Source organism: Grus americana, chromosome 4 (assembly GCF_028858705.1).
Source record: "Grus americana isolate bGruAme1 chromosome 4, bGruAme1.mat, whole genome shotgun sequence".
NCBI classification, from domain to species: domain Eukaryota; kingdom Metazoa; phylum Chordata; class Aves; order Gruiformes; family Gruidae; genus Grus; species Grus americana.
In genome coordinates this window covers 47,552,779-47,841,136 of record NC_072855.1, presented here as the reverse complement: position 1 = coordinate 47,841,136, position 288,358 = coordinate 47,552,779, and the positions used below count along the sequence as shown (strand labels likewise).

General features: G+C 42.0%; 4 protein-coding genes and 1 long non-coding RNA gene across 6 annotated transcripts; 1 reads left to right on the top strand and 4 right to left on the bottom strand.

The window, feature by feature from the left end:
• Positions 1-69,763: 69,763 nt before the first annotated feature.
• Positions 69,764-86,595, bottom strand: LOC129206347 (uncharacterized). The gene is made up of 3 exons (XR_008577093.1): positions 86,444-86,595; positions 71,158-71,390; positions 69,764-69,898 (listed from the first exon to the last, which is right to left on the bottom strand). It is a non-coding gene; the product is annotated as an uncharacterized LOC129206347 (long non-coding RNA).
• A 17,621-nt stretch (positions 86,596-104,216) lies between these two features.
• DCHS2 (dachsous cadherin-related 2) lies at positions 104,217-227,078 on the bottom strand. 2 transcript variants are annotated; one of them, XM_054825623.1, is made up of 20 exons: positions 225,131-227,078; positions 181,354-181,545; positions 170,987-171,218; positions 151,366-151,602; positions 148,981-150,000; positions 147,362-147,549; positions 146,812-146,911; positions 140,721-140,878; positions 138,704-139,547; positions 137,520-137,759; positions 132,210-132,344; positions 131,768-131,977; positions 129,665-130,522; positions 123,686-123,796; positions 120,494-120,705; positions 118,863-119,014; positions 115,854-115,984; positions 114,084-114,370; positions 110,221-110,359; positions 104,217-107,742 (listed from the first exon to the last, which is right to left on the bottom strand). In XM_054825623.1, exons 1-20 carry the CDS (start codon positions 226,955-226,957, stop codon positions 105,125-105,127), a joined length of 9,891 nt encoding a protein of 3,296 aa, XP_054681598.1. In that variant the 5' UTR covers positions 226,958-227,078; the 3' UTR covers positions 104,217-105,124. The 2 variants fall into 2 exon arrangements, with proteins under 2 accessions (XP_054681598.1, XP_054681599.1); XM_054825624.1 differs by having other exon boundaries at positions 104,217-104,449.
• Positions 227,079-249,056: 21,978 nt separating this feature from the next.
• PLRG1 (pleiotropic regulator 1) lies at positions 249,057-266,135 on the bottom strand. Its single transcript, XM_054824753.1, has 15 exons — positions 266,045-266,135; positions 264,093-264,199; positions 263,722-263,864; positions 262,650-262,703; positions 260,967-261,060; positions 260,454-260,544; positions 260,165-260,266; positions 257,877-257,969; positions 257,396-257,545; positions 257,178-257,279; positions 256,550-256,652; positions 255,871-255,979; positions 254,328-254,467; positions 252,973-253,166; positions 249,057-251,971 (listed from the first exon to the last, which is right to left on the bottom strand). The coding sequence occupies exons 1-15, from the start codon at positions 266,051-266,053 to the stop codon at positions 251,912-251,914; spliced, it is 1,551 nt and encodes a 516-aa protein (XP_054680728.1). The 5' UTR covers positions 266,054-266,135; the 3' UTR covers positions 249,057-251,911.
• A 5,102-nt stretch (positions 266,136-271,237) lies between these two features.
• On the top strand, positions 271,238-278,939 carry FGB (fibrinogen beta chain). Its single transcript, XM_054824034.1, has 8 exons — positions 271,238-271,480; positions 273,074-273,277; positions 274,553-274,736; positions 275,315-275,542; positions 276,163-276,276; positions 276,837-276,959; positions 277,143-277,428; positions 278,337-278,939. The coding sequence occupies exons 1-8, from the start codon at positions 271,328-271,330 to the stop codon at positions 278,563-278,565; spliced, it is 1,521 nt and encodes a 506-aa protein (XP_054680009.1). The 5' UTR covers positions 271,238-271,327; the 3' UTR covers positions 278,566-278,939.
• A 2,028-nt stretch (positions 278,940-280,967) lies between these two features.
• On the bottom strand, positions 280,968-288,158 carry FGA (fibrinogen alpha chain). The gene is made up of 6 exons (XM_054824639.1): positions 288,037-288,158; positions 286,106-286,234; positions 284,879-285,062; positions 284,447-284,592; positions 282,421-283,495; positions 280,968-282,038 (listed from the first exon to the last, which is right to left on the bottom strand). Exons 1-6 carry the CDS (start codon positions 288,085-288,087, stop codon positions 281,329-281,331), a joined length of 2,295 nt encoding a protein of 764 aa, XP_054680614.1. The 5' UTR covers positions 288,088-288,158; the 3' UTR covers positions 280,968-281,328.
• Positions 288,159-288,358: the final 200 nt, after the last annotated feature.

Below are 288,358 nucleotides of genomic sequence, written 5' to 3'. Positions count from 1 at the left end.
CACCTGCACCCTCTCCCTGCGCTGGAGGAGAGCATCCTGCTTCCCGACACTTTTTGGGTGTGATGCCCACCTGGGCTGCGGGTCCCCAGCAGCCTGGCATGGCGCGGCCGGCTCCTAGCAGGTCTCCGCGCTTGGCGGCCGGCAGTCCCTGCTTCTGGGATCAGCGCTGCTTTTTGTCCAGGGGCCGGCTCATGGAAAATGCACGACTGGTCCCTGGGGAGCTGGGGAGGCTGCCTCTGCCAGGCAGGACGAATGCAGCTCACAGGGATGTAAATGCGCGGCGTAGAGATGTCAAAAGGTTAAGGGATTCCTGAGAGCAGCCCAGCTTTCAGCAATCTGGGTATTTATACAAGTAATCCAAAACTCTTGGGCTTGCAAAAACTACTTTTTAAATTGGTCTCATTAACTCTTTTTATTTGCATGCCTCAACAAATAGTTGTTAACAGAGGTTCTCTGCTTTGCTGATTACAGATTTATGATTTTGAATATCTGTTACAATATTTTGTGGTTTTCTGTTTCTATTTTTGGCTTTTTGGCTTAACCCAGGCCAGTCAACTCAGCCTCCTGAGGTAATGGAGGAACTACAGAATATCACTTACCAGCAAGCAAAAGCAGTGCTATACAATACCGTTGTGGATGATTTTAGCAAGTTCCCATCTCTGAATTCATCAGACTTCTTGGAAGAAAAGCAACTTTGTCCTGAAAATAAAAGATATGTGTCCACAAAGGGCATCAAATCTGCCTAATATGGCCATTTTAATTTCATTTTTTATATTTTTAATAAATGTTCACAGACTAATAGAGAGTGAATTCCTGGATACTTTGGACTATAAATTTCTCAGTCAGCCATTCTCTGGCGGTGTTACAGAACGGGTTTATTTTAATTTGAAGCCGTGCTGGGAAGCGTGGGATGTTTACATGCTCGATTCAGATGCTCTGCCCGTGAGAAGCCACCATATCCTCAGGATGACCTTTTGCCTTCCCACTGTCCCCGTCCCCGCGCTGGGCTGCCCTCCTGCAGGTTCTTCCCCAGGCCTGGAGAAGGAGGGATGGCCATCCCCACCGCCGTGGTTGCCTCTCCTCGTCCCTGCCTATGGCTGCTCCCGCTCCCCGGTGCATTCCCAAGTGTCTCGGCTGTTTTCCTCGCTGCTCCGGTCCGTCTGCCCCATCTGGGCTCGTGCGACCTGGCGGCGTTTGCTGCGAGGGGTGGCCAGCCCCCCATGCGTGGCTCCTCTGGGTCTACCCTTGGGGCTGATGCTGCTACGCCCCGGCGGTGGCAGAGGGGCCGAGGGCTGGGTGTTTGGTTTTTTTTTTTTTTTGCGAAAAGTGTGCAGAATGTGCGTTGTCAGTTGCTTTGTGCTGCTGTTTCATCATGCAGAGGTGAGCCCGTGTGTAGCAGCAGCTGTTATTTTGAGGTGTCAGTGCCAAGAAGCGTGAGGAGCGTGAAAGAAAAGACAGAGGGATGGCTGTGCATGGCAACACGCAGCCTGAAAAGGCATAGAGAAATATCAGAATATGCTAATTCTTGGGCTACGAATGGCTGGCATTTACAGAAGGAGGAGAAATTTCAATCTTTAAAAAAAAAGGAATCCCCAGAGTGGGAATATTTTAGCCTGCACATTGATCATTTATTACAAATTGAAAGTTGTAAGCAATATTTCTGACACTTATTTTATTATTTAAATCTCATCTCCCATTGCATTTACACATCCTAGCTTTGCTCTCCAGCTGCTTTTGCACCTGAGGTGCTCGTGGGTCTGCAGCGAGCTGGTGCCAAGTGGCTGGGGCTGCTCCTGCCGCACCGAGTTTGGTTTTGGTCTCCCTGTCCTCCAATGCCATGAGGGTGGGAGAAGCCCACCCGCTCCTCTCCTCCAGGACGATGTCCCTCGGTGTGCAGGCAGACCCCGGCGGCAGCGTGGGTGTAGGGTGGCACCATCTCCGACTGCTTGCCATGCGCTCACTGGGATCGGCGTTGGGCGGCCCCGCTCCAGCACCATCAGGATGCAGCCCGTCATAGGTGATTATCACGGCCAGGTACTGGGAGTGGTGCGGAGAGAGCTCGTTACACTGCTGGGAGGATTTTCAGGCTTGGTTTTGCTGTGATTAGTTACAAAAATAAAATAATATGAAACGAGTTATTTGCAGAAAGGAAAGCGAGTCCAAGCTGAGGGCTGCTGGGTTTGGAGTCCCAGCAGCTGAAATCTCAAATGCTCCTGACTCCATGGGGATGCTGCTGGCCCCTGGTGCCCACGTGGCTCAGGGGTTCAGCGGTGCTGCCAGTTGAGAGCCAGGACTTCCCCAGGATTCGAAGAAACATCTGCCTCTTGGTGAACTGGAAAATTACAGCAAGAAGGTATTTTTCTGGGACAGCCCTGCAGGTGCAATCGTCTGGACACTACATGCCCTCTGACTTGCGGAGTAGGGCCATGATGTGCCACATGGAATATGACTGCTGGCCCAGGAGGCGCCCCCCAGCCAAGGTGGCACGTTCCCAGTCAAAATGAGACCATTTGGCTGACCAGAGCTCAATGTGTCCCCTGCTGGGTTTCCCTTGCCTAGAAAGCTCCTGGGTTGGAAAAAAAAAAAAAAAAAAAAAATCAATGTACAGGGAGGCAAGCCGTTGGGGAGTGATTCTGGGGCCTTAGGGGATGAGCAGGATGATGCTGAGCACTGCTGCTGCTTGCTGGGAGCCACGAGCAGCCAGGAAGGCAGAACACAGCCTGCACCAACCCACCACGGGGCCAGCACCCACGCTCAGCAGCCTGCGGCTGGGAGGAGGCCAGCGCAGTGCAAAATGGCCTCCAGTCTCTCCTTGCTGGTCCCGGGGTACCACCAGCCACCTACAGCAGTAAGTGCTTTCTGTAAGTGCTTACAGAAAGGTATAAGTTGAAAGTTTGTCCGTGTAATCAGGAAATCCAATACACCGGGTGGAAACAACCAACCTCAGTTATAATTCAAGCTGAATTTCTATTACACAAAGACTTTTTAAATTATGCAGCAATTTCCAAAGTCAGCAATAAAAAGCAGTGCATATCAGCTCAAGGAAAGGTAGACAAACTTATGGAAAATGAGGAAGCCTGAGAGATAGCCACCGGCTGGATTTTATGTGGTTGGGAATAGATGCCGAGATATCAATTTGTCAGTATTACTTACTGTCACAAATGTAGGTTTAGATGGGCCGTTGCTTCTGGCTCTGACATACCTATGCTTCAGTAAAAAACAATTGCTTCCATAATACAGGAAGAAACAATGGAATGATAAAATCTAACTGTATTGGAAACAAGCTTTCTGTATGAAACTTGTGGTTTGCTGTCCATTTTGTTAGACTTAATCTTCTCTCTACAGTGGGAATTTTTTGGCAGCTCTGGTGATTCTGCATTATGTTTGTGTATGTTTTGCCGTAGGGTATAACCTCATTTTGTTCCTAGTTTCGACACAAAGGATGGAATAAGTAAATGTGAGTGTATGTAAAGTATACACACAGATGCACACACATACACACACAAATATATATGTGTGTGTGTGTGTATTTAGCAGTAGGTATTTGTGAAACCAGATGATAACAGATGGTTCTATGACACTGCGAGCGTCCTACAGACTACCAACAGCAATTTCCCAGTGTGCATAAATGTAAAAGATTTTTAAAGGGAATCTTTGGAGACTGTAGCATACCATTTTCTGATATATTGAGTTTCTGATTAGATTTCCTTGTTTTTCTTAATGCAGCCTGCCTTATTCTTTTCCTTTGCAGCCTTACTCTTGGGTGACTATTAATGAAGCAGGATCTCACTTGTTCTGGTCCATCTTTCTTAGGTAAGTTCAAAGCACTGAGGTTTTGGGTGCTCTGGTCCGTTTCAGGCCAGTCCTCCTGCTGCAAGGAGGACCCTGGTGACGTGGCCCTGGCCAGGCCACCGGCGAGCAGCAAGCACCCACGTGGTGTATCTGGACGTTACACTCTGACCCAGACCTCAGGCTCCACATGGGATGTCGGTGTCATATCTTGAGAAGAGGAGGTTTGTGTTAACAGCTCTAACTTCAGATAAAGCTGCGTGCACACAGCTGTATGCACGTAGCCTGGAGCTCCATGTGGAGAACTGAAGGCACTCGTGTGTACTCTGAATTTTCATGCAAAATAGTCTGAGGATAACAAGCAGTGTTTCTTGGGTCGACTGGGCGTTAGAGTTGGAGAGTTGTCCCTGAGATATTGAACCTTTCCTTCCATAGCACCCTTTGGAGGGATGCTTACAAATACTCTTCAGGGATATATATTCAATACAGACCTTGATTTTTATTCTTTTCTGTTAACCAATTATTACTTTTTTGAAGGTAGAGATTAGGAAATCACATTGATTTCTAAACATTGCAATACATGCTTTTTTCCGTCCAAGACAATAAAATGTATTACAAGTGCCTTTTTAATGAAAGAGAAAGCAAGGCCTTCACGTCCTGCAACATCTGCTGGGAACATAACCTAAATTGAAAACGTATGCTGTTCTTGTGGGGAGGGAGAGGTCTTCCAGTGACAGGAAGTATCCAAAAAAGTTAATGCTGAAATCAGTAAAAAAATCATGCATGACAGGAGGAAAATGAACACATAACCTTTCTTTTTTTGGGCATGGGGGGTGGGATTGAGATGGCCAAAGGAAAGAGAGGGATGGGGGAAGCAAGGAAGTGGGATTATCTGTATATTGACAGAACTGTTTACTTGCTCCTGGCAAAAATAAGTCCCAGCATATATTCCCTCTAGCTTTTTCTTATTTATAGAGATGGAAAGCCTAATCTGTCGCCAAGACCCATTATCCCTCAACTTGAGTCAGACAGTGTATCTTGCTTATTGAATCAGGGAATACTGTGTGTTTTATGAGGACAGAAGGGAAAAGAGATGTTTACGTGTAACCTTCCCCTGTTTATTAGTGTGTATAGGTACCACCGCTACCAAAATGAGAGAGCTGGTATTTTAGCCATAGCAGAACTAGGCAAATAAATAAATAACATCTATTGAAACATAATGAAATTTCCCTGTACTCCTCCACCTGTGAGGAGGTGGGACGGTTCTGTGATGAGGTGCATAGCATTTCTGAAACACTTCTGGTTTTGGGGTTTATCTTCATCTTCCCAGGCAGGAAGAGCACCGGTTAGCTCGATTGTACCTGTGCTGAGTTTGAAAACATTTCTTACGTGTGCTCTATGCCTTGCCTGAGCTCAAGCATCTCTAAGTACTTCCAATCTCCTCATAAATACACCTTTGTATTCTGCCTAATATATAAACATCACGACCCATGTCTGAGAATGTTGGGAATTTTATTAGGTTCATAAAGTTTTAGTTGCGGTCTAGCCCAATGGGTCCAAAATAAATAAACACGGAGAGCAAAAAGAGTAACAATTTTATACCTATTTCTTCTCCTCTCCCTTGAGAGTTTTCCTAGTACCGGTGAAGTACTTGCTGCGGTGGTTTCTGTGGCTTGCTATCAAAGTATCTGCAAGCCAGTAAGCAAGAGGCAGATGCAAAGAGGAAGGCTGGGAAAAGTAACTGAAATGGGCCTATTTGTACCTTTCACTGATTTCCTCGGTCTCTTTCCATCTTAAGGACTGAGGAAAAAATTGTGAATAATGGAGAATGACTCGTGACAGCCACGTTCCCTCTATTGATGCTCCGAGTGAAGCTGCGTGGTTGAGGCAGCTTCCTAAGCCCTATGGATGGAGCATGTAAACAACCAGCATGGCAGGATGGAAAGAAACCTGTTGTAATCATTGCTAACAATTAGACTGAGGTCTTCAGTCTGGGGTGACCCTTTCTCTGGCTATGGACAGAGAGCCGTGGTTGCTCCTCCCTTAGCACAGAGCTTGCTTTGCCTACAGCATCCACCATTGGCAGCTAAGGTGGATGCAATGGTACAGGAAAGAAGCTATCAAAGACTCCAACATTTTCACCTGAGCAATGGGTGAGCGCGGTCATTGCTTCAGGATGTTACACTTCATGGATATTTCAGGCATCTCTTGCTCAGCAGAGCTACCGTGCTCAGGACATACAGGGTACATCGGGCAGATGCTGTCATTGCTGCTGTTTTTGTGGAAAGGTGTTGCATTATCATGAGACAAGTCTAAGTGCCATGAAGCCATCGTGCTCTTTAAAACGATTCTGTTGTGAGCCTTTAACCTGTCAGAACAATATAGCCCAGCAAGGCTTTTTAAAACTGAGGGATCAGCGAGCCAAGACTCTCACGGGAATCAAAACTGTGGCTTAGGGCAGTTACAAAGCTAAATATATCAATTTTTGCACATAAGTTGCCAGAGCACCAAAGCCAGAGATACCACTTTTGCAGGAAGAATTGGGAGGTAAAACTTTAAAGATCAAGCCCCAAAGAGCTTTCTGTTTGTTTATATGCTCTGCACTCATTCTGTTTCAAGGCTATTGGAAAATTATTTCTGGAATGTAGCAAATGGCATAATACATGTTACAGATCCTATTCCTAGTTAGCTGCAAAGCTTACACTACATTTGCGGAGGAATAGAGGCAGCTTTTTATTGTTCAAGAATTTTTACAAGGAAAAGATTTTTTTAGAGCAGATAACTGTAACTGAGCTACAATTACAAACCAACTAAGACCGTGCTAATTTTTTTTTTTCTCAGATCACAGCTACACAGCTGACACTTAGGTTTGGCTGGAAATTTTTCAGCAAATCGAAAGTTTGTTGGAAACCTCCCCACAGGTTTCAGGGTCCAAGATACCCAGGCTTTTGAAATGCCTTGGATTTGACAGACTTCTGCAAGCTCAAATGTGAGTTCCTGCCAGGTATGGCCAGAGGTGGGAGCTGCCAGGCCCTTAACCCTTGGGCAGATGCATCTACAGGGAGGCAGGGGGATGTTTTCATTTGGGCCGAGGAATGACAAGTCTCCCCATCCTGCTTGGTGGTCAACTCTTCTGCAAAAATGTGGGTTGTACAGGACTGGTCTATGGACCAGGTCTAAGAGGGGGGATGGACAGACGTGGAACCCAGATGGAGGTAGGTGCCTTCCTTCAACAGGGTGTAGATGCTGGTTAGACCTTAAGCACTCGTCTCCCTGCTGTGCACTGGCTGATTTCCACTGTCTCCTGCTCATCTCACTGCTTCCTGGCACCCAGCTTTCCATGGAGGGAGATCGCCTGCCTCAGATGGGAGGTGGGGGCAGCGAGAGTGTGCCCTCCCTGGCTCCTTCAGGCATGGGAGGTGAGCGAGCCCCCGGCCGGGAGGAGGTGGGACGGGAGGGCAGCCAGCGCCGAGTCCCAGGGCGGGAGGCAGTCCCCTCACCCCCACGCAGCTGGTCGCCGGCAGGCCAGGTGTCCCTGCGGGTCGGCAAGGCTCTGGCTGCAGGCCCCTGGCGAGCTGGTAACCATTGCTAAAACCTTCGGTATCGCTCACCCTTTTTTTTTCCCCCCCTTTATTTTTTTTTTAATGCAAGTGCAAAAGCCCAAAATGACTAACGTTCCTTCCAAGGCAATGACCACAAAACAGAGAATCAAACCCACAGAAATGCTTTCTTTTAAAAATTACTCAAATTTCATCAAGCTTTGCTTATACCAAGGTGACACAGCCAAACCCACTGATGGTTCAGCTATGCGGCCTGAGAAACGCAACTGCATTAACAAAGCTGCTCTCAGATGTAGAGCAACACTTTTCATCTTTGTTAAAATACCACATTGCTGCTCCATTCCTAGCCTGTCGGCATCCCTTCTCACTGGCCCTTCTGCCTGTCCCACTGGAAATTAGGCATGTATTGCCAAGCTCCTTACAGCTATATGAGCTAAATGTTCACCCCAGAATGCCTTGGACATGTGGGGGAAACTGCTTCTTTGCTCTTCCTTTTTCAGAAACCTAACTAAATCTCACTATTGTGCGAATTACTTTTTTCTTTTTTCTTTTTTCTTTTTTCTTTTTTCTTTTTTCTTTTTTCTTTTTATTAATAATTATTTCTTTTTATTAATAATACCATATTTCATTTCATCCTACACAGCAACAGTTGCAGGCAGCTGCCCAAAACTTGTACTCTTAAAAAGGGAAAACAATGCAAGGAGAGGATGTCCCCGGAGGGAGATCATGCCCTGCCCCAGCTGCTCACACATGCAAGACAGATTTTTTTCAAGCACAACAGCCGGTCGGGAACATGACTGCCGTTCGTGCCCTTGGAAACACCCCTCTTTGCCTTGCAAGTATTTGGAAACTCGGCTTCTGCTACTGCAAAGGTAGTTAGGGACTTTACTGGTTTTGAGCACTGGCATTTCACCTGAATGAGTATATCAATGGTCAGTGGTGTGACACAGGGTGTGACGCACTCAGGGGTGGGACACACGTATGTACCCCCAAGGGGTACATACCTTCAGCTGCCGACTTCTCGACAGGCTTCCTTTGTGCCTTGGTTCTCCACCTGTGAAACAAGGAAGCAGTACGCAGGGGTATGTAGGGATAAGCATGTCCTTACAACTTAAGACTTAATTTAATGTTTCGGTGAAGCAAGCACTGGCATTTATCACAGTTCCAATGACAAAACCTGTCCTAATAGCACACAGATGCTAAAATGACGGGAACAGCTTTTTTGCATAAGTAGAAATGTTTTTCTGTAAGCAAGACAGAAACCATCAATAGCTGTCATGTCATTATCTCAGCATGGTGAAAGCAGAGGTACGGTTCATCACAGAATGAACATGTCAAACCCCTTTCTTTGGCAGAATATTTAAATTTCTATTTAGTGAGTGATTAGAATCATCAAACTGTAGAAGAAAAAAGGAAAGACTGGCAAGGATGTTTGGAGGTCATCTGGTCCTACCCCATGCTGAAAGCAGAACTGACTTCACAATTAGATGAGGTTGCCCAAGGTCTTGTTTGGTGAAGCTTTGTGTCTCTCTAGGAGCAGGGATGCTGCAGCCTCTCTGGACAACCTGTTCCTGTGCTAAACTGCCCCCTGAAAGAAGACTCCTCTTCCTTCTTTCAAGAGACAGGTAAGAAAAGACTTATTCCCTGATTGCCAGAAAAGCCCAATTGTCAGTTGGACGCTTCACTCTTTAGGCATCTTAAAATGCAGGTAGCTGTGCAGATGCCTGAGGACAAAGACTCTTGCTTTCCAGAGCTCGACCTGCTCTAGTGTTGAGCAATTCCTGACGAAGGCTGGGAGCAGTCTCTGCTGGTTTTTTCAAACATTTGGTGAAGTTTTTCTTCCTGTTTGTGACTTTTTGATATTTCAGTAGTAAAATTCATTAGCTGCTTGCTTTGAGGGTTGGGGTTCTGTTTTGGGGTTGGTTTTTTTTTTTGATTGTGACATTTGGCCAGAAAACTTACCTGATTTGCTTTTAACACTGACAATGGGGAAAAAAATATCACTTTCACTGTAAGATCTCACAAATCATAGGCCTGTCACTCTGACAGTTGTAGACTTGTGAATAATTTTTTCTGGTAGGACAACATGCAGTATGAGATATGTTAACAGTTGGACTTGATAATATTAAAGGTCTTTTCCAACGAAAATGATTCTATGATTTGATGATATAGCAGATAGTATATAATAACCATTATAGAGAGGGTAGGATAAAAGTAATAGTAGTTTACTAGTTTTCAGTAGCTGCTACTGGCACTTTGGTTCAACCTGTTAAGCAGGCTGAACAGAAATTACAGAATCAGAAAATACCACTATGAAAGACATGGATGAAATGAGGCTATCTATGAGCAAAATTTTAGTAGAATGAGTGTCAACATAAAGTAGCCAATAAATGTTATTTTCTGTCTTATTTTGAATAAGAGTGGATGGTTATGATCTTATCCAATTGCCTTCTGTAGATGAAGATATTTTGTATTATTGCTGAATATGATAAAAGATGGGTATGGCCCCTTGATGGTGGTGTTCTGTTCTGGGATCCCTCTTCTTTTATCCCTGTCTTGTAGTTTTCATCAGCCTTTCAAGGCAAATTTTTATGATGTGGACAAAGGATGGCATATAAACTGAGATACAGAGATTGTTGGGGTTTTCCTCCTGATTTGTAAGGATACGATGTGCAGTATCACTTTAAGGTCTCAAATAGAAGCTCACTTTAACATAAATACAAAGTAATCCTGATAACTCATTGACAAACAGCATCAATTCCTGTTTCTGCAGGCATCAGTCATTAGCAAGTTTCTGGATGCTACTTAAGCTGCAACAGCATGGGGGGAAGGAAAGTTTCTTGTGTCATTTTCATTGGCCTTCCATGAGTGCGTTACTTTCTGGTCGTGAATTTTGTAATGTATAAGGTTGTCAGATATTTTTGGACTTGGTGATTTATGTTTTCTGAAAAACGTAGAGCTTTCAGACATCTGGGTTGTTTGGGGCTGGAGGAGCTAATGTAGCAGAGAAGGCACCCATTTGGGGAGAAATCTGTGAGAGATATGGTCTGCATATGAAGAGGACAAGCTACTGGCACAAGAATTATAATATTATGGATAGCTGTATAAAATACCAGATGTGGAGAAGTGGGATGCCAAAAAAGCCAACAAGATCTCGGTGGGAAGCTTTTGGCATGTCAACATTAATGATCAAGCAAGACACCATGAGAAAGGAGAATTTTTTCCAGGAATCAAAAACCAGGGATGTGGTTGCTGAAAGCAAGAATTCCAGGAGAGGGAAGGGGGAGAGAAAATGTCAGATAGAGATGTACAATGCATTGCTGGAAAGCTTAAGCCTTAAAACATTTGAGTAAGAGCATTCCAGTTTAGAAGTCATTGTGTTAAGGATAATAACCTAACCAAGAGAATCCTGAATAAATGGGAAGTAATTGTGTTGCTCCACTGGATGTTCCAATACTACTGCCATAACACAGCAGAGTCCCCGTGGGCAAGGACTGGGTCAGGAGGTTGCTCGTGAGGACCTGATGTGCCTAACTTGCAGGAGCGAGGCAGGTATCTCGGCCGTTAGCAGGAGGCTGCAGTAGCCCTTGTGTTTTACAGGCGACTGCATACAGGCATAGATAGAATAAGCAGGATGTCTTCTACCAGTGGCAGACCACTAAACGGACATCTTGGCTTATTCATAATTCTCACTAATGAAGTACCGTAGACATATTTTTTTCCGGGATAACCACGTTGGCTCCGAAATGCTGCTTCTTTCTGGAATGAGAGTCCAGTTATTATTGGTATGTTTCTAATTACTTAAGGCAGTCACTTTTCCCACACTCTAATACTGCAGCTCCACATTTTTGGTAGTAGCCAGTCAGATGTGTTATAATTATGAATCAGACATTGGTTTTAAGGCTTGCAGACCTCGCTCATAAAGCTTTAATTTCCTCAGCCATTTGCAATATTCATACATCTGTCACATTCACAAGGTATCTAGACAGGGTACTACCAGCTACCAAGGCTGTGCCAGGCACAATACTGTATTATGTCTGCGGACTGTACCTAATTAAGCCCTAAGTAGGGCTTGACAAGTCATTGGCACACGATCCAAGTCTTTCCTATTTATCAGGGGTACAAGTGGTTTGTGGTCAGTCAAAAGTTGAAATGACTCTCTGGAAGAGCTTTCTTTATACATTTTTCACATGCTTCTTTTACAATGAGACACTCCTCAGTCTGCAGAGAGTGATTTATATGATCAGCGAATGTCCGGGAGCAGTATGTAGCAGCCCCGCTGGTCTGACCAGGTTGCAATAATTCAGTAAGCTGCAACACAGTTATAGCAGGCGGCTGCGAGTGGTTTCGGGAAGGGAGCACTGGTGTGCTTCAGGTAGGGCTTCTGCTCAGTTGAAAACATATTCTCGTATTATGTTCAAATATCAGGTGCTTTCATTCTCCAGTTCATTCCAGGAGTTCATTCCAAGGATATATTATTGCCATTCATAACCCAGGATTCATTTCACTTTGACATAGATTCAGGAGTTTGCATTAATTTATTACTTTCTTAGGCCAACTTACCTTTTCTCAGTCTGCCCTTATGCCTAGTTTTCGTGCATGTTTTCTCAATAGTTCAGCTAGTTTTGATGTAGCCCAATGTTTATTGCGTTTTAGACCCGAATACCAAGTGTCTCTGGAAATCTAGACCAGCTTTTATCATGTTTCTCTTCTTAATGGCAATATCCCAGGACTTTGTCTGTACAAGCAACTATCCCTTTCCAGGTGCTGCAGTAGCCTTGTCATTTCCTTTGGAATATATTGGGTGCAGTAGCGATGCCAAAAGGAAGTCTGCGGAAAGATTACCATCCAAAAGGCATAATAAAAGTAGTTAACTTGGCGCCATCTGGGTGTAGAGGCATCTGCCAAAAGCCATTTGCGGCATCTAAAAGGGGAAAAAACTTGGGCATTCGTCTTGGAAAGATGTCGTCCACTGCGGATAGGACAGTGCTTCTCTCAAGCACTTTGTTTCGTTGATTTAGGTCAAAGGATATGCTGACTCGTCCATTTTCGTTAAGGCCTTAGAACCGCTGGTAAACACCGTTCAGCGGGTTTGGCTATTTCTTCTGTAACACTGACAGGGCTCGGACTGTCGGCTCCCGCTCTTTGCTTGGGAAGCACTGAACTGAAGATGTTGTGGCTCTCTAGACACCCTAAGGAGCTGTATTGCCTTGTGTAGTGGGGAAATGAGCTTAGTGGTCCTCTTTCCTTCAGTGCTTTTGTGTTGTTTTCTTTTGGCTGATATAGCAATGCCATCGGCATACCTTACTGAACGGTAAATTCTTGAACCCGTGGGAGCAAACACAGCGCCCCGAGTGTGACATCCAAATTACCACAAGTCTTACCGGCATGGATGTTCATCCATGAGTGCAAGTGACCCAGTCACTCGTTATTTGGTTTTAACCAGTTCTTTCCCACTTCTCATTTTTTAATGCTGTCCTGTGCCTCCCCTTGGGGACTTTCTTGTTTCTCCTTTGCCTTCAGACCCAGGAGACTGCTTTCTACCTATTTATTGTCCTGCTCCAATATCTAAAAGTCTGAGAGGACCTTACTCGGTTTTTATTGCCCAGCCTACTTCCCTCCATTCCTGCTGGGAGTGGGCACCACCGGTGTGGTCTCAAGGCCTCTGTTGACTGAAGCTCTCCTATATGCCCCTGGATTTCTTCCACTAGAAATCTGTCCCACTATAGCAGAAAATGGAGGTGTGAGGGCTCACAAGGAGTTTTCATCGCTGTCAGCTAAAGGCTAGCCAGGGCATGAGGCCCTCAAATGCATGTGCATTTTCCCATTGTTTTCCCTGGCAAAGAATTAGTTCATGTTGCAAAAAATTACTGTAAAATTTCTTCCATTTCCTCCTGACGATTTACCCTGTGCAGGAAGGTGGGTAAGTTGTGAGTATGCACACTTTCGGCTGAGACTTCACAGCCAACAGCATTGCCAAAAGCCAAGAGCTGTCAAAGCCAAAATGGGGGGGTTAAAAAACCTGAAACTTGATATTGATTGCCCTGCAATTCACTTGACCAGAGAAAGGGGTCTGGTTTTGAGAAATCATCATGACCCTTTATAAAGATAAGGCCTCGGTCTCATTTTAAAGCACTTTTAGAATTGAAAATCATTCCTGATAATGTTGACCGAAGCTGCTGCTATTATACAAAAGGCATTACAAACTTGTTTGACCCTCAGAACTGAAATTTTCTTCTAAGTTCCAGATCCACATTCTGCACACTTTCTTCATATCCCTCTATTAAGTACTTCCAGTTGGGCTTCTCAATGAATAAGGGAGGTAGAAGTTGATCATATCTATGCATGTGTGTGTGTTCCTATCCATACCCATGATCAGGATTTCCATGGCCCAGTATATATATGTGCATTCTTGTTAATTCTGCCTGTGTGAGCCTACAAACTAAAATGCTTTTGTTGCTGGAACCAAGAGGGAGAAAGATTAAATTACTGTAGCCAGGTAGAAAATGTAAGATATGGGAATTTCCCTCTTGGAGTAATACACGTAGGAATATGATACTAGAAAACACAGGGAAAGCTAGGAAATCTTAGCTAACAGACACTGAGGTCTCTTCCTCTTCTGCTGCTTTTTTTTTTTTTTTAATGTGAGAAAAAAGAAGGAAGGAAAAGGTTGTAGTGGCCCCTTTCCATTCCTGAAACACATGCCCCTCATAGAACGCAGGACTCTGTACACCAGAATAAGCAACTCAGTGCAGTGTGCTGTAAGTAATTTAAAAGCTACTTTAAGAGAAGTGCATACTTTTCATGTTTTATACATTTCCAAAACCATCAATCATTCATTTCTATTTGCCTGTTCTGCTCAATTAAAACTGAAAATTAAATGAATGGAAAGGAATGGATAGAATAATCTACTTCTTTCTCTTTCTCCCTTTCTCCCTTTCTTTCTCTTTCCTTCCATCCTTCTGTCCCTTCTCCTCTCTTACCTCCATAAATGAGACTGAAGATGTTGTATCACTCTTCTTATGCTATGGACTGAATCTGTGCATGTGGACAGATAGCTCAACATTTGGCCAATGTGGTCACTTAATAAACAATGAAATTTAACCATCTGCCTGAGTCCAATAAAACTTGTGGATGTTAGACATGCAGCCATAGGATGACTGGAGTTGTCATTCGAGATTGTTGCCCAGATACCTCCGCCTGGCCTGTCCTGGGGCTTTTTATGGAAAGACCTAAGGGGAATGGCTGCCCTTTGCTGGAAATCTTCTTGTGCAGTCCTCCAGAACAGGGGCTCTGGGTGCCTCTGAGCCCCTCTTCCCCCTCCCCTGACACCAGCTCATCCTCCATGACCCCAGCACAGCCCTGTTGGAGCTGGTCACCAATGCCTTCCCAGCCGGTGCCACAACAGCAAGGACACTGTTGAACACGTATGGTGGGATGTACATGGTCTTCTTGGCAAGGCAGTTTGAGGGAAAAACAGTTCTGTGGTCATGAAACCTCAGATGTGGATCGCCCCAGCTGAATGCTGCTAGACAAGGGAGTGGTTAAGAAAGATCATTACCACTCAATATGCTTTTATTTTAACCGAACTACTGAGTGTTAAAAATCTTTGAATGTGTGGGAGATCCTGTTGGTAGAGTCTAGTTGCATCATGACTTTTCACATCAACTACATGCAGCGTGTTGCTCTCAGAAACCGTCTGGGGATTCAAGATGAGATTAGTTTGCCCTCCGATCTCCTTTGATTGGTATTTATGACTGAAATGAGGGGTGCTTTTGAAAGAAAACGCTTTGGTCTCATTTTGTCACAGTGACGGTTAATCTTACTATCAATAGTTGTCTAGGCATTTGTGTTTGCCATATGTTTTTCTCTTCAGCTCTAATGTTAAAGTTTTGAGGGGTCACTGAATTTGGCACACATGCTTTTTCACTTGACTATGTCTTTGACTAGAAGGCGTCAGTCAGTGTTTCTAAATCCTAAAATAATTTGAAGAGGTACACGTAGGTTCAGATATTTATCTTTAAATATTTGGAACAACAATGATAACCAGCAAATCCTTTTTTCATGATGCTTTTCTAGTTAATGACTGGCTTTGCAGGAACCATAGTCCTCACTCCTGTAAAGAGAGTCATTGCCGGAAAAGTCCCGTGCAGTTGGAGGTTTTCACTAAGAGGTGGTGCTAACAATTACCACAGTCAGAATAACATCCTTGTAAAATCTCTATAATCTATTTGCAACCGAAATTAAAGGTTTTATGTGAGCATGTGCACTTATGCAGTAGTACAGCATCCTTCTGTTTATGAGCTGTGTAATTGTACGTTTAGTCCCTTTTCGGTGTAGGAAAGCCGCACTGTAATGTGTAATTATAACCTTGGTAAGTGTAACATCATTAAAGTTAGAATAAGTGGTGTGCACAGCAGAGCAATGATAAGGTGATGACAGAGTGACATGCTATAATCAGCACGGCATAATAAGAAGAGTCGTCTTGTTCCTGCTATTAAAAAGGCTGTTCTCTGTACCAGCTAACTTTTGGTTCCCCAGGAGAAGGGAAGCGCTGCTAAGCCTTACAGAAGCACTGGTTAGGTCTGTAGCAGTGACGTTTGCTGCGCACTTACCCAGAGGCTGTTACGGACCTTGCTGGGGTGCTTGCCTTGGGGTGCTTGTCCAAACTGAGCCCTCCCCGAGCACTGAGCACCCACCTCAGCCTCGGCGGACAGGAGGATGTGCCGGCCAGAGGGCTGGACCAGCAGGTCCCTCCAGCGCAGAAAAAAGCCTTTTTCACAAGCTGATCTGGGGCTCGTTGACTGCTGCTGGTGCGGATAACTGACCCTCTCTTTGACCCCTTGGTTTTCCCAAAGGCGGGGAAGTGAAGCAGTAGGTGCTCGCCAATGCAGGAGGCTGCGGAGGACCCGCAGGAGCCCCGCGTCGTGGGGCTGATGGCTGCGGTGGGGAAGTGGCATTGGCCTCACCGGGGAGGTGTCTAGGCGAAATGCTGGAGGCTTCCTTCCAAAGTTTCCTGTAGGTGGAAACAACCAGCAATCTTGTGAAAAGCAGCCTGGGAGAACACAAACTTTGCCCAAGGGAGTACAAACTTTGCTCGACTTCTTTACTATCGCTGCCAGCGATGGATCCCAGGCTCATCTCTGTGCTGGGGAGTTTCCACTGCTCTGGTACCTGTGGGATGCTGTTGGCCACAGTGGAAATGCGTACCAATTAGCATTGCTGGGGCAATTAAAAAATCTCAGTGTGGGTATATGGCGTAAGCTACACTGCAAATTGAATTAAACTCTCCAAAAATCCTGCCAGCGAGGACAGCCTCTTACCGGTTAAATCCCAGCCTTGCAAGCACTTTTATATAGGATTGCAGAAGAGAGCTTTAAAATCGTTCTTATGGAATTTTTAACAGAGGCAAGTCCCAGCGCTGGTTCGGGGTAGCTGGTCCAGTGGTTCTGTTTTTGCTTTGGCAGGAGTACATCGCTAATCTGAAAGCTGTTGACAGTCTTCTCAGTGATGCTTTTTTTCCACGTTTGTGTTTTGTATTTTCTGGCTGAGTTAGCCTGTATCCTGTAAACTTTCTTATTGTGCTTCGTACTCATTGCAATGACATCTACTGTGGAAAGGAGAGAGAAAGCTTATTAACCACAGGCTCGCCTCCTGCTGACTGCAGTCAGAGATGGCCTGGGACAACACTTCCAGCAGATGTTTCTGCTTTGTAGATCAATGGAAACTTTACAGAGATATTTCCCTCTTCAGTCCAAAAGCGAATGCCAGCAAGTCTGAGATCCAGTAACTTTGTGCTGGACACCAAGAATTTTATTTGGTTTGTTGTATTTTTTATACACACACAAACTAGCTACCAGAAAGTTGTCTTTAACATTGCTTTAAATGGCATGTCTTACAGGAATAAAGCTGCTATCCACTTGCAGAGAGCGGTCTTGCTGCCTTTGCCTGCACATGAAGCGTCAATGTAGGCTAGAGCCTGGCAGAGACGGGTGCCCACAAGACACAGATCATCAACTGTCATCGTGGGGTGGTATTTTCTGGTTCCGAGTCTCCATGGACTCCGTGGAACAAATCTGCATTTCAAAGGATAAAAGAGAAATGCGCTATTATATCCAAACAAAGACGAGGGTGGGGAGAATGGATCCTTCTTTCTGCAAATTATCTTCTTGCTTTCTCAAGGAGGGGCTGACTGGGGGAGAAGTGATATGGAGAGGAAGGGAAAGGGAAGGCTTAACAACTGTTCCCACTCGTGACTCCACAGGGATGGGAACACACGATCCCTTTCTCAGCACAGCACTCCTGTCTGCTGCGGCTCCGGGTGTGGTTGCTCCCATGCTACAAATTTCTCTCAAAGCAACTGCAAACAGGAGATAAACTTTTTTACTCTTTTGACTGAGAAAGCTCATCTGTGGTTTCAGATCACCCATATGAAACCAGCATAACCCTCCAGGACTCCTTTTTCTCTCATACTTTGCTGTTTGTGTAAAGGAAAAAAAAAACAGTCGCGACTGAAGAAGCTGCTTCATTTCTGTGCATGTGTGCGCTGCAAGAGTGGTGGCATCTGTGGGAAACAGACTTTCATACATCCCACTCTTGTGTGATAGAGACAGAAAGCCTTTTGACTCTACAACTCTCTGTAGGAATCTGCAAATTCAGACACATCTTTCAGTGATAGAAACCTCAACTATGTTGAAACCTCAACTGATGTTTCATCAACTGTCCTGTCAAAGAAGACTTAAGTTAGTGGGAGTTGGTTTTTTTCGTAGCAGCAGTAACAAAAGAGACTTCCAGTGATTGCCTGCCATAAAAGAGCTGGAGACTTCCTCTGACTGGATCAGGCCAGATCTGGAGATAATGTTTCCTTAAATGTTTAGGGATCTGCGTATTTAGAATCATAGAATAGTTTAGGTTGGAAAAGACCTTTAAGATCATCAAGTCCAACCATTAATCTAGCACTGCCAAGTCCACCACTAAATCATGCCCCTAAGCACCACATCTACGCATCTTTTAAATACCTCCAGGGATGGTGACTCAACCACTTCCCTGGGCAGCCTGTTCCAATGCTTGACAAGCCTTTTGGTGAAGAAATTTTTCCTAATATGCAATCTAAACCTCCTCTGACGCAACTTGAGGCCATTTCCTCTTGGCCTATCACTTGTTACCTGGGAGAAGAGACCGACACCCACCTGTCTACAACCTCCTTTGAGGTAGTCATAGAGAGTGATAAGGTCTCCCCTCAGCCTCCTCTTCTCCAGGCTAAACAAGCCCAGTTCCCTCGGCCGCTCCTCCTAAGACTTGTGCTCTCTAGACCCCTCACCAGCCTCGTTGGTCCTTTGGACACGCTCTAGCACCTCAATGTCTTTCTTGTGTTGAGGGGCCCAAAACTGAACATAGTGCAGCCTCACCAGTGCCAAGCACAGGGGCACAATCACTTCCCTAGTCCTGCTGGCCACACTGTGTCTGACACAAGCCAGGATGCTGTTGGCCTTCTTGGCCACCTGGGCACACTGCTGGCTCATATTCAGCTGGCTGTCGACCAGCACTCCCAGGTCCTTTTCCACCAGACAGTTTTTCCAGCCACTCTTCCCCAAGCCTGCAGCATTACATGGGGTGAATTTGGTGGGATATCTGCATGAAGAAACAGCTGTGCTGTCTCTGGGCATCATCTTTTCTCAAAGGGCTTCTCTCTTTTGAATGTATTGCAGCCTTCCCTTTAGGGAGAACAGAGCGAAGCAAGTAAACCCCAAAAGTATGTGCATAGACTGTGCAATAACAAAAGTTTCAGTTGGCATTTCTGTGTTTGGTCAAAAAGCCTTTGAGGCCATGAAGTTTGAAAGAGCCAATTTCTTTTAGTGCCAGGTTTTTAAATGCCCACTGTTGTGTAACACAGTGGTCAGTCCAACCAGGTCATGCTAGAGACTTGTAAATGCATAGTTCCCTACCTTGTCCTTTCCCAGCTAAGCTTCATTGTACTAATGGCATTTATCAAAGAGCATCGAGATTAGAAAGGATATGAAAAGCTTGTAATTTTCTTGTTAAAGTAACCATGATCATCCAATTTACACTTGAAGTTTTGGCTACTCCTGTCTTCAGAGAGTGGCCCCATGAGCAGTGGGCAGAAGCAAAACCATTTAGTGCTGTGGGGAGCTTAGCTGCTGCAGGTATGCTTTCTGGTCAAAAATACCATAGACACACTCGCCCCCTTCCTCCTGCCTACGGTCTGGATAAGGTGCTTGGGGTGGTTATTTCACACACCTGCAGAATCATCTCTGGTTTCCTGTACGGACAGGTACCTACAGCATCACTTCCAGTACACGGCAGCAGCTTTCAGGATGCCCCACTGTGTTTGATATTTGGCTTCTCCTTAAATATTTCTTCATGCACCAGCAAGTCCTTGATGCCCCTGAGCTCACTTTCTAATAGCATAGGCAATCTCGATTTCTCATTTCTTTTCAAAAAAATGTCTGCAGCTGACAGCCCATATGTCCCTCACGTTATAAGTTAAAAAGTTTATAAGTTAAAAGTACTAAATATAGATCTGATTACCTCTCTCCCTCCTTTGCCAATAGGTGCTTTATTACACTGATAGCTTCACACACTGGCCCATTACGCTGGTATAAAGGGGATCTGCAGCTGCGTGTCTGGGACTTCACTGCAATCTGGTTAAAACTCCAGCTCACGGGTGCAGCCTGTGGTTATGTACTGGTATGTGAAGAGTGCCATGTTTAGTAAGGGTAGAGCACAGAGCAGCCCCTGGTTCGGTGGTGCTGTCTCCTGCTCATCCTCTCTCCGGCAATGAGGGTTGTTGAGCTGTGTGAGGAGGCACCCAGCACCCGCGTGCTCCGTGCCAGGAGGTGGACTCTGCAGGTGCAGAGCTTGGAGCGGGGTCAGTTCCCAGGGCTGGGGCTTGAGGTGTAAAAGCGGGGTAAGTCCCGTGTCCCTGTGAAAATCTGTAAGAAAAGAGCATCCCAAAGATGCCTGGCTGATCTCCCATCCCTGCCTTACTGGGGAGGAAAGGACAATTTTCCTTGTAACATGAAGACCTCTCTCTCTCTCTTGCCTTGGCCTGTACCATAACTGCAGGAGGAGGTAGCTGTGCCCTTCACCAGAGGCCACTACCACGTCACCCACCTCTGGTCTTTGCACTGTTGCCTTTCAGACTATTGCTCTAGAGGCTGCATTTCTGACTATGATCTCTCTTCTCGGTTTTTATTTCATGTACAAACACTCTCTCTTAATAACAAATAAATTTCTGCTGTTCCCAGGGCAACTGTCATGCTGCTTTCAGCAGTGGCAGTAGGTGGTGTGATGTCCTTTCCAGCTATTGCGAGCCTCCAATAGATGAAGACATGAAACCTTTGACACCCAAATACCATAGTCAAAACCTTGTTTTCTGTTATAACACGCTGACATTTTTATTAGCATCTGTGAGATGTAAACTCATGCTTTTAGGAGGACCTCACCGATCCCCGTCACAGAAGAGTCCAAGGGCTTCTCAGTTTTTTGCTGACTGTCTTAGCAGCTCAGGGCCGAACTTCAATACAGTCCTCTGATTAACTACCTCAGACCTTTTAATGCGACCAGCATCTTATGGTCCTATCTGCGCAGACACACGTTCAGGTTCTCAGGTCAAGAAGCTGGATTAAGCATGAATTTCCTTTCCTCATTCAGTATTTTGAGGGATGCTTGTCCTTTTGTACCTGTCTCTGCTGGAGTACCTAGAGTGTGATGGTCTTAGTCCTGGTACCTCTCTGGCCATGTTGCCGTGTTCATTTTTCTCTTAGGAATGTTATTTCTATTACACACGAAGTGTATTTTTAATTTTTCAGCTTTATGCCAGCACTCTGGTTTTTTTCAGTCTTGTGCAGAGTCTCTACGTCTGCTATTTTCCTTCTGATCAAAACTTTGTTTATGTAAACCTTTGCACACTTTACACCATAAAAATGTAATGCATTCATTCAAATCATCAAAGCCATTGGACTTCCAGTCCCCATGGAAAAGAGGTGTATTCTCCTTTGTTAAATGAGCACAAATATGCGCTCCATTTGTGTAGTGGTACCTGCCAAAACCTTGTATCAAGCACAGCAAAAACATTTGGCGTCAACCATATCCCCAAAGACTTCTCCCCTCAGAGGGGAAAATGCCATTTTTCTGTGTTACATTCTTTCAATAATGTACATAAATTAAGCTTTTTAAGGTTTGGCTGCGTTTCTCCCCCTCTGCAAAGACTATGCACTCACAGCTTCTTCTGCTCTCTCTCTCTCTCTCTCTCTGCTTCCTTGCTTCTCCTTCCTCGATTTGGTAAGACATGCATTTTAGCCATTAACACCCTGTTTCCTGTGGTTTTCCTTGCAATGTTAACGTTACTCTTTCTGGCAATAGTCTAGTCTAGAGCTTGAACACTCCAAGGAAACCTTATGATGGATCTGTCCTCTTTTTCCAAACGCCAGCTGTCTGCTTGGTTTCTGCTATATGCCACAGCATGGCTATCTCCATGTACAGTTCCTTCTGGATTCAGGCTCTGTGCGCCTCTCTGACCCGAATGTCTTCAAATGGGGTCTGGGGCTCTCTGGAGTGGCAAAAGCATCATGAACTTCAGTCTTGGGGGATGCTGGGATGCCCAAGCGTCCTCCTGCGCGACTCCAGTCCGAACCCAACAGCTTAATAGCAGCTCAGACACCTGAAACCACAAACAGGCATTTACCAAAGGGGCAGAGCTGCCAGCCACATCTTGAAAAGAAAAGTATGGATTTCAGTACAGGAGTGAGCATCTTTGACTAGGACTGTGCTCCTGGCTCCTTCACTGGCCACTGTTCATCTTTGGATAGGACACCACCTTTACCATGGTTCTGATGCCTTATCCATAAAATGAAGGTAACAATCCTAATCCTCTTTGTAAAGCACTCAGAGACTCACTGGCAAAGGACTTGTGGCACTGCAGAGCTAAGTCAACTGAAATTGCTGCGCTATTTTTGCTGAAGCCTAGAGCTTCTCAAAAGCCTGAGCTGAGTGAAGCAGTAGTTAGAAAACAGAAGAAATAACTGGGTCGGGAGCTATATTTATGAACGATGGCAGGGTCATATTACTCACTGTGAATAATTTATCTGACAAAGACATATAGTTTGCATAATTTTCTTAAAACAATGTATTGTAAATATTGCAGTCTGCTGAATAATTTCAGAGATGAGTCAACAGGATTTGGTTAAGATCCAACAATTTTTTGAATTATTGAATTCCTTACTTCCAGCCACTTACTTGAACAGCACCAGCTGCCAAGCAAGTAGGTTCCTACTCACTCCAACTGGAAGTTCCCTTCACAAAGTAGGTTTGAGAACTGGCTCAACATGGTTGACAGAAATCTGGCCTTTCAAGGGTCATGGGCTACTTGGCTGCTGTTGCAGACAGTACCCCACTAAGTCTTGCCTGTCACAGTAAAACTTGTTTTGAAGAGCAGGGGCTTGTGGTAAAACCTTGCCTTTTGCTCTAGGTAGCTGAGTGACTCTTGGACTGGTCTTTATGCAACGTTAAATCTTGAGCATTGCACAGTAACGTTTGCTCACATGAACGTTTCTGCTCACTATGGACTTCTGTGAACAGCACAACAGTTAGCCTTCATAGGGCATTGTTCTGAATTTAACTTAGCACCCTTGAAAACTTTCAAACCTTGTGTTTGTTGGTTCCTGGACCCTCACTTTCTTCTGGTTAAATAAACCTTTGTGGCACGAATAGTGCTCAATAGTATCTGTTTGAATGGGCTTGAATGAAGAGCCTTAATAGTTTCTGAATGTTATTTTTTCATTCATAGCTCCTGTATCTCATGGGGACGATGACAACCACTCCCCTCTGTCAACTCTTCTCTTTCACCATTTGATTTCACAAGACAAATGGGGTCAGTGCACTGAATGGCCATCTGGTTTCTGTAGGACCTGCTGGAAGTGACTCAGAAGAGGGCGGTCATGCTGAGCCAGCTCTCCTGCAGGGAGAGCTGTGTCAATGGGAGGCAGGACGTTTCTGAAGGCTGCTGCAGGACGTGGCACTGCATCGTATTTTTTTTTTGGAGAGGTCATGTTCCAGTGAGACTAACTATGTTTGGTCCACCAGATGTCCCCTTGATCATAATCAGACCTGTGCTCCTCTCCTACCCAACAGATCAGAGCTGCTCTTTCACCTGCCTGTTTGAGCTGCATGGTGCAACCCTCAGACCTTGGGACAGGTCCACCAAATAATTTCCCTCACATCCATTTCATTATTATTACTACTTTCCTGTTTGCACTGCCCTTCCAGGCAGCAGGAGAAGCAGAGATGCTGCTGCTGCTTCCTGGAGAAGGACAGGTTGAATTCCCTTGACTGGGGGAGTAGGGCCAAGCAGATAGTGCAGGATGAGAAAGGAGCATTGGATGAGGAGGAGACTGAACCTCTGAGGGAAAGAGCAAAGCGGTCAGATAGCAGGGAAAGAGAGACTCAAAAAAAGGAAGAAGTTAAGCTTTGGAAGAAGAGGGGGGAACCAGCTTCTTAAATGCAACTAGCAAGGGTAAAGACTCTGGTTTCTTCCCAGGTCTCCTACTGGCTGTGTGTATGCCCTGGAAGAAATTCATGACCCTGGAGTTTTGCTGCTCCAAACTTAGATTTTTCTACTATTTTTTCCATCTTCAGGTTAAATAACAGGACATGGTATATTATCTGGCATGTGGAGTTAGAGAGGACAAGACTGACAGGGAATCACAGAGTGCTTGCACTTTCAATGTGCTGCCCTCTCACTTACCCACAGGGAAAATGCTGGTATTCAGCCCTGCCCTGGGCATGAAATACAGCATCTTAATTCAGCACTGAAATTTCTGCCCTTAAGTGAATGCTAACCATGTGCCCAGACAAAAGGAATGCATTTGCTTCGTCAGTAAACATCTTTTTATGGGCATTAAAATAATTTGGTTTCCATTTTCTCCTCACCAGGCAAACTTTATTGAGTCAATACTGGGGCTGTCACGGGCTGTGTTGTTTTATTCTTCACCGTGCCCTGTGCTCTGTGTTATTGTGCTGGAGCTCTTCTTAGTGGTGCTTCAGGACAGACCCAGGCACAGGGCATGAAAAAGCTCAGCTGTGCACGGTCGCTGCTTTACTGGCATTGCAGCACCCTCAGCAGCCTACTCGGAAAGCTTAGAGCTGACTCTGCATTTTTTGGCCTTGATCTCTGGCACTAAAGTTAATTGGGATAATTTAGAGTTCACACCCATCTCCCTGAGGGGTTGGTTTAAAAATACATGTAATGTGAGTTGTAAAATAATTTCTTTTGATTGGAAGTATTTGGAAATGTTCCTCTCCACTGGTTTTAAAAGGTGTCATTTTTTTATGAATGCTGAGATGTTGATTAATAAAATTCCGAAAGCATTAACTCAATTGAGTGGACTCCAACTTTTCCTCTTTTTTTATTATTGTGATTCGTGAAAATAAATGCAATAAAAAAAATAATCCCAGCAGCTCTGTTAAACTGTATCCTCAGCAGTCTCCCTCCTGATAGCCCTACCAGATGTTTTACGATGCTAGACACAGGGCCGTTTGCTCTTTTCTTGGGGGAAGGACGAGCGGAGCCTTGGCTCGGTACCACGAGCCTTCGGCTTGTGACCCTGTATCTCAGGCATGTCGTACACTAGCCTGTGCCCTGGGAAGGGGCCAGGCAGTTTAGTCTCCCCGCTTTTAAGACACCTCAGGGAGGAGCAGGTTTTTGGCTGGCTACCTTTGGTTGCCCTCTTCCAGACTCCCAGGGGCACTTTATTGGAGGTGATGCTCTGGTCTGTCTTCTCCTCGCCATGTCCTGGGGTGGCCCTGGGGATCGTTTGGGAGGATGGCACGTGCCGGCTCTGGCTCTACCCAGCCAGGGCCACCTACCATGCAAGGATGGCCATGGCCACCCAACGCTGGGAGACCCACCAAGGGACGCCTCTCTCCCTTGAGGCCGAGCTTCTGGTTTGTGCTCTTCCCAGGTTTGCCATGAAATATGCCTTCTGAGTGGAGCTGGAGGGGCTGCAAGCCTTTGTATTTGGGAGGGACGAGTGTGGTGAGGACCGGGGGAGGCGGAGGGGGGGACTGGCTGGCCGGGAAAGGATTTATTGCCCTGGCTGCTTTTGGGACAAGACCGCTCAGGATAGCCATCCATCCTGCACGTCCGAGTGAGCTGCCACGGGAGATTCATTTGTAAGCCGGCCTACCTTCTTCCTGAAGTTTCTTTCTCCTTTATACTGCAAAGGCTAATATATTGTTCAAATTAAAGTGGGCCTGGGGACCGAAGACAGAGCTGGTTATTGAGTGGAATGGACTGATGAGGAGTGGGTAATATATTTAAAGACTGTGTGGGAGCCGCTAGGGATGATATAGTCTGATTTATTTGATTTAGCATAATTTATAGTACACTAGACTATGTTGTGATTCTTTGGGATTTTTATCAGGAAATTTGCATTCAATATTTAAGGATCTCTGGGCAGAAACACTCTTGTTCTTTTATTATTTTGGCTTTAAACTTATCATGTACCACAGAAGAATTTATAAGCGTATAAAAGGTTTTAATAAGTTCAGATGGCAAAAGAAAAAAAAAAAGTTTGAAAGCTAAGATCGGCAAGGGAGGAGGATTCCTGCTTCACCCTTTCCCAAAAGCATGGGTGGACTTCGTTAAAAAAGGCAATACTATATCTTCATTAATTCTCCTGTTCTCGTCTTTAGGACAGAGCCAGCCTTAGTAGAGTTGCTGACATCCAGAGGGCTGTGGCTCAACTGGTGTAAATCAGCACTGAGCCTCTCTGCTTGTGCCCACTGAAAAGCACAGATCTGGTCTGTTGTGCCCCTCCTTCCTGTCTGAAATGGTCCTTGATTTCAGGGCTGGAATTTTGTTTAGTGGAATAGATGAAGGTCCATTTTTTTAATGCTCTAAGCATGATTTTTACATCATAAAAAACTTATGGTTTGTAAGTTAGCCCTCTCATAATTTCATCCTTTTCAGAGACCGTCCCTAAAGGGAGATACCTCAGGTGAAACTGGGGCTGTCATTAGAGCAGAAATGGCTTCAGCACAAGGTTGGGTCTCTAAGCACACCATCAGGGAGACAGTCTTTTTTTTTCCTGGAAGTTTAAACCTTTTCCATAGAGAGACCAGGAGAGGGGGCAGTGCCAGTCTGTGCCCTACTGAGGTGCCTCACGATGCACTGAACATCTCAGCAGATGCCACGTCCAAAACATCTTAAATGTTCACAGAAGGATCCTGATCTTAAATCTTCGACATGTCATGGTTTCAGCCGCTCTGCTGGACCTTCCCCTGATGTGATTTACTTGTAGGTCCATTCCATGTTTTTGAGGTTTGCATCCCGTTGGAGCATAGCAGGCTGCAGCCCTTGAGCCCTCAGCATAAAGGTGTTCAGTTGGGAAAGTTTGAATCCCTGGTGATCTGCAAACTGCAACACTATTTAAAACCTTTGTTGACAGTCAAGTGCATTGAGTGTTTAAAGTTTTAATAGGCTTAGAGTTAATTCTGGAGTCCACCAACATCTGCGTACATCCGTAATTTACGAGCACCTCTTACTTGGTTGGTTTAGTAAATTGTACCTAAGAGTGTTTTTGAAACTTTGGCAGCTCCACTTAGAGTTTCATGATTCATCTGTGCCTTTGCCAACTGCTTTGGTTCTTTTCTTTTTTTCTTCACCCCTTTTCCCCATTGGAAGACGTTCTTAAATACTTAACTCAGGGCCGGGGTTTGGAATGCACTTTATCACACACCTTTTCTGGGCCAAGACCCTTTACACACTCTATTAAGGACAACTTTCCACATACTAATGTATTTATTTGTGAAATGGCTTTTAAAGCCGGTGTAGATGGCAGAAGGCAAAGCGTGATGGGCCAAGTCCACTTGTGGAGGAGGCCTGCCCCTTTCTCACAGCTTACACCCCTGCTATGTGCAGCCAGGGCTTGCTCTCCGGCAGCCTCTCCCTCTTGCGATGCCAGCAGCGCGGGCAGGGCGGCCGCATGCCGTTTTGAGCAGAAAAGCGACAGGCCGGGAGCTGTGGCGGGGAAGGCGTGGGTGGATGTGCTGCATTAGTGGCAGGTCCCCCAGGTACCACCGGGTGCCTGACTTCTGGCCAGGGACATTTGCTTTGGCTGGGAGGGTCCTGTCAAGAAAATATAGGACAGCTGTCTGGAGGCAGCCGGAGAATGTGAAGGCTTCCAAAAAAACCTCTTTGTGCCTTTGCCCTGGACAGCCCTTAGGAGCTGGGCTGGGAGCCGCTGGGCCGGTTTATTGTAAATAGAAGAGTCAGTCTTCCTCGCGTGTATGAGCCTTTTAGTTTCTGGCAGCTCTTGTCAAAATAATCCTGTTTTCCTCAAAACATGTGAGCGTTTCTGGGCTCGCAAGAAGGCTAAGTGCCTGACAAACTCAGCGCTTGTCTCTTCAGGCAGCTAGAGGTGGCGGGGGCACAACTGCGACGCTGGCTGCATTGGCGGCTCTCGTAACTTCCCTTGTTGTTTTTATTGTCTCAGCCTCCAGAGTGCTTTGATTAGGTTGGAATCCTAGCTTTCGTATTTATTTATTTTTTTTAAATGCAAGTTTCTAGCCCTTGTGGCTGTGGAAAAAGTAGCTTGAAAACATGCAATGTGCTTTGGATGTGCTAAAATCAGAAAGGGAACAAAGAGAGTCCAGCTGGGACTGGGACACATCTTTTTTTAAACTCTGGATGTTTTCTCTGCCTTGCAATAGCTTCAGCCTTGTTATCATCTTTTTTCAGCAGAGGTGTGAGGCCATGGCACAGCTTGCCCGAGGTGACACAGCAGGGCGGCAAGTCAGGAACACGCTCAAGGTGTCCTCGCCTCGTGCTGCGCTGCCGCCTCGCCGCCTCACACGGGCATTTCCCAGGGGCCGGTGCTGGCGTCGGTCACATTGGAAACGGTTGGCAACGGAAAACCAAAGAGTTAATTTGAGCGGGTTTCTATTTGTCTGTCTGATATTTATCTGTCTGATACATGCGGTTGATACGAAGAACTGGCGTCTGCTCTGTCAGTAGAACTATTTTATTATTATTAATAACTATTTGTTAACTCTGGCATCTATAGCATGCCAGGCACTGTGCAAAACCCAAGGAAAGCATACTGTCTCCCCAGAGAGCTTGCACTAATGTATTCTATTGCAACAATATTTTTTAATACTGTGTATAAATCATTCTTCTAGCAGTATTTAGTACAGAGGTCTATACTTCCCCAGTCATGTTTTCATGGCAAACAAATTTGCCACAGTGAAAACACTATGCAGTTCGATCCAGCTATATTTTTATGGAGTTTCTTCCAGGCAAACCATTGGAAACCATCGCTGCAGAGAGGCCCTTAACACACAGTTAACTTTGAAATCTGCCTAAGCATCATTAACTTTAATGGCCCTGTGCACATGCTTCGGGATAAGCGTGTGCTGAAGTGCTCTCCTGAACGTCGATGGGATTAGGCCCATATAAAGTGTTTTGGTGAAGTGCAGTGTAAACCTTCAGAGAGATTAAAATCCCCAGGGATTCCCTATGGAAGTGGGTATCACATCATCAGTTACGAGGGGCTGTGCTCAGATGCCTCATCAGGCAGCGTGCGCTGACCCTCCCGTTCAGGACCATTTTCCCATCCAAGGGATATTGAAATATCCATCCACCCTGTGGGTCTTTAGCAACAGTGGACTCTGTTTTGCTGCGTGAAGTGCTGTAGTACTGCCCCACATGTAGGAAAAATGACTCCCAAGACAGTAGATGAAATAATGATGGGACAATAGTATAAGATAAAGATTTTTTTTAAAAAAGACCTTCATTGAGTCTGACTAGAACTAAATCTGTAGTTAAATAGAGGCATATCATGAAATAGAAGCAAGAAAAAAAATGCAAAAAATAAAAATTTATGTGCACTAAACAAACAGTATCGTCTAGTTTCTAGGGGAGAATAACTGAAAAAAGAGAGTATTGGAATAACTTAAAAAATAGAATAATGCCTAATGAGGTCCTTAGGGGACTATTTGTGTAGACTGCATGAACCGCTTGATTCAAAAGGGAGTTTTGCCCACATTCAGAATTGTATCCAATTTATTCTTATTTATTTAACACCTGAAGCCAGCTTGCGTCCACTGTTCAGCTGGAAAGAAACACTGGAGATGCCTGATGGTGCCCTCCTGCCTCTTTGGGAATCACATACCAGCAGATCCATGATAGCACTTGCCTGATGGCAAAGGCCTTTTGATTCTCCACTGGGTCACTGCTACAAAATTACCCTGTGTGTCTGGACCTTTTGTGAGCCTCTAGGGAGTCGGAGGCAGAAAGCCTTCCTAATGTACAGAAATATCTGAGCTAACTTTTTTTTTTTTTTTTTTGCCACGGGAGCGTGATGCAGAAAAGGGATGCAAAGGAAATAGTGGGAGGGAGCAAAATCTTTGGGCTGCCATGACCTCCTAGGTTAGCTCACCACATATTGTATGGCTGCACTCTAAATTTCTGAAGAGATAACCCTCATTGTAGTGATTTTTCTATTCCCCTAAACCACCAGACCTTATATCTCTAGAATAAGTTTGAGTGGGCTTTGGCTATTCATTCTAGGGAGCACAGGCAGAAATGAGCTGTTCCTTAATAACCAGCCGTGCTGTACTGGATGTTAGGGAGAAACGACGTAAGCCAAGCCATAGCAGAGACTCCCTTCAAGGTTTATGAATGACTATTTTTCTGGCTGATGCTTGTGAAATAAGTCAGGTTGGCACAAACAATTCACTGAAGACTTTACTGAACACATGAAAACCCTGAGAGCAGAAGGACTGCTGCAGGACTGTGGGTAGGACATATGGGTGAATTAGCAATTTCTTTACCTCAGATGCGATTGTTTTTGTGTAAGTACACACAGATATAATTATAGGTAAGGCCACTTGGACAAAATAGATGTGCGAGGGCAACTGCATTAATTTCTTGTGAGTCTCTCTAGAGGCAGGAGGCTTCAACAACCAAAGTCCTAGAATCCCAAAATGGTTACATTATGAGTATCCTTTGTTTTTAAGAAAGCTCAGTGAAAGTTACCTCATTTTTCTTTTTAGAATATACCATCATGAAAAGGAAATCTTCCAAACATTAGTCAACCATGGCATGGCTTTGTAGAGTGTTTTAACTTGTGTGACATGAAGAAGGGTGTGATGCATGTTCTCAAACAGCTCTGGTTGTAAAATTATTTACTAAACAAGCAAGAAAATGGTTTATTTAAAAGCACTAAATGACAAGATTGAGAACTGGAAACCAATAAGAAGGAAGGGAGTGATAAAATATTAGGCAGCCGAACGACTGTGGCTTGATATATCTTGTCTCAGCTTTTCTTTGATTTTCCCCCAAAGAAGTTGGCAGTGACAATAGAAAGGCTGTGAACAATGTAACAATATGATGTACTTGTGCCAAAATGTAAATACAAAAGAAATGTTCTAAAATACCCTGTATCAAATTATCTGCAAGAAGCAGAAAAAGATGAATCACATTTTCAGTTCTTTGGAAACACAGGGGAAAATCAAATGCAGAACTTAAGAGTTTTTCTTTACATAGGTACAAATTCCTCATTAAAAATTTGATCCCAATTAGAGAAGACCAAATGAATACTTTGATGATGATGTGATGGATGGGGTACGTGAGTGATGTGTTTCATCATGATCCCAGTAAACTGAATAAAAGCAAAAAAACCCCCAAAACTCAGAATGTGCCTCACACATCTCTTTCTCAACAACTAAGGATATGAATGAGGATGTATTGACTTTTTAATGAATTTCAAGTACCACAAATGGGAGCCTTTTAGGATCAAGATATTAGGTGAGCATGCTATATGACATTTTTATAAGGCGCTCAGATATGGGTCTTAATGCAAGAGGTTCCAGCCCACTCAGATGGACAATAACTCTTCACTAACCCTGGATTAACACAAGCACTAGAGAGAGTATGTAAGGAGGAGAAAATAGTCTCAAGCCAAAGGCTCTATGTAAAGCACAAGAGGCATAAAGAGCTTTATCTACCTTTCCGTTCCTAATGCAATGTTTTCACAATAAAACAAATGTCTCACTTGTATTCTTTTCTTACAGCATGCCATAAAATGGTTATATTTTTCAAAAGCATTTCCAGTGAAAGTCAATGAATAGGTCTGCAGAGGTTCAAATACCTGACCTCCTTTTCCTCAGCTCTGAGTCTGTTGAATATGAGTCCAGCCCAGCCAGCCTGGAAAATGTGAAGTTCATTCCCAAGCTAATGTCTCTGGATTCATGGCTTAAGCAGACAGCACGCTGTCCCAGGGAGGCTCGGGGTCACAGCTGTTAAAATTGTTGGGTGCCTCTTAAGTTAGGTGAGTGCACTAGACGCTCATCTGAAGCACCAGAGGTTGTTTTGTTTTCAGAGGGAGGCTGAAACTTTCACCCTCTAGCATTGCTCCTTGGTCTTCTCTGGCCTATGGACAAAGTACCACGCCGGTTCACAGGCGAAATTGTATTTCCCATCAAGACCGTAAGCCTTGGTCACTACTCAGCTCTCTTTTGCTCTTGTAAGCCAAAGCATATATTGTAATACTGAAGCAAATATTTACTGTGTGGTACACAACGCCCTATAGTCTTCGTCTTTGACAAAATTCACTTCACTGCTCTTGTTTTCCTAGCTAAAAGCTAGTTAAGGAAACAGGTGGATGACTGCATGTGTGTGATGTTGATCTCCTAAGAGGAAAGTCAAATGCTCTGGTTTTTGCTCAATGTAAACTCAATCTGAGATCATTTGGACTTTACTTTTAGGAGGTTCTTTCTTCCTAAAGTAACCCAGCAGGTCAATGACAAAAAGACAAAGTAGCCTTAGAAGAATACTGTGATGGCTTTGGGCAACGTGGTCTAGTGGAGGGTGTCTCTGCCCGCAGCAGGGGGATTGGAACTAGATGATCTTTAGGGTCCCTTCCAACCCAAACCATTCTATGGTCTTCTCTTCCACCTCTAGTCCTTAGTTTTTTTAGCCTGACTAGTTTTTTACTGGCTACAATTGTATGAGCAATATGCCTAGGTCTGTCCATAAGATTAAGAAAACATTACACATAAAACATGTACTTGAGTTATTTTTATTAGTTTCTCAACTCAGCAGAAACAATTAGATTTTGTGCAACGCACTCCCACAGCAAAAGGATATCACAGCATTCTCTGACGGGCAAGTGTAGGAGGCTGTAAATTAAGTGAAATACATTTATTGGGATCATTCAGTTTTACTTTATGGGAAAGCTGGCTGTCTCAAAATAACCCTTCCTGCCCTTTCTTTTCTTAAGGTCGTGTAGATAGGACATCTGGCAGAGGCTCAATCCCCGTGCAAGCAATAACATTAACCCTGACCAGCCCAAATCATGACTGGGTCAGCTCATTCTCTGTAGCAAAAGAAATCAATTTCCTCATTGCCAATATTTCAAGGACCACATGAAATAATTCTATTTTCAGTAAATATCAAGGGCAGGCTGATTGCAAGGCCTCCACTCTAAAGCTTGTTTGTGCTAATAAAAGCACATTATCTTCGTAAAGTTAGTCGCTATTTCATTGTGAACAAGGGCATGGCAGTCTGCCCCTAAATTAAAAACTAAAGCCAAATCCCATTTGTTCTGCACCCCCTGTGGGTTATTGCTGTAATCTCTAATTGACAATGATTGCATTTTATGAATCTATGAACAAATATTAATTTAATTTACAGTGTGTCCAGTTTTGTTAAACATCAAAGATGGTAATTTATAAATGACATCAGCAATAATTCTGCTTTCGTTCAGGGCAATTTCTGCTGTCAGTCCAGGCTTCGACTCAGCACTTCAGTTGGCAGCTGCCTGTAAGCACCAGATGATGCCCAAGTGTCTGTCTTCCAGCAAAATGGATGTTTCTCTTTCTGAGGGTGAGAGGGCACCTCATTCCCTGCATCCCTGGGAGGAAGGTCTGCCTTCTCCTGGAGAGGGGCAGCCTCCGGAGGCACCTGCCCCGTGTTGGCTTGACCCACGGTACATGGGCTTGTCCCAAAGGAGAAATTCCTTCCAAGGGCTTTGAGGTAACGTGGGCTGCCCCCCAGCCCCAGTGCAGTGCTGCACCTCCTGCTTCACACGGGTGCTTCACTGGGCTCAGAGATGCTGTTTTTGCATGGCCACTATAGCAGCCTTTCCACATGTGCCGCTGGAGAGGGTGCTTCGCAGTCCCCAGGATCGTCTCCTTGTGGTACAGGATGGACACCTCAGCCCGCAGCCACCACCTTCTTCCAAGGCACTGGGAAGCTGGAACACCCTTTTCTAGTTCTTCACCATTTTTGGCCCCAAACTTGGCCACTCTGAACCTAACTTGGTACAACAGCTGTCCCACAGAGAGTAGGAAGCTCAGGGAAACACCGCGTGTAGATCCTGAGCTTTTTGCCTGAGAGAAAATAAAGCTCCTTCCTTTTAGGGGACCACGGATCTGGAGAGGAAACATCAAGACAACTGTTTTGGACATCAGTGCTTTGCATGCTTTTTCTACCTGTCCCTCCTCCCCTGGACACGTTCTATGCCTGCAGTGCATCGGCCTCAGTCCGCCTTCTTTCTTCCTCCACTTGCTACCCCTGATGGACCTTCAACTCCTGCAGCTGCGGATACGATCTGAAACTGGTCAGGATGCTATTGCTTGATTTTTATTCTTCATTTCCACATCTTCTTCAGTTTAAAAAAAAAAAAACAAAAAACCAGCCACTAGGGAGCACAGGGGACAGAACAAGACAGTGCTCAGTGTTACTGGGAAAAGTGTGGGAAGGGAAGAACCGCTTATGCTATCGAGGCAGGAGGTATGGAGACCCTTGCCAGCAAACTCTGCCACCACAGCAATGCCTCGCAAGTGTCGCAGTCATCTGCAAGTGAGCTACACCTTGCTCTCAACTTCAGCATCACATCAGCGTGTAACTGCACTCATAAAGTTGTCTACACCCAAAGTGAACTGGCTCTGCACTGAAAACGTCCCCTGTTACAACCGGAGACTCTGGATGCAGGAAATACACTGTCAAAATGTAACGGTCCAGCTTATGGCTTGATTGAACCTTTTATCATCTTTGAAAGGCATGACAGCTGGTGTGAACTTTAGTATCAGATATCAGCGTTCCCTGCTCCAGATACTTCCATGTGACTGGCTTTGGTTAAAGAAGACACTCTTGCTGAATTTAATTAGATAGAAACACAATTTAAGGGCAGATACCACTCCTTCGCGTTACCAAGGAAGATGGCCTGGAGCGTTGCTTCGTGCCCAAGAGTCTCCCTAGCACAGCTTTCTGGCTGAGAAAACAATGTGCTACGTCCAGGAAAAATATGAAGGCTATATCTATGCCTAGAAACTGTCACACTGGTATCTTTATAAATTGTACTGATATAAAAACAAAGTGCCTTAATTTAATTACGTGTGTTTTTCTTGGTTAGCGTAAGACGAGCTCGGGGTGTGTGTGGGGGGAGATCTGAGGGCCTTTTCCCTATCAGACTGACTTGAAAGGCAGCGGCCCCGAAGCAGACCCTGCCTGCGCTGCAGAGACATAGCACCCGCTGCGGGGCCACGGGGTGCTCACCCGTCCCCTCCCCGCAAGACGAGTCTTGCTCTTTGTACCCATGGCTTGGTTAGTGACATTTCAGTTACAGCATCAAATTCTGGGCGAGGGAAGGTTATGACCGGGGGCTGGGAAAACCATCTGAGCGCAAGACTTTATTCAGCGATTTTCTTCCTTTTCCTTCTTTCTGAGTTGCCTGCAAGCAGGTGGGACTTTCCCCAGCTGAACTGGTGACTCCCAAATTGTTGCCTGGCTGTCCTCAGTGCCACTTTCCGGGCAGACCCGCACCCCGAGCCTCGCGGTGTGCGAGGGCAGCGCATCCTCCTGCCGCAAATCCGCAGGGAGCGGGAGCTTGCCCTGGCTTGGTGCAGCTCCGTGGGCTGGTGTGTGTGTGGGGGGAGCGCAGGACCCCCTGCACCGCAGGGCTGGGAGGCTGCTGTGCCCCCGCCGAGGAAGCAGATGAGGCTTTAGTACAAGGATAATAATGGTTTCTAACCTTTCTGCAGATCACACAGAGGAGGAAGACTCTTCGGAGCTATCTTAGCATAAGTTGCACCAAGTGCAGAAATGCGCTTTGAAGGAAAACAAGTGCTTCTGTTTGGCATTTCCAAAAAAATACATGCACTTTATATCACCCACTGACATTCCATCCCAGTTTAATGTCTGCAAGTAGCTCGTGGTCTCGGGAGAGCTGGTGAACAGCTTGCGAAGAGCTTGATGATCAAACCTGCTTGGTTGTGATCAGCCACGTGGCATATTCCCGTGACCGTGAGGTAAAAGCCCTGTGCTCTCCTCAATACTCTCCAAAATTATCTTCCAGCTTGCAGCTTCAGCAAACACTCTTGCCACATGCACATCCGCTATATTTGTAAGGGAAAGGGAAAAGGAAAGGGACAGGGAAATCAGGCTGCAAAAATAATCTGCCATCTCTTTTTTTAAAGATGATGAGACGAAAGCCTGCAAAATTTGGGAGAGCTGATGCTGCCGGTGCACTTGATTGGGAGACGTCCGTAGTGAAGGTTTGTATGAGCTAAAAGGCACAGCAAAACAGGGCTGGTGAGGTGCTGGCCCGAGCGTATTGAGGAAGAGGTGGGACAGATCCCCGTTACCATACTGAGCATCGTGGGAAATGGGAGTCCCACCTAAGAGCACCCACCAAACCCAGTAATATTTGTATGGGGTGGCAGGCACTGAACTCCCAGACAGGGGTGAATCAGACGGCTGGGGATAACGGGACCAGAAAACACATGGCTGGAAAGATAGCCATCAAATTCCTTGTACTCCTTTCTCTGGCACTTTGTTCTCTCTGCAAAATGTTGACAACGTTCCTTAGACAGAAAGAGACTAGAAATGGAAAAAGTAAGTGGATAGGCCACGGTTATAGCTTATTTTCTTTCCCCAACAGGGGAGTATTGTATAACAGAATTTTGTTCAAGTATCAGTTTTATTCTTAAAATAGTCATTATTCTTCATACTGCATATGAAACAAGAGCTATGTTTTGGGTCTAGCATACTTGTTGATAACAGGCTGTGAGTGAGCTTTTTAAAAAGTAATAAATAAAAATATAAATTTTTTAAAATTAAATTCATTCTAAATTAATTTAATTTAAACTAAATTAAAATTAAATAAAATGTAAAAGGAGATATGAAAAAACCCTTTTCCATGTGTATTTGGGCAAAACTGACATCCATGGACACAGGGGCTGTGAGTACAAAATCTTCTTTCCTCTGCTCTTTGATAAATGAACTACAAAACTGAAAACAAGGACAGGTGTATTTTGACGACAGTGACCAGATTCCACCAGTATCGGGTGTAATTTAACACTGCTGGATTGCCTTGTTACCCAGAGTCAGAATGACAGCCACTGGGAGACTGAGGGTCTCTCTCTAAATGACACGTCCACGAGCTGATGCAGATACAGGATCAACGGTGGAAATGTATAATGCAACAACCATCCATGTGTCTGAGTGCTCCTGTGTCAAAACAAGGCCACTGTGTTTCAAGAAACCTAAAAGCCCTGAAAGAGGAAAGATCTTGTATGGTTACACTTCAGAAAATTTCAAGAACTCTACGTCTAAAGCCAAAAACTAAGCGGCAAAATTCCCAGATCAATCTTTGTCATTTTCTTTTCTGGTTTTGTTTGTTTGGTTGGTTTTTTTGGTTGTGGGTTGTTGGGTTTGGTTGGGGTTTTTTTTTTTTAGTTTAGTCTGTTTTTTTTTCCCTTGCATTGGAGCAGAAATATTATCAAAAAAGCATATCTCAAAGTGATTTCAATACTTCCTGCAGTCCTGAGAAAAGATATATAAACCTAAGAAAAATGCTGGCGGGAGGGGACAAAGTAGTGAAAGACTGTAGTTATTCACGGGCAGGTTGTGTAGCAGGGGCAACGTGCTTCGTTCTGTGCAAGACAAAAGGTTTAAACAGCCCTGTCTCCAAATATATTACCAGTATAAAAGACACGATGTTGGACCTAATTCAGTTCTCATTCAATCTATCCCAGTTGAAACAACTTTTGGAAATTTAGTGTGAGAACAGTTTCCAAAAATAGGTAAGAAGTTAAAGGATTGATGATGGAGATGGCAGCAGCCATGGGAAAAGGGTCAGGTGGCCACGGTACTCCCTCGTCTTCTCTACGCCTCAGAAAACTTTGTCTGGTTTTTGCTGAGTTTTGAGTGAAAATGGAATTCTCTGGTATTATTCATTTTGTTTTCTTTGGGTCACCTTTCCCTATATATTACCCTAGCAAAATAAACTAGTGCAAGGAGTTATAGCTTTGATTTTGACGTGGATATGTGTGAAATACTCACACTGAGTCAGGAGGGCTATGCTAACCATATGTACTGTTGCATGTGTGTCACATAGACAGATGACCATGAACAGGAAAATGCAATCAATCATGCCGGCACTTTCTTCCCAGCCCTCCTCTCATGTGCCTACATCAGAAAACCATTGATATACACACATGTGTAAACAAAAATCGGCATATTTCTATTGTTTTTGTATTTTTTCAGATCCTTCTGTACCACGAGGGAAATACTTGCCTCTCATTGTTTTAAGTGGCAATAATCCACTTGCTAAGTGGAATAACTACAACACAAAAGGTTTTAATTTAAAATCCCAACACAGAAAACAAGTTATTGCCGAAAAAACAAAGTTCTGATATCCAAGTATTATAGGAAGAACCTTTTCTTTAAAATAAGTTGCTTGAGAAAGCGAGACGCTAATAACAGTGACCTTAAATCAAGTTTAACTGAGGCACAGTTTGTGTAAACTTCCCTGAAAAGCTTTGCCAGGGTATTTTATTCTTCACCTGTGTGCCACTCCTTGCTAATGCAGCTGGCTACACCTCTGTCCATTTTGTGATGTGGAGCTCCAGGTGAAGTCACCAGCCCCCTCTTCATGCTGAGATCCTGCAAAAAGGAAGATCCTGAAAGATCCGGAAAAAAGTTACCTGCCTAAGGAACCCCGTTGGCTCTAACAGAACTAATCACCTATCTTAACGCTTCCAAAACGGAGATCTGCGTCAGCTCTCCCAAAGGTACCTCCCGATGCATCAATCATGTATATGATGATCCAACTAAACTGCACTAAACAAAAGCTATTGACATATATCCTAAACCATGACTAGAATACAATGATCGTGAATCAAGTTGACTTGGCAAGCTACAGAAATTACTTGTCTTTCAGGCATTGTGAAAGCACAGTTTTTGGAGCTGAGAAGCCATTCGGTGTGCTGGTACAACAACATACGAATTCTGGAGATTTGGGAGCAGCAGAGGGTTGGTTACACAGGCAGATGCCTTAAGCAGGGCTGCTAAGTGGTTTAAATGAAACCAACACCGTGCCACATAAAAGCTTAAACTATTGCTTTTGACAACTCTCCTTCATGGGGCAAAGAAATTAAATTCTTCCCAGAGACCTGTAAGGAAAAGAAATCCATGGGCTCCCTTGAAAGACTTCCCTCCTTAAAAGTTTGTTACTGGTTTCTGTGGCCACTTTGAGCTGCTCTGCTGTTATTAACTGACAGTGAAATTCCTTTACTGGCCACGGTTTCAAGACTCCAGTAGCCGAGGTTGTAGAGCCCTGGCAGTGTCAGCCAGGTAAGCGGTGAGATGGATTTGCCCACAGGTTACGCACAGTTCTGTGCTGCTGCTGGGGCACCTCGCCGTGAGCTCTTTCCACCTCTGGCCCACCTGCACAGACTCCTTTCTTCCTCGTTCAGCTGGATTTTCATAAAATAACCTGTTGCTTAAAAAAAACCCCAAAACAAACCCAAAACAAAACAATAGAGTTGGCTTTGGGTGTAAAAAGCTGGAGTGCTGACTCCACACCATCTGGTGACTTCTTAACTGCAACCACGCAGCGCAGCACAAGTCCTCTGAGGGAAGAGGTGACTAATAAGCTGCAGAGAGATCCTGAGCTGGTTCGGAAGTAACATTAGATTTCTGCTGTCTTCGCTAGTTAACGTGATATGTAAATGAGTAACATATGATATGACTTGAAGCCCTTGCTGTCTGTAGGGAACATATGCCAGTGTAAGTGCTTCGGAGGAGGTGGTTTTCCTAATGAATATGTTCTTTGTTTGCGAATGGCAGTGAAGTCCCGGTTTTCTTCTATCGTCTTGTGCAACTTGTCTAAAGCAACGCTTGTTCCAGGGGATGGCAAATGTTTGAAATGTGAACGGGGTTGGCTCCATTAGCCTGAATTTGTTCTGTCATACCCTGACTTCCACACGGCAAGAAATCCTAACTCCTCCTTCAGCTGCTGGAAATGGACTTTACAGTGTATCTCAAGCCAGTAAGAAATCCCTAAATCCGCTGATTTGTACCAAAGCTAGAGTTAGCGGAGCAGACATCTGAAAGCAAATTTAAGGCAGAAATTTCAAGCAGAGGCACCATGAGTTGCATTTCCACATCGGACTGAGGCACCTCGGCAAGGGGCTTGCTTTTTGACCCTGCTCAGTGTCTCTCGGCTCACGTGGATTTCTGTGAAGACCGGCAAACGGTCAGCATCTTTGCACATCAGGCCCCTAGTAAGGTATTGACTAAGAGCAAAGGACACTACTTGTAGACATCAAGTTGTCAAACTGCTTTATTTGAGCTTTCTGCTGTGCGGCTCATGGTGTTGCAGTAAAGGCTATTGAATACTCAAGTAGCAAAGCTGTGGAGGTTCTCATCACATCTTCCTGCTGACAGCCCATTTTAATTTCTTGTATCTTCCATTTGTCCGTGTGCACAGCCTTCCCGCATTTCTCTTATGTGAGGCCTCTGGGGAGGGGCTTTTATTGTCAAAACTAGTAGAAGGAATAGAGAAATGCAAAGAGACAGAACGCAGCCCCCAGTCATGTCTACCTTGAAGGGGATGGATTGAATTTCATCCTGAATGATCAAATTCTGAGCAGATTTCAAATTTTCTAGTATTTTCTCCAGCAACTTAATCCTTAATGTCATAATCTAGTACTTAGGAAACAGAAACATACCACAAATCTTAGGGATCCAGTCAAAACAGCAGAAATTTCTGATGTTTTCCCAGCCAGCTTTAGAGCAAGGATTCTTAGTAAGGATACTTTTGTAACTCAGTTAAAAATAAATAAAATAAAATTGCCCACTGTAGAAAGAGGATTGTTTTTTGCATCTTATATACAATTTTTTCATTTCAGATTCATTTCATTCAGGTGTACTCCTGGGGAGTAATAATAGCACATCCATGGATTCTCACATTTTTTCAATGTGCTGTGAAAACATCTGCTAGTACTCATCAACCTTCTCTGTGGTTGGTTGTCCCCACTTTACAGGTTGAAGAAATTAGACAGGCAGGTTAAAGGACTTGCCCAAGACCACACAGGGAATCGGATGACAGAGTAGGTATTAGAATCATAATTTCCTGGCTCTATTTCCAATTAATTTGTGCCAAGGAAAAGGCCTTTTTTTCTAATGTAACACCTTGGTTATTTGACTTTGCTGTTTCTCTCTCTCTCTTACTCTTGCTCCATCTCACCTAAAATGTAATTGAAAAAAAATTTCTCCCCTTTAGTGTGCAGCTTTGTATTTAATCTATGGTGCCAAACAGATCAAATAAATGTTGTCACCACTCCAGAAAGAGCAGGGAGAGTTTATTTAGCTGATGTGATGGCATAGGTGGGTTATAAAAACCTCCCAGATTTTTGGCAGCGAGGTGACCTCTGGAGCCCTGATTAAACTCACTTCTGTTAATCAGGCTGGTCTGCACAGCTTCCCAGGTAGGACGGGTGCAAAGCTGACAAAAACATCACCCTGAAACCACAGTATCCCACTGTGGATGTCATCCAAAACACCCACCTCAGTTCTTCATTTTTCTTTTCCTATAGCTTTCTAGACAAGCATGCCTCTGTATCTGATTTTGATGAGAGTTAAATGTTGTGATGGGATAGCAATAAGGATACTATGCCCTCCCGAAATAAGTCTCCAGAGAAGGTATTTCTTTATGGTCCTCCTTTGTGCCACGAGGAAACATTCTTTCCATAACTTAAAGGCTGGATTACTTCCTTTGCTATAAAAGTTGGAGGGATTGGATATTAGGGCATCCTCAAGATCATTATGTTGCGTTATTTTTAAGTCAGTAACCATTGCCCTTGTAAAGATATCCTTCAGAGAACTTTTTGAGGAGTAGTTATCACCAGTCCTGGAGATCAGGTATTGCCTTATTCTCATCCAATTTTGTCCAGTCCCTTGTTAGCTGGAGCGTCCAGTGCTAACTAGAGACTCGGGAATTAGACGTGATGTGAAACAGCCCTCTGGGAGTCACCGCAACTTCATTTGCGAGAGGTTTTGTAATGCTGCTCCTGCGTTTTTCTCCTCATAACAAGCACAACGGTGCAGTTCTGGGTTGCATTGGCAACAGGACGCGGATGGATGATAATCCAAACCAGCCGTGCCACGGAGCTCACGTCCAGTGCCTGGGCTATCGAGGGTCCAGCCGTGGCCATGCAGTCCAGGTCAGGTGGCACTGCCACCGGTGCTGCCTCCTGAGCGGGTTGGGGCACGCCAGCAAAAGGGTGAGCAGGACCTCACCGTGCCTGGTACCGCTGCCATCTGACACTTGGGGATCTCACGCTAGCGTGGTCAATAGAGGTGCTCCTCAGCTGGTGTTATGTCAGCCCAGCCGTCATGCTCACACTTACTCTCATTGTTCTCCATACCCTCGGCATAAGCAGGATCCAGCCACCACGGGGAATTGAACTCGTGCCTGGAAACGTGTGTGGATCCAGTGCTGATGGTAACGGTGCAGTCCACTTACCTTCATGAAAGCAGCTCAGATGAGCAGTGAAACACTTCTGTGGAGACTGAAGAGATGACATCTCTTGCACTGGATTAAATATATCGTACACTTACAGCAGGATCTGGAAAGCTTTGGTTGAGTTATCTGTAGGTTAAACACATTAGCCCATTCTTAAGCTGCCTTAAGTAATCCCTGTTTCTGTTTTTCACCCAAATTATGCGCAGCCTTGCAATAGTTGAGTGGTGCAGGTGGCACTCTTCATCTGCCTCTGCAGTTGTTCTTGCATGGAGATGGATTTCTTATAATGCAGAACTCCTTAGTGCTATTTATCTCTGCCCACAAAGCTGGACTGCATCCTTCCTCCGAAATATAGAAACACAGTATCAGAGCTTTTTTAATTTTAAGCTTCCCGGCAAGTGATTACTTAAAAATAGTTTACTGACTCTTTAAAGCGTCACAAACGCAGCATAACGATCTGCTTCCTGAGGGCACCGGCTGCTCCGTGGGGTGGTGCCTAAGCAAGCGCTAATACCCAATAATACCCATTAACCTAATGACACCGCTCACACATGGTATCTATGAGCAACTGGATGAGGACATTAAAAACTGTATGAGAGATATACGAGCTGGTGCTGTCACCATACTAATCTGCGAAGTTTGTGCATACTGCTGTTGTAAAGGCGACAGGAATGGGACACGATAGATTATATGGACAGAGACTTGTCACCGCTGCATCCAGACCAGCAGAGAAACTGTTCATTAGTGACATACTTGAAGAAAAATGTGTATAGTGGAGTGGATTAGCTCAGCAATACATGTTCAGCAGGGGAAAATTTCAGGTTTATATCTAAGTAAACAAATGGTTACTTATCTTCTCTTGTACCAGGTGGTATGATGTGTGTGTCTTGTTCTTCTGCCGTGGTATCATAATCCTCAATACAAATATTAAATGAACGTGGATCAAGCTGTTTTGGTTTCTAATCACGCTTTTTAAGAGGAGTCACTGGGCATATTGGTCTGTTTATAGAATATTCTCAGGTTTTATATTTGCCAGAGGTGTACACAGGCAGCAGCGGGGGCATAGTTTGTCTAGATGCCAACTTTTTACAAAAGAAAAGCTTCATAAATCACTTCCCCGAACTGTCAGTGCTGTTAGCAACTCCCTCTGGTGCTGCACAGCTGAGGGGGTTACGTTGAGCACAACACTCCTCTGCAGCCAGAGGAGTCTTGCTTTCGTTTATTTTTCTTTCCTAATTACCTATAGTGAGGGAAAGCTGGTCCAAGCTGAGGAACTTTTAAAAAATACATTGGATGATCAAAAAAATGTGGCAGGCCTCTTCAGTGCCTAACAGCTAATTGTGCACAGTAGCCTGCATCTCTGCTAGAGTCGGCTTGGCATCACTGACTCCTTCCTAAGCATCATGGTAATGAGCATTCCTTGCTGACTTTTTAAAAAAAAAAAAAAAAAAGTGTTTTTGAAAAAGAAACAGTATGGGTGTCTGGACCTGAAGTCATATAGCTAATGCAGACATATAGACAATGCACACAAAAGCTTCGTAGTGTCACATGAGAAGAACATGGGCCATAAATTCTCTGTCCTTAACTTATAGCCACACAGATGGTTTTGATTACAGCAGATGTTGTGTGAAAATTAGCTTCAGCTTGTGGCTAAGTGGAGGAGCAGTTGTAGAAAGGGGTTCAGGAGGTGAAGGCTATTTTTAAGACTCCTGTATGTAAAACAAAATCTTTGTCTATAGCGAGGTGACATAGTTGACTCAAGGTGCAGATCGCATGCACAGAGGGGTAAGGAAAATATTTAGTTTGCACAGCCGCCTCGTATGGGGTTGCTTGTAGATGTGGCATTTCACATAGCTTCTGCTCAGTGTTTTTATCTGCTTCAACCCGTTGTCGTGCCAGGTGTCAGATGGCACGGAGAGTTTCCCTGCTGAATATCTGGCAAGGAAATGAAAAGAGACAAAAGTGCTTGTCTTATCTTACATGCTGCTGCCTTTCACACGCTGATGTGCAAAGAGAAGATGGTGTAGACTGGCCCTTTCTCCTGGCCCTGGTGAAGAAAGCCAGGAGAGGTTCCTCCCTACAGGCACAGACGATGGTAGCATTTGCACCCAGCTGATGTACGGGACCTCACCCCCCATTTCCCCAGGGCTATAATGCCTGATTTAGGTACATAAAGGTGCATGCATGCTGCCTGTCCTGTTTCAGGGAGCTGGAGCCACCAGGACTTCCCTACCAGGCGCCAGCTCTCAGAGGAGCACATGTGTGCTGATGTCTGAGGCCGATGGGAGAAAACTGCCCTTACTGCCTCGGTTGCTTCTCCCTTCGCCCTCAAATACATCTGCCATGGCCGGGCTTCGGCCACCTCTTCCGGCAAGACGTCACACGCGCCCTTGGACTCGCCGGGGCGTGCGATGGGGTGCGGAGGCTGAGCCGGGCGCTGCCAAGCCACCGGGGACCTCGGGCAGCTCTTTGCCTTCCTGCGTGGAGCGTTTGCCTTGGTACCGCTGCTCAGCGTACACCTCCAGCTCTTGGAGGGAAACCTTCTATAAATCCAAATATGTCGGGAAAAGAGAAAAACGTCTCACAGCGGCTTCGTCCTCGCAGCGTAGCCAGCCTCCAGCAACCACCCTAGCAGCCCAGAAACAGAAAAGGAGAGCCGCTGCCTCCTTTCTCAGAGAGCGTCGTTTCACAGACATCTGAGCTTTATTCTGCCTTTTATCCTTATTTCTGTTTTTCCCAGAATATGCAGACAGAGCTATCTTCCATTTAATATTGGGCATATGCAGATTTATACGGACTCATTTTCCGCTTTTTGAAACTCCCCAGTTAGCCAGTTCAACTCCACTGTACTTGAACATTTGCTTTCAATAAGAAAAAATGTTGATTAAATCAGTGGCCTGGCCAAATCTAGTAAGTTTTTTCTGGCAATACCTTTAATGAGTCCCATTTATTAATTTTTTCCCCCTACCTTACTTGTGTAACAAATTTCCAGATATTAATGTCAAGAAAGGCAATATTTGGCCTGTCATATGAGAAAAGTAAAAACAAACCAGCACACTTCCTTTTGTAGTTCTGGATCTCATGCTCTCTTAATACCTATGAAAGGACCATTTTGTAAAGTATAAATTTGGAGCTAAGTGTTAAAGCATGCTGGTTTATATACGATTATGTACAAGCATGTATGTGCTTATATATACACATGACTATTGCAATGTGTACATTGTAATCAAGTGACCACTGACCCATGCAGTCTTTTTATTTTTGGCAGGTCTTTATTCTTTTTTTCTTTTCCCCTCTCTCTTTCTCTCTCTCAGGGGATTGTTCTTTAATGTAATTATGCTAAATTGACGTTCTCTTTGTGGTATTTAAAAAAAGGAGTCATCAGTTTTTAAGCGTTCATATATTATGAGTCTGTATTTTTTGGCTTCAAATTAAAATGACATTTGATTGTGTTTTTAAAATATTATGGCTAGATAAATTAATTACACCAGAAAATCCAGAAGAAACAAACAATAAAAATAACAATAAACATCAGCTGCCACCTCAGTCCAAGCACACGTATTACCCTTTAAAACTTTATTATTTTAAGCGGACATATAATTACAGGAAGGTGGAGGAAGAGGCTATTACTGATGCAAATGCCAGTGAAAATCCGTCGGTCATAGGTGTTTGTCCTGGGGGGGGTAGGGTTCCAAGGGAAGGCAGGGGGCGAGGGGGTCCCTCCTTTCCCTGCAGGGAGGAGGTCTCTGGGTTTAGCATCTCTGTGGGGCTTGTTGCCCCAGAGGAGGAAGGCGCAGCATTGCCCTATCGTGACAGCAAGAAGGACAGCGCGCGTTGCCCGACGGGCTCCACCTTGGCTCTGGTGGGACCACCCGAATTGCTGAGAAGGTGGTCAGGTTTCTACCAGGGCTCTGTCCTTAACTTCCCAGGTAGAGCCAGCAGCAGTGTCAATTAGTTCCACTTCTGGTTCTGTTTTTGTGATATTTGCCTCCATTAATGGAAACCGGACTCACACTATCAATTTATTTCTCATTCTGTGGGCCACCAGCTGGTAACGATACGATTCTTGTTTACTGCTGACCTTGGCTGGATGTGAGTGAGTGACTTAGACGTAAACGGTTCCATCTCCCATTCCCAGACCCTTGAGCCATTATTTCCTTCTGCCCTACCAAGCAACGTGCTGGTTTTAATAAAATATATTGCCATCGCTTGAATATTTATATGCTTGAACCATTTAAAAAATCTATTCACATTAGTCTGGTTAGGCAAAAATAGCCCAAAGACAGCACCCACTGCCAACATTTTCTTTGGTTACTGCTACCGAAATTTCCCATTTCGTTCTATGGCTGAATTGCAGGATAGTTATTCCTTATTAATCGTGAGCGCAGTGCCATTAAGACTGCCAAGTAACAGTATAGCCAATATAACTCCTACTCACTTTATAAAGACAAACATTAAAGTCATCACTTACTTTGTGGCTAAAAAGAGGAAAAATGCAGGAGCATACCAGATGAACCTCAGACATCGCGCCCTTCGGCACTTGCCCCAAAATGCCGTGTTGCTGTAAATGCCGTCAGCTGCCAAATCCACCAGGTCACCGTGGATCCCGATGACCTGGCCGTACGGGGAGGCAGTGGCTGTGCGTGCCGAAGCTAAAACGCTGCTGTGGTGAAACTGCCTGTGACCAAGGATAAGTGAGGATACACCTCCTGGTCTCGTGCCACCAGACTTGTGTTTATTCCTGTATCTAAAGCTACACTTAAAGCCATATCAGAGCCACTTGCTTTTGTTGACCAGTCTGTGGCAGTGTCAAAGGGTATTCTGACTTTTAAAAATCACGTTTCTCTCAAATTTTTCCCCTCTGTGGGGAATGGACGTTTGCAAAGCTCATTCCAGTTGCAGATAAAACCAAATGTTGCATTGGAATTTCCTATGGGACAGAAAGTCTTGTGGTCAAGAGGCTCTAGGCAATACGCAGCGCTACGTGGTGCTTAAAGAGGAATGGGCAAGCTTTGCTCAGGAACTGTTTTCCAAGGTAGGAAAAGCTGGGCTCTGGGACTCTGACAGATGGTAGGTCATCATTACGATACTGGTTTGCAAAAGTAGAGTAAGCTGGAGTATTTCCCCCTGCTCCCCACCCCCAGATTTCCTGGAAAAGGATGGGGAACCCGTAGTGATTGACTGGGGTTAGCGTGTCATCTTGAATTTAATAGGCTGAGAGACCGGTGCGGATGCTTTAGGTGCTCTTCTGAGAAGTGCAGAGCACACCCTTTCTGGCAGGATGGATAGCAGCCCGTTGCGCAGGGGGTGGTTCTGCAGCATATTCTGCTGTCTGCTTAGCCTTGGAAAAATGCATCTGCCTAGAAACAGGGGGTAAGGCTGGGGTTTCAGGGCAGGCAAATGTCTCTCTGCATTTTCTGCGTGCATTTTTCACACATTCAAACTACTGATCATTTCTTAGTTTAAAGAGTTTTCTGCATATTGATTAAAGGAAACTTCTTTTTTTCAGTTATCTCATTATAAGCTTTTACAGTGACCATCAGTGAATTGTTGTGTGTGCTTTGGCACATACTTCCTTTAAGCTTCAGTAAAACCTACTCACACACATTAACAGTATACACACAGGCATGAATCACTATTAATTCTTGCTCAGGGGAAGGAGTTTATGGGGTCCCAGCTGTAGAGGGCTTGCTGCTAAGACACAAGGTCTTGTTCTTGTGGAGCCACCTGTGAGTTTCTGAACCCAAAGGGTTGCCTTTGCTCATCAAGGCAATAAAATATACTCTTATTCTTGCTGGCGTGAGGAGTTTTGAGAATCGCAGTCCCGATGACGTAATGGGTTGCAGCGCACAGAGCATGACACTGTCTCCAGCTCCCCCATAGCGAGGGTGGTGAGCTCCTGCCTGCTGACTCCGCGCGAGCCGGGCGCTGGAAGGAGCCCCTGGGACGGGAGGGATGGCGAGCCACGGTGGTCGCCCAGCGGCGGGGATGCTGTTGGTGCAAACACATAAAGCTTCGTTGTTTAACTGACGGCGGTTTAGCTGGAAAAAGATTCAGAGCGCCTGCCCCTAAAACACGAGGGTCTGCAGTAGGAGATAAAGGAGCCAGGTTTAGTCACGCTGCTTGCGCGGCGGGTTCTGGGGATAACATCCACGGCCACCTCGGCACAGAGCACACAGCCTGGAGCAACGCTGCTGGGACAGACGGCCTTTATTCCTCCAGCTCCCCCGGGGTGAGGGCATGACCAGCTGGAAGTGGTCACTTCCATCCTTTTGCTTTTCTCCTCCCTCAGCCCTGAGCGGCCCCTTAATGCTCCTCTGGTAGCACAAACGGCCATAAAAACTTCTCTAAAAAGGATGACTGAGAAATTCCCCGGACTTGGAGGAAACTGATGTCTGAATGCAGATTGCAGCCCAGCGGGCACCCTGCCCACACATGTCTCCTCAGTAGACTGATGCATTGGGCTGCTTTGCTTGGACAGGCAAGTATCTATGCTATACAACTGGTAAAATTGGTTTTTAAAACACATTTAATAACATGCTATATGATGAAAAAGTAACAGTTATATGAGATATCCAGCTTGCCTGTACTAAATGGATACTTCCACTAGACTTTAGTAATGTTCTGTGGGACAACCACCTCACAACCGCCTTTTCAAAGCATTGATTAAAAATAAAGAGAAGGACATGAAGGAACGGCCATAAATTGGCAACTTCATTCATTGTAACAGCCTTAAAAGCAGCTTCTCTCCGCCCTGGGCCGGGGCAGGTTGCCAGCGGGGAGGCAGTGCGGGGGCTCGCTCCTCGCCTCCTGTGGCCCGCTGACGGAGCCCACCGACATTCAGCCATTGCCTTCCCGCTCGCCTGCGAGCCCCGAAACAGGGGAAGCAGCGAGGCGGCCGAGCACTGGCTCCGCACCGCTCCCCGCGTATGCTGCCAAAGGAGCCTCAGAGGGAAAATAAGTGTCTCGCACGGTGAAAGGGTCCAAGTTGCAAATTACGCTGTGTGCAGGATGCAGAAATCTGGGAAGCACTGTAGCAGGCAGCCCCTCCGGGGCAGGGCTGGTCCTCCCGGGGACCAGCCCACAAAGTCCTGTTGTGCCCGGAGTGATGGAGCAGGGATGTGGCTGCGCTTCGGCTGGGACGCGTCACCTCCCCAGAGGTATTCACTTCAGCTGGTTTTGAAAGAGTCTGGAGCAGAAGGATAAAGCTTTTTAAAATATAGGCCGTATATAAATATTTATGTGGAGCTATGCAAGGGGTACTATAAAAGGGGTATTTTTTCAGTGGGTATTTGAAAATAAATCTGCCGTTTGCATAGATTACAAGTCCCCATTATGTTATACGTTTTGGGTTTGGGTTTTTTTTGTGTACAGCGACTTCTTCTAAGACAGGCTATTAGAAAGAAGAGAGAGACTAGCGACAGAAACTTGCTGTTTAAAAGAAACATTTTGTGCTTAAATAAATGAAAAAAATCAGAACCCAACTTCCCTAGGCCAAGGAAAACGGTGATGTGCTTACAGGATATATTGTGCTTTTATTGCCATATCCATAATGGAAGGTTCCTCTTCATCTAATCCATTAAAGCCAGGCCCATTTGCTTAACGAGTCTTGCCTTCTGCCTGGGTCAGAGGGAGATGGGGAGAACTCTGCTCAGCAGAGAGCAATAACATTTCCACAGAGACAGCAGTTTTTGCGGGGAGAGAAGAAACTAATTTTTAGAGAAATACATCCTTGCAAATGTATGTGTAGGTCATCATGGCCAAAGTAACCTTGGAGTTACTTACCCCTTAGGGGGGTTTAGCTGAAAAGTCTTATGCATACTGATAAAGTATCCGAGTAGAAAATTTTGTAAGATGACTTCACCCATGTGGAAATCTTTCTTTCAGAGTAGTGAGTATAAAACCTTAGCACTTCAGTCTTTATCATGTCCCGTGGTTCTTATCCAGACAGAGAGGGAGTGGGGAAAGGGGAGAGGAAGGGGAATGAAGAACGAAGAGAGAGCCGCTGAGAGCTGAGCAGGTTTGGAAGTGGCTGTCACTGGAGGGGCTTCCTTTCTGTCGTTTGTAGTCACCTTGCGCGGACTCTGGTGGAGAAACCGGCTTCATGAACCTCCGTGAGGATTCGGTTTGTTTAATAGGGTGATGTTGAAATAATCAGAGGATTCTGCAAGAATTTTCCTGGTGTGAAATATCACCAAAATTGATCTTATTTTGAGAATTCCACTGTTATCATTTTCCACTGTGGCTGATGAGAAATGCTTGTGAAACTATGTGCTGCTCAAGAGAGCTTCTCTTTCTCAATCCCTTCGACCAAGCAAACAAAACAAAGTCTTTGGACCGGGGTTGTTTTGGTTGGTTTTGTTTTGGTTTGGTTTTTTAGTACGGGCATCTCTGGTGGGCAGAACCTGTCCTGGGTGTGACACTAGCCTTGGATCTCCCCGAACGACCGAGCATCCCGACGCTAGGCTGTGGCGCACAGCTACGGATGGCAAAACCACTCTGAGAAGTGCAGTGAAATTGCTCCGCACCCCCGCTGCGAGGTTGGTTGCAATAATACTTCAAAAGCACTTTGGTACACCTCTCCCTTGCAGGGAGAGTAAAACACAGAAGTGACAGCATGGATCTTGCAGAGAAGTCATTCATCGCTCATTAACTTCTCAACTGCGGTGGGCGCAATGATAGTGAAAAATGCCAGCTGTTTGGGGGTTTAATAGTAGTTCTTCAATGGACGGTGAATTGTACTGAGTCCTATCATAAACGTTTTCTGACAAGCAACTCATTGTCACAAACCTAAGACTTTTAAGGGAATGTTTAAGTCACTACATAGCCATTCTCAGGATGATATCAGAAAGTAGAATATACATCTGGTAATGTTATTCTTGCACAGTAAAACTCAGTGAAGTGTGTGGTTAAAGTACAAACCCCAACAAAGATGCATTCAGGTGAAGGACTCATCTAAAAAAGTCACTGAAGTCAGATGTGCAGTGCTTGGGGATATGCTGGGAAATTGTACTCACATTCCCTGGCTGCCATTAATTTCTGAAATGCGTTGTCCTCTTTTTTCCCTTGTGGTCACAACATTTCAGAAACAAGTGTGAAACTGCAGACAATTAGGTTTTGCCACTTGAAAACTAAAACTCCTGTGTAAGTAATCATGGCTAGGAGGCTGGAAAGGATGGATGGAAGAGAAACACTTATAGAGAAATACATTACTGTGCATTAGAGGCGACAGAGCCTGAGGCTGGTGGAAACGGTTTGGGTCAGAGAACATGCGTCTTAGATCCCGGCACCTACCTCACTTCAGCCTGTGCAACGGGACTATAAATGACCGAGCTGTACGTACTGATTGGGGTTGTGAAAGAGCCTCCCACCTTTTTCTACATTGCCACGTGGGGAGGAGCAGGTTTAAACCTGGAGAGCTTTGGCGCAGGGCGCTGAAGTCGAGGGCGCAGCAGCAGAGCCGCAGGCAGAGAGGCGAGGTTTGCTCACACACCGTCGTGGCTGGGGCAGACACGGGGGGGGGGCTGCCTGCATTGCCGGTGACCCCAGGGGGACAAGGGTCCCTGGCAGCCTCAGCCATGAGGCGTCCCTCACTGCGACCCGAGACAGCGATTAAAGTTGTGATCTACAGAATTAGGTGTTGCATCCTCTTCGCTGGTCTATCGTGAGACCTGTTGGGCTGCCTAGAGCCTGGCTGGTGTTCGGACTAGCAAGAAAAAGAGAAGAATAAGAAAAAGTCACATCTGCCAATTAGTAATAAGGGCTGAACTGCTCTGATCCACAGTTCGTTAAAGAACAGCAGTAAAAGTACAGACAAGTAACTGACTTCTAACATCTAAATGCTACAAGCTAAAATTAAATGCAAATTTGAAGGGATGGTTTGCACTTAATTTCTTTGCAGCTAACATGCTATAACATTTCTTAAAGGCCTTGTATATAACTGAATTTTATTTTAATTGTAATACATAAGGCAAGATTTCATGGCTGGTTTACAAGAACTAATAAGCAAATAAAGGAAGCTATCTTAAAATGTCAGTATGAGCCTGGCTGAAAAGAAATGCCTTGTCTCTAACCATCTGTTACACACTGGAGTTAAAGAGACACACAAGTGCTTTTTCCTGGAAGCCATCTGCACAAATACTGATTGAGTAATTTCATAAAATTCCGATTTAGTAATTTACCGGTTGACGAGGTGATAGTGCACAGCATAGGTCCGAGTTCCCTGGCATTTCTACTGCAGCTAAAACAACATTGATGTGCGTTTCTTTTGCCATTAGCATTATTGCAAAAGGAGACACTGGAATCAAGTCCAACATAACCTATTGAGAGAGTCTGTAAAATATTTTCCTATTAACATCAGAATAAAAAATAATGTGGTATTCCAGAAAATCGAATGGCACTTACATTCCATAATCTTCATCAGATCAGCTTGCACGGGGTTTTGTTTTTCTTTTGCCTGGTTTGAGGCTGTTTATATTAATTCCATCCAGTTTTACTTTAATTAGTTTAAAATTCTAGGGACACAAGATCATCATGGTGTTTAAAAGACTGGGTTTCAGCAGCCGTCAGCAGTGGCTTTTTCATCCCCCAACTATTTAAAAGCTGCAAACTTTTTTTCATTTTTCCTCCCTCCGGACACTGACCTTGCCGTGGTGACTCACGCCTTCGCCACCCCTGCCTGGCAGGCAGCTGCCTGCAGCAACCGCCGCTGGGCAAGCAGCCGCCGAGCCGGCACCCACCGCAGCAGCCCCTCCACCACCTCTCCCCTGCACAACGGAGAGCTGGCAGCACCCGTGCCCTGCCTCTTGCCGTAGAAATGGATTTTTCCAGGGACGAACTATCCCACTGTGCATCCACGATATTTTCCAGTTTCATCCCTTAGTGCGCCACTTTTCAAGGGAGAATTAGAGATATTTTTCGTTCCAACCTCTTGTCACTGATTCTTGACTGATTTCCACAAGACTTGACCAATTAGAAAATGGATCTAAGCTAAGAGTAGAAAATAACTAGGACTCCACTATTTACAAAATATGGAGAAAGACTTCTTTTAATATACCTTTTGGTGAAATGAATAAGTGAGCAGCCTGGTAGAAGAAGCAGGGTAAGGCCCAACGAGGCTTTGTTAATAGTTTCAGGGTGACAGAGGCAGAGTTTGGGTGCCCAGTCCAAGGAAACCATCCACAAAGATCATGCTGCAATTGACATGAAGCTTTCTGGAAATGAAGTCATTTGGTCCTGAAAGTTTGCAGATCCCACCTTAGAACCCAAAACTGAGGCAGGCACAGGGGGGGAGCTGAGGCACTGCACACCCCCTGCTCCACCAACGGCTGGACTTCAAAGAGAAATGGTCCTGTCTGTACTGATGCTCCTACTACTTCAGTATTGTCCCCACCTCCCACTGCATTTTGGAAAGAGTGAGTTCTGGTTGGCAGAGGTGGCTCCAGAGACACCACCGGGCATGGGTGGTCAGAAGTGGCCGTTCCTCCCTGCTGGGGCGGTGGGACCTGGGCAGCCCAGGGCACACGTTGCTCTGGCCTGTGGTCACACAGAGCGTTTGCATCCCAGCCAGAACCCTGCAAACCTTTTTTAGGTATGTGCACCCTGAGAGCTCTTTGGCTCAGCATGTAGCGTTAGGAGGTGGGCTGCGTCAGCCTCACATCTGCAACGGGCATCTCCACTCCTCCCAGAAAAGGTAGGGGCTTAGCCCTGGCAAGCGCGGATTTGCTTTGCAGCATGGCTTTCCTGGTTTGAGTGTTTGGGGGCTGCAGCCCTAAATACTGACAAAGAAAATGTGAAACCTGGCAGGGACAAGACTTCCAACTAGTATGACTGGCCCCCTGAGTGTGCGTGACCTTCTGTTCACGCGGGAGCAGCCACCCGTGGCTCACGAACGTTATTTTAGGTGGTGTTCCTCCTTTCGGTCCAGCATGGGTTAAATCCCGTGGGTCACTTCATGGCTTATTTATAGACAGTTGGGATAAGAGCAAGGAGACTGCACCATGGGACCGGTAAGGTCAGAGAGTTATGCAGTCCCAAGCAGAGAAGACTCAGGGGAGCCATGACTACCTGTAAAAGCTTGTTGCCAAAAGGAGTGAGGCAAACTCTTCTCTGTGTCCGTTGCAGACCAGACACAAAGGGACGGGCTGTCACTTCAGCAGCGGTGACTTAAGAAAAGCATTTTACCAGGAAGGGTAGTGAGTCATGCAACAAATTACTCAAGAAATTTTTTCAGCCATCAGCACCAGGGGATTTAGAGAAAAGTTAGATGAACCATAAAGACATCAGGTATAGGTGACCCTGCCTGGGATGGGGAAAGGGCCTCCAGATGCCCTTCCCAGCCCTCCTCCCAGCAGACTCGTGGTGCTGTATGTAATCCCATTGCGTCAGGGCCTGCCACCCTTCTTGCACAGGGATGGAAACGTCCGTCCTTCTGTCACCGTTACATAGCTGAATACATATTAAGTGAATGCATATGCATATATATGTGGCATAGATTTCACAGTTCGGTTATAAGACAGTCTTCCAAATTAAAGCTCCCAAACTGTTCACAAAGGAAACCTCTTAAAGTATGAAATGAAAAGAAATCTTGCTTGCACATGCCATGGCTCATACTCTATTGGCTGGAATAGCACTGATTTTTTAGGTTTTAAGGTAGAAGGTTTATTATGCTTTTGTCACACCATGACTTTGTTTAATAGGAAATAAAATGATGTGAGGAACAAAATGGGGGGAAAAAGCCAACCGAAAGGATCATTTCAAGTGAAGGCTTTGGAAAACATTGTCATTTTATGAATTATTCCAGTGCTGTGCTCATAGCTGAATCTTAGCTGACAGAAAGAAACCCGATCTGCTCTTTATACAAACACCAGAGGAAACTGGAGTCTGACCTTGTCTCAGCCCTGTTTCACCATTTGCCTCCTTCGGGAATTCGAGATCAGCCCAGCGTTATCTGTCGAACAATGCTCCTGTGTCAGCTCCCCAGCCTGGGCATCCGAGCGGCGCTCCTTCGGATAAGAGAGAACGGGGAGCTTATTTTGAGGAGAAATGAGCTGTTCTGAGGACAAACATCCACTCAAATTAAATTAACTGTTAGCCTAGAAATAGGACCGCACAGCCCTGAGTGGAAATGCAGCACTGGAGGCATTCATTCCCCACAAAGCTCTCCTCGATGCTGCAGGGCGTTTTCTTGGGGTGAACCTGGGGCTCCAGGGGTTCAGCAGCAGAACTGGGAAGAGGAGCTTCGAGGGGGAAACCTGAACTCATGGAGGTCCTGGGGAGCACATGAGGATGCGGTGGTGAAGGGGGGGATGTATCAGGATGAAGTTCAAGGTGGATTTGAGGTTCACGCACCTGGAGGTCTGTCAGGGAGCCATGCCAGGGCTGTGTGGTTTTTCTAATTAACCACGATATGAAGCAGAACCCCGGCTGCCATGAGCGAAGCCTTCGAGGTCCTGCTTAGCCCAGGAGCCCCACGCAGGGCATAAATGTAGATTTCCAGACTTTCAGAGCCCTTCTATGACCAGCGTCCCATTTCCACTTGTAATTACTACATTATACAGCTCTTCAGGCGAAATATTTTAATCTGTCGGTCTCAGTTCAGTGATGCTCTAAATTTAGATCACTGACAACTGTATTTATACATATTGAAAACCAAAATGATAAGCATCTAAGGTTCACCGAGCCACGAGAAGGCAAATGCTCAGCTACGTTGCTTGACTGTAAAATGTTTCACATAATGCATTTTCAATAAAATATTTATAAGCGAAAACACATGACTTCTGGTGGTTTTGGTTAATGGACGGAGTGAAATGTTCCGTTAACCTACCTTTGTAGGTGTCTTTTCAGGAAATCTCTGTAGATGGTCACATTAGGATGGCTTTTTCTTTAGTTGAAATTACAAGAGAAAAAACCACAATTACCTGTATCATCATCTTAAAAATTAATAAATAACAAGCCCAGCCCATTTTGCGGTAGTAATATGTGCTCTGAGACACGCTGCCGTTTCACCTGAATGGTTAAACGCTAGCAGTCGCTTAGGACTGACTCTGCCGTTGCAGAGCAAGGAGCTCAAGGTGAAAGGCTCCCAGGGCAGAAAGGTGACCCCAGCAGCCAAAGCGCCCCGTGTTTTCCAGCAGCCCACGGTGAGCCTGACTTTACAAGAAATGGTCTTTCGGAAAAGCAGATGACAGCCGGACTCAAAAACTCGTGGCATTTTGCTCACGGCTTGTCCTACGTAGCCTGTGGAAACTGGAAGTTTCCGCGTGCTCAGCAGCGCAGCTCTGGTCCCCAGCAGATGTTTGCAGCCCTCAGAGGATACGCAATAGGAAACCATGGCAAACGCTGCCCCAAATGGTGTTTTTGCCTGAGCTCATCCTTCACCGCTGCCTCTCCCACAGGGAAGAACCCTTCGAGGGGCAGGGCACTGACTTCTGAAAACTGCTCGGGCAGGATCCCATAAGTTTTATTCCCGCTTGTATCAATGAAGCTGTCAGTGGTCCCTCTGCCTCACAGCCTCCTTCAGCCACCCGGGGTTTTACTGTGCCGGGGCGAAAGCCCACTACAGCCACTCTTGCTTACAGTGCCGCTCCAGAAGAGCTCTCCCGGGGCCATGTGAGATGGGTTGTTGGGTCTGTGGTGCAGCTGACACCCGTCCCTTTGATCCAGGAATAAGTACCTGTTTGTCACAGAGCAACCCGCCTCTGATGAGATTTTTTTTTACATGCAAGAAACACTGGATCCACAAAACAGTAGCTAAAGGCAACACTCTAATAACTACCATAGCTGCCTTTTAACAGGACTCAAGTCACCAGGGAACATGAACTAATTTGCTGTAATTCATTTAATATGTTTAGTCTGAGCAACATACTTTCAGCCCAATAGACATCTGAGAAATCCCTTGTCAGTGTAAATTGGGAGAGGGTTACGGCAGTGCCCGAGGTGCCCCTGGCCGGGGGGTGCAGGGCTTTGCTGGCCTCTCCCAGGCAGGGCACAGCCCTCCTTCGGGGCAACCCCAGGGCACCCCGGCTGGGTGGCTGCCCCCCCACCCCTGCTGCTCTTGGAAATGCAGTCCTCACTGCCTGGTCTTTTGTCTCTTTTTTTTTTTTTTTGACACAACCAGAATAATAAATAAATATCTGAAAGTCAGTGGCAACTTCTAAGCAAATAGGCCAGATCGGTTTAGGTCTTGAAAACCCTACCTGGGGTCCACCTGAGTCACTGCATGACCCTCACGTACCACTTCATGAGCCACACACCGATTTGCACGTGAGCGCTTGCCACTTGTCGTCTCCCTCTGAACGCAGTTGATAGCGGCTTCAAATATTGTTGTTGCCGCTTCTGGGGAACCAGGAAGATCTGGACCCCAGGAGTGGGGAATTTCCTTCTGCAGAGACAGATGAGTTAAGACAGATACAAGATACCATATCCCCGTCTAATTTATTTTGAAGTATGTACATTCCTGAACAAGGATATTAGATGGCAAAAGCAATGAGAGCTTAATAGCTCACAGATGATGTGCACGCACACTTTGCGAGCCCCAGCAGACAGCTGTAGCCCAGTCCCCAGCTTATGCCCCTCGCTCTTTGCTTTCCTCAAACGTTGCTCCAAGTGTGTAAAGATGCTAAATCCTACAGCCGCTCCCCTGTCCCCTTGGCCTTGGCAACTTTGCAATGTGAAATGAAACCCATCTGAAGTATCAGCAAAGCTTTTTTTTAATTTTTTATTCTAAGGCTCAGATGCCTGTTGACAGCAGATGCTCAAGTTAAAAGCATCAATTGTCTTTATCAGTTAAAAGAACTTACTGCTGGGTGAGATCAAAAATAACCCATCATTTTTTTCATATCCATTACTTTGGCTATGTCATATAAAGCCAGACCCTATTCTCTGTATCTGACATAAAAAAATTGTCAGCAATGGTGTTATGAGTAAAGAGAGCCTGATCTCAGAGTTTTACCCACAGGGGGTTTACAGAATCAGGGTGGTTTTGAGATATTTCTATTGCCTAAAAAGCTACTTGAAACCTGATTTTGTATGTATTTACATTGTTTCGACATGGGCTTACCTCCACTGAATTTAGTGATGTCCTTTCATTAATTCTAGTGTTGCTGGGAGAGATCAGCTCAGCCCATTAGGTCTCCAGGCACATATGTAAATCTGACAGGCAGCATATAAGCATATCAAGGTTGTTTTTTTTTTTTTTTTTTTTTTTGCCATCCACAATAGCAATCAGAAAGTCTACAAGCAGTCATTACCCCCTTCAAAGACAAAGCAGCGATGGCTAACTTGCGTACAGATGCCTGGTAATATCTAACAGAGCACTACAGCTGCCTCCTTCAAGAGCGAGTCGCAGCACATCGCTGCAGTCCTTTCCTGGGCATCCACCCAGCCGAGAGAAACCCAACTTTCCTGTCCTCCAGAAGTCCTAGCTGCTTCCCACAACTCCCAGAGACATTACCTTGGTGAGAAGGAGCACGCACAAACCTCGTCCTGACTCTATCTGCCATTCCTGGGTGACCAGTGCTGCTAACACAGAAACAACCAACCCTCCTTCCTGCCCAACATGCTGGCTCTAAAAATCACTTTAATTACAACTTCGTTTAGCATACATCTCTTATTCTAGGTCCACAAAGGTAATAATATCTCAGAACCCCCCCCCAGCTAAAACCTCAAAACCAAGTGTCCTATTGTCACCGGTCAGGCTGACAGAGGAGTGCATTAAAAAAGCAACACTGAAAGCTATGGTGATATACAAAGAAAATTGTAAAATACTGTCTCCAGACAACAGTACCTAGCTTTTTAAAAACCAGCTCTGCCACACGGGGTGCTGAGGTGGCGAGGCAGCTGATCCTGCCCTCTGCATCAGAGCAGGTTTCTCTGCCTTTGCAAGGTGGGAAGGTCCAGCTCCTCTCCAGGTCTGAGCCTGAGCAGTAAATGGCATTAAGCGAGATGCCTTTGAAGCGAGTGGAAATTTTGTCTGAGTGAGGACTGCAAGATTTGGGCCAAAGCTTCCCCAGCCTGTTTGCAAATTGCTGTGAAATTGTGTGCTTTAAGCACATAGGAAATTAAAAAGCATTTTCAGGCTCTTACACACCGACGGACACAGAACATACCATGCAAACCATGTTAAACCTTTCAGCAATGCCTACAAAAGGCCCAGTGCCCAACACCCTTCAGCACCCATTAAAATCTTTGGCTTTGAATCTTAAAAACTAACTCCAGTCCTGGCATCCCTTGCTGCCAACAGAATTCCAAGGGAAGAACTTCAGGGGGAATCCAAATTTCAGTCACAGGTATGCACCTTTCTTTTTTTCTCTTCTTTTTCCTCATGTTCTGCCAGAGAGCACCTTGTGAAAGGACACCTGCAGTATTTTCACAGCAGACATTTCAAAACTTGGAAAAATTGGACTTGATGCTCAGCGTTCAATATTTAGAGGCGGAAAGGATCTGTACAGCAACATTTTGTAGTAGCCGTTTTTATACTGTGTCTGGACATAATTACTTTTATGGGAAGAATATATATGGTTCACACGCTTTCAGCATCTTCGTAAGCTTCGTTCATAGCCGGTAAACAAATACGAATCTCACAAGCAGGCTGTGTACACTTTTCTGGCAAAAATCAGAGATCAAGATTCCCATTTCCTTCCTCATTTCAAAGGACTTTTTGAAAGGGTGAGATTCACCATCTTTAGTGAGCATAAAATTAAGCTATCAAAAAGACAACTGCTGCTCTTTAAAAAAAAGTAGACGATGCATGAAATATTTTCCTGTTCTATTTACTTTGATTCAGTATTCAATCTGGACACGAGCTGTATTTGCCAATTAATACAGAGACTATAGGCTGAGATTCACAGATCCGAATGCACAAGTCTAGGAAGGATGCTCCAGCAGAGAAAGGAGTGAGCAAACGCAGGCTTGCAGGCAGAGGCTTTCTGAGTCAAAGCTTAAAGCAGCTGTGGCTAGATATTTGACCGAGGAAAAGGGGTATCATCACCAACCTTGAAATTTAATAGTAAGAATTTGACATTGTCATGCAGTTCATTTTTCATAAAATTCCTCATTTTGCGAATATCTGGCAGGCTGAAGAGAAATGTGGGGATTCTAACTGTGGTTTCCACTCATTTATTAAGTGCCTTCGCTCAGGTGATGTCTGGAGTGGGATCATTTCTTATGTCCTCAAGAACGGATGGATCTTACTCGTTGCCAGTAATAATAAATGGATGGGTTTGCTAGCTCATAAAAATAAAGTCATGCCTGGAGAGGAATGGTGAAGCAGCCTGACAAATCTTCTGAACAGCAAAACGAACATCAACTCAAGTACCAGGGAGGTGGCTATTCCGGATGCTAAAAATGCTGACTTTCTCTTTCGTTTGACAGCAACACACAACCAAAAAGTTTTCCTGAGACAGCATAACAATAAAGGAAATTTTAAACTGAGTATTAGGAAAAACATCCTAATGGTGAAGTCTATTAGTCTGTGGCACGACAACACGAGGTTTGGAGCCTTGCGGTCAGAAATGGCTTTTGCTTCTTTTGAATTCCAGGATTTGGGGCTGAGCTTTGATTTGGTTTTAGGCTTTTTAAGTCTAGCTGGAGCTGTAGGACTTGTACAACTCTTCACCTCATGCATCAGATGAGGACACCTTTCCCGAATCGGTAATTAAAACCTAATGCTAGCTGGAGCTTCCAGACTGGAGAACCTTCCATTGAAAATGCCCTGCTACCGCTGCCCTGAACCTTGGAGGGTCCCGTGCTGCCACAGGGAGGACGTTTCCTGGCTAGCAAAGAGACGAGCTCCCTGGGAACACCGGCAAAGAGCAAAGACCACAAAGATAATGTGCTTCCTGATGGAAAATTTGGGGTTGGGTGAAGATGCTCAGACAGGAAGAAAGCAAACAGTCTGGGCAAAGCGTGGGTAGTGCCATGACTGTCCGACTCCAACCTGACAGCAGAGGCGATGGCAATGCTGGGGAAAGCAATTGAGGAAGGGGGGGAACAAATGGAGTGAGTCCAGAAACCCTACTGTTCATTTAAAAGAAAGTATGTTAAAAATGATGACACCCAATCGCACTATTGCTTTTACAGACAAACTCTATAGCTCATGCAAACCTGGTCCTGTCTGTTCCCTTGTGGAATAAAAATAGGGAATGAGAAAGACAGACACATTTTATTCTGAAGGTTTCAAGACTGACAATCGGTTTGGGGACTCTGCTAGTTTCCAGTCCGCTAGTTAGTTCTCCTCACCATCTCTGTGACCCATCACTGTCACCCCGAATAACGGCGCCTTCAGCCTGCAGAAAGTGCCTTGGGGTTTTCACTGGCGAAAATGAAGGAAGCACAAAAATATTTTCAATCAGTACTGGAACAAACTTCACATTGCACAGCTGCAATGTAAGTGCCGTCCCCCAGAGACTCTCGAGAATTTGATTAAGGTATATGGAAACTTGACTCATATTTTATGAACATTCATTTTTGTGATACATTTTTAAAGGGACAGCATATATTTCCATCATGTGGAAGAAACGAAGGCTGTTATTTTGACAGGAATAACATGTTTCTAACATGCAGCAGTTCTGACGGCAGCTGAAGCAGCAGCATGGGAGCTGTGGGGGACTCTGTTTGGTGGGAGAAGCACCGTGAGCCGTGGTAGAAATCACAGTGATTCCATTTTTTATTTCTAAAAAGAAGAATAATCAGGAGGAGCAGAAGAGCTTTAAAGAGGGATGACATGGTTTCCCAAGCCACCGTGGGATGTGGCCCCCAGGCTGGTGGGAGCGGAGCTGAGTGCTTGGCAGCAGCAGCAGGCAGGGAGGGAGGCAGAGGCGCATCGCGTGTCCGCTGGTCAAAGCCCAGCTGAAAAGCCGTGACGTGCTCCGGGACAGAAAATAGCATCCAAGAGAGACGTGGTCCCACCTGTCTGCCCACAAAAGCCTTTGGCTGACACTGGCGTGGAAGGAAACAAATGAATAAATGGGTAAATACAGAAAAACGCGCTGGGCTAATTAACAGCAAAGCTGGGTAATGCTCAGAAGAGCATGTGCTCCTTCGGGCTGTACCACGGGCTGTGAGAACCGCCAGCATGTGCTGCACCCGCCCCAGAAAGCGGGGAGCATGCAAAAACTGCCTTCGGGGAAACCCTAACATTTTCACAGGCTGTGACAGCAAAACTCTCAGGATGCTCCGGCGACGAGAAGAGGCTCTGCCCTGCCTTGTACCTGAGCCCCCAGGGACGCCAGGGGAGCTGTCGGAGATGTACACCCCTGACGACAGCAGAATAAACCCCATTGTTTGCAGAAAGATGGTTATTCTGTGGAAGACGTACTTTGCTAAAACATCATTATCGCAGTAGGAACTCTCTCCATCTGTTTTTACGTAAATAATTTCAAAGTGTATGATTTATGTAACGGATTTTGTTTGAATTAGTTTTCACCATTGAGATGAGGATAAAGATTTTCTTTTATATTCACAGCTGGTTTTACTTCTTCTTAGCATCCGATACTTTTATTATTTCTATACAAATTCCTTTACTGCAGGAGATTTATTACTTATAGTAATCTTGCGTGGTGTGAATTTCTTCTAGCTCATTCATTTGGTCTTTCATGTGACTACTCTGGACTGAAGATAGAATGAAAATGAGGAGATCTAAATCTGGTAAATATTATGGGGTGGTTCATCAGGAGTAATGCCTGCTGTCTCTTTCACAGTATCCAACATTTTATGCGCATCACTCAAAGAATTAACTAACTAGTTAAATCAAACAGAGCAGCAGAACTGAATTATTTCATGCATCAAAATCCCCCAAAGATGTTGAAAATGATGAGGTTTCAGAGGCAAAGACTGTTTTTATTACCTAGCCAGACAAGGACCCCTAAACCCACAGGTGCTTATGCAAATAATAAATAACAATAAAAATTGCAGGAGCAGTTTTGGAAAATGCATTGATGCTGAACACAAAACTGCATGGGTCTAGCTGAAAAATTGTTTGAGCACAGCAAAATTTCGTTAGGTGATAGAACCAATAGCAAATTTGGCTCAAATTTCCCGAGTCATTTGGGTACAAAGAAGAGAAGATACAAGGAGGAGAATTATGTACATTCAGATCATTTTGGTTTGGCAATTTCAGAATGAAACCTTTTGATGCTTATGTTTTGAAACAGCAGTACTTTTAGAAGTGTTATTTGATTTAAAGAATAAATGTAGAAACGATCAGAAGAGCAAATAAAACATCTTTGCCACAGTACGTGATGCTTCACGCAGCCAAAACCACACACATCCAGACTGTGACGTCCGATCGCTTCCTTGGCTGAGCAGCTCTTTGCACATCCCTGTGTGAAGGATCAAAGTTTACTGACAGAAGTCATACAGGTTCAAGTCGCATATACTGATGTTTCTTTGTAGTACCCTAAAGTACTGCCCCTCCAGCTAGAGGGACGCCCCCACAAGATTTTATTGCCCGCCTGAAGAGTCTATTTGGTACGTATCAAAATAATAACATTTGTAAGTGAAGTGTGTGAGACGCAAGGGGGGAAATGTTAAGCAAGCATTGCAGAGCTACAGCAGCAGGGCAGCACCATTTAAAGCACACTTTAGAGATTAAGGAGTGTAAGCAATTTCTAGGTATCACCCGCATTGATCTCTTTACAAATAAGCAAGAGCGGTGAGCTAGACAGAGAGGGGAAGGTGTGACATGGGAATCTCTTTTTGTTTCAGTCCCAGCCCTGGCTGGGCAGGGAATGGATTAAACAGCAGGAAAGAGAGAGGCTGAGGATGATGAACTAATGCTCTCTTGCTGAAAGACGGAGCCCATGGAGTCCCTCTGCTGCCCGCAGTGCCCATTTCACGTGTAATGGCAAGGGAGGAAACCTCAACTCACTCCACCCCTGGAAGCCTCCGGGCTTATTGCTGCGTATAACCTTATTGCAGGGCAAGGCAAAAACCTGCCTCCGAAAGCCCTGACCCTACAGTGGCCTGCGGAACAAGATCTGGCAACTTGATCCGATCCCACCCCTACACGTGGGGCACAGGGTCAGTGAGCATCATAAGGTGTGCGGCTCCATTTCCGCTTTGGGCTACGGCAGGACCAGTATCAGGTCTTACTTAAATCCTCTCTGTGTGTGTGGTACGGATGGGATGCAAAGTATAGAGCCGACACTACGTCTCAAAAGCCAAGGGCTGAAATAGTCTGAGTAAAAACAGTTTTCCCTCATTTCACTCTTTGTTTTTAAGTGAATGGATTAAATACTATTAACCCAATCCAGACAGAGTAAAAGGTATAGAGCAGAGTAAAATACAAGCAACGGCAGAGAGAAAGAAGAGGTGTAGAAATTGTTTCTGGGCGGTGCCCGTTACCTTTGCCTGCTAAAAAGCCTCGACTATACTGGATTACTATTTAGACAGTGCCTTCAGTTTTCAATGCTTTTAAAAAAAAAACCAACAAAAAACCATAGGCAATTACAAATGTATAATTCCTGATTAAAAAAAACCCAAGATTGCTCATTTTTTAGTGAGAAATGGCATTAAGCTTGGAGTTTCTTTTTGTTCCCTGTACTTAGAGCCTCTAAAAATTGAGTACTTTGACTTTGAAGCAGTCACTGGAGACCAGTGGGTCAATGCATAGGTGGATTTGCCTAAAGGCTTACTGTACTAGCCACAAGGCTAGCATCAAGTTATGCTGGACATAAAACAAGGGAAGTAAGATTACTTTGTTAACTTATGGTTTATGTTTCATTATTATACAACTTTCCTGCTTATGGGGAACATTTTTAATCTCAGCTTCTATCAGCTGTTACAGCATAAAGGTGGAAGAAAAAATACACAGCACTTCCTGAGGTCTCCTTTGAGTTAGAAAAATAAATCTGATGTCTATTTTTTAAGAATTAATTTTGTTCCTTGTCTGTCCTCAGTATTGTCACAAGAACATTGTGTTTTCCTCAAACTGTTTGTCCATGACATTCGTCACAGTCCTTATAGGTCTGCTTCTATTCTACAGACCGGTCATTAACCATTGACGATACGTATTTGATAGCTGATACCCCAAATTCAGCCTGTCTTCACCAGGTGACTCCATCCTCTAAACCATGTGGTGTAAAGAGCTCCACGCTCCAAACCGGAGGGCGAAGGAAGCAAGGTGCTCCTCAGAGACAAGACGATAACTTTCAATAACAACCTTCGCAAACCGGAGCGCGAGGCAGCGCGGGCTGGAGCACCATCTGCTGGCACCCGCTCTGCTGACCGCTTGCATCGGGGCGCTCCACGTTTTGCTGGCTCCCACACATCCCCGGGTACCACAGCTTCTTGTCCCAGGGCACACGGTGGCCAGGTATCGTCGCCCCAACTTCCCTGCGGGGCGTGGGACACGGCGGCATCCCGCGGGGGGGTGCGGGAAGGGGAGGGGGTGCGGGCTTCCTCCCCCACCAAAGAGGGGCAGGAGCGCAGGGGGGGCTGCAAGAGCAGGGGTCCAGCCTTGCCGGCCACGCTCCCCGGCCGTGCGCCGGCTGGGGCTGCCCGGGGAGCACGGCCGGATGCAGACACGCACACCGAGGCACTTCTCCGCCAGCAGCCCCACAGGGCTGTGCATCCCCTGCGCTCCCGCTTCCCCCTGACATCAGCACGGGGGAAATTCGCAGCCGCTGCTGGAGAGGAGAGCATCTCAGCAAAACCAGCCGCTTGTTACAGCGCGATCGCTTTCCCAAACTCAACATTTTTTGCTTTCTGGGTACCGCTGACCTTGCCTGAGGCCTTCCCTGAGCAGAGGGGAATACATTTTTGCAAGGTTGATTGGCTGCCAGGAGAATTAAATATGTTTATTTTTTCTCAGCACGTTACCGTAAGTATTCTCCCTGTAAAGCATCCTTTCACTGTCTGTCTTGTTTAACTGTCAGAGGACATTCACATATGTTCCCTTTCCCCACATTAGCTGCTGCAAGCACAATTTGTGTACGAATTTCTTGCCGCAGGCATTCCACAGAGGACAGAAGGGCCCAGGCAGCTGTGGAGAAATCCTGGCTCACGCGGAGGTCTCCACAACTTGGAGCATCCGCAGGCGCCAAAAGCAACTTTTTGCATGGCCACATTTTACATTTAATAGTCACCGGATAAAATACACAAACACTGGAGAGAGTGCAGAGGAGAGACCAGCAAGAAAGATCTCAAAAATGTGACCTCGGAGGAAAGGCCAAACAAACCGAGGCTGCTCAGGATGCCCTTGAGATGCAAAGACCAAGAAAGGGAAAAATAACTATTCTGTCATGCTGCAAGGAGAAGCAATAAGTTATTCTCCATGTCCCTGGGAATAGGACAAGGTGTAGAGGGCTCAGCTTACCATGAAAAAGGTTCAGATCGGACATTTTGGAGACCTTCCAATAGGATGGATAGTGCAGCACTGTGTCGAGTTGCGTGTGGGGTCTCTATGGCGAGGACCAAGTAAGGCTTTTCTCAGGAATGATGGAGGTATAACTGATCTTGTTCCAGTGTGCAGGGGTGGATCTTGAAATCCTTTAACAGCTGGGTAAGCCTTAGTCTCCTGGGAGCAAAGTCATGCATCCCTGGCGCAGCGTTCCCAGGAGGAAACACATCTGGCCTCTCAGAGAGAAGGAGAGATGCTATGGATCTCCAGATCTCCACATCTGGAGAACAGGAGAGATGCTATGGATGACGTTATGGAACAAGAGAAAGGGGACATCCAGAATTACAAATTTAAATTTAGGCAGAAATTATGCCAAAATTCTACTGTAGCCTCTTAAAGATTTTTTTCTTCCCACTTTGCAGCTAAAGTTTAGTCCTCCTTACCACAGTCTCATCAATACTGTTAATGAAGATCAGGCCAATGTCTAAGCGTGCTCTGTGTCTCCTAACATTTTAGGGCCCAGTTGTATTATTATGTGTTATTCCTGTACACATTCTCAACCTTATAAGCTAAATCCGGTTAGAAAAACTCAGGGGTCATTTTAGACTCCAAGAGGCAGACTGAAAATTTGCCATGTTAGAGTATACAATAAGGACTCTTTGTCTGCATAAAATTGAGAATTCCCATGGTCAACGACTAGATGTGGGAGGAAGGCGAGAGCAAGGAAATTTTTAAGGAAAGATAGCAGACTGAATGCAAGACTAAGTTTCAAATGTTTCCAAATCTCTGTCACTAGCATCAGTGTGCTTAATAGAAATCATGCTAATATGCAAATGTTTTCAATTCAGCTATTATCTTTTCATATTTTATTTGTTTATTTAGTCATGGAGTTAACAGTGAAAATATCTCTTCAGCACAGTGCCTTTGGGGATATTAAAGAAAGTTCCTTTATTATTTCATGCAGCTCCTGAGAGCAGCGTACATGTTTTATATAGATGCGGCAGCTCAGTAAAAGCATTCCCTCACAAGACATACAAATCCAGCATTTTGCATTTTGCGCTCATGTAAAGGGATAATAGAAAAGAAATGATGAAAGGCACAGGCCAGCAAGCTAGGAAAAATCCTACGGTCAAGTAACATAAAGAGCCACATACTCGAGCCTCTTTTAAAACAGATCTTCCTGACTCATCTTCTAGATCCTAATGTGTAACGCACACCAACTTACACTCTCACCTGTTTGGGTATAAGTCTGGAAGAAAAATGTATACTTCAGCTCTGGGTTTCACTCTGCACACAGAGCCCCACGGATGCCTCAAATACCTCAGATGTGCCTCTGGCCAAGGGTTAAATCTCAATCTGCGTTTTAAAGTACATTTGGTGGTGAGTGAAAAAATCAGGGAGAAAAGAAATATTGCTGTAACAAGCTTTTTAAAGTGTCATGTATTTTAAACTGCCCTGAATGCTATAGATGAGTATGTTGCAAGTGGCTGATCTGCTCATACACTTCAGATAATTCATTATACAATGCTACTGATATGTGTGAGAAAAAGAAATGGTAGGAAGTTTCTCCAAAGTCTATTACACACATCTATGAGTTCAGTGGTTGTCAAGATGGCGGCATGAGAAAGATTCTTTGTTATGACTGTATAGGATGTAGGGACATTTTTTTCTGAATAAGGAAAGTCTGTGATGATGAGTAATTTCTTGAAAGCATACCAGACTGCTCGTTATACATTTCAGTACTATGAAAGATGATCAAGTTTTGGGGGAAAAAAAAAAAAAAAATCACTCTGTATCTTACCATTATCCTACCAATATATGGGGTACCTAGCTGACCCCCAAGTGGAAAAAAGCAGAGTGTAAAATTTGTTATAGAAGCTTATGCCTTGAGATGGTGTTAGTCTCCTATTTGTCTGGACTGCATCAACACTGCAATGAAAACAAACCAAAGTCTTAAAAGGCCACAAATGCCACATTCTCTCTGCTGTGTTGATGAAACTTTTAATTACAAAATGAGTGAAGCTAGTTAAACTCCATGAAACTGTCGATTGTGTTGGCCTAGCGCAATTACAATCATTGCAGAAACATACCTTTCTGCTAGCTCTTTCCCCTTTCTCTTAGCAATATTGCTCCAAAAACGTGGAAGCACAGAATTTTGAAACTCCACAAAATGCAATTTGCATCACTGGTTTTGTGATGCCTTTGTTAACGGCCAAGATCAATAAACTGTTTAAGTGTGTTGGTATGCTCTGCTGGCTGCACATAGGTATGAAATGAACCCAGTTTCTGGTGTAGCCTTGTGAACTGGAGAAACTGAGTGGATTGGAAGAACTCCATATCCACTCACTGGAAAAGTGGGGAATTTATCTCTGAAAACACACTTACAAATTTGCTAGCTGTTGAATGAGATCAGTACATAAAATGGATCACATTCATTTTTGGTGCGATTATGTCATCCTCAAAAATGGGTTGAACTCTGCATGTCTTAAATGCCAGATCTTACACTTGGTCCTGTGATTTTTCTGCATGATTTTGTAACAGCAGTGTCCACCACTGAACTCAGCTTCAAGTATGCTAAAACTGCAAGTCTTAAATTCATAATTCACGAAAATAAAACATTGAAGGAATGTGAAATAAATACGTGTTAATAAAAATATTCCCTAACAGGAACTGCATGGATTTTAAGGGAGTTATACCAAGAAAATTTCTGGCCAATTATTTGATAGTAATAGTCTCTAGATGCTAAGGAAAGTAACTCCTGAAATACTTCTACACCAGTTCTCATAGAAACGTCAACTATGTTGTAGTTCTATGCTGCACAGTTGAGCGGAGAGGGATGCCATGTAGTGTACTGTATTATATATCATCAAGGCAATATACTGGCTGTACTAGGCATGGGCAGGGAAAAACCTCTATTATTTTTGAGTTAGCTAAATCCTCTTTGATGTTTCTGAAATAAGATAGCAGGACAAATCCTGATAAAAAGCGATGCTTGGAATCTAATCCAACAATAACGATAGTCAAATTTCTACAGGGATAAGAGACAAGGCTCCCACAGGCTACATCTACGGCAGTAAATCAGGCAGTGCCAGGAAACATACTGTGTTCTCCCAAACAGCTCCTGGGCATGGTGGACAAGATTGCCATCTCCACATTGCCCTTGGTGGGCCCATATTTACCCGCATGCATCTTCAAACAGGCATGTGTTACCTCTTGCTTTAACCGCTCCCATAATGACTATCTCATCGCAGCCTGATGAAAAAGAGCCTGAAATCTGGAGGATCTTCTTAGGGCTTCCTCCCATGTTCGCTGCAGTCTCGTCCCGCAGAGAGTTGCTGGACTGGCCCTGGCACTTGGAAATGTGAAATTCTCTGAAAGAGAGGGCAAAGAGCTGGCTTTCATCAGTGCATCCAGCGCTCCCGCCTGCTCGCTCCACCGCGTTCAGCAGCTTCCTTCAACAGGTTTTGCAGGTGCTGAGGCGTGAGAGCTGCATGTTTTGATGCGATAGGCGCGCTACCCGCTGAGGCTGTGCCCACGTCCCCAGAAACACCCGTCCGCCCTGCCCAAGGAGCCACGAGCTGATAGCAACACTTCAGCCACTCCTGCGGTGAGCGGATGGTGCCTGCTGCTGCTGCCCCGCGTTTCTGGGAGGAGTGGACAAGCTGTACAAGGCCCCGGGGGGGGATTGTACGAGGCAAGGGGCTGCGCTGGTGCCACGCTCTGCCAGGGGGTGGGAGGACACCAGAGGGAGGTCTAGCTGCTGAGCCCTCGGCCACCATCAGTGCAAGGCTAAGGACCGCAGCGCCAGGATGACACCACCTCCGGTTGCTACAGCTGACTCCCCACTTGCCTGCACACAAACTGAATCATGAGTCACCCCAAGAAGTCAAAAAGCAGCACAAGGAACAGAGCCAAGAACCAGACCGAATAGGATTGAGATCTCTAAAAGCCTTAGTCATATGAATAGCTCACAAAAGAGTTTCTTTCAACTCCAGCCTCGTACCATCAGTGTTTGCTTGTCAAAATCAGCATCTTTTGTTTTGCTAAACTGTGTACGTTGCCTGTGAGTGGCTTTTTTTGCCCTTAAAAACAATCAGCACAAATTGAAGGCATCTCAGACGCTTGCTGAAGTGCATGCACTCAGGGAGGGCTTAGCTACCTCCACACCCCCAGCTGAGTTGTGCTGTTCAGTTCTGGCACCTTCCTAAGCATGAAAACACCAAACACAGCTGAAAGGTCCCACCAAGCTAAAAACCAACCAAAACCAGCACCCAATTCCTGTCCATATAGATTTTTCCTGCCCACCTTCACTGGTTTCTTTTCAGGTTTAATCACAATTGTAAAGGCTATCTGTTTATCCAGCTAAGAAGTTAACTAATGGACGGGACGTGCTTAATGATGTGAGTGCAGGTCGCTTGCTCTGGACACATGGTTTTCAGTAAAGCCCACTGGGTTTCTAGTTTTTTTTATAGCCCAGGGGCAAGTCAGTGCGCTAGGCAAAATGTTAAAATCCGAGACCAGTTACACAATTAAATACACAGTTAGCGATGTCCAGTGAAGGAAGCCAAGCTCAGCTCTTCCTACACCAACACCAGGATTTACATAATTATTGCCCACAGACTGGACGCACCTGGCTGCACGCAATCCCCTTTCGCCCCTTGTCGCAGTGCTGGATCTCCTCAAGCTTTGATGGAGGCTGCCTGCCGGAGTGGCCCGTGGGCAGTGCTGGAGGGACCTCTGGTGAGCCGCGGGTGGGGGCAGTCAGAAGCCACCTGGACCTGTTCTTGGGGCACGCTCAGCCTCAGCATCACAGCTGCACTATCACCCTCTGCCAAACCTCAATGCGCTGTCCCCAGCGTGACGCTGCAAGTGAAGGAAAACCAGTCACATCGCGCAAAGTCCAGTAAAATCACGTGGGAATCAAATGCTGGTGTTTTAGTCATCTTTAAAAGTAATTCAAGGTTAAGCCTCCCCAGTGTCCTTTTTTTCAGTCAGACCTAATAGGCCCTTTCCTAAAATCAGATTGATTTTTTTTTCCTAGGGACTATATACTTATATATATATGTACATCCACATATACACACATATATTTGATAAACAGATAGACAGTTCAACAGCTATAAATAGTTGCATTTAATTAAGGTGGTACTCCCAATCTCCTGGCTCTTCACATCTGCACCTGCTTCACACCGGTTATGTTCTGGGTATGTTCACAAACGTCAGTTGGGATTCTGCGTGTCATGGTGCTCATTTTCATGTTTCTCTGGTCTCCCTGACAGTGCCTACACATTGAGCTTCACAGGACCTTTCACCTTGGGAACACAGGTAAACCCAGTTGGGGTTTTTTTCCAAGGTCGATGTTTCTGTGTCATGTGAAATTCATAACTGGCTTCATATCTAAAACATCATTTGAACGTGCAGTTTATTTCTACTGAATACCAGTCTGCCACAACTGAAGGCCCTGGAAACCGCTGTTAAATCGTGGCTTACCTGCGGTTCTGTGTTTCCACGGGTACTGCACAGGAGAGCAGCAGGTATGGCAAAGCACCCACTGCAGCAGGCAGCTACACCAGAGCTGCCGGAGCATTTTAGTGGTGAATCTTGGGGCCAGCCCATCATCATGTAAATCCACACTCCTTTGTTGGTGTTGTTTTGTAGGAACTTAGTACCATTAGTGTCTCCCCAAGTCCAACAAAACAGCTCATCAGTGGGGAACCCACCAGCCCTGCTTTGCAAGTGAAAGGCTCATCATGAACTCTTTCAGTATCAGCAGGCTATTTAAAAATGGAATTTGTGGCACTCTGCAAGAGACTTCTGTAATTTCAATTAGGCTTTCTTTGGAATGGGCTATCTGAGAAAAGAACAGTTTTGGAAAATAAAGGCTTTATCTACTTATTAGCAAGTCAATAAAAGCCATGAAGACTCCAAACTTCTGCTTTGGCTTTGTGTGCCTTAACAGGCCAAACAACCTAGCTTCATTTGAAACTGGTTTCAAATTACTTGCAGATGGCTGGATGTAGATGAAAGACTGCATAAAGGTGTTCCTTATTCTATTCTCTACTCCCTAGACTATTGGGCTATGTGCTGACACTTGGATGCTTGTTTTACAATATCATTTGACATGTGGGATTTATGTGTCAAAATTTCGTTTAAAGCCAAGAAAATGTCAACTAGCAAGTACAGAGAAGCAGCAAAAGACTGTGCTTGTCAAGACAGAAGTCAGTGAGTCGGACACTGCCAAGTCTTAACCCTGTACCAAGCACACACAGACAAAAATTTGACCCAACTGCCAACAAACTAAGATTCCTTTGGTGTGTTCTGCTGAGATTCCATTACTGCCTTTATCATTAAGAAAATAATGTAATAAAATGAGACCTTTTCCCTGAATGCATTAATAAAGATAACTTGTTGGTCAAGCTCCAAAACCACTGGAGCCACATTTAATTTACTGCTTTTATGGATTTAGGATTTGGTTTGCTGCTATGTTCAGTCCACTGCAACAATATAATGGGAAATTGTAATGGCATGTTTAAAAGAAAGGGTTCATAATCTGTCACTGAAGCTTTAAAATGTCTTGTGCAGACATCCACAATTAAATGCTACCAAAAATGGGCACTTCACATGGTTTTACCACAGCTCACCAAAGGGGGAAGAGAGGACGATCCAAATAACCATCAGTATAGCTTTTTGTGCTAGTAACCTTGAAAGAGTTTGGGGAAGAGAACTGCTAAAACAGCTTTTAAGGGCTGGCAACCCCATTCTGCTGCTCCTCATATTAAGCGTGTCTGTGTGTTACTTCATAAAATATCAGATAGCACACCGCTACATTTCCAATTAATAAAAATAACAATGAGTTTTGTGAAGGTCTTTCTGATATCTTATGACTAGTTTTTCAGAAAGGCACTGGTCTTCTGCCCGTGCCTAGTTCAGGCGGTGGAGACTTTGCCATCACCAACACATAAAGCATTGAGAAACCCAGAGCACCCGTGGAGCACAGGACCACGAGCCCGCCACATCATGACAGGGATAAAGGTGGTACGAAAGACCCATATCCCATCAATCTCCACATAAGAAGAGATGTGCTTTTTAAAGGCCTGACTCTGCAGCCTCCTGCACGGAGCAGAAACTGCTCCAACAGCTGCGTTCGCTTGGGCTTGCTGTTGCCTTGTGATGCGGGAAAAATGGGGAACTGAGTATTGGCTTGTTTGAAATGTCTCTTACCTGTAAAGGAGATCATTCTTCAGAGTGAGGTTTTAAAGCGAAATGCCAGCCTGGAGGATTAGACATAAAGTGGCATGGCTTTGGCTCATGGGCAAAAGATGGGCTCAAGCGGTCCTCTAAATGCCACGTGTGTTTCTTCCCTTCTCCTCCTTCTCCCAGGGCAGCAGGAGCCTCCTCTTTCTCCTGCTCCGGCTTTAGGAGATGACAGCAGGAGCTCGCTCTCCGCAGGGCTGAGCAGTCTCTCATGATGCCATGACGTGATCCAGCCCCGGGTGAAAACAAATAAAAGCTCCTGACAGAGAGCGAACACCAAACCCACCCGGTTCCTTTGGATTTGTGTTAAGATTGTGGGTTTCGGTAAAGAATGTCTGACAAATCCTTTCAAATTGTCCTAGGAAATGTGCCCGTCTCTTCGCTTTCAGGCAAGGGAGGAAGGAATTTGCCATTTTAATTTTACCATCAGGATTGATTAAATGCTTTGTAGGTCATGCTGGAAAAAGGCATTCTTCAACCCAGGTGAAAAAAAACAGCCTTGTTTAGAAAACACAGCTTGTACAGTGACTTGCTCTAGCTGCCGAATTAAACAAAAACATTGGTTTTTATTTGCGTTCAGGAGTTTCCATTTGTGCAGCTTTTGCCAGAAGACTGAAGAGGTCTGTGATGTGTAATTTACTGCTCAGTGATTTTAAAGATGAATGTTTGGATTCTCATTGATATTTGATTTTTATTGCTCATTTTGTTACTGTGGAGATTTCCACATGCAGCTTTATATGAACTCAGTCTGGTTTCTTGTTCTGTGCTCCGGATGCAGCATGTCTTGCTTCTCTAAGAGTTTGGAAACAAATGCTCTGAGGTTTTTCGGTTTGGTTTGCTTTTCTTCCTCTCCACAGGTCATGCTTATACTTTCTATTAATTCCTTGCTGAAGGTCAATTCTTTATTGTTGGGATTTCCATCAGTGGTTTTGGGAATCCTCATCCTTGCAGACTTGGAGACCCAGGCTCCCCACAGCAGCTGCAGCAGTGGGGCATGGGGGACGCTGCCCACATCCACACTTCTGTATGTCCTAAGACCTACCTGAAGCCTGTGGGCTTGTGTATCCAACATGGGCCCACCATGACCAGTGAGAAATGGATGAGAGCCTGAACAGCCCGATTGCCCCAGGACCCTTTCTGCCTCCTCAGCTTTATCACCGTATGGATGCTGTGAAGTCCACCCCGACCAAAGCGGTTTCTAGGAAGCTGTAACAAGAGGTGAAAGTCCACAAAAAGTCCTGAAAGACCTAAAGCAGGGCTCACATCAAGTTTAGAAGTTTAAATCCAAAACACTAACCCTGACAGCTCATGGTCAGCAGGCAGCTAACCTACCTGGGAGCACTGGGACTTGGATGCCCCATTGATAAGGGCTGAGCATGGTCCTCCTGCCCACACCGGGAGCTGCCCCAAGCCTTGGCAGCTCATCAAGCTTAAGCTGAGTCAAGGCCCACTAACGAGACCCCCTTAGAGGGTCGCTCCAGTAGATGCCAAAAGGGCATGCCTGATGGGTGTTGTCAGAATAGGACTTTTCACAAAATACAACAGCAACGCTCTTGAACGGTGGACAGAGGGAGGCGATACCCCTTTACACAACAGCCGAGCGGCTGTAACGCTCTGCCAAGGAGCAAGCAAATCCACTTCATTTCCTCCTCCCCGCGGAGGGCTTACAGCTCACCAGGTTCTCTTGATTGTGTTTCACCTGGGTGCCTAATCAAACAAACTGTTCATGAAATAAGAGCTGACTGAGCAATATTTCAAACGCTGTAACTCTACGTACAATAGAAGTTGTTTTAAAATTACTTGCCAAATTAGCTCAAGCGAGCCAGAAGCACCAGCTCCTAGCCAAAGCTCTCAGTGCAAGTTTGAAAGTTGAAATAAAATTTTTAGGGTTCTTGAAAGAACAGGAGATGAGGGAAATGGCATTCACATTTATTACAGAAATGTAATTCATAATCCCAGCAGTGGGAATGCTAATGCCTTTTGATTGATTACAGCGATTTCTTTGTGAAAGCGAAAAGATCTCTGGACCTGAGGACACTACAAAGAGCAAATGAAACGTCCTGTAATCAAGGCTATGACTGAGGAAAGCAGTTAGGTATATGCCTTACCTTAAGTACCTGCTTAGGTGCTGCACAGGGTTGTGCTTAAGTCGATGTGGTTTTTTTACCTGTAATAACCTTTGTCTTGCCTTGTTCTTAGTGAATGCATTCTTTTTTCTGCTTCATTTGATTTTTAAGAAAAATAGCTTTGCAGAAATGGCTAAAAATATTTTCACAGATTTATCACTAATGTTTCTTATCTGCCATTAATAAAGCATGCACGATCTGTCTCTAAAAATTGACACTGACTTCAGTATGTCTATCATCCCAAACGAAAAGCACGTCTTCCAACACACCACCTCTGAACACTTTTCAACACCCAATTAATTTTTTCCTCCCCTCTTCCTGCACATTGGCTTGTAGTGTGGAAAGGCTGTGGCAGGCAGAAGTACCTGTCTTCTTCTGTGGGTATTCCACCACGGCGTAAGAACCACCTCCTATCTGTTGCTCTGTTTATAGAAAGTGAGGCTTATTTACTGTCACAGACACACACAAATAGCACCGAAGGCCCAAAAGACATCCAGAAAATTCTGAGTTACAATGCAATTGCATTCCATCCCTCACTGATCCTTCTCATGAGTACCTGGTGCAGCACACGTGGTCCTTTCGGCCATCATCCAGCAAAGCACTTAAGCGCTCCCCAACTTTAGGCACATGATTAGTCCCATCGATGTCTGTAACAAATAATACGCTTCCTCTCACTGCCTCTGCAGTGGATAGGGGAGAGATCAGATTTTAACAGATCCATGTATATCTGCAACAATAGGTAAAAGAGTATCTTACGCCCACATGTTGTGCAGTTTTGTATCTTTGATAAACTCTTGAATTCTTCGGAACAGATAACCTGGCGCTGAGCATGTTCCTTTCTGAGAACTAGATGCTTGCTAGGCCTGAGGTTTTAAACCTAAATCATTCTTCAGTCTTGTACAAGAAATAAAGCGAATTTTAATTTAATGGGAAGATGCCTAAATGGATTTTCCTTAAAGTTTCACATATGAGAAGTATGTGTCATTGCTTTTTTGGAGGGAAGGACTTCCAAGCACCTGCAAACTAAAGTCTTCAAAAGCAAGTGCCAGGCAGAAACATAAGCAGAGTGGTTTCAGTGTCATTTCCCCGGGCATCAGCTGTAAAGCAAACTGTGACCATTCAGAGAAGTAAAAGGTTTGCATTAATGTATCATGATTCCTGTAAACTTCTCCTATGAATAAGCATGCTTTCAGATTAAGACCTGGTAATTTATCTCTACTGACTGCTCCACTCTTGTTGCTTCAGCTGCACCCCCACCCTGGGGATCACAACAGGGGGTGATTGCCTGCATCTGACAGCTCCCCCAAAATAATAATAATTAAAAAAAAAGGGGGGAGGGAAGAGAGAAAGGAATATAATTGCTAAAACATGGGCTGTACTCAGAAATTGCTTTTTTTCCCAAGTAATATACATTGGAATCTCAAGTAAATGGAGGGTGTAATTCTTTGTGAAATGGACACAGTTAACACAGAAGCAAATACTCAGAAACACAAACTGGGACATGCACACATACATGTATATGTCTGTGTGGTACTCAGACACACACAGAAACTGTGATTTTTTTTATCCAGTTAATTGTATGTCTTCCCCTAACATCTTACTTTCTGTACTTTCAAAGCCTTATTTTTTAATTAAAAACACTTAATTTTTAAAATTTTTTTAATTTTTTTTTTAACAACAAAGCCACAGCAGACTTGTGGTAGGCTTCTGGAGTGCAATTACTCAATTCCATAGCACCAGTCCCTTTTCTTTTTGGATGGTAGTCACAGACTCCAGATGCCAATGTACTGAGGCTAATTTTTTCCATCAGCAACATCTAGTTATTTGGCAGGCTGCTCCAGCATTTTTGCTGGCTGCCTCGGAGCGGTTAAATGGCAGCGCTCTCCATATATTGCCTGGGAAACTGATTTACCTGGGTGGTATTTTAATCAATGTTTTGCCTTACCCATACATTTATGCAACAGCTTCCTACTAATAAACATGCCTGTGAATTATCTTCTCATTTGATTTCCACAAAGATATATTTTTATTTGTAGTCGGAGTCCTGTGCTTAAACGTTCTTTCATGATTCACAGGCTCCTGTGGTCACAAATCCAGGGTACAAGGATTCCTGCACCCCTGGGTTAAGGAGTAGTGGAATCCATGCAATTAATTCTCCTCAATTCACCAGCCAGCCCGAGAGACAGAAGGGAAATGGTTTCAGACTGATCCCAATTTCAAATTGCATTTGTTTCATCAGCAGAACACTTCCCTCCTCAGTGCTACTTCCACTTGACTAAAACATTCTACATGATTCAAAACTTTTAGAACAAACTAATTTCCAGGTGAAAAACTATTACAAATTTCTTTTTTTTTTTTTTAATTTGCCTAGCAAATGTTGAAAAAAGGGTGTTCTTTGTTTGTTTGTTTTTCCTTCTTTTTTTCTGACCAGAAGTGTTCATGGAGTTTCATGTGAATTTACAAGTAAATTTACTTGCCTTCAAGCTTAATTTTTTATCCATAACATGTCATTAACTTCATATTATATCATAAAGCTGATATAAAAATAAAAGATTGGTGCTAGCTTGATATATATATGTAAAAAACCACATAAATACACGTACATACACACATATACATACGTGCATGCTATTAGCTGCCCATCATCCATAGTTTACTTGGAAATATATAATGCCTAAGCTGAGTGACATAAAATTGGACCTCAGTAAAGGCCAGCAGAAGGCATGGTTCAGCCGGGACAAGGGCAGGGCTACAAGGAGAATTAAAGCTCTTGGTGCCCACATGGCACTAGATGAACGGGACAGACCTGCACCTGGGGACGCCTAGGTTAGGTACCAAGAAAAACGTCCTCACAACGTAGCTAGCTAAATGCTGTCCAAGCCTGCCTGTGGAGGATGGAGGTACTCAAGATCAGACTGAGAAGTGCCTGTTGGCAGAGGTTTGGGTGCAGCTGATGTTGCAGGATGACAGGGAAGAGCACCTGGGTGGTCCATGAGCCCAACCTCCAGCCCAGCTCAGTGAGCCTGGGACACCAGGCTTGCTCTCCTGGCTGTCCACACCTCTTTCTTTCACCAGCATTTGCCTCCCTTGCAAGTGAGAGATGACAGACCATCGCTTACATCCCCTACCATCAAAACAGCAGGCGCTTTCCAGGGAATGAGGAATGGTAGCCTCTCCTCGCAGGAAGCCAACGATGTGCTGCTGTTCAGCTGAAACACTGGTCGTCTTTCCCGTGGGCTGAGTCACGATGATTAAGCCTTCTTCTGGTTTGTATATTAAACCTTCGCATTTTAATTAGGGGTTCGGGAGGAGGGCTGTTTTCTTTGGAAGGGGAAGGATGTGATTTTCATTTTTTCAATCCAGCGCTCCCTCCTTTTGGGAAAGTCCTCCCATGGAGCTGAAATGTGGATAACTTGCTTTTGTGTTAGGAAAAGCATCGTCTGTGGAGTGCGTAGGCTGGAGGACAAAGCATCCCTTGGCTGTGGGGCACGTGCTTTGGGGCCGCGGGGTGGCAGGCGGCTCTTCCCCACCACCCGTGATGGGAAGCGCTGCCCTTTTCACTCTCTGCGTGCTGCTCCAAGCAAACAGGAGGTTTTCTTCTGCCCCTGCAGAAGCAGGTATCTGTGCATCTGTGCCGTGTGGGTGCAGAAAGTGTCGGGGAAAAGCACCCGCAAGCCAGTATTAACATGCGCACGGCCGCCTCCGCGTCCCTCCAGAGCAATGTCACTGCTAGATTGGCTTCACGCTCAGTTACGGGCTTTCTCCGCACAAGAAACAGGTTCTTCATGCTGGGACTTTTCCTCCTTTGCATTTTTTCTGCAATCCCAGCTGGTTTCAGTGCTGTCAGAGCCTTCACAAGAGCCGTGTCTGCCTCCCCTGGAGCTGGTGACAAGCCACACAAATGACCACAAGAACATTTTGTCTCATTCCTGTGCCTGGAGCCTTTCTCCTCCCCACCCCAAACCACAGCCCTACCCAGAGCTGGGGAATGGAGGTGAAGCATTAAAACACATTTTGCTCTGTGCCAGTGAAAAAGAAACATAGGAAGCAATATTTTTTTTGTAGAAAGTAGCAAACAATCTTTTTTTTTTTTTTGTAGGACTGAGTGTCTCAGGATGACAAGAAATACCTCTTGAACTTTCTCTGAAGTGTGATTTCATATCCATCCCTGACAGGGCAGCGTACAATGTCCATCTCCTCACCAATGTACCACAGTAGGAAATAAGCTGATGACTGGAATAATCTGTAATTTTTATTTTAAATTAATGGAGGGCAGGTCCTCTTTGGGATGAATCGAAGTGTCTCCCTCTTGCCTTCACCGGTCATTTGATTTAATGTGCTGGACTGTGCCCAAGTGTTGCCAACCAAGCTGGAGCCCCTGGGGAAGAGCTGGTGGTGCCAGGGCTCCCACTGGAAAACCAGGACAGTGGCTTCCTCCGTTTATCAATTTCACAAGGAGCCTGCCACCAGCTTTGGGTACCTACGTGCTCCTGCAAACCTGGCTCTGCTGCCAAACATGACTTCTGCTTATGGGGTGAAAAATGCATCATTTTCTTCCTTAACAGCAGAATTTAAGAAACCTCATCCCCGTGTCAAATGTGATATTAGCACAATTCTGTGTCATTTATGAGCAATTATATATCACTTGCAGGGCTACTTAGCCCTCTCAATTTCCATTTAACTCAGCTGGGTCACCTCATTCTCCAATGCCTTTGGCTCACTTCTATCGTCTTTAAAAGATAAATTTACAGATGGAGACACAAGGGTGAAATTGCGTAGGGTATGAGGCAAAGATAAACCTATGGAGACCTAAAGAAGTCACAGTTTGATGTCAGCTGTTACCTCGCACTGGCATTCTTAGGTCACTCAGAAATGTACGTTGCGCATGCGTGCTACGCCGATAATGCTATTTGTCCCACGAAGTGTTCCTCCTTGACCAGTGACAAGTCAGGTCCTGGGAACTAAATCCTAATGCTATTTTATCACCAAGTGCTGCCATGCAGAAGATAAAACTCGTTACTCTCCCTGTTTTGCTCTCAGCCCCTTCTCCCCCAGCAGCTTGTCACATGCCATTCGCAGATTACACAGCTTTCATCTACCCAGCGGCGGACGCCTGTCTGCTGTGATTTTGCATGCTCGCGGCTGTAGGTCACGGGGAAGACTCAACGCAATTCACTCTGCTGATGCAGCCGACGATCGCCCCGTTGCAAAGCCCACCGGTGGGCCACCAGGAATAGGAAGACCCAGCACTTACAGTGAGCAGCAACACTGACGTTGCGATGCTGTAGTGCAATTTTCAAACTTAAAGCTGCAGCTTCTTGTGTCTTTAGCCAATAACAATTTGACAACTGCCTTCGTACCGGCTGGGCTCCAACACCGCAGGGCTTCACCTTTCCAAGAGCAGTAGCAGTGGAAAGGAAATACAAAGAAATCGGAGAGAGCAGTGAGACAGGCGGAGGGCTTTGCTCCAGGGTGGCAGTGCCTCATCCTTCATTTTTACTGTGTTATCTGTCACAGATGTCCGTAGGCTACGGCTTCCTGGACTCCTGTAAGATCAGGCTCCGAAAAGGGAAGAACAGATGAAGGTCTTTAAGCAAAGGAGAGAAATCAATTACCATGATAGATGGGTTGTAGCAGTTGGAGGTGAAGAAATAAAAAGCAGCCAGTGAGCTCTCCTACAGCACGCAGCACTAGCCCACGTGAAGTAGCTGTAGTTCCCCCTCAGGAGGTGTTTCCAGCCGTGTGAATCACCCATGGGCAGCAGAACCGACGTCCACCACCGGCTGAGCATGGCGACAGGAGCAGGTCTCACCTTGCCCTCTGCCAACCCTGTAGCAAGGACAAACTCCAGAGCATCTCTTGGCTGACTCACAAGCTTCTGAAAATATGGCCTTGAAGAGATCGCACTGGGTTTTGTCTGCTTGCATGGCTTGATGCTTAGCAAGTAGTCATCCATCAGCAAAGAAAAGATTTTTTTTTTCCTTTGATAAATCTGCTGATTTTTTTTAAGTTTCTTTTTTTCATTATTTTTGTTAATGAAAGCAGGCAAAATGAAAAAAATAATAGCACTGAGTATATCACACCTTAGGCATTTAACATGAGAGGCTCCAACAGTGTCAGGTCTTCAGAAAGCATCAAGCAGTAATCTTCTGAAAATGAATCCTTTCTAAAGTTTTTCAGTATAAGTACTCAAGAAATTGACCTGTAAAACTACAGTTTACTTTTAAAAATGTTTCTATAACCTGGGAATCATTTAACTACAATTTTGACATAGCAATAATTAATCAAATCCTGATGGATATTGGTACGTATAGTCATTGACAAGATCGTTACTTTCTTACCTCTTATTAAGGTAATGTTAATATTCAATTGCTTGCATAAACCAGATCTATTTATTATTTTTAGGTGTAAAATAGCTTGGTATTTTTTATATTAAAACCCCCTGCTTACCTCCTGTACTTTCTGTCCAGAAGAAGATTTGAAACAGCATTTTTTTCAATATCAAGCAAAATATTCTATCTGAGGTAGTTTCTCAGTGAGAAAACCAGGCCTTGCCAGATATGAATAGTGGCCATGTGTTAGATGATGGAGCTTCAATGCGCTTGTTTAATTTGCAATCATACACAAACTTAACAGTAAACAATCTCAGCAAATAATGAGCAATTGATGTGGAGCATTTTTTACTAGGAACAACGAGCATGAAAGTCAGGATGAATACATTGCTTCAATTTCATGGACAATGTGAATTAGAAACAGGCTACATACATTCTGTTTCAACTTAGGGAATAAAATGTTTTCATTGTCTAAAAACTAGATTTATTTTCAATAACACTCAAACCCTATTTTTCTTCCTCCTAGTGATTTTCCAAAAATTTTCACAAGTAGAGAGTAGCTGTCTTAAATACGGCCAATAAATTTTGTTACTTAGTTGGCTGTGACACAGCAAACAATAACTTTCTTGCTATTAATTGATAGCTACAGAAAAGATGCAATGGATCACCTCAGACAGCTCAGATCAATCTTTTCATGTTTAACATTTGTTTCGAAAACACAACTTTGCAAGTGATTGATGCGAGGAAAATTGGCTACAGTCTCTTTTCTGCCGTATTGGCTAGAAAGGTCTATATTTAACACCTTACAGACTAATTTCAACGTTTGATGGCTTCCTCAGTCGAGTTTCTCCTATGTACCTGTCCCAGCCCATATCTGAAGGTGCCTAAAGGATGCTACAATGAGAATGACAGTTCGTGGTATTTTCAGAGGCAAGAAAGAAGTAGGTGGAAGCTCCACTTCTATTCCTGCTGTTAAACCTGACAGCTGAGTGACTTCAAGCCACTTTTCCCTGTCTCCCCGCCCTTGCCTCTCCTGCAGGACAGAGCAATGACCACTGCCACGCTCCCTGCTCGATGACTGCCGAGCACCAGCCCCAGGAGCCTTGCTTGGCCCCTCTCTGCCCAGCACTAAAGCAATTACACCAGCAGATTGCAAGAGAGCGCAAAAAAAGATGCAAAATCCACCAAGATAAGCCAAATCAGCCCAAGCCCGCAAAGTAAAAACCGCATTCTTAGAATAAGAAAGAAAAGGCTGCAGCACAAGTACCCCCCCCCAGATGTAAAATGTGCATGGGAAAGAAAACCACAGCTCAGTAAAGCAAGGGGGAAAAAAGCACATTGAGAAGAGTACGGGAGTAGTGGGGAAGGGGCTGCCCTAAAAGATAAATGAGCAGGAGGATGGGAAGCAAACCCTGGAAAAAGAGGAAAAAAGACAAAGAACAGATGGTGGTGAGCAAATAAAGCCAGAAACCTAGCAAGGATTATAAAACATTTTTATATAAACATCAGTTGAGGAAAGAGCCCATAAGACTGGTAAAATACTATTTATTAACTCACAGTCTGCATTTTCTGGTGCCCACCTGATTGGCAGGTGTATGAGCCCAGTTCCCGCGGGGAAAACTCACTCTTCAAGTGAGTCGCTGTGTCTGGAGGGAGGTGTTTTGTAGTTGTTTGGATGTGGACTTTTGCCTACATCCACAGGCTGTGATTTTGCTCAGAATCCCTTCAAATGCTGCAAGGAAAGAAACTGCCAAAGACTGTTCAATTTGCAGCTAGGACCAGGGGACGCTCTGCCAAGCCCCTGTGAAAAAGGGTGTTTTCCTAGTTCTTCAGGCAGGGTGACTCTGGATGTCATACATGGGACATTCAACTTAGAGGACTGAAATTCTTGGAGAAAAATGTTTGTGGAAAGCTCAAGCTGTCTGAAATTGGAAAATATTCTTGGTCTGGATAAAACCAGAGGAAACAGTCCATCCTTGTTATGCCAAATATCTCTACAACAGAGAAGATGTGCTAATAACTACTTCGCCTAATTGCTATAATTTATGAAACTGCAAAGATGTGTTATTTTTACTGAAGCAACAAAAGTGAGAAGTATGGAAGGACGATACATCCTGGTGCCTCCATGCAGGGGCACTGAGACAGACACTTTCCCTGCAGTACAAGCTCCGTGTTAAGCCGTGGGCGCAGGGCGAAGCTAAATCAGTTTATTTAGTCTGACTGACCCTGTGGTCAGTTTGAAATCTGGGGTCAATGAGAAATTATAACTGGTGAGTTAGGCCAAGAGAGCTAGTCCAAGAATTATGTTTACTGACTGCATTGGATCCTACAAAGGCTATTTATTACCTCTTACTAACTAATTAAACTTACTACCGATGGTATGACCAACCCCTGCAGTGCCTTCTGTTGTTGCTCGGACCTGCCGTTCCCCCTGAAATACTAGAGCAGCTGTCAAAAAACAGTGACTCTACTGCTGTTGGCAATTGTGCTGGGTCGTGTGTGATGTGCTGTGGTTATTTGTGTGTTAGGTTGTTATGGGCGTCTTTCTATGGTATCCCCTCTTGCTTGCAATCGTTGCAGAAACCTGTTGTGAATGTGTTGTGTCCTGAGACAACAAATCACAGTGGTTTGTGGTTGCTGGGTTTAACCTTTATCAGTTCATACTGCTGCCTTGCTCCAGTTTCTCTGGCCTCAGCTGCCAAAGCTACAGGAACTCTAGCTCTCAGATTTCTATTTAAAAAAATATACACGAGAAGCAAGGTTTTGTTATTGCTGTCCAGACATTTCTGTACAGATTAGATGTGTATAGATAGATAGATAGATGGCTGAGCAGTTTTCTTCAGGAGTCATTATATTATTCACTACATTTTACCCCGTGCAGTGGACTGAGCACAACAGAAGTTAATATTTACCTATCCAAAGCTGCACTTCCTTGCAAACTGGCTAAAACCATGCCTCCTGCCTGAAAAGCGACATATAAAGCACTGTACGAGTACAATAAAACCCCAAAGGCTACCTATGAAGTGGATAATATTTAATGATAAAAGATAAATTGTTGAGTCATGTCTGAGTAAATTAGATGCATCCTATTTCTGTTCAGCTATAGTCCCCTCTAGCAGGGGACCGACAATACCTGTTTAAAATGAGAACACAGTTTTTGCAGTAAATGTAAACTAACTGAGAGGAACTTCATTGACCTCTGCCCCCTCTGAGGGCACAGGGATTTTTCTTGGCCACTGACATTAACTTTTTCATTTTCCTGGATACATATTCTTGGCCCATGTGATCAGCTTTATTGGTTTCACCTACACTTTTAAGAAAAGAATGAAATGTCTTTCCTTGATTTTATACTTTTCAGTTGACCCAGACTTATGATTTTGAATACGCTTGCTTCCAAGCCCAAGGAATGACCCATCAGGCCTCCTACGGCAGCCCTGCGTGGGGCAGGTGGGAGGTGCAGCCCCCGTTAGCCTCGCCAACAGCCTCAGCGACTTTCTAAAGCATCTCAACCCCGCGCCATGACCAGCCACCGCAGTCTGTACTTCCTCAGAGACCAGACATTTTTGCAAGGTTTCTTACATCAAGCTGATGTGTACAATTCCTAGTTCTTTTCCTCAAACGCTGTAGAAAATCCTTCTGCAAATACCAGATCTCCTCCAGGCTTGCGTTCAATTTGCAAATGCTGTACACATCTGTGTGTTTGTCATCTGGAGGTGAGGGGAAGGCATTGCAAAGGCCCCTTTTGGCAACGTCAGGACGTTATTTGTGCCAGTTAACATGGGGTTCCCACAAATAAAGACACTAAACCTTTAGCACCATAGCCACAGCTGCCTTCTTTCTTTAAAGTTTTTGACTGTAAAACACTTTAAAGTGTTTGTTAGTGTCTGCAGTGCATAAACTGCTGATCTAATGCTTTAGGTTTTAAATCAAGTTGACACTTGTATCAGTCTTAGTAATTCATTTGTGGTTGCACAGAAATATTCCCAAACATACACACCACCCAAAACGATTCATTCTGAATGCCATGAAGATAAAGGAAGGCCTTTTCCCACACAGCGCATAATTAAATGGTGAAATCCATCGCTGTTACCTTATGGAAACCAGAAGTTTAAAGGGATTCAGAAAGAGATTAGGGTAGTTAACAGAAAACAGGTTAGCGCAGTGGCTCTCGAGCACAATTCTGCCCATACAGCTTGGAGCTTACCATGAGTCACGCCAGATGCCAGACCCCCGATGGACCACGTGCTGGTTTTGGTACTGTTCTCTCGGGCATCTGCTGTTGGCCACGGCCGGGGCAGGACGTGGGACGGTTCCTATGATCTTCACTGCCTTCCTTGGGAGCTGTGGATACAACAATCCTTCCTGCAGCTGCCTCTGGAGCAAAGTTATGACACTCTGGGAAGAGACCGCCAAGGCGTTTAAGCTGTGTCCTCGGGAGCAGATGCCCTTTGCTCTTTCTTCTGGTGGTACGCGTTCCAGCTCCAGTACCGTCACAGAGTAAGATTGGGCTAGATGCGCACATGGGTGCAAAGAAAAGGAGAGTCTTTGCAAAGCCAGATACTACCACGGTCCCTCCACTCTGGGACTATTGATGAATGTTTATGCTCACAGCACTGACTGTTCATTAGCAGAAGCTGTCATTTTTTCATCTGAGATCACTTAGCTGAAGTGTTTTGCCAGTAAATTTCTGGCACCCCTCTTCATGAGGAATGCCAGACACAGCAAACTGCTCACTACTTGCTGCATCTACACTTTTAAATAATTGACAGTTCAATTTTGTTCATTTTTACAGAGACATTGATGTATCTGGCAGTTCCTTACAAGATGCCTCTGTGCTCAAACTGCAGCCACATCTGAAGAAACAGCAGACTGGAGATGCACTATTTCTTTTTGCTCTTTCTATTTAATCTAAATACCTTCAGCCTGAAATGCCAAATATTGGACTCTACCATCTCCTTTATCTCTTTATGTATAATAAGAAGGAAACGTATTTCCAAAGATGACATTTTTATTGTGAAATAACCTGTTGGTTTTTAAAATACTGTTTTAATTTCCTCTCTGTTTTCCTGAACTCTTCAGTCTACCCAAACTAACTGAGTTTTCTAATGCTGTCCCATCGTTAAAAAAAAAAATAAATCTGAGCACACATTATTTAAATATTACTAAAATCCACCAGGGCCTTTCTACAATTTCTGACTTGATTCTTTTTTGAGGAAAACCTGGTTGAGAAGAGCTGGAGGGCACAAGCAGCTGGAAGGGGACAAGCAGTGGTTGACAGAAGGTTTGGAGACAAGTTTTGTGAATGGCAATGATGAAGGTAGGAAAGATGGAGGTTTTGCTGTGTTTTCTCAAGAGAGCCACTCTCTACGCTTGCCTGATCTCTTCCAGACCCTTGTGACTGCGCCATCAGGCAATGCAGTTGGGTGTGCTGGTCTGCAATGCCGCAGCTGTGCTGGTGGCTCACAGGCTGAAATTCAACTTTTTAATGTACCTGAAACTTGACTGCTCAACGTGGTGGAAGACTGGGGCCTAAGCCCTAACCCAGCGTCCAAAGATAAGAGCCAGCTGAAGGACCTGAACACAGGTCCAACGTGCTCGCCACGTGGAGAAGGCAAGCAGCCACGTGCTGTAATCCTAACCATCCTGTTCAATGGTCACGTATCTAAATATCCTATTAAACTCCATGGCAACAAACAAAAAGAGAACGGAAATGTAGAAATCTTGCAGATCAGTAGATGTGCTCTGAGCTTTTGAAAACTAGACCTCTTGGATAAAATTGCCTAACTTCATCATTTTGGAGGGACAGGGAGGGAACTTTAGCTTTAAACTCTTTAGTTTATTATCACATCTAAGCTCTTGCTCACATTTTTGATCAGATGGAGCGGATATACTCAAGAGGGAATATCATTCTCTGGTGGGGGCTTTACGTAGTTTTGCATAACAGATTAATGATTTTACTTGGCTTGTTTATAATGTTCTGTTGACTAGAGAAGGGTGACTTTTTTTGGAAGAAATGTTTTTCCTCTGAAAAATGTTTATTTATGTCAACCAAAATTCTTTGTGATTTGGCTGATATTTTTGGGCCAAAAATAATTAAACCTTCAAATATTTCAGAAGTTTAAATGTTTTGATTTGTCATTAACTTGAACTGTTTTCCTTCCTGCTTTACTAAGGACTTTTTAAAAATAAAAATGCTTTTATTCAGTTCTTGAATCTGTTTTTGGTGGTGGTGATGATTTTAGAATGACTCTATTCATTGAACCTTCTTTACACCTTTGTTCAATTTTGGGGGGTGTCTACCAAAACTAGAAGCTTATTGTCTTAGCATCTCTGCCATTCAGGCAGGGATAACTATTTGTCCTGCTTACTGCAATTTAGAAGTGCCTTCTCAGTGAGACTCGCGGCTGCAAAGCATGAACACTCCCTTAGCTAGCTGATCCACAAGAGGAGCGTTCGTAGGCAAAGTAGCAGTGCTCAAAACAATGCATGGGGAGCTTATGGTCACTGCATGGGTGCTACGCTCCAAACCTGGGTGCACAGTTTCTTAGGTGTTCTTAAGAGTTGGGTCTGTTTTTACCTACATAAGACTGTTTGTGCGTTTAGAGGGTTCTTTTATTTCGTTAAATATCTCACACAGGAACTTCTTAATGCCCTCTTGGCCCTACTTCTCATGCCAGCAGAGGCAGCCTCTCACTTGTGAAATGGGGTCACGCTATTGCCTTCTATCAGTGCTTCAGTGTTTTAAATTCAGCAGTTACCTTGGAGGTAAAGGCTCTAATCAGCAGTTTAGAGGGTCAGGCTCACTCTCATAAGGCCTTTCTCATCTGATCAAATCTGGATTTATTTGGTGCTCAGTGGTACAACTTCAGTAGAGGGAAATGAGTCTCACTGAACAATGCTTTTATCAATCTTGTGGCTCATGTCTAAACCCAACCCATAGTCAGTATGTTCTTGAATAACAAAAGCCAGAAAAGGACAGAAATTGCACAGTGGTCACTGTGCCCAGTACAACCATGAAAATTCCTGCACACCACGTGATATCTCCTTGATTATAGATGCAAGGCTGAAGGCTCAGCTCATCTGCTTTAGCCAGAGGATTTTGCAGAGAGCCTGAGTCATTAGCCACCACGATACCCAGCTCTTTCCTTGCATCACTGAGTACTATGAGAAATGTAGTCAACATTGTGCCAAGACAGAGTGCCATACCAGAGCAGAAAGTATCCAACTGAGCCCCTTTTGCCATAACACATCCTTTGAGTACTTTTCATTCACCGGTCTCTGGGTTAACTGCAACTTACATTTTCAGGTCATTGATAAAAGGTAGGAAACTGCATTGGTCAAAGATCTGATCCTGGTCATTTCTTTGACTAGGTCATACAGATTTTGCACTCTTCTTGTGCTGAAACTAAAATATAGTGAGGAAAACCAAGTAAAATACCAGGAACCTCACATCAGTACAGCAATCATTAGCAAGTAAATTCACAGCCTCATCAAAGTTCTATAAAATTAAATTAGTAAATTCTCTTTTCCCTCACCTCAAGTCTCTATTTCAGCCTTTGTGAACTGGCATTATGTATTTTACTGCTGTTTAATTCCCTCTTGAGTCATACCTCAGCCTTTCCAGCATTTTGTTCAGCCAGGCCAAGAAGTCCACAGTGATGACTCCAGTTGTCTCCATTTAAACATTGACTTAATATTTACATTTATATGAGTCCCTCAGGGTGTGTGGGACCACCACATTTAAAGAGCAGCCCCTTCTCAGGTATGTCTTTCAAAACTCCTATGATCTAATTATTGAGACCTGCAGCTTAACCTACTTGACTGCTGCATTAGTGGAAGGTAGTTCACCATCAGCCAGCATAAAAACATTGCCTGCTTGCCTCTTCTGTCTGTCAGCTCCAGTATTTGCCTGACATGAACTTCAGTGCTAAGTCTGTCTGCTTAGCTTCATCCGCTATGGCTGACTCAGCGGGATTAACAGCTTCAGTCATTCAACAGCGAAGCCAGTCACAAACCCAAGAACCAACCCCCAGCTCCTCATCTTCACAGTGCTGCAAGAAAGCAAGACCCATGGCCCAACCACCCTGTGCAGGAGCTCACCAAGAACAAGCTCAGCATGTCCGTCTAACTCCGGAGCATCCCGCTAAAAGCGCTCAGGATATTTGCAATGACAGTAGCCGCAGCGGGAGGGCTAAGCCTGTGCTGCTTCTGTGAAACTCAGGACAAAGCAGGCAACATTCAGTCTTCTCACAGGAAGCTTCTCTTCACGCTGCTGTTGCTTTGTTCACCCAAGTTTGAGTGCACTGGATCAAAGGTTCATCTAAACCAGCAAATCTAGTTTTTCCAGAATATGTTCCCAGGCTCCAGCCAGTTGCAGCTGAAGAATTTCCTGAGCCAGAAGCAATGTCTTTCTATTAAGACCCATAGGCAGACTTTTCTTCCACAAACTTTTGTAAGAACTTTTTAAATCTTACATACATAGGCATATATATGTATGGCACATTTTTTGTTGCTATAGATATGTTAGTTTAGAGGAGACCACATATCATTGATAAGCAAAATCAATATTAGAGCAGCTGCTTGATAGGGGCCAAATGGTTATATAAGCAAAATGAATCCAATTAAAAGCCCATTTTTCTCACAACCACAGTCTTCTGAATCATTCATTGTTCAGGCTGAAGTTTTCCATGCCTAAAGAAAGGGTTTTTTTTTTCCTTATCCCCTTAAAGTCAAAGCAAAATCCCTGCAACCATTTTTAGGTTATGGGAGAGTGATTCTAACCAAACTTTTTCCAGAAGAACTACAGTAAAAACAGATGAAGTTTGAAACTTGGCCATAACTGAGTAATCAATGAAAATTAGTGCTCTTGCATGCTTTGAAAGGAATTGGCTTTAATTTAGCAAAGTTGTAGCTTTTCAAAAACAGTGTGCTGTATGCTCATGGCTAAGATGCTGTCTACAGGTGGACGTACTACTGGGGTCAATGAGTGCATGCACTGATTTTAAAGAGATCCCTAAGTTGCTGCAGAATCTGCCATGCACCAAAGTCAACACGTAGAAGAATAATTCTCTTTTATGGGTATGATGATAAAGAAATACCATCCAGAGCTTGCTTTCACAAGCAAGCTCTCCAGCCCTTGAACCTCCTCCAACCTCCATCAGGTGCGAGAGGGCCCTGTGCATGCTCAGACTGTGGGAATAGGGTAGCAGAGGTAAAAGGGAAGGAATAAATAAACCAACTATCTTTTCCAAGAGCACTACCGAGTCTGAAAGAAACAGTTTCTCATTCTTTTCTTCTGGGAAGGAAATCCTTGCAGCAGCTCAGTTTCGGAGGGGAAGGGAGAGTCCTCCCTCAGAAAACCTAGTGGTCCCTTGGTTGTCAGGGACTTCCCTAGGATACAAATGGTGGTGATTAGGACCCCTTAAGATAGGTCTTACCTCATAACTCTTATTTCTTGGATGAGTGTTTTAACTCCTTTTCAGCCAGGGAACAGGATGAGTCCTGGGTGAACAGAGGCAACTGGAGACTCCTGCTGTTCTCTCTGCACTCCGTGGGACACGGACAGTGGCCGGGTCACCTTCTGAATGTGACCACTTTCTTTAAGGAGTCAACAAAGTTAAACAGCTGTTTGCTTAGCAGCACATCTCCAGGGGCATCTGTTGCCTCTGTAAGGAATTCACTGACTGACTAAATCATTCAGACTAGGCAAGAACCTTGGTAGGGCCAAATGCTTCAAAAATTGATAGGCCAGTGACCAAGTTAGGCTACTTGAACTTCCCTCTCTGCATTTTGGAGTGAATATTTCCTTTAATGGTAGCCACATCTGATTATTTTTAAAGCCTGGTTGTGCTTGAAACAATATAATAAATTGTGTAAGACAACATCCAGCAAAACAACAAACAAAACCCAGCCCCAGCTTCACCCAATAACATTTTCTGAAAGTTCTCCTGAAGTATCTCCTTATACCTAGGCACCACTCATTTGCACATCTTTGTTTACTTTACATGAATAAATGGTTCCCACAATTTCTGAAAGGTTTCACTTCTGGCATTAATCTTCAAAGAAATTCTTATGAAGCAATTTCCGCCCTGTCAATTTATAGCTCTTTAAAGTAAGATTCCTCTTCTGGGAATCATTTCCTTGGACAACTAATTACAAGAGCAACCCTTTTTTGACAGAATTTATAAATGCAAGAATAAAGAAAGATAACACCATTCTGACACATCGGAAAATTGCTATTGTACTTTTTTCCTATTTTTAAAGTCTTTATAGCATTTGGACGATGCATGACAGATTACTACCTTGGATTTATGCACCACCAGGAAATGCTGTTATCCAGCAGGCAACAATGAAACAACTCTAGAAGTTATTTGTATGATTTACACTTATTGTATATTCTTCTTTTTTCCCCCCTCAAGAGTTCTTCTAGTTTAATATATTTATCTACTTTGTCCTTCATCAAAGCACACAATGCCAAGTTCTGAGCCCTTTGAGAAAATGAAGTGCACAAAAAAGGTTGGCCAGGTAATATCACACAGAAGATTATGCAAGAACATGATGCTAAAATCACTTTTGATATTAAAAATGCTATAATGGATGACCTGAGGCAGGGTTAGGGATGAAGAAAAGAAAATTTCTTAAATTCTGTAAAATCTTAGGTTTTGACTGCTTTACAAGTTTCAACCCTTTTGCAAAGATGCAGCTATAACTGAGTAAAACCTGTTAACATAAATCCAAAGATAAACAAGCAATGACAACTCCTATTTCTTTCAAAATGCAAAATTACTTTCAATCTAAATTGTAGCAGTATTCCAGATTGAAGTATAATAAGCATCTGGTACAAAATAAGCAATTTATATGTTCTTTCCCAAACATCCAAAAAATATTTTAACGTTTGGTTAATCAGCCTCTAATTACCAGTGTAGGAAGGACTGGAATACTCTAAAGCATCTCAGCATAGGCAAGCAAGAACCAAGTCAGACTCAAGGGAAAGAGTCAGCTTTGAAATCCTTTGGCAACATAACATAGTTGTTTCTGTTAAAAACCCTAAATTACCTTTTCTTTTATGAGCTCCCAATCCCACTAGTTGAGTTCTTAATTTTTGTCACTTGCCATAGAAAGACTTTGATCATGTGCTAAATAGTTTTACAGTAAATGGGTAGGACTACAAATAGCAAGATACAGAATAAGGAATTTATCCTCAAGTGTCTCTCTCATTTTGATGGGTTGCCTTTGATCCCACAAAGACAGGATTACAACTTTAAAGTCCGTCCTAGCAGTGGGTGGATCACCTCAGGAACTGACCAGAGAACAAAGCACATTCCAAAGACAGAAATTGCAGGACCTGGCTTAAAACCCTGAGCTGCAATTCAGGGACTTCACCAAAAAAAGAAACCTGACCCTTGTGCCAAGCCATCTGACAACCACAGAATTTGGGAGAGCGTTCAGCTCACTTCCTTTTTTATCTGTTTGTCCAGCCTCCAGTTTTCCCCTTCAAGATCACCAGGTTTGTTCTTCAGCAGCCACTGTCAAACAAAGAGTTATTCCTTGAATCGTATTCTGTTTTGCCTATACCTTGTGCAAATGACAGGAACTGTTTAACATTTATGGGAATGTAACAGAGAAAAGAATCTGGCTCTCCATTCCTTAGGGCAGCTTAAATACTGAGGATGCTTTTACAGTGTTGAAATGCTTCAAAACTGAGGAATCGGAAGACAAAAAAGCGAGAAAAGCATTCAAAATGTCTACAGTAAAGAAAGAGAAGGAAATAAAAGAAGTTAAAGATTTATTTTTTGTTTGGTGAAAGCCAGCAGGGAATTCTTGAAATTCTTCAAGCTACATTGAGCTACATCTTCTAGATCTAAATGTGAAACTGCACAGGATTTAAGCACATGCTTCCAAAGGCATTTCAACCACTGGCAATTTCTGCTCCCACAGGAAAGCTACCTCTTTTCTTCTCGTTCCTCTACATCTTCTACAGTGTCTTCATTAAAGTTGTTTCTGACTCATAAATTTATTTTTTGAGTAGTGAGTTTTTGTTAAAATCATAAAGGGACAGATTTATTGCAGAAGGAAGCATAAAATGATGTAATTTTCATGTTGTGAGCCCTCTTCCATGTATCTAAGAGAACTGTCCTGTGTGAGAATTCCCACTGAAGCCCTGGGGAGAACTAGATTCAACTGAATTATTCCCAGATGGCTAAGTTACAGTTTTATACTTACAGATATTGAAAAGAGGGAAACCTTGTGGATGATGCCAAGAAGTGGGAATTCTTTCTCCTGTGCCCCATCACAGAAACGGGCCCCTGGCTTGAAATCCATTTAGGGAAGGGAACTGTTTGTATTGTGTTTGTATTGCAGCACTCTGACCAGCGGGAACATCCATAGGAAAAAACAGTTAAGCAAGCCACCAACAATCCATTTAAAACAACAACAAAACCTGTTGGGAAATTTCCTGGGGAGGAGATACTACTGTTATACTTAGGGCGTTTCCTCCAAAATTTCCACAGAAAATCATCCAGATTTTAGGCACTAACACATAACATCCAGTGACTGGTTCAGCCCTTGAGCCACAGACGACACTTTGCAGACTTCCAGCAGCCAGGAACTTGGGATCCAGCTGGTATTTTCATTTGCGCAGAGGACTCAGACCCCGTTCCCTGCAAGCAGGGTGCCCAAGTGGACTCCTCTCCCCCAGAATAAACTATGCCTCTTCCCTTTGTAATTGCCCTGCTCTGAATAAAAGCTACTGATAAGCTTAATGACCCTCCTGGGCTGCAAACAAGAGATTTAATTTCATTAAAAAGCCAGGAAGCTCTTCCTACCTAACTGTCTATGGTTAAAACAACCTCTCCCTGTGGCTGATCATGAGATATTCCGCTTTAAGTAGTGTGTCAAAAGTTCTGCAAATCATTTTTAGAGGTTTCTAAATGCATTATTTATAAGCTCCTTTCCTCTCTCAGAATTCTTTATAGTTGGAATTGTAGCATTAATGGAGCTTGGCGTTACAGGCGGAGACAAAAATAGAAACAATAAAACTTTAAAACTTACTAAAATATTTTATGAATAAGCTGCTGTAAAATATCAGGCATCTACAGAGCACACTGTGGTGTGAAATACTCTAAAGGCCTTATTGTCGCTTCTTGGAGATGACCTACATAACTCACTCACAGCATCTTCACTCAGAAATAGCGCATCTTTCCAAATAGAGGCTGCAAAACCTTTTCAGACCACATTCCAAAAATGTTAAAATCTTTATATATATCCCATATACATGTGTCTCATTTTCACATCTCTTCAATGGAGGGAGATGATTCAGTAATGCAACATTTAATAGAAAAATGTGCTTTCAGTCATCTGACTACAGCTCCCCAATTTGAGTTCAATTCCCAAAACTATTTTTGGCAGGAGGAGATATCTGGGGGGAAACAGAGGCAGGGAAACCAAAGAGGAAAAAGAGGTAGATTAGTGAAATTGGAAGCTTAAATAAAATGTGCCTGCCTTTGAATTTTCATGCATTATTTATTAAATGCGATCATCTCTATTACATTTCAACATACCTTGATGAAAACTCAAACAAAATATTTTTAAATATTTGAATCCCTGGGCAAAATTTGAAACAACTCTATTGATCCAAAATTCACATCAAGAAATGGCAGTTCTAGATAGCCTAATGGATTAAACAGAGCTCTGTGAGTTATGGTGCCTTTAAGAGTACTGCAGTCAGTGCCAATACTCATGATCCAGGACACCACCATCTCAGCACATTCTCTTTTGTATTTGCATTCGTGTTTTATGCGACTTTTTCAAACAATAGTATTTTCTTTCTCTGTGCAAATCAAGGTAAATTCTTTCTTCAAATACAACTGAGTGAAGCACTATTAATTCAAAAGTGTTCAACACATCTTTTTGTTTTGTACTTCTGAAGAAACATGAAGATCCTCTAACATTATTTAGGGACAATAAGCATTACTCAGTTCGTTACTAAGTGAAGGGAGAGAACACATATGAGGATGAGTATGGCTGAATTAACAGCTGGGGTATTCTGCACTCAAGAATCAAATAAGAGCTGGCTGCAAATGCTTCAGGTCTACTAATGTTAAGTCGCAATAATTTTTGGTATTACAAGAATGTTGGAATAACAACTGAATTCGATTTATTTCAAGATGCTGAAAAAGTAGGTTCTGAGGAGATTCACAAAAATTACTCAAGGACTAGAGAAAATGACTCATGGTGTGACAGCAGGAAAGGTCAATATTTTTAGTAGGTAAAAAAAGATTAAAATAGAATTGGTTACAGTGAGTAATCATATCAGAAATTCAGGTGCTCCTTAATCTAGAGCAGAGCAAGGTTTTATAAGAACCAATAGCTGGAAAATGAAGTTTGACAAATTCATACGTGAAATTAATCCAAATTCCCTCTTATAAACTGACCAAGCTCTGTTCCAATCAGGCTTGTTTCTCTCACTGGCTGTAGTGGAAAATATTAAACAATCCAGAAAAATCTATCTGTGAAAAACAATCCAGAAAAAATCTGTCTCTACCTATGATCTTGTTTCAGCTCTGTTCTTCCCTTTTTAAAGGTCGCCCTTTGCTCCCTCTCTAGTAGTGCTCTCCCCACCACACTATTCATTGACAACATACTCTGCAATAAATGTATAATGTAATTCTAGAACTAACTCTTATTTGCTGCTGTGTCAAATGCTTTTCTGAAACTCAAATACATGAATTCCATTGAATCTATTTATTGAGCTACCTCCTCAAAGATGGCAGGGTTTAGGCACGTGACCTACTTTGATACCCGTGCACAATACTATTTCATCTGTGACATGATTTTTCTCCAAAGCTGATTCTAATTTGATGGAGGTAACCATTCGAGGTTTGTGTGAATCACTTTCCCTTCTTTGCTAGGGGGACTCAATCATGATTTTCTAGTGGCATGCTCTCAACCCTTCCTTGATGAAGTTATTTAAATGCCATGCCATACCATGCTGTTGAGCCAGTTAACTCCACACACACATATTCTTTCACAATCTTAGGACAAGGGCTATTCTTTCCCCTCTATTTGAGCACAGTAAGATCTTTGAGGTATGTTTTCACCTTATGTGTAGTCTCTTTTCCTTCCCTGCCCTTACTATTAGCTCTGTCCTGTCATTCATCCCATGGTCAACATCACCCCTAGCTCTACTGCCAATTAAAGATTAAAAATGCTTTCACTTGAGTCAGGCAAGATTATTTTTAACCTCTACCTCATTTTCCAGGGATCCTACTTCTTTTCTTCCTTTTTATGAGCAAAGAACATTTGGCAATTTGTTGTAATTTTCTTAAGTCTATTTACTGACTTTTTGCAATCCTTACACTTTGTCCCCTTTAAAACATACATCCCTTACTGGGTAGTGCATGTTTTCTTTGCTCTGGATAATCTTTGCTATCCAGACAGTTCCAGCTAATGTTCACTTCTTTGGCTTGATACAATTCTAAACCTCCTCAGCATTCAGACTGCTGGGTGCCAATGTCTTCACCTCTATATTTAAGGAAGTTTGCTCTTTGAAGTCAGTAATCCTAGAATTTAGCTTACATGACACAGTAGGGAATATGATCAAAGCTATTTTGGGTAGTGTAGCTATGTCACCATGATGTTCCACTTGAGCTAATGTACTTTGAATCTGTTAGCCAGAGCAAAGCATGTGGCAGTACAGCTTCAGATATTCAAATCAGCCCATTCAGAACTAATTTGGTTACCTTTGCTAGCCAGATACTGTTGTGTAGACATAATTCTTAGTTACAGACCTACTTCTTCCTTTTATTTGAACAGGTTGGTGGTTTTTTTTTTTAAACAAAACTAACTTTTGATTACAGATACGAGCTTCTTTTCTACATTCAAGTCTTCCATAGTGTGTTAATTACTTATCAAAATAAAAATTAATACAGATCACCCTTTGTCATTAACTGTGTGAATAAAGTGTCAGCTCTATATGGTCCAGCATGATTAGTAATGTCTGTTCAGCAGCCATGCATATATTACTACAAAGAAACATCCCAGCAGTACAATTACAGAAAATCCTATGCATACATATACACCTGCATCTAAGTCAACCTTAGAGACTACAGCAGGCTCTGTAACCAACCAAACCCAAAAGGAGCTCTTTGGCTATCTTCTCCCAAAGTGACAGTAATCCAAACCAGCTTTATTTTTGCTGTCCCTCCCCATTTCTTTACAGCCTACAGCATTAGTAATGTACAGTGCTACCACATCACCTTTTGCCTTTAGTTCTGCTCTCCCTGGACAGCACACGTTTTTTTGATACTTGTGTTCCAATTGGAATTATTATACTTGATTTCACATTCCACATGAGCAGTTGAAGCTTCCAGCATGCTGCAAAATACCTGAGAAGCATACAGGAACCTCAGTTGTATCTGTCTAACCTCATTCAATAACGTACCTCACCTGTCATCACCCACTGCATCATCTACCTGATCCCTATTCTTGGTGGTAACGCTTCTTTCTTACCCTAACAGAGTTACAGAATAATTTAGGTCAGAAAAGACCTCTTGAAGTCTATAATTCAACTGCCTGCTCAAAGCAGTGCAAGCTTCAAAGTTATATCAATTTGATCAGTGCGTTGTTCAGTTTTGCAAACCTCCAAATCTCTTGTCCATTCCCCTTGCCTCTGTGACTCCTTTCTCCCTTATCCCCTCCCCACTCACCTGATTTTTCTCTTCCAGGTAAGAGAACCAGGCTTGTGTCCTCCCTGACCTTCTCCGCACTGTCTTCCCCTATCCTCCTCTTCTTGGCAGAGTGGAGGAACTCTGCTGTAGGTCACCTAGGCTGCAAGGTCTTGAATCCTCAACCTATCATGACTATCCTTGACAGACTCCAGCAGACTGTTTCTTTTCTTGTAAGACCGCAGGTGAGCAAAGGAAGTGGTTTTGCTCCTCAGAGGTTATTTCTCAGTATCAGGTCTTTAACATGTAATTCTGTCCCTGGCAGGCAGCACAACTATCTTCTGGACCAGTTGAGCTGGGTGGCACTCAGTTCTTCTTAACAGGGAGTCCTCCCTGACAGATCTGCTCCATGTCTGTATGTATCTATGCTCTTCCTTTCAACTGCAGTTTATCCCCTCTTCTCTGTCATAGACTTTCACATATCACCTTCTTTGTTCATTGCTGAGACTCATAACATCTCTGCTTAGGAGATATATGCAGCAGATAAAGGTACACACATTTCAGAAGCATGTAATCAGCAGTCACTGGAAGGATTTTGCTCAGATTGTTCATAATTAATTTCTCTCTTAGGAAGAATACCCCCAAATTTGTCTTTTTTATTATTTGAGGCAGTTTTTTGGTAAATTAAGCAGCTCGGGGGTGATGGGTTTGATGGTGTTCTACCAGTCCCCACCATTGCCACAAAGCATCACTGATTCTGCCATAGGATACAATATCAGTTTTGTTTATACACATGAGCATTATCATTGCTACAAAACAAGAGCTGTAACAAAGGACTAGCAGCTCTACACTCCCCAAAGAATTATCTAGCAGTCTTCAAAAGATCTTCCTAAGCAGTTAATGTCTCAAGCAGGCGGATGAACTGGACGTGGCTTTTGCTCAGTCTCATGTTTTAAAATTCAATTATCAAGATGTCCTCCTTGCTTCGTCATTTCATCTTTACACTACTTGCAGTAATCAAATTTCCTTGTTGCTTTTTATTTCTATGGTATAAACATCACTACTTAACTCAATTTAAGTCACAAAATACCTCATTAAACCCCATCCAGAAACTGTTGGTAAGAGGAGGCTTGTATTACTAAACCCTCGTTTATATCTAATTATAATGATGGAACATACCACATTATCTTAATAGGAAACATTCACATCTTGGCTTCACACCTTAACTGATTAGGGATCAGAACCCCCAATTTTCAGTTATTAAAACTAAGTTACAAGAAACATATGAGGGATGAAAATGGTGGACACTGGAACATTTTAGCTAGATATAGAAAAAATCTGGAGGAAAAAGTGACTTCAAATGTACACAGCATATGATATTCAGCAACAAAGTTATATGTAGCTTTCTGCAATTCTGCTGCCAGAGAACAGAGTAGGCTGCTGAAACTTATCTGTCTCTACCCAGTGAATGTGTGATCAACCAATGGCACAAGATGCTCCATTAGTGTGACAGAAGCCAAGATTCAAAGTGCAAAAGCTATATGACTCCGGAGTTCAGCTTAAAATTGAAAAAAACATGCACCTCTCAAAAAAAACCCATAAAACCCCCCAAAACCTAAACACAAAACCCCCAACCACCACTCAACAACCCACTCGACAAACCCCAAACCTTTCCTGGCTACCTTGATGTTAACAGTTATTGGAATCACTCTGAAGACTAGTGCTACCCAGCACTTGACCTCAGGTGAAGTGCTTACAAGGTAAAGACAAGGAGAGAAATGCCTGTCTGAAGGCACGATTATTCCGTGCGTTCAGTAAAAGCAGTAGCAAATCAGGCAGCAGACCGCAGTTTACATAAAAGTAGAATGAGGAAACAGTAAGTGACCTTTCCCTTACAGACCTTCTCAGACTTCTCTAAAAGTCACTCCAAAATAAGCATATAAAGTAAGGCTTGCATCAATCACCGTGAAGCATAGAGGAACCTCCCCTCCAAATTACACCCCCCCTGCCCCATCCTGGTTCTACTCTCTTTTCCAGGCTCTTGATTTCCCTTCTTTTAATGCTCCTTCCTGCTGGTTTACAGCCCCGCACGCCAGGGAGCCAGTGCTCTGCTGCCAGTGACTCTTGTTACAGTACCAGGGAGGCACACATGTTGTCCATTTCTTCCAGGTGCGTTTTTTTTATTCAAGTCCCACTGAAATCAGTGGAAGAAGTCTTGGGGTGTTGGATCAGAACCCAGTATTTTCAAACCTTTTGAAATTAAATGAACCCTACAGTTTGTTAAAAGGGAGATGCTGGAAATGAGTCTACACGCAGCTAGACGGAGCTTGAGACAGGAATTTCTGAGGTCAACACAAGTAAGCTTGACTTGCTACTCATTTTTTTTGTTATGGCACCAGTAAGACCATTTTAGAAACTTTTTTGAATTTCCCATTTGAAAGTTTTCAACGAAATGCTGTAGGCATATGTAAGTAACAGCAAGGTGTTCCCTCCAGGCTGGGCTACTGAGTGGGCACCATCTAGCCCCATCCGCTCTCAAATGCCATCTTTACTTAACAGCTACTGTTGGTTGACTAGCTTTCTCAATCAACAGCTCAGTTTCCATTTTCTGAGAGCTTTTCATAGGCAATTAACATGCAGTTTTAGGGAAGGCAACCAGGATTGTGTTAAATACTCTAAGCTTCAAAAGAAGTGTTAAATGTAAGATTATTTTCAAATGGATAAGGTGATATGGACATGGCTGACATTTTTAAGTGTGGTTTGTAGTATGACAATCCTTTGTTTTGAACACAATATTCAAGAAATTTGAGTTTTCTAATTGTAATGACATTTCCAACTGATGTTTTGAATACTATGGTGGATCACTTCAGTCCTTTACCATGACACCTGCATTTTCAGGCATGTAGTTTGTTGTCTAATGCTTCATCCGGCACAGGACTTGTTTGGGTCAGTCAAACATTTATACAGTAACAGGGCAACAATTTTGATTTTTGTGACTATCACATCAGCTAAAGGATTTGGTATTTTCTGCATTGCTCAAGTAACTCATACATGTCAAGAAACAGAACTATTTCACAATTCTAGCCTACCTTGATGCCTCTCTGTATTTCTTACAGATGCTCTTCTATTACATTTTATACATTTCAGAAGAAAAGCATCTGACATTTTATGAGGAATGGCCCTAGCAGCAATGTAAAGTGCAAGTCTAAACCAGAAAGTTTTAGAGCCTCATTTTTCCTTTCTGTAAGGCCCCTTTTCTTTTGCTAAGGCATCCACATTTTTCCCAATGTTTTTAAAATGTTACATGTATTTATGGCAGAATTTTCAAAGCCACCAAGAGGATTCGGATGCCAGACTGCAGTTCTTTTTAATGAGATCTGAACATCCAAATCCATAGACAGACTGAATATACATTAGGCTTTGTATACGTGCTACCGAACAGCTAGCAGAGCTAGCAGCTATGCAACATTCAAAAGTATATTCGATTTGATTGTGCAACACCTTAGTTATTCCAACCAGATCTTCTACAGGGAACTAAGCCACATACTGCCATAGTGAGTTCATTCTGTTATGCCAGATACCAAGAGCAAGAAGCTGCAAAGCCATTTCACTTACAAAGTAAGCCAAATTCTAAATATAAAGCTCCCACCACAGTATATTCAATTACAAAGTTGCAACTGCCTCCTCTTCCAATTAGCCTTTTTACAGGATTTTAGGGAACACCACCCTCCATTCTCAGCCATCCAGTGCCAGTTCCCTCCCTGCAAGGATTCCTCTTTGCCCATCACCCCCGGTGGGGAGGTTTTCAAGGAGCAATGTAGTCAGCACGCACTGGGAGGGAGGAGGTCTAATCCCAACGGCTTCACGTGCCTGCGATGGCCAACTGGATTGCCAATTGGCCTTTGACTCCATGAGCTGTAGAAGTATGAAGCTACATGGGCACAATTGTCAGTCTGGTGCTAGCTGATGTTCTAGTAACATTTCTTGTCAGGGCAGCATTTTTTGGCTTATAGGTCTCCCAAAGAGAAGAGTTAAACATAGTTCTTCTGGAAGCTACGTGTCAGTTAAAAAAAAAAGTGACATACAGCAGGGAGAACTGATGGCAATCGAATATAAATGACAGTAGGAATCGGCAGTGCAATAGACTTAGCAACAAGGGTTCATTTTTATAGGAACTATTTTTATCTAAAACTGCTTTAGGAACAATTATGTCTTCAGCTGAAGATAAAATACAAACTAAATATGGACTTGTGTAGGCAACTAGTGTTTTTAGTATCATTTTAGAAAATATATGTATTTTTATAATCTGTAAATGATGGATTCCCTAAAAATATGAAGGTTTTTCCTCTTTGCACAGGAATCTGCTTGAATGTCAATTTAATGATTACTACTGGTAGATGGAATTTTGATATCCATTTGGTAGTGATTTACACCGGTGTTTTCAAGGCTGCCAACAAGCAAATCCAGACGGCAGGCAGCCAAAATTCCAGAAAAGACAACTGTCTTTTATTTTATAGCTTATGCATTTTGAGCTTAATATGATTTTCCACTAACAAGTTCTGTACCTTCTCCAAAGTGCTAAAACTGGTGTGCAGAATTGCAAAGTAACACAGCCTTTTCGAGGCAAGATAATATTAAACTCATGGTAAATTATAGAAGTTATACTGTTTACTTAGGGGAAAAAACAGTAAGGTTAAAAAGAACTACACATGATTTATTGCAGACACTTGTTTCAATGGTCACATTTTTAAGCTTGACTATATACAAACCGACAATATATCAGCTAAGTGTTGTTTCCTGTTTGATAGAGAGTGAGCAAATACGTAAGAGACAAGGAAAAGATTGCTGTAGCACTTGAGCAGCACAAAGTATGCATTGGTTATATCATGCACTTCAGTAGGATGCAAATCACATCTAATCTTTTCAGAAAGACATTGAAAACAAGCTGCATTTGAAGGAGCAAAATGGGCACAAACATAGTTTTCTCACTTTTCAAGCAGAACTACAGGAAGTGGGCACACGTTAGCATGGTGAGGTCCAAATCTTGTGCTAAATGACAAAAAGCCACAACACACTGCACACATGATGCTGATCCCACAAGGTCGCTCAGTCTAACCACACTGTATGCTTTTCTTCCACCTGTTATGACCTGTAGAATATATACCTCTGTACACATCCAACTTGTAACAGATTCCCCGGCACCAATTAGACCCTTCCCTATAGCCCAGTTTTAATACACGTGATGCAAGAGACTTTTAAATATACACTGAAGAGAAACCAGAGTTACTCTAGATGTATTTTCTGTGTATTTTATTGATCTGATACAATATACAAGCATACACAGCAGTATAGGCATGTGTATGTGCCTGGATATACATACATACACAAAGTGCCACATGTATGATACATACAACAAACAAGGCCAGATTATCTGGTCTTGCAGAGATCTGCCCAGCACAGGACCCAGGACCAGGGTGAAGGCATACAAGCCCTTCAGAACTGTAACACTGTCCGTTCCTACAGCTGCCTGGGGACCAGGACAGCTTCTGTAACAGGACAGAGAGACAACAGATATCTATTTTAGATCTAGTGATAGAGAAGATGGTTGCTTTTATCTTACCACAGCACAAAAATAAAGCCTGCTGGGGAGCCATGGCAGATGATGAAACTGCACCAAGCCCAGCAGGTTGTTGGGACCCAGGGACTGAGATGTGGGAAGCCTGGGCAAACACTAGAGAAAGAGTTCAATAAGAATCCTTGCTTCATTCTTTGCCCACACCCAATCCTGCCATACTTACACATCCCTCTAATACCCTCTTCTAATACCACCACAGAAGTGGTCAGAACCCAACAACATGCTAATAAAGTTTTTCCACAGTAAAGAATTACTACCATTTATTTGTTATGGACATATTTTATCAGAAAAACATGAAAATTGGCCAAGTTGGTTATCAGGCACCTGGCTGTGTGATTTACCTAGGAAACCACAGTTGTTGGGAGCTGAAAGAGGAGATGTCTCATGGCCTTACAGTGTATTCTGGGAAGAACAAGAGGGAAAATTACCAAGTTTACGACTATTTTATATTTTAACTTTTTCAGCTCATGAAAACAGAAAGAATACTGGCGATATAGCTCTGACAGGCATATTTGGCTTGTTAAACAATAACAAAATACGTTTTAAATCATATTTTTTACCATAAAATACTGACACAGTTAATAACCTAAACCTGAATTTCTTCCTCTGTTGCAAGTTCATGGCTTGGATCAATAAGACATGTTCCTATCATTTTCCCATCAGACATTACTGGAGAAGCAGTAGGGGTCTGCATGGTAAGTAAAGAGAGAGAAGGAGAAAAACTGGGGGTCATGGTTGGTGGAGGGTATCCAGGATTATGTATAAGCGGAGAACGAGGGCATTTTTTAAATGCTTGCCCTGATAGTGTATTTGGCATTCGTGGTGGCACTGTCCTTATGCCAGGCTGAGCTACTGATGTTATCAAGGGAGGAGGGAAAACAAAAGATTTCTTTTCCTTAGGGAAGCTATGAATGTGTACATTTTCATCTTTCAGTTTTGCAATATCATTAAACACTGAGGCAAGAGGTTGAAATCTGGGTTCCCAGCTGAGCACATAATCCCAGTTATAACCACCTCTGAGATCTTCATTAGAGGTGCCAAGAGTTACAAGTGAATCATACCCAGAGTCCTGCCTATCTGACGTTAAGACATATTCTCTTGTGAAGTCTGTCATTATGTCTTTCTCTTTTATTCCAGTTTTCTTAAGTGTTTGAAACAACATTTTATGTGTGTAGGCTGTGTCACAGGCTTCTTCTCTGCCTTCCCTTTTAATGGCCTGCACACTCTCCAAGCTTTGCATGGTAGCCATGACATCTGTTTCTCCAGACTGACAGGAGAGTTGATCAGACTCTCTTGGGATCCCCGAATCCGGCACCCGTGAGCCGCGCTCGCTCAGCGCTGAGCCAGTGCTCTTTCTGCAAGGATACTCATTGATCCTTTTGATTTCCTCGTCCTCTGCAGTTTCTCCTTCAGCAGAACCATGGCCACTGGAGTCTGAATGCCTGCAGGGGACACCATCATCCTTCCCCTCTCTGATTCCTGCCAGGCTCAGCCATTCTGCTATGGCACCCATGGGAAGCATACTGCTCTCAGTACTTTGGATTTTCGGGCAGTCCTTATCTTCGCTGGCTGAATTCCCATCAGTAGCTGAGGAGGATACTGCTACTTTTTTCACACAAGAGTTCATTAGATCTTTCCGCTTATGTCTCAGAATAAGGGCAATAAGACTGACTACAAGCAGTAGGAACACTATCAAAGCGACTGAAACACTAATGGTCAGGCTGTATGCTGACACTATGGGATAACTCTCAGGAGAATTGGAAACATTAACTAAAACGGTGCATACTGTGAACTTTGACTCAATTTTGGGGCTATGAGCTCTTACCAACAATTCCAGGGTGTCATCATTCCTTTTGCTGCCATTTTTCTTTCTGTGAACAGTCTGAGTCAAATAAATGTTACCACTGGTTTGATTCACAGAAAAGAATGGAGAAGTTTTTAGCAGGGAATAATGAACAACTCCGTCCAGTCCACCATCGCTGTCTGATGCTGTCACTCTGCCAAGCAACTGGCCTGCTTCATTCTTCTCAGGGAGATTAAAGAAATACTGATCTTGTGTAAACACTGGGTCAAATTCATCTCTCCCCTCAATATCTACCTGAACTGTAACTGTAGCCAGTGAGTCACCTTTGTCTTTTGCTTGGATTATGAGACAGTATCTATTCTGACTTTCATAGTCAAACATTTGTTTTGTATGAATATCTCCTGTCAAAGGATCAATGAAGAACATGTCGTGGTCTCTAGGAGCTTCACGATGAGCCAAACACGAAGACTGGATGGAGTAGGTAAGGTGTCCATAGGAGCCTTTATCAAAATCCAGTGCATTAACAGCGCACACAAAAGAAAAGGTAGGCAGATTTTCACTGACAATGCAGCTCAGGCTGGGAAACAAAAACAGTGGGGCGTAATCGTTATCATCGAGGATGCTAACAAGAACAACATAAAAAGCCACGTTTTTTACATCAGCTCCTCCATCTGTGGCTTGGATGATCAAAGTGAATTTCATGGTATCCTCATAATCCAGCATTTTCATCAAATCCACTGATCCTGTTTTCCCATCCAAGCGAAAATGTCCCCTGTCATTTCCAGAGATGATAGCATAAGTGATCTCTGCGTTAGTGCCTGCATCCCAGTCATTTGCTGAAACTTCAGTGACATGACTACCTACAGGGATGCTTTCTTTAACATGAATATGGTACTCTGGGCTGCTAAATACTGGAGGATTATCATTAACATCCAGCACAGTTATTAGCACAGTAGCAGTTGAATTCAAGGAGGGCGTTCCACGATCAGAGGCAAGGAGGACCAAACGGTGAGAGGAAGCTGTTTCTCTGTCGAGAACATTGCTCAAAACAAGCCTGCCAACAAGTTTGTAAGATGTTTCTGACTCCATGACACTTGTTTCCACGGAGAATAAATTCTCAGCATTGCCATCAATAATAGAGTATTCAACATATGTGTTTTCATGTGTCCAATCGTAGTCAATGGCTGAAAATGTGAGGACACTTTCTCCAACTGATGCATCCTCGCTTACGCTGACATTGTATAGAACCCTTGTAAATTGAGGGGCATAGTTATTTGTATCTTCTACATGCACCTCTATGGAGGTAACTGCACTCAGAGTGGGACTGCCACCATCTGTGGCTTCTATCAGGAGTTGAATAATTTCCAGCTGTGTCACTGGTCCCGTAGTGAACACTGAACCTGAAAATAAAACAGAATTAACACAAGCCCACACTTCACACTCACTAAGGCAAGTAAATGTGATTCCAAAAGCTAAATCTAACCTCTCATAGTTGAAAATGACTCAACTGTAATGGCTGCACACCCCAAAGTAACTTTCTCGCATCCAGAGAGTAGTGGGTCAACAGCTCAATGTCTGGATGGAGATCAGTGAAAAGTGGTGTCCCTCAGGGGTCCGTATCAGGACCAGTACTGTAATATCTTCATCAATGACATAGTGGAATCGAAGTGCACTCTCAGCAAGTTTGCAGACGACATCAAGCTGTGTGGTGTGGTTGACACACCTGAGGGACAGGATGCCATCCATAGGGACCTGGACAAGCTTGAGAAGTGGGCCCATGTGAACCTCATGAGGTTCAACAAGGCCAAGTGCAAGGTCCTGCACATTGGTTGGGGCAACTTCCAGTATCAATACAGGCTGGGGGATGAAGGGACTGAGAGCAGCCCTGCCAAGAGGAACTTGGGGGTACTGGTGGATGAAAAGCTGGACATGAGCTGACAATATGCACTCACAGCCCAGAAAGTCACCCATATCCTGGGCTGCATCAAAAGAAGCATGACCAACAAGTCAAGGGAGGTGATTCTGCCCCTCTACTCTGCTCTGGTGAGACCCCAACCTAGAGTACTGTTTCCAGCTCTGGAGTCCTCAGGACAGGAAAGATATGAACCTGTTGGAGTAGGTCCAAAGGAGGGCCAAAAATGATCAGAAGGATGGAGCACCTCTCCTGTGAGGACAGGCTGAGAGGGTTGTTCAGCCTTGAGAAGAGAGGGCTCTGGGAAGACCTTATTGTGGCCTTTCAATACTTAAAGGGGGCTTATAAGAAAGATGGGGACAGACTTTTTAGTAAGGCTTGTTGCAGTATGAAAAGGGGTAATGGTTTTAAACTAAAAGAGGGTAGATTCAGACTAGATAAAAGGAAGAAATTTTTTACAATGAAGGTGGTGAAACACTGGAACAGGTTGTCCAGAGAGGTGTTAGATGCCCCATTCTTGGAAACATTCCCGGTCAGGTTGGACAGGGATCTCAGCAACCTGATCTAGCTGAAGATGTCCCTGCTCATTGCAGGGGGGTTGGAATAGATGAGCTTTAAAGGTCCCTTCAAACCAAACTATTCTATGATTCTAAGAAGTCATACCTAATGCTGTGAAGCCAAGCACAATGATGCAATATCAAATGCACATACTGCATTTAGACCAGCAAAAATTTCTTTTCCTAGTAACAGGTTGAACATGCAAACTGCAGAAAATTAAAGGAAAAACAAAGCTAAGGCTCCTTATTAGAGATGGCTATGCTGTGTGAGTTCATTACTGAAGGTCATTGGTTCTCCTGTTTGCTTGAAATCCAGTAACAGCATTATGGGCTTGTTTGTTATTTAGATAGGTTTGCCAATAAGTTATGTAAACGTGTTTTATTCAAAGTGCTTATCTAAACATGGAGGTTGGACTAGATGATCTTGAAAGGCCACTTCCAACCCAAACCATTCAATGACTATGCTCATAAGCCATCTATTTCTACTTCACTCTTCACAGTGTGTAGCTAAGCACCACAGAGACAACGCTGTGTGACAATTCTCTGATCGCAGTTGAGAACAGCCATTAGCTGAACATAAAGACACGTTGGTGAATACAGAGTAACAAATGGGTAAAAGAGAAAACAGTTTTAACTAGGTGAGACATTTGTACATTCAGTATTTGTAGTCACCATGACTCAACAAACATTGCATTTAAGAATTCACCTCATGTAAACACCTGGGAACAGCACATAAGCAACAAGAACTTGCTCACTGAACAATAGTTGCACATCATTTTGGCAGCATCTAGTATTCTCTGAAGTTGATACTCCCAAAAATCTCACGTACACATGCAAAGAGACACACACACAGTTTTCCACTTTCCAGTGTTACAACATTAGGCCAGAAAATTTAAATCAGTAAATTGAAGCAAATTATGTACTTTGGAGAGAGTGTGCTCAATTCAGAAAACTTTTAAATTCTATTTAGGATTATACGATAACAAACTCTCTAAAGAAGCAATCTTAAAAACACATTGCTCAAGCTGTAGAGAAGCTCCATTATGATAGGTTCAACTTGTATTGAAAAATAATAAGTATGAACTTAAATGGAATTAAATCTAATACATGAGGTGAAACGTTACCAATCAGTGCAAAACGTACAGCAACTTTTCTATGTCAGAGGAATGGCACCTATAAGATGTTGTGACTAGCTGCCTCATGTATGGTTCAGGGACAAACAGAACTCCAGGCTTTGTGCAATCAGTTCTTCATCCATAATAGCAGATTTAGCCAAAACATATGGTGGACTTTGGCCACCAAAGATTTCCAAAACTCAAGTGAGCACTGCCAATAGGTGAGGAAGTGCAATAGGACTCTTCAATTTACACTGAAAAAGCTGAAATAATAAACCATGCTTGCAGACTCACCATTCTTGTGATCAATGGAAAATCCCTCAGAGGAAGGGAGGATTTTGTAGGAAATCATTCCATTATGCTCTGAATCCCTGTCCACAGCAGAGACTGTCAGAACAGTGACATCCGTAGAAATGAGCTCTGGCAAGCTCACCTGACATATAAAGCAAAATTACAGTTTTGATAGAGCTTGATAAAAGATTTTGAACATTAAAAAAAAAGCATTTTCCTTCATTTGATCTTATTAGAAAAAAAAAAACCCATATAGAGTTCCTAGCTTTGGAAAAAGTTTCACCTACCTGTTTTCTTCTGGGACAAAACTATAAAGAATTGAGATATTGAAAATGATGCGTACAATACAGCCAAAATTTATGGTAAACTTTAGTAAAATCCATCCAGTTCATCATGACAATGAGTTCAGAGAATCACTGAATCTCTTTTTTCAATAGTATGCTAATGGAAGGAATACCTACAATGGACTACAACTAAAATTGGCTTTTCTCCCTGCTTTCAGAAACACCTTGATTTTCGTACATGGAATACAATCTGCAGTCCCCATTTGGAGTATATGATTGACCATTAAAAAAACCACACATGTACCCTGAAAATACCAGCACCAGAGCACTTAATCATCACTGGATTATTCCTAGAATTTAGTTTTTCAAAACACTCCCTTTTTTCTTCATATAATCTAGGAAACCAAGAAAGTCCTCTCCCTTCTTAAGGGCTTCCATTATTTGAAGTCCAGGTATAGTACTTTTGTGACTGAAGTTTCCTTCCACCTTATAAATAGAATTTCAAATGAACAGTATGATACAGCAGCTACCTTTGTCAGAACTTCAAGTATTTATATCATTTTAACAGAGTGATTATATGTATATAATAGCCATATATGTATATATATGAAACTACATATGAAAAGTATAAATATGAAAACACTTGAAAGGACAATAAAAGGGTAAAAATTACAGGATGATGAATAGGGAATTATACATATCGTTGACCAAAAAGAAGCAGTGTATCTTACTGTCCAAGCAACACATCAAAACATCAAGATTGTGGAGAGAGAAGCTCAGCTGTTTACATTAGCATCGTCAATATAGCTACACTGTTTTGCATCAGTTAATAACTCTGCCTGTAGTGTCTGCTCCAATCTAAAAAAAAAAAAAAAAAGTCCTAGCACTCACACAAGCAAGTACTTGCCTAAACTATTCTCCAAACTCAGACACATAAGAGGGCTGAGGAAAACTTAAGGCAAGGTCTAAAAAACACTTGAGCATTAATAGTGCATTTTTTCCCCCACAATGTAGACTTATGAGCTTAACTAGGCAATTTACACAAATCCTGACAACTCAGGCACCTGAAAGTTTCACAGGTGCCTACAAGTCTGTCCATTTGTCTGCAAGTGACTAAACTGCTGCGCCTGCACACACTGAGGTTGAAATTTCTTTACTAAGCCAAATGTTTAGACTTATTTCTTGACTAAATCTGTCTGAGATTTATAAATGAAGTATTATTAAATCCAAGTCTTCTGTGGTGCCTCATATTTTTGGCTCTGAGCACATCTACCACACACAAAAATCTCCAAGTCAAGTAAACATCTCAGTTCATGGGATCACAGAATGGCTGAGGCTGGCAGGAACCTCCAGAAGTCATCTTGTCCAACCCTTGCTCAGAGCAGGGTGCCCATGACTATGTATAGTTGAGTTTTGAATATCTCCAGGGATGGAGACTTCACAACCTCTCTGGGCAACCTGTGCCAGTACTCAGTCACCACAGAGTTTAAAAAAAAAAGTTATTCCTGATATTTAAACAGAATTTCCTGTATTTCAGTTTGTGCCCATTGCCTCTTGTCCTGTCACTGGACACCACAGAGAAGAGTCTCACTCTGTCTTCTTTACTCTCCACACATTGGTAAGATCCTCCCTGAGCCTTCTCTTTTCCAAGTTGAATGATCCATGCTCTCATTTGGACAATGCCCTTAACAACTGTGGTGGGTTGACCCTGGCTGGAGGCCAGGTGCCCACCAGAGCCGCTCTCTCACTCCCCTCATTCACTAAACAGGGGAGAAAAGGTATAACGAAATGCTTGTGGGTCGAGATAAGGACAGGGAGAGATCACTCACTAATCATCGTCACGAGCAAAACAGACTGAACTTAGAGAGGGAATTCATCTAATTTATTACTAAGCAAAACAGAGTAGAGGAATGAGAAAATAAAATCAACTCTTAAAACACCTCCCCCCACCCCTCCCATCTTCCCAGGCTCGACTTCACTCCCGGCTTCAACCTTCCCCCCGTCAGCGGCACAGGGGGACGGGGAATGGGGGTTACGGTCAGTTCATCTCACGGTGTTTCTGCTGCTTCTTCATCCTCAGGGGGAGGACTCCTCTCATCCTTCCCCTGCTCCAGCATGGAGTCCCTCTCATGGGGTGCAGACCTTCAGGAGCAAACTGCTCCAGCATGGGGTCCCCCATGGGGTCACAAGTCCTGCCAGCAAACCTGCCCTGGCGTGGGCTCCCCTCTGCACGGGTCCACAGGTCCGGCCAGGAACTTGCTCCAGCGTGGGCTTCCCACGGGCCACAGCCTCCTTCAGGTGCCTCCACCTGCTCCGGCGTGGGGTCCTCCACGGGCTGCAGGTGGAATCTCTACACCCCCTCATCCTTCCTCCATGGGCTGCAGGGGGACAGCCTGCTTCACCATGGCCTTCACCACGGGCTGCAGGGGGATCTCTGCTCCGGCACCTGGAGCTCCTCCTGCCCCTCCTCCTTCACTGACCTTGGTGTCTGCAGAATTTCTTACATCTTCTCACTCCTCTCTCCGGCTGCAAAAGCTCGCCCTCTCTAAGTGTTTTTCTTCTTCTTAAATATGTTATCACAGAGGCGCTGATTGGCTTGGCCTTGGCCAGCGGCGGGTCCGTCTTGGAGCCGGCTGGCATTGGCTCTATCAGACACAGGGGGAGCTTCTAGCAGCTTCTCACAGAAGCCACCCCTGTAGCCCCCCCGCTACCAAAACCTTGCCACGCAAACCCAACACAACAACACACTTTATCTTTTGGTCAGCCCTGAATTGGTCAGGCAGTTGGACTAGATGATCATTGTAGGCCCCTTGCAACTGAAATAGTCTATTCTATTCTATTTTATATATGCTCCAATTCCTTTAATCATCTTAGTGGCCCATAGTTGTCCACTGTCACTAAAACAGCTTTGTTTCCAACCATTGTTGGACAACTTGACTTCTGTAACAGTCTAGCAGTTCAAATGCCTGTCCAGAAGTCCTAAAGCGGAGTTCTTTACCCTCCCTAGTCTAGTAGGGGATGTTAGGGAGGTCAAAACTCATATCCCTCAATCCCTAGATGAGTACCATTGCTGTAAGGCAGGGTCACACATTACCAACTATATGTGCATAACCTACCACAGGGGCATTTGCTACACCTCTGTGGAGCCATGTAACTGAAAATAAAGAAATTCATGCCATAGTAACCAGGCCAGAATAAATGTACAAACTTGTTTACCATTCTCACAGAAGAAGGAAGTTATGAACAGTGGACCCTGCTCCCCAAACTGGATTATATCCACTAACTCCAGTGATGAACGCATGGTGTATGGAGTACAGCTAGCATTCACACCACTTTCCTCCTGAAGTCAGAAACCACAGACATGAAAACCAAACAATTCCCTCAGCCCTTTTAGCAGAACTCCTATGAAAGGTCTGGGGTTTTCCAGAAGAGCTCTGCTCTGTTTCTGCTCAGTAATAGTTTGCAGAGACCTTCCTTCTCAGTGCTCAAATGCATTTTTAAGACAAATATAAAACAAGAACTCCTACTATTTATCATACATGGAAAGACATCATGTTTGTTGTCCATTTGCCACATTCCCACCTGATATGAATCCTGAGTAAACACTGGTGGGTTATCATTGACATCCAAAACAAGGATAGTGAGTTCTGCTTCGGTTTGATGTACAGAATCTGAAACTGTGATTCTCAGCTTATACACAGCAGCTTCTTCAAAATCTAATGGTTCCACCACTGTGACTACACCGGTGTGTTGATCAATGGCAAATTTCATTCCAGGACTATTATCATAAATAAAACCAAACTGCAGTGCTGGCCTGGAGTCCGCATCACTTGCTGACACACGAGTCACTATAAAACCAGGCAGGGCATCTGAAAGATAGAAGAATAAGTCTCAGCTAAAAGATAATGCTACAGTTTCTGAAGATTGTGCCAATTTTGTAATATCGAATATCAGATATATGTGATCTTTCTGTATTAACTTTTGTTGTATTTTGATTTTGTGTTTTAGAATAAGAGCAGTATCCAGAAATGCTATGGAAACAGTAGCGGATTTCTTCAAATGCATCTGCTTTATCCCAGTTTTAATTTGGGTTTTCTTTAGACTTTCCCAGATCCAGTGTAGCCATAACTGCTTCTTCACCAGCAACAGGAACTTCCATGGTTTTCCACAAGCATTTAGGTGACATGAATTTATTGAACAGTGTCACAAACTTCCACAAAAATATTTGAGACATCAGTGTCCCCTGGTCTGTGTAGAACTGGCAAATGCAATTCTGAAGTTTTTCCCCAGGAGAAGGCCACTAGAGAAAAACGAGACCTTCAGCCAGAACTACGTGGCACAAAAATTTCAAAAGCTCAAGGTATAGTCCTATGAGATTGAGAAACCAGATACAGACAGCTTTTGTCATGTGCCAAACTGACAGTACCAGGGATTGTAAACTGAACCTATCAGTGATCATCTAATGAAGTCCGGAGCTAACAGAAACGAAACCATTTCCCATTTGCATGCCTGGGGCACTAAGCCGCAAAAATGCTGTGCAATGTCCTAATGCAAGTGTTCTTAAATGGAATACAAAAACCTAAATAAGTAGCCAGTAGTTTATGGCTGCTGTGTATCCACGACTGCGGTACCTGTCATTACCAGTGGGAGCTAAATTTAGGAAAGGCTAAAAAATATCACTAAAAAGACAGCCTTGATATCTTTTGTTAACAAGAGTGCTGAAATTTCAGCACCTAAACGTTTATAAATTTTTTGCTGTGTATCTTAATGCATCACAGTATCTGAAAATGCTGGGCTTAAGACTCAAGGTCTGCAAATGTTGAGATAATGTCACACAGCATACCAGATGTATGCTGGGATGAGAACTGATGAGGTCGTGGGTCCTCCTCTTCATGATCATCCACTGGATCAAGCTACAGAGCATTTTAAAGCTTCATTCAAATTTACTGAAATTATTTCTTTCATCACAACAAAGTTCAAAATGTCTTATTTCTAGCAACGTTGGTTTTAACACCAAGTATTTTTACTGGAGAAAAGCAGAAATTGAAGACATCTGAAGAATACTACACTGGAGTCCAAAATGAACAGATTACAGATGTATTTCTGTAGAGTTTGTTTTCCTCTTTCTGAATTGTCCATGGTTTTGTTCCAAACTATTCTTAAACACAATGTCTAAATATTAAGAATAATGCCTCTGAGAACAAAAGCAGATCACAATTTACTTTGATATTTCAGTATTAATACAATCTGTTATCCTTTTTACTACAGTTGCTTGGTTACTCAAATCACCAAAAGCACTATCGTTGTCTGACAAATCCCAGTCTTAAAACTTAGCTCTACTACCACACTTACTTTCTGGGACCTCCACTTCACCTAGTGGTTGGATAACTGGAGCATTGTCATTAACATCTAACACTTGTATCCTCACAATGCTTGTAGCAGAAAGTCTGGGGTTTCCTTTATCAGCAGCTTGTACAACCAACCTACAATTAAAGAAAGCAGTGATTGTCACTATTGATCAGAAATCATCAAATTATCCACCAGTGTTATAAGCAGGGGGAAAATTACAAAGTAAAAGATTAGCCCTTTATGCTCCTCATTGCAGCTCTTACATTCCATCTTTCTTTCTGTAAGGTTGACTGACTGGAGGTTTTTGGGGGGGCTTTTTGTATGTCTTGCAGGAAAAATGTCCAGGAGATTCTAGGTGGCAAAACCATAATAAAATCATATAAAGAAAAGGAAGTATTCATCTGTATTAATTTCACCCAATTTCATACCAAGTGTAGGTGGTTAAACAAGCTAGCAATACTCTTTCAAATAAGACATGTTTCTTCAGTTGGTAATTCAGAGCTGGAATTAAAACTTAAGTACTAAATTGTCCTTTGGAGTAACCTGACTCTCCTCATTGTTGACAAAGGGACAACAGGAATGTGAAAACTGGGTAATATGAAAACATCCAAAGTGATACTCAGCCAAAATGTCTGCAGAGATATAGAATAGCCCCTCTATCATATTATAAATTGAAGTGATAAAGTGAAAAATCTGAATACATGCACTGTTTGACAGTGGCAAAGTTCCCATTGATTTTAGTGGGACTAAAGTTAGAATCTCACTGTCAGGTTAAGAGAGTTTGCCTGTAACGCTTCCATTTTACACCTGCATAAGGATGGGTAGTAGATTCTGTTAACAAACTTTTTATTTCCACAAGCAATGTAGTAAAGAAAATGGTAAGTAACGACCTGATAAACATGGATAAAAGGATGTTTATTCTTTGTAGGAACTAGCTTCCTAACCATAAAGAGCAAATGTTTATTGTAAGCAAAGATTATTTGGAAGACTTCACCACTCCCCAGTATTAAAAATTATCCAGAAGGGAACTCAAAAATAAATCTAACTCAACAGGTGTTCTACAAAGAATAACAGACAAAAAAATGAGAAAACATCAAGCTATGCGAAAGGATATACAAATCAGAGCCTGGCATCTCAATTAAATGTTTTGTGTACTAACAACTGCACGTCGCATCGTATTTTCTAGGTCTCCCTGCAGATCTTCTGAATGCTTTATTTCTCCCTCTTTCTTCTAAGTCACAGTTTCTCTTCAAAGTGTCAAATAGATATTACTTCCTAAAAGTTCACATGACAATATGGAATACCAAGGCTGTGGATTGCAGCACTTCCATTCCTGAACCACACCAGCTCTGCTCTGGGTGTCCTTGTGGTTTCTGATGCCGACAGAGCACATACCTTGAATTGCAGGCTAGTATTCAATCGGTGACCATGTATAATTCCATATAGAAAGTGTATTTTTTCTAGAATGAATATTGATAAAGTATACATATGGAAATATTTTACTAAAAATAATCACTTTCTAAGGTTTCAGGAAAAAACTCTCATAAAAACATCTCAGCCAAGGCATTAAAATTAAGGTTCTGTCAACACTTCCATTATAACTCCTATTATAAGGGACTTAGAACTTCTGGGGAAGAAAATGTTCAGTTTAGATAAAATAAACAACTTCTTGCAAATTTAAAAGAACCAATGGTAACATTTTGAAATTAAACAAGAAAACAGTTTTGAAAGCTTCTTTTGCTATTCACTTTTCCCCTAACAATGTACAGATTAATAGCGTATTAATAAAGAGAAGGAATATGAAGCTTCACATTCCTCAAACAAAATGTCAGTTTAAAAGGCTAGAATTCCAACATAAATACTGAAATAAATCAGGCTCCCAGTTAAATACAGATATGACAACTAGTATGCTTACATGTTTGTTCAATGCTTCATCAACAGTAAACATCCTTCCTTTGAAGGATTTATTCCAGGCATTCTTTTAAAGTACTAGTTACAAATAAAAAGTATTACACTATTTAAATAACTAAAAATCAGTACTGATATTTTTGATTCAGTGAAAAACTGAAATATAAACTCCAAATGAAGTGTTCTGTATATTATTAAAGTATTTCCTTTAGGACGCTATTATCAAATAACACTGATATTAAAAAAAATCATAGTCTGTTGATCTTTTTGATGTGGTTTTCTAAAAGTTATTCTGGTTCATAAGAATTCTGATTGGATGTTTAAAACTTTGAGGCTCCAGAGGATAGGAAAACTTGCAAATACTTTAACTGATGCCACAACCATATGGAAAAAAAGAAGGTAATTTCTACTGATACATACACAAAAATCTACTTTTTGTAGAGATTGCAGTACATAAAAAGTGTGTATTAACAAATCCGCATACTCATATTTTCTCTCAAGGCATGATTTGTTTCCCTTCTAATTCAAATTATGGCATGAGCTGTAAAGAAAAATTGTCATGTCCACTTGATCATATTTACTCACAGTTTGGAAAACAGGAAAAAACTAATACTTAGTACAAAATAGCTTATAGATGGAAACAGCTTACAGAAACATCTTTATTAGATTATGGAAAAGAAATCTGAACTGTAATTAAAGAACAGAATGCGTCCCTATTTCTTGAATTTGGTTTGAGTGCTTTCTCTGTGTCTTTACATATTTATACAAAATTATTCCAGAGAGGGAATGGCTGCACAGCTCTTAATAAACTAAAATCCAGGAACTGTCATCATTCCTATAGTGAATCATCACACTCACTTATATCAGTAAGTGTTGCCATTGATTAAAAAAGACTACATTTCTTCTCCTAAATTTGAGGAGTACGCAAGAATCCATGGTACTAAATGGGTAGCTTTAGTGCTGTTCTCAATGCTGTCTGGCTTGCACCCAGGCTCTCTGAGTAATGGATGTCAACAGAAGACTATAAAATACGTAACACGAGCAATCTCAAGTTAAAGTGAACAAAAAGAAGAATGCATTTTTGTAAGAATCTTGCATACAAACCTGTAAGATGAAGTATTTTCATGATCTAGGACTGTATTAGTTGCTAGAATTCCTCGTGCTGAATCAATTAGAAATGCTGCATTTTCATTACCAGATAAAATTGAGTACTCAGTTTCTCCATTCAGCCCACTGTCAAGGTCATTTGCAAATACCTGTTTGGGAGCAAAACTGAAGCTTAATTCAAAATGGAAGAATGTGATTTCAGAAGGAAAAACCTTACACTACAGTGATCTACTTCTGGTTCCTTGCCTTTCGACTGCACAGATTTCAGCAAATAATCATTTTGGTCCCCAACGCGAGTGTCATGTGAGGTCACAAAATCTGCTCATGAATTGCAATAGGATGCACATGAATTCTTTCCCTGAGTAATGTGAAATTCAGCTACATAAAGCACTAAGGCTGAATGTAATAATTTTACACTGCTTACTTTACTATAAGGTTGCTGTTAGAATGCTGTCTCTCTTTAGTGCATAAAAATGCACTTTTTCAGGGGTCCGGTGAAGTATTACTGCTATACAAACAGACAAAGGATAAAGTAATTATTAGGTTTGCAGAGCTTTCATGGAATAGGTCATTAATTCCTTTTTAAAATACAAACCAGAAAATGTAAAAAGGGCAGAGACAAGCTATAAAACCAACAGAATAAATAACATTCAAGAGCAGTGAACAGGTTTCTTAAAGACTCCTCTGACTCTTTGAAGACTCGTCTTTGTATTTTGCTGGTTGCTGAACAAGCATGATAATGAGCACAGGATCCAAACCATAGCAGAGGCAACCAGTCAAATTGAATAAAGGAAACATAACAGAATGTATTCTGTCATAAAATTTTGACTACACATCTGGGTTGACTGCCTTTTGATTTCTCTCCATTCCTGGACATATGTTTCTCTAAATACAATGTCCATCAGTTTCTAATCACTTTGCCCTGGAGGCATTTGTAGCTTTCCATTTATTTATTCTCTAGAGGAGGAATATCTTTAGTACCTAACATGACCCTCGCTGTGACCTGACTTGCAATGCAAGAACATGTACTGAGAAAATTATGCGTTCTTGTAGTCAAACTGATGTCTTCTTTTGCTCTAACATGGCCAGCTGGAAACACTTTCAGAGAATGGATCCATTCAGAGGAAGAAGTGTTTGCACATTTAAATTGAGACAAGCTGCTCTTTAGGCATCAGATTTTAAATTGAATACTTGGGTTTGATTCTACTAGTCTGATGAGTTGAAAGTATTCTTTTTATTGCTATAGCCCTTTCAGTAGATGCATTAATGCAAGAGCCAGCCTATATTGTAACCAGAACCACAGCTTTGAATGGTATTTTTCAACTACTCAAAGAGAGAAACAGAAAATTAAAAAAATAATAATTTTAAGTCCAGTTGAACAACTATTAAGAAGATAAAGAATTCTCTTTCGACTTAACAAACCTGAAAGATCTGAAATGTGGTCCAGAAAAACAATCATTGAATATTTTAGATATTCAAGCAAAACAGTAGCAACACCAAGAACCCCACTATCAGTTTTTAAGAGATCGTGGTTCAGAACAGACCTAGCAGGATTGTAGTCACAAATGGATCAACCAAACTTGTTTTCAACTACAGCACTGGGCTTGGGAAGATATATTTCCACTTACCTGCAAGATGTCTGTTTTAGGACTTTGGCCTTCCCATACTGATGCTTTGTAATAGCTTTGCTCAAATTTAGGTACATTGTCATTCATATCTTGTATCAAAACTGTCACTCCACAGAATGCTGAACTCAAGCTATTTTCAGCCAAAACTGAAAGATGTATTTTGTTCTTAACTTCATAATCAAGAAACTTTGGGTCTTTTACTGTGATTATACCTGGTTTATTAAAATAAAAAAAATAATAAATATTGAAATGTGACATATGCATTCAGGGAAAAACACACCAAATATAGTTATGAAGACCCTAACATACATGGTCTCCTTCACTGAACACATGACAGAATTCCAGCAAGATCTCCACGGTGTCCTTCATCTACCTAACATCACCCCTCACCATGCTAGTTACTACACAAATCTTGGACAGCTAAGTTTTCACTGATCAACCACCACGTTGGCAATTTCCTGAAACAAAGCGAATTTACTTGCAGGGGGATAGAGAGGAAGAAAGTGGCTGCGTGACATGTGCTCCTTGACACGTGACAGTGAGCCAGCTGTGTCTGAAGAGATTCTTGGCCCTCATCTGACAGTGGCTACATCTAGCCCTTCATCTATATCCAAATTGGGCAACAGCTGTATCAATTTCTGTATCTGACTGACATACAGGTAAAATACTGACTCCTTCTGACGCAGTGAGCCCCCCTCCCCCGGAACTGTTATTCTATCAAAAATAATGAGTGAAAATTCTCTACAAGACCTAAACATGTCCACATTAAACCTGAAATGTCCTTGGAAATCCGTGGTCACATACTCAAAATTCTTCATTACATCTAAACATCAAACATAGTTAATTTGTATGTTAATTTCATTAGAATTTAAATTCAGTTTTGCATGGATTTTTCAGTAATGATGCCATGAATGTCTATATCCCAAGCCTGTGATAGCAGAACCACCCATCTACTGCTGCTCTCCAAGCCAGTGCTTTTTAGTTTTTATTTTCTAAGATAAGCAGCAATGATTGGCTATTGTTTATGGATCTGTTCAGTGTTCAAGAATTATGTCTTGAACATAAAGATTTCAAAGCTGGCAGGTGGTGTCTCTTCAGCACAACACTTAAAAACTATCGCATTCTTAATACGGAATAAACAAAATAGACAGTGGCAGAAGGAATACTCTTCAAGATGACAGAGAGTAACTGAAAGACTCTAGTGCGGAGTAGAGCAAATAATCGAGTTTGAGGTACATCACCTAGGTGGAAGAAGTGAAATAACAAGACTGCTCATTCTAGAGAAGAGCACACGAAGAAGAAACAAGGTAACAATATTCAAATATGTAAAGAATAATTTTTTTTGCCTTTGTCTTATATCTATTGTTACTAGCTTAAGAAGTAATAAATTTAAATTATTTCAACAAACATTCAGATAAATATGAAAACTTTCCAACTGCCAAGACTTGTACAGACTATTGAGAGGGTTTGCAGAATCGCTATCACTAGAGGTTTTTAAGAACACAACAGACAAACTTCCGTCAGATTTCTGCACAATTGATTCCTCTTCTGCGTCAGAGGACAGACTAATTCATGTCTTTGGGTCACTTCCTACTGTACTTTGTATGATTCTACAATATAATAAATGCACCTAGAATGGGAGAAAGCCTTCTCCGAAGTGGGGTTAATTAACATCAGTGCTTGAAAAGACAAGTAGAGCAGAGCTTTGGCTGTTTAGAATACCTGAGATAGAAAGGGCATCAATATAGCTCAAAACACTTCTACAATGGGTAGAGAGACACTGGTGTCAATCAACATTAATGCTGAGGTAAGAACTGTTCTTAAAAAGTCCTGAAAGGACTATTAATATTTCCTCAGAAACAGAAGAGAGGAAACAGAAGAAAACACAATGGCTCAAATAGCTCAAAAGAAGACTTGTGACATCCACTGCTATAGAAATTCCACTATTGTTTGTGAAGAAAGTGCTTATGACACTTTTAGAAACATCATGTAACCATTTTTCAGCCCGGCTTGATTAAAAAAACCAAAACAACAAAAAACCAGGAAAATTGGATTTTTTTTTCGTCATCTTTTTAGTTTTTTTGGAGGTGATATTGGAGAAGATTCACTTTCTTGGGGATAAACTTGTCTTGATATTCTTTAAGATTAATCTTTCTAGCTTTATTTCAGTGAAATAAGGACTTGGAAATCAAGCGTATGCACTTTAAGTGCCCATCATCTAAACAAACCAAAATAATTTTAACTGCCCATCAGCATCAAACATGATAGCTTTACAGGAGTACCACCACTCGATGCCTGGAGACATCAGAATAATCAGGGATTAAAGCCTCCAGGAACTCAGGGAGAAAGCCATTTGTTAAGAGTACAAACTATTTACACTATTTCTGAGGAAAACTGCTTACAGTGACTATGCCATCCCAGAAAGACTACAGCTATGCAGAAGGCAAACTCTTTTGTTGCAGATGTTTAGAAGCTGAGAAGCAACCATTGTAGCTATGCTCTCTCTCTTACGTGCCTTAGAAGAGAGCACGTAAATGCACACGGGGAAACACACCACTCTGCTGACATCCGAAGTTCCTGACTGAAAGGCAGGTGAAATCAGACTTGCTGTGGAATGCAGATATAATTGCCAAAAAACCAAACTTGACTTTCAGACTTGTCAAGCTTAGCCTGAAACAAGGGCATCAATATAGCTTAAAACGCTTCTACAATGGGTAGAGACACACTGGTGTCAAAATTAATGCTGAGGTAAGAACTGCTCTTAAAAAGTCCTGAAAGGCTGCACTTCAATCACTATTAATAAAATCAACAAGGGTCTAATGCTTCCTACAGTAGGAGTGTTTTGAAGGATTTTGTTTATTGAGTTTTTAGGCAACTTTACGATGAGAAACAAGACGGAGTCTCAGCTTGGATCACAAAGCAGTAGTTTATCAACTCCCAACACCTGGTGATCAATAGTTACTCAGAGCTGAGTGTTTTAAACAGGTATACTGGCGTTCAATTTCCTTCCACATCAAGTTTACAATAGTGCAGGTCTCTCCTCATCCCCGGTTTTATTAATGATTTATTAATTGTAACAGGAGAATAATACTCTATCTATCCCTTGTTCTTATGGTAGAAACTTGCTGTATTTTAGAGACCACACTCTTTAAGCTACACATAGACACTTGAAAAAAAGTTATAAAAATGTACCTGTAGCAGGGTGTATGGAGAATATGCTTTCCTTGTCGCTGAAGATGCTGTATTTTATGTTTTCTCCTGTAAATTTGCGTTCATAAGCTTCTACAGTTAGAAGTGATGTACCTGTGGAAGCAATAAGACATTTTCATCACGTCCATTTTAGAAGGTTTTATTCTGATTTTATATAAATGTGATTAATAGCAGATGCACAGCCAGACACCTATGTACTAGGCTAGGTACTTATTAATGAATTAAAATAGTAGACAATAAAAACAATTGCTCCATGACTTGAATTGCATTACAACTCCTTAGGCAAGGCACTGTCTATCCCTCCTTGCCCAGTAAATTACTCATCTGATCACAACTTCATCACCTGTCTAAATAAAATGATGAGCTTCAACCTTTCCTAATTGCAAACTCTCACGTACCACCAGAATTACCTCTTACCTGAAGTCATTCTTTCTATTCAGGTTATGCTGTCTTTGGTCATTTACATCTCACTTTTTCATCAATTCTTTTAAGGAAAATAGTCCTTTTTTTCTGCATCATAGGAAAGCATGTTACTCCTGAATCATCATAAAGAGTTTATTTTTCCTTCATTTATCTCAATTTAATTTGGATTTTTGAACAGTATTTTTAATGAAATATTTTTAAAAATTTTAATTAGCCATCTTTTGACAGAGATGAAACTGCATGCATAGCTATATGCCTATTCAAGCAGAATTCAAATTCCATGAAAAGTTCAATAATTTAATATAGCATACAAGAGTCACGAAATAAAAATTCTGTTTGAAATAGGATTAGAGTGAAAATGTGGAACTGAATACATTATCCTGCTCAGAATCATCACATGTAACAAAAAAGTAGCAAGTTTGAAAAGCATTATCAAGATTTTCAGATAATTGTTCTTTTCAAGTGACTTATGAAATTGTTTAGCATATATGGCAATTGATTTTAATGGATTTTAACTATTTAATTGTAATTGATTCCATGCAACTGTGATGGAGTGAGGTTACTGTGCAACCTGAACTCTTCCAAACAGCATTACAGACAACTAGGTATTTTATTACATCACCAAGGGCATGCTGTTCACACTCAGTGTCCTGGATGTTAGAGGAAAGGGCTTTATCTTTAATGTAAAAATGAGAGGAAACACAGCTCTTACAACTGCTACCTTTTTTAATTTTAGCATTGTTACTTATTGATTTTTAAAGCCAGGAAATTATGTTTTAAGTGCTTTGTCATTTGCTCCTAAAATCTGACTGTCAAAAGCAAAGCATGCCAATTTTGACAGATGTAATTTTCTGTACTAGTTAATATCTTCATGGGATATTTACTAGAAAAGTTCTAGAAGTAAGATCCAACAGTCCAACAGGTAAAGACTGATATGAACACTGCACTGTGGGTTGTTTTAGGACCTAAAATAGGGGATTGTAGGTTGAATTTTATTGCTGAGCAACTTTGATTCACTGCAAAAGCCTGCAAGGGCAATCATCCTCAGAGCAAAGTTAAACATAAGAAAAAAATTCAAGGTCCGAAGAATGTCACTATTTATCTTCTAATGCTGTCAGCAGTCTTTTTTGTTTGTTTGCTTGTGTGTTTAAGAAGAAAAACTACCAGAAATAAAGGAAGCAGGAGCATTTCTACATGAATCCCTGTTTTTCAGGGGTTAGGTTAATAAATTGTTGCTCTGGGTCCCCAAATCCTAATCCTTTAAGTTTCATATTTTTCATGTAGCTAACATTGTTTACAACTTGTTTTTGGCAGAGAAAAATTTACTGTTTCTGATACATTTCACAGAAAATGACTCATTCAAACAGCGAATTTTTACAGTTCATTCTCAAAAAAATATGCCCAAACTCTCAGGTCTATTGTGACACAAACAGGCCCTATACAGGTAAATAGCGCAAGACAGTACCCATCTGCTGGAGCTTGCAATTTCAAGTATACGTCATTCAAATACTGCTTCAAGCAGAGGTCAAACCATGTAACACCTAACCTGGAGAAAATTAAGAGGAAGGTAGCTTTCTGGCTGCAAGGCACACTGAAATGGCATGACGAGGATGAAGTCAGCACTGAAGGCAGCACAAGGAAGAAGGGAGATCAGGATCATAGCAGAAAGCAGTCAGATTGGTTTGGAACGCTATGCAATCAACTGCTGAATTAGTTAAGAATACTAAAGGAAGTGAAGAGTGATTTTAAATGTTTACATTTAGGGTTTTTTTTCGGTTCAGTGACAGACAACCTGATTGCATTTGAAAGTATCTCAAACCGCTTTAAATAGCCTACACACCAACCTTTATATTATGCCTGCTGACCTGGAAGTGAAGCATGGCAGCATGGACAGTATTTGCCTACCTGACCAAATAGGTTCAAAAACATTTGCTATACTCCGTGTTAGGACATAACATACTCCAGAACTAAGCTACTATATCACTATATCGTTGGTTTTCTTCTCCCTTCAGTACTCATTATAGTAGTCTCTCTTCCCGTCCTTTGTCATTAACCCCGGTTCATCCTTGCCATTATTTCTTGAGACCTCTTAATTGCTCGTGAAAGAAAAAGCTAACTGAGCACAAAGAGTAAGAGATGACTTTAGAGAATAAGAGGCTACGTATTTTCTATCTATTAGAAAAAAAAAATACAAGAGTCAACAAGTTTTACTGGTGAATCTGTCTCCAAGGAAATGCTACGCAAACAACCATTCAAGTGAAAGCCTGGTGAACAGTAAAGGTTTCTTACCCTCTGGAGACCTCAGTGACTTGATTATTTATTGACTGGCTTCTAAGTGCCCGTTGTAATGCAGTTTATAATATCTAAAGACATTAAATATTTAATATTAAACAAAAAGTAGAAGAACAGGGTTTTCTGAAGGTCATTAAACTTGGAGGTCAAACACTTAAAGAAAATCTGACCACAAGGACCAAGTCCCGAGGCATTCACCCAATTCACGAGTTTAGACTAAATTAAAACTAAGGACCCTTGGCTTTGGCTTTCGTTATTTATACTATTCAGATTTTTTTATTCTTTTAAAAATAAACTTAGAGTTTTCCCACTCTATTAGTTAAGGTAGAATAAAATTAGGAGGAAAAGCCACATTTATTAATACCAGTTCTACAAATAATCAGTATGTAATGTAAATCTCCCCTGGACTGAATACACTGGTACCATTCATACTTGTAGAGGTCCCAGGATCACATATATCCTGTAAGCTAACTTCTATGAGAGTTTTAATTATAATCATGCTTTTTACCCCACTGAAATGTAAAATATTTGATATTTACTTATGCTTATATAAATAAGAAAATGCTACAAACAGAGCCAAAACAGTATTAGTATTTGGTAAAATCCATCATTCTCTTAAACGAATTTGATCTTCTTAGCAAATAGACTTTCATTAAATATACAAACTAAAATTTTGGGATGAAACCCTCCTGTTTACTCTGAAGCTTTGCTAAATTTCCTTTAATCAAAACAACTTAAATTGAATCTTATTTATATTTTCTATAGATTGAATGGGAGAACAATCTGACTATGGCATTCTGCTACCTCAGCTCCTTGGGGCATCTCCATGATTTCAGGCTGGATTGTCTAGCCTGACCCATGAACGTATCTACATTTGGGATCAGATTAGCTTCTCTATTCCCATAAAGCTCTGAATTATGTTTTCCTTCTTTAAATCAATACATGTTTCCTAACAAAACCTATCTTCCCTCTTATTTTTTTCTTAACTAGAAAGAAATTTTAATGCAGGATTAATGCAGGTTAATCTCATCTCTCTTGAGAAGACTGAAACCCCAGGGCCTTGACCTTACCATGGGGAAAGTTCTCATGATACTTTCTGAAAATACAAGCCTGCTGCAGCAAGGGAGAGACAAAATTGAGAGCCCAGGGCTCACCTCTGGAAACACCCTGGTCTCTGCGCTTTCTGGACACCTAGGATCAAGGCCCCTGTACATCACCACAATTGACTCTCAATGGGTAGATCAATGAAAAGACAGAAAATGAGAGATTAACACACACTGCTGTGACTTCCAAACTGTATCTTCTGAAAGCAGCAATTCCCAAAGGGCAGACTCTCCCGTGCAAAGTGACACATGATTAATTACCGTACAGTGCTGATGCTAGTAAAACAAGGTTTGGAGGCCTTGAGGTATCTGTGACTCACATTCACAAAAAAATTTCAATTTTAAGGTGTCTAAAACTACTTGTAAACCCTGGTCAAATTCATCGAACAAAAAGCATTTTTTAAATGTCAGGACAAACATGTTTAGGGATTTTTTTTGTGTGTGTGTTTGTAATAGAAGCAATAAATGAAGCACTGGTTTAAAAAAAATAAAATTAAAGAACTTTAAAGAACTTCTTATCCCATAGGTTTTGTACTCAGACTGGTCAGTATGGAGTGAATGGGAAATGCTACCCTGCCTGAGGAGGCCTGAATCTACACCTTTCATATTTCAGAAGACTGTTTTAACCACCAGGCCACTGAATGCTCCACTTTTTCCTGTTGGAAGCCTTCTACTTTTTCCAAATCCCACGTTTTTTGACAGACAGCAAGAGACTTAGAAGGATGCTCTAACTTGGTGGCTTGATCACTCATCACGACTCTTTAAAAACAGCCTGAACCCAAAATATTTCATCTACGGTTAAAAAAGTAATTTAATTAAAAAAAGGTCACCTTATTGCCTATTTTCAATCTGTTAATTGAAACATCAGTAATAGTCACAACATTATCTTTATCTTAAAATACACTGCTGAAAATTTGGCTTGTAGTCCCAAACAGGCACAGAGGAAGGAATGGGTGAGTAATCACAGCAGTAATTACTACAACAGCCATCTTCACCCTTAGCTCTCTATTCTGTTTGCAATTATCTGAGAATATTGATTGCTTTTCCAAAATTATTAACACATTTCTTTTTTACCAATTCCTAATCAAATATATAGGCTGTTACTTGAGATCTAAGAATTCACCAGTCTCACAATACCCTTAGGATACAAAGGAATATTGCTTTCATTTTACTGAGGGAAATTTGAACTATAAAGAGGATAAATTACTTGTTCAAGGTGAACCTCACGAGGCAGTGTTTGAATCAAGAATATAGTGCAGGTCAAATCTCTAAATATTTCTAGTCAATTGTACAGCAGGATTTGTGGGCAGAAAAGTGTGCAAGACACTCCTCTCTGCCCCTCATTAGGATAAACCCATCCCCTGAAGCAGGGAAAGGTACTCACCATATCTTATTGGCAGGAGGCATAACTACAAATGTTCTCTGAATGATAAAAAGTAGAGCAGTAATTCTTATCATTATACTAAACAAAAATAAGTAAATCTGTAAGTACTGTGTGATTTAGGTCTATCGATAGCATTCAATAGCACAGGCTCTGCGTAGAGATGCACTGTAGAAGCCTGTCTGAGTGACCATGTACCACAGCCTCCAAACTTCTCACCCCTTCACCCCTCCCTACCCCCCGTTCTCCTTCTTATGGGAAGTCCAAAACTTCAGTAAGGTTTTAGAGGATCTCTGAAAGCTATTACAGTTCATAAGAGTTTTGCAAAATCAAGAAATGTTGTGTTGCAACTAGTACACACCACTCATCTCATCTGAGCTTGTGTGTGTTGACAAGTGAAGAGATGGATAAATGCTGTTCACCCATCATTAAAGTCATTTTGACTGGGAAGCTCAAGGCTTCCCAGGCTGAGGGATGCAAACACACCACCTTTGACACAGGAGCTTTCTGTTTAGCGTGAGCAACGCTGTTGTACATGGGCAGCAAACTCCAGAGCTAGACGATGCCTCCAACTAACAGAGCATGCTTCTTTTTCGCTCTGGTGCACTGGAAAAGGGCAGATGGATATTTGCTTCATCCAAATTAACTCTTCTCAGTTGCTGCACAGGAAAAAGGTTTCCCTATACTATTCATTACAATTACCATTTCAAAAGGAGGGGAGATTGGCAACCGCAAGAACACAAATTGGGATTTGATGCCCACCTGCTGCACTGTTCTCAGGCACGCTTGCTTCATACAGGCTGTTGCTGAACAAAATCTCCTCTTCTTGTTCCTCTGTAAAGATAATGACCATAGCTGTGGCTGTTCGAGGTGAGATACCTTGATCTGAAGCTGTCACTAGCAGCTGGGTACTGAAGTCCTTGGAAGCCAAGGGCTCCTGAAGAATGATGTCACCTGTCTTTGTGTCGATCTGAAATACAGTTTCTGCTACCATCAAACTAAAAACAACAGCTCCATTTGGCCCTAGATCCACGTCCTCTGCTCTCACAGTGGCTACTGTCTCATTCACAGCAGTTTCAGCAGGCACAAAGGCCCTGATAGGATTCTGCAAAAAAACGGGATCATTGTCATTGACATCATCAACGTGCACCACAACCCTGACAGTGCTGCTTCTTGGCAAATGGGCGCTACAGTCACTTGCCACAGCCCTAAACGTATACTGGGATTTGGTCTCCCGGTCCAGTGCCTTTGTAGTAACTATAGACCCTGTTACACTGTCGATAGCAAATGCTCCAAAGGTGTTGTCAATGAGGGAGTATGTAACTTCGCCATTCAGGCCATCATCTTCGTCAGAAGCAAAGAGGTCCAGGATGGCTGAGCCTTCCCCCAGGTCTTCTCTCACGGAGATTTGATACTGAGTCTTTGCAAACAATGGGCTGTGGTCATTTTCATCCAAGACCGTTAAGTAGAGTTGGGCAGTGGAGCTTCTGGAGGGGCTGCCTAGGTCACGGCATTCAATTACAAGAGTGAAATTGCTGACGTCTTCTCTGTCTAAGCTACGAGTGACCAGCAGTTTTCCTGAAGTGTTATTTAGTGTGAAGTACTCTCCAACATTTCCACCTTTCAAACACATAAAAAATAAAATAATCACAATCGCATTTGAAAAAAGAATCCCTTGTGAATATCGCTATGTTAATTGCACTAACACGATCCAATTGCTCATACAGCTGGTGCACTCATGTGCCTGTCACATATTTTATTCATCTCATACAAATTAAAACCTGCGTTTCATTTAAATCAGTGGGTGGCAATGACAGTAAATACAGAATGTCATATCAATTTACAGAGTGGCTATTTTGCCAGATGCATGTCTTTTTTCCCAAAACAGCACACCTTATAAAATCTCCTGCAACAATGCTGCTGCATAAAGTGACCTCTTCCCAACCTTAGTTACAAATTCCAGAAATCTATAAAGCATTGCTGACAATTGTAATTACTTGCTCCTTGTTGTCTTCCATAACCTGTCTCTTGGAAGTGAAGAGTTGTGCAAAGTCTTGATTTGGGGGGATGAGGAGGGGGAGGTAAACATGAAGCAGTTGACAGAAGTGTCAGAGTTTTTAATAACAGCCAATGGCACACATACTTTATAACAAGTAGAAAGACCAAAGGTAATTCAATTAAAGATCATAAAAGATCACAAAATTAAAACCAAGAAAACAAAGGAATTCATAACTGTTTCTTCACAGAAAAATGTGTTGGCTGTTATCACAGTAGCTATCTGCCTACGTTTGAGCTATTGCTGAGAGCCACAAACCAAAGTAAGCACAGCAAACTTGTATTTGTGCAAAGATATTACAGGAGACTTTACACAGCTATGGAGCTTACATTGGCATAGTGCACACAGGGAGAGTTTGGCAATATGAAAACCAAGTATGACATTACTAATTGCTGGGTGAAAGAAGCTCTCATGAAATAAAATCAAATAAATACAATTAAATAAATAAAATTAGATTAATTCTTGTACTTATTTGCAAGGGTACATTTACATTCAGAACTTCCGCAGCTATAACAAAAAGGGACAAAATTATGCCTTTGTGATGAATGCCTCCTTCCAGCACTTGGTAGTTTTTTGTTTTTCTTTTCTGTACTATTTCAAATCCAGAAAGCAGACTGAAAGTATGCTTGGAAAGTGCTTATTAATGCTGACAAAGGGGTGAAAGATAATTTTTTTTTCCACATGAAAGGAGCATGTGAACAAGACAGGAGCTAGAGAGGTCTGGTAAAATCAAGACTAGTCTAAAACTTGGATGCTGCTGTTTATATACTTCCTGATTTACAGTAACAAAATGATGGAGTGTAACTTACCAATTATTTTGTATCTTAGAGCTCCGTTATTGCCAGCATCCATATCCACAGCCCAGGGAACATAAATGACAGAAGGCTGTTGGTTCTCTGGAATATGGATCTCGGACGTGGGAAGAAGAAATGTGGGAGAGTGATCATTTTCGTCCAGCACTTTGCAGATGACTGTCACCGTGCTCGACAGTGATGGCTTTCCGCTATCTCGAACCAAAACTAAGATTAATAAATAGAAAGCAAATTTTATACAATGGTTGTGGGTGCAACAATAGATGGTCCTAAATAATAGCAAAATAGGAGAGTTATTTGTGCTATGCGAAAAGCATGTGCTCTTCTGTACTTGAAAGTCTTAACACTCCCATCTAACTCAGACGGCATGAAAAAGGCAGTGCTGATAGTAACGCCATTTCCCATTTTATGGGTGCTCATAGATATTTCACACTGTTACCTTTGATACTGAAAACCTCCTGGGTTTCCCTGTCCAGTGATGCAGTTGTTACAAGTTCCCCACTGTCTGAGTTCATCCTGAATTTCTCATAACCAGTTCCTGGTAAGATTTCATACTGAAGCAAGGAATTCAGTCCTTAAAAGCAGAACAGAAGTCTTAGTTAGACACAGCCACTCTCCTCACATTCAGGTCTACGTATTTGTTCGTTTCTTCTCCTCCTCCACCCCAGGAAATGGGTTATGGATTTAATTATTTTTAATGCAGTGAATAACTGCTTCTTCTTTAGCACAAAAGATCAAAATTTAAAATTTGGGTCTTCAAAATTCTTATCCAGCTGGATAAGGAAGCTTTGTGCCTAAGTTTTTCAGCCACTCAAAGTGATCCCAGCAACATTTCTTGGCAGTCAGAGTCTGTCTCCAAACAAGCTGACATATCAGCACCATCATATGGTGCAAGAGAGCATTAACTTAGGCCATGGAATTCATGCATTTGTCTTTTGTCTCCCCGAGGCGGTTAATTTATTTCTTAACAGAATGTCAGGCAGAGTACCAGGCTGCTCTGGCAGCTCTGGTTCTCCACTTCACTTGGAGTCAATGCAAGCATCTCTGTACGGTATGACACTGAATAGTATAAGCATTCAGAGAAAATATCCACGTCTTGGCCTGTCCATCACTTCTAAATATTTGTAATATCGAGCAGGCAGGCGCCTAAGTCCCGTCAGGACTCATAAGGTAGGCATCTCCTAGTTGTCTTCAGCATAAAAGCCAATTTGTTGGGCATTCCCACAGCACATCTTAGGCCTTTTAGACTGCTCCCACTTGTAGCTGGTCTCTGAAATGATACTGCTTGGTTTTATGAAGTCATGCAACATTTCCAGAAAGGAAGGAAAAAGAATTTCCCTCCCTCAGAATTTTTCTGAATGCCAATTCCATCCAGTTTCTAATTAGACCCACCATTTGTATATAGTACAGGAATATTAACCTTTCTGTCCTTCTCTAGGAAATAGTAAGCTAAAACTGTATAGGCTTTTAAAAACCTTTCTTTCAGAAGTTGCCCACCTGAGTTAGGCAGGAAATGTGACTCCACATTCTTGCCTATTATAAAATAATTTATTTCATACATGTTCTAGTTTTGATGCTCTCCTGAAGAAGGCATAATGTCATCTCCATCACACTCATATTATCAACTTTAATGAGTTTAATCCTACATTGTACCTGAAAGGCTTGTACTATCGTGCTCTGTTTTTTTCTTTTTCTTTTTTTTTTTTAAATTTCATTCAATAATTCAATGTTTTTCCAACCAACAATCAGTCTTTTAGTAGGGCAGTGACAGTTAGTGCACCTGGAAAGCTGCAGCACTCCTAGTCATACTAAAACTGCTATTAAGAGTTAAACACTGCCTGCCTGTTCTCATTTGCTGCAGTAGCAAACAGGACAACCTGCACTGGAGTTGATGGAGAAACACCAGTGTGAGAGAAGAAACAGCCTACATTTTTTTAAAGTCCATGACATCCTTTGTTTGCCTTTGAAAGTTTTGCTAAAGAGTTGACAATTCTACTGAAATTTGATTGAAAGAATTATTACTGCAAATGCATTTGCACTTAAACTAAGTCAAGGGACGGACTTATTCATACAACTGACAGCAGAAGGAAAAAGGAGTCACAGAAAACCTTCCAGGCTTCCAGAAGAAAAGAAAAAAAAAATCACAGCAGTAAGGACTGTCAAAGAGAATGTCTTTAAAGTTTAAGGTTACCAATACACTATCTGATCTGTCCATATTAGATACCATTCAACTACATTTAAAAAGATATTCACAGTTCCATCTGCATTTATCTATCCTTAAACATCAATATGCTACGGATGGAAGAAAAAAAACCCCACAAAACCACATGGCACTGCAGGGCTGATATTAACTATTAGCCTTTGGTCTCCTGGAACTGGATTGCTTCAACCCAGTGCATTCACAGATTTCACAGTGGACATTATTCACAGACAGTGCTGAAAAAACATGCAGGTGCCATCCAAGTTGACTATTCACACACTGTTGAAATTAAAACTTTTAACTCTCAAAACACACAGATACGTGACACCTTAACTACATTTATTTTCCAAGTACTTACTGCCTCCTTTCTCAAATCCAGCTGCTAGGAGTGCACACCTAGCAGTAGGACAAAGCTGCACACCCTGCCCAAGAGGAGCATGTTGATTCTACGCATTCACATACCACGGCACAGCAGCTGACACATTTGCACTTGATCCAACCTGTTGGTTAATTATGCACGAGTGCTAGTCACATTTTGGTGGCTGAAATTACAAACTGAAGTGAGAAACAAACTATTTCTCCTGTGCATTATGAGCTGGAAGAGGAGCTAAGCCCCTTCCTTGACACTGGCCAGTGGCAGGGACTTCTGCCCCTGCGGGCCAAATGGCAGGGTGGATGCATGGTGCCTGAGCTGCAGCCAGGGATAAACCTTCAGCCCCCTTTCCCATTCCGCCACCACCCCTGCTCTCCCAGGGTGCTACCACAGCTTCTCTGAAGCAGCAGCCGTGGCATTACACTTGGATATGTCTACTGCCAACACTGGTGAAGAAGCAATGGGAACAAATGTCTCCCTTGCCCCAAATCTAGGCTCAAGGCTCATCTTTATAATGTTACTGTTGTTAAGACCGTAATAATCCATGGATATGAGTGAGACAAAATGTCTAGTGAATGGCTGTCTCAAAACTTTAAGTCAGCAGTCCCCATTAACCTTCAGAGATTTTTCTCCTAAGGCTCCAGACATAACTACTGAACCATAGAGGTGCACATCTGCTCAAAAGCAGACCTTGACAAAAGCTAGTTCAGATCATTCACAGGTTCTGCAAAGACATATCTGAAGGCAAACCCCTGACCCATCTTAAATACACTGCGGGTATCTTTGTTTTCCTGTGCATTCGTTTCCAACATTTACTTGTATTACACGTGTCTTTACACTTGTATTCACTTGCACTGCCCTGTTAGATGTCAGCCTTGGGGTGGGTGGAGAGCTCCCACAGTGTAAGAGGACTTTGAGAAAGTGAGGCAACAGACAGTTGCGGTAAGTGCAGCTCTTGTAATGTGCAGGAGGGAGTCAGCCAAACAAGAAGTTTCATGGGTATCCACATGGAAGAAAATCATTACAAGCAAAAATTTTAGTAGCGATTTCCCAAAACAGACCTTCTGACCTGGAAGCAAGCTTAAAGTTTGGGTCAAATACAAAGAAGGTGACAGCTACATGCTTTCCCTCTTCCCTTTTCAGGCAATGAAGTAGAAAGACAAATAAAACAAGAAGTTGATGATGGCTGCAATTGTCAGTAAAAATGATTCCTCCCTGTGGTCAGTCAGGGAACATATGTAATGAAAAAAACCCACAAAAACCGTGATGGGAGGAAAGTCCTCCACTGAGGCTATGCAAATATTACTGGGATGTAAACTGCAATTTAAAGACCGAATAAAAATAATGTAAAAAATGTGATATAAAAAAAGAACACCATGAGAAGAGTTGTCTTATTAAAAAATTCTGTTCAAAAAAACTTAAGAAAATTGAGTAGCATTATATTTATATGACTCCTATATAAATCCTATTTTCTTACATTATGAGCATCACTTCAGTATTTGTTTGGAACAATATAGTTATACACACATGACATGAGGCCAAATCAGGCAAATGTGAGAAAAAGACCCAACAGAAGGACTGTGGTTATTGGAAAATGTACTTTAAAAAAAAGCAGGAAGGAACCATCAGCCACAACACTGCTCCAGCCCAAAGTGTCTGCACAGCAGGCGCACACTGTGCCACCCAGTACACTTGGCATGCCCATCCTCTCTGCCTTGCCAAGCTATCCCCACTCCCTCCTCCTAATGGTTCCCAAAATTTCCCTTCTGCTGTGTTTCCCACAAGATGTGCAGTAAATAAATATAAGGGATGGAGAAAGGAGGGAGAGGAATTCAAGCAAATTCCCACTTTTTTTTCTCTATTATTGCAAATTTTTACTTCAAGTATTGCCTTTTTTATATAGTGAGATCCACAAAGGAAAGAAAATACTTAGAATACTTGGAAGAGCGAGGTACAGAGGTAGACTAACGCTGCTCAGCTGTCATGATTTTCATAGACAGGGCTACCCACCCATTCCTAATTTATAAATACTTTACATACTTGTGGGGAAATGTCTCTTCTATGTAGCACCTCTACTGAGCTCACATTAGCCTTTTGTAATCAATATGTGCTCTCCATTAAAATGGCAAATGTTACTGAATACAGAAAATTATTATTATTATTATACAAGATCTATTGTTTTATCTATTTTTTGGATAGCATAAGCTTAAACAAGTCTAAAGATGTGCAGAAAGTGAACCCAGGGTAAAAAGAAAGTCATTCCCTAAGTTGAGACAAACTTTGGACCAATTGCAGCAGCACTGTAATATTTAATTCTCTTTTCAGATTATCTTTACTGCAGACTACAGACTCTGTGTAACTGCTTCATGTTCCACCAACTGTATGCACTGTGCTTGGTATTACTGAAGGTAAGATTCTCTCCAGCACACAGACTACCTGTAACATCATATACATTTTAGATATTTCAAAAGAGCAGGTAGTTGAAGAACTGGAGGGAACTTTTTGTTGTTTAGCAAAGACTCTCTCACGTTTAAGTCCTTACCTGTGATTCAAAGAGCAGATGAACCACCCTTTCTTACTTATCCATTCTGTGTATGTTTGAAAAGCAATGCATTAACATTTTTACGTATGTAAAATCATATTTGAAACCCAGAGCAGCTTCCACGATCCCTTCACAGCTCAACTAGCTGGAAAATCTTGGATGACAGTGCCCCTCTCTGGTCAAAAAGTATTAGTGCACATTTGCATGTTACGTTACAAACCCAGGACCCTGTCTAGCAAACTCTTTAAAAACTATTCAAAATGCTGTGACTGAGAGCAACAAAACGTTCAAGTATTAACTTTAACTGAGTTGAACATTGTCGATTTATAACCAAGGCACACTGGCAATCTTCACATGAAAGCAACAGTACGCTGAGGTACCCCACATCATCCAAGTGTACATTTTACATTCAATATACCAGTCAGAGCTGAAGCTAGGCCAGCATGCTAGTCAGAATACCTCCAAGCCCTGAAGAAAGGTTGAGGATCTGAACCAGCAGGCATGTTTTGAAACTCAAAACTCAGATTACCTTGGCAAAAGCACAATGGCTGTACACGCAAGCACAGCAGGCAGCAAGATTTGATTGGTCTACGATGGTCCATAATGAAATGAATAGTGAAAGGACATAAATTACCTGCATCTCTGTCCACGGCTTCCACCTTTATGACAAACTCTCCTGGATCTTGGTTTTCACGAACTGCAGTCTCGTAAAGTTGCTTCAGAAATATCGGGGTCTCATCATTCACATCAAGAACAACGATGGTTAGAACCTGCGTGGTGGACAGAGCGGGGCTGCCGTCATCAAGAGCCATGACCGTCAAACTGTAGCGCTCCTGAATCTCACGGTCCAAAAGCTGGGCTGTAGTTAGGAGTCCTATTATAAAGAAAGGAGGTATTAAAAAAGTATTCTGGTCCAGGTTAGGATCCCAGTTGTTCCAGCACTCACAGCTTCAATGTAGCATCACCATGCATGCTGTGCCACTGCTGCAAGGCTTCCAGACTTCAATCATTATCTTTCATTCCCTTTACATTGCTAATTGACCCAGAAACACTAAATTTTGATGTCAAGGGAAACTGGGATTCATACAATATTCAAGTGAAGTTCAGAGATTCCTTTTTATTTAACTCTGGGCTTAACTTTTTAACTTTATTTAACTTAAATATTTGTTGTCTTTTGCATGTTAAGTTAATGCAATTAGGAGCTCTGCAAATCAGTGACAGTTGCATCACATAATGGATTCGAATTCAGAATAAGAACCAGAAAATATTACAAATATTAGGGCGAGATTTGCATTTGTGTGCAGATGATATAGTAGTTACAGAACTCATTCAGGAACCAGAGAATTTCAGGGGGCTGAAGAATGAAATTCATCAGCACTTTGAGCCTCCACTGGACATGTTCCACCCACAGTGTAATGCACATTCCTTGATCTTGACTTTGCCTTTCCTCGTGCGCACATATATCAACATATGTGTGCACATGCTTTAAGTATGCATCATGCAAAAATCAGAATAAAGTATTTCACTGCACATACTTTCTTCCCGCATTCCTTAATGCGCTATTGGAAGGCACTCCAGTACATCTACACAACACAGTAATAGAGCCATGCAGAAATTTTTGAGCTGAGGCTCACTGAGCTTGCCTACTGCACATAGTACCGGTGTGGTGCTCTGCCTGAGATAATTACCCCTGAGGACGATGTCACCTGGGTAGAATACCATAGTAATGTTGTACTTCAGTATTGCATTGTATGCGCTCCTAAATATTACCCTGAGAAGCACAGTACAAGAAATGCCAGAGAACAGAAGTTACAGTACCTGTGATTTTATCCAATACAAATGATTTGTTTTCATTGCCTGAAAGAATGTGATATGTAACTTGTCCATTTCTTCCCTCATCGGGATCCTTTGCAATTATGTGGTGCACAAAGCAGCCCACCTCCACATCCTCCATGACATAGCAAAGAGGCGAAGACGTAAAACTGGGACTGTTGTCATTGATATCTAAAATAACAATTTTTGCAGCCAGGGAATCAAGTCTGCGATCAGTCAGATTTATTGCCTGGTCTGCTGCAGACACCGTAAGGATCACAGAGTGAGTAATCTCCCTGTCTAGTGGAAAAGCTGTGGTCAACGTGCCATATGAAGGGTGAATAAGAAATGGATTTTCACCCCCGTTTCTCATTTCCAGGGAATACTGTATTTTGCTGTTCAGAAAACTGCCATCCCCATCTTTTGCATTGAATGTGTAAACCAGAGTGCCAACAGGTACATTTTCCTCTATGCCAATCACTACAAAGTCATCTTGAAAATATGGAGAATGATCATTCTGATCTTCTACATCGATACTTAGGAAGACAGTGTTATTCTGTGGAGGATTATTATTATAATCCTTTATAATAACTTGCAAAAGGAAGTGTGAAGCTGTTTCATAGTCAAGTTCCTTGGAAAGAAAAAGGTCTCCTGTCAAGCTATCTATTTCAAAATGAACATCATCATCATCATCTTTAGCGATACTGAAATGCAGTTTCCTGTTAGTTGTTAGATGATTATCAGGCCACTTCAGAGAATTCAACACTTGCGCAGGTTTAAAATTTTCAGGTACGACAAAGTGCTTGAAATCTTGAGAGAAGACAGATCTTCCATTGGGAAGTGGGACTACCTGTAACAAAAGCATAAAGACGGCAATATTTTCCCATTGTTATCATGAGTAGTGTAATGAAAATGGTCTTCCTTAATTGAGAGTTTAATAAGTTATTATTTGTGACTATATTTATCCTAAGCATGCCTCAAAGCCAGAAAAGCAAACTCAACCTGCTCTGTAAGAATTCAAATAGTCCTTGGCCAGTCATTCCATAACTCTATCTTTCATTCCCACATTAAAAAAAGGGACAAGATCGTCTCTCATCCTCTGAATCACAGGCATCCAAAACCTGATGACTTGAATACTACTACCTCTGTCCCTACTCTGAAGCACTTCAACTGACTTTCTGCATAGACAGCATCACAGGGACAGACGTGATAAAGCATGGTATGTTATGCAGTTTGCCAAACACAAACAGCTGATTTCTTCATTGCAGAGTTTCATGTGTTACGGATTGCTGCAGCATTTCAAGTTCATGCTTTAAAATGAAAGAATCTCTTTAACTGTGGGAACTGTATTTGCCTTGTCTTGGCTGAAGCATTTTTCCAAGTTATCCAAAATTAAGCATCTTTTGGGTGACATGACAATAGCAGGCTCGGTGACATTCAGTCTGTGACACAGGAGTGCACAGGCGGTCTGGACAAAGCAGCCCCGCTGCGGTTTGATGAACTGCAGGTGGCTGGCTGCAGAAAGAGCACACACTGGATTTTACATTCCCGTGCAGAGCAGCCCTGTATAAACCAGCATAAAAGAATGAGCTATCCTTATGCTAGGTTACAGAGACAGAATTTAGAAAAGAGAGTAACATAGTGGAGAAAGAGAAATATCTAAGAGATATTGTAGTTTATTTCTCTCCCACTTTCAGTCTCTCCTCATATTCTGCCTACCTGGATATTTTCCTTCTCTTTTCCAGTGTTCATGATGACCTCTTACTAAACCACAAATATCACCTATTTGCAAGACAACTCAGAATCCTGTTGGGCATTCTTAACAAATAAAAATGAGTCTGCCCTCTCATTTCCTCCCTCAACAGAAAAATGGCTAAAGAAAATTTTGAGACAAGGTGCTTATAATTTTGAACTTCTTCCTTTCTTCAGCTTATTTCCCTAGCTTCTCCTAAAATTGTTTTTTTTTCAAAAAAACTAAGTAGCTATAGCCTAATTTTCCTATCCGTACAACATAAACCAGTACCTGGATGTAAACAGCAGCGTGTCCTTGAAGTGATGGCATCCCCTGGTCCGTGGCTGTGACCATCATTCTGTAGTCTGATCTCTCAGCATGTGACAGAGACCGGGTTGTTCTTAACTCCCCACTGACAGCATCAATCTGGAAGTATCCTACATCATCTTCTACAGGGAAAAAATGAATATCAGTTATTATAGATCTCTTCAGCTTGCTTCCTTAGTACTGCCACTGCAATTAATGAGTAAGAAAGAGCTGGAGCCAGAGGAAAGGGAACCTGCTGCACTCATTTAGAGCTCTCTGGTTCATTTGGTTCACCTCTTCTTCCTTCACTGAGTACATAGTTATTACAAACCACTTTCTCTCTGTAGCTTTCTAAATGCAGAGTAATGCTATGGAGTATCAAAGCAACTGCTCGCTTTTGTACCAACGTTACTCACATCAGGCACCCCAGGATTGGTACTCCTATCTCCAACATAAGTTGGCAGGCAGGGTCAGAGAAAGAATTAAGTCTTAGTCTCTGAGCTGGTGTGAAGGGTCAGTTGGTGCTGGGTACACAGCTGGCTCACATCCCTCGCAGACTACAGGTCAGCAAAGAGACCGATCTACCCCTAAGACACCGTAACTGCAGTGATGCCACCTGCCCTGCCTGTGCTCTGAACCAGGAGCTAACCAGGGTAGCTAAAATTTTACAGTAAGTTGTTGCAAAGCAACACGTGAACATTGGAAATTATGCTTTCATCCTTCATCAAAGACTGGCCGCATGCTAATAACGAGCCAGTTCTAGTTAAAATTACTAGTAGTAGCTATATCATATTACATTGATTCTACAGTTACAAAGAAAAATTCTACCATAGACAAGTAAATAGGTCTTTGTGACTTCTCCCCCATTTTCAAGGAACGCAATACAAATACTTTCCGATCTTTAGTAAAATGGGAAAGTATCGATTACTATTATCTACATTACATGTATCTATTATTATCTACATTACCAGAAACAGAAAATCAAATTTGTCATAACTGCTTGCCTCTCAAAATACTATGCAAACAACTTTTTGCTATGTGAATTTTTAATAAGGTGTGCTAGTGGGTTAAATAAAGTCATGTAGTACAACAGCTGCTATTCTAATAAGCAACTGTGGTAAAAATAAATTCAGTGCAGATGTAGTATGCAAAACACCCATAAAGAACTATATGTCCATAGGCACTTAAGTAAGCATGAAGCTGTTTATGTTCTCCAAATCTGCACATGCAAATTAGTTAGCTGCACATATAGATGTGTGTTTAGATACATACAGATTTTTTTATTTAACCACCTTACCTGCAACTGTAAAATATTTGCACCTGTAGAATTCGAACAAACAGTGAGCAAGCTAGTTAGAAAACAGGGTTTTCACAGTCAACAAATAAGAGTTTTTTCCAGTACTGTTCTGCTATTTTTGACTGACCACAAGTTTCTAATGCTCCACGAGTCCCTTCTGGGTTGACTCGTGCAGTCTGGAACGTAATGAGGAAATTGCCAACAAAAGGAAATAATATGTAGAGACAATTATATGGAATGAGACAGTCCTACATTCTGCATTTTTCACGATAGTTTCAAAATATTAATGCTGCTATATTACTGTTTTCATAAATAGCTTTTAGTTACTTTCCTGGTTTAGGTCCCAACAGTATGTCTACATTCACAGATAGGCTATTTTTTTCCATACAATGTTTCATGACACAAAATCCCAGCTAAGCAAAAGGCAGAAGAGATACGAAAACCAGAACACGATGTAAATTGCACGCATATATTTTTAATATTTTGCTAAAACTGACATTTAAAATAACTGATAGGGAGAACTAACAAAAAAAAAGAAAACGGTGAGCAGAAGTGCACAAAACTATGCCCTTCATTTTTCTACCAAAACGGAGCTACAGTTACCAAACTGAACCAAAAAAGAAAAATAGTTAAAAAAATAAAATTAAATCAGAGAACAAAAACATTGCAAGCACACAACTGCAATCTGAGCAGGAGGTTATGAGGACTTGGTACGGTACTATGCAGTCAAAATTGAAAAATTGTATTTCTATTTTTCTGGTATTCTTATCAGTCTTTTAAAAATTTACTCATGGACCATTTCAAAGTGTAGCCATTTGGTTCCAAATCAGAAAAAGACGTCAAGAAAAAAAATTCTTATGAAATGGATTTCCCTTCATCTACAGAAAGACTAACTGAACTTTTATACTACATTTTGTAGCTAAAGCAATTTCTTCCATTTCTGAATGTCAAAAGCCTACCTAAAGACAGATCTTGCTTTTCAACTGATTTAATAGATGCTAAGATGACATGTACTAAGAGAAGAGATAGACCACTTTTGAATACTTTTGCCCAAGATTACGAAGGGCAAGTGCATGTGAGCGGTAGCTTGCTCACTTTCTAAATACACTCCAAACCCTCCTCCTCATTCTTTTGGACGTTCAAAGTGTGGAACAAGGGAAAAGGTGGTTTTAAGTTTTACACTCAAAGAGCATGTCAGTCGTTGCTCTAAAAGCTCATGCTCTCTGCACTTCGAGAAACTTTTGCTCAGCTTTCATACAGTCAGCTGTATCAGGCAACTGCTGCTTATCATACACCCTAAAGATGTGCCTTTTTGTAAGAAAAGGAAGAAAGTATAAGAGAAATGGATAAGAAAGAAGGAAATTGAGAAGAGCAGATAAAACATGGAACAGAAAAAAATTAAATCTCTTGATAACTAGACTCTAATGGCCCCAGCCTGTGCTTGCAACTCTACTCTAACCTGCCAATAAATGGATGCGCTTTTTCACTTAAATTTTCCATCTCTGCATTGTCCAACCTATTGACCAGGCTTTCATTTACATGAGGTTCTCCAAAGCCCAGGTACTTTCTCAACTCTGTGTTCTCAAACATAATCACAGAAACTGCAGTTTTGGACCAAAAAAAAAAAAAAAAAAAAAAAAAAATATGACCTGAGAAACCCCAGGCAATGTGTGGCTGTAAACTCTGGCAGAACATTAAAGCCTTTCAGGGACTACCATTTAGACAAAATGGTCCAGAAAGCAGACAGAAAGTAACACTAGAGTTTTGTCCAGTATTTGTGACCTCAGTATGCAGTGATAGTTAGCTACGTATTTTTACCTACTTTCCTGAAGAACTGATCTTTCCTCGGTTCTAAAATACTTAGTGCCTTGGCCATCTCATTCTCCTTTGAGATGAAAGAAAAGTTGTTTCTCTTAACAGAAAAAAAGGTGGCCGTGCCATGGCTCCAAAAGAGCTTGAATACTGAGGGGCTGCTGTAGAAACACAGCCCTCTGCAAGTCTAGGAACGCTCCCTGCACGCTGCTTGCAAATCACCCTAGAGAACAAGTACTTGTCCACCGACATACGTACAAAACTTGCCACTTTGTGTGTGTTAGCTGTGTAAACCAGGTTTCTCCTAGCACTCTGGTGGTCAAGTGCTAGTGTGTCTGCAGAGTTGGTCCAAATATAAATGTAAAAGACTAGCACTGGCAAAGTGGAAGCATAACACACAACGCAACAGTTATGATGCACTATAAGTACAGACTAATTTTTGCATAAATGCTATACTATGACCTACTGACAGTTGTACAGAAGGCCAAGCAAATCACTTAGCAATTGCCAGCGTCACTAAGGAATTCACCTCCCTCTGAATTAGGTTACTCTTTCAGCGATAACACAGAAGTGGAGGTATGGCCATACGATGATGCATTTCCATGCACATGAATGCCTACGGATGATTTTTTTTAATTTTCTGGGAAGAGGGAGATGCATTTTGAAGGAAACACTTCTCTTCTGAAGGCTAAAATTCATCTGTTGTTCTTTTACAGATTTTTCCTTACATAATTTGTTGGCATTCATCATTAGCCCTCCTGCATCACTTAATCTATTGCTGCTATCTTGGCATTTCTTTAGGTCTCAAGAACACTAAAAATTACCCAGTGACTCTTCAAGCTGAACAGCTGACACTGGCACTCAAAGCTCTTAATCTTGTGGCAGTCCCTCAACTGTTGAAAAGAGCACTGGTCTGCATGCAGTCCTCCAATTAACCTGATGTCTTTGTGTTCAACAAACATGGCTGTAAATCAGATCATATTTCTTCTTCATATTTAGTACTGAACGATGTCCCAGAACTAGAAAATACTATTTTAAATATAAACCAGGCAAGAACTTCACCATGAAACAGAAGACCAGATGTTAAAGGCTGTGAGCCAACTAACAACAACAACAAAAATTAGTATCAGAGAAGCTCAGCTGTTTCTGGATTTGTTTATCGGGAAAATATCTAGTTCCAAGGCTGGAAGGGCTCTTTTAGTGTTTTTTTGCTGCTGTTTTTATCCTTTTGTTCTTTCTAGAGACTGCATTTGCAAGACCAGTCATATTTTGTGTTGCTAGTCATGTTTATAATTTGAACTCTTACTTACTCCCCTTTGGGGCTCTACAATGAAGCCAGTAAGAAAATCCAATGTGCTGTTTGAAGGAAGGGGATATAGTTAGATATACAGACCAACAGAGACCCCTGAAGAACACTTCCCGCGTTGCCTGGCCATCACCCTTCAAACAAAGGGTTGGGTACTACTCATTCCCTTTTTCTTAAGGGGGATCATTAAGTGCAAAATCTTATTATTCACAATGAAGAAGTCTATGATTCTCTACAATTCTCTCTGGAAAAGGCAGTCACTTGTATCCAAATTAAGGCAATAAAAGTATGGCCATAAACCGACCCCAGTGTCTTTTATTATCTACATATATTTCAACTGCAAAATTTTCAATAGAGTTGTTAAACGTCTGTCTTTTTTTAAATTTTTTTTTAGCATCTCTTGGTGGAAGAGAGCAGAGTTAGTTCTCTTACCCTTGTGGATTTGGATCTTAAAGTCCTTCCATTACCCCACAGAAGTCAAAAGGGTACGTAAAGACACGGCATAACATAATCCATGGGAATCTTTTGGCAATTTCAGCCTTGGCAAGCAGAGCTTACAGATTCTTTTGCTCTTTAGGACTGAGGAGTAATGTAGCTTTGCAGTATTTTGTTCGTTACTCTGCAGTGACAAATAATTGTAATGAGTTTAAACCAACCGAGCTCATATATAAGCTCTGCCTACACAGCAAGAACATGAGGAAATGCACTGAGTGGATGGGAATATTGCAAATGTTTTCTTGGTCTGATGAAACAGTATGCTCTGTGTGCAAATCACCACAGACTACAAATACAAATACCAAGCTTAAAAGGTATTGATTACATTAAGCTGGTAGAATTGAGCAAGTACCACAATAAAAGGAATAGTTCTGTCCTTGGCACCTCTTGCTGCTTTGAACCAATAGTGAATCCAAGCAGGAGGAACAGTCATGGTTTCCTCACTGGTTATAGACAGAGTTCTCTCTTGTGTAAAAGTGTAGCAAATGGCATGTGGCAAAACCAGAGATCATATATATGTCTCTTACCAGTATTAACGTCCCAGTCCCACTCATGTTCTAATTTAGGGCTGCTCTGTTATTGATTTCACTGCAAACAAAATTGGATCCTATAGCATACCCCAGCAGTGAACTACTACATGTAGGAATTATAGGGAAAACTCAAGAGAAGTGTTTTTAAGTGGCCACGCTATGTCAGGCTAACACAGTGCTAAACAAAGCGTGAAACATGAACTAAAAACCACAAGCCTCATTGTTTGCCCAGATTATCTGCTGATCCTTCTGATCCCCGTCTCAGACTGTCATGAACTGCTCTTTTAGCAGGAAAATTTTCAATTGGTCATGGGAAAAGGAAGATCATCTTTCCTTTAAGATGTTAAACAACTGACTGAAACACTAAACTGTACAGTACAAGATCATGGTCCTAATCTTTTCTGAGTGCTTTTAGAACACTCTCTGGCCGGCCACACAAGCAACCAAACCCCTGGGAAGATGGGGCAGAGGGGGAAGGGAGGAGACATACCTGCTTGCACCTCAGATACTTCACAAGACATATAATGGTCCTCATTTCTATTTACACAGCCATCTTCCTGTATGTATACATGGCATCTCTAAAACTCTAGTTATTTGAATGTATCTTTTCTTACAAATAACACTTTAAATTCTTACCTGATTCTATTGAATATAATACCACACCGTTGTTTCCAGAATCAAAGTCCTTTGCAAAGACAGTGGTAATAAATGTCCCTGACGGCTGCCCTTCCAAAACCTGTCATCAAGCAGTTTATAAATAATTTGCAAATATACATGGATAACAGCGAGCCTTAAAATAAATTCCTTTCCATAACACAAGAGTTTAGCTCTTGGTCTATTTTCCATTTCAGTAATGTTTACAGTCAGTGTAAAAAGCATTTCAGGAAATGGTTAAATAATTGAAAAGCCTTTAGTACAGCAGACTCAGAAGTCAGATATTAAAAGAGATTGTACTGCATACATAAATAAAATTATACGTGTATATCCTTTACATCTCACAGTATACAAGGTGGAGAAGTGTAATCATTTGACAAATTTTGAAATCCCCAAATATACCCGAGTCTAAACAAGGAATGAGTTACACTTCCATTTCAGTGCCGTACTATTATACAGGACAGGGGGTTTGGGCTCCTGCCACAGGGTGGTGCTCGGAGCAAGGCAGCGCATCCCCGCCGGCAGCACCCACCTTGAGGTGCAGCTCCTGCCCAGGGGCCACCTGAGGGAAGAGGGGCTTGTTGTCGTTGACGTCCCTCACCGTGATGTACACGGCTGCTGTGGCATTAAGCTGCGGTGACCCGTGGTCGGTCACTAGCACGGTCAGCTGGTGGTGAGCTTGTTTTTCCCGGTCCAGTGCAACCCAGTTTATAATTTCACCTGATGGACAAAGAAAATTAATATTACATCCTTCACTGTACAGCAGATGCCCCAGAGCAAAGGTATAAAACAGTACGAACCAACGTGCTGACCTTCCAAAGCAATCCATCTGGCCTTTTCTTCACCGCACTTCAGGACAGATAATATATGAGCACAGGGTTTTAACTGCTGACAAATGGCCTTTATTACACCTCTGGGTTAGAAAATTCTCAACACAATGTCTATACATTAATCAAGAAGCCTTATGTCTCCTATGCATTCTGGTAGACCCAGTGAATAAATGTGACTCAATCTTCTCTCCATCTGCTCAACCATACTTAATATAGCTGTAGATTTGTGGTTGACCAAAGTCCTTCACACAGATAACCACATATTATTGTAAGATCTTCTTGGTCAACTCCTAGTACTCTATTTGCCTTTAAACTTCACAGAATCATAGAATGGTTTGGGTTGGAAGGGACCTTAAAAGATTACCTAGTTCCAACCCCCCTGCCATGGGCAGGGACACCCTCCACTAGACCAGGTTGCCCCAAGCCTCATCCAACCTGGCCTTGAACACTTCCAGGGAGAGGGCATCCACAGCTTCTCTGGGCAACCTGTTCCAGTACTGGTCTCACCACCCTCACAGTGAAGAATTTCTTCCTAGTATCTAATCTAAATGTACCCTCCTTCGGCTTACAGCCATTACCCCTTGACCTATCACTTCCATAAATGTACTCAACAGGAACGTGGACATATGGGAACAGGCATTTTAAACAGCAGATTTTTGCTCGCTACGTATCATGTTGCTAAACCACATTATTTACAGTGCCTGTGTTCCTTACAGGATTACCTTCCTCTGGGCTCTCCATGCTGCGTTCTGTGGTGTTATACTGTGTGGATATAGTATTTATTACTCAAGGCATTTGATATTCACCGCAGAGCACACCCTGTGCCATGAAAAATTTCTCTCAGCCAATTTGATTTCTGTGGTGCCATGTACAAGAACTCAGTTTTGATGTAACTTACAGGAGTTTTCACAAATACTTTAAATCACTATAACTGTCAAATGTCATAGCTACCTTTACAGTTATTTATGGATGATCTGTACTTTTCAACTGCACTTGATCACAGGCAATTAAGCTCCTCATATGAACTACTGAAGCTATAACTTAAAAGTCCTTCTTTTAATTTGTTACAAACACTGAAACTTATGACCAAGTGACCAGAATGAAGTCATGAAAAAAATCAAATCCTAAAGGGCTAGTTCATTCTTCATGAACATGTATTATATTTATTTCATTCCACAAATTGTGAAGCTCTGAGTTAGAATATTCACATATCCACCCAAGACATTCACAGCAGTTCCTGAAAGCTTTTCACTTCCATTCCCTTAGGGAAGGTTCCTTTCCAAAAGCAATATTAGGCAGATTACAAACCATAAAATGCTACCTGTGTTGGAATTCATCTTGAAATACTTTCCATCAGACAAGAGGAAATAGGAAAGTTGTCCATTTCGTCCCGAGTCTTTGTCAACAGCTGTAATGGTGCCAATCACACCTCTGGGAATTGGATTTTCCTCCATTTCAAAGAAGTAGTTCTCACGCATAAACATGGGAGAATTATCATTTTCATCTAGGACATTAACTATTACCGATGTACTTGCATTTTGCTTGAGGTTTTCATCCTCAGAGGTGCTGACCAGGACTCTAAAACTTAGTATCTGTGCACATTCATAGTTCAAACGTTTCCGAAGATAAATCCAACCAGTCTCAGAGCTGATTCCAAATGCAACAGAATCTGTGCTAGGCTCTAAGGAATATATCAGCTTGTAGGTAACGCTGTGTGGATCAAGCGAGTGGGCTTGAACCTGAAGGATTTGGGCACCTGGAGAAGCAGCTTCACTTATTTCTACTTGATACACCAAGTTTTGAAAAACCAAAGTAGGGCCCATCTTCTGCTCTTCAATAATCACCGTCAACATCAGCAAAGAAGTCAGGGGAGGACTTCCACTGTCTTCAGCTGCTATGTGTAGAGTATGTTCCTGCTGCTTATCTGCAAACACTGCTCTGGTGAGGTTAACTACTCCAAGGCTTGGATCAATGCTAAATGCATTTGACTGCTTGCTTGCAATACTATATTTGATTGCTCCATTTAGGCCACTGTCTTTGTCTTCTGCATGAGCAATGTAGACAGCAGTACCAGGTGGCTGGGTATGCGAAATAGTTACCTTATCAGATTTGGTAAGAAATACTGGAGGATTGTCATTAACATCTATCACAGATATGTTGACCTGGGTGCTGCTATAGACAGGGGAGTTACCCAACTGTGACTGAATGGTGAGCACCACAACAGACTGAGTTTCATGGTCAAGCTGGTTTTTGGTGCGGATGATACCAAACTGCGGGTCAATAGAGAATCTTCCATGTGGATCACCAGAGGAAATTCTGTAAGAAACCACTTCTAGAGAATCTAGGAATGGAAATAACAACAATAAATGTAAAGAAATATTAAAACGATAACATGAAGACTGGTAAGAACATCTGTGAAGAATGCATGCTGTTAAATTCAGCAGAATAGATGTAAGCTACACAGATGTTTGACTTGGGCTTTTTATGCTTCCTTCTTCCTGTCCCTGGAGCCCTTCAGTAAAATAAATACTGCACAGACTTGATCTGACTGTACACAGTTTGTCCACTTGTGCACCATTTAATTTTCATCTCACTGGTATGATAAAACTCTATAGAGAAAATAGTATAATAGCCTCTTATTTTTCCCTGATCTAAAAATACAGAAAAAGCACTCCTATAAATTAATCTTATGGGAGTAATTTCACTACACACAGTCATTCACTATAATAGCAAGGAGTGAAACAGGTGGCAATTCTCTGAAAGAACTGCATTTTACCAAACTTACTGTTTGATCATGGATGACCATTGCTATATCCTTACACACCAGATGCTGCCTAAAGCAAAAGCTATCTAAAGGTTCAGGCTTATTATCAAGGCCACTCCACAGGTGCTACCTGAGGACAGTGGTCAATGCACTCTCCTTCCAAGAAGGAGAAAATGGGAGGACCTGACTCAAACTTCTGTAAAACCTCTGCCTCTACCACCTTACATGTACAGATCCATCATCAAACTGGTACGTGGACTCATGGTTCCCACTGCCCTGCCTAGGAACCAAATATATATGGCTCTCAGGACAGGGTCTTTTATGGCTAAAGCCTGGCAGGAGCTAACCCATTTCCCTCTAAAAATGATACGGAAACCAAATGGATTAAATACATTTTCAAGAGGTCCCATAAACATTCATCTGGACTTCACCACTTAATTTGGGAAAATGGGGCAAGGAGTCTGTGTGTGTGGGGGGGGTATTTGTGTTTTGAGGGGTTTTTTGTTGTTTTGGGGTTTGTTTTTTCAACAGCACTTCATATAGATTCTCTGAAACTTCTGAATACTCTCTGCTCATGAGTATTGCTGTGAGATTTGCCTTGCATGGCTAACGCTTTAACACAAGCCATACCGTCACACAAACCCTTCCTTACACTTTCACAACATGCTTCCCATCTCCCCATTCACAATTATAGAAATCCATCTGGAAGAAAATGGAGGCAGTTGCCAAGCCCAAGGACCACCAAGGAGAGTACCACGAATCTCCATTTGTTCTAAAGAGCATCCTGATACAGCAGGTTGTAAATAGCAACAGTAAATACTATTTAATGCTCAACAGACTGAATGAATAATAGGAAAATTTAAATAAAAATAATTGTCTACAGATATTTCCAGTTAGTGGTCACAACAAAAATGCAATGTAATCTCTGAGCATGCAACTTACTTGGAGGCTCTCTGGCCTTTACAGTGCCAATCAGGCTGTCTTCAGGTGCATCTTCAGGAACAGAAAAAGTGTATCGCGATCTCTCAAATATTGCAGGGGCTGAAGCAGTCTGAAGGATGTTTACCGTGACAGCTGCATTGGTGGCAGAGGGAAGGCCACCTCCGTCCCGCGCAGAAACAGTCAAGAAAAGCGCAGAATGTGTCAGGTGGCCAAGAGCTGAGATCAGGTAAATAATTCCTGAAAGTATATAGAAAAATGCCCAAATACAACATCCACACAAACAGGGTTGAAGCCCCAAAATGCAAATCTTAGGAGCAGTGGGGTCTGTGGAAAGTATTTGAGAAGCAATCGCCTGATGTCAGATCACAAGTTTCCAGTAAAATACCATTTAATAGTAAATTCCAAGGTCTGTTGAATTTGCAACCTGCTAAAATTTACTTTTTTTTATAAACTATATGAAATAAGTAATTCTTTGAAAAGAAAATGCCATGCTTTGTCCAGAAATACAGAACTTTGGATGTGCCCTCCTCAAGATAAATACATTTTCATCCTTTAACTCTGATGAATGAGACTAGCTGTCTCCAAATACATTCTCTTCTGACTGCTAAAATAAGCCTTTAGTAATATCAGATAATTATGCCCAGTTTTCAAATACTCTTTATATTACTACAGACACCCACATCTAACTATAATTACCTAAGATGGTAGTACAGATAGAAAGAATGAACGTGGCAGGAATCCTGTCCCATTTTCTTCTACAGTAAAAGCTTGTATGAAGTTCAAAGAAAGCTTTGAGTGCAGACTTCAGTCTAGCAATGAGAATTACACCCAAACCATAGCTATAGTGCTATATGGAATGTTCATAACGGTCTACAACAATTATTCAAAACTGATACTTATTAATTGTTCTGTGACAGTTATTCATTGTCCTTTGCAAGCAAATTAAGGATTTATAAATTAAGATATAAAGCATTTGCCTTTAGAGCACCCTGAAATGTCTCATCTAGATGAAGTGAACATGAATACTTAAAAATTCAGGGGAGCACACATAATATAGCAGATCATAGTATGTTTGTTAGTTCATAAATTGTATAACTGAACTATAACCTGAGGTACACAGTTGAAGACCAGGCACTTTCAGCCAGGTAAGAGATGGAATAAGGAAACATAATTATGTCCTAGGGAGCATTAATACTGTTTTGTCTTATCTTTTTCATCATCTTCTCTATCATTGAGCAGGAGGAAGAACACTTTCACTTATTCTGAGGTGGCACAAATCCCTCAATATTCTAAGACCCTTTGGGGTCACAGATTTTGCAACACACAGATAGCTATTTGTAAAGTAAGGTTTTCAACATGAAAATGAAGACAAAAGGTTAAATGCAAGAAAATTCTTCTTGGCAATGACTGAGTTTAATTAAATACACACTAAATGCTAAAATTGCAGTAAGCTAAGTAGTAAGGCTGTGGTAAATTCAAGTGATTCAACTAATAGGGACAATTCTCTACATATCAACAGGTATATTTAAGAAAGCACCTGTGCTTTTTGTAGAAGCTGGTGAAGACACAAAACCTCCAGCAGCCCAGTAAAACCAAACCTTTAAGCTTTGAGCTACCTTTGTAATTTCCTGGCTTTTAAAACAGGTTTAGTAGGGATAACGTTTGGCATTCAAGTCAGACATTTAGTGGCCTTATTTGTCAGACAGGGTAAAAATAGCATTTAACATAAAGCGCCTTAAGATAATCAGTGCATAATTCAACTACAATATATCTTCTCAAAATCTAATTTGAAGCCACAATGCTCATTTGCTACAACGCATTTTTAGGTGGAATAATGGAAAATACATAAAATCCTTATAAATATTCAAATGTGCATGCAGTATACTTTCCAATTATACTGCCAGAACATTACAATAACAAACTGTGTCTTGGCATGCTTAAAACGCATTCAAAGGGTCTTCAGGATCAAGGAAGAATGCTTTCCACTAACAGCAAAGGACACCTCTTCCAATGTGACAAACCACAGTAAAAACTCAGATACAGATGGATTCAGAATTCACTGCTGATCCAGTTCCTATGCCAATAACTGATGCACTTCCAAGAATCAACCTTATTTTGCCCTTTTTTTTTTTCTGTTTTGTCTTCTGATGATTTGGTTTACGATTAGTTAGACAGCTCAACAAAGTAGTCTTCCAAGGACATAAACTTTTGGCATTTCCTGAGGTAATCTGAGCAACTGTAGCTTGAAGGAAAAGGGGTTTTAACCTCTTTTTCCAGAGGTTAAACATATAAACATGGATTTTCAACACCATCAATGTCAAATTAAATGAAACCCATCAAGTGGACTATATTTTACTAACTTGACCAATTGGTATTTTTCAGTTGACAAGGCCAAAAATTTCTCATTCATGATACCTCAAGATGTATGCGAAGAGTCGAAAAACTTCTACAGAAAAGCATCATGTTGAAATTCTTACTCTCAAAGCAATAACTAATGACTTCTGAACATCCCCTAGCAAAGGGTGGAGCAAACAGTGCTCCACTCCAGGAACTCTGAAGACCTGGTGGAACAGAAATATTTCAGAACCAAAATTCCTTCTCTGCTGACCTAGACAGTTTACAGCACAGTCCATGCCAGTTCAGCTACAGAAAGCAGACAGAAAAGAAAATGGATAAAATATTTTTCTTTCTCTCTTCATTCTTTTGCTGTGTCCTAGGCAGGGAAGGGAATAGGCAAGTACATCTCGCCAACTCAGTCCTCTCTTGCAGGACCAGGGACGCCCTAAGAACAGTGGCAGATTCCAAGTAAAAAGTGTATGTTTTCCATACGGTTCCTTCCAGCCTCAAAACTGTAGTATGCAGGAAATTTTATAACCCAGTTTGAATTATATACATTACATTTCTTTCCACATTTGTAGGACTGGGCATTAGCTTTGCATCTGGTGATATATAATCTATACAGGCATTTGAGACAGCTCTACCATATGTTGGGGCACACGCCACATGAGGCTCTGTTATGGCATCATATGGCTGGAAAGAAGCTGTAGAAGTAAGCAGCATCTGGGATCCTACTTTCTATATGGTTAGGTAAAAACACCAGACTGTGACTAAAATGGACAGTCATGACCGCTTGGGTCAAAAGCAGCTGCCAGCATACCTCAGAGCAGCCTGGCTAGGTGTACTTCATCTCCTGAAGCATGGTGCAGGAGATCCCCTAGTACTACACTGCAAAGGGAGAAACACGGGGCTAAATGCAAGAAGCACACGGCAGGAACTAGCTGCGTAAGTCACACGTTTGGTGTGCGAAACTCAGAGGTATGACTCACTAAATAACAGGCTGAAAACAAGTCACAGTTTTCCTTTCTTTCCTGTTCGGTAATTAAGAAAAGACAGTGGCTTGTTATTGTTATTACCATAGTCATTTGCAGCCTGCAATTTGTGGCTTCAGAGAACTTAAAAGACAATTAGGTTGCTGTGGTACAGAATATATTCTTCCATTATGAAAAACAGTTTCTAGAAATGCTAATGATGAAAAGGGAATAATGAGACGGCTCCTCTGCGAGGAACATTTTACCGAGACCAAAGCTCCCAGCAGGGGACCACACAGACACAAGTGTGGTTCCACTTTAAGAAGTCAATGTGTGAACAATGCCACCTTCTTTCTTTCAGCTTGGCTCCCCATATGTATGGATGGTCTTATCTGCTGCCTTTAACAACATTTAATTCTCATTTTTTAAAAATTTATTGTTTATAGCATTGCAGTGCCTTGAAGATTTTGCCTCTGGTAATTCCTCATTATGCAGGAGAGCAAGCTGGAATCAATTCTGCTTTACAGGTGAACAATCATATAATTACATACCAGATGAAGCGTTAACATCCAGCCTCACTTACACATTGGCAATCTCATTTTCTTGACTAGACCTGCATGGCTGTAACTGACTGCAGATTCTAACCTTTATAAATGAAAACCATGACCCAGAGACTGCCTATCAGGATTTGCATACACATTTTAGACAGAATCTGCAATGCTGGTTGCATGACAGCAACTGCCATCACAGGCTTGAGTTTGGGAACAGCTCTGCGCCAGCACAAGATAGCTCGGCACAGCCACATTGGGAGTCAATGATATTTTGCTGCAGAACAGTCTGTAAATTATTACAATGGTTTCAGGAATTCAATGTACAGTGAGAGCTAGCACTAATGAAGGGCGAAATCATGACTGTCAACTCTGACCTGCTTCATCCTTCCTCACTTACTGGCTTGATTTTGTTGCTCTTATTTTTGTTGAGATGACTTCTACTCCCCAGGCAGGTTAGCTGCTAAGTGCTATTTCTCAAGAGTTAAAGGCTGGAGACAAGGGCCCACATATAATGATTCTTTTAAAACAAATTTCTGATCTTCTCTGTGATCGTGTATTCAGTCCTAACATTACAACAGTATAGATCACCAAAGTAGGTTCACTCACCAAAGGCACTTTTTGTACGGCAGAAATGGTACTGGTTACCCCAATAGTTACCACACATACCTATAGCTGATCACTGTCTGGTTTTCCACAGGGTCCTCATGTAAGGAAAATCAGAATTAGCCCTACGTTTATAGCCATTTGTAGGTGAGCAAAACATTGTCCACTAGCCAAGCACTGCAGAGGCAAAGAGAGAAACCAGGACACACTACCTTCAATAACAAAGTCTGGATTGCATAGATTGTGTACTCATCTAAACAGCTTCCAATATTTTCTCATTGTTCATGAAATAAAAAAGCAACTTTAGAACACAGCAAGAGGAATAAAATCAACAACTATCAATAGTGTTCTCTAAGACCACGAAACTGAACTCCCTAACAGCTTTAAATGACGGCAGTATTGCTTCAACAAATATCGCAGGATGGGCCAGCTGGCATGCCCTGACACACAGCTCAGACAGCAAGCAGATGGCAAAAAGGCACGTATAGTTCATCACCCCAATTCCCCTTCAAAGCTGGCTGCTGGATCTGCTCTTTAATACTGCGTAGGTCAGTGCTGACCCACTGACCTGCTCAGAGCATGTCTCGCCCAACTTTGCATGCCGGCTTCCCAACTTTGCATGCCGGCTTCTCAGTGCGGAGACGCACGTACACCTTTGCTTTTTATGCACCTTTTATGTGTTAGACAAATTTTCAGGATGAGCATAGACAGGGTGATCCTCTGAGAGGTGAATGCAGTTAGGAGGTGTACACTTTGCATTAACATTAAACTCAGTATTGTTCTACTGAAGAACTATACTGTTTCTGCTTGACATTTCTATTTTACTTTATCTGACTCATTGCCCATCCTCTAATCTTAGCATCGCATTTAGGTTCCAGTTTTAGCAGTTTACCCGTATTTAAAATGCACCTTTTCTAGCGAAGTTGCATTCTTGATGGTAACCATAACAACCCTCTGCAAAATGCACTATTCAAAGAGCTGGTTTAATAACTGTCAGGGGAAAGGGAAGAATTAATGAGGAATTACATTTTTATTTACAGTCTACCTGCTGTAATACGTGCAGCTTCAGCTTACAGGAAAAGGCTTTAAAAAGCTTAATCTTGATGGCACAAACACTGCTTTGAGTTTCAGTGAATAAGAGGACTACTGCAAGTTTGAACGTATTCAGTATCTTAATGTTTTCGTAGCAAATAACTAATTCAACTTGCATCAATCTCCCATCTACATTTGTACTTTACAGAAGCCTCATATCCCTGCACTGTTGAATGTTTTCTAGCAGATTCTTGTGCTAAACTCATAGTTTTCCTCCTAAAAAATGAAATCTAAATAAAATCGCTTAGTCTCTACAACCACTACTATTTAAACATACTGTGTTTAATCATAAAACTCTGCTTAGCACATGAAGATCTATTCCAGAACACTTTATCCAAATCCAACCAGGTTGGTAATCTGCAACATGAGGAACCAGTACCTGGATCTATAAGATAATATACCCAGTTTCAACACTGCGGTTCTCCCAGAAGCACAACACTACTCTTAAATACTACAGGTTACAGACAATTTTAGTGAGCTATTCATCAACCAAATACGAATTTCTAATTAAGGCAGTTCCATTATTCACAAGCAGAATATCCACCTGAGTGTCTGCCTCTAATGTCAGGCAAGAGAGGGAATGAGTCTTGCATTAGAATGTTTTTGTACCACCTAGGCTCAGTTTTCTGTTACACAAGTGCTTTTTCTGTTACACAAGTGCTTGTCAGACAAAGTCTTACAATGCACTATTTGGGATGCAGATTTTTTTGTCTCTAGAAAGTATAGTTCACTAATTTAGGAGGTCACATGCCTCCAGTGCTCCAGGGCAGGTAAAGGAACATGTAAAGCTGGCCTCTTTCAGCCTTCCATTCTGCCATCTAACTGTGAACAGGTTAAACACAATTCTGCAACTTGAAGAAGCGAGCTAGAGGACTGGACTTCAAAATAGAAAGTGGTACCTATATTTGCATTACTAGCTTTTTGGATGAAGTATTTAGCCTATTTGCTATCTGAACACTAGCAAAATTTTAAATTCTCTAATTTTTTTTTTCAATTTAAATTACAGGCAATATTAATATTTCAGTAGTGCTTTCCATGCATGTTTCAAAGTTTACTACAAAACAAGTTAGCATGATTGTTTATTTTGTAGGGAAAAAAACTTCCATATAAAGCATCTTCTGTAAATGCTCTCACATGCTGGATAACCCTAAAACAATGCTTATGAATCCCATGAAAAATTGCAGACAAATAAACCAAATTCGTAATGATTCTAAAAATGAGTGTTTCACTGAACAAGCTCTCAACGAAGAGCGAGCAAAGCAAGCTGAACGTGCCCCTGCCAGGTTACAAGCCAGGCAGTAGCACTCTGAACAAGCCGTCGCCAACAGAACAGCCCCACGCTTCCCATTTAGCAAGAAACGGCAGTGCTTTAGCAATGAAGTCCCAGGAACTTGTGGCTATTCTGAGCAGAGAGGCTGCTCCGCTTTGCCCAAAATTCTTAACCTAATATTAACAGGGTAAAAAAAGTCCTATGACTCCAATTTTAATGAGGTGATTACAACACCTACCAGAAGGCAAATAGATCCCATGTTGCTCAAACCAAAGGAAGAACTCAACTGGCTCTTTCTGGTGACCACAGCAATCACTAAACTGTTAGGGATTTCAGTTCCTCGCTTACTTTGTGAATCTATTGTTACATTTCCTTTATTTTTAACATTCAAGGCAAATGAAACATTTTCCTTGATCCTTTTCCTCCCATTTTAAATTTCAACATAAACCCCCCTCAAATTGTCAACACATTTATATTTGCTACATATTCTTCAGAATACTGTCAAATCTAACATTCAGCTCCACAAAAACTCTCTCATTTTCTACAGTGTATATGAAAAGCAACCTAGAGATACTGAACTGACTGATTGTCATGTTACTCCATTGCTGTCTCACTATTTCAACCTACTGTAAACCTCACAGGACAGGACTAAGGTTTGGGTTTGTGGGGGTTTTTTTGCTTAGTACAATGCTAAAGTTAGTACAACAAAGGTTTTATGACTCACCATGGGACATCAAAACTAAACTTAATACAGAAAAAACAAGAATTTACTTCAATGCAGCTTTCTCTATATTGTACTATTACATGTTTAAATAATTCTTCCCTAACAGGAAAAAACCCCAACACGCTAAATTTGTCAGTAAAGCAGCATATAACTAAAGAGACATAATTTGCTGTTGCAGGGAGATTTCTTGTGGTTCTGCCTTGTTTTGTTTCCTTTAATCTGACATAACAGTAATTCAGAGTATGTTTGTTGTCTGACTGCATACAAAGAGAACGCTTCCACATTAAAAATGAGCTTTAAAAAAACCCACACCAAAAATCAAAGCATACACCTATAAGCAGGCAGGACTCTGGCCTGGTGAACTGCTGTATTTTCTAAGACAAAGGCAGAGCCTTCCCCACACAATGTACACTGCTCCAGCATTGCCGCACCATCCCACCAGGTCACCTTTGCTTGCTTAGCTTATTGAAGTTTTCCAAAAAACATCTTTTTCATCAAGGACCTTTTCAATCAAGCTGCCAGTCTGCAGATCCAAAAATAGGTCAATGCACAACCTGGTAACAAAACTCGACTGCCATGGTAACCAGAGATGATAGTTCTTTGAAGGCACTGTACCAAAAGATGCACGTTTCCTGCACAGGTACAGAATGAAGCCTAATATAAGCCCAGTAAGATGTATTTGCTGTTCTTTTATTAACAGCATTACGAAACATTCCATATGCTCATCTTAATCCTCACACACTGATTTTCTACTACATACGCTCCCTTACTATGTTCATTTTAACAGCCCAACAGCATGAAGGCATTTTGCCAAGGTCATCTGCTCTCTTTGTGTGACCTGCCACTTTCTTCTTTTCTTTAGGTTAACTGAGAACATGAAGTACCTTAAGTACATCTGTACTTCAGACCCATACAGCCTCTATCAAAGAAAAGTGCTGATTGTCTGAACTTTACTATACAAATCTCATGTTATACCTCTCCTCCAAAATGGATGGTTTGGGCATATTTTTTTCCTTTTCTCTATTTTGCTTGTTATCAGCCCACATATTTTATGCAATGCCATGAGAGTTTGCTCTTTGTCTCATCTGGTGTGTTCTTCTGTTTCTGAGATGTGACATTGACTTGACTACAAGAAAGGCGAGTGTGCTAGAGCATTTTAGTAAATACTTTGCACTGTATCATACACAATGAATCTCAAGTATATGTGCCACCCCACTATTGCACAGTTGAGTTTCTGGCACACAGCTTGCAGGAATTTTTCTCTTTGTAGATGGTCAATTCTATTGGATTTTATGCATAAAAGAAAAAAAAAACCCACCACATACATTAAGAGCTGGCACTATGGATATTTTTTCATGCTGTTCAGCTACACAGCTTTCTTTCAGGGCCAAAATCTGCACACTCACACTTACACAGCAAATTTTGTGTGCTTCAAGGAGAATATACTGTTTTCTGTAGTCTTTATGTTAGATTTCTCATTAAATGAGATCTCAGTTAAGGTAAGAGTCCACAAATTACTCAGTGAAAACTTAGTGAAGCTAACCCACTGTCTAAGACATATTCCTCTGATTTGCAGCATTCTGAATATGCTATCAATTGCATATGAAAGATCAGAAAAACAGTAATTGAAGAAACTGCAGTTTAAAAAAAAAAAGTGGCCTCAAAATGTTCCAAAATAAAACATTCCTAATTTTAAGTTATGTGAACCTCTTCATATGTTTAGCAAATGTACTACATGTTGCATGAAAATGCCAAAAGTAGTTTAAAAATAAACTATTTTTTCCTACAATACTATATGAAAACATCATTAATCATCATAAAAATGGCCTTGTTTTCTTTAAAAAGGATGCATCCCCATTTTACTTTGATGCATATTACAATCTGCTATATATTAAACATTGTATAATACTTGGAATTAAGTAAAGTTTGGCCTTTTTTTTTTTTTCCTCAAAAAGAAATTTTGGTATTTTGATTTTTGTTTTCAACCTGTAGTGTAATAAAAATAAAGCAAAAAACTTTTTCATGCAGTGAAAATCTCCTATGATGTGACTGTTAAACAACAACATTTCCATTTTCTTCAATAAAACAAAACTTGTCAACATCCTTAACAGGAATGAATCTATTCTGGTGCTCTGAACCAAATCAGAAAGTTTATTTTAAGTCAGTCTGACATTAAATCGCATTTACATATGGTGCCATAGTACAGTAATGGAAGTAGTACAGCACTAAATTGCACACTGCCAAAACAAGAAAAATATATCAGTGGAGGGACTGTTCTGCACAAGCTCTACACTTAACCCCTCTTTTTGCATCCATTACCAGGCACTGTTAAGAGATAAGACGCTGGACTTAAGTCTGCCTTTTGGCTGATTAAGTTAATAATTCTTATATTCTTAAATTTGCATGGCCTTCCGGTGTATTCCTCCTTTTATTCTTCTCCAACAGACTAAGCTTGTAGACTGTTCTACACTTCTTACAGGACATTTTAGTCACATGATGCCCTATACTGTTCAGTTAAAAAGAAATCAGAATGCATCTTAGAGGAAATTAATTATTTTTTTAGCAAGTCAAAACTTCCTCAAAAGAATGCTCATTTTGCAGAAGCTGTACTTTTGTGCAGAAAAAAAAAATTAATGCCAAACTACTGACTAGGTCTTGCAACAAGGCTTCTCTGTTGTATTCAGCATGTATTTTCTGGTGTAAATAAGTAACAGATGATATCAAAAGATTGATCCAAGTATCTTCAAGTCAATGGAAAAGATCTCCAAACTCCTCACTATATTGGGTTTGCATGGCAAGATTTTGGGGGGGGGGGCTACAGTGGTGGCTTCTGCAAGAAGCAGCTAGAAGCTTCCCCCATGTCCGATAGAGCCAATGCCAGCCAGCCCAAAGATGGACCCGCTGTTGGCCAAGGCCGAGCCCATCAGCCATGCTGGTAGCATCTCTGGGATAACATAGTAAAGGAGAGGAACAAAACCAACAAACCAAAAACCAACACCAGGAGCAACTGCAGCCAGAGAGAGGAGTGAGATGTGAGAGGAACAACTCTGCAGACACCAAGGTCAGTGCAGAAGGAGGGGGACGAGGTGCTCCAGGTGCTGGAGCAGAGATTCCCCTGCAGCCTGTGGAGGACCCCACGCCGGAGCAGGTGGATGCCTGAAGGAGGCTGTGACCCTGTGGGAATCCTGCGCTGGAGCAGGCTCCTGGCAGGACCTGTGACCCTGTGGAGAGAGGAGCCCATGCTGGAGCAGGTTTGCTGGCAGGACTTGTGACCCCATGGGGGACCCACGCTGGAGCAGTCTGCTCCTGAAGTTCTGCACTCTGTGGAAGGGACCCATGCTGGAGCAGTTTGTGAAGAACTGCAGCCTGCAGGAAGGACCCATGTTGGAGAAGTTGGTGGAGGACTGTCTCCCGTGGGAGGGACCCCAGGCTGGAGCAGGGGAGAGTGTGAGGAGTCCTTCCCCTGAGGAGGAAGGAGTGGCAGAGACAATGTGTGATGAACTGACTGCACCCCCCATTTCCCATGCCCCTGCACCACTTGGTGGGGGGGAGGTAGTGAAGTTGAGCCTGGGAAGAAGGAAGAGGTGGGGGGGAGGTATTTTAAGATTTGGACTTATTTCTCATTACCCTACTCTGATTTGATTGGCAATAAATTAAATTAATTTCCTTGAGCCAAGTCTGTTTTGCCTGTGATGGTAATTGCTGAGTGATCTCCCTATCCTTATCTTGACCCTCAAGCCTTTTGTTATATTTTCTCCCCCTGCCCAGCTGAGAAGGGCAGTGACAGAGCGGCTTTAGTGGGCACCTGCCCTCCAGCCAGGGTCAACCCTCCACACTCACAGAAATATTCTCAGTAAAATAAAAAGGAGCAAGGTCATAGCCTCTGCTTTAGCCATCTAATTTAGGTAGGATTCACAGAAACATAAGCCTAAATATCTTATATAGTTGAAAGAAGCAGAGAAGCCAAGTTAAATGCTTATACTGCTGTAACGTACACTGTGTGAATGCTACTTTCTTTACATCCTTTTCATATCAGGTTTAAATTAGTAATACCTTCAAATAAACATAAATCAATGGCTGCTGCCTTTTACTTAGCCTTCACAAGAGTTCCTCTGTACCCAGGGACTAGCTAGGGGAGTTGTTCTAAGTATATGAACAGACCATTTACCTGAAGACTGACAGGATGAAGTCACACTGAACCAAAATAATTTTCAAAGACTACTATTAATTTTGTTGATTTGAAACAGCTTCCTTAAACCAGGGCTACAGTAAGATGATAACCATCTTTTTATCTAGCTCTCAAGAAGGCTATCACTAAGATCAATGGAAAAATTAATCATATGCCCTTGAGTGAAAAAATATTAATGCTGGTATCATAATGAAAGTTTAGAAATTCAATTGTTAATCCCAAAGTCTTCAAGTTAAGCACTGCATAGGTTTTCTGCCATGCTTGTGATTGTATCCTGTGACTTACATCTTTAATTACCTGCTCAACCGTAACTGTATATACATTGACTTTCAGATAGCTTATTAGATAACAGTGGGGAAAATAAACAAACATAGCTCAAACAGTTTCTTAGCCAGAAGAGCTCTTCAACTTGCTCTGTTCTAATCAATTCGCAAGTGCTGTTCATAGATCATGCATGGATCAGATATCTACAAAAGGAAACATAATGAAGCCAAGATGTTGTTTACACCAACACTAGAAACAAACGATAGAAAGAGTCACGAACTAGCAGAGGAACTGGTTTACAATTCCCTATCCATACATTTTTCTAGTTCCCCAGTTCTTACAGTGGTTTTTCTTGCGGACAGTCTATCATCAATCAAATGAAAAATACTTCATTTCAATTTTTTCTCAAAGGGAAATGCAATAAATGTTATTTATGAATATAAGACCATATTGCAAACAATAAATGCAGTATCTAAAAGCTAAAATAGCAAACAAATACCATGAATAAAGACTTGTTTAGAATTCAAAAGACTTTTAATGGAATATCTATCTATTCAATGAAAGGCTCTTCCTTCCCACTCCCACTGAATTTATCTATATACAACATCCACATGTCACAGTGCTTGAAAGAAGAGATGGAGCCCCTTCAAGGAGCTTGGATGTGGTTTAACCTCATAATATCTATGTATCAAAAAGCACCACTGATATATATTCTATACAGTCAGTGGTTGACCAGCTGGTATGATATCCTGTATTGTGAACACAGCTCACTATGCAAAGCTAAAAACTTTCTTGATACATCCATACAATTGCTTTAACAAAGCAACAGCCAGAAGCAAGCCATAGTGGTGAAGAATTCAGGTTATGTTTTTTCTTTTATTATTGCATCTTTTATCTTTTGAAAATGAAAAAGGGAATGGGGGAAAACCATGAATCTTTAGTGAATATTTTAAGTGCAGGCACTCCAAAAACACCCCCAAAGAAAGCTACAGTGAGATAAATGTTCAAATCCACAATCTAGATGCCATAAAATAGAAATTATATATGCCATGGAGAACAGTGTCATCTTGCGTATGATTTTAACATACTGTAATGTGACAAACCGTTAGCTACTAATTAATTGAAATCTCATAATACTGAAAATATCTGTCCACTTCTAGTATAATGCCAAGGGCTATAATAAACATAGTGAGTCAAAAAGACTAATGCACTGATTTTCTTTCCTCATTTCCTAAGGGCAAGCGGGCAGGGCCTAGTCAGTCTACCAGCTCAAGAGGAGAGTCCACTGGTGGTCATCACTCTCTCATAGAAGGAGCTCAGCCCTGGCGCCCACCAGGCAGAAAGCCCTAAGTTCTGTGCTCGCCAGAAGGCATGTTGCAACACAGACAGAGCTGCCGCAGAAGCACGCAGCCACCCAGATCTCAGGCTGCAGGGAGTGTCTGAGCTTGCAGGGGAAGGCAGTAGTGAGATTGGCTGCCTGAGGTGTGACCAGGTGGACGATCTGCTCAGCCTGGTGGCAGAACTCCGTGAAGAAGTAGAGAGGTTAAGGAGCATCAGAGAGGCGGAGAGAGAGATAGACTGGTGGAGCCAAGCTCTACCCTCCCTGAGGCAAAAACAGGGACAGCTAACAGACCAAAGCCAAAGTGAAGGGGAGCCTGTATCCTGCCCTCGCCAGGTAGAAGGCAGCAGCCTCAAAGAGGGGAGTGAATGGAAACAAGTGCACACACGGTGCGGCAGGCGAACCTTCTCCTCCTTACCCACCTCGCCTTCCCACGTACCCCTGTGCAACAGGTATGAGGCTCTGGCTGCGGAAGGCCACTCAAGCGAGGATATGGATGACAGTCAAGCTACTCCAGAGGTAGCACCGAGGCCCAAAAGGCCCGTGCCTCGGGTCACAACCACCCCAACAAAGAAGAAAAGGAGAGTTATATTCATAGGGGACTCCCATCTGAAGGGTACAGAGGGCCCGATATGCAGGGCAGACCCTCCTCTCAGAGAAGTCTGCTGCCTCCCCGGGGCCCATGTCAAGGACATTGCTAGGAAACTCCCCAGCCTGGTACAGCCCTCTGACTATTACCCACTGCTGCTCCTACATGTGGGTGGGGATGTAGCAGAGACATGTACCACGAAAGCGATCAAAAGGGCTCTTAGAACAGTCACTGAAGGATTCGGGGGCGCAGGTAATATTCTCCTCCCTCCTCCCAGTTGAGGGCAGCAACGGTGGGTGGAACAGGCAGACGCAGTCCATAAACGCATGGCTCCGTGGCTGGTGTCAACACCACAACTTTGGGTTCTTTGACAATGAGGCGGCCTACACGGCACCAGGCCTGATGAACCCTGATGGGATTCATCTCTCTCAAAGAGGGAAGAGGATCTATGCCCAGCAACCAGCGGGGCTCATCGACAGAGCTTTAAACTAGGCTCGAAGCGGGAGGGGGATAACATCAGGCTTGCCAGCGACACGTTGTAGGACGATGTGCCCAGGTTGGAGGGATGGGGCACTGGCAAGGGCCCTCGGCCTACTGCTCAGAGACGTGCTGGATGCACTACAGCACGCTCGAAGCCTAGAGGAGACGAGCTGGGGGCTCCAGATGCAACAGGACCCAACGGGGTAGCACCGGGAAGATACACCAAAAGAATCCCAGCCACCCCAGCCAATAAGTCAGCCTCATTGGGGGCACAACTGAAATGCCTCTATGCGAATGCACGGAGCATGGGGAATAAACAAGAGGAGCTGGAGGTGTGTGTGTGCCTGCAAGGCTATGACCTTATTGGCATTACAGAGACGTGGTGGGATAGCTCCTATGACTGGAGCGTTGGGATGGAAGGGTACAGGCTCTTTAGGAAGGACAGGCAGGGCAGGCGAGGAGGGGGCATCACCCTCTATGGCAATGACCAGCTGGAGTGCATGGAGCTCTACCTGGGGATGTATGAGGAGCCCACCGAGAGCCTATGGGTCAGGATTAAAGGGAGCACTGGGGCAGGGGACATCATAGCAGGGGTCTGCTACAGGCCACCTGACCAGAGGAAGCCCTCTATAGGCAGACAGGAGCAGCCTTACGCTCACAAGCCCTGGTCCTTATGGGGGACTTCAACCACCCTGACATCTGCTGGAGGGACAACGCAGCTGAGCGCAAGCAATCCAGGAAGTTCCTGGAATGTGTCGATGACAACTTTCTCCTCCAAGTGACAGAGGAGCCCACGACAAGAGGTGCCATGCTGGACCTTATTCTGACCAATGAGGGCCTGGTAGCGGACGTCAAGCTCAAGGGCAGCCTTGGCTGCAGTGACCACGAAATGGTGGAATTCAGGATCCTCAGGGCAGCAAGAAGGGCGTGCAGCAAGCTCACTACCCTGGACTTCAGGAGAACAGAATTTGGCCTCTTCAGAGATCTGCTTGGTAGAATACCATGGGACAAAGCCCTGCAAGGAAGAGGGGCCCAAGACAGCTGGCTAAGATTCAAGGGTCACCTCCTCCAAGCTCAGAAGCAATGCATCCCAACAAAGAGGAAGTCAAGCAAAAACACCAAGAGGCCCCTGTGGATGAACAAGGAGCTCCTGGGCAAAGTCAAACAACAAAAGGAAGCCTTCAGAGGGTGGAAGCAAGGGCAGGTATCCTGGAAAGAATACAGAGAAACTGTCTGAGCAGCCAGGGAGCAGGTTAGGAAAGCCAAAGCCCTGATAGAAATTAGTCTGGACAGGGATGTCAAGGACAACAAGAAAAGCTTCTATAGGTATGTCAGTGATAAGAGGAGGACGAGGGAAAATGTGGGTCCCCTCCAGAATGAAACGGGTGAACTGGTTATCCAGGATATGGAGAAGGCCGAGGTACTCAACGACTTCTTTGCCTCAGTCTTCACTGGCAAATGCTTGAGCCACACTGCCCAGGTCACAGAAGGCAGGGACTGGGAGAATGCAGAACTGCCCACTGTAGGAGAAGATCAGGTTCGAGAATATCTAAGGAATATGCTCAGGCACATGGAAGATAAGGAGGTGATTGGTGACAGCCAACACAGCTTCACTAAGGGCAAATCGTGCCTGACAAACTTGGTGGCCTTCTATGGTGGGGTTACAGCGTCGGTGGATAAAGGAAGGGCAGCTGACTTCATCTACCTGGACTTGTGCAAGGCATTTGACACTGTCCCGCACAACATCCTTGTCTCTAAATTGGAGAGACATGGATTCGATGGATGGACCACGCGGTGGATAAGGAATTGGCTGGGTGGTTGCACTCAAAGAGTTGTGGTCAACGGCTCAATGTCCAAGTGGAGAACGGTGACGAGTAGCGCTCCTCAGGGGTCGGTACTGGCACCGGCACTGTTCAACATCTTTGTCAGCGACATGAAGAGTAGGATCGAGTGCACCCTCAGCAAGTTTGCCGACGACACCAAGTTGTGTGGTGGGGTTGGCACGCTGGAGGGAAGGGATACCATCCAGAGGGACCTTGACAGGCTGGAGAGGTGGGCCCGTGCGAACCTAATGAAGTTCAACAAGGCCAAGTGCAAGGTTCTGCATGTGGGTTGGCACAATCCCAAGCACAGCTATAGGCTGGGCAAGGAATGGATTGAAAGCAGCCCCAAGGAGAAGGACTTGGGGGTATTGATGGATGAGAAGCTCAACAGGAGCCGGCAGTGTGCGCTTGCAGCCCAGAAAGCCAACTGCGTTCTGGGCTGCATCAAGAGAAGCGTGACCAGCAGGTCGAGGGAGGTGATCCTGCCCCTCTACTCGGCTCTTTTGAGACCCCACCTGGAGTACTGTGTCCAGCTCTGGGGGCCCCAGAACAGGAGAGACATGGAGCTGTTGGAGCGAGTCCAGAGGAGGGCCACAAAGCTGATCAGAGGGCTGGAGCACCTCTCCTGTGAGGACAGGCTGAGAGAGTTGGGGTTGTTCAGCCTGGAGAAAAGGTGACTCCGGGGAGATCCAATTGCGGCTTACCAGTACCTGAAAGGGCCTACAGGAAAGATTGTGAGGGACTGTTTATCAGGGAGTGTAGTGATAGGACAAGGGGTAATGGCCTTAAGCTGAAGGAGGGTACATTTAGATTAGATGTTAGGAAGAAATTCTTTACCGTTAGAGTGGTGAGGCACTGGAACAGGTTGCCTAGAGATGTTGTGGGTGCCCCATCCCTGGAAGTGTTCAAGGCCAGGTTGGATGGGGCTTTGGGCAACCTGGTCTAGTGGAGGGTGTCCCTGCCCATGGCAGGGGGGTTGGAACTAGATGATCTTTAAGGTCCCTTCCAACCCAAACCATTCTATGATTCTATGATTTCTAAATGTTCTATCAGTGAGAAAAATTAATCATTTAAAAAACAAACTTATCAGGAAGGCAAATTCATGGAAGACTCCAACACCATTGCTGTGCCTCCTTTTACATCCTCTAATAGTGCCAAGAGCAGATAAAACAGAATACGTGATACTGCAAATTGGAAAAAAAACTGCAGAACACATCAGTAACAGACTGCACATGCACCAGATCAGAAAACCAAAGACCAAAACTGTAATATGATCTTGTTTGCCTTACAGGTTTGGGGATCCCCCTCCTGAAGAATTCCTACTTCTTGTCATACTTGTCCATTGCCCTCTATTCACAAAATGCAGCCCACATAACCAGATAAAGTCCCTCACATAACCTTCGAAGACACATCTAAACTAGGCCATGTATCAGAGCACATGAAGACAGCTTTAGCACAACAAAAACTGGAAAATGTCACTGTCCTAACAAGTAGCAAGGAGGAAGAACTCAAGGCACTAACAGCGAGCTACCTGTTTCATCTTCCTCTGAATACCGAACAGCTTTCGCAGCTTTTTAACCTGCAAAGATTACAAAACTCCTGTGTGACAAATTGGCAATTTTAATGTTTAGAATGTTTATTTTTCCTAAGAGTCTAAAAATCATTCTGCTCACCAGTGACTGAGAGTAAGCACTATTGTAAACAGACATGGAAGAATATAAAAGGAAAAAGTGTATTCTTCAGGAAAAAAACCCGCACCACATACCATTAATATTAATAAGTTAAAATTAGACACAGTCTGACCTTGTGAATTACCCAGGAGATCTGATTAAGTGCAATCAGATTCAAAGTACTATAACATTGGGAATAGTGTCTCTGACCTAAATGCTCTTCTCATCATGAAATGTCAGCAATAATGATCTCAAGCAACTTCACCCTGCATTTGGTCTGCCTTTGATAAAATACCATGATAGATCTGCAAGATAATGGTAACTTATAAACTTATATGGTCTTCATGATTAAGCATGACATTTTTCCTATATGAAGTGCCAAAACTGGAAAAAAAGGCCAAAAAGTCACACTCCTAGGAAGAAGCCTTTCACAAGGGAGGACCACTGCAAAGCCAGTGCTGCCAGCATGATCCACAGGGGCTCTCTCTGACAAGCCTGCTCTGGGGCAGTTTTAAAAATGACCAGTTAAATGCCTGTGGAGATCCAGCTCCCTAATTATTGATTGACCTATATATTTTTGGCATCAGTTATGCCGCAGAGAATCTGATTTGACAGGCAGTTAAAAGTCCACAGTTAAATAAATTCTGAAATAGCCAAGATAAGCAGACCGACTTCCTAAGAAGATTAGTTTCTTCTGTTCATCAGAGTATTTTGGGGACCGTGTAAGAAAATGAAAATAGGCACCATTTTGAAAGAATAGAGCCTTGCAACATTTCATATGCCAAACAGCTAATACATACACATGTACAATAGCCAGAAAAATTTTTAAAATGTATAAAATAATCCCCTGTGCCATGAGCATCACAAAGCAAAACCATTGATCAGGATACAGCCATACGCAAGGGCTGGCTCTCAAGTCAAATCGTAGCTGCAGTTTAGTTAATCACTCTCTGAAAGACACCGTGGACATTTGTAAATACACTGCTCATGTTCTTTCCAGCTGATGTTGATAACTATTTTAGGGTTAGAGAGCAGACTACAGGGGCTGCTTTGTGGCCATGGGAAAAGTAATCCAATCTGTGAGATTCAACCTGTCTTTGAAAAAATTCACCCAGATTTGCTTTTGCCATAACTGTTTTTTTGCTTTCATTGTCACTCCTTTGTTGAACCTCCCTCCAGAAACCAAGACGAAGAGTCACATCAGGATGTAAAAGGCAGAAACATTGAGTCAAAACAGGGAGGCAGCTGGGTATTATAAGACTGTGAACAGAATGGGGACTTGTTCTAGCACAGTGTGGGGAAAGAAGATTAGGACAGAAACAGAGGGATGAAATGAAAAGACAAAGTATCATGAAGGGTCTTTTATTGCTCCTCAAGAGTAAGACCTAAACATTTCGGGAATTCAGACATTATTGTAAAAAATAATGTTTTGATTTTTTTCTTATAATGATGAATAGATTTATGGCTGAAAATAACAGATGTGGCATACTGCTTGTCCTGTATTGTACTGGCATGTACTATGTTTCCCATTCTCCTGTTCATTCCAGCAAATACAAAGGCTTCATGTTAAACTTAAATCCTCCCTCTTCCTCTAGAATTATTTTCCAGTAGAATCTAAGTTTCAACTGGATGACATGACTCCAAATAAAAAAAAAGCATCACAGAAAAGATACATGTTATATAATTATAGCCTTTCTGAATCATAGACTCGTGCAGTACCTGTAGATGTATCCACTGTGAAAAAAGAAGAAAATTCTCCTGGGACCAGTTCGTACGTGACACTGCCATACATTCCCGAATCTCTGTCTGTGGCAACAACATTGATGATCTCTGTTCCTGGCTGCGTGTGACTGCTGATGCTTGTCACATAGATGGCTTGTTCAAAAACAGGTTGATTATCATTAATATCTTCTATCTCGATGCGAACAAAAGCTTGGGCACTCAGCCCACCCTTTTGGATAAATCAGAAAGATAAAAACAGAAGACAAGGTCAATTTTAAAAGTGTACACAATAGAATGATGCACATGTGGCTTCAACCCATCATTAGGAAACTGAACATGCTGCAACGATACTGAGCAATGAAAATGTCTGTTAAAAACAACCTACGGTATCTGTAAAACCCAAAAATACTGCATTCAGGCAAGCTACATCCTCAGAACAACTCCAATGGGTTGAGTACACAAAGAAGTTCAACTTCTTATGACAGTGAGGCCTGAACACAAAGTTATTTTTGTTAATACTAATGAGCACTACACGTCAAATCCTTGCTTGTCTAACCTCATGTGTTTTTACTGTAATCACCTAAACACCACTCACTCCTTCACAGATAAAAGTCAGGGCTCTCTGCCCCAGAAACACATGCCCCTCGGGTGACTGTGGTGCTTCAGTAAAGTGGGAATAACTTCTTTCTAAGTATGGATCTTTCACATTTAAAAGTGTGACCATCCTAACAGCAAATATGAGGCTTTTTCAACTATTGATTAGGAACACAGGCTAAAAGCAGAGCAGTGCGAGACAGCCAAAAGCCGATCTGTTAGACTGCTGCCTGCAAGACCTATCCTCAATTCACCACCCTGGCAGGTTTAAGCAGTTGTGCTCATGCAGTCTGTGTGTGTCTACATATATATGTGAATATGTAAGTGTGTGTGTATATATATCTCTATATGCATGCATGCGTGCGTCTACATACCCCCACCTTCACTTTGTGCACAGAGACAGAACAATACCAAATGTGACTGAAGCACATAACTGAAGTGACTTATTCCTGTAAAATTCATAACTGATTATATTTTATTTCCCTCGCGTTTGTGATTTTGCAGGGAAAGAGGTCTCACTGTGCGTTCCCGGGGGCTTGGCTCAACCCCTCTGCTCTTGGTTTTTTTTCCCCTACACAAAAAGAGCTGGGAAAAGAGCCAAGCCTTGGGTCACAGCTTCAGCACCGTACCTCTTTGTGACCCCAACCTGGTCACTGTGCTGCTCTCCACAGGGTCGAAGCTCCTGCTACAGACAACCATCAAGAGCCCACTGAAATACCAGACGGGCAGCCATGGGACCACATTCAGCCTTTCTCTGCAGTGAAACCAGAGAAGCGAGGAGCAACTACAAGCTGGCTTGTCAAACTATGCTACAGCAAAATCACCATTTGCCATGGCAAAACTCTGAATTTGGGACAATCTGGAAAAAAAAAGACAATTCTGTGGGTGCTGAAGTGTAGACCCCACAGGATCCTAAGTGAAACAAATGGTAATTTGCTTCTCAAAGGCAATGCCTCGTACTCCCTGTGGACTCCCTCCATCACTTTAGACGGGTTCATTTTTCCAAGGTTATTTTATAGCTGTAACAACTACAGACATTTTTAAAAGCAAGCAGCTAACTGTGAATGCTGGGGCACTGAGTTGTACAAGAGAGGCACAAAGCCAGACACATATATATAGCCTGCACATGGTGCACACAATACATTAAGATATAGACGAAGAAGCCCATACTCTTCAAAGTCACACTGAGCGCGCTGTGCTTGTACCAATTAGTCACTTCGGGAAACCGCTGACACAGATGGGATGTTGGGGTGTACACATGACAAGCTATGCCGAGCAAGTCCAAACTGAATTTTGCAGTCACAGTATCTATGATACCAGAAATGACTAGGTTGCATATTTCTGCAACCTAACTGTTCATGTCAATTATTTTTAAACCTGACCTTCATGACACTATCCAATGATTCAGACTGGAAACTACTTCTTTAGACTTGCCCTGCAGCCTGGCTCTTTTCCCAACACTATTTTTGACGGTTTGCTTACTATGTCCACAGGGTCAGACTTCTGGGCAAAAAATACTGTCAGCATTCTCTTCCACATTTCCATAGGGATTTTTGTTTTGTTCTGTTTTGTTCCTTTCTTCCAGGTAGTAATATTACCTCTGTTGACACTCCTAGGAAAGCTCAAGTATGTGGAAAATGAAGATGGTCCTGTGCATTGTGCATCTGTGTTTCACCCGTAGACTAGGAGATCTGTCCCACATCCTCTGGTGTGCTTGGGTTTTCTTCTGAAGAAAATAAGGCATGGCATGCTTCCAGGGCTCACACTGCCATGGAGGCAGCCAGCAGCCAGGACACATGCCTGGGGACCCGCACTGTGAAGGGCACTGTGCCAGCATCAGCCTCAAACGACTGAGACAGCCATGAAACCCTGTGCTGATACAGGGAAGTGGAAACATGCGGATCTAGCAGGCTCACTGCCAACACCCCAGTGCCACTTCAGAGGGGGCCCCTTCCCCATCCAACACCTTTATTTCCACAGGAAAGGAAAGCCCTGCACAGGAGCTAAAAGGGGAGCCCTATGTGCTCTGTTCAAGCCCACTCTGTGGGCTTGATGATGCTCTGTGACTCCACAGCTTTCAGGTACTTTAGGACAGGAATCAGAAACATTTTTAATGGAAGAGGGCCAAGGAAGAAGTGAGGTCAGGAATAGAAAGCATCTAAAAAGAGGCCAAGTTTGGAGCAGCATGAAACCAAGCTGCAAAAACTTGTGAAAACTTGTGTTAAATCTCTTCTTCCAAGTTTCATTATTGCTAAACAGACATTAAAAAACCTCACTCTTCAGTCAATTTGTATTTATCCTATGGAGTTATGCAAAGACTGCGAAGTCTCTGGAAATCGATTAATTCTAAATATACAGGGGAAGCAAGCTGGAGACCTACCAACTACCTAATCTCTCAGAAGACAGACCAAATTTTATGATGGAGACAGATCCTTCTTTTCCTGAAGAAGCAGTTTATCCCCTCACACGAGTCAAGTAAGATATTAACTCACAATATTAACTGGTTACGGCCCAGATTTTGCTCTGGCTATGAAAATCTAAGTATCATCCCAAGTGAGAAGGAACAAGCTGCTTCTATTTCTAACCACACAGACATACTTCATAGACTGCTTCATCATCAGAAGCAAGCACAACACAGATCTTCCAAAATATGAAGGTTGATTTAAAACAAGTCTGTTGCTGACAGAAAATTATATTTGCCAAAATATGCAACAGAAAACCATAGTTGTTTGTTTTGAAATCCCTTTTCTCAAATGTTAAAGTATTAACTATTGTTGTGCTGTCTGATGCAACAAAAAGTCACATTTACAATGGCTTCTTTGTCAGAATCCTGAAAGTTGTGTGTTGCATGGAACAAAAAGGGGACGTAAACTACCACCAAGTCAAATTAACCACAGGTAATATTTTCTGTACTTTGGCAGGACCAAATTTGTGTGCAAATATAAAGCTATTAGTTCACCTCTTTATCATGTCTCAAAAAAAAAATTATGCTGCCTTTGGCAGGGGAGACTGTTTAGATTAATAAGTAGAAATGGTGCTACTTTGAATAGCTGTATTTCTTCATCTTGACGCTGTAAAACACTTAAGAATTCATCAAGATTTCCACTACAGTCTCCAACATTTGTTAGTGAATTGTGCTGTCAATTTTTTATTCCAAACTAAACTGTGATATACAGGATCCCTGACATGAAGACATATTTTCTTTTTTTTTTTCCTCTTAAACCTAAAAGTTATGTCACCTTGAAGTTGCAATGCTGTCAAAATGGAGAGACATTGCCAATTATTTCAAAAGCCTTAACTTCTTCCTGTGTCAAATGCTTATCTCTACGTTTCAATGGCTTAAATTTAAAAGACAAAGACAATTGGACAGTGTGGTTTACCAAAAAGCAAGAGATGAAGAACAAAGTATTTTTCTATGCAGAAAGGCAGGAAGAGAGTCACTAAGGTTTCAGTATTAGAGGTTCTTCAGAGTCTAAATACATACCAACCTACGTAACTGGCAGAGTTTCCATGTTTAATGAATGATTGTTTGGTACCTGTTTAAAGATGAGCAGTAACATAAGTGGTGGTAATGCCATACTCTATGTTGACAGGCAATTTCATAATCTGCTGCAAGTAATGTAAATTGAAAGAGTTCAGAATACACTACAAATTCCCCCAAAAATGTATCATTGCACTTCAGCCTTGAAGCCCAAGCCTGGTCTCTTCTTTCCATGATGAAACATCCACTTACAATCTCATCATGTCAAATTGGGAATTATGCCTGTTTATTTTTTGTTCTTTTTTTAAAAGGAAACACACCTTCATGAAAGAAAAACTACTCTTATTATTCAGGTGAACTGTTTAGCTACTTGACCTTAAGTATATCAAAGCTCCTATTCTGAGCAACAGAGCTTGAAAGTCATTACATGCAATTACATAGAAAATACATGGTTTTGAAGAAACCCAAGCATTGTACTGGAGTCAATACTATGAGGCAGCTTTAGCCTAGTGTTCTTTGACAGCAAGGCTGATTTATGCAGAATACATAAAAGCTCAACTTTGCCTCTCAATTTTTTGCATATGTGCACTTTAATTGCCTATGCAAACATTCTCAAAGCATTTACATTGAATTTTGCTTCATAACAAGAAGTGGTAACACCCATCTATGTAAGGAAGCACATAATCCTGAGTAAACTCCATGAGTGACGATCCTGAGCATAAGGTACAGACGTGATCACAACCCACTATATAACTGTACCTTCATATTCAGCAGATGCACTTGTATATGCAGTTAGATGCAACTTACGATTAAAGCACTGTATTTAAAATCCTTAGTTTTTTATTTTAGTTTCTACAAATGCATCTGATTTTGAAGTAGTTTTCAGCACACAAAACACCTGATTTTAAAAGAATCCAGAAAAAGATAAAAACTAAAGACTCAGAAAGATAGAAATCTAGAAAAGATGGCAATTAAAAGTCTTATTATCTTAATACTAATCAACTGAAGCATCCTTGTATCTTTTATAGGGAATTCTAGGACTTCAGGTTTTCGGCTGCTACATAATCATTGCAAAAGGTTCAATACGCCGTTGGCAGGCTGTTTCATTCAAGTGAATCTGCCTGCGTTGCAGGTCTGCAGACCACCTCCCTGCTGCCTAAAGTACTTTTCCTGCTGTGCTACACACCACAAGCTCAGTCACAACAGATACTGCGCAAGCCCTTGCGGCACTCTCAAGATCTCTAGAGCACTGTCTGAACCCAAGTACTGGACATGCCCTGTAGCTCTGTGCCGCTGTGTCACTGTCCTCCAGCAGCTTGTAACCCGAGGGCAGGGAAGGCATGGCCCAGATTAGCAGATGAGCATACGGGATGGTATCCATCCATGCTGCATCCCCAGGTCAGACAGTCAGCTTCGCCCAAGGGCTGCAGAGCCAAGGCAGGCTGCATGCTCTTCTGTTTGTCTCCATCATTCCCTGGCAGAAATTATTTCCATGGGTTTGTTCTATGACACAGGCAACCTTTCTCTTGGAGAAAACACGGCCCCAAACCAGCAGATCTTAGTCCAGGCAAAAGCTAACAGAGGGACAGGGAAGAAAGCAAAGCACCACTTTAAAGCAAGACTTTAGCACATAGAGGGCTTCCTTGGGCCAACAAGTTAGGATGCAAGACGTGTCCTGAAGCGTCTTCAAACTCGACAACATCTAAAAGCTGTCACTCTAGTCCAGAATAAAAAGAAAACTCAAACAAACGAAAATCCCCATCCTTCTCTCTCAGTGTGCCCAAAGAGAAAGAAAAAAAGCTGCTGTGCATGGACACATTTAAAAGGTAACTGGAGCACTACATGCTAGTGAATCCTGGGATATGCCAAAACTAGAGCCAGATGGGATAAAACAGGCAAAATGACAAAAAGGCACTGTGGCATAGATTGTCAAACAAGCCCACCAAAAAGCCTCCCACCACCATTAAATGGCAGCTTTCAAATCATCAATGGCAATCCCATCACAGCACTGAAGGAGCTCACTTGGAGAAAACAAAGCCAAGGCAGTCCACTCTGCAAAGGGAAAAGATCAGAAAAACCCCACAGACAAAACCCCAAACCTCTGGGCTCTCAGCAGGGTATACAGATGTGGTGTGTGGCACCCCTTACAGTGTGGGGGACAAAGCGCCCTGCCTGTGCTCTGCAGTTTTCGAAACTTCTTGCCACGCTGATGAAGAGCGTCGGTACGCTGGTATGGGTGCTGTGTTACCTAGAGAGATGTTTGTTGCTGGAATTGGTCCGTGCTTGGTAGCAGCACTCACAAGCGTAGGTCATCCAGTCTTCCCCACCTTTTGAAGAAAACTCTGTGGGCCAGCTCCTCCCAGAGTCGAGGCTGGACATTCCTGAACGCCCCTCATTGTGCGCCAACCCCAAGATTGTGCAACTTTGAGATTCTGGCTTTGAGGGTCAGACAATTGTTGTCTGTAAGCACAAAGTACACATGCCGGTAGACAGAATTTAAATTAGCATTATTCCAATTAAATTTCTCTGGATTGTGACAGGTTTTCTTTAACAGCTGCAGGCATTACTGTTTATTTGGTTGAAAGAGAGAGAGAGGTGGTAGGCATCATAAAAATGCAAATGAATAAACAAAAAGATTGAATTATGCATGATACGTAGCAATAAAATTTGCCACTGTACAACAGCAAAAATGTGTGCTGTTAAAAAAAGGTTTCCTGGATGAAAATGAAGTCACATTAAGGCTCTTTAAGTCAGAAGTACACAAAACAAGCACAAAAAGCATAAATCTACATATGTAGTAGTTTGGAGACTCCCAAGCAAACAGGGAAGAAACATACAATGGAGTGTCCATTTCAGTCATATCATGAAAGCAAACAAAAAAAAAAGCCCAACAGAAGAATTAAAACATATCAGACCCAATTTGCACAAACACAACCCCAAAAAGTAGTATTTTTGTCCCCTATACTGCTTTTGAAATCACACAATACTTTTACTAGAATTCCTGGTTTTCCATATTTTCTTTTTTTGCAAGACTTGATTTCACAGTATGCTTCATCTAAATCTCTTAAGTGTTTCTGAAGGTTCCCCAAGCAACATACCTTCATTTGATTTTCTTTTTTTTTCCAAAGAGAAAAAAAATTACAATTTTAACATCATTATGAGAAATCTTCAGCTGACTTGAAATTCACAGACCCCCCTCAAATGCCTACTGAGACTGCCTCTGATCTGTCATAAGTGCAGAAATACAGCTGTTGTGACTAAGGGTGCGGTTTGAACGGGGGGTGTCCCCGACAAAGCTGGCATGTGAACCACAGGAGGGTCACCCTCACTACTGAAGCAGCTCTTGGTCTGCCACTGTCCAGACACAGACCCGAGGAGAAGGCTCGATGCAGGTGCTGTGGGATTCAGTGCAAACACCTTTCTATAAATCTAGCTACATGATTTCTTCTCCTATAAAAGCATTTCAAGGAGGAGCACCAAATATGTATGTGGAATAAGTGACTTTGGGACCAATATCAGTGCTGCCAGCTGAAAAGGCTAATACTAACGTTACGATCAGTCTTGTCCCCACTTAATCAGCGCGAGTGCTCCCACGAGCTCTCACAGGATGTTTATTTAACATCAGTTTAACAGAATCTGTTTTCCACTTGCCTCTCCATGGGCTCTTGTGTGCCATTTCAGTTCTCCCATTACTCTTTCTACACAGTGCCTAAGAAACATGACCAACAAACTTCAAAACCGTGTAATGGAGTAGGCATGAACAGGTGGAGGAAACTGATAGTTTTGCTGTAAGATAAACTGAGCGCCACCTGGTAAATACTTTCTTTTCCTCCTCATTTCTAATTAACTTTGTTATTTTCTCTTCTTTCCATCTCTCTCCCTCCCCTTTGTCAACAGTGACCCCTCACTCTTCCTCTGTCTTTTCTGTAAACATTTGTTTCCTGATCACAGCCTCTACTTTGAACCCCATGCTTAACATCTTTAATCCATCAAAATCAGCAGCAGAATGCCAGGAGATAAAATATCCTACTACAATTATGCTGTAAAAATGGAAAGTGGCTCAACATAAGTTCATGTATACTGAAAATTGATAATAAATACTGAATTTAGATGCTTTAGTATTTAGGTGTCAGATGAGCTAATTTTTAGAAGAGAAATCAATGAGATCTACAAAGTGCTGAGTTCCAGTAAAAAGATCAAGTCTTGCCTGTCACAGACAAGGCAATCAAAAATGGAATCCCCCCTCCCCATTACTGAAATTCTGAAAACACAAGGTCCCTAAAAGGAGGTAAGTCACAGACCAATTTAAAAACAAAATACTCTATAGTTTCAATGCATCAGCGTTTCCCTTTAACTTTTGACATAAGATTTATCTCTAGAGCAATAATTTAACCAAAAAATTGCATCAAGCTTTTTTCATGTAAACCTATTTTCTTTTGCATTTTCAAAATAATCTTCTGGGCCAGATGGATATCTGAGAAACTGGTCAGAATTTCACTGCTGTTATCCAGCTCTCATTTAGCCTTTATTAATAAGACTAACCTTGATATTCCAGATACATATATGTGTCCTTTATATTTTCAAACCATTCTTTACAGCTTCAAGCCATGTATATGAGAAAAAAAAAAAAGAGTGATGAACTATAGTAGAAAATATAATTTTCTGCTGTTATACATTGTAATACTGACTGCTTTATTCTTCAAGACTTGGAAATCTGTACTCGGGTGTATGCTATAAAATTTTGCCTGGAAAGGACTTTTGAAGACAGAAATCACAAATGAGAGAAATTCCAAAATGGGCACATAGACTTCTGCTGGAAATATTACAGACACTATCCTAACAAAAATACTTACATTCTTACATTATTAGATGTTCAAATAAGACAGAGCCAGGAAACAAACACACAACCAAACAAAAAGTACTCTTATATAATTGTTTCTTCTCAAAAGAAATCTATGGGGAAGAAAAGGCACTATTAATAAAAGAGAATGCTTCTGTAGCCTCTGAAATAAACACTGAATAGTGATAGCTAAAGAAAAAAAGCAGATGAATTGCTTAACTATTACACATATATCCAAATTCAACAGCATACAAATATACCCTCAACTACTACGTTCTTAAAATGCAACAATAAATACCAAGCATCAACTGCAGCTATGTAAGTTCATTTACTTATGAATATGGAAGTCATAGTTCACCAAGTTTCTTCAGTGTACTGTAGCAAAAGCACAGACATCTTAAAATTTATGTTAGACATGCTTAGGACAATATCTTAAATGCAAGCTTAATATCCAAAGTATGAAATGACAACTGTGTAGCCTGAAATAATTTAATTTCAATGTTTTTCAGCTCAAATTTGTGCTGCAAAATATGACCTGAATAACATGAATCTGTAAGTTTTTAAAAAAGTGTCATTATGTTAATTTTAACATTTGCAACCAACCATTAACCTTTTTCTTCAGCCTCTTCACAGTTCACTATTAAAGCTGAAGAAAGTTAAGGAAAATACCGGCTGGTCTCCTTCCGGGCCTCTCATTGCAAATACCCTTTGGATATTTTCATAACAAAATGAACCTAGGAATTATTTTCTTGCAGTCCTTTTCAGGAGTCAGGTTACTAAAATTTTTTGTTATGTGGCACCTGGTAGACCAAGCATCCGTACCCAGACATCTCAATGTGTTACCATCACAATGAACATCTCGCTCTCCTGGCCAAACAGAGATCTGAAATGGACAATTTCAGGCACACACAACTACCCTGCCCTCACAGGGTACCATGAACACCTATTTCCAAGCACCAGTTCCTCCTGTAAAGTTGGAAGAATTTCAGACATGCTGCTACAGGGAGGCTGTGCCCAGCCACTGCAGCAGCAATGGCATCAGCTAGCTAGAAAGGACGAGGAAAGTTATCCGGGAAAACAACTTGCACCCACAGTAGCCAGACAGTTCTGGTGGTTTATTACTCTGACATCATCTTGCAAGCAGGGAGCAGAGGTAACCTGGAGTCCACCGCTTCCAAGAGGGGGAGGAAAATCAGCAGGGACCAACACATCCTAAAAACGGTTTTCAACAACTTGTTTAGGAGTGATTTTGGATTGCACAGCCAATTTTATCAATTTTGGTCAAAATTTAAGCTTTGTGAATTATCACATTCTGCCCTCCAATGGGATAAGAAATTTTATTCTAAATCATGCAATTTTCACATACTCCTTTCTCCTTTAAAAATATACAGCACATCCAAATTTGCAAACATATTCACAAATCTGGCAGTATGGAAGGGCAAAACTTACCCCATCCGTAGCTTTTACTAAGAGATCGTAAGTGGTTGGATCTCCTTCTCTGTCAATGTCTTGAGATACACAGATCTGACCAGTACGTGGATCAATCTGGAAGGCTTTGGATTTTTCATAATAATGGAATCCATCGTAAAGAAAATATTCAATTTCACCAAACTGGTCAGCATCTGCATCTGTTGCCTTGACCTGCAAGGAAACAACAGAGGTAAAAATAAAACCAGCAAAATCATTACTCACTCATTCAAACAAAAAGTCACAGACACTTTGTTTTAAAGAGATCTGTTTGCGTTTTAAAAGCAAACATACATACACACAATAAATACAACCACACTCTGCTACCTTAGCTGTCTGTCCACAGTTTGTAAAATAATGACTCAGCTACTGACAGCGTAATTATTGCAACAAGTATATAAGATCGATTAGACCTCAGCTGTAATATTACTTGTTTATCTGCCAATAATTACCTCAACCAAGTAGGCTTCCCATGACGGGAAGAGCCATACGCATTAAGCCATGTTAGTAGGCCATACCTTAAGCTACTTTCCCTTCATGTTATTTTTACCAGTGGAGGTAGATCTAATGAAAACCACGTCACACACAGATCAGAAAAGTGCTGCAGGACATTTTTACCTAATGTATTTTCTAAATGATTCCCCAGAGCTTAAATTTGTACTTCATTTGAAAGAGGGCTTGGTGCCAGTGATCCAAACAAATTAAGGACTGGAAGAGGTTTTAATCTCCAGTCCTCTCTCTGAGGAGCCAGAGCTCTACCAACACAACTAAACGTGACCATCACATGCATGCACAGCACAAAGTAAGAGATGCACACACTGCAGTAAGTCCCTGTGAGAGACTTAATTACCTTGCCAGTGTAGTCTTGCATGTCACTATAATTGCTGAATGACAAACAAGCCTAACATCTTTTGTTTTCAGCTATATTAAGTACATCTAAAAAGCAGCGTGAATTCTGCTGTAAATCCTAAACAAATGTTGTAAATAAGTACTTTAAAGAAAGGCTTCCTTTAGGGGGAGATTCCTCTGCAACTACATGACATCAAATGGGAAATACACACACACATATACACTAAGTCCTGCTGACAAGGAAAATGAGTGGCAGGAGAAAACCTAAATGGGTGATGGTTAGAGGCTGGAGCAGGGCCCTTTTTTCCAGCCATACTTACTCTTCTTGTGTTACCAAGGGAGCAGACTAGACCAGTATGCTAGACATACGTAAGATGCTTTCAGAAGCCTGTGAAAACCTGGGGTGACTTTCAACATGCTGCATCACCTTCCCTCAGCTGAGTTTTAAAGGACTTGCAAGGCATCACACAAAAGGTAGGGTCAATGTTCTTTAGCTGAACATGTGATTAAGGAAGTGACCAGTCTAGAAAGCATTAAAAGACCTCAATAATTTAAAACCATCAGGTGATTTTAAGTTTTAATATAGAACATACCTGAAAGCTTTTTTCTAACACTAAAAACCTTTATTTTGATGCGGGGTGGAGGGAGGGGCATGTGCAGAAATCAACATACCCTTTAAATTTTTTTAATCAATGTTTACCGTAACAATAGGCTTTGCCTTTACCATATACACATGCCCTGTGAGGAGCGTCTGAGGGAACTGGTCTTGTTTAGCCTGGAGAAGAGAAGGTTTCGGGGGTATTTAATAGCCGGCTCCCTGTGCCCAAGAGGAGGTTACATGGACACAAGCTGTGCCAGGTCATTTGGTCTTAGGGCCCCAGAACAGCCCTTGGCTGCTTCTCTTACTAGTACAAACATGGCCTGAAGGACCAGTCAGTGCCTTCATCACACGCTCACTTCTTTGCCCACAGAGGAATTGTTTTGGCATTAAGATACTGAACTGGGATTGTATTAAAACCAAATGAACAAAAACATGGCTTGGGAAGGCTGAAAAAGCATAGAAGTGGGGAAAAGGAAACCATATAAAAAGTGCCAAGGCAACTTATAAAGCTAAAACTTACTGTAGGCCAGTTACTTCCATCAGAATTTTAAAATGACAGGTAGCCCAAAAGGTACATATGTTATTTCAACTGATTTTTTTTTTGTCTTGTAGCATTTTTTTGTTTTTAAGCACGCTGTAGACTTCTCCATTTCTGCATGGGACACATGAGATTTGCAGTATTTCAGAAAAGGTATCACTGTGACTGCAATTGCATCACGTAACTCCAATGCATCTTTCCCCCCTGAGAACAGCTCTCTCGGCATTGAAGGCCATTACACCAGAGTTTCTGTGGTGCAAATAAAAAGCTCCTCCACGGGAGCCCTGTGCCCACAGAGCCCTTCAGGCTCCTTTCGTGCCCTCACAGTTTGCATCCCACGGCTGCAGCACAGGGTGCAACGCACAGCTATTCCTGACCCCAGTCCAACCACTCGTTCTGGGTAAGTTAAAGGCAAAACTCACACTTGACTTCAGCAGAACAAAGATCTGGCTCTAAAAATGCTTTACAGCAATCAAGTCTACAACACATGTATTTCACCAGCCTTGTACTTTGTTATTTCTATCATTAAAAAAATAATAGAACATAAGCTTAGTGTGCTCTTGGTATCCTGCCACCTTGATACTATGGAACAGTAATTCGCTCAGCCCTTATAAGAAAAGTATTTCAATTTATTTCTTGTGGCTGAAATCTAATGTGGGTAATAATACTGAAAGGTTCCGTCTTCCTGTGCCTGCACGCAGTAACGTGTGTAAATGCTAACATCTATGTCTGCAATTGAGCGTGGGTGATTAATTATGGGTGTGAAATTCGAGGGTATTGTTAGAAGTTTAGACCATTATGTTCAGCAACTTGTTTTCTTTCTTGTAAATTACACAGTCCTCAGACTTTCAACAGTACATGCATGTCAATAATGATGAATTTAAATAAAAATGCCTCTGTTCAAAGCAATACAAATTTGAAGGTCTAATTGTCATCAACTTCAATGACTTTAATCATGCCTCAGGCAGAGCTAAGTGGCATGGATTTCTGAATCTATAAAAATATGATCTTTCTCCCTGCTCAAGTCCCACATCCATTCAATTCCCACTCAGTAGTCTTTTTTTTTTTTTTTTCTTTTAATCACTCTGCAATTTGCTCATGAAATCTTTGACCTGAAGAGGGAAGAATCTGGAGTTAAAAGTGAATGAAACCTTTACTGTAGCAGACAGAGCTGAGGTTGAATGGCACTACACCCGAGGTCAGGGGAGCAGTTAGCTATTATCAATGCAAGCTGATTTAGAAGGAGGAACCCAGTGAAAACATGCTAACAAATTCAAGTTCTCAGATACAGATGAAGGGAACAAGTTACCATAGAATTTTAGAAATTAAAGCACACGGTAGTCACGGTCCAAAACCACGTCGAGTTATGATGGCATACTGTGCTAGTACCAATCCTACAGGGTATTACAGCAGTCAAGCGCCTGAGCGCTGTGAATTACAGCAGTCCAAACAGGAGGAAATGAAGGCAACAGCAGGAATTTTCACAGTGGATTGATCAAGAGTGTTGTATGTCAGCAATAGCACAGAGGTGATAGAGCTGAAAGGATTTACATGCCTTGGAGATGCAGGAGGCAAGAGAGTACCAAGCTGTTAACACCTCTGTTCTGAGAGTTAGGCTGAATATGAGGTTGGGATCTAGGAGAAAAGAAAGAGGGGGGAAAAAAGTAGGGTTATGCTCACAGGGCCCTTCTCATTCTTTCACTAAATAGGTTTTCAGTACACTAAGTTGAAGATGCATGTTATTGAGGAGTGTAAATTTGGGAATAAGGAAAGACAGGATGAACTATTTACCCAAGAAACATTTTTAAAAGCCAACAAAAGCCATGCTTCTCCTGTCAGTCATGCTTTCTGTAGCCTACATCCTTTAGTCTGTTTGTACACTGTCTAGACTGCAAATCCATCAGAGAAAAAGTTTCTCCTGTCCTGCTGACACTACCAATAAACTAATAAATGGTCAGAAAGCAGACATCCTCTCAGGAGAAGGAAAAAGGGGGACCTAGACAAATGTTATGGAGAACAATTAAAAAAAAATCTGATCCATCAATGTGATGTTTAAACAGACTAATGCATGAGGGAATAAATGGTGGAAACTGGTAGACAAAGGGTGTAAGAAGAGAGAGAGAAAGAGAATCAGTCATTTAAAGAGACAAAAAAAGACAGTGTTGGAAGTGCACAAATGACCTTTATTTGCATATGGAAAGAGGGGTTAATCTTAGAGAAAAGAAAATGAAGGGAACCACTATGTAATAAGGATCATTAACCTCACCTAGATGTACACTTTAGTAGTATAATGTGCAGGTTTGAATGAATTAAAAAATGCTGGCAATACACTTAAATAGGAGGGAACAGAAACATCTTGTTCAGTATTATGCTGAAAGTATGGAGAGACTTTACAACTAATAGAAAGCAAACATTTGGTGGATCCTAAGCTGGTTCCATTCACTTCAGTGGAGCTATGACAACTCACAGCAATGGGCAATCTGTCCCCATATTTTACAGGCAGGAAACAATATTACCCATAAATAACAAACAAGATTATAGAGAATTATATCAGCTCTTAAACCCCAGACTCTTTTAAGAGCTGATTAGTTTTAAGAGAAAAGTCCTCTTGATTTTTTGTTTCCATTGCTTCAAAATCCTCAAGCATATATTAATTGTGCCACCCTACCATTTTAACAGATTAAAATAAAATTCCTGCTATTGATTTAAATTCCTTTACTTTCTTTCCTAGACATTATATCCTGGCTTATAACAACTGAATTGATTTTGAAGAGCAGAGAAAATATTTTAAATTATATGCAAAATTGGAGAAATGACCTGTGCACACCAAACCACATCAGAAAATTCAATCTTATTAACTGTGCCAATCAAAAATTCAGGGCCACACGCTTTGCATCCTATGTAAAGACTATTTCCAGGATTTAGAGTATGCAGCCTTAAAGCTGACTGCTTTGTAATGCTGAATTTCACATATGGGTGACCAGAATTAATTTTATGGCTTTCAGATCGACAGAATAAAAGTAGACTACAATGGGAAATAGCAGGAAGTTTAGCCAAACAACTTATGACAGTGGTCATCTCTGACAGCAATTAAATGAGACTAAAAATATTAAATCAATTTTTCATGGCTTAAGAATTGCTTCCATACCACATTTTATCATGTTTAGTCCATTTGATTTCAGCTACATAAGATACAGCTTTCATAGCTCATAAAATCTGGAGGACCCTTAATGTGAGAGCATAAGACAGATTTTTATTTTGTGCATAAAAAGAGTGTTTAATTCTTTCATTTTCACTGGTATCATGAAAAGCAAGTTAATTGCCAGCAGTCAGTTTATAAGAAAATGAGAATGTAGGATAAATAAAAACATACTCCACTACTCCAAAATACTCGTAATCAAAATGTAAGACAGGACACAACAGATGGATGTGGATATAGGGAAATTACCGGGGAACTGAAAGAAAATGGTTCAAAGATAGAGTTATCCTGCTGATGAATGGTATAAGCATGGTCCTGCAGACATCACCAACCCCAAAATCCAACATCCTCCCAATTAAAGGATTGAAGAACACCAGGCCTGCTCACGGCAGTACGGCAATGCCCAGTGGCAGGTCCTTACCACATGCAGGCAACCCAAATGCCACCAGAACAGCCAACTACCAGTATTTTGGAAAAATCCACTATGTTAGGCATTCACACCAGGTCCCTGGCTGCAGGGAAGGAGAGGAGCAACCTGTGTTGGTGGCACAGTGTCAGTAAAATGAGGTTGTAGAAGTACTGGTAGCTGAATTACTGGTAGCTGATACTCTCAAGAGACAGTCGTTTAGGTGTAACCGTGCCTGTGAGATTAGCACATGAGCTGCCAGGAACACACACCATCAGATATCTTTAATTTAGTGCCCTCAATTATAACCCTGTTTGGCAAGAAAATAGTATATAAAATACAAACCAATGATCTTCACCCCACAGCTGCCTGAGGCAGTGTGAATAATAATACTGACACCAAACCTGAAAAAGAGTTTTAATAAATACAAATCCACAGAAGTGATGTATCTGTCTCAACATGCTTGATCACTGCTGATCTCCCTGGTACCACAAGTTTAACGCACAGAAACAGGAATAAAGTTTCATATCTGCTTGCTTAAGCCCTAAAGGCATAAGCCTTGACTTCAAGAACAGCAACTATTTGCCCGAGGACTTAACAGCCTGTCCTTGAACAACAACTTGCAGTGACAATGGAGAAAGCCCCATTCCTCACCCTCAAACTGGGCTCTATCTGGAAAACCACAAACCAAAAATCACATCTGGAATTTAAGCTGAACATTCAACTGGCACTGACACTCACTTTGCTAACCACCACAGGTACCACATACTGCAAGAAAACAAAGGGTAGCAAAATCCTTAGTCCTCATCCTTGCTCTGATCCAAATGTCTCCACTGTGCTAGTCAGGTCAATGGACTTCACCAATGTCAATTTTTCTGCATTCTTTTCACCTCCTATAGCACAGAGACTACCACAGCTGAACAACTGACAGTAAGCACCACGCAGACATGACCTTGCTAACTTCTCCTGCAGCAGATGCCGATTCCCTCATGTCACTCCCAGAACTGTCATCACTTTTCCAAAGGTGCTTATAACTGCCTCATTCAAGTCCCATCAGAAATATTCATTAATTAAATCTCAACAACCTTTTAAAGTACAGAAACCTAAACTCAAGCAGAGAGAGACGGCTGGACACAAATGTACATGGGTGTCGAGAGACACATTGCAATTCCCACACTGGAGGTGTCAACCATATAATAAGGGATGGCATTCAGGCTCCTCAGAAAGTACACGGGGAGGTGAGTCCTAGAAAAACAATACCTAGAAAACAAGTAGCCATGGCACTGCACTTGGAAAGGAAGAGCTGCTCATTCCTGCTCCTACCCTGCTTGTTCCTTCTGTACTCACCACCTCTGGCATGAAGAAAAAACCCAAAACCAACGTCCCAAAACCCCCCACCTCTCTAACATAAATGGTCAGAAAAGGACTCGCTTTTTCTCAGCTGAGTTCCCTACAATCCACTAGAGTGAGAACTGGACAAGTGAAAACTCCTCTTCCTTAGCTAGGAGGTGTAAAATATTGTACGATATGCTCAATTATCATACAATGTGCTCAATGACAGCATGTGGAACGTGCTATTCACTGTAACCTCAAGTAAGCATTATGTTTCTCAATTATGATAAGGCTTCTGGTTTTGGCATTTCAAACAGTTATGAAATGGTTCAGCAAACGCATTTTGTGCTTACCTGTGGGTTTTTTTGCTTGTGGGTGCCCTAACAAATGACAATGTTTTAAAATCAGGTAAGACTAACCCCATTTCACATGTGAATCTCTCATAAAAGATGACACTAATTTTTATCTTTTTAATAACACATTGATTTTTTTTGTAACATTCTGTATCTTCCTTGAGACAAGTAAATGAAAGGAAACATATTTTCCTTGATGAATGATTATGAGATTTTAGCTTTTTGCCTTCTCTGCTCTTCTATGGATATAACTGATGACAGTGAACAAACCTGCCAATAAAAATATTGACATATCTTTGATTTACTGCTTTCAGTTAGTCTATAGAAAACAAGAAAGATGAAAATGACCAGAGGAGAAAACAGCGTAAGTACATTACAGCATTGTACTTCCATTCTGAAAACCAGACATCATCCAGCAAGCCAAATCCAGATCCAGGAAGAACAGGGCATTTCAGTCTGTATAGTAATCTGCAGTTCCTGCTCTGATGCTAGCCAGAGCCTCAGTTCACTCCTATTTAACCCAAAAGTTCCTGACATGCTTTCAGTTTTGTTGCTATGCCTCTTGCAAAACAGCACGAGCAGCTAAATCCCATTGACGCTAGCCAGGATCCAGAAGTGTGGGAGGCAAGCCCAATCTGAAAGGCGTGCCCTTATCACACTTAACACACCAGCAGGATCCGGACCATCACAAAATACAGTTGTTGATGTCTGAATTCACAGCAAGCAGCAGTGCTGCTAATGCCAACTTATTACATGGTAGAGCAGTGGTTATAAAATGTGTTTTGGGAGCAGGAAGCTTAGGTTCCAGTACCAAAAATGTGTACTACAAGTACCAGCTACTCTGTCAGTTTATTTGGTCTACATTGCTTTCCTTCTTATCATGCAAATATAACCAAATAGAACATAATTTATTTTTATTGCCTATGTAAACTGCAAGAAATAGAAATGAAAAGAGAACATACTTCTGAGGAAGGAAAACTAATCTTCATAGCAACTAGCAAATATTTGCAGGACTAAACCCTCATTTAATCAAAGTCAAGATCCCTACTTTTCAGTAAAAGCAGCTCCCATCCATTCATTAATGCAGCTCACACACTCTGCTATAATTTCAGATTTTATAACATGCTAAAACCTTGCTATGCACTGTTAAGAATTTAAGTACAAATCCATTTTTATTCATTAACTTTAGCAAGCTACAGAGCTCCAAGTCTGAGTGCCTCTGCCAAGTAACAGCAGAGCACAAAAACTTCCCTATTCTGTGCTAATTGCACAAAGCAAGGAGTCATGGGTTTAATAATCTAGAATATCTATCACACAAATAAAGAAATATTTTGTACAGAACATGTTATTTTAATCATCTTGCACTGGAGCATGCTTTAACTTTTCGTGGCAGAAATTATTGAAAAATTTTATTTAACAAGATGGTTTAGAAAGAATGACTCAAGGTACTAGCTATCTTGTTGCTTATGATGTTTTTCCCATTAGAATGCCTTACTATGAATGCTAAATCAATAATATGACTTTTATTGGCAGCATGTATTATTACATTAATTAAAATTAATTAGAAGAATTCAGTTTTTGGCTTAGATCAATCTACATAATTACTACATTTACAAAGCTGTAATGTGATATACTAGCTAACTGAGCCTAAATGATCAATACATATCCTGAATGCAGAGTAGGTATGTGACCTTAAAAACAGACAGTAATGATAAAAAGATCTTCCAACTGTACTCATGTCTCTAATAGACAAATTACAGGAGGATGCTACAAAGGAGAGAAAGAACTGCAAAAGCTAATAAGCAACCTTGCACGTGGCTGCCCCTTCCTTTGTGACACGCAGGTTTGTGCAACTGGACTTGGAGTCAGATCAAGGAGATGATCCAGTAAAAGCTCATCATAAAAACTTGTTATTGGTGCAACATTAGATTCAGCCAAGTCAGTTCCTGATGCAATTGACCCCCGGGTGGCAGCAGGGTGTGGTAGTGGCAGGAAAGCGCAGTCCAAGTTGGAGACTAAAAGCTCTTTCAGCAGTGGCATGGACTTAAGACACGCTGAAACCGCACACTTACATGTGTTTGTGCAAACATTTTCCAAGCCCCCAAACCAGTCTCAGCTGCTAATTCCTGCCCACAAACCACAATGCTCCAACCCAATACTCCTGGCTAGACTGATACAACTATTTATGGAACCATATTGTGAACAAGATCACTAAGAGCAGAACTTAAATCCTCCACTTAAAGAAAAAGAAAACAGAATAAAACCCAAGAACTTTTATTTGTATTTAGCAAGATCATTTCAAAAGTTCTTTTCCTAGTTCACTTCAGAGTCACACTAGCAAAGATCAATGAGCAGGCAGGGTAGAAATCTGTTGAATTGATTTTGCTGTCAGAAAAAAGGGTTTGTTATTGCACCTTTATTGTAAACAAAGGCCACGCATGGTCTGCCTAAATTGCCACTTACAAGTACACTCGTAAACTGCTGCACTCATTGGGTAAATGTGGTGGTTTAACACAGGGGAAAGGATAGCGTGGCAGGTCAAGTGGAGGTCTGCTGTCACTGGAGAAGCAACCTTTGAGATCTCGTTACTGGCCCAAAGAGCCCTAGCAGAAGGCTACTTCAGAAAGTGTACAGCTTTCCTTGAGCCCAGAGAAGGTCTCAGAGAGGGTCCACCCAGAGTCTGTTTCCTCCCACGCCTGTATTAGAGCTATTGTGGGCATTGCACGTGAGTGTTTTCTGAAGCAGTGAGCTGAGTGGTCACCACCTTTCCATAAATCAAAAAGGAGTCCTCAAAAAAACCCAAACAAAACAAACAGGTTGATCAAAGCTAGACAGGTTCCTTTGCATTCCTCATGGCATCAGCTTTTGACCTGCCATTCCAGTTAATTTCTTCAATTAGTGGTGGGCTTCCTTCTACTCATACTTCTTTTACAAGTCTTTATCTTTTGACTGCTTCCTGAGTCAATGAGTTAAGGGGCAATACATTTGTTTAATTTACCGACTCTCATCCACACATCTTTGAAAAACAGCTATTTTGTTTACATCTATTAAGAATCGGGTTTTGTAATGACTGTAGCCAATGGTACTAACATAGGTCAGATAACGGCAATTATCATTTCATCACCCTATTTTTTTTGTTTCTCGTTTTGATCAGCATGGTGAGGTCCAACACCACCACTTCAAGACGGGCTTTACAGGACACATCAGCATAGACAGGCAAAGGATTCTATCACTTTGCACCTCTAACGCTCTGAATCTGAATGCTTGTTCAAATAGCCTATATATTAACAAATATCAAATGCCTTTCACTCATCAGACCACTGCTCATTTACATGCTGGAGCCTGATTATCCTCCCATGTCCTTCTGCAGCTAGGATGACAAAAAAGATGAGCTTCCATTTCCAGCTCCTTGCTCTGCAAGGTGGTGACTTCACTATTTTGTTGAAGGAGTCTGACACTATTTAGAATTGGGGGGGTTGGGGTTTGGTTTGTTTGCTTGTTTGTTGCAGGGGGAGGGGGTGTTTTGTTTGGGGTTTTTTTCTTCTTAAGGTGTTTGTGTGTCCACAAAAGTCACAGAACTTTGAAAATCCCACAGGGAATGATCTGCAGGTTGTGGCACCTGAATCTCTTCAGAAAGCTGGATCCTACTGCCCTGTCCCCTTGTGAATATCTATTAATGTGCTTGCATGCAATATCACACTATTAATAACATCTTATCATCAATCATCACTTTAACTTGGGTCTCAGAAATATGGCCTGTGCTACTTTCAGTTATTCCCTGTAAAAGTTGTCTCCCTAAGCATTAAAAAGAATAAACTCTCTAAGGAAACCATATATTTCGTGTAACTGGAGTCTTATAAATCATAGCCAATTTATATTTGGAAGTAAGCAGATGAGGGCTCTCTTAGTTCATTTCTGCTTTTATGGAAAATTTAAAACATGGCCAAATTCACAGCTTGAATAATGTATTCATAGAACTTTAAAAAATATTTTTGTATTTTGTTCATTGCAGACAAAAAATTAGCAAGGGATCTATGTCTCCTAATGATTGGTGCAGAAATGAAGCCTGACACAAAGTATAGAGACATTTCATCCCTCCTTCCTTCTAAATCGATTTTTCATATACACACCAATTTTGTTTCCTGACTCTCCAACACTGCATGTCTACGTTTCTAGCTATTTTTGCTCTACACCAGTCTCATTCACACAATTTAGAGGCTAGCAGACTACAATGTCCAACAATAAACAATCATCAGAAAGCTCAAAAGCACAGCACACACAAAATCTTAAGCTCCATTGCATGACAAGCAGCAAAATCTGGGATACAGTCTAACAAAAAAGAAGCCTTTAGTTCTTTATTTTGTCTGAAATACAAAACCCACCAAGTGCACAATAAATGTGTGTAACTAAAGCAGCAATTTCTTCAATTTAAGTTAGCTATATATTTTACAAATATGATTCAGATGGTCCAGCTTTGAATATGGGAGGTGGCAGAGCCTTTCCCAAAAATTTAAAGGACATCACCTATGATACATGATGTTTAAGCAATGATATGCAGAAGCACCACAAAGTCACCACTACTCTAAAGTTAACACAAACTGTTCTAAAGACAGAGCTTTTAAACACTCTCAGTATCTAAAACAGAGCTTACCATAAATTACTTCCTGCTCCCAAACTACAAATCCTAATTAGTATTAGGAGAATTATGCTTATCATTCATACAATGAAAAACTCTGTTCAGTGAAGGGCTAGTAAAATTTACCTGATACGCATTATCATGCCAGCTAAGCCTTACATGTGAGTAATGAAAATTATTGTGTACACACTCCTCCTCACAAGCTACAGATCTTCAAATGAACACAGTAACATCTAGGTCATTAACTATATGATCTCAGAATTATGGGGCCAGAAGTACCTCTATCCCCCTTGCAGACCAAGCTAGATGTCTGAATGAAACCGTGGTGTGCACCAGCCTTCCTTCTCCTATGATCCATCTCTGTTCACACAATCTCCGCACACAACCCCAATTACATGACGGCCACACCACCAGTTACATGCGAGCAAGTCAGGATACACAGCCAGGTGGTTCCTTACACGCATGTTTAATTTGACAACATGATGGATGCACCTTCACCAGATGGGGACCCAGGAGCAGACCATCCAGCCGGGCCACACCCACCACTCAGCTGAGAAATTGAGAAATGCCGAGTTACAAAAGTTTCCAGGCCAGATGAGTCCAGAGCCAAAGCAAAGAAAAAGGTGAAAGAATAACCAATACTATAGCCACAAACCTGTAGCATAAGTACATCCCGGCCCATTACAGCTGATCCATTACAAACTCCATTTACTTTATTAATCAATAACTTTTGCTGCATGATTTGAGAGCTTTCAAATAACGTGATCGAACATCTGACAAACCTTAATCCTTTGCAAAATAATACACCACATAACAAAAGGAATACCTTTTGTGGGAGTAGCTCAGGCACATCTACCAGCGCAGAATGTGGGTAAGTTTTACAGTGTAACATCTAAGGAAAGCACACTGTGTACTAGCAGCAAATTTTAATTAGTAAAAGCAACAGATGGATTAAGTTCCAGGAAGGAAATGAGAAGGGCTGACGGGGTATAAATTGGCCACATCAGTGATACAGACAGACACATCCCCTTTTTTCTGATAAGGAATTCTCCCACAAACAGGACCCTGGAGTCCTACATTGCTCCTATACTTCTTGCACAGCAGAAGTCAGAGCTGTTTTGAAGTGGGAGACGATGAAAGCCAGATGGCTAGGTCCATTTGCTCAGCTCCAGAATTCTCTGAAGTCTTTTGCTTTCTCTTAGGAAAAGGAAATACTCTGTTCTGGGGACTAGTTCTGAACATTTTGGATATAGCCCCTTCAGTGATCAAAACAGCTAACTGGAATGAATTTCAGCTTCAGTGATCAGAAGAGCGAGATGGTGCTGGCAAGTAGAAGCATTCTTCAGTATCTGCTCTGCAGAGACAAAAATTAAAAACATAGCAACTCCAAAAAGAAGTGTATGTCCAACTTAGTGTATGCAGAATTTGTATGTTTAAAGAAGATTGAGGCCTCCCTGAATATTCAGACAGTATGTCTCTAATACTAAATCACTTTATCACATGTGCTACTTTTAGACGATCCATTCCCTATTTCCTCATTACATTTTTCTCAAACTAATGGATGAGACCATTTGTAGCATGGTATTTAAACTATAAACAGACCAGATATTCTTATTAAGCCAATAGGATCCCTACAGTTCAGTCACATCTAAGTGTTAAATTTGTAGCTCTTTAGTTTTCATTGTTGCGTAATGTTCCTCCATTTTCTGGAGAAACTAAAAAGACACATTAGAATAGGGAACTGCTGAATAATGAGATTTTGCTCTCAATTGCTTCCATCTCTCATGCATACTATTGGTACCTGTCCACGATGCTAGTTAATCTCAGCCGCCTTTACTGGAGCTTTTCACCGTCTGGCCAAAAAGTAGTTTGTTTTTCCCCCCAACCTCTGCCATGTCATTTCATCCCTAGCCCTGGTCTCATCCTTTCCCGCACCTCTGCAGGGAATGGCTGCTCCCCCTCACCAGCAGCTATATAGCAGACACATAGCAACAGTCTTTTTATTTAACTTTTTAAACAAACAATTTCTTACAGAGACCTGGCTCCTGTTAAACTACACAAAAGGGAATCACAGCAGCTAAAATTTCACAACAGAGCTATTATATTCCAGCCACACAAGAGACACTGGAGAGCATACAGTAGAGGGATGGGGATATCTGGGCTACAGTATGTGCTCTTTCCACTTTGCACCACTGGTTTCCACTTCGCTTGTAAATACACCAGCATATTTTATTTGCAAGATCCTGTTCCACTGTACAGAATCAGAGCTTGTCTCCTAGTCTGTCCCACCACATTATAACCTCATTTTTTCCCCTTCTTTCTTTCCCAAGTGAAACTGTAGCTTTTTAAGGAACATTATAAAGATATAAAACTTCCAGACCGGAGCAGAATGACTGAGTCTTTAGTCCAGGACCTTGTACCTGGGCAACGACCAGTGCCAGAGCCTGAAGAGTAAGATGCAAGAACCCCACAGTCAATAAAACTACTCTCTTCCCCTCTCCTTTCTTCTCCTCCCCCATGAAGGATTCAACATAAGTTTTATAGTTAAATAGGCTAATAACCAGAGGTCAAGGTTTTAATCTTTCCCAAACTTTTCTGAACTGTCTTTACTTGTGTTATGCAGAAAGACTGGACATTAATGCACAAAGATGTTAAGACAAGCCATGACTACAAATTTTCTAATCAGGAAGAATTTTATCTCATTTTTTAATTTATGCCTTTTCAATTTAATAGAGTATTTTATGTTGTTGGACAAGGAGTGAAAAATCTCCTAATATCTACTCTGAACTATTCATTATTTCATAATTCCTCTACTCTGTCCCTTTGTTTATCTTGGCCAGAAAATCAACAACTTTCCTTTTCTATTTGCCATTTCTCAAATCGGAAATATTTGCCATTGGTCACAGCCTGAGTTGAGAAGCTGGGCTAACAGATCTGCAGACTCCCGTCATTCAGCACCAAAAAAAAAACCCCAACCTTTTGACTGAGTATGAAGCTGGCATTGGTCAGCACTGTAGAAAAGGGAAACCTCAGCCTCTAACAATGTCCTAGAAAATGGCAGAACAGTACCAGTAAAGATTTTTCTCCACTGATGATGATCTAGTAATCCTTGATGTCCACCCATGCATCTGTCCACGGGGATGGCAGTAAGGTCTCCTCAGCCTGTGGGAACACTGATAATGGCTAGTAACTAGTCATTGCTAATGATCACTCACTCATGGAAGGTAAAAAGGAATGAAGTGATCTCTTAAAGGAGAGACCCCAGTCAATGTGCCAGAGTCCTCTGCCAAGAAGGAAGATGGAGCTGGTTGCTCTGCTTTTTCAGATCTTTATCATCCGGGAAGCTGGCATCAGACGCTGCTGTGGCATACCTCCACAACAACATCTGACTTTTAGATTCACTTCACCATTAAGTATGGAACTTTCTTAATTGGCAGATTTTTCAAATTTGGAAATACACCATTTACTGTACTGCTAGAAGCATTCAGTGTGCAGATTTAAAGGTAGGACACAATAATGATGCATGGAGCAGGACTAAAATCAACTGACAGAAAGGCTAAAGAATACAAATTGACATTAGGGAATAATGGAAGAACACGTGGCCTAAAGCAAGGATGACACCTCTGCAGCTCAAATTAACTCCAGCAGAGAAGAGATGGGGGGGAGGGGAAGAAGGCCCCAGTTGGAGGAAACCCAGTGTCTTAACTGCAAAAGTTAAAATTACAAATTGCCATTTTAAAAAAAAAAAAGTCAGTTCCAAGGGGGGAAAAAAACCCAAACCACCATGAATATACATGTGTGCTACCAGCAAGGAACTAGACTTTTCAGAAAGAGGTGAAAACTAAGAATGAAAAGAGAGGATAGCAATCTTAACAGGAAAAAAGCAAGAAAATAACACTTTTAAATTATCCTTCTTCTAAGGTGATGCTTCAGAAATTTATGAAAGAATAAATTATGCTGAGAGTGATGGAGTTTGGTGAGAAAGCACCTGCTCTACCACAAAGTAAGCGTAGTCCATCTGACCCACCAGCTCCACACACGCACACTTAGAGAATCAGAGAAGTCTGCACACTTTAGCAGTCAACTGACGTGTTCTGCAGATGCAGGTTTTTGTGACAGGAAACAGAAACATGATCCCCACATAACCACCATGCTCTGTGCGCCATTAAGAATCACAACTCTTGTCATTTGAGCTGCATTCACATCTGTAACCGAACGCTCCAGCGGCAGCCCAGCCTGAACATACATCTGGCAATGTCATGCACGTTGCATGCACCAGGAGCACAGGTGGAACGATATAAAATGAGTGTGTTTTGAAGTGAGTGCAGAATGGATTGGAAGTGCATCTAGAAATAATTGAACACAGTGACCATGTAAGTAGCAGCCAAACCTCATGAATAGTGAGCTGTCTTTAATAATTCTTGGTAGAGCTACTTTACCATTAACACACACTCATAAATAGCCTACATGGAAAAAAAAGAAACTGCTCCTCCTTGACAGCAGCTGAGCTAAACAGGACTGCCACACAGCAGGGGATGCTTACCAAGTACTTGATTATAATAATTATCTGCTAGGCGGTGCAATATGCTCAAAAAGGTTTGTAAGCAAGGTAGAGATTTATAGAAAGCAAAACAAAAATGATACTTTGTGTTCTCATTGGGGGGCAAAACTTTCTTTGAAGCTGCAATGCATTCTCCATCTGCTAAAGAGGCAGCCTCCAAAGACACTGTAACATGGAACAGTAAGGTTTACATTTATTTTCTCTCGCTAGTGACAATTATACTGTCCACAAGAAGCTGTGGTATTCTTTACTCACAAAAGATTGCCACTATCAGGAGAAAATATCAGGCAAATAAATGCACTGCTTCATCATGCACTACTACTACTATACTTTGTAATATAAAATCCAAGCTGACAAATTAAGGCAAGGAAGCGTCCAGAGATTTTGCACAGTTGTGCTAGGAATGCACAATTACAGCTAACGGAAGTTGACTGTATCCACTCCTGCAAACTATTTAAGCAGTCTCCAGTAAAGCCAAAGGAGACAGATTTGTTACTTAAAGATAACTAATCCTTAAAAGACCCTTCACATCATCTCCTGGTTCTGCTGTCACTTGTCCAACGCCAATATCACGGTCTCGTTTCCTGCAGCCTTCTCCCTTTCACCTGCTTCTCCTCTGCAGGACTTGGTTTATTTCTCCATGGTTAGCCACACTGGTTAAAGAGTAAGAGTTCATAACACGGGCTGCGCAATTCCCAGTGACAACACTAGTGCTCCGTACACACACAGTCATTCATGAACAGCCTGACAAGTTTAAATCTGCTGGAGCACCATGTGTCATATGTTACTGCAGTTAGAAAGGATGACAATACAGGCAAGTACTGAAAGCCAGTTCATCTGTTCAGTAACGAACTGGATTTTCCTTCCTTCTAATTAGAAACAATGGTGAGAAGGCTCAGTTGTCTCGTCCTAAGAGTAACAGTGGGATTTTTGGGTCACCAATGGCTCCCACCCCTGCTGTGTCATAGCAGGATCACAGCACACATGTCATACTATACTTGGCCTGGAAAGATATGACTAAAGAGTAGCTAAAATAATGTTTCCTTTTATTTTCAGAATAAAATCTAGAATGAGATCATAACTATAGAATGCAACAAAAATCAGGGGTTTTTTTCCAAGTTATTTTCTAATTTCTTATATAATTTCCTATACAATTATAAAAATCCATTCTATACGGCAGTTCAAAAAGCTGGAACTGCAAACTGATCCTCTACTAAATCCAGTGGTATTTTACCTTCTTTTCTGTAAAGGAGTACTTCATTTCCACTAAGTTCCAAAGGCATCTTCTATAGGCACTGCTTAAGAAGGTAGGGAATCCATCAAAATCAGGAACTGCTTAGCCATACTTTGTGGGACAGACCAAGACTTGCATTATTATGATTAGTGATAATGAATACAAGCTATGAGAATATCAACCCATGGACTGAGCACTATGAAACAGTGCTGTGCAGTTTCAGTACAAAAGCAGAAAAGGAGCAAAGGGGAAACTCAGCACAAAACTGAAAATGAGATGATCAGAGAAATGCAGGTCTTTAGCCTTCAGAGAAAGCAACAGACAGATATCACAGGTACCAAGTGCCCTCAATACTAATACCATACTGGCTACAGCAGCAGGCTTTTCACAGCCCATAATGCAAAGGTCTGTCTATTCTGATCCCGTAAAGATCCATTTCCACCAAATTAGAGTAATTCACCCATTCATAAAAAATAACATCAATTTCCAAGATAATTTCAGAGCCAAAAAAATACTCTTTCTGAAGTCATTATGGTTCCTCCATCTCAGCCTGCTAGTGGGGGGAGGGGAAGAAGCCTCTCCAGTTCAAGAGAAAAAGAAAGTTTAGTAACCTAAATTAATTACACTAGTCTTTTGCTTTAAAGTTTCTTTCTAGAGTAAATTGAACAAGTCAAAAGGGCAAATTCCATTCAAATTTTGGTAGTGCGTAAAGAACCACAACAATTGAAGGGAGGAAGAACGAGCTTTCATGTAAAGACATTGACACCAGCATTACGGATTGCTCTTGCTTGCCACAGCTTTTCCAGGAAGATGCGCAGTTCCACACACACACCAAACTCAAAATCCCAAGAGCAAATTCAAGTTAATATTTGTTTTGTAAATATATGGCCACATGCCAATACCTTTTAAAGTACACAATATGCAAATCAGCAAAGGAAGTACAGGCTGAGACCAAAGAAAGGACAGAAAGAAAACCACAGAAACTCTCTGAAGAGAAAAAATAAAAACATTTTCTAAAGCCGTGAGACAGGATAGGAAAGAAATACAGTTAAAGTTTTTTTCCACCCAATTCTAAGAAAGGGCAGGAAAGAATTTCACTATAAAATGAACATAAAATTGTATTACAGAGACAAAATGATAAAAACAACATGATAGATTCTGTGCTGAAGATAAAAAAAAAACCAAGGCAACATTGCTGTGAATTCCTACTGTTCTGCGGCACGAGGAATTCAGGATTTTAATAACAGTATCACGGTAGCGCACAAAGGCATTTGTAAAATGTATGTCAAAACTCATTTCCCAGCGTAGGCAGTATTCTCTATTACGGTATGAAATCCCGAGGGACTAATTTGAACTGACCCATGACTGCACTCCAACACATTTTGAAACTAACCCACTGTCACCACCTGTGGGTTCCAGACAAAAGAAAAGCCCTTTATGCAGGCCAGCATGCAGAAAAAGGTCTCTTTCTCAGCATCATTTTCCTCCCTGCAAGTGTCTCCTTTCTGTCCTGCCATCTAATCTATAACATGATGAAAAATAACTACTAGTTGCTCTGGCTTCCCTCCAGTCTCAATGACTCCTTAAATTACAGGAGAATTGCATCTTCAGTGTTTCAAAATTCTTTAACTACAATTTTTTTTGCAAATAAACAGTCTTATATAATTTCTTGGTTATTATGGAATTAATAAAAATATATTTAATACAAAATTTAAAACAAACTGTGCCATGGTATATTTACCCTCCTTTAATAATCTTTCCCCTTGCAAAAATTCCACTATTTTTAATATGATAGCAATAGAGTGGGAAATTTCAGAAAAATGATCATTAGCTTTATAATGTCATCACCTTAGCATTTAAAGGAAAAGGAGCCTTTATCAAGGCTCATTTTCCACCGAGCATGGAGAATAACATCACTCCATAGCAATAGTATCTATCAGTGATAAAGTGTGAGCAATGTCATGCTGGCATGTATTCATCTGATACCTGTGCTCAAATCAATCACATCAAGGTAACTTTCCCAAAGATAATGAAAATAAATTACTACTAAGTATTGACGATATTTTGCAAAATAAAGGGATAAAGACAAATTATGGGAAGCCAGGAACTACAACTTCATGAGAGCCCTCTGCTTCCAGGCAGACGTGAGTGCTGCTATGGATGATAATACTACAGACAAAGAGCCCTGCCCATAACTCAGGCCACCAGTGCCCAAATATGGAACACAACGGGGAAAAAAATGCTTTTCAGGAAGTAAACAAATTGTAGGATTCATGCATTAAGTGTAAAAACTCCCCTTCTAAAACTCACTTCTATGGTTAGTTATTTCTGGACTTCCAGCAATAAAAGCAGAGGGGGTGTGTCAATACTGAATGGGATAATGTCATGACTGAAGTGAGAAAGGTCTCTTGTTGCACAATACAGCCGATCAAAGCCTCTTCGAGCAAGTAAATTAGTACAGAACTTAACAGAAGAATTAAAACCTTAATGAATACTCATCATATAAGTGTGTCTGTCAGAGTGATCTCACCTTGAAAACAAACTCATTAATTCCAAAAGCAAGAATTACATGACAGCAAACGACAACTCAAAAAATCAACTGAACAATCTTTAGTGAACAAATCCTGTGGTGAGTGTGCAGAACGTCTGCTTTATTTTACACGCAGCTTCTCTGCATTCTTTGAGGAATTAGCACTACTAATGATAACTGCAAAGATCATCTGACTTCATCCACAGGTATACTGGTCATTGATAGACACCCTTGTAATCTTTAAAAGCTTCTCATCTTCACATGTGTTACCCATAGCTGTTAGGAAACTAAGCTGTTTCTGCTGGTTTGCAGATAACAAGCATCTACAGTTTTGAACTCTGAACCAGTGGAAATCAGAAAAACCTGCAGCAAGATACAACTTACTGCTTGCTTAGTGCCAAGACAAAGTTCTGCGGTGAAACAGCATTTTTCTACAACACTTTAAAGTATGAATAGTACTAGATCCTCTCTATTGCATGCAAAAACGGCTCATCATGTGGACTTCATCTCTGTACGAAGCTGTAGCAGCTGTCTCACATTAACATGCTTAAACACATAAATACAGTTACAAAATAGATGTAAAGTTACAAATGTTGAATTAATTTTAAGCTAGTATATAGTTGATATAAGCCTTTTTTTTTCAGTGAGCGTCAGAATCCCATAGATCTCAGCTACTGTTGAGGTCTCGGTCCTTATTTTCTTTGGCTGGGTAATATCTAAACAGATCTATTTTCTCTCTTTTTCGGGCTTTAAGCACTCAGTAAAGTAACTATTATTATTTTGTCTATTGGGTTAACCTGTCCACAATTACATACTACTTTTATCAAATTTGAAAGGTCACACAGCAGTCATTTTGTGTGTGACCAGATAATGTCATGTGAACAACTGCATTTGGACCTTTTAATGTAAACAAGCGTAATGAGACTTTATGAATTTTGTGGGAAACTCTCAAGTATTTCCTTAACATACATTTGGTTCCCATAAAAGCCCCAAACTAACAGCACTGGCAAAATGAAAACCCTTCTGTCCTCTGGCAGGACAAGTTCCTGTTGGTATGTATCAGCACCAACCACAAAAGAACACACTTTTAGTGCAGAGGTTTCACTATCTGTATGCTTTTGGACTTTTTTTTTTGCTTGGCTGCCAAAAGGAGCAGTTTCTTTCACCGTGGTTCCTGTGACAAAAATAAATGAAGCAGCAGTAACCAGCCCGAGACATTCAGTCCCATTCCTGAAGGCTAAGAAGGAGTAAAGAGTAAGAATATTCATTATTAACATGCTACAAAGCTGTTCCTAACAATCTAGGTTTGTAGGAGAAGAACAAATTTAAATTCCTGTTTTTCAGTTATGTCATATTCCCTTTTAAAACTCTTTTGAGAAGGGTCTCCTTTGAAGCACACCGTATTCAGTTCCCTGTTTATTCGACTCCTCTATTTACTTACCATCTGCAATATAACCTCCCAATTCTTGAGGAAGCCAAATAAGACACTTGACAAGAATTGACTCCAAGTCTACGCAGGAAGTGCCAAGAAGCGGGATTCCTGCCGGCTGGGGATGTTACTGCCATAAACACCTCGCAGGAGTTACGGGGCTTGTGCTGAACTGGTTTCAGAGCTCTTTTCAGAAAATCGTAAAATGTCCCTGCTTTTCCTCTCCACAAAACCACCGGGGAAAAATTAAATATAATGGCTAACATCCTTCTCTGCTATCAAATGTAAGTGCACTACTTCCTAGGTATCCAAGATGTGACTACAATATACACGTGGATACTAGACAGCTGGCTGAACCCTAGCAATCCTAAGGTGGTGCTGGCAAAAAAGAAGAGCAGTTAAACCCTACCACCTTTCAAGTATCATCCATATCAAATGTAATCTCCCTACAGAATATCAGGCTACCTTTTATGATATTCATCTGAATATATCATTCTTCCCATACAGTCAGAAGGCCAGAGCAGCTCAGAGGGTCCCATTGCTGTCATGGTTAGACTCAGTCACAATGATCACAAGTTTTTTCACCTTTAGACCTCACAACTTTGACTGCAACAGACCAGATAACTGAACACACCGTGGCTTCGAATCCTGCAAAGGCTTCAACCAGATTGAGAGACGGCAAGGCAGCTGCTTAGCGGCCACAGTCACTCAGCACATCTCTCAGTTTGTTCTCCTTTGTCTAATTTAACTCTCCATTAAATTCAAGGTCAAATTCAAGACTCTTATTCTTAGATCTCTTCATTGGAAATGGCTCGCCTACGGGAGAAACTGCTTTTCTGAAGTGACAGAACCATCAGTTTCAAGTTACATGTTCAAACACTTTTTCCCCATGATGGGCACAAAAAATTTGGAGATCATTTCCAGAAGGTGTTGAGAAATTCTTTTACCAAACAGTGATTAGCTTTGAATTTAACAAGGCCTATGAGTAATTAATGTGTATGGAGAAGATATCCTAACCTTGAGAACAGAAACATCCTGGCAGGATTGCCCAAAGAGGGTTGATAAGGAAAAACAGCTTGGCCGGACAACAGAGTTGGGAAACATCCAAGGAGATGAAACTGTCCTCAAGACCATAAAAGGGAAAAAGGAGTGGGGGGCTAACTCCCCAAATGACCACTGACGACCACCCGAGACCCCCACGCATGCGTAGTGTAGTTTTGCAATGCCAACATTATGTAAATGTAGTAGACAGGTGGAGAGGCAGAGACTTCTTGGAAAATGTATGCTGCTTTCTAATACTAAAACAGAGTATTGGAGACTTTATTATCCTGTATTTGGTGACAAGGGGATGAGGACAACAACAAACCTTAGCTTTATCAAAACAGAAGGCAAACCCCATTTCCTTAAACTACTGTTCTGACAGTAACAGCTAAAACAAAATCTTCCCTCCCCTCCAAGTAAGTAGTATTTGGTCAGCACCATCAAAAGAAAGGCAAAAGAAACATATCTGCGTTCTCTTAGGCAAACAAGCACCATGGCCAAAGGCACCACTAGTTTCTGAGAGAGACAGATGTGTAAGTCCTTCCCTTGAACAAAATTAAATTCCTTCCAGATGATTACAGAACTTCCCATTTTCTCAACAAAGCAACGAACACTGAAGTGGCCGTTCAGCAGGAAGAATCTACAGCTGTGGTTCAGTCAGGTCCCACATTGCAAGGATGGAGGCTCCCAGAAGGACTGGCAGATTCTGCAGAGTCTGAGGGACACTCAGGGATGTAAACAAGGAGAGGGAAAGGAAAGAACAGAATCACTGAAGGAGAATTACAGCCAAAGAAAGAATTACTGTTATTTGGGCTTAAAGAAAAGATGTTGCTGACATCTATTATAGGAAGAAGGAGATCTGACACAATGTTGAAGAGGTGGAAGAGAATTCTCACATTTTCCACACTATTTATCCTACTCTATCTACCTATGAAATTCATGTGTTCTTACTGACAGACGTAAAAACCCCCTTCGTTTTCAAAATACATTGAACATAGTTGATGAGGAGATCTTAAAGCTTGTTAAGATATTACTTCACTACACAGAAGGTTAGAAGCGCATCTTTTCCATATGGCCATTTCAATAAGCTAAGCATTTATGTAACTACTAAATGAAACTCTCACAAGGAGGTATTATGAAAACAGTATTTTTATAGTATTGTTACTTAACATGCTTAGGAAAAATAGAGATATTTTTCTTACACTAACAAAACCCCAGTACATTGACAAGTTTTATAAATTAGACTTAACGTGCTCCTTCTCCAGTCATCAATGTTACACAGTAGTGCCTCATTTTACACTTCTTTGCGTGTATCAGCTGGCAGTGCCAAGCTTCCAGTCCCAGGGTCTGAATAAGGAGGTGGCACCGGAGCTCTGTCACATTCCATAAAGACTTCCTACTCCGGAGAAGCAGCAGGTCAGCTACACTGGCTGCTTTAGTCCCAGAAACTAATACATGCACAATTCCTTCCTTACTGTAACTGCATCTGCCACACATCTAGCACCAGCGTAGAAAAAATACTCTTTATGGTTTATTTCGAGTTCTGCCCTCTGGAGTTTTCTTCCCCTCAAGAAATCCACATTTGTTTTTGTCACGTAGCCTCAAGAACAAAGCTGCTTGTGAAAACAAGTTTACTGGCACCTAGACATCTACCCAACCTCTACAGTCAGAGCTGAGGATAAGCAGCCATGGAAACAGTCATCACCCAGGCACAGAGAATAATATCCACGCAAGTGGAAGGAATGAGAGTATTTTCAAGCAATCAGGTTTCTTGCTGCCTAAGGACAAGGAACACAAGCCTCGTGGAAGCATGTGAGCCTTCTCGAGAGAAACTAAAAGCAGCTGTTAAATTTCTCATTCTCCTTTGAGCCCTGATTTCACAGTGAGGAGTCAGTATCCTGTTTTACAAAGAAAAGTGGGCGGTTGGTTTCTTTTTCACGATAGGACCTGACCTGTTGGTTCTGGAGCTCCTCAGTTGGACACACTACAGCTGCTCAGCTCCGGAAGAAAGCAGTTTTCATTCTGTAATAAAATACTACCCATGGTCATTCTGAAGGTATAAAATGTGTGGGTTTAAATTTGTTTTAGGACAGTTGTTGACAAACTGTATCTGTGAGATACATAGGCAATCTACACAGCTGGCGTGGAATTTTTCTGCAATAAGGACACCTGGAAATTTGACAGTTACTGTCAACTAAAATAATCTCGCAAAGTTTTTAAAGCCCTGCTGAAATACTGCTATCAAAGAATTCAAACTTTGATTCTTATGTTAAACATCCTTTGACTCAGTGAAATCAAGCTGCTCTTCATATATAGATGCATCTAAAGACAGGCTGCAATGAGTCAGAAAGTTCAGAGTAACTCTCTTCACAATATCACAGAAATGTAGAGAAAAATTCACAATAGCAAAAATGATAAAGTAGAAAACCTTAGAAGAATTACTTACAATTATAAGGAATTTATAGTGTAATACTAATCAAAATAGTGCTTTCAAATTCCAGAAACAAATGGAAATCTAAATGGCAGAGCCAAGAATGTTGAATTTTGCTGTTCTTCACGGCCAATACCACTGTAGTCAATGAGACAGCTTAAATTGGTACAGAAGTACACTGTACAAAGCTATATCTAAACAAACATGAATAGTATTATTACAATGTACATCAGAGAACCAATAGTGATAAAATTAGAACTGATCTTCCTCTTCATACTTACAGGCTAGATGACTATGTCATTACAGGCAGTACTTCAATGTCTCAGTAAAGCCCTGGTTACTGGCCATTTTCAGGGGCTTAATACAGGACTAGACTGGAAGAGAGGTTTTTCTTTTACTCTGAAACTTTGGACACCATTGCCCAATGAGAGCAATCAACAGCTTCAACATAAGACACTCTCTTTTCAAATCAGACAGTACTAAAAGGGAAAATGAAGAACAGCAGCAGCAAGAGGAACAAATGGCTAAGAAACCATCCCTGAGTGCTTATTTTCACCCCATTTTTACCAAATAAAGCTTTCAGCTCGAATGGACAAGGCATTCAGAAATAGGACTACATACTAAACTCTGCAATTACTGAACAAGAAGTAAAGAATCTTCATTGACAGGAATACAGGAGAAAAATATATCTTTTGATATAAAAATACAACAACATTGACAGAACCAGAGAAGTATGATGGTTAATAGACTAAGCTTAGATGTTTGGAAAAGTTTGCCAATGCATGTCAGTAATTCTCTGCAGAAATGAAATAGACTGCTATCTTGGGTAAGACTGTTTGAGACTTACCAACCACGCTACAGAAAGACAAGAAAAAACAAAACAGGGTCTTTGGTTGACTTAATTAGAAAAAGAGAAACCCTGCCACACACCAAAAATGCATCATGACAGGACTAAATGTTCTGCATTTGTCACGTTGATGTTATTAAGTGTTTCTGACTGTTAAAGCATGAAAATGCAAATATTGCTGACAAACATAAAAGCTTCTTCAATAATCTACTGCCATCTGTATTATTAAAAGCACGTTTTTCACATAAGCAAGTTTTTTAGCAGCACACAGAACAAGTCACCAGTCTGGCTCATGCTATGAAAAATTCTAACATAATTCTATTGAGCTGATGAATATTATAATACAAAAGTTTAACATGAACAACTAGAAAGAAACCCCACGTAACTGAGGTCTCTTTCTATACTTGGAAATGTTATTCTATAAAAGTCAGTCTTCACAGTTCATATATCTGTCAGTTTACTATGCTATTGCTTACAACATGAAGAGCTTCATGGCATAAAGCACAGTGCAGCAATACGTGCATTTTGTATGAGTGACTTTGGAAGGAAAGTATCCGTCCAGACAGAATGTACAAGGCAGATGTAATACAGCTTTAATTGCAAATCAAATAAGAAAAATAAACTAGTCACATGGTCAAAGGGTGGAAATACTACATACAAATCAAATAAGAAAAATAAACTAGTCACATGGTCAAAGGGTGGAAATACTACATACCTTGATAAAATATTAAAAATACAGAAGAAACAAGATTAGTTTTTGTAGTTTGTGTAGAGGACTGGGAGCAAAGAACTCTCCCTCCCATTCCAATTTAAGCACTATCAATCATCCCGCTCACTGCTTAGTAACACTGGCTTACCTGAAAGCACAACTGCAGAAAAGTAACCTGGGCATGCTCCATGTTCTGCATTGCGGGATTTAGAGGCAAAAAGCTTTACACAAGGCTAGATATGGGTCAGAGCTGGACTCTGGCATAGGTAGGAGGGGGAAAGGCAACTAATTATTAATTTCCATTATTACAAGCATCAGTGTCATAAAGAAAAATCAGTGTATCTTTTTGCACAATTCCTATGGAAAATATTGATGCCTAAAATTCACCAAAAGATCTGTTTCAAATATCTGCTGGACTTCTAGACATTTTCTAGGTACCACCTCTAATACAATGTAAAAAAACACCTAACTTTTGCTGTGCAGGCTCACTACAACCTGACACCTATATGTAAAGGGGAATTTTCCAATCAAATAATAAAGCTTGTGAATGGCAAAATACTTGACCACTTCCATGCGGTAGCAGGCTAACTGTAACACATGGTCCTAATGATCTCTGTAGCCTAACCTGGGGATTTTAAAGCAGGCATGCACTTACCACTTCTCAGTGTCTTAATACCTTTCAGATGCTATCAAAATGGCTAAATAAAGACAAGAAGATGACAAGGACATCATCTGCTAACTTCTTAAACCCATCCATTTCTAATCACAGGGAACAACAGCATGAACTCTAGTTAAGCAGAGTTCACTAAAATACAATCCTTGTCAAAGGAAAATACAGTCTGAGAGACTTAGAAGTACCTGAAATTACTTCCAACTTTTCCCACATACAACTACCAAAATGCAAAGCTTTGTGATCAACAGACATTCAGGACACTATCTAAACTTACTGAGGATTTAATTGCAATACGGAAGTTTAAGTTTCCAGTAATCCATGTTTCCTGCTCACAACACATACTAACCAAAGAAACGCTATCCCATAACACAGAGGTCAGTGATATAATACTGCACTAAGTGGCAAGCAAAGGCAAGGGGTACATTAAATGCTGAACAGGTGAAATTTCTAGGGAATGGGAATGAATACATTAATAATCTCTCCTGCAGAAATTAAATCTATTAGGTAATTAACTGCCTAAAGTGTTACATCCCACTACAGTGAATGCAGCTGAGGCTGCATTGAGATTGTTAATACCTGGACAAAGCAATTAGGCTCCAAAGTAACTTGTTACCATTCCCAACAAGTGCTCCTGCAGAAGCCTTCCTCAAGACTTTCACATTTTTATGCCTTTTCTACAGCTTCACTGCAGGTTCCTCCCAAGTCAACCACTGATATTCGGTGTCCTCCCTTTCATATTGAACTAATTAATTCAAGGTAATTAAGTCAGGCTTTCGGTATTAAAGAGGCCCTTGGGGAAAATAAACCACCAGCAGTGACAGAGTGGGAGTACAAAGAAAGAAAACTGAAATTTCACAGTAACCTCTCCTTCATGAAAGAGAACCTTGCTTTACTGTCCAGGACTTCTCTTTCTCTTTCAACTTTCATTTCTTAGGTCCTCTTTCCGCAGGATGAATTCCATGGTCTGGTTTTCTTATCATCAGTTCCCTGGGAAATATCCTGGCATGCTACAGGGTCTCACCAGAATAATATCACAATGATTAAGAACACCTTCAAGACTAGAAATGCTTTCCAAGCACAAGCCTACAGCTGTGATTGTGGAAAATATAGTCTGAATTGTGTCTGTTATTAATGATCAGGAAAAGCCTTGACTTACAGATATCACACACCCCCTTCTAGAAAATGGGAAATGAGAGCTTGATTTCTGCCTTAGTCCCTGTATGAGGGAATTAACAACTGAGCTATCAGAAAAAGAAAGAACATTTACTTTATTAATTTCTTTGCTTTCCATGAAGGATCAAAAAAAATGGCTTTCTTTTCAAAGAATGTCAATGTTTCATTCAGCCTGCAACACCTTGTTAATTTCATATTTAATTTGAAATAGAAAAAAGCAATAAAATAAATTTCAGGTTCATTCTAACTGAAAGCCTGTATTAATTTTTCAGCTCAGACAAGGCAGGGTAAGATCTGAAGCACTGAACCAGAATAAGCGTGATAAAAGAGCTAACAGAAGCCACAGCTCTGGGAATGTGAACCAGAGAAGATACCGGTAACAGCTTAATCCTGCTACTACTTATTCTGTGCTGCTGGTCTAAATGTCAAAAGCTTACTGATGATCAAAAAAAATTCACCTAAAAGAACTTCTGACTGGTCGTGCTGGAGTTACTGAAAATTGACAAATTCCCCCAAAACACATAGATTGAAAGAACAAATTAAAGATGGCTCTACCAAATTAATGTTTGTATTTTAAGTTTTTGAATAATTAATCACATAAAGATTATCCATACTATTGATGCTGCCCACAGCTAGAAGAGACTGGTATGCTAACAGCCTATTAACTCTCTGAAGACATAAAATCCTCCTGGAACTGTCATAAAAACACACGAAGTTCCCAATATCTAAATCTATGTACTACATTACAGTTTGCAAGAAGGTCTACAATGACTGCATATATGAGGAGGACGTGTACTATTCTAGCAAGCTGAGTAATTTGAGAGGAGTTATATGCAAAAAAGTGTTCTTGACGTTCATATTTTAAACAAGATTATCCAAATAACTAGAGTTCAACTTATTCTTCTGTATCTGATTGAATACCATTTTCATTATCTCTTAAAGGAGAAGCAACACTACCATTTTATTTTTGCCAAAGAATATGACAAGAATCTTGAATGGACAGATTACTGTATACTTGGGAAAAAGCATGCAGATACTTAAAGAGAAGAAAGTGTTCTAGATGTATATGGTATTAAATGGGGCTATCAGCTTAACATCTAGCTCTGGAAATGGACCTTCTTCAAGCAAGAAACAAAAATAAGCCAGCCTGCCTATCACTTTATCAGCATGTCCTCTTTGGTTTGCAACATCGGCTACTTCAAAAGAAACCTCTTCCCTGAAATGCCTTACTCTCCTTTTCCCCACTCACTCACTGCAAAATTTGTTTTTAGATCACGGTTTGGTACGGAATGGAAATTTGTATCAAACAGATAAACAGTGACTTGAAAGATTTGTGGTGTCTCCAGAAGGTGCCTAGAGACCCCACAGAGATCCAGATTCCAGGGGCTTAGAGAATCAATGGCCCAATGCAATAAATCCCTAACACATCAGCCAGTGAAATGTCCCACCAGAGGAGGAACTCTATTAGCAACCCCAGTTAACCTATATGTTATTAAAAAAACAAACCCAGAACGAATTGACATGCAAGTCTATGAGCCAAGAGAAACATAGATGGTTCATCCTCAGAGCAAGATGAGATTTTAACAGCTGTAAACTGCTGAGTTAATGCTCAAAGGATATGTTGTTTGGTGGATTTTTTCCCCAGCATCACATGGAATAAAGCTGAGTATCTGCTATCGGCCTCCTCGGCCCCAGGGTTAGATCTGAAGATATACAGAGAGAATTATAATGCTCTTGGAGAAAGAGTATCAACAAGAATCATTTCTTTACGAGGAGCTTTAACTTCTCAGAGACACACAAATCAACGAAAATAATAAAGCCATTGGACATGAATACTTCAGACCATGTAATTATAACAAGCTTAAATTAAACAGGGGAATAAACAACAGTTAATCTGTATCTCAGAGTTTTTAAGTGATAAATACATAATGTTAAAAATGAACAGTTAACAAAGACAAATAAAAAAAGGGGCTTGGATATGAGAGAAGTCTGGGACTTTAGTCAATCATGATAAAAATATATAGGTACTCACGAACAGAAGAGAATAAGCAGAAATGGGTGTGCTAAAATGAAAAGATAGCACGCTGTTAAAATCGGCCGTTGTGCTAGAGCCGAAGGAGTACCTTCCTCACTTCTGCCATCAGCAATGATCATGGCCATTGTAACTAGAGTGAGAACACAGGAGTGGAAGCTATGCATCTTAAAGTTAAAATTCAAATGGCATTCAAAGTGGGAGGACCCGACCTAGAATTATTAAAGAACTACAAGCTTGCAGCTATAACCATTCTAGATCTTAACGAAACCATGTCTCTTGAAAATACCAAATGGAGGGACTACAGTTAGAAAAGAACAACTAACTGTGGGCACTACTATCCTATCAGCCTGACCTAAACAGATACAAATTTTAGAACAAGTTTCAAAGAATAAAGAGAATATAGAAAAGATGATAAAATAAAACCAAGTACCTCAGTCTCCTTTCAGTAATGGATTTTTCTAGACACACAAGTTGATCTGGATTTAGTAAAGCAACCAATGGAAAACCCAATGTATTTAGGTGAGATATTACCACTTAAGTATTAACATTCTTGCACAAATAACTTGTCAGCTCCCATTTGGAAATTACTGAGTACAAGTGATGGGGCAGAGAAGTTCGGTTGTCCAGCTAGAGCCAGAAACTTGATGAAAACACCTGCCTGCCCATGCACTTCAGACAGCGCAGCAGTTCTGCTCCGCTTCCCAGAAATGTGGGGTGGGCGAGGGGAGGTGTAGTCACTGGGAGCCCTTGGAGATGATGGGTACTGAGATTTGCACCTGATAATCCCTGGCAATGTTTCTAACTTTCATCCACACCTTCTAGAAAAAATAGCCATGATTTAGTACGTGCTCATAGGCCTAAAACATGGTTTCCATTATGAGCAATTAGTAAGAATAATGCCATAGCATAAAATCAAAGTCTCAAAAAGTACACTTAGAGTGGCCTCCAATAAGATACAATACACATCAAAAATCTCCCAGGAAACATAAATGTTTTTCAACATGGCGTTTCAACAACAGAATTTTAGAAACTGCAGGATAACTTGTGTCCCATAACCGCAGGGTTCTGGAAATGTAACATATGTTCTGGTCTAACTCCCAAATATTGGCTGGGGTCCTCCCTTCAGACAAACATTTCTGAAAATTAAAAGCAGTCGGCCTTTCAAAAAAGTCTGTTTTGACTCTCAGGTCTTTTCCCCCTCCTCAGATACAGACACAAATGAAAATTTAAAAAAAAAAAGTCATTATTGATTAGTTCCATGAAAATTTAAACCTTACATCTTTAATTGCAAATTACAAACCTAAGTGATTTGGGGTTTGTTTTTTTCAATGGAAAGAGAACACAAAAGCAGCCTGGTATCAAAGCAAAATCATTATAAGGCTGCAGCACTGCCAAAATTATTGCTAAAGACATCAACTTCAAAGACAGCTAAAAAAAGAAAAGAAGAAACAAATTCCAGGATATGGAGTTTTACTTTAATAGTAACAAAAGGAAGCAAACAAACAAACAAGAGAGGCCAAATATATGGGGGTTTGCCTTTCTTCTTTCTTTTTAAAACCAGAATGAAACGCTTTAAGATCCTTTAAAAATTATACAAATGTGAATCTAAAGGAAAAAGCATTTTCTAAGTTGTTACTTTGTTTTCAAATTAAACTTTTGGGGAAAATAATTATTCTACTATTACTAGTGATAGCAGCACATATTGTTTTAAAATATGACACATTGAGAAGTCCTGTGCTCTGGGAGAGGAGGTCACATTTGTACTGGAGTTTATTTCATCCCCTTGCTCCTAAAGTGTCATGCATACAGGGCTCTCTTTCCCCTTCAGAAACCCATAGACGCACATTAAATTAGTTGGGATTTTCAAAATCCAGAGAACCTGAAAACCCCCCAAAGAACAAGTTGTGGCTGATTTCATTGCAGCTTATGTTCCTAAGCTCCCTGTACGCTTGTGCAACAAAAGCTTTTTTGAAAAGAGCCTCCCAGTTCCCAACTGCCTCACGACTTGTGCAGCCGTCAATTGGCGCAATGTTGTTGTATAGTATTACCATATGGTAGCATTTTACACTTACTTTGTGCAGGCTTATAGATCTACAGAAAGCAGAAGGCAGGCAAGAATTATCAGCTTCGGTCTTTTTTCAAATCCAGCATTACTGAATCTTGTGCTCCAAGGTAAACAGCTAGTCTTCAAATTGAGCAAGTTTTGTCCTGTCCTATTTCTGCACCATGAGCTGGAGACTGGATGCTGACAGGGCTCCAAACACCGACTGACCCTTGGTACTGATGGTGCTGAAAACCTACCCCAGAGCCACGCTAGAGTAACTACAAGTGTAAGCACAGCATGCCCCAAGAAACTGAAGTGCTTGCAGTGATTTAATTTCTCAAAACAATGTAAAATCAAATTCTATTAGATGTCTTCATGAGCAAGAGTAACAGTGAAGTACACAAAACACTTAAAACAGGAACCAACCTGTTGAAAACTGAGCAAGCACCGAGTTGGTACATTCGGGTTACTGCTCCCCTTCCCCCCGAATGTAACTGCAAATTTTAAGGTTTAAATTCTGAGTCGATACATTCTTGAGATGAACATATTTTTGAATAGTACACCAAAAAAACTATCTATACAGCATGCACTCATGGTACAACATACAGCATAAGCATTAACGAAGGGATAATCCTTCTCTCAAAGAGCTTATTCTCCTCTGTTTGGGAGCATCTTAAGACAATTGAAAATCATTTCAGAAGAGAACGATGGACATGCTTTATTGAGTCCATGCCCAGGTAAGTGCACATCAATCCTGCAGAAATGTCATTAAACATCATAGCGATAAAAGTACCAAACTGAAATGTATCCATAAAATTAGCTAATTAATAAAAATGTTGGGAATTTCTTAAGTAATCAAACTGAATAAATGTCCAAGGCAATAGCCTATCAAAAGATTAATAATGTATGCCTAAGTAAAAATAATTAGGTGTCTGTACATCTATGGAGAATGTTTAATACGTAACCCCATTTGTGTACAGAAGCAGAGATAAAGATATCAATATATCTGTGACTGATAATAATCTAAGAGAAAACATAGTTTCATTCAAACAATAGCTCTATTATCAATGCAGCCACACTGCAGAAGGACACTTGGGAGAAAAGACTGTGGTAAATCATTACTCTGGTATGTATGGACATGAGTTCAGAATTCAAAGCAGCTACAAAACATAGCAGGAAAAACTGAACATACAGTATAAAATTGTATTATTGAGAGTTTACACATCTGAAAACAAATGGTCATGTAGAAGGTAATGTACCAGAGCCTGAGTGCAGTCATCTCCAGCGGTTCCTCTGACTGGTAAGATACATCCAGTTCCTTGGACACTGCATTAAACCATATGTGTTTGTTTATAACTGTTAAAAAACCCAGGGCATACACAAGTTGTTTGTCTCACATATGTTTAGTCAGACATTAGTTAAAAAGCTGCCCTTCCTGTTACCCCTTTCGCAGTACCAGATGCAGGCACAAGCCAGTGGAAGTGGAGCAGACATAAGCATGACAACCTAATTCTCTGCATGAAGGAAGTAGCTGGGGACGAGGAGGGGGAAGGGGAGACAAAAACACACAAGGTCAGTGCAGGAGATTGAGACATCTGTCAAGGCTGGAAGTTAGTACATTTGCTTTTATCACAGCAAATATTGGTGCTGCAACAGTTTTATGCTTACAGCAGTGCATCCTGTGAGCACAAGTAAATACGCATGATAGTATCCTGATTTTTATTTTAAGTCATACCCAGCAGGAAATGGAGCTAGTAAAGTCTGGCATAAATGTAATGCTTGTTTTCATTTAGTGCAAAGGAGAGGAAGAGACAGAACCTAGAGCTGTGTCTCTAATGCTATACTTTCAGTTACAGAACTAAACCCCAGTTCTAAACAAAGCACTATTTCAAAGTCCATAGATTTGATCCATCTAGAGTAACCCACGTATCAATGGGAAGCTTGTGGAAGTCAGGAAATAGGCACAAAAAAGGGTTGCAACATAAGCATTGTCCCTTAAAATATGTTCTGCTACCTCTCACTGTCAGATGCTACCACGAAGAGTGAGGCTTTGGGTTGTACTGTCAAGTTTACCCACGTAAAGAAAGCCTAGTTAAAGCTTTCTTTACAATACTCGATGTAAACGGGACTGAGTGAGGAATAGGAATTGACTTCGTACACAGCACAATTTCACCAGTAATCCGCCTACTTTAGTACATAGTTCCTGCATCTGCCCTGAACGCCCTAACCAAGCAATTATCAAGAGGAATTGGCAGAGACTTCACATCCAAGCATAGCTGGCCAGCACACAGGTCCTTACAAACATCCCTTCTTCATTAGAGTGCATTAGCAGTTACTGCAAATGCTGACAGTTACTACATTTGGTCATGTATGTGTTAGGATACAACTGTTTAATCTGCTTCACATTTATATACATATATATAAAAATTATATATACAAATTTATATAGGAGAGCGGTTCAGTACAAAAAGATGAGAAGTAGCTGCACATCTTCTGTTGCAATTCTAAATACACCACTGCTGGACATGTTCTCCAGGCATGATGTAAATCCTGTGCAGTTCAACATTCACCAGAGAAGAATGATTTCAACTAAGTGCCAATGAAATTTAAAAGCTTCTGATTTTGTACAGCTTCTTATAGAGGAGTCTCAAAGAGCTTAGAACTGATTGAATGAACTGTGATTTATAAGTAGTATTTTCAAAAATCTATTACTCCTCCTAAAAGACACATCTTTTTACACAGATTAGTAAACTTTCTTTGTAGACTGAGAGACTATTTTCTATCAAATTCTACAAAATGTGAACTTTCTTCTACTATATTACCTTTGTAAACAAGGCTTAATTTTATGTTTTTACCAGTGGCACATTTCAGCATTTGGCGTTCAAGAGTAGCTGCTGGCCAAATGCTAATTTTTTTTCTAGCTAATAAGAATGAGTACTGGAAATGAGATGGAGAAGTGATATAACAGATGTGTGAAATCGTGAGTAGTGGAGACCGATCATTCTCTGTGTATCCAAAGCGAAGGGGCGATTCCTCGTGGAGCAGGGAACTGATCGGCACACCCCTTGCCACAGAACACCGTGGCTGATGATATTTGGGAATAGCTGAGGGCCAAGTATGTTTCACAGAAAAAAATACATTCACGGTTACAAATCCATAGAAACTCTATCTTGCTTAGGATGTCCTTGAGCTGGAAGTGGTTGAACGCCGAGAATCCATGAGGGAAAGATTCACGTATGCTTGCCCTGTTCTTGCACTCATCTGGGGCGTACGCTTTTAGCGTCTATGGGAAAAAGGAGATATGGGGCTAGGTGGGATATTGGTCCGATACAATACATACAGAGGCTCTTACAAGTAACACCTCTGCCAAGTGAGTTGTGTATTGCCCCCTAAGTGTTTTGTCAGCTGATATCTGTGCCTCTGTACTGTTGACACCTGCAGCAGGATTTGTAAAAACAGTTGGACAGAGCCCCGCTCCTTGTTACAGCAGTGTTTGTATTACTTACTCTTTTACTCTGAACGTGGAGTAAGGATTGCTCAGACAAATTCTACCATTAATGCACCGCAGAACAAGTTTCTCCAAGCTATCTACACACACACTGAAGCCCATAAAGCTTCTGACTAGGTTCTAAATCAAACTCATGCACTTTAAGAGAGAAATGCAGGCTCTGTAAATCATTGATGTTTTTTCAGCATGCAATTAGAAGTTTGTTTCCAAGAATGAATTGAGCAGCGAAGTAAAATAAAAAGGTTCGTTCAGCAGTGTGTCAATCTGCACAGTAAGCTGGAACTCAGAGATTCCTAACTCATCTATTTCCTAATGCTTTAAAACCTTCCAGGAAAGACTAAGCCTTCTGCTGACCTAGCAATTTATGAAAATCTATAAGGATGATAAACTGACATTAATATTTGATAAATGGACAGGCCGTACCCAGCCATTTGCACCTTATTAATAATTTTCTCAAGTGTATTATAAGACAACTGCTGAAGTCAGCTTTTTGTATAAAGGTGAACACCAACAAAACCACTACATTTCTGAATTGGAATGCCTTCCATCTAAAAAAGTAGTTCACAGTCATTACTGCTGAAGGTCAGTGGCTATGAATGAACACTTGCTGGACACTTAGCTGAATGTTTATTTGTTATGCTGCATAAAACTCTACAAACTTAGCAGCCAAAGGTATTCAAGGACTCTATGCTTGCCAGTGGTGCTCTGAGTAGTCTTTTAGCTAATATTTTAATACAGAGACCTCTGCAATATAAAGCACATGATTAAGACTATTTAATATCATTACTTCTCTTTCATTGCCCCAAAGCTAGGGATACATCTAATTTCTCTAACATCAATACCTTTCCCATGCATGTCTCTTTTCTCATCATGGCTGTAGACCAAAGTGTGCAGACAATTTCAGACTTAGCCACGCACAAGCCTTCAAACTTCCCCTCTTCCCAGACCTAGCTTGCTGATGTCAATTAAAAGACTTCCCTGCGAACTGGGGAAAAGGTCATTTTCTGCAGTAATTTAAAAAATGTTTTTGTTCTCAAACTTTCACAGAAATTTTAATTAAGTAAAAGCCAAATGTTTCCATGTCAAAGTTTTTGATGTTTCAATGTTTCATATGTTCTGTGAGTGGTGGGTTTAGTTAGCAAACAGCTGTAGATTCAGTATGTGGGCACAGGGGAATCACCTCTGGAGATCTGGTTTTTGCAGGTGTTGGACACTGAAAATTGAACACTTGCCACATTTAAGGGTAACTACAAACTAAGAGCAGCAAAAGGCAAAGGCTTCCACCTCCCATTTCTCATCCTTGCATTTTCAGGATCAGAGCTTCTTACATCTACAAAGCATCCATTTGGTGTTGGATGCTGGCACTGAAAGGACTGCACCAAGGAAGAGCCTCTCATTCTCATAAACATTTTAATTATTAAATGGAACAGTTTTCTTATTGTTAAAAAGCTAGAAGGGCACCACAATTAGAATTCTTAGCAAAAGAATATGTGGAAATCCTATTCATTTAAAGTTACTTAAAAATAATTATTAATGTATTTTGTTTTCTGATTTTTTTTTCATTTTTCTCTCTTCATGCAAACAGTTCAGCACTGAAATCAGCAGACTACTGCACAGACTCTGAGCACAGACCACCCATACTTGTAAAGCTACAGATTACAAAAAGTTGTGCATAGCTGTGAAAAGTGATTTTATAGCCACAAAGCTATTATAATCTACTGAGAATCTACTGAATGGCTTCTGGAGTGCAAAGGGATATTTGTTGTGACTTTAGAAAGAAATGATTGCTACAAAATCATATATCTAACAGATAAATGATGACATGTTAACTGCTTTCAGACTCAGTAAAACAGTAATACGAATTGGATGAACAAGTAGTTATGCATTATAATTATAGGTTAGATGATAATTTTCTTTGCTGTAATTGTAGTTCGGTCTGGGGTTTGGTCTTCCTGTTATCAGTTGTATTCCTCTTAAAACAAAGTAGCATTCTAAGTCAACAAACAAAATCTGTCTTTTCTGCAGCTGACTTCTTTAAATCGGATGTAGTGAAAATTAGACCTGGAAAGCTCAAGAAGCCAACAGAGAAGTGCATGGCCTGATCTCTTCTAGCTTCTTTTTGTCTTACCTCTAACTAGGATGAGTTGGATTTTATAGCTCTTTATAACTTACGTGAACCTAGTTTGCTGGCTTCATTTCTGGTTTCAGTAATTGCATTGTGGACTAAATGATCCAGAACCAAAACCATCACAGAAAAGACTGTCATTTTAGCTCCTTGCATCAACATTCAGGGAAAGAAAAGGAAGAAAAATGCAATCTGCTGCCAATGCTGCTACCTGCTCAGTGGCTCAATGACAGATTACAGTCTCTAAGTCTCCATCCCTCACAGCAGGGATGTATCCTCCATCCTTTTTTGTCCTCCTAGTTTTCTTTTTTCTTTTGCAGAAGGCAGAGAAAAATTAGGAAAAGATGCATGGTAAAATGTCTTTTTTAGAACTCTCTCATTCTACAAGTACCTTGTGGAAATCTGTGTTTCAAGTAAAAATGAACAACTTATCTCAAATATACTAGGCACTTAAAAAAATCCTCAAAACTCATGCATGCTTCTTACACATATTACGTGTTTAAATATTATTTTCTAAAAACCCAGTTTTATTATTCCATAATTTCTGGTATACCTCGGTTAGCTTTAAGAGCTTTAAACAAAATCTTTCTTTGCTGTCATTGCATTTACAAACCCCCCACAGTCTCAGCATCAGAAACTCTGTTAGTTTTAAATAAAAGGAACTGAGGAGCTCTAACCAGTGAGTTAAAACAGCCTCCTTAATGGACCAGAAAAGTGTAAGTTGTCATAACAGTGGAATGCATGGGTCTTTATCATTTGACAGATAACATATGTTTTTTCTCTTCCTCTGCTCTGTCAGAGATGACTCTAAAGCCAATGTATTTTCTAATAAACCATAAAAGAAAATACATTTAGTAAAAAACTACTGACATGACTATCACTAATTCATGACAATTAATGTTCTCTTCAAGATGCAATTACAAGTACGTAACTCGTTACACTTTTCAGTAGAACGCATGTGCAGTATAAAGTGAGCATTTATGCCACAGAGTACCTTACAAGCTACAGAATACCCCAGCAGTGGAAGCAAGTTTAACCTACAAGCCCCAAACATATACAGAATGTACTATGCTGTATAACACAAAATAAACGCCTTCATTAAGTTCAAAATATGAGTTCAGCTGAGAGCTGCCACGGCCACCAAATCTAACCGTAAGCTCTGCACAGCCCAATAAGGGAGAAATACTCTTTTACAGAGGATACGAAACAGAACAGGGTGTTTCCACCCCATCGAGGTCAAAGGTCCAACACAAGGAAAACTGGTGCCAACCTGATGTGCTGAATTGTTTCCCTTTAGATCAAGTTTTAGCCTGCTCCGTGAGAGAGAAATAGACTATATTATTCAGCTATAGGACTGAAAATCCTGACAAACCTAGCAACTCAGTATTATAATTTGGAGACATATTGTACTAAAGAGAACCGTAACAATGAGTATTGAGAAGTATTGCAATCACCTAAAAAAAGCTTGAAAATAAAATACATAATCAAAATTAAATCTCTGTTTGCCAGGCAGGTCTAATGAGGTCAAAGCTTTTTTCCTAATTCATTCATCGGATTAAGAGAATGGCTCAGAAGAGAGACACTTTGTCACACTCCTCACTCTCAATCCACAGAGGTGCAATTGTCACAGAGGTGTACATCAACAGATGCTAAATCCACCTAAAATTGCCAAGCTGACATCAAGGAGTGCAGAAATAGCACATAATCATCACCATCACTCAGCAGTCCACAAGCATTTGTAATCACGTTGGTCCTTGAGAATGGGATAAAAGATATAGTAAGAAAAACAGGAGAAAGCCCAAGGTGCTCTCACTCATTCCTCCATCTTACCCCTTTCTAGGTCATGCTGAAGATCTTCAGAAAACAGATTCATATTATGCTGAAAGTTCATTGTAATAAATGAATAAGAAATGTCATCCATAAGGACAGTGACCACTCAAAAATAATATACAGTACCTCTACATGAAGAAACAGGGATGATGATGATACATCTGCAAAAATCAAAGCGTTACTAAAATGTCTGTTGACATCACATCACACAAAGAGTGCTTCTGCTGCTTCCGCTTTTGTTACTGCAAATTGCCTTGGTCTACAATTTCTCTCCAACTGCGTTCACCTTTTTCTCCCTGTCCCTATATCTTTTTGTTTCTTTGTTTTGCTTCTTTTTAATCATTCCACCAGTAAAGCTTAAATTTTAGCAAAGTTGTGTCTATAACAACCAGTAATAAATCAGAAGCTGAGAATCCAAAAATGGACAAAAATGTGAAAAATGCTGTTAACGTCTTCAAAAATCTACTTATGTGTTTCACTGCATACCTTTACTCTACTTTCTAAAGTCTGATAACCCATTACTTTCCCATTGATTTTCCCTTTTCATCATTTAGACTTTCTCCCATTTGTCTGCTCAGATTTCTGATCTCAACCCGTGTTATTTTCCCCAGTGATGCAATCATTATATTGCCACATTTCTTTCTTATATTAGCTGATGCAAACAAGTTCCACTTATTTTTCAGGATGCGGATTCTCCCTTACTGGTCAATCTGCACTGGAAGGGAGAGTCTTCTCTCAATACAGAAAACCCCATACATATGCCTGGAATAAAGCAGAGTTTCTAAAAGTGGCTGAAAACTATGTCTTCTAAGTGCACAGTTAATTCTTTTAACCAGAGAATTCTTACAGAGTAGGAGAAACTGGTAAAAGACAGATTATATGCAAGTTGATCCACTTCATCTAGCCCACATTATGGGCTAGATTTGTGGAGAGTAGTGGGGGGGAATGAAGGTAACCTAAATAATAATCACAGCAGGAGTAAAAGATTTCCCAGAAAGAAAGAAATCTCCTATTATCAACATGTGGTTAAGAAGACAAGGGAATAAATTGCCCAGTATTTAGTGGCTGGGCAGAGCTACAGCAAAGCACTAGGGCAGAAAGCTCTCGGCACATGGTCTATAAAGCGATGGTTCGTCACCAGTTGGTCCCCAAGCAGAAGTTACTAATGAACAGATTTCAGCGATGCACTACTGCAGAAGCCCCTCTGCTTCCAGAGGGGAAAGACTGGAAGGTTTAGAAGACTTCCAGCCACTATGATTGTGATCTGAATGTAAAACAAAGAACAGATGTTTATCACAAATGTGTGATAAACAACTGTAGTCCTCTGCTGCTGCCCCCTGGGTTGTGGAGCAGAGGAAGCTAAGTGACATGAGCAGCCTCCTCCAGTGTCGTGATTCGTTTCCACTTCTCCAGACACAGCAATATCACAGTTCGCGGTTACCTCCTTTTCATGCTAGCTTTTAAGTTCAAGAGCCCAGATAGAGACAGGACTCATACCACTGACCCTCAAAAATGGCTTAGTGAAACAAAAAACTATTTTCTTCATTCTTATAACCAGCTGCAAATCCTAGAGCAATATAAATGAAGCTGCCTGTTTCATGATAGCTTTTCCTGCTCGCAAGGGTTGAGTAGAAGAAAAACGGGGGAAAAGGTATGAGAATAATTGTAAAAGGTGGCTATGTTTAAAGCTTAAAAGGTAGGTATGTTTAAAGCTTAAGCCTACTATACAATGCAGTATGAAACTTGGACATCACTATGATGATCCGGGATTAACCTGGGAGTAGAAACATCGGCTCCGTTCCCTGGCAGTCCGCGGGACGTTCATCTGCTATTCCTCCTACACGTCTCTCGTGCCTCATTCTCATTCAGCTTTGGTTTTAATATCCCAGGTTTGATCATTCAGCCACCAGGACCTAACTATTTCTTTCTACTCTCTAAACAGGTTTATGGCAATACGGCGATGCTCTCAAGATTCAGTACAACCTGGATGATATCCACAGTACGTGACACCTTTGACCTGCTAGAAAATCTGCACTATATCAAAACCTGAAAGAAAAAAATAATAAAACTCACAATCATGCGTTATTTTCTTTAAACCGCTTCAGGAATCCTTCAGGATGCTTCTACCTGATCGAATCAAAAGCAAAAAAATCGCTGTTCATCAACTCCAGCCCTGGTATCAGGCTGTGGCAGTGCACCCCGATGGCTTCCGTCCCGCTGCGTTTCAGCACCACGGACGCCGGCGGCGAGCCCACGCCCACGCCGACCTGCAGGGGCCGGGGCTGCCGTGAGGGCCCTCGCTCCTTCCCGGGAGAAGGGGAACTTTTCGAATTACGATATTAACTTTCTCCTGGGCTTTCCTGGGGCCACCGGGGCAGGACATCCTTGGTTTTTTCCCTCAAGGGGGAAAAAAGGGCAGTGATGGGATTTTCTTTTCAGTTCGGTATACAAAATAAAGAACTCCATGAGCTCAACCTTCCGAAACTTTTTATAGATTGATTTTTATTAAACTTGTGCAAATTGTGTACTTTTTGAGCTCAGAGTGCAATTAAAAAAAAAGGGGGAGGAAAATGCTTTTTGTTGAAATAAATGATTGTTAGACCCAAAACATCATCAATGACCCTTCATTTCAAAAAATAAATAAATAAAGTAGGCCACCCAGAGATACAGACAGAAAGATTTTTCTTCAAAAGTACTGAGAAAAAAAAACCTGCAACTCTCCCCAGGTCTCCTCTTTAAGCACAGTTTTTCCCCAAATTCATGTAAGCTTCTGCACAAACTCTGAAACAGTTGTACCTTCACCTAGGATCAACTGCTGTGAATCTTCTACTGGTGGAAAAGACTTTGCTCAAAGGTATACATTCTGAAATGTCCTTCCAAGCTAGAAGTAAATCACTATCTGGCAAGTCCTGGCCCTGCAAAGCTTCCATTCAACCTCACCTGCAAAGAATAAAGGGGGGTTTGATGGACAAGTAGAACGTTTTTTCTATTAGCATTAATGAGTTCCTATGAAGATAGAGTGAATTGATTCTGTTCATTAGCAGAGAGCTCTGGAAATATTTCAAACCGCCAGAAGCGGTTTTTAACTCCAGGTCCCTCTGTGCTACACTGCCTGGCCGCCCCTCTGCTTTACTGTGGGTCACACGGGAGACGGCTCTGGCTGATTTTACCCCGAGGACCACCTCAAGTCCTCACAAGCATCACAGGGAGGTTAACTCCCTCTGGGATATAACGAGAGCCGACACTTGGTTCTCTCTGAAGATGTGAGCTTCTGCGCTCAGGCTACAGGCTTTACGGGGTAAGGAATATATTTTTAAGGGCACCCGTCAAGATTACAGCATTACGAATGCACCGATTAACCGGGCTCCACTGACTGCGCTCCAGCGTGCCACCCGAGCGCGAAACCGCAGCGGCAGCGTCGCTAAGCGCTGTATTTACGGGCAGCAGCCCCAAGGGCAAGGCGCCCGCCCGCCGGGGATCTGAAACGCGGACCTGTTGCTCAGCGTCCCGCCAGCTCCGCGCTGACCGCCCTTGCCAGGCCGGGCCCTCACCGGCACGCCACAGGCGCACCGCCGTTCCCGGCAGCGGCCGGGTTACTTTCCTCGGCGGAACACTTCCCGGGCCCGCCCCGCGGCGAGGCGAAGCGAGGCGAGGCGGGGCGGAGCGGAGGCTCACCTGCAGGAGGCAGCGGCCGGGCGCGGCGTGCTCGGGCAGGCGGCCGCGGTAGACCTGCCGCTCGAAGCGGGGCTCGTTGTCGTTGGCGTCCTCCACGCGGACGCTGAGGCGGCAGGCGGCGGCGCGCGGAGGGCGCCCGCCGTCCCGCGCCACCACGCGCAGCTCCAGCGCCGCCTGCCGCTCCCGGTCCAGGCGGGCGCGCGTGCTGACGGCGCCGCTCCGCGCGTCGATGCGCAGCAGGGCCAGGGCGGCCGGCTCGCCCTCCAGCGCGTACCGCACCTCGGCGTTGGGCGAGCCCGGCTCGTCGGCGTCCGAGGCGCTGAGGCGGAGCACGGCGGTGCCGGGGGAAGCGGCCTCCGAGACGGCGGCGCGGTAGTGGGGCTGCGGGAAGGCGGGCGCCTCGTCGTTGAGGTCGGCGACGCGCAGCAGCAGCGGCTCCTCGGCGGAGAGCGGCGGCGCGCCGCCGTCCGTGGCCACCAGCCGCAGCTCGTAGAGGTCGCGGCTCTCGCGGTCCAGCGGCCCCGCCACGCACAGGAAGAAGACGCCGGCGCCGGCCGGCCGCAGCGCGAAGGCGCCGTCGCCGCCCAGTAGGGCCAGCGCGATGCCGCCGCCCTCCGACCCGCCGCCCTCCGCCGCCTCGCCACCCTCGTCGGCGTCCGAGACGGAGACGCGGGCCACGTAGTCGCCGAGCCGCGCCCCCTCGGACACTCGCGGGCCGCCGCTCTCGGTGAGGTAGAGCAGGCGGATGGCGGGGCGGTTGTCGTTCACGTCCAGCACGGCCACGGAGACGACGGCGCTGGAGACCTCGGGCTGGGCGCCGCCGTCCCGCGCCTCCACGACCAGGCGGTGCAGGGCCCGCGCCTCCCGGTCCAGCGGGCGGCGGAGGCGCAGCACGCCGCTGCGCTCCTCCACCGCGAAGTAGCCGTCGGGGTCGCTCTGCCGGCGGTTGATGGCGTAGCGCACCTCGCCGTTGGCGCCCAGGTCGGGGTCGGTGGCCCGCAGGCGGCAGACGGCGGTGCCCGGCGGCGCGTCTTCCCGCAGCCGCGCCCGGTACTCGCCGCGGCTGAAGGCGGGCGCGTTGTCGTTCTCGTCCAGCACCCGCACCGACACCCGCAGGCGGCCGCGGCGCCGCGGGCTGCCGCCGTCCCACGCCTCCACCACCAGCCGGTGCGTCTCCGCCCGCTCGCGGTCCAGCCGCCGCAGCAGCACCAGCTCCAGCGGCTCCGGCCGCCCGTAGCGCAGCTGGAAGAGCGGCGGCTCCCCCGCCGCGGCGCCCTCCTCAAGCAGCGCGTAGCCCTGCGTCCCGAAGCGGCCGGCGTCGGGGTCGCGGGCGCCCGGGAGGCGGAAGGCGGTGCCGGGCGGGCTGAGCTCGGAGACGTTGAGCTGCAGGCAGTCCCGCGGGAAGCGCGGCGGGTGGTCGTTCACGTCGGTGACCGCGATCTCCACCTGCACCACCTCGCCGCGCAGCGTGGCCGCCGCGAAGGTGTAGCGCGCCCGTCGCTCCCGGTCCAGCCGCCGCGCCGTGCGGATGATGCCCGTCTCCGGCTGGACGTGGAAGTCCGCCAGCACCGCCGACTCGCCGCTCCCCTCCGACAGCAGGAAGCCCCCCGGCGGCCCCGCGCCCGCCGGCAGCCCCGCGCGAATGTCCCCCACCAGCGTCTCGGCCGGCAGCCCCTCGTCCACCGCCAGGCTGAGGTTATACACCGGCGCCGCGCCGCCGCCCGCCGCGCACAGCCGCAGCAGCACCAGCAGCGCCAGCGCCCGCCCCGTCGGGGGACCGCCGCCTCGCCCGCCCCGGCACCTGCCGCTCCGCAGCCGCCGCGCCATGCTCCGCCGCTAAGCCGGCATCACGGGCAGCCTGCACCGCGCCGCTCCCCGCCGCCGCTGCCGGGCAGGTGGCTTCGCCCCGCCGCCGCGGGAGGAAATCTTCTACGCCGCCGCCGGTGCTGGGAAGGACAAGCCTGTGCGAGGGGGCGGGGAGGGCGGCTCCCCGCCGCCGCCGCCCCGCGCAGCCCCCGCCCCGCCGTCCCCCGCAGCGCTGCCGGGCAATGTCGCGCAAGGTTTGGATGGCGGGGCGCTGCTCTAGGGCCGCCCTGAAGTCGGAGACGTCTTGGCCGAAATGGATTCCTGGGGGGCGAGGCTGGCTTAGCTGCCCATGGGGGAAAGCGCACGGGCTGCCTCTGGATGCAGAGGCATGCCTCATGAAGGAGGAGAATTTAAATGAGACAGAATTCTGCGAGGATAAACGGGTTTGCTCGATTCAGCAAGGGTTTTTCTTGCTTTAGTATTCTAGTCCTCGGTTTTCCATGAAAAGGCTTGCTTGTTATCCTAGCATTAGGTCAGTACATAGTGCTCAGTGCAGCAGGGAAGCATTTACCAAAAATAAGCTTTAAGTAGAAACTTCTATCAGCTTCAGCAAGACCAGAATTTCCTTCCTTTTCCACTATTCCCGACTCCCATATCTATCTGGGAATGGTCTACAGATGAATTAGTGTTTCTTCAGTGACACTGAGAATATACAGCATCATATAAATGCTAAGTACCAACCATCCATCTTTCCATGAAAGCCAAGTACAATACTTGAACAGTTACCAGTCTCTTGCTGTTCCCACTAGTCCTTTACCAAACTTAATTTCACCATGCTGGCAAGCGTCTGGCAGTCGATCAGAGAAAAGTAAATTCATCCTAGAACAGACAAGTAAAATCAGGGCAAAGACAATAAAATAGCAGGAAGAGTTACTGTAGCTCAGACCTCCCCTATGAAGGGGCACTTGGGAGGGCACACGTTTTGCTATTTTCCACTTTTCCGAGTCATGAAAGAATTGGCCAAGTACCATTGCTGGGGCACCCATTCCCTGAGGAGGGGGCAAAGCCGCTGCAACAGGCCTTGATGTATCCACGCAGGGGAGGAGAAGGGCAGGAAGGGTTTTTTCCAACAGTGGTAGGACCAAACAATTCCACATATCCAGGTAACAGGGAGAATTAGGTTCTAAAATAAGTCTAGAAGTCTTAGTGCGCGTGTGTGTCTGCATGCACAGGAGGGGAGACAATGAGATCGTATCCACTGTCTCTGACTTGCCCCCTTACATAGAGAGACGGGGCTGAGTAAAAGCAAGATTTTGTCAGATCTTCTTAGGCACATTCTGAGAAAGTCTCTGTATATTTATATACTGTGATAATTACAAGCATAGAAGCAAGAAGGAAACGCTGAGGCCCTTGCCAGTTTCATTCATATTCATTGAGAAAACACATGGATCCTCCCCAAGTCACAGATGTTCAATATGAAAATGCCTGAATTCCATTGAATCACAGCAAGTTTGGAAAAACAGCCATGTCCCATGCAGCCCATGCAGTCACTAAGAAAACATGTGAATCATGTTCAATCAGGCACATTCACTGAAAAACTAAACAAAACCTGCTGTTGCCAAGGTCAGGCAGTGCCTAAAGAGCAAAGTGCTCTGTGCAGCATGCATGAAGACAGTGGGGTAAAAAATAAGATGGACCCAGTTATCTGTGGTTCTGGCAGTATTAGTACATAACCAAGCATTCGTGTACTTTGCGAGACCAGGGCACTTTATCAGTTTTATAACGAGTAAAGTTGTATAAAAGCACTGCCCAACTACAGTGTATTTCCAGAAATACAACATCTTTGGGACACTACAGATGTGAACGTGAGACTTACCTTGTAAGTGTTCCTTCGCCTTCTACATCTTTCTGCTTCTCTGAGCCTTTTCTTCTTAAGCTTTTTCTCTCCCTCTCTTTTGCCATGTTCATGACCTCATTCCTTTTCTTCCATAAATCACAACCAGAAGTTTCTAAATCTTGGGGAGATGTTTGCCATCTCCTGGATATATTTAGCTACTCCTGCTGTTCCCCATCTTCTCGGTGACATGCTGACCTACATGAAAAAGAGAAGTATCAGGCATCATGTAAGACATGGAGAGAAGCTGCCACAATGACATTATCCCAAAGGAAGAAAGGGTGCAAAGTTTTAGCGCGCTAGCTACCTCCTACATCCTCAACAGGTCACTCTCGTACTGAAAACACTTGCCAGCTACCAAGTCTTCCAGTGTAAAAAGTGGACATGAGCATAACCTTGTTTGAAGGCAAGGGATGCTGCTTAGAGCATGTGAAATGCCTGTGTGTTCCAGTTTAGAAGGGATCATCTGTTTATAAGCCAGCATGCTCAGATAGCAGTATTGGTTACTCCTCCAGCTGTCCTCCCATCCCTTTCCTGGAGGTGGCCACCTCTGACTTCATAGGCAGGTGAAGAGCATGTAAATCCACTTACAAACCACTGAAATTTCTGGCCCCGCCTCTTCAGGCAGCCCTACGTGGGCATCGCTCTACTCCGCTATGCAAGGCAGTGAGCTCTGGTGCTCCCACAGCAGCTCCGTATGCCACTTCAGCTGTCCCTGTGGCAGGCACCCAACCTCCAGGAAAGGAGCAAGGAAGGAAACTGGAAGGTGATAACTGTATCAGCTGCTCGAATTTAATCGGCCTGTATTTGTAAATCAGTATTTGCTGTAAGCTTAATCCTCCTTGGACTAACTGAAAATTCTTTTTCCTTCAAGGAGAATTAAACTGTAGCAAACTAAAGCTGTGGTTGGTGCCAGCGCACAGAAGATCACTGAAACGGAGATAGCGTTGTTAGAACCGTGAAAGTCCATCATTATTAGAGTTAATTCTACCTACAAACATTGCCTTGCCCACGCAACAGCTGTGGCAGCTTAAGATGTGACCTTCCCTTGCTGAAGACAGAGATGGCTGAGGTGGTAAAGCAGCATGACTACTTCCTCTGCTGCAGCTCGCTGACTTACTGCAAAACATCTCCAGCAGCAGGAGCAGCAGCAGCAGCAGCAGTTTAAGCCAAACCAGCTGACTCGGGACTGACGCAGGGTGGGAGCGCTACAGGATCCGTTCCAGCGCTCATCGGATGGGCGGTAGCAGCCAGCTGAGGGCAGAGAGTGCCTGAACTGCTCCAGACAGAGCTGAAGCAAATAAAATAAAATAAAAATCTTTCCATGAAGTTATTTCCTGTGCCCTTTGAAGGCAGCATGGTCTCAGCTGCTTGTTACTGCCTTTCAGCCAGCGGGCACCACGCTTCCATTTCTGCCTACCAGGTGGTGTTCCCCGATCCTCTGTGGGTTTACTTTTAAGGACAAAGATTAGTTTAAGCAACGCTGAAACAATGATTTCTGTTAAGCCCAGTGATTTTTTTTTCCTACGCTGAATTACAGAGATCCCATAAAAATCAGCTTTCTGGCAAAACTGCGGGGTGAGGAAGCACTAATATCTTCAACTATTGCAGCTGGATCTAAGAAAGGATGTCTGTCTACAGCCTTACTGGCGGGGCTTACTACGGATATTCAGCCTGGAATACGTGATGTATGGAGAAAGCGTTAACTTTGCACAGCATCAGGTGTTTCATTATTTATAGTTCCCCAGGCACACGTATATTGATTTCAGCAACACCTCTTTGAAGGAGTGTCAGCTGCACAAAAGAGTTGCTGGTGACCAAATGAAGGCTGGTCACAGCTACTCTAATAGAAAGCTATGTATAGGACTGGTTTCCTTCTAAGTGCAGTGAAATGTAGTTAAGTGACTTTTTTTTTTTTTTTTTTTTTTTTTTTTACTGGTAGCCATCCCTTCACTTTTGATCAGAAATTGATTTGCCGAACTCATTTTGCTGTGGAGCAGATGCTTGGCCTTCACTGATGAAGAATGATTTTGTTGCCAGAGCCTGACTGGAAATAACGTACCTGAGTCTGCCTTCAGAGGTAGGAAAGACTTTCATGCTGGTTTGAGAGCTGTGAGGCTACGCTATGAATAGCATTACCGGGGTTTGTTCCCTTTCGTTCCAGATGTACTGCGATGCCTTCACGCTGTCCGTGCAGTGGAGCAGGCTGTGGGCACTGCAATTCTGTGGGCAATTATTTCAGAATTTGTCGCTCAGATGTAGCTGTCTAAGTAGGATTACCCAGATCAATATTTTCACATTAACTTTATTTCTAGTTCACTTATCTCATATGCTATCATCCAGGCCTCATCTTCTGTCCTGATGTTGTGTTTCCATTTTACAGATCTTCATTAATCTCTTTGCTGTCAATCCCGTGCTGTTTCTACTCAACACCTTCCCAGCTGCAAACCCGAGCATCGCATCACTTGTCAAGTTGATTGCTTCTAGCTGCCTCACAGAGAGCGGTTGGGTTCACCAAACGCCTCCTCCTGACTAACCAGAGGGAAAGTGATGTCACACATGTTCTCCACCCCAGGATTGCACAGAACCCCCACCCAGCTCGAATATGTTTGGATCTGCCTGGAAAATTTGAATGTGTTCTTCTACCCACATTATACTGATACCACTGTCCCCTGCAGGGTGAAGACACTTGTTTATGTATAATATATAACTGATCCTTTTAAATGAAGAAAGTTTCTGGAAAATTAGATTAAAATAAAATATGAAAATAAATATTAGTGGAATTGAAGTAGATTCTGCTAGATAAGTTTTCATTTGGATTTTGACATCCTATTTATTTATTTATTTATTTAATGAGCTTAGCTACAGATTTTATTACTCTAGCAACAGGATTTATCCAATAGTAAAAGCTATTTTTGATTGCTGTTCACTTCCTCTTGTGGTTTTCAATATATATCACAATTAGCATATTACAATGTTATCTTTAAAGCAGAACAAAGCTTCTTTCGTTTGCTGTCTGTTATTCTGACAAGCTGATGCAGATTTGAAGCAATCCCTTTAAGATGGCAAAGGTTTCCCCCTTTGGGGCCAGGAATAAACACTTTCCACTACATGCGTTTCATTTCACATAAAGCTGTCTTTTGCCGTCTGCTTGCCACTGCTGAATCCAGAGCTTAGTGCTCTCTCTAAAATTTGGAGGTGAGCTCCAGAAAGCTTGATAAAATATAATCCCAGATCAGATTTAATACACCCTTGATATAATACCTCCCTTGACCACTGTATTGAATTTTCATGTAAAATGTATGAGATTATCCAGATTATCAGCTTTTCGCACACAGTAAGAGATCACAACCTGCAGTCAGACCCAGTAGTCAAATTCTGTGTATGTAGACAAACAAAAGGAAAAAAGGCACGGAGACGAGAAACAAAACGACTAAATCTTGTCACCTGATGTGTTTATCATCTGAACTGCAGATGATACCGAAAGTATGCAATGACCAAATGCAGTTGCAGGAGCTCTACGTCCACAGATAATCTGCATCTGGTTGCAGCCTCTTAACTCAGGGATGTGAGTGCAGCGTTAGAGAAGTTATTCCATACCTACAGGATACGCTATCCTAGCATTTCCTACCCTTCCAAAATCCCGTTCTCTATAAACTTTGAAGCTTTGAAAAGCAAGAGTTGACTGAGAGCAAGCAAGACAAAACCATCACAACCATATCTGAAGACATAAGTAGTCAGCAAGTCGAGGATTGCTGTGAAATAGCTCTTCCCAGATTTCCCTTCAGGGATGCCAGTTAGCTGACATTAACGTTGGCTCCGGCGGAGCACAGCACCACTGCTGCCAGCAAGCCAAAATACAGCAGTTGGGACTTAGAAGTCAACACAGTTCAAACTGCAGACAAGACGCAAATAGCAAGAACGATTGCAACGGCATGCCACGGGGTAGGATGCATTTTCTGTCAGTCCTCAAATCAAGGTTAGACGGCTAACAGACATGCTCTATTTCAGCCACGAGTGACAGGGCTTTAGGCAGGAATTACTGACTAAAATGAAGTCAGGCTCAATGATTATAGAGTGTTCCTTTCTGGCTTTCACATCTATGAAAATCCAGTTTCCCAGGGCGGCTGCCCTCATCGCAGAAGAGCAGCCCACACAGCGTGCTTGAGATCTGGAAACCTGTTGCTATCACTTCATCAGCTCAAGTCCCTGCCGAGGACTCCAGCTTGTGGCACTGAGAGGAGAGAGGGTCGACACATAAAGCTGTATCTTAATATGCTAATCCACTATGCCAGCTGATTCCCTTGCCGATTTGAGCTAAGTAATTATTTAAAATAGCTATAAATCGGGAAAGGGCTTTGCTTTTAAAAGTAAAATATACTGTAATTCACGTGTGAATTAAAGCCCCTGGCTATTTTCTCTCTCACGTGCACACACGCACTAAAAGCAACTAATTCACCAGCAGTTTTTGAGCCTTTGTGCTCCTTTTCCAGATGATAATTTCATAAGGAGTTTGGATGCCTGAATCTTGGTTGCTGCGCTCCAACTGACACTACCACAATTACAACCACAAAACCGACAAGGTTTGCCTGTTTTCTTAAAGAGCCTGCTAAGACAAGGCTATAAATAGACAAGAACAAAGCAATCCTCCCTGTCCCAGTGCGCAAGCGCCCTGACCTGCTGATTTTCAGGGCACATGGTGTTATGCATTTCTTTGGGGAGGTGACAGCTGGAGGTGCGGCTGGACGGGGTGAAACCCTCCAGAAGCCATAGGGGAGTGGACGTTTGCGTTACCTTCTGTAACAGGTTTGTTTTTGTTGGCAGCTGGCAGTAAACTGCTGCTGGCTAATTCTGCCTATTCCATTTCAATAAGTGCTAGTGGAGCACCTAGCGGCTTTTGGATAGGCACCCATTTTTACTATGTGTGAAAACACATTTGAGAAAATCCTAATTAATGGATCCTGTTTGCTTGAAAGTAAGCCAAGAACGAGTGCTGGAGACAGAATTTGACTGCCTATTTTAATTTAGGACATACAAGCTGCATCTAAAAGCAGTTCTGCCAGCTTCCTCCAGCCACTCCACGTCTGTAGGGGAAAATCTTATTTTTATGGTGCTCTTACTGAATTATCCAAGGTCCTCATCCTTTTTTACAGAGTTTTTCTTTGCAGAGTCTTTATGGGGCTGAGAAGGTCCATTATCACCATTCCACAGAGGAACACACACAGAAATTAAATTACGTGTCCGTAGGGCACATTTGCATCCTGCAATGGACAGAGAGCCCTGAGGTAATGTAATGCTGACCCTGCTCTTCAGCTGGAGATGTCACAGCACCACCTTCGGGGTCCCAAGCCTGAAATAACAGACCCAAGGGATGGGTTATATGCCGGAAAAGCCCCAACTATCTCATCATCACACTTTCTAGAGCCAAACTAGTGTCTTTGCACAGTGTCTTTGCACTGGGGTGAAGATCTCCACGCCGCGCACGAGCTCGGTGTGCCCGCGGTCGCAGAGAGAATCAGCAACGCCTCCTGCATCCCAAGGCAGGGCTTTGGGGCTTGTTTGTGCCTGCCTGCTTTTGTCAGCCTGCTCTGGCTGTATTTGACTGCTGACCTTTTCTTCCTGGTATGCTTAGGAATAAAATAACGTAGGCTTTTACCAATTTCAGCTACGTATCTTCTGCTCTGGTAGCTGGAAGGTCAGCTCTCAGATGCTTGAGATAACAGTGGCACAGCAATGGTTGTAAAGTTTCAAGCATGGAGATCACACTATTCCCCAAAACAGATTGTTTCCCAACATAGAACTGTCAATGAAATATCTTTTTTTAATGTCTTTTAATCACTCCCAGTTGTATTCCTGAATATTCACCTCTTTGACTATGTAATCTTTAACTGTTTAGGGGTTGTAATGCTTTCATGTGTCACTCAGATACAGAAATCAGTGTATTTCAGAATGAACTCAGCCAAAAAGGATAGGAAGGAGAAGCTTCTCAAGCCTTTAAGTAAGGCTTTAAGATAATATATTTCAGGGAAAAAGGAAGACTTTTAGGCATCTGTAAAAGGAAAGCAGTACTTCTAAACCCATATACATACATGCCCTAGAATGTGGCTACAGGAACAAGAAAATATCACAGGAAGATTAAATTCATACATAAATTTTAGGCAAGAACTGTCTGTAGGCCTAGCTCGCTATTTTAGTTGCACTTGCCGTGTGTTCATGCCTAACTTGACCACATTGCTCCCGAATTCCAGCATCGAAGACTTTACGGCTGCTTCTTTCAAAATAACATGAAATGCATCCCTTTGCTGAACTGCGCTGGACGATGCCATCGGGCAAAGGAAACTGGATTCCTAAACCTGCTTGTCAGAGTAGGTGTCTCGGGGCCAGCACAGCTGGGGATGCGCCCCCCGCCAACGCCGGGATCCCCCCGGTCTCAGTCGTACGCTAAAACTGGGTGCCAGCGCTTTGGGGATTAGAAGAGCGCATCTATTTTTAAATACATTTTTCCTAAAAAGAGTTACTAGCCTTTTTTAGTACACCAAGGAAAAGAATTACTACTCTGCTTTTCAGACTTTGCCAATAAGAAAGATAGGACACACTTAAAAGGAATCGTGAAGTGGTTCAGGCGTAGAAATGGATGAGGAATGGGTTGCACTGTGCTGGAGGCAGACCTTAGGTGCAGGGAGGTGTAACTGCCTGGATGGGGAGAAACGTGTTTAACCCAGCGATCCCCAGCTCACGTCTAGCAGAAACAAACCGGTACTGAGAAATATCCTAGTGAATTCAAATGCCATCCCTTCCTGTGCAGCAAAGTACTTAACTGACTGAAAATTCAGAATACAGAGAAATGGGGCACTCTGCTGGCTTTGGGCTGTGCCCAGGGCATCCTTTTCCCTTCACAGGAACCAGAGAAAGACCAGTTCTGCAGCTGGTCTCAGGGCTGGTCCCCAGGAGGGGACCTTCCTCAGGGATGCCACGGCCACCCCGGGGCCCCCACTCTCCGCAGGGAGAGCTGCTGCCAGGTCGAGACACGTGGGCTCCCCACTGCCACACAGGGCAGGGACACCGGGCTCCACGCTGCGCCCACCTTGCATGGGACCTCACTCTGCCTTTCCGCTTCCCAGCCCTGCCCACCACGTCCCTGCCCCTGCCCACCACGTCTCGAATGAAAGCGGGCAAGACTCTCAGGCCACCGCACAAACCCAAATAGCTACGCAGGGCAGAACGACCTTGTCCCTGCGGTAAAATCTGGGTGTTTTATCTCTGGCTTCATCTTCAGTTTACTGCTGCGTGGTGGCGAGGGATGGAGAGGGAAGGGGAGGAGACCGTTGGGCAGCGGGACTCGCTGGGGGCTGTAGGTATTTTTCTAGGTCTGGGAGCAGTTCACAACTTCCTCGCTGATGCTAAAGAAAACAACACGTATGAAAGTGCTCCTGCGAGGCTCAATATAGGGTCTCTCTCAGGCTCAAATCTCAGTTTACACCCATAGAGAAACCATATTGCCAGCATGAGCTCATGACACAGTGATCTCTCTCTGAATGCTCATTTTGGCTTACGCACTTGGAACAGCCTGCTATTTTCTCTGTAGCTCAGTCGTGCGATATTTCACCTCGCTCTTCATCAAGAACCAGGAGGGGTCCATATTGCAATGGAATGAAAAAAATAACAGCAGTTTTAATTTAATGTGCATTTCTTTTATGAGAGGGCTTTTTTAAATGACAGCCACAATTTTTATTTTCATACACAAAGTAAGGGGAAGAGTTCAGGTCTGCATTTTCTCTTTTTCTTTTCTCCCTCTGTCATGAGAGAGCTGCTCTCTGTGTTGTTGACACAGGCTGTCAGGATTTCATTGCATTAAACAGATTGTTGGCAGCTGGTGGGAAGGTAAAATGAATTGATCTACACTGAAATAACAGTTTTTACTTTAAAAAGTGGCATTTGTTTGCGAGTCCTAAAGCTCTCTGCAGATGTGAATGAATGAAGCTTTAGAGCGATCCTGGCGGAGGGGTAAGCAGAGCGTGCACATTTCATTCCCAAGCACAGAAGGCACCTGACTTGTCCGAGGTCAGACTGAATGCACCTGATCCAAAATCTACTGAAATCAAGAAAAGGATTTCCTGTGATTTCAGGGCATTCTAAGCTGAGACCTAAACTTGTGACAGAAATAGAAAATAATTCATGACCCTCACATCTCTCTTCTAATTGCTATTTTAGGCTACTTTCCTTCCTTCTGTTTTAGAGCAGACTGAAACCAGAACATCAGCCAAACCATGATAATTTATTATAAGACAGTACCATACAAGAGAACTTGTGTTAAAGCTTTCCAGCAAAAATCCATATTGCAAGGACAAATAATAGTACTTTGTGGCCAAGATAATCTTTAAAGGAAATCAGAATGAATTGAAATATCCCCATGGGCTTCTTGAGCACAAAAGCACTTATCTGAAATGCTGTATTTACTGCAACAATTTCGTGCCGTTATTGCCTAGATTAATTGCCTGAAAAAGCTATAGCAGAAGTACCAACTAGAAATCAGGACACAATAGCGTACTGGGGAAATGAAAAATACAAACCACTCAGAATTGCACACTGTTAGGCTGCTAAACAGATGCAAATCTTTTGCAATGAGCAATTAAATCTTCCTATTAATTCAAAATGCACCTCTTTAATTGCATAAATTACAGCCATGTAGTCATAACCGTAGGATCCATTTGGAAATACAGACAGCTCTCGATTAGGTGGAAGTAAATTATTGTGGCTGGGAATTAGTCATATCACAGGTATAGAAGACACCCAAGTTGCTCTGAACAAACCAGCTTATGGTGCTTGCACACAATACCACCACCAAACAGCTCTACTGCTGCCACACCTGAGCTGGGCAATGCGGATTTCTCAGCAAAGGCTTGGGACTTCTGCACTATGCAGCCAACAGTCACCGACGTTTTTCTCCTACCAGTTGTTTGGAATATCTTCTCACACACTGATTTATATAGGATTTCTATTAACTATGGTTTTATTTTCTCTGGGTGGCCACTTCTTACTCCACTTCAGTGAATATTTAAATCGATCGCCATTACGGTAACGGAGGATTCCCCCAGTTGCCTGCTAACCACAGTCTTGCAAGAGAAAATAGCGTGACATTAGCTTCATCCTCTTTTCTCTCCTTGCCTAAGCTCCAAACCACTTATTCACCCCACCTGAGACGTTCTGACCAAGAAGAGAAAGTGAGTTTCCAAGCCAAAGATCTTGAACAGAAAACGGCTCTCCAGCTACCCCTTTTTTCTCTGACATTAGCAGCCTTCCAGGCCGAGGGCCAGCACTAACTGGTGGCTGGGCCAGGAAAGGACAAGCTTGCTCGGATTGCTGGAACTTCCTGGGCCAAAACTAACATGTTCAAGTCAAGACAAGAGGTAGCCAAAGCAGACTGTGGAGCACAGGCAATATGCGCTCACAGCGAGGATAAAACCAGCTCATAATCTCCATGGGTATCAGTTTCTGATCAGATGGAAGATGCATCTTCGAAAGGAACACGTTGAACGAACCTGCTGTTGGGGAGGTGAAGGCCTGGATGAAATGATGAGATCTATCTCCAGAAGGATTCATCAGAATCTCCTGGCCAGGCAACAAACAGAAACAAATAAAAAAAAAAAAAAAAAAGAAAGAAAGGTTGTCCTGGCTACTAATGGTGTCCTGAGCATTTCGAATTCCAGCCAGAACAAGACTGGAAACCCAACCAGGCCTTTGGATCATAGACTTGGAACAACCTAACGCAGACACGCTCAAAGGGCAAGATACTCTCTTTGCTTTCTCCTCAGGTTACAACCCCCAGCCAGACAACATCACCTCAACCCCCTTCAGATCCAGTTTCAGACATTTTCTTCCCATTTGTGCTCCTTTCTCAGCTAACCTCTGTGTAATGCTGCTGTTGATGGATTATACGACAGATACAAGATAAAGTATGTATCGTTAATGTAGTAAAGACTCTCTCATCCCTACCTCTTTCCAAGAACCCCAACAAATGAAGGGCAACAAGTGAAGATTGCTGCCCCCAAGGTGGAGAAGAACAATCCTTATTTATTCTCTACAGGGATTGTTTTAGTTCATTCATGAATTATCATAACACATAAAAACATATGTAAAAAGTATTGGGTGAAGTGCTGGCCTGACTGAAGTCAATGGCAAATCTCCCATTTACTCTAATGGGACAGAATTTCAACCACTACGTTCCAAAATAAACCTTTTTTGCCTACATTTCCTTGGATATGCGTTGCGCATATTAGGCAAATGCTCTGTAATTTCTCAACAGCTAAAGTTATTCCTTTCCCCCAAACCGCTGTCTTCTCTCCCCACTAGAAGATAGAACAGTTTCTTCAAAAAATGATACCAAATTGTCAGGGTTTGTACTGCCTAATCTGGATTTGGCGTAACCAAGCGAACTCACTGGCTGCTGGCTGTGCCGTTCATGGTGTGTAACGGCACAGTTTGGGACCGGTCCTTTGGGTTTCCACTCGTACATGTCTTTGTGTCCAATTTCAAACGCAGCCAATCGTGAAACAAGGAATAAGCTGTAAAGCAGAAAGGTTAAGGAAAGGGAGGTGTATTGAAATACCCCTCAATGAGTGCGAGGGCAATTCCCTGAGTACCAGGAAGAGTAAGCTGGGGCAGAAAAATGCTCATAGAGGATGCCCATCCACCGAGGCAGTGGCACACAACTTACCTTTCCCCGCTCCCTGCTGCTCCTCTGCACGGGTCGCTGCCCCGCAGCCGCAGGACAAGAGCCAGGCCAGCATTTCATCTGCTCCAGTTCACACTCCCGTGAGTTAACCTTAATCGCCTGAATTTGTACTAATAAACCAGGTGGTGAATTGCAACAGGCTGGGACATAAGCAGGCTCCTGCCAACAGCTGCCTCCAGCTGGGGCACCGTGGCCAGGCAGGTACAGGGGTGACAACCCAGGGACCGCAGCCCGGTCTCCTGTGCACCCAAGTCCTGGGCAGCAACGTGGGGTATCTGAGGACAGCAAACTGTGGCAGGTAACAGGTGAGCAGCTCCCCAAGAGGGGGACATCATTGGGAAGATAAGTATATTTTGGGGAAGGAGAAGGAGTGTTAGGATTCCCTCTTGGGAGACTTTGATTTCCTACTAAATTACTCCTCTGTGAACTTGTGCCCGGCTTTCCCCCTGCTCATCAATTCAGGTATTAAAAAGCCTCACGAGAGCGCTGGGAGATGCAATTGCCTCTCCAAAACCTACATCTAAAGCAGCCGTTCGATGTGCGGAGTTTTTGCGTGCCTAAGTTCAGAAGCCACTTCACATTATTTGACCTCTCTGTTCGAAAGATAAAACATCTCAGCCTGAGGATTTTTCCCTCTTTGAAGAAATGCGGAGAAAAGGCAAGGGCATAAAAATGATAAAATGGTTCAAACTGGAGTTTTAAACAGGTGTTTAGACAGAACAAATATTGATCCCTCGGTTCATCACTTTCTGAGCTGGGGAAGGACATGAAAGAAAGCAGCAGTACATTAATGCTGTTAGAACATTTTAAGAGGAACGAAAACATCCCATCCCAGCACGCCCAGCTTACCCTCTCTGTCTGCCTCACCTCAATTAACATTAACCGATTGTAACTGAATATATTTTGAAAAATGAAACCGCTCAGTATGGTAGAAATCAGCTCCCCTGTTATTACTAGTACAGCTTCAAGGCACAAGTACGACCGCAGAATTTGCTGCAAAGGGTTTACGACCAAAAGTACTGGCAGAAAACAGACATTTAAGAAAATACAGCCGTGAGGACAATGTAACTTTTTAATTTCCCCGCAGGTGTATGTCGAGTGGATTTACTGACCTTTGGGCTATGAGGCAAGACTTATCTGTTGGCTTAAATCTTTGCAAAGGGGAAAAGAGGAAAAATGAAGGGCTTGATAGAGGAAGCTTTATAGTATGAAATTTGGAAGGCTTGATCCTATGGTCCTACTTCTGTGGTGGGTTTATAGGACACAAAGAACACATGAAAAAAATCTCACTTCAGCATTATTTCTCAATACTCATTCTCTCATGCACTGTGATTTTTTTATTTGGTTTTTTTTTTTTTACTTCCTTCTGCTAAAGGAGCAAAACCCCAGAACAGATGTGGAAAACGTAGAGATAGATGGGAAGTGAGTCAGGCAACCAGCTAAGACAGATATTTAAAAGATAATAATACTGCTGCTTAACCACTCCTTGCTCTTTTTACCTATCATCCTCTTGTCCCTGGTAGCCCCAGTGTCCTGTTACCAGCACACAGGCCAGCTGGGCTTTCCCCAAGACAGTACATGGCAGACTCGGGCTTACACTGGGAGAAAACAGCAAACCTCTTTCTCACAGTTTGTGCGCAGCACAACACACATGAGAACCCATTAAACTTGGTGTCCAGGTGAGCTAGTCTTGCTCAAAGGAATGAAACAGGAAAAAAAGAAGGAAAATGAGTGAAAAGAGCAGCATAAAGCAAAGAAAGCAAGTCATCTTCCAACAGTTTATCAGACCATTGGAGGAGTGTGGTTTTTTTATTTAAAATGCAATATTTAAGAATAATAAGAAACTCATCATATTAACTGAGGCAACTAATGGAAAACAAATGCATGGCTCCAGTGAGCCAAACATGGAGAAAATGCCAATGAAGAGATTTTGGCAAGGCAAAGAGGACTTCAGAGCAGAACATATATACAAGCGCCACTTCCTCTCCTCATCCTGTTAAGGGATACAGCAGCAACAATGGCCCCCCGCACGCGCTGCAACGCACAGCATTGCTGTCCTGATGCTTCATTTAAAATGAGGAAAAAAAACCCAAAAAGAATGTGAAATAGGAGCCACAAACTTAGCTTCCCAAAACTTATTTCCTCAGGAATGTGCACATGCTTTATTTTTCTAGCTCAATGTCCATCATGTGAAGTAGTTGGTTAAGTTGTGGAGCACACTAGGTTTGGAGTAAAGCTCTCACATTTTTAATGAAAAGGGAGATTGGGCTGGGGTTTTTAAGTGACAGCTGTGCTATACAGACATCAGCCACAGCCAGTTGTGTCTCAGGGTTTCACCAGAGCCTGAACTGACCTTGTGAGAATTCAAAGGCTCCAGGATTTCAGTCCTGGAGTTCAGAAGATATGCTGCTCCAGAAGAAGAGGTGCAAGTCTGACATGGTGCCTGTCAGCTGCACTTTGAGCATTTGGTGGCCACAGACCATCACTCCCAGGTGCCTGGTGGAGCTCTGCTCCCCAGCCAAGTTTGGCAGCGCAGACCAAAGCGGTGGCCTGGCTGGATCTGGTCTGTGTTTCATTTGGCCTGCTACCCCTTTCCCAGACGGGAAAGGGAACGGATGATCAGGCAGCAAGCAGCCGGAACAGCTGCACACATTTCCAGATAGTTGACGCTGCACTACCAAAGCTGCTGTCGCTGAAAGGGAGACAAGAGGTGGGACACATACAGAGCGACACAGACGGGATCCACCTCTGTGAGGAAACCTCCAAACTGGAACACGGCCCCCAGGGCTGATAGGGTCAGACCACCCTCAGCCCTATGGGAAAAAAATTTCGAACTGCAAAAATATTTCAACACTAGCATCTTGGACCAGCAGCCTAGATGCAAAACCATCCTAGCAACCACCAGAGATACTGCAATTTGTAAGGAACAAACTTCACAGATATAGTCACACAGTCCTATAGTCATAGCATTAGGAGCAGGATCCCCCCTCAGTTACCGCTCAGGCTGTATGCTTGCTCGGGACAACGATCGCTCTAGGGAGGCAGTGAGCAAAGCCAGCTACACTTTATATTCAGCTGCAGAGTTTCTTTTCCCTGAACTGCACTGATCTCACCAAAGTTCAGAAACCCAAGGGGAGTGAATCAGCAATGCTGCCCAGTCCATTTCAAAGGCAAAACCACTACATCAAACTTACAGGAAAATGCCAGCTCCACACTCAGTGCTCATTGTGGCAAATGATAGTTGAAACATTTTTATTGTTGCGATGCTATCAGACAGGAGAAAAAGTTGTCAGCAAAGCACTCTTAAAGTTCACATTTCTAGAAACTGCAGTAAATTTTAGGACATGACCCTATAAACACAGCTCCAGTGTTTCCAGCAGGTGATCCCTTTCTCACTCTAAGCACCAAAGGAAAAAGAAAACCATTCCTTCTTTCCCTATAATACACTAATGTCCCTGATGGTCTCTGGTGCACAGGAGGGAAAACACAGATTATCCTGTTACTCTGCTCCTGAACAAGCAGGAGACAAAGAGGCTTTGGGCACGACTGTAGGAAGGGGCAGAGCTCTGGGTTGGGAGGAGATGGCCATGGCTTGGCTTCTGCCTGGAAGAGGCAGGCTGAGGATGGGGGAGGAAAGCAGAATATCACTCTGCTGTGCCAGTGTCCTAATCAGCCTCAGCACCAGGGGAAATTACAGCAGCCTAAGGAAATCTGAAAGCACTGAAAATTAATTTACAAACCTGAGATCAAATGCATTTTTGCAAGGAGCTTATTTAGGTATATCTACTTTATATCTGCTTACCAACAAAAAGTGAAGCTAGTACTTTTTAACCTTTCCCAGGTAAAGTCTCAGAGAACATTACTTTTATCCTCTCTCTTGCTTAATACTAATTTTGTTCCCTTTTCACTGAGGGAAAGGAGTGACTTTACATGAACTGCATGTGAGAATGTGCAGGAAAACCTTTCAGCAAAAACCATGGGAAAGAGAAGATGAAAGAGTATGAGGTTTCCTGTTCTTGGCAAAGCATGTTGTCCATACGGGAAGATTTGTAAATTCCACCACATAATACTTCGGCCCTGTCCACACCAGAGAAACACACCATGTTAAAAAACGTGTGAACAGACATGTCTTAAAACTAGGACAGTGTGAAAACACAGTATTGCCCAGAGGTATGAATGACAACAGCTGTCTTATTTTAAAATGTGCTGGTGACTAATTTTAAGGTGTCTCCCACAGATAATCACCAGTTTTGTTTTTCACATCCAATGTGCCTCTCCATAGACATCAGTTATCATCGTAGTCATTTCAAATGAACTGCCTCAGTACAAACAGGGTGTAAGATGTACATTTACAGAACAGCACGTGGACATTTATGCTCTGACCATTCATTTTCTACACACCCACCCCACCACCCCTTCTGTTTTCTCTTTGAGCAGAACAACAACATCCATGCTTTTTTTTTTTCTCTCTCAAGACATAGATGGAGACACAATATTCTGAGGAACAGAAAGTTCTCCTATTTCCTCATTGTGACCATCATAGATAGTGGCTTGTCATCTGCCATTTTTTTTAATAGTAAGAGATACCATGTTATTGTAAGCCTTATATATCCTGCAATATTGCAAGGACACAATTTTAAGACAGTTTAGAACTTCTGTCCACAATTTTAAGACCTGTATTACCTGCAATAGTAGATCTCTTACTACACTATTCATAGCAACTATTTATGGGGTTTAGGAAATTAAGAATAGTAAAGAGCACCATGTGAAACACTCAGAGCAAAGCTACACATTTTCCCATCACAAGGAGGACAGCCTTCAATAGCAGATAAACGTTGCCATTCTTTCACATCTTCCCCTGCTCAGTTTTACCAAAACAAAGCATTTGCCAGGACAGTCTCAAGTGGGTCAGTCTCAGCTTATCCTAGAGTAAGCCGAGGCACTGAACATGATGCTCAGCAGAACAGGAGGTTACAGAGAAAAAGCTCATGGATGAGATTTACTTGAACATCTTTCTGACTTTGGGTTAGGGTTCCTTTCTCATTCAGTCTTAGGCTTTTCCACTTGCCTTTATTCTGCCAAGAATGTGAAAATTGTTGTCAGATTGTTATTAAAACCAGCGCGGGGTGTTGCTAGCACCCACCAGAGCATTTTATAGTGTGCTGTATCACTAGAAGGATCACTCAAGAAAAATCAAATGGGATGAGAAGAACTGGCTGGATGGAGGGAGAACAGTCATCTGTCAGCATCAGGTTGCCTTTCAGGCGAGAAAATAAGATTTTTATCCAGTCAGTATTTTCCCATCTCCAGGAAAAACTTCCCACCACAAAATGCTCCCACTGCACAGTTCAGTCACTGTGTTTGATGCAGCGAGGCTGAGCCACAGGGGAACCTGGAAGAACAATCCATAGCACTGCACACTGTGCCTGGACAACATGAAACACTCCAGAACAGCTGAGGATCTCACAGGCTCCACAGGGATGCTGTTGATGGAAAAAGGCCAGGACAAGTTTGGGAGAAAGGAAGAAAAGAAGAAAAGGAGTTACTAGGTCATAATTAATCAGGCTGGAGATACAGGCTAGAGATAGCTTCCAATTTCTTAGCAGTGTTTTCCCCATTAAAGGCTACAGTTGCCTAAAAAAATCAAGGAGAAATTGAAACCTGTGTGAGAGAACATTACTTTAAAAAGTGCGCTGCCATAGACCACAGGGCTATGTTACTGGAAAGCATGTGGATGTTTTCTTCAGGGTGTGAAAGTTTGAAACACACTGTGCCATTTTAAGCATAGTCATTCTATTTTAATGGCTAGAGGAAAAACTGCATCATTGACCTGGCAACCACGTGTACCAAGACCACTAAGAAACTGGATAACATCAGTAGTTTTGTTTCCCCTTAGGTAATTAAAGGACATTTACTACCTCACTTAAAAATTAAAAGAAATGGGTTTGCTCAGGAAGAGAAATACACTGCATTTAACTACATTTGTTTTAATTAGCAGCAAGCATTTTTATCTATAATTTCATTTAGCTACCATGATGAGTTTGACTCGCTAGTTACTTTTGAATTTCCTGTTAAACACTGATTTAGAGCAACATGGAATAATAAAACACATTCACTGGGATTTTCAGTTCCAAAATAGAACAAAGTCATTAACAGAATTGATCGATTCTGGTAGGTTTGCATTGCCAAGCTTTCTTTGAAAGAAGCATGTTCATTAACATGTTGCATGGGAAGAAAAGTAATTGAATGAGCAGGAAAGAATTAATATACTTACAGGACATGAAATTTGACTCATCTGGCAGCTGAAGCCATGTGCAATTTTTGTATGGAATTTTTCTATTCATACTCTATATTGCTGCTTTATTGAGAGCAGATCTCTAGTTGTCAATGCAGGAAGCTTGCTTGTCAAGGGGATTTACTTGGAAATAGTTAAGTCATGTTAAGATTCATAGTGTCTTTTCCTAGTGAAAAAAGTTTTTCTGATTGCACAAGCTATGCCCTTATTGATCACGATAGTCTCCCAAAAGCAACGCATCCTGTCAGCATGATACTCTGTGGCTATAAACTCATGTCTCATTCTACAGCTCACCATTTGCCTGCCAAAAAGAAGCAAATTCAGTGTTGTAAGGTAATCTTTACATTCAATCAATTGTAAAATCAGCCTCGCTGTCTTTTTAAGCTATTCAAAACACAAACTTTGGCTTCACTTTACTCTTAAGCCTTGTTTAGAATTGTACTTGCAAGCACTTCCTCTGTAAAAACCCCATTGCAGCAACAAGCCCCTCCAGACTCCTCACTCTGCATTTCTCTGCAATCCTTCATGTGCCAAAGAATTTTCTAAAGTATCTGGAGTTATACTTCAGAGCATGAGGGTACTGGAACATGCAGATACATACAATACCAGCGCTTCTCAAACACATATATAGGTTGCTGTCAGAAGAATTTGTATCAGGATGCCCACGTTCTCATTTTCACCATTGACTGCACTCACATAGGCACACCGTTCTCTCCCATTTCTTCCTTTATACCCATGCAGCATTCATCTAATCCAGAAATATCTCCTCTCCTCCAGCCTGCCAGGTAAATGTGATAAGTTTTCAAATATTTCCTTTCAGATGTCAAAGCTCTGGTCTCTTCTAATCTTAGTTTTTCTACTGTCCTTTTCACCTCCCTGAGAGATTCAGTTAATTACAGCTCTTTCTTATCTCTAGGAATTCTCTCTCTTCTTTAGGTGTAGCCCTTGGTATTCATAATTCATACTGATGTTGCATTGACTCTCCCTTGCTCTGGAGGGCTTAACCCTTTGGCCCTCCTCTTTGCAATGCATCAGCTGGTCAAAAAAAAAAAAGAGGCATCTGCAGCATCCAAAAGCTCAAGAGTTCTTACTGCAGCAAAAAAAAAAAAAAGGTGTCCTGCAAGGACACATGCTCTCCCTAAAAGTAAAGCAGAAAGGTTGCAGAAAAACCTTAGCAGAAACAAGTGCTTCACGCACGTTATCTGCACTTCTCAAAGTGTAAGGTGTGGAATTTTGAGGAAAAACTGTACAGTACAGTTTTCCCAAGTCTGTGCATTTCTTCGTAGTTTTGTCAGTGATTTCAGCCTTCCTTACCTGGAGACAAGCATTTAGGTCAATTGCTGTTTGTCCTATTGAGGTCTAATTTGCAGGCAAGCCCCAAATGCATATCTAAAGTATGTATTAACGGGGGCACTTAGGTACTCATATTCAAACCAAAACCACTAAGGAAAGGTTAACCAAAGCCTGGTGATAACATGCACCTGAAGGAAGTTAACATGTTATTGACTTAAAGGTTCACAACTAAACATTACAAAGCCAATACTACATAGTTTCAATACAAGCAGCAATAGGAAAACAGTAACTCTAAGGGTTAATCCTGCAAATCCCTCAAGTCAAAGACTTTAAAAAGATTTTCAAGAGAACATTTGGAAAAAAACAAGCCCACATCTAGAAACTCCACAGTTCCCATCTAAAGTAAACCCTATTGAGTTTTTCATACATCTTTAAAAGCTGACTGCTGCTTTACAGCAATTGGCAGAATACATACAATTAAAAAGAAAATTCTCTTAGTTAGATTTGGTCATTTTGCTGGGAAACCTTTCAAGTAATTTCCAACATCAAAATTTATGAACAGTTATGCTGATATTTTTCAAGTTCCTGATACATCCTAGATGAAATTACAATACTGAATGACTCCTGATGAATTTTTTCTTTTAAGATAAGGAAGCACAGGAAAAATGCATGTGAAAAAGTGTTCACAGAAGCAATTACATTTTGGTAGCCCTGCTATCCAAGCTTACTTACAGAAGCTCACTGAAAATCAAAACAAGAAATACTGATTCCCCTCTATGCAAAATTCTTGGAAGGATCATCTTTAGACAGGGATTGCCATTCCTTTTTCATCCAACTTTTTTCCCCAGTTTTCAGCCAACTTCTGACCTGTTAAGCACAGAACTAAATTCATAAGGCTTCAGAAAACTGATTCTTATCTGCTGCCATTAAAGCAGCATCAGAGGGAGTCTCCCGAAGGGACAAGGTCTATGTAAATGACCACCAGTGAAATCTGTAGTTCCCTGTCTGACAAGTTCTCAAACTACAGACAAAAGCTGAGTCAAAAAGCTTCTCTCTTTCCACACAGCCTTTAAGCCCATTGCAGCTGAAGATTTGCTTGCTTTCAAAGGAATGAAGTGATTCACCGACTGCATATTCTGCTTATAAAACAGCTTCCGCAGAAAGTCACATTTATGCTAGTTTTAAGTCCTGCTAATCTAGTGTTAAATTTTATAGAAGAAAATTGCAGGTTGACCTTTTCCAGCTGATCAGACTTACTGGCATTCATTAATTTCCAAATCCTCACCATTTTTCTCAAGCATACTAATAAAAATTTAGAAGCCTCATCTAAAAATGAATGATGCCTCTTGCGCAAAAAAAGCGCCTTGTGTGGATACTTACATACATGATGTGCCAGACATAGTTCTTACAACTTACTTAAGAAAAGACAAAACACCCCACAGTAAAATCTTTACTTCAAAAATCAATAATAAAACTCCCATTGATTTCATTGTGACCAAATTTTCAGTTATGTGCCATGGACAGAAATATCTCTTTAATTTGCTCCCAGTAAGACAAACCAAAATTAGTTTAACTCTAAGCTTTTTTCCCCCCATACAGCTCTCATCCAGAACATGTCATAGACATACTTAACTCCAGAGGTTTCAGGTTTTTTTAAAAACACATTACAAAAAATTCACGAACAATTCTGCATTTGTTTTGCTACTTGCTTCACGCAGATAAGTTCTTCATAAAATAGCCATCAGTACTTTCCCTCTCTATTAGAACTGATCTGCAAAAATATTTGTTACTGTACTATGGGAAAGAGTCATCAATTTTAATCCTAAATTACTTTAGCTCCCAATACCTATTTAGGGTTTTTTTGTTCTTACTACAAAACCCCCCAAAATGGAAAAAAGACATGAAATCATATTATATTGAAGGTTTTATTGATGGCTAAATTGCTGTCATTTAAATCAGGCATAACAGTTGAATTCTTATCTAACAGGACTAAAAAGAAACTGGCTTTTAAAGATTTACTTCTGTAAGCCTTTAAGTTGCCAAAGACATACTGTTCTGCACAACTTTCACACTGCCAGCAAATGACAGCATTCTAGCTGCATAGCTTACATTCGATGCTTTAGTATACAGCAGAATGATCTTAAGTTTTATCACTTTCACCAGTTACACTTTTTTGAATTATGTTACAAACAAAAAACATTTTCTTACTTCTCTGCAATTATATACAGTATAAAACAAAACCCAAGGTTTGTGATAGAAATGTGTATGATTTGATCATATACAGAAGACATCAAATTTTATGAAGTAAATGACAATAATTATTTTCTGAGATTAGACTCCTGTTCAAGACTATTTCAACTGACACTGCAGCGTGACACTTTCCAGAAGCATGGAAAAATATATCCAATGGACCAGATCCTCCTCTTTTGCTTCACCTTATGACTCACATGGACAAATGTAATGTCACTGTGAATCCTACATGATCAGATATACGTGTAGCACAACTCACTATCTAGGCTTACGTTGCACTAGAGAAGCACTTAAATGAACTCCGATAATCTTGATGTTTCATAAATAATACTTATGGAAGTACATGTGGTAATATTTGCATTACTGTCAAATAGAAGAAAAAACTGCTGTGAAGAAATGAACATGCAAATCAAATGTTAAAAAATACAATAAAAATCACACTTCGAACTGGGACAGTATATTATAGAGCCAAAAAGGAGAGTATTATTCCAAACAATAGTGCATAGCCTTTAATTTGCAAACCAAGCTTTACTTGGGGCACAAAAAGCATGCCCTGGCAATCACTGCCCCACGCTAGCAGATTCCTGAAGAAGTCCAGGGCAGAAACACAGGTTCTGCAGGAGACTTTCTGATCTCTCTTCAAAGCAATGAACAGTGGAATAAATGTAGTTTTTAAAGGACAGTGCTAGTACAGAGAAGTCAAACCCTCTAATTTTCCCTTCCTGATTCCAAAGTATCAAAAGAAATTGACAAAAAACCCAAAACAAATAGAAAACCCCACAAAAATCCCAGCCCTTTTCAAGTAAGTTATTCCTCTCAGCTCTGGTTTCCTACAGAGGATTTCACTGTGAGCAAGAAAATTCTGTGTAACACCAATACTTCATCGATTTCTGGAATGAAGCATTATGCATATTTTATAGGCTGCTAAGCCACAATCTGTTTTTTCCCCCCTTACGTTAAAATGGAAAAAGCTGTAATAAGGATCTAGAAAAATTCAAATTATCCAAATACAAGATTTTATCCTACTTGTAAATACCAAATACTCCCCTCCCTTTTTTGTGAAGATACTTCAGACAATAGCTGTCAACCAAAATTCAGTTATTTATGCAGCATGGGCTCCCTTAAAAGAACATTGTCAAACATTCAAATTATAAACACAAGACCTCCTGTGCATCATAAAAGACAAGACAAAAACTTTCATAATATAAACAACACTTAGTTTTACTAGCTTTTTGTAAGTTACATTGCAAGTCACTCACTTCTCCAACATAAATCCCAGATTTGAAAGAAGTCAGATGGGCAGAGAATAGAAATAATTATTGTGACCTGCTTACTATCAATGCTGTGGCCACAGAACAATTCTTAGCATCTACCCAGCAGGACACTTGCTGCTGCAGCTATTAACACCACTAGCAAAGTTGCCAACAACTGAACAGCTCAATGACTGAATGACTTGCTTTTCTCCCCCTCCCATGAAGAGAAAGTGCTTTACAGCAGCACAGACATCACAGATAAGCTGTAGCAAGGAGTCTTACATGTTTACTGCTTGTTATGTGGCTGTTTGCAAACACAGTGAAAGATTTGTCTCTTCAGGAGCATAAATTATCTTTCAGTAATATTTTATTTATTTTCAATTCCTTCATAAGATCACAGGGAGACAGCAACATGTAAAATTAAGGCTGGAATGACTTAAGAGTTTTTCCTCTTAGAGCTCAGTTTTAAAAGTTTGCTGTACTCTAATGTCACATATGCTTTGGATAACTGGAAAAAACCAGGTGATTTGCAAAAAGTCAACTGGTCTTAACCCCACAGGAACTGTGAACAATATGATCTGACAGTGGTCCTTGCTATAGAAGGTCCACTCTGAAACAAAATGAGTGAAGATGAGTAGTTGCATATGAAAGCTTTCCTAGGGAAATAAACACTTTGAAGATCCCTTTCATTCAATAACACAGCACTGGCAATGCTCAGTGGTTGTGTTTACAAAGGAAATTACATTATTAGTATATTGTCCTGCTTCTTTTTTGATTACTCTACTACTCTAACTTAGTATATATACTGTTCCATTACAGTATATACTTAGCATATGTACAGTTAACAATACTGGTCTAAAATCTGAAAATGTCACTCAAGAAATTTCCAGCAGATGGCTTCTATGCATAAATTTGCAATTAACTTTTGGATTCAAGCAAGGGTCTTTCAGAAAACCTGGCTTATCAAAATATTTTTAGACTTGCACTCAATAGATTCATATGAGGAAGTAACCACCTGCACATCTATCCTTTTCATGAACTATACATGCTCAAAGAGAAAGTTAACAGCTGCAACTGGTTTGCTGGGATCACACCAGAAAAAAGACAAAAGGAAAGAGAAATAAAATTTATTATAAAACATGTTGAAATAGCAATGACTTAGCTGACTTCCTGCTCTGCTGCTCTAGGCAGAACACAATATGACTGAATGCTCTCAGGAAAGCCAAACCAAAATTACAGTATTAAGTATGTTGCCACACTAAAATCGCTTTCTCTTGATAATTTCTGGTTTCCAGCTGACAGGATGAGTTTCTTCAGTCTAAAGGGAAAAAAGAAAAAATCTCATAAGGATTATTTTTAACCTGAAATTCACCTGTAATTACGGTTTAGTTTAGAATATTACTCACATATCTCTATTTTGTATGTAACATTTTAATTACCTAATTTATGTAGTTAATTTACCAAAATAAAATTTTATATCATCCCACTGTCTGAAGTACAGGACTTGCTCTGTTTGGGGTTTTTTTTTTTTGCAACAGGGACAAGAATGAGGTTGCCAATGGCATTTCAGAAACAATACTGTAGTGATCAAAGCACGGGAACAGGAATTCCAGAGGCAGTCCTTCCAGTGATACCTACACCAGTCTCATCAGATGTCACAGTTTACAGTTTGCCCAGCTGCAAAATGGGTAAAACATTCCATATTCCTTTATATCTCAGAGTTGCTCCAAGTCTAATACAATGCAAAAATCCCAAGGTTTAATAAAAATCCTTATATTCTTTATATTGAAGACATACTCTGATAAACTACACAATAATCTATTGTCTTCTCCATTAGTAAATGGATTCAGATTTCGGCTTATTTTCAAACTGTTATTCTATTTACTCTGAATTTTAAAAATTGTCACAGCAAATGACTAATCTAGATCATATGCAGAAGTACACTAAATCTTTAAAATTTCATTTTTGCTAAATCTTTGTTAATTATTTTTGCTGTTTTAATGAATACAACCACACACAGTCCCCTACTGGCTTCAAAACACAATGTGCATTATTGTATTAAGATTTCTCCAAACTGTATCACCAAGGACATTTGCAGAAGAGTTGATGGACCTGAGACTTATCTGTACTACAACATATAGTAAGAAATTAGGAGTGCAGAAACTAGCTGCTGTCCTCTTAACATTATTACATATAAATTGCTTTCAAGCATTAATAAAAAAGATTACACAAGTCTGTGCACAACCCTTATTGATATGTGTAACATTTGTTTGAAATATGTTGATTTCATGAATACATTAAAAAGACACTTTGACATACCGCAGTATCATCTTCTTTGTATACTTTTATGGTTTTGTCAGCTTCAGCAGTTAGCAATCTGCTTTCTGACTGGTCAAAAACACAAGCGAATATTCCTGATTCACTGTCCAAAGAGCCTGGCTGTACAGCTGCATGTACTCTCTGGAAATTGTATCCAGTTCTCCAGTCCCAAAGATGCATAGTACCATTATCAGCTAAAACAAACAAACATATATATTTAGTATTTTAACCACTTACTAGTTTTAGAAAACTGATAGAAATTATCATGAACAGTCTACTAAAAGTTTCTCTGCAGCTGCCAGCTAGACAAGAAATCCAGATGTTTTGAGAAAGGTGCTTCAACAGTAAAATACTCTAAGGTAACCTCAACTACCTCAACTTATTTTAATTCAGCATCAACTTCTTTGAAGTTGCTGTAGATAGCATGAGGATGTAAAGGGGAAGGGAAATCAATATTCAAATGTTAATTTCTAAAAAAACCTCACAAATATCATTACTAAAATGATAGGGGGGGGTTATGTGGAGAAGGAACAGTTTTTTCTGAAGCCTCAACTTCTACTAACACAAAAATGTCCTACAAAGATGTTCTAGAACAAGAGTCTTCAACATAATACAGCATGAAACATGAGCCCATGAAAAAATTAAATCAATGTGTCACAATAGACACAAAATCGTCCCAGAATATACGTAGGCACTGGAGCCAAGGGGCTAGTTTCTTAGTTTCAGAAGACTTGAACATTAATATTGCTGACTAAATGTGGTTTTGCTTCATAGAGCCAAATCAAATTTGGAGATTAGCTATCAATCTTTTAAACAATACAAAGATAACATCAGAAAGTGTGCGCAAGAAACTTTGAGACAACAGAACCAATGCATTTGTGCTGCATCAAAAACAGGGAAGAGTTCACATGGAAGTGGTACAGCAAAGCATTAGTGAGATGTTTCTATATCCTCTATGCATTCTCACTGCAGCCCTATGTTACTAAAAGCAGCCCACAAAGAGCCAGAAGTCTCCCAGGCAGCTTCCAATTACCACACTACTCCTAAGGAGACACTAATGATTCAGACTCAGGAGATCATTGAGGATGGACTCTGGAGCCTTGCAGCAGCAGCTAACTAAGAAACCTCTTCCCTGCGGCACATTAAAAGTCCTTTCAAACATTTTTGTGCATGCAGCTCAGAAACATCCAAGAAAATAAGTGGCCCTACTCACTATGAAATGAAGTTGTATGCTGTAGCAGGCTTACAGGCCCAGGTAAAGGAGAGCTCAGCAAGCATCTTTGTCTAAGGACCTCCAGCCATGTATACATGGGGGAGTAGAGGGGGAAAATATGAACATTTATTTCTCATTTTACCTCCTGAGACCAGGACACCATCGGAATTTACAGCCAGCGTGTTGATAATAGCATTGTGACCAGACAGGTTCTGAATGAAGTTTCCATCTGGGAATTTCCACTGCTTAATATTATCTGGAGAACCAGATGCAAATGTGTAACTGCAAGAAAATAAGCACAGTATATTAAAGTTCAAAATAGCTGTAGGGTAGCAGATGCCCTTCATTGAAACTACCATTAAATGCTAGTTGCAAAGTTACTAAATGCTAAAACTGCTTCTGACATTTTTTACTTTGTACAAAATGAAGCCATTTTATGAAGTCATGAATTACCTGTTTCCCTTCTGTTCCACAGACTACCTAAACTTTATAAATTCTATGCCAAATAGGATGTTAATATGCAAACAAATTAATGTGCATTTTTAATGTTTATGTCAGCTGTAATTCTGGTAACTATTCAGGTATAAGGGCACCAAAGGTATCAGGGAAAAAAATGGCTAGTCCTCTAAAACTACAGAACCAAGGATAAAGCACTGCAAAAAAGGGAACTATCAAAGACAATTTGTTTTACTGAATTACCTTAAAATAATTAGTTCCCTCATTTTAACATGTGGAAGCAGTTAACAAGGTTATTTGGGTAGCACAAAAAAGCCTGGAGGAATATTTTCAGCTGCCACAACATCTAAGTGATTTGCTGTCTATTTAACAGATTCTTCAATAACAGATTATTAGGAAAAAAATACTGGAACATTAAAAAATAGAAATACTGAAATATAAAAGATACTAGGTTGACAGTTGCTACTGCTTGATAAAAACACTTCGAGTTTCTTTTTTTTTCCCCCCCCAAAAAGGTATGACTGATGAATCAAACCAGAATTTTCAGAATATAAGTAAAACTAGGTTTTTCTCCACTATAGCTAACAGGCATAGCATGAGATTTGTGTAATTTTTATAATATAATATTTTTTATAATTTTTTCTGGTCTGAAAAGACCAGAAAAATGGATCAGAATTAATTCATATGAAAGATTCCGAATTCTGAAGCACTGCAGTTCTATGTGAATTCCTTTTCTCCATTGTTTTAATGGAGATTTATCTGAACAGGCAACTGTTGATGCATCAAAATACAGTATATAAATTCAGAATACTTCCAACAACACCTACTTCAAAGATTAAATACTCACAAGAAGTTTCTTTTTAAGGTTAATTAGATTGCAATGCCTTGAACATGTGGTTCACTGCACAAAAAGATCCTCCTAACAATCAATTACATATTTATTATTAGTTTTACAAGCCCCATGTTGCTGTTTTCTTAAGGACTACAAAGGCACATACATAAATTCTGTGCAATATAAGACATTCTCAGGATTGCTAATGTACACCAGTGCAAATACTTGGGGAGCACAATCAGCATAGTAAAGGTATTTGAGAACTGATTGTACATTTTTACAGCATTCTAAGCTCATTAGTTTTTCATATTATTACACCCTACAATTCGAAATCACTCACATTGTGTGGTGACAGAAAGCCAACGTTATGAACTGTGAAAGAATGAGGAAAACTTACTGTCTTGGATGTAGCACTACTGCTCTTACAGATTTCTTGTGATTTGTCAAAGTAACACGAGTTTTTCCTGCCACTAAATCCCAGAGCCGTATGGTAGTATCATGGCTGCCTGCAATGAAAGGAAATAAAAAATAGCAGAAACCATCATATTGATTCTATCATCATTATTATTTTGATAAAGTCAAAACTTCATATGTGAAAGACAAAAATATTGTTAATGTCTGTTACAAAAAGATGATACTGTCACCTCAGACAAGAAATATACTGGGTTGTAAGAGTCTTTTTCGGCAGTTTGAAATTCAAAGAGGCCTAAGTAGTTACACAACAAAGCTAGCTTTTGATATAATGGGGAAAAAAGATGAACTTTATATTTAACCATAGTATCGGACAATTCTTAGCTGACTTGGGGAGAACTGTAAAATATCACAGAAAATGCAAGTCTCAATGCCTATTACAACAAAAATGTAAACACCAGAAACAAAAGTAGTGGAGAAATAAAACATTCAAAAAACGCATAGCTGGATTTGCTTAAACATACCATTAGTAGTACAAAATAACCATTGTGTGGCCCACTTTCAACAGAAAACTAAGAGAAATTGAATAAACAAAGGTAACATTACAAACCACACATAATTACTGAACAAATACTTTCATGATTGTGAAACCATGCCCACTGTACCTGTAATAATTTGTGGTTCTGCAGCTTGGCATTTCACCGTTGCTACTGCATTTGTGTGTCCTGATAGTGTGTGCACACTGGCTTTCGTCCTCACATCCCAAATCTATGAATTCATAGTAAGTCAGTCAGAGGTCAATAACAGGTGCATATTCAATCTATTTTAAGCACTGTCATTGATCACATGAATTCCTTGCCATAGTTCTACAGATTAAACAATAGTATTTAGGTTGGTTTTTTCATGCAACAATTAGTCACACAACTGCTTCAGCTGGCAAGTTTCGAGGGGAACAGGGAGCCTGCCACTGAATTTCTAGACATACAGATAACTTAAGTCACCATAAACCCATACAATCTTCTAAATGCAACAAAGTGATCCTCTATATATATACACACACACACACTATTAGTCTACCCACTAAAGAAATAAAACGTTATCCTGAAGTGACACTACATTTTTATGTACTCGGGCTTCAGTTTTTATCAACAGTGGAAGACAAAGTTAACAAATCATCTTAATGTATTCATCTTGATTCATGTTAACTTTAGATAGGTATTCACTTTTACAAATGGAAGATGTTGAAACAGATCAACATACCAAGACATTAAAGCATAACAGTGCTATACTTACTCGTGCTGTTGAATCTCTGCTACATGTTACCAGTACATCTATTGTTGGATGCAAGTCTAAACCATAGACAGCACTTAGATGACCATGGTAATGTCTGATAACCTAGATGAACAAAAACCACATGCTAACTGGATATCTGAGAGAATATTCTAAATGCTTTGATTTTTTTAATTTGCCACCACCACCAATTAATTCTAATTAAAGAAAGTACAGCTCACCTTATTGTATTCAAGATCCCAGCATTTCACTTGCTTGTCTTCTCCACAAGAAAAGAGGTATGGACTTCTTGCACTTACTATCACCCCTCGTACAGTACTGATGTGTCCCGTCAAAGACAATTTCAATTTACCACTAGCAAGGTCCCAAATCTGCATCAAAATATGTATTTTGAGGTAAACCAGTAAAAGCTACACATTGATAGTCTGCATAAAAAGCCCAGATGTAATTGATCCTGCTGCATTTTAAGTTAAAAATTACAGTAACAAAGGTTTGCTCTCCAGCTACTACCATGTAACAAATGAAATCTCAAGTAGTGATACTCCATAAATCCTTTGCAACTAGGTAAGAAAAAAATGGTCTGCAGTTCTTTATTCCGCAAGCAGTAACTAAGAAATTGTTTCCAAGGGCTGAAAACTTATTTAAATAAGAGAACAAAACAACACCCCCAGCAAACCCTAGTGATTTCTTCCAACCTCTTACCTTTATAGTTCTGTCAGCAGAGCCAGTAACAAACCACTGATTTCCTGGTTCTACTGCAATGCATCTCACCCAGCCCAGGTGACCACTGATAACCTTTAGAAAAAAATTTCTAAATCAGAAATAATATACATACATCTCTCAATATAATTTTCATTCTTCACTGGAATTTGTTAGTATTCACCAAGAAACACATGCTCCCCAAAAAGTCAAACGTGAAATTAGGTTTGAAGAGAACTTGATTTCTACTTTAGTTAAGTGAAGAGACTACTAGCAATTCATGTCACACACCAGACTTGGGGAACTTGCAGTACAGAAAGATCCTACTCCTATAAACAACTTTCAAATCCTTTGAGAGTCCATAACACTGTGGCTCAACACTTGAGGCTTTGCAGAGAAAGACTGTATTTAAGCACAAGTTCCTCATGCTGCTGTAGAGCGCTCACACAGTAATAAAGAGCAAATATATAAAATCTTGGCTATTAAATCACACTGCCATATAATAGCTACCTCTTAAGCACACCACCACCTCCTTTTCCCCAAATCAGGGGTAATATGAGTGTTAAAAACTTTCTGGTAACACAATACTGGAGGTGGATGTCACAAGAAAAGCTCTACCAATACATGCCTTGTTTCTCTAATTTCTCCAAAGTCAGAGAGTTAAAAATCAAAACACATATTTAGTTTCACTGGATGTCATATTTCATGTACTGTTATACAGCTCATTTCAAAATATCTAAAAACACAACAAAAGTTCTTAAACAGAAATAAGGCAGAAATACTTTGGAAAGCTAAAGTGGACTCTTCTGACCAGATGACACTACAGCCACATACACTTGAGGTAGCTGTCTAGATTTCTTCATAGTCTAGTAATAGGAATGGGCATTTCCAGGGGAGAAATCTAAGAAATACTTCATCTGACCTATTTTAAGTCTCCCTCTTTCACAAATGACTTCAAACCAAGCTTAGGAAGACCAGTTAAAATGTAGATCTTAAGCTACACATAAGATGAAACCCACGTTTGGTCTTCCAGCTATGCTTCTATTCCTGAGTTGCTTGAATAAGCTTTTGTCCTATTCAGGAAGGATTTTGACAGCAAGCCTCCACTAAAACTGCTGGCATGCAGAATTAGTACAGTGACTTGAATTGTATTTACAGTCTCTCTTAAAAGAAAGTGCTCCTAACAAGTAGGCATTTTTTATTTGTTTACCTTAAATCTCTCATAGGTTTATTTCGGTACCTTTTTTTCAAGTGGCATTTGCTTTAATGTGTATATAAAGCACGTTCTAATACTGCTGTATTTAGAAAACCTATATATTCCTTTGAGCCCAAGTGGTTTTCAAGAAATTGCTCTGAGATTAGCCTTAAGATTTATGAATAATACAGCATTCAGGACTCTTCTGAAGATCTAAATGCCTATATACGGTGCTATTTATATGAACAGTGCTGAAACAATACAATTCTGATACTAGAGCATGAGATTTTTAACTATCACAAAAGCCTAACAATCCAAAAATAATATTCACCCTCTCTCAGACAAAATACGAAATTGCTTGAGTTTCATAGTAAGAATCGGCTCCTTAGGAAAAAAGTACACATTCAAACAGATGCACCTGAAGAGTTAAAAAGATCTGAACCTAGACAAATGCTTGGAGATTTTCCCTTCAACTCAGCTACCCTGCCATACTCATCACCAAAATGTTTAAGAATATGAGATTTTGGGGGAGTGTCTATTATTACTTCCTAAGAAAATTAAAAGGCAGATTAGACTAATTCAAAAACACGATTAGCAGTCAAGCAATCTAAACTGCAGACATAATTTGTGATTAAAGAAATCAGCTTTTCCCCCGCTCCATTTTCGTAGCAAGTTAAAGAAGTCTCACTCACTGCCTTTAAGTGTTTTTGGAGATAATTTCATTGCTAGAGTATTTCTTTAACATGTAATTAGTTTCAAATTTTGCACCTTGTCTTTGAGTTCCTCTACCAAAGAATCTGACTAGAAAAGAAAAAACAAGTTCTGTAATGATTTTATCATAACACAGCTAAACCTACATAAACAAAAGGGTAAAAATAATATTCACAAAATAATTTACTAAATAGAATGAAAAATGTTTGTAATCTAATCTCTTTGCTATTTAAGGAAAGAATGTGCATATACAACTTAGTTATCATCACTTTTCATTTGATTTCATTTTTGTGAATGGGAACAAAAATTATACTTTGAGGTCTTTATAGGACATAAAATACCAATTTAATTTTACATGCACGTTCATGTCACATTTGTAACTTACTCTGTACAGTTTCCAAGGTGGATGCCACTGAGGTTTGGGCATGGTTGGAGCCTTCTTTGCCATTAATGCAGAATTTTTGTTTCCACCAGCTTCCACCATAGCCTGTAATTTAAAAGGAAGGTTACTCTTACACTTTATAACGTACCTCTTTGCATAAAGCCTAAAGCACTCTGACACCTCAATACCGATTAAATTTAGTCAGTCAGATGTCATCCACACAACACACACATGAATCCAGAAGCAATCTGGTGAACACTATGTACTTTTCACACTAGATGTGCAAACTCACCACAGACATCCCAGGAGGTTGTGAACGCTCAGATATTCCAGCATGTCTGTAAATATCACCCACACCAGCAGCTGTCCGATTTGCATCCAGCCTAGGTTGGATGAAAAAGATTGATGAATTGGAATCAACTTTGTCTTTCACTAAGTAAGCAATAAGGTATCAGAGCTGCATCCAGTCAAGTGCTGTGCACCTCCAAGGATGGAGACTCCACAACCTCTCTGGGCAAACTGTTCCCATGCCTGACCACCTCAAGGCAAAAGACACCCACAAAGCCTCACTTTTCTCTCATATCTAAACAGAATTTCCCTTGTTCCTACTTCCACCCATTGCCTCTCATGGCATTTAAGAAAAAAAAGCACAGAAAAGTGTTGCCTGGCCACACTAAAAGTAGTTTCTTTAAATATTTTAAATCAGAACATTCAAAATACTCAAAGTAGCTCTTATCCTGACTTCTGTGTTTTATGTGAAATTCCCATAGGTAACAAAAGTGTTAATGAAGTAATACAGCAGTACCTGGACTGAGAAGCAGGGAGTGCTACGGCTAAGGACTGTGCTGCAGATTCACTAGGCATCCTCTGGACCTTAGTATCTGCTGTCAGAGCCACACCTTGAAAAAAATAACACAGCAAAAGCAAAGACAACTATTAAAAAGAAAATCCAGAAAAGTTTACTATACAAAGACATATATATACACATACATCTGCAAACAAGGGCTTGTCACACCCTCATAATATTAAATCCCACCATTCAATGACATTTTTCACAAGTCAAATCTACCAGAATTTTTATTTTGGCCCAAATTCTTACCATCTTGTTTCTACTACATACATAGGTATACAATTTCTAGAGTAGAAAACGGTATGATTCTGTCACTGGAAACAAAAAAGCCTAACTAGGAGCAGAGTCCATCTTTTCATCCAGCCTCAACTAGTATGGAAATCTAAACATCACAGAAAAAACATGAGCTTGAGAAGTATTTGCTAACTTAGGTTCTTTAGTGCAGTTTATTATGCCATCCCTATGTGGTGGCTGGTATCATGCAGTGGTGCCAGAACTACAAAAGGGTCAGTCACACTGCAGTGAGTTTCAGACTACAACTTATAATTTATAGCCTCATCTTAAAAGCAGATCACTTAAATTTAAAAACTCTTTGCAAAGCATAGTTTTGGCACAGACTGGTGAATTTACTTCACTTCCATTTCTGTATTTCCTTGCCTAACCAAAGTTCTGGCAGTTGGCAACAAAAACAATATTTGGGTGAAATATCCAGGTTAAAACAAGAAGCAACAATGAAACAAATCTAATTTTTAACCATGACATATCTGATTCTATTAAAAGAACACTGAACTTGAGGGAACCTCTCTGAGCAAGTTTTGTCCCTCCAGTTATAGTCAACTATGCATGTTCTTTTAAAGGCTGAGGGTCCATTGAACCCTCAGAAATCAAGCCACAACACATTTCCCACTGTACTTGTAATAAACTGAAGCACTAACAGTAAAAGATCAACAGCTAAGACTAAACTGCTACAAGGAGACAGGCAGGATTGATCAGTAACAGTGACAATTAGCATGGCCAGTGTCTCAACAACAAAACAGAACCCTTCCAAGCACAGACAAAACCAAATGACACTAAAGTTATAAGACCTTAATGTCAATTTCTCAGAGCAAGGTGGTGATGCCTATGCCTTTACTCCAGTGATGAAAAGCAGGATACATTCCCTCTTTTCACTGAGCTTCCTTCTAGCTGGAACCCCTCCTCCTTGCTTACTACAAAATTCTAAGAGCAGCTCTGCCACAACAGTGGAGACACCAGGGATCCATGGGTCTCGGCAAGCTCTCTAGGTGAAAGGGGACCACAATATGGGAGAAGGGATTCCTAGAACATTTTTGTGATGTTGCCACAGGAGGTGAAACCTCACAGAAATGAATGACCATCTCACAGCAAGCTCACATCCACTGAGGCTCAGTGAGAAGACACTGCATTTGTACCTAAATCTTCCTCCTACCTCCTATCCCAGAACATTTATCAGCAACAAAATTCTCTGCACCAATGCTATGAAAGACTCCAATGGCATTTCCCAGTACTATCAGCTATGGATTCAAAGCAACAGGAAGCCTGCTCCTGCTAGGATGGATGATGCCTAGTTCTGACATGAAGGCAAAAATCCCAGGCAAACACTCACTGAATTTTACTTACCAGGCCCAGGTGGGTATGGATGCGTACCAGTTATCAAATACTCAAGTTCTTGTCCTAAATGGCAACAAGATTCCATATTAATAAAATTTTATACTGCACTGCAAATGATGCACTCAGACAGGACATACAGGAAACCAGAGCAGGTCACACACAGCAGGAGAAACCAGCAACCACTTCTAATGTACTACACTTAGACATTTCTTATTTTCATTAATTTCATTTGTTCTGGTTACCTCAGTTTTCAAAAATTCAAGAATAAAATAACATTTTTTTAAATGCTGATGCCACTTGTGATCAAGAGGGACTCTCTCCCAAAAGAAAAATCTTCGTACTGCCAAAAATGCCTTCTAAAGTAGGATTCAAGTATACAAATAGCACGGGTGTCTGAAACCTAAGCTACTCATGACAATTGATTGTGCATGGTATTGGAAAAAAGGTCCGGCTATTAAAATTTTTCATTCCCTCTCAATATCTTTTCTTCTCAGAATACTTCCAAATAAAGTATGCTAAAAAAGAAACCTCATTAAAATAAGGCAGCATTTGGCATTCTTTAGAAGTTTCTGCATGGGATCTACCCAATACATACACATTTTATACGTAACCAAACATAGGTTAAAAACACAGACTTAAAATAAAGATTTTCCTGGTTTAATAGCTGCACAGCTGAAAAATTTCTATGAAACAAAATTGAAAAATAAAAAACCTAAAATACCATGACCTTGACCATCATGAACTTGTAAAAAGGAGAAATACATTACTGATCTTCCTCTTTCTAGCACCTAAGTACAACACACACTAACGTTACCATAAAAATTACTCATTTTACTAATGAGTTACTGTAAAAATTCCACAGCACCCTGTTACTCCTTTGTTAAAACAAACTTCCTCCTTGTTCTTAATCACTTACTTCCTGTGGACCCTAGCAAGAAAAATACCAAATAATGGAAAAAATGGTATTTTGATTTCTGTCTTTAACTCTGATGGGTTAATATTGGACTGCATTCTTCAAGATCTTACATCAGTGAAACTGTCACAAAAGAAAGGACAAATATACCACTAAGAGTAAACTAACCTTGATTTCCAGAATACTGTTTGTGTCCATAAGGATCCCCGGCGTTTGGGCCTCCTTTCTCTCTCAAGTTCTCTTTAAGAGTAGGCATGTGTAACACTGAGCCGTACTCTGTACGCAGCTTGACTGCCATCTTTACTTTGTGACTGTTGGAAGAGTAAAGCACAATCCTGATTAAACCCCAAGTTTTGAATTAAGTTTTTAAATACTTTAGAGAAGGTTTATACAACTTACTTCACAATTCTAGTATTTTTACTTCCTTCAAGACTACACTATTAACTCTACAGAAACATCTGAACTTCTGACTTGGAGCAATCTCTAACATAGTTTGAAACTTTGAGACATACCAGTAATTCACCAATTGCGGTACTTACCTTTCTTCATCTAATGGAATAGGCTTGGCATTATCCGCTACAAACATATCATGGGTTCTCTTCAAAGATCTGAACACAAGTGTGTGCACAGAATGCTTTTGGACTTCCTAAAATAAATAAAAGAATATTTAAATACATTTGGACATAATTAAAAATTGAAAATGGAAACATAAACTGAACTCAGTAGCCATTTCAGGCTTTGGTACTGTTAGATGATACAGCACTATTTAGTTCACAGAAAACACAGCTGCTCTTGGAAACTAAAAAATTAGGTTTATCTGTTAACTGTTTTAATTCAGTGTTTACTCAAAATAACAGTCCCTTTCTCAGAAACTGCCAACACTTTGCAAAGCAAGTCAAAAACTTTGATCAAACTTTCTATATTAACACCTGCGTGACAAATCCATGAGTATGCAAGCTTCTTCCTTCATGCTTTCCAGTTCTGTTTTCATACTTAGGCAATAAACACTCCTGTAACTTTTATTTCCCTACCACCACACAAAGAACAAGGCCAATCATCGGTTTCTGTGCATAGTGTCACTTTACATAAGCACAGCACAGTTTACTGAGAAAAAACTTGAGATCGAACCTGACAAAATTTATTTTCCTTTTATAATTTTTGTTACTAAAATCAAGATGTTCTTAAAATCCCATTCAGGAAGTAACAAGCAGTATTAAAAAGCTAGTAACTTTATTTATAGAGTATTTGCTTATCAACAGCACAATTCAGCTTTTTATTAGTATTTTTCTCCCAATAGACAAGAAAATCATTAGAAATTTCAGTCTGCTTGCCGAGGTGCAACACCAAACTATCTGCATGCCTGTATGACAGCAAACTGGAAGCTATATAACTTTTGGCACTGGATATCACTCAACTGCCCGGTCTCCAAAATTCATTACACAGATGCTTTCCCTGTTCAGCTCTCTGTAGGTTCTGTTTTCCTGCCCTGGAAGCTGTCCACTCACCAATCCATTTTGCAGAGGCTGTTACCCTCCTAACTCAGTAGCACCTACACGAAGTTTTTTGCTCTGGCTCAGTGAGCTCCTGCAAGCTCCAGGTATTAAGTAGGACACACCCCCCCCTCCAGCATTTGGAATGAGGTTAGGAATTTCATACAACTGGAGAAAGAAATAAGAACTACAGGAGCTAATTACTACTCAACAACAGCAGCTGTTGAAATCACCACACAAGTAGTAGGTAACATAATGCCTCCTCAATAGGGAAGAAGCATCTACAAGTACTTTGACAGAGATACCACTGTGTAAAAAAACCAGCTAGTACCGTTACATGGGGCAGCAGCCTTTGCATCTTCTTCCATGCTCCTGACAACAACGCTTGCTTTTAGAAGTGCACAGTATTCACCCCAAAGTAACTACTCCACGGCCTATAAAACCAGTGGCCTTCTCCCCAGCTTTACTTCCGAGTCCTCACAAAAAAGCCACCGTTTTCTTCACTAGCTAACAAAACCAGTAAGTCACCAGAGGGTGGGCAGCACGGCATCCCCTCCCCAGTCCCCAGCACAAGTCTGGCAAAGCAAAGCTGCTGCCTGCTACTTACTCCTGCCCCAGACCCACAAAGCCCACGGCCCCGCACCACGGTCCCCGCGAGGCAGAGCCCACGGCCCCCAGAGCCGCGAGAAACACCCCTCGCTTCCTGCGCGCAACTCGCTGTCCCCCGGGGCGGACTGGGCAGGGGCTGGGAAGGCGGAGGGACCGCCACGGCCTATCCCCACAGCGGCGCCTTCGCACCAAGGGCGAAGTCAGGGTGGGGGGTGCGATGGGGCCCTCGGTGGTCGCTTCCCTCTCCCGCCCGGCTCCGGCCCCCTCCCGGGCCCAATCTGCCCCGCTGCCCGGCAGCGCTCTCCAGTCCAGCCTGGGGCGCCTCAGCGGCGAGGCAGGGAGGATGCAGCGGCCCAGCGGCGGGCCGACCCCCCCGCCGCCCCTCGCCTTACCTCCACCATGGCGCCGACGAACTCCCACCGCCACAGCTCTCGACGGTCCGCTATGGAGGGACTTCCGGCGCCTACCCCGCACCGCACAGGAAATGACGCATCAGAAGCGCGAGAGGCGGGTTATATATAGGGCGGGGGGGGCGGGGGCTAAAGGGGGCGGGGCTTACCAGCATCGTCGCGGTGGGCTGGGGATCGCGGGTTCGAGCCCCGCCGGCGCTGGGGGAGCGTGCGGTGCGCCTCGGGGGGCGGTGCCCGGGGGGGACGCTTACGGGCAGCCCCCCGAAACGCCGTCCCCCGCGACGCGAGGGCTGCAGTGACGGGTACCGACCAGAAGAGCGCAATATTCAGCTTTCTGAAAGGCACCTGGTGTTTGACCACAACCTGCCCCAGGGCGATGGGGGAGTAGATGACATCGCTGCAGCGGTTCCCCACGCTGAGAGATTGAATATGCTCTGGTCAGCCTGAATTTGTGGAAATCCTTGGCCTTTGCAATTGTTTTGGGTCGTGCAGCTACAGCTTTGAAGTGTTGTTTTCTGTGTGAGTTCTCGAGGATAAAACCTGTTCGGGGAACCAGACAAAGTGAGGGGGGTGTGGAAAAACAGTCCCGGGACTGAAATTCTACCTCGAAACAAGATAAAACAGGGTGATGTGGGACGCTAACCATTGTACCTGGTAACTGTCTTTTGGAAAACGTATCTTTAGTTTAGGTCCACAGGATGTCCTTTCGATGAAGAGTGAAGTTGTGTGAGAACGAGCGGGCGAGCCCTGCACCTCGTGGCAAGGCGCGCGTCGTGCAAGGGCAGAGGTTGTAGTTCTTTTCCAAAGGTGTCCTGATGCTCCAGTAGGTTTTTCACTTGCACAACAACCAAACGCATACGTGCAAATTGCAAATAGGCATCTACTTTCTTCACATACCCACATCTGCTCTTCAATTCAAGAAGTCTTGTCCTCTCGAGCTAAAGCTGGGATTTGGCAAGCACATCTTTTGCAGTCCCACCATCGCGTTGTTCTTCTTTACCATTACACCAGACACTTACTACGTCTGTCTGTGTGCCTGAGCTATGAAGAGCTTGCAAACTGATTTGAGCTAAAAATAATCCCATGTAACACCTGTCGGTTCAAACTTGCCCTCTTTATTAGCCACAGGATGGCATTAGTCTGGGATTATTTCTGGCAGACAGATTGCCTGCTTGACGTAATGACCATGCCTTCTCTTTTCTGGAGCTGATGGATCATTTCTGGTGGCTGCACTGGTGGTTTATATTAAGTTATTTGAGATACAGTGATAGCTAAAAATGTGCTCCAAGTGGCTTCAACCCCCAGTCCCTGGTCTGGGGTTGAGGTAGGGGTGAGATGTCCATTACCCCGTGCCACTAATGGCAGAGCAGCATTGCCAGCTCTGTTTCAAGCCAAGCCAGCCAGGTTTCATGTTTAACGTGAGGATTTATTTTGGTAGTCCCTCTGGTCATGCTGGGGATCCCTGCTGGGTTTTGGACCTTCCAGTAAAGGTCAGCATGGCACCTCGAGGAGGGGGAGCATCGTCTGTCCTTGCTTAAATTGCAACCTGGAGTGCAAACTCCACGGGGCAGTGTGTCAAAATGGGGCAAATCTGTTGCGTCCTCCCGGGCTGGTGAGGTTAGATTGAAGATACACAAGGTTTAAAAGGAGATTTTGGGGTCAAGGGGTTTCAAAGAGTTGGGGTTTTTTTAAGTTTACACACGGAGTAGTGTGTACCTGTTGATTGGTCAGTTGACTGATTGGTGGATTTGATGTGTGGAAATGGTTTAAGGGCTGATCTCTGGCAATATATAGAGTGTCATAATATAGTTGTTTCCTTTCTGTTGTCTATCAAAAGGAATCAGGCTTATTTTTACGGCCTTTTTAAAGGAAACCAAATCTGAAATACAGACTCTTGTAGTAGTCCAAGCAAAAAATTCTCCATTTCTATTTTGCAAGAAAGCTTCACTCCTATGTGCTGTTTATTGCTATTATTATTAGTGTTCACATGGCCCTGTAGTTCTCATTTTTTTACAAGTAAACATTCCCCTCAGAAATTTATAATCTCAGCTTAGTGTCCTTGTAATGCTTTAAAAAATCAGAGAACAAATTCATCTCTGTAATAATTTAATATTTTCTAGCAGATTTAGTCTAAGGTGAAATATAGTCCCAGAACTTGCATAAATCATGTCAGCAATATGAATTAGGATATGCACTTCATTCATTTTCTTGATTATATGCAGCTACTTGATGTCTTCTTGCATGTCAGCTACCCTGCAATTCTGGAAATAACAAACTATGTATTTTTTTGTAAATCACTACATAGAAGAAGGTGACTAGTAAGTTGCACGTTCTTTTAGTGCTGTTTTAAGGCCAAAGTGAACAGCCCCACTCATTAATGTTTAAGAACTTGCTTGTTCCCAGAACATGAAGATAGCATTAATTCTCATTTATGAGAAACCTTTGAAGTAATATTTGTTACCAGTAAAAGCAAGAAATGAGGCTGTTCATCTCAGCAGAAGTGAACATTTGAGTTTACAGTATTCTTTTCGTAGTAGGACACTATTACACCACCAGTTGTTTAAAAGGACATTTCTAAATCCGCCTGCTATTTTTAAAATTTAGTAAACACTATAGCTCATCGTGGCCCAAGAAGGTTCTGTTCCCCCACCCCAAGACCACCTCGGAGGGCACGCTCAGCTCTGAAGAGCCGTGATCCCGCGACCGTGACTCACCCGACGGGGGTTTGTGTAACGAGGGTTGCACCACTGGCAGACACATCGGCACAACAAGCACAAGTGGCGGCAAGCAAATAGTCATTCCTCAAAACACACATATACACCTCTGCCAGTAAGTGCCTTTTCAGTACAAAATACTGTACAAAGAGATGTCCTGGAACACCGTCAGGTCCATGTTGTATAACTACAGTTCCTAATAGCAGGTGTGTGGTGGTATCACTACCACGTTAAGTCCGGGAACAGCTTCTCATTAACCAGGGGAGTTGGGGGAGGGAATATGATGGAAAAAAGATTAGGTGTCCCATTTTGAAGAGAAAGCCTCTTTGACATCATTTTTTGGTTATTCATTCAATCCTTGGAAAGTGTCAGCCTAACTGCAATGGTTACAAGCATGAGAGAAAAATCACATCTTGTAACCAGCATGCTACCTAACGTAGATTAAGTTCTGCTGCCAAAATGTTTTACTATATATGCGTATGTTTGCCAGTATAGATTGCTCTGTATGAGGTTCCAGATTTGGTTTTTTGCTGATAAAACTCTCCAGGCAAAACCTTTGCAGCATAGACAAGGCCTCCGCTGACCAGAGGAGTGGTCGGACGATCCCTGTCCTGGGTCCTCTGCTCATTGGACACATACACGTGTTGTATGGACACAACCACCCAAGTCTCTTGGGGAAGCCAGTGAAAAGCACCTGAGCTGGCAGGGTCGAAGGCTGAGTTTCAAAGGGGAAATCCCACCTGAAGGCAGACGAAGCCTGGGGGTTTCCCATGCTGGGACTCTGCGGCAGGCTTGGGGGCTCCGGCGCCAACCCCCGTCATCCGGTCCCCAACACCCTCTGCCATGTTTCTTCATAGGGGTGTGAAGGGTACTTAACGCCTGAAGAAGGACACTGCAGAACATGGTGAGGGTTTCAGAATGGATTTAGGACAAATATTGTACATTTAATTAAGATTAGTTTGGACTGAGCCAGGATGATTTAAGAGTAAGTTTCTAGCTCAGGACTAGTGAGAACTTGTTTTAGTTCTGCTGGACCATGAGCTACCTGTAAGCTCTGGGCAAGGGGTCAGCATCACTATGTCCCTTCCTTGTACGTAAGATGAGGGTGACTGAACATCCCTCGGAGGTGCATGGTGGGAAAACTGCGTTTAAAGTTGGGAGATGCCCAGAATCAGTGATAATATCTTGGCTAGCATCTTTAAGTGGAAATAATGTGTTAACGATGTCAGTTTGGGCCTCAGGCAGATTTCTTCAATGCCTGTAGTGACAAGTTTGTGTTCTTCCAAATCTAATAGTGTTGGTGATGTCCTCATGCAAGGGATCAAATTCAGTGGAGGAAGAGCGCCTTGAGCCATGGCTGATTTTGGTCCAAGCTGTTTAATAATTAAACCAGTCAGGTTAAACAGTTTTCATATTTCGGGAATCTCCATTTACTTTACAAGAACTCTGAAAACAGCATGAATACAGGAAAAAAAGCCCTAAAACAAGCAATTGTAGCTGTTCTCATCTCTGTTTATCACAAAATCTCCCGCTCCATCAAGCTGGTCTTTGAAATGGAACCTCAACCTCTGGTTTGCATCTCTTCATGTCTTCAGACATCAATTTGAATGACTTCAGAAACGTGTGCTGTCCCTCATTCAGCACATTATGTTTAATTCAGTGTATTATTACATTTACAATACACAAGAAAGTCACAGGATATGCAGACACTGAAATATTAAAACTCTGCTAATATGAGAGCCATATTCCTACAAAGCATCAGAAAGCATGTTTGAGTATTCCACTATGATTACAAATAACTTCATGCTGTATTCTTTTAAGAGATTATTAAAAATATTTAAATAATGTATATGACACACATTTTGTATTAAAAAAAGAAAAACAGCAAATTAATATGTAAAATTTAATTATTTTAATTAATTTACAATGTCACATTTCCAAAGTAATAGAATAGCATTGTTTTATGCTTACAATATTAATCGGATCTTTAATTAGAGCTAAACAAGGTTTTCACTCGAAATTATTAATGTAATGAACATAATATGCTCTTTTTTTTAACCTTGTACTTAAAGAGATCCAAAGGCTTGCATCAGAACTATATCCAGCCACCATCGGAACTGTTTAGAAGAATGCAACAATCTGTATGATGCAAGTTTAATTCAAATTTAATATAATATTTCTGAAACTTTCAAATTATCAGCAGGGAGAAAAAAAAGGAGATATCACAGAGTGTGACATCTGATGATGTTTCTTTTCTTTGGCTGTTCACATTTCAGCTGTTTTAAAACACTTGTGATTTTTGAGAAAACGGTAACCTTGTGTAATCTGAGCAGGAGGTACTTCTAAGGATTTGAACGTCTATTTGATGCCAGCATCAACAGAGGTCTCTGGGACATGTAGATAAGAGTTGTCCAGAGAAATTGCTCAACAACAAGTGCATTGAGCCATGCAGTGAAGGGAAAGGTTGAATATTAACAGAGATGCAGTGATTGCTCAGAGGGGTCGCTCCTATCACTGTCAAGCTGGGAAATGAGGGGCGCTGCCTGTATATATGGGAAGAGAGGGGACCTCTCCTTGTCAGAGCTGCTGGTGGGAGAAGGTCACTGAGCTGCTCAAGCCAGCCAGCACCATGAAACTGCTCCTGCTCTTCCTGCTCTGTGTTTCCTCCGTTAAATCCCAGGCTGTTGCTGACTATGATGACGAGGTTGTAATATTGATCATAATTAATAATAATAATAGTAGTAGTAATAGTAGTAGTAAAAACTAATAATTTTATTTAATTGCATGCATGACTTACTCAACTTATGTGAGTTAGCTAAGGTAGAAGCTGTGGGGAAAAATGCTCCAGTGCATGTTCTTTTTCCACTTAAGTGTTCAAAGAAATAACCTTCTATTATTTCTTCGTGTGTACGTAACGGCGCAATAGTTATTTTCTATTTTTGGATACATTTTCTTTCTATTTCTTTTCTTCCTCTGTAGGGAATGAAGAATGTATGACGGTAAGATTAGTTATTTAGCTGAATTTATTTAAGGATATTAATTTAGCAATGTTGACATATGATGTTGAAGACAACGTCAGGTACAAAAAAGTAGAAATATGTAATTAGTCATGTCCTGTCTCAAAGGCAGTAAAAAATTTTCTATAGAGTCAGTTGACATTGAAAAGAAACCTTAACTGCCAGATCATACAGCTTTACATTTGAAATGGAGAAGTAACGATTGTTAAACAAAAAGGCAAACAAGGAGGATCAGTCTAAAATAACAATTTAACCTATATTTAGTTTTCTTTAAGTAAAATATTTCAATGGAAAATACGGTTTAGAATCTCAGTACATTTTTTTAATATTTTGAAAACCCCTGCAAAAATGAAATAGGTCAGGGTCATCAGAAATGAGATTTTTTTCTGTTATATGATCTAAGCGTTTGTGTCTGTACATTGACTACTGATAAGGCTACTATGCTAAATAATTTTCAGCAATTTTGTGATTTGTATGCTGCCTGCTTTTGAAACTGCTTGAAGCGTGTGATCCTGAATCCTTCCAAATGTTTGTTATTTGTAGCTAACTCTGAGCAGGATTGGAGATGCTGGAAGATTTTGATCCAGTTGCTCAAGCAACAATTAATTCAAATGCTTTAGTTTCAACAACCGCTTAGGAACAAAGCCTGTTTTCCTTGCTCAGCCTCCAAAACTTTCTCATTTCTGGCAGTGATGGGTAATGAATGTATCAGCGGGAGCTCTAAAAACCTACTCTGAGAGATGTTATTGAATGGTTTTCCTAATTCCATCAGTTAACAGCTGGCTTGTGGCCTGAGACCTGATGATGTATTTGACTGTGGCCTGTTTTTCTGAGACCTCACAAATTTTCCTGGAGCCCAATGAAAAATTGGGACACTGATAATGTGATGATGAATATTCTTCTTGGCCCTTAGCCTAATTACTTTTTTCTTATATCCCGCTACTTCAAGTTTCATGGTGCTTAGTGGCTCTGAACTATATAAACTTTATTCTTTGGTCAGAATGAACTATTTAAATATTGTTTTGCTTTGGTTTAAAGGCTTTTTAGTTTGTCTATATCTCGGTGGAGGGAGTGTGACTAGTCTTACAAGGGAGGGCATAGCAATGACTTTTACATAATGTCAATATAGTGTTTCCATTATTGCCTTTTTCACTGCATTCCATGTTTTTCCTTGCCGTTTAAAATACTAAAGAGCGCGGAACGGATGCCTCCATCCTGCGCATGGCATTTTACAGTAGCAATCCCACATTCAGAGAGTTTCCTCTCCCCTGGCTTTGCAGGACGAGAGCCCTCAGCTCGGGGTTCGAGGCCACCGACCCCTGGACAAAAGGCGGGAAGCGGCCCCCACCCTCCGACCCGTGGCACCTCCCATCAGCGGAACCGGGTACCAGCCCCGGCCCCCAAAGCGGGTGAAGCCGGGCGAGAGGAAGGAACCTATCATCTACCCCGACGCTGGTGGCTGCAAGCATCCTCTAGAGGAGCTGGTAGGTGTCTGCCTGTTGATGCAGCTGATAACGGACTGTCCTTTTCTTCTAGTGTGCCCAGCGCGGAGGTTTTTTTGCCAAATAAGGAACCGTCGTTCATTTAAAGCAGCCCAACTTTGCATCTTTTTGCTTGAGTTCGGTAGGACTGCATTCAGAGGAGTAATACCACAGAGTCCGTGGGATTAGTCACAGCCAGACAGCCTACAGCGAAGATGGGGAGATGAGATTTGAACCGTAAATGAGGAAAGGAGGTATCTGTGGGTTAGCCTGCGCTTTCCACGAGGCTTTGCATAGGTAACTATAAAGAAGGGCAGAAAAAAGCTCTGCAGAAGCACTGGCTTGAATTTCAGATTATCGCAAGGAACCCTAGGGACAAAAAAAAAAAAATCCTCCCATGTCAGTCTTAAAGTTTGTTTCAAACCACAATTATAGTCTACCCTCAGTGACTGCCCCAGCTTTTATGGAAGAGCATGCAAGCATGCTGAGATCTAGCATACCCCTTGCTGCCTCGCAGTACTCTATCACACTGTCCCTGCTGTGCTCTCCGCCGGAAAATGCAAGCTGTGAGGGTGCTGAGAGGCATCTTCGTGCCTGAGAGCAAGTTTGAATGTGGAGGTTTCCAACAAATGAAGTCTGTTAAAGCTTAATGAATACATGGTTGTGGTAGAGTCCCACTGCTGCCTCCGTATTTTGGTTCTCACGGGACTTCAGAATTTCCCACCTCTTTTTAAAACACTGCTGTCCTTGACGGTGCAGTGCTTGTTGCAGAAGCAATGGTGCTCAGCTTCTTGAGATAATAATTTTTTAATGAATCATACGGTCATTTCACGAGAGAGACATAGAAGAAGGTGTAGAGAACGTGGTTGATTCTCTGAGGCGAGGGAAAGAGGAAAGGGGTAGATAGAAACATGCGCAGGCAGCAAGTAGCTCCTGACAGGCTTTAATCGTAGTGCAGGTGGCTTAACACCATGAACATTTAATGGTGCAGAAAAGTGAAAAGCAGGTAGTGGACTAGAAAAGCGTGAAGAGAGAGGGCTTTTCCCAAGAGCTTCAACAAAAGATTCTTCCTGGGGGCCTCAGGGCTTCTTCCTGACCTTCAGACTGCAGCTTCTTTGTAGAAGTTGAATGTCTTGAGTGCCTATCTAGCTGCTTAAATATCTGGTCTCACATTACTAACTATTCAGTGCGTTCAAAGGTATGATCATTCACTGATGGGATTAGAAACTTTCTATCTTGACTTTTATTCACAGCCCTTTTTGTATTTTTTTTTTTCAGGGAGTGCTGTGTCCAACTGGATGTGAGCTGCAAACTACACTGGTAAAACAGGAAAAAAGTGTGAAATCAGTTGTTCGTGACCTAAAGGACAAAGTGAGCAAACTGTCTGAAACCTCTACAACTTTCTATGAATACGTGACTGTTCTAGATGATAAATTGGTAAAGACGCAAAAACAAAGAAAAGGTATGTTATTTCTATGACTTACCGGTGTAAATGATAATGCAGTTCTATTGGCATTGCTACTGTTACTTGTTAATGGGACTTCTTAAAAAAAATTAAAAATACAGTGAACTATCTAGCAAAGTAGGGTTCCATGACCATGTCCTATTAAATCTTGAAAAAAAATCCTTTGAGAGAGGCAAAGGAATGGATGTCATACTATGGCAAGGTTCATATGAGCCCCCTAAAATTAATGGTCACGGGTTCCCCCCTTACCTGCTTTCCTATGTCCATCCACTCCCTTTATGTCCAGCTCCTGGCTTGGCACCACGGGTCCTTGGAAAGAAGCTTTGGCAGAATATAGCACCACTGACAAATCTACTAGCTAGGAAAGAAATAACGATACACATGTACCACTTCCCTGAGAATTTCTGCATAGTTTTTGCACATTGTGGAAAAGTAAGCAAAATAAATGCATATCCTTCCTCCCTGCGAAGGGAAGAAGTGTCTTCTCAAATTGTGTTTACAGATTGCTCTTCATTATTCCGTAACTGGAAAACGTGTTGAAAACTAATCTGCTTTTTATCTCTTTGCTTTTCTAGACAATGATGATATACTTTCTCAGTACAACACAGAAGTGGAATTGCATTATAATTATATAAAGGATAATCTGGACAATAACATCCCATCTAGCCTCAGGGTCCTCCGTGCAGTTGTGGATTCTTTACACAAGAAGATACAAAAACTGGAAAATGCCATTGCAACCCAGGTGGACTACTGCCGTTCACCATGTGTTGTTTCCTGCAATATTCCAGTGGTTTCAGGCAAAGGTACTCATTTAACTACAATGACCTCTCTTCTCCCATTTATATCACTGTGCAAATTGACAGATGCATCATTTGATTGGTGTGAATGTCCCTCTGAAGCCTGTGTCATTGATTAGGGTAGCAGAAAAGATGGAAGGTGATCCTAAATGAAAAAAATCTTTTATGGATGCCTGTACTGGTCAGACCAAAGATCCTCTTACCCAATATCAGTCTTCATTAGCTGCCAGTAGCATGTTAAAGAAATAAGTGCTTCAGGGTCTTTGTAAGGTGGAGGTGATACATTTGCGACTATCATAGTTGTACTCTTGATTTTTTTTTTTTCAATCAAGAAAGGTTTTTCTTTCACAAGCTTGTCTAATTCAGAAAGTCATTGTAAAGTATATAGTTTTCCATCACTCAGGCTGAACTTTTAGAAGTTCCTATTTGGAAAAGTAGAACAATACAAGTGGGCTGTTCTTTCTTCCCTGATTCTTTCACATAATGTATCACAGAAATCAAAATGAAAGTAGAATTAGATATATCTTTAAAATTGTTTGCTTATAATCAACAAACTGAAGGCTAAGAAGATTGTTGAAGAAGGTCAGAGCTCTTTCAGTAACAGACTCTCTGGTTTATTCTTGCAGAATGTGAGGATATTATCAGAAAGGGAGGCGAGGTATCTGAAATGTACCTCATCCAGCCAGATCCTTTCGTCAGACCATACCGAGTATACTGTGACATGCAAACAGATAATGGAGGTTAGTGTGAAATAACTATGTTGTTAAAATATTAATTAATGTGGGTGCTACAAAAATTTCATCATTTGCATTTTATACAAACTAATATGGAATTATAACTTTTCTAATTACTTGAGAATTAAGTCTGATTGACTTGTTCAGAAAATTCTTGCTGGTCATCTTCAGATGCACAGTAGGATACTTCCATAATGAAAATGGAAATAAAATGGTTGGGATGGGATTGGTAGATAAAAACATATTTTACTGTGATGAGAATGAACAATGCATGAGTAGGTGGACAAGAAGAGCCCGGCTCATTTCTTACCACGCTACTATGCACTAGACAAAAGACCAGGGCAGTCCTTCAAGTTCTGCATTTTCCACCTTTGCTGCTGAAGCAAGGTGCTACTTGAGTGTGAGTAAAAATGTTAAAGCTGAGCTTATAAGCAGTGAAAACTCAGACCTGCTGCAAGGAAGCCGTATGCTCCGCTTGCCTTAAGATGAAGGTAGAAGGGCTGTATCTTAACATTTCATGCTCCTTTCTCACTGGCAATTTAATCTAAATACTCTTGCTCCTGCAGGCTGGACTTTGATTCAGAACCGCCAGGATGGCAGTGTTAATTTTGGAAGAGAATGGGATCAATATAAAAAAGGATTTGGAAATGTTGCGAAGAGTGGAGGGAAGAACTACTGTGATACACCAGGTAAAACGTGGAGTATGAAAGATGAAGAACTCTTCTTACTGAACCTGTCATCATATTTCTAGAAGCTCTTTAATTTTTTAGAATTAACTAATCCACTTTGGCAGACCTATAGGCAAGTCATAAAGTTGGCAGGAAGCATATTGTGAAGTCTGTTTCACAGAGCTCCTGTTTGTTGCTTCTCAGGTGAATATTGGCTTGGAAATGACAAGATCAGCCAGCTTACCAAAATAGGGCCCACTGAAGTTTTAATTGAAATGGAGGACTGGAATGGCGATAAAGTATCAGCTCATTACGGAGGTTTCACCATACAGAATGAAGGAAACAAATATCAGCTCTCAGTTAGTAACTACAAAGGCAATGCAGGCAACGCGCTGATGGAAGGAGCTTCACAGGTGCACGGAGAAAACAGGACAATGACAATTCACAACGGCATGTTCTTCAGTACCTACGACAGAGACAACGATGGATGGTACGTACTTGCAGTAGACATTTAAAATAAAAATAGAGCTTAAGATAGACCTGAATATAGACTATTTCTCTAATTTGCTGTCAGTTTTCACAGCATTTTATAGAATCGTAAAATATGTTTTATCCCTGCAAGATACTAGCCAAATGTCCATGTAGTTCCTCTGATGTAGCCAAGGGCAGGTAAAACTATATATTAGGTTGGCGCTGCTCCACAGCCAAATAAGAAGTAAGCACACTGAATTTTATTGATTCCATGAATGACATTACAATAGACAAATTGGCAAATCTGGTTGCAATATATTCATTGTCAGAGACTGATGGTGGCTGTGCTGAGGACCACTGTCTTGTTTAAGTAGGAATATTGGTACTCACTCCTGTAACACATAATGGGTCCTGCGGAAAGAGATAGGTAGCATGTCCTATTTAAAAAATAAAGTTGTACCTACTCAGAAGACAGGAGCTCAATTGTAAAGTACTTAATTTAGCACTGTTTCTCTAAACTATGTGGTATGTCTTCATCTTAATACCTGATTACATATTTATGAATAAAGGAATTGTTTAGATTTGGGAAGATGTACAGTTCTCATTGGTTTATATCTTTAAATTGGATTGATGTTGCAATTATCATTATGAACTGCAAGTAATTGTAGTTATCAATTGCTAAACTAAAATGACATTCCCAAAGAGATGCAGCTAAAATTTTACTTATTTTTCTTAGCTGCTTCACCTTCCAAGTGCACTGTGTAAGCACACACTTGTGATGGTCACTCTTTTACAGAAAGTTCAGAGAGGATTTTAAATGTTTATTATGGTTTGCAAATTTCAGTACAGGGGCAGGTGTATGTACTCTGTTGATCTGTTTGCTTACAGTTCATCTATCGCTCTTAAAACTTTCTTTTGCCTCGTCAGGTTAACCACAGATCCAAGAAAACAGTGCTCCAAAGAAGATGGTGGTGGATGGTGGTACAACCGCTGCCACTCAGCCAACCCCAACGGCAGATACTATTGGGGAGGCACCTACAGCTGGGATATGGCAAAACATGGTACAGATGATGGCGTTGTATGGATGAACTGGAAAGGGTCATGGTACTCAATGAAGAAGATGAGCATGAAAATCAGGCCATACTTTCCACATTAACCATTATCAAAATGTACAGAATCAGGGATTTTCTTTTAATATTCGTACATGGTTATCTTTTTAGGCATGGTGTTCAGGCTTGTCTTTACATATGAGAACCAAACATGTATGTACGAGCATGTTGTGACCTGAAGTGAAAAGCTATGTCAACTGTAAATCAAAGTCTGACTGATGAAAATAACTCCCAAGTGTATTTTGTTCCATTTTTCATTTGTTCACGAGACAGAAGTAACTACTATAGAATAATACTGATGAAAAAAACCAAACCCCCAACTTGTTTCACTCTTTTACAAAGGACTTCTATACCACGTTTGAAGAGATAGAGGATTATTTTAAAATGTTTTCTAAAAATTAAATAAAGCCTTAAAACAAAAGTTTTCTTTGCATGATTCCTAAGTATTTATGCATTATCCAGGGAGAAGCAAACACATTCCACCAAATAAGTGTCGTGGTTTAACCCCAGCTGGCAGCTAAGCCCCACACAGCCGCTCGCTCACTTTCCCCCTGGTCGGATGGGGGAGAGAATTGGAAGAGTAAAAGTGAGAAAACTTGTGGGTTGAGATAAAGACGGTTTAACAGGTAAAGCAAAAGCTGTGCGCACAAGCAAAGCAAACCAAGGAATTCATTCCCCACTTCCCATGGTCAGGCAGGTGTTCAGCCATCTCCAGCAAAACAGGGCTCCATCACACATAACAGTGACTTGGGAAGACGTGCCGTCACTCCACATGTCCCCCCCTTCCTTCTTCTTCCCCCAGCTTTACATGCTGAGCATGATGTCATATGGTATGGAATATCCCTTTGGTCAGTTGGGGTCAGCTGTCCTGGCTGTGTCCCCTCCAAACTCCTTGTGCACCCCCAGCCTCCTCGCTGGTGGGGTGGAGTGAGGAGCAGAAAAGGCCTCGGCTCTGTGTAAGCACTGCTCAGCAATACTATCTAACAAATGGGTAGGTCACCAGTCAGTTCAAATCCTGTATGCTGGATAAAATATGCCCTTTCCTGCAACCTCGCTCACATACTGTGCCTCTTAATATCCCTTCCACCATTCCACATCCTTTCATCATAGAATGAAATGCGGTATTAGAAGACCTGGCTGGTATGTCTTTTACAAAATCACTGTCGTGGGACTAGAGCAATTAGTGACTCCAACCATAGGGTGGGTGGAGGTTGGGTATTTCATCAAAGCTAGTGGTCTAGTCTCCCTCTGTAGCCAGGAGCAGAGGCTGTCCCAAAGACAGGGCTTCCCAACCCTGGTTGGCAGAACCAGCCGTCTCTCAGAGGGGACTGCCTTCCTCCACAACAGAGGGTACCCAGATCACTAGCAGTAGATGGATTTCCATCTGAAACCTCTCACGTTGATTTGATCTGTGGAGCCCAGGACGACAAGGAGGAGACATCATGGCAGCATCTCACTACATGAGCGCAGATGTTCAGCATCCCCGCAGGTAGGCTTCCTTTGAGGCTAGGGAACAGAAACACAAGGCGTAAAGCAGAAGCACCTTTTCCAAAAGCACAGACACTTCTCCGCACATGCCTGTAAAGATGTCTTTGCTCTTCAGCAAACTCTCTAAAAGTGTTAGACGGTGACTGTGTTTGAGAAGCACTGAAAAAAGACTAAAAGTGAGCTGCTTTGCCAGTATTTGATGATATTCTTAAATGGTATGAAACATGCTGGCCAGTGAGTTTGGAGGCAAGGCAGTTTGCTTATGCTCGTTTCTCAACAGAAGCACAGAAATATTAAACAAAGTAAATACTTGTGTAATTTTATGTCAAAAGGTATAAAGGTATATACAGCATGTTCTTGTGTAATTGTGTAACCAATATAACTGTTTTTCAATGTGGCCAGCTTTTTGCTGAAAAATCGGTATCAGCTGCTGTCAGTAAGTTGCTGATTTAAACCCCTTATCTGTAGCAGAACTCTTGCTTGACACGTGCTGAGAAACATTCTAAATGAAGGAAATATATACTATAGCCAACCAGGTGCTCCTTATCTTGCTTGTGCTGGTCACAGTCATAACCTTTTAATGGTTGCTAGACAATAATAGCCTGTTTTGGGAGTTGTATTTTGATGAGTTGTCATGAACTGTCTTATTGTGAAGCTCCAGTATGCATGGTGAACCACCTAGAATTCATCAATGGGACAGAAGGTCTGCCTCCGTATTTGGAAAATCAAAGCTTAGGAGATCCTTAAAAGTAAGTCCTAAAATGCACGCATCGTTTATCAAAGCGTACTCCACGTTAGGTGTGTGGCAAAAGTGAGAACCCAAACCACCCGCGGCTCTGCCCGAGAACTGGCTCCCGCCACTGTTGTGCTCCCCTCAAAATGGAAATGAGAGGAGATGGCCCACAAGTGTGACTGTCAAACTCAGTCAGACTTTCACGGTTCATGTTAGCGGAGGCAGGAGTTCATGGAGAACATACTTCTAAATATTTTTATTATCTTTAACACTCTTAAACAAAGTAAATAATTCAAATCATAAATATTTTTATCGCCAGTCAGGGTGTGAGCTGCCAAAGACATAGACAGAGACATACATTGACAAAGTTTATACGAAAAGGGTTTTAAAATCAATATTTCCTTGAAAAGGTTTGTCAGTTATAAATAAGATGAAAGTAAACTGTTTTGTTACTAATTAATCAGTGTTTATTTTTTAAGCCACAGATGTGTCCAGTTGCCTTCAAATTCACAGGGTAAAGGTACTTCATGCACATATATATAAAAAAAGTCTTTTGAACTTGTAACACATGTATTAAAAGCCTGTCTTTCTACAGGGTTTCTATGGGCCTGATTTTCATTCTAACAATTTTGAGGGAATAGTCAGAGGCTCTAAATGGCAGCCAGACCACGCCGTTTTCGATCTCATAAGGAATGTTGTACCGGGGGTCGTAGTGGCCCCCCAGGTAGTACACGCCGTTGAGGTTGGCTGCCTGGCAGCTGTTGTACCACCAGCCACCCCCGTACATCTCCGCGCAGTTCTCCTCCCAGCGGTCCTGGTCCCGGTCGAAGGTGCTGAACCTCATCTGGGCATGGGACGTGTATTCGGCGCCCTCCTCCAGCCAGCCGGCGATCAGTGCGTCCCCGGCGGTCCCCTTGTAGGAGGACACGGCAAGGGCGTACCCTTGTGCTTCAGACCCTACCTGTAAGATATACTCTGCATACACAGCGTTTCCATCCCAGTCCTCTAACTCTACCCGAAGGAGAGTGTTGTTCTGAGTCAGCAAGTGTATGTTTTCATTGCCCAGCCAGAACTCTCCTCGCCCTCTGCCATCCACGCTGCCGAAACCTCTCTTGTAGTCTTGCCAGGTCCGGTTAAAATTCACTGATCCATCCATTCTCTGTTGGATCAATAGCCATCCTCCCAGAGCGGTCTCTTGGTCGCAATAAACTGACAAAACCTTATGGGATCCCGCTGGCTTGATTTTGAAAATGCCACTTTTGGCACCAAAAGTGTGTTTCTGGCGGATATCATCACAGTCTAAAAAAAAAAGTTGATCTGGTTTGACAGGAGTTATCAGCAAAATTTAATAAAAGGTTCAGAGGAATCCAAGTACCAATAGCTCTGAGAAAAACTGTTAAATATGTCTTGGACTACACAAGGTATAGTGACAGGCAACATTAAAAAGAATTCAGAAAAGAAAACATTACATATTTCTTAAATTGTGAATTTTCTATGTAATACCCGAGTATTAATGAAATATTTTCTTTTTTTTGTTTCCAAGGTGGCAACAAACAGACACAGTGCTTGCATTTTATCATCACACTGTTGTACTGCAGTATCTAAAACCAATGTGTCAGCTTGGTTATGGATGGAGTTTGGCTCCACTACCTCAATAACTACTTCTGTGATGCCTGTGTACCTTTCCCAGTGCTGGCTGTCCTTTGCTTCACTCTTGATGGTCTGAAGCTGCGTGCCTGAAAGTCTGGGGTATCCTCTGCACTCTGATCATGTTGCAACCCACCTAGCTGCTCAGATATTTCACGGGTCTTTAGTGATTTTGTTTCGAAAGTGGAGCCTCCCTTGTTGAAAGAGGAGCTGGTCACTACAGTCTTGGAATGACTTTCACTGCCAGATGGGAATCCAGATGGCTGAAGGTGAAGTCCTCTAAAGTCATCTTCTTCCTCCTCTCCTAAGTCTGTAAATTTGCCTTTCCCCCCATAAGTCCCTGCATGACCGGATACTCGAGTACCTAAGTGGGTAGTGCCTGTGCCAGTTACGTGGCTGCTAGTTGAAATGCTGCTAGACCCATCAAAGTGCCTACTAGCAGTGGATGGAGAGTCAGGGTTAAAAAATGACTCTAGCTCAGGGAATAACCTCTCTAGCTTGTGTACGTCATCTGTCCCACCAACATGGTACATGCTCCCTTCCCCTCCAATATTTCCTGCTCCTTGTAAATAGGAGCAGTCTGAGCCATCAGAAGAAACCATTTTTTCAACCACTTCTTCTCTAGGGCCATCAGGGCCAGTGACAATTCTTTTGGTGATAGTTTTGGTGCATCTACGAACAGTGGAAGTGGTTTTGTCTCCCAGATTAAGGATTTCTCTCCCATGAGTAGGAGTAACTAATTTGCTGGTGTGGGAAGGTACATCCCCCCTCGATTCTGCCGTGTGATAGAAGCTGTCGCCTCGGGAGGGGCTCGTGTCTGTTTCTGGTCTTTCTAACACCACTTGCATCTGCCTGATGTTATTAATTATGTTCAGAGCCTGCATTTCTGGCAGAGGCTTATGCTTAAAATGCTCCGGAACATTCGAGTCCTTAAGTGGCCTCATTTTCAGTGTGCTCAAGGTGATAGTTTGAAGCTCTGGGTGCAAGTTGATGGAGTTGGCTTGGGTAAGCTGCTTCTGGATGTTGTCGTAGCTTTCTTTGTCCACCTGGTATTCAAAACTTCTAACACAGGATCCTTTGCAAGCTCGTATCTTAATATCAATGTCCACCTACATAAATAGAGAGAAAAAATTGTTTAGGGAGCTTTCCTGACTTTCTCAAGCAAATGTATCTTTTAACTGGACTGGGGAAAGGTGGGTGCTGCCATGGTACCTCCCACCTACAGCTGAGCTTTGCCAAAGCTCAGTTTTGAAATCATCCTTGGGTTTATTTCCACCGTAAATATGACACGTGCAATAGCACAGTGCACACAGGCTCCGTGGAGAAGTATGTTGTAACACGTTCTGAATCTCTGCTCCCTTTATTCTTGGGGCATAGGGGCGTCTTCCTGGGTTTGGAAGGAGTCCTGCAGAGCAGGGCACACTCCCTGGGGACTGGGGCAGAAACGGGTCCTCCAAGGAGAGAGGAAGACACTGGACTTGTCCCAGAGCCTGTCATGGCCCTGCTGTGAGGCTGCCACCCTGGGGCTACCACTGCTTTCCCAAATGATCCAAAAGCCAGATCTCCGATCCAGGGATCAAAATGGGCTTTTGAGCAAAACCGCTGTTTGTGCCAGGACTTTTCCTTGCATTACCCTCAGAAGAATTGGCTGCAACGCGGGAACACGGGCTCTAACGTCAGCACTGGCTGTGGGCAGCGGTGGCAGCACTGGGGACATCCCCCTCATCCTAGCTGCTCAGTAACTCCTTACAGGAGGAGAGACGCCTCATACAGAGCCAGTTATCAGCAGATATAACATCCTCACTGCCCATCTGAGAGCGGAAGCAGCGGATGGGACCAGGAGTCCTCCTCAGCTCACGTTGGTTCCCACACAGCAGGAAAAGAAACCCAAACTGCGCACAAAGCAACTCATTTGGGGATTTGCCTCAGCGGATCAGAACTGTGAGAGTTGCATCATGTTTTCTTCCAGAAGCAGCACCGCTCGCTATGTGCAGTATAATGGGTAGACCCTCTTTCTGTAGCTACGCTCTGGAAAGAATGGAAATTACATAGCTACCTACCTCCAAGCGCTTCATCTCCGTCACCTGTTCTTGGATGCTGCTCTGCAGAGCTTTAATTCTGTTTACTTGAGTGACAACTCTCTGCTTTAATGTCACAATTCTCCGCCTCAGTTCTCCTGACACGTGGCCGTAGGTCTCATCAGTCTCTGAAACAGAAATGCATCACAGTCAGCTGTGCACGTGTGATTTTCTTTCCTAAAAGAGCAATGTATTTTAAAATATGTAATTAAAACATGTACTCAAAACATATTTCTCATAGTATTGAGCAGGTAGTAACTACATTAGTTTTTGCTAGTTAGCAGTATTACGATGTCTATTCCGGCTCTTGATAATAAGGTCCAGTGCAGCACATACTTTTACTACCTATTGCTTATGCACAAAAAAAAAAAAAAATTCAGCATTGGATAATAAACCTGGGTGCAAGATACTCACGTTGAGCAGTGTCCAAGTTTGGTTTTATTACATTTATGGTTTCCACAATTATCCGATTGGATTTTTTATAGTTGTTTTGATTTTCTGCAAGCAGCTTCTTGATTTTGTCTATTCTGTGACTATAATCCTGGTCCGTTTCATCAATCAGTCCTTGCATTCTGCAACCTGATGGACATTTTGTACCCTAAAATTGAAAGAGGGAAATAATTGTGTTAAAATCTTCACAAGAAAACCTTTTTTTAACATTACATTTGCAGGCTTTTGGCCAACACTGAAAAAATTTAAAAAAAAAATTAGGGCAAGATTCTGCAAGTTCTCTTCAGATGTCCTGTCCTATTCATCCAATGACTTCGCCAAGGACTTATGTGACTTAGAGCAAGCCACCTGGGAGCTGATCCTTCACCTCCTGTGCCTCTGGCACTGGTGTGATGGAATCAGTGAAGCACATCCTCAGAAATCTGTCATGGGGGGGGGGGGTGTAGGGGGTGTGAGGAACAAGTAAACCCTTATTTTTCTGTCTCCTCTGTTCCTTGGGGCTGAACTAAGACATATCCATATATATTTCCCAAAGGGCTGCTGTAAGGATAAGTCTGTTGTCCAGTTTGAGCAAGAATGTTAGAGACCAACTTATTTAAGCAAAATTTTCCTCAGAAAAGCTTAATGTTCTTATAGACTAAACCTCTTTGCCAAGGTTTCAACAAATCAACGTAGCACAGAGATGAGCTGAGATGCAAGAGGCAAGAAGGAGACAAATTAACAGTTTATACACAAAGACATCCAGTCAATCATTATGTTTTACTGAATATTTTGTCATCTGACTTCCTAAAAAGTAGGTAGTGAGGCTTAAGTTATTTCTAGCTATTTCTTTTCTTTGTTGCACATCTGTCTGTCTGGTGCCTTTCTCTTACCAACTCCAAATGTGGCAATATCAAAACTCTGAAAATAGATCCTTATTTTTTTTCTAGGAATAGCCTTCTTTTATTTCACCTTTCTTTTCCAGACTTACTTTCTCTTCTGATTCTGCACCCTTGCAAACTTCTCCCTCTTTCTTTCTCCTCTTTTCCCCCCCCCCTTTCTTTCTTTCTTTCTTTCCCGCGGGAGATCTCTCCAGGCTGCCCTGACGTGAAGCGTTACGTGTTGTCGCTCAGACCCACAGCCCAACCGCGTGCTGGCTGCACAGCAAACTACTGACGGGCACCGCTTTGGCCCCCGGAGCTCTTTGCTCACCCAGTCATCGTCCGCACAGATGGGCCAGTTCTTCTCATACTGGCAGGTGGACTGGGACATGTGCTCCACAATCCTGGGACCACGCACTCCCGCACCCTCCTTTTCAAAGGTACTTTCTCCATTTTGTGCCTGCCAGGGGGAAAAAAAAAGGAAAAGCCAAACCGAGATTAACTAAATAGCTGCCAAGAGAACAGACACATGATGCTGACGTCCTCAAACGCTGATGTGTGGCAATTACAGACGTCTGGAAAGCATCACATCAAACGGTGCAAGGATTTTATTCCTGACATTTTTTGTAAGATACGATTTTGTTTGTTTTGTCGGAATAAAGTTTTTCATATCTTAAAACTAATGCTGCTATGTAGGGAGCTAGTGATGCTCGGGATATATTATGATACTATTATTCCACAGAAATCTTGCTTTCTGTGTGTAAGCATAAAATTAACTTGAAATTAGATTGAAATTGGTTAATTCAAAGCAAATACTTTAAAAATACTATGTTTTATTTCCATTTGCTGCAATATTCTTAAATTTCTATTTTCTATTCTTAAACTTCTATTTTCATTCTACACAAAACTGGCTTAAAGATATATATGAATAGAGTTTTGCCATTAGCGTTTCTGATTTTAATCACAGTTGCTAACTGTAAGCTTGTAGCACTGTTTTGGCTGGCATAAAGACCAAGAAGACTAATAACATCGTAATAAAAATAACAGTGTCAGCCATGGATGGATTCCACTGTGCTAATGGAAAGAAGAGAAATATATATACCAAGATTTTCTTCAAACCTGAGAAGCAAAAGTGCATATACACAACCTAATTCTAAGCCAAAACACTGTAAGGATTCCTACTGTGTTATTGCTCAGTAAAGGACTGGAAATTAATTCTTTTCCATAAAAGAAAGCCCTGGTTTAGGGCTTGAGATGTAATTAGTTCTGATTGGATTCCTCTGCACACTTTAAGTTTTTTTTCAAGCAGCATAATTAATGCTTGAAAAGATTAATTATTAATTATTATTATGACTCATGAGGAATTCTGAGGCAGAGAAAGTTTTCCTAATTCTAGTGTCCAGTGCCAGAACCTCAGTCCTGGGGAACTGGAATGTCATTATTAAAATCAGCAGATTCATGCTCGTTTGATTCATCCTGAGGATCTGGTCCAAGTGCCCCTTACAAGTAAGAAATAAAAACTTTACATTTAGGTGGTCTGTGCCCTTTCAGCATTGGCAGCTCCAATATGAATGCTTCTGTTTTGTCACAATATATATAATTCTGTCATTTGTTAAAACATTCATATTCTTCAAAAAACAATCACAAAGAGAAACATGGAGAATCTAACATAAGATTATGGGCTGAGATCTAAATGAGAAAGGAGCAAGGTTAAATTAGTATAGTTGAAAATCAGGTCTATCACTTTCCTTATCTAAAAATTGATTCTTACTTAGCTCTAGCTTGACCTGATATTGCTGCCACAGGAATCATTGGGTTTTAATGTGTACTTTATAATAAAAGTATTGTGTGTCATTTGTAGGTGGAAAATCCTGCTGAAGTACTATCCAAAGGAGATAGAATTTGCCCTAATAAACATGAAAATCCCTGACTGGCTGGAGTCCTAGCATTCAGTCAGTTAGGTTTAAGACTTACAGCGTCACGTACGAATCTATGAATTCATGTTAATGCATCTGCTTTGCTGCTCCTGAAGCCAGGTAGATTCAGCAAAATTGAATTAAGCAGAACTAGAGAGCTGGATACTCAAGAACGACTGATGAAAGTCCAGCAGAGAAGTAGTTACAGTCAGCTTGTGCATATGTGCATGCATTGGATTTTATGAGCTAGGTGACAGCCAAAATGTATCTGTTTAATAAATGAACACTAAACGCTCACTCTTCAAAACAGAAAGATATGAAAAGAATCAAGTAAGGAAACTCATACCCAGGCTAAGTTGAGGCACAGCAACGCACAGAGGATCCCCACTGATATCATCTTCAGGAGAAGAGTGAGCAGAACTCTGACTGAAAGGATGCTCTTCACCGGTCTTTTGGTGCAATTTAAACCTTAATGCAAAGCTGAGATTAATCATTATGTTCCCTTCTGTTTGGAGAAAAAACATGCCAAATGCTCCCCTCCCCCCTTAGGCGATTACCTAATGCCTCTTGCACAAGTTTCTCATGTTATTTGCTCCAGATAAGTTTGTACAACACCAACATGCGGGCAACGCCACATATTCCAGGAAAAAAAAAAATCTGTCTAAAGC

What these genes read in the sequence shown, in the direction of transcription:
- DCHS2 (XM_054825623.1), bottom strand. Translation starts at nt 226,957, where the DNA reads ATGGCGCGGCGGCTGCGGAGCGGCAGGTGCCGGGGCGGGCGAGGCGGC. An exon ending in AAAGGCCAGAGAGCCTCCAA is followed by an intron (nt 150,001 to 151,365) that starts GTAAGTTGCATG and finishes TTCCATTCCTAG; the next exon opens with ATTCTCTAGAAGTGGTTTCT. An exon ending in GCCTGAGAACAGTGCAGCAG is followed by an intron (nt 123,797 to 129,664) that starts GTGGGCATCAAA and finishes TTGCTTCCACAG; the next exon opens with GTACATCACTTCTAACTGTA.
- PLRG1 (XM_054824753.1), bottom strand. An exon ending in AACCTCCTGGGATGTCTGTG is followed by an intron (nt 260,267 to 260,453) that starts GTGAGTTTGCAC and finishes TTTAAATTACAG; the next exon opens with GCTATGGTGGAAGCTGGTGG. An exon ending in GGGATCTTGAATACAATAAG is followed by an intron (nt 257,280 to 257,395) that starts GTGAGCTGTACT and finishes TTGTTCATCTAG; the next exon opens with GTTATCAGACATTACCATGG.
- FGB (XM_054824034.1), top strand. Translation starts at nt 271,328, where the DNA reads ATGGGAAGAGAGGGGACCTCTCCTTGTCAGAGCTGCTGGTGGGAGAAG. An exon ending in CATGCAAACAGATAATGGAG is followed by an intron (nt 276,277 to 276,836) that starts GTTAGTGTGAAA and finishes TTGCTCCTGCAG; the next exon opens with GCTGGACTTTGATTCAGAAC. An exon ending in GAACTACTGTGATACACCAG is followed by an intron (nt 276,960 to 277,142) that starts GTAAAACGTGGA and finishes GTTGCTTCTCAG; the next exon opens with GTGAATATTGGCTTGGAAAT.
- FGA (XM_054824639.1), bottom strand. Translation starts at nt 288,087, where the DNA reads ATGATATCAGTGGGGATCCTCTGTGCGTTGCTGTGCCTCAACTTAGCC. An exon ending in TCTGTGCGGACGATGACTGG is followed by an intron (nt 285,063 to 286,105) that starts GTGAGCAAAGAG and finishes TTTCAATTTTAG; the next exon opens with GGTACAAAATGTCCATCAGG. An exon ending in AAACTTGGACACTGCTCAAC is followed by an intron (nt 284,593 to 284,878) that starts GTGAGTATCTTG and finishes TTTCTGTTTCAG; the next exon opens with AGACTGATGAGACCTACGGC.